The sequence below is a fragment of the Pelophylax lessonae genome (genome assembly GCF_965119305.1).
Source record: "Pelophylax lessonae genome assembly, chromosome: 1".
NCBI lineage: Eukaryota > Metazoa > Chordata > Amphibia > Anura > Ranidae > Pelophylax > Pelophylax lessonae.
Window position 1 is genome coordinate 333,961,087 of NC_138768.1, and position 288,358 is coordinate 334,249,444.

General features: G+C 42.0%; 1 protein-coding gene across 1 annotated transcript; it reads left to right on the plus strand.

Moving 5' to 3' along the window:
* Nucleotides 1–33,009: 33,009 nt before the first annotated feature.
* On the plus strand, nucleotides 33,010–231,297 carry ROR2 (receptor tyrosine kinase like orphan receptor 2). Its single transcript, XM_082245393.1, has 9 exons — nucleotides 33,010–33,409; nucleotides 164,952–165,029; nucleotides 199,909–200,196; nucleotides 201,328–201,358; nucleotides 219,109–219,236; nucleotides 222,337–222,651; nucleotides 226,984–227,229; nucleotides 228,003–228,208; nucleotides 229,604–231,297. The coding sequence occupies exons 1-9, from the start codon at nucleotides 33,325–33,327 to the stop codon at nucleotides 231,020–231,022; spliced, it is 2,796 nt and encodes a 931-aa protein (XP_082101519.1). The 5' UTR covers nucleotides 33,010–33,324; the 3' UTR covers nucleotides 231,023–231,297.
* The last annotated feature ends 57,061 nt before the right edge of the window (nucleotides 231,298–288,358 follow it).

Sequence of the window (288,358 nt, forward strand, 5' to 3'; positions counted from 1 at the left end):
TCCCTTTCCTCTGTGTTCTCCTGGTGGTGAGCGGGACTTCCCTCCGGCCCTCTGTCTCTCCACAGTTCAGCACTGATCAGGGTCCTCTTTCTATATCTCCCCACAGCAGCTCCTGTGCTTGACAGCTTGAGAGGAGAAGAAATGCAGGGCAGCAGCAGTAATAGTAGCTAAGTCCCTGCTGCCAGACACAACAGCACTGTAAACCAGGGCCTACATACAATCGTACAATCTTTATTTATTTGCATATGCTTATAGGTAATACACCAGCTTTAACTGATATTTATGTTTCAGAGGGCTTCTTAATGAACTATATGGGATTGTTATGTGTTTTTGGGGTTAAAATGTTAAGTATTTTCATATTTCAGTATTAAATAAATGGTACATGTTTTACATTAGTTCAGCTGATTGCTTTTTTTGAGGGGATGTTGATGGTTTCATATCAAGTTGGTCCCTGGCCAGCGCACAGGATGGTGTGGTTCTAACTTGGGTTTAAGACTCCTGGCTGAATGATGTGTACTTCTACTTACTAGTTTGGCTTTTCTATAGAGAAGAAACAGTAAAGCTGTCCACGTACCTTACAATCTGGCTGTACAATTGCTGTACAATTTCCTTTAGATTTCACAAAACTGTATGATAGTAAGGCTTACACTGCATAGTTGTACTAAGGAATGAGCCAGGAGTGTCCTGCTAATTTTCCTTTGACATGTACATTAGTCTGAACACTCTTCTATGTCCACAATCTGCTTTAGAAAATAAATGACTTAACAGCCAATTTATAATCATGGCTGCTAAGCCCATGAAGACAATTTTGTCTAATACAACAGTTAAAACTATGAAGTCAAGACAAGGCGATGACAGTTTCTGCCTATTCTCACAATACAACAAGGCCTTCTGAATCAAGTTTTGAAAGCTGAAACTAGAGCTCCAGGATATTTATCCAAACTGCAGTGAAGCTTCCCCATGGGCACAGACAGACACTTATTTCCAAGCTTAACAGGATGTCAGTGCAGCACCTCTGCTGTATGTTTTGCTGGGGATATTAAGCTAAATATGACAAGGACATAGTGGGCCTTTGTATGAGGGGAAATCGGCACAGCTAAATACAATGTAAACATTTTAACACTAGTGTATGAGTGAAAAATCAAAGAATTTTCTAATTAAAAGAAAGTGTTATTAAAACTGTCTGTAAAATGAGTATGGGCTAAGCCTACCTCCAGCTTGAGGTCAAGGTTTTCATATTGCTAAAGTGTCGAAGCCTACCAAAAACTAAAATCTAATTTAAAGTACAACTAAAGTATCCTGTATGGCAGTCTAAACAAATCCTACACCCAGTTACTACCAGGGCTGCTGTTAGAAATCACAAAGCCCCATAAAGCCTACCTGACAGACCCCCTCTCCCAGCCGAAAGTGACTAAGGACATAGGTTTATCAGTCCCTTTCTTTTCAGCCTTATCAGCACAGATTCATGAGCAGGAAACACCTAGAGGCTTCCTGCTCAATTACAAACTGAAGCATAGTAAACACAGTTTACTATGCTTCGGTGATTAATGGTCAACGGAATGATTGGTACCGATTGCTTACTGTGTTTGTTCAAGAAAGGAGGGGGCCAGTAAATGTCATATTTATTGGCCCCCTTCCCCCACTCTCTATCCTGGAACATCTCCCTTTGTGTCCGCAGTAGCTGCCGGAGGGAGAGGAGAAGAGGTAAGTGCTGTGGGGGAAAGAGGCAAACGGGGGCCCAAACAGCAGATGGAAGGGGCACTTGTGATAGGACCAATCCTCCTGCAATGCAGCTGGAGTGAGAAAGAGATGCTGGCAGCACTGCAGGTGGAGGCAGAAGAGGAACAGTGGCTGTAATAAGACAGTACAGCCGGCTCTCCTAAGCAGCAGGTTCCTGGGCCCCCCTTATGAACTGATGGTGCCCAGGCCCAGTACAGAAGGGCTGACTGTACTGCCTTATTAGCAGCCCTGGTTATTACAGTATGTGACGCACAAGCGTTATAAAGAAAACAAAAACTTCCTTTACCTTCCCTGACTTGCCTCCCCTCCCAGACACTGCAGCTCACAGTGGGAGGGTTTCAGCAGCAGATGCAATGCTATCAATCCAGAAAGCAGTCGGCAGGACTGGGTGTGGCCAGCTGCTGATTGGTGAGCTACAGGCTTGTGCATTAGCAATGACAATGCTAAAAGCCATGCCCCCTGCAACATTTTTTCATCCCATTGCAAGCTGGCACAGCCTACATGGGAGTGAAAACACTGCATTCAGCACGACATGGCCTGCATTAGCTGAATTTCACTGCCACACTCAACAGGTATTTGTAGGACCAGGAGTAAACTGTAAGGGCAGATGCACTAATACAGCAGCAAATTTAGGGGGGATAATAGGGACCCAATCAACCCACATATCTATTAAAGCGGAGCTCCACCCAAAAGGGGACGCTCCACTTTAAGTGCCCCCCCCCATCCTATGCCACATTTGGCATGTAATTTTTTTTTTTGGGGGGGGGAAGCAGATACCTAGTTTTTGTTGGAGATACAACAGCTTTCAGCTTATCCGATAAACTGCAGTTCACAAATAGGACAGTAGATGTCGCTAATGCTAAGTGATATGCTATGCATTTTCTATGATGTGTATTTCCTGTACACTGTACTGTACTTGTTGGTTATCTCTTCCTGTCTGTGTTCTTTTTACAATGAGGTGACATGTTTGATTCCTGTGTTATGTTCTAATAAAGAAGCCAGTTCCTGTTTACTCTACAATGTCTGATCTGAATGGACTCCGCTGCACCCAGTGATCGCACTCTGCAACAGGTTATGGGCCCAGGATCCGGATAAAGATCAACATAAGGAAGCTTTCCAGTGACATCTCCTATAGACAAGTAAGACTGTTTATATATAAAGGAGGGGAAAATGTCCGGAAACTCAGAACTTAAACTCTCAGTGGCCAAGCTGAACAATGACAATTATCAGCTATGGAAGTTTTAAAGTGAAATAAAATGCAGATAGCACAATTGAACGAAACAAAGCTAGACTAGTAGCCAAGGGCTATTCTCAAAAATATGGAGAGGACTATGACGAGACATTTGCACCAGTTGTCAAGCACACTACAATAAGGACTTTACTGGCAATAGCCGTCACAAGGAAAATGAAAGTGAAACATTTTGATGTGAAAACCACATTTCTACATGGCGAGCTAACAGAAGAGATTTACATGGAACAGCCACCAGGGTTCAAAGATGAACAAAGGCCAGACCTAGTTTGCAAACTTCGCAGGAGTATATATGGACTAAAGCATGCAGCCAGAGCGTGGAATATAAAAATAAATGAAGTGCTTACACATCAAAACTTTCTGAGGAGTAAAGCAGACCCTTGCTTATACACAAAGAAATTGGCAGACAGATGGGTCAATATGCTTATTTATGTGGATGATATCCTGATTTGCTTTGAGCAAGAAGGGGATGAAGCAGAAATCCTAGAAAAACGAAATCAGAGCTTCAACACCAAAGATCTTGGCAACATAAAGAATTACCTCGGGATCCAGATCGAGAGAGAGGAAGATGGCAGCTTTCTCCTGAACCAAAGACACAAAATACAAGAAATAATTGAAACATTTGGAATGGAAGACGCCTAACCAGTAAAGTCTTCTATGGAAACAAACTACCTAAAGGAGATGAATTGTCAAGATAACCCATTACCTACTAATACTCAATACAGGAAGGCAATAGGGAAATTGCTGTATCTTACCACTGCTACAAGACCGAACATTGCAGCAACTTTGGGAATCCTATGCAGAAAGGTTTCGATGCCAAGTCAAAAGGACTGGAATGCTGTAAAGCGAATCATTGGCTATCTTAAAGGGACTTTGCACTACAAGTTAAAGTTACCAGCAAGCGATGAAAGCACCTTAACAGGATATGTGGATGCTGACTGGGCAGGAGACACCAGTGACAGGAAATCTACCAGTGGATACTTATTTTTTCTGTCAGGAGGTGCCATCAGTTGGACTAGTAAGAAGCAGTCGTCTACTGAAGCAGAATACGTTGCTGCAGCGCAAGCAAGCCAAGAAGTCATATGGCTGAGACAGCTATTAACAGACATGGGTCTACCACAGTTGGGACCAACAGAAATCTATGAGGACAATCAAGGATGCCTCGCACTTGCGCGCATGGAAGGAGTTAATTCAAGAACCAAGCACATTGATGTGAAGTTCCACTTTCTTAGGGATCTTCAAGAGCAAGGTCTTCTTGGGTTACTTTATTACCCAACCGAGGATAGGACAGCAGATATCCTTACAAAGTCTCTGACCGCTGAAAGACACTCAAGGCTTACAAAGAAGATGGGTTTAATAGACTAAGCCTTAGCTGTTGAGAAGGGGTGTTGGAGATACAACAGTTTTCAGCTTATCCGATAAACTGCAGTTCACAAATAGGACAGTAGATGTCGCTAATGCTAAGTGATATGCTATGCATTTTCTATGATGTGTATTTCCTGTACACTGTACTGTACTTGTTGGTTATCTCTTCCTGTCTGTGTTCTTTTTACAATGAGGTGACATGTTTGATTCCTGTGTTATGTTCTAATAAAGAAGCCAGTTCCTGTTTACTCTACAATGTCTGATCTGAATGGACTCCGCTGCACCCAGTGATCGCACTCTGCAACAGTTTTGACAGTGGAAGTTCTCTCTCCCTCCCTTCCTGCAATCTTCTGAGACACCTCACAGGTCCCAGAAGATGGCCTGACCATGCAGGAGGTGCAGTGCGCTTCTGGCTGTGAAGCCACAAGCTGTCACAGCCGGGTACCCACAGTTGTAATGGAGGAGGAGGAGAAGAAGAGAAGCGAATGTTCGGGCGACCACATCGCTGGACTGTGGGACAGGTGAGTGTGTGTTCATTAAATGTCAGCAGTTAAACTTTTTGTAGTTGCTGACTTTTAATAAACACAAAACTAACTGGAACTCCACTTTAAGACAAGAATTTTACTATCCTAAAACCCAAACTTTGCTGATATTTTTCTTTAGTTTTCAAAAACATAAGAATCAAAACTTGAATCAAATTTTTATCTCTGTCTGCGTCCTCAGTGGAAAAATTTTCCCTTATATCCTCTCCTAGTGTCACCAAGATCAAAAAGGAAAAATTGCCAGTGTCAATGGGACAGGAGGGCACAAAGCAATAAAAACCTAACAAAAATCCTAATCCTTCCCCTCTCTGCTAAATAATTTGCTTTTGTCGCAATCTCTGTCCCCATCAGAGAGATATTATTTTCTGTCCTCGTCCTTGTGGTACTTTGTCACTGAAGAAGGAATTTAAAAAAAATCTCCCCAACATAGACACAGACAACAATAAAATGAATGTGCTGTTTAACGCAGTATATTTCTGTGCAATATTGCACATTTAACACAGTATATTTCAATGTGTTACTGCATGTTTAACGCAGTATATTTCAGTGTATTACGTGCTGTTTAACACAGTATATTTCTGTGCGTTACTACACGTTTAACGCAGTGAATTTCTGTGTAATAGCGCACGTTTAACGCAGTATATTTCTTTACATTACTGCACGTTTAAGGCAGTATTTTTCAGTGTGTTACGTGCCGTTTAATGCAGTATATTTCTATGCTTTATTACACATTTAAGGCAGTATATTTCAGTGCGTTACATGCTGTTAAGCACAGTATATTTCTGTGCATTAGTGCATGTTTAACTACCTCAATACTGGGCACTTAAACCCCCTTCCTTCCCAGACCAATTTTCAGCTTTTAGCGCTGTTGCATTTTGAATGACAATTGCGCGGTCATGCAACACTGTACCTAAACCAAATTTGTGTCATTTTTCCCCCACAAATAGAGCTTTCTTTTGGTGGTATTTGATCACCGCCAGGTTTTTTCTTTTTTGGTGCACAAATAAAAAAATACCGAAAAGTTTGAAAAAAAAAGAAAATTTTTTTTGTTTAGGTTATAAAATGTTGTAAATAGATACGTTTTTTTCCTGCACTGATGAGCACTGATGACGCCGCACTGACAGGCACTGATGAGGAGACACTGATGGGGTGGCACTGATGGGGTGGCACTGATATGCAGCACTGATGGGCACTGATAGGTAGCACTGATATGCAGCACTGATGGGCACTGATATGTGGCACTAATAGATAGCACTGATATGCAGCATTGGTGGGCACTGATAGGCAGTGCTGATGGGCACTGATAGGCAGCACTGATGGGGACTGATCAGCGGCACTGATGGGCACTGATCGGCACTGATGGGCACTGATAGGCAGCACTGGTGGGCAATAATGGGCCCTGGTGGGCGGCACTGATAGATGGCAATAACGGGCACTGGTGGGCAGCACTGATAGATGGCATTGGTGAGCAGCACTGATAGGGGGGCACCACTGGCAGGCTCTCTGAGCCCTGATTGCCATCCCTGGTGGCCATGGTGGGCATCCCTGGTGGTCATGGGTGGGCATCCCTGGTGGCTCTAGTGGCACCCCCTCCCCCCAGGGCTGCACTGGTAATCAATCATCTGATTACCAGCACAGACCCCCCCTGTGATCAGTGAGTAATTAGAAATACTCACTGATCCCCCCGGCTGCAGCACCGATCCTCTCCTCTTCTTCTCACTGACAGGATCTGTCAGGAGGAGAAGAGATCGAAGCTGTTACAACGGCTGTATTGACATTACATGACGGCTGGGATTGAACACAGCCGTCATGTGATCAAGAGGGCCAATCACAGGGCCCTCCTGCCGCATCTTGTTACTCTGTGTCCTAGGGACACAGGCACATCGAGATCGCGCCGCTGCGCTTGCCCGCGGCGGCGTGATCTCTCTCCTTCTGAAGGACGTTCCGGAAAGTCCGATCAGAAGGACGAGACTCCCACCCGGCCGTATATGTACAATGGCCCGGGTGGGAGGTGGTTAATAAAGTATATTTCTGTGCATTAGTGCAGTTTTACTGCAGTATATTGTAGTGTGTCGGTGGAGTGTGTTTGTGTAATGAGTACTGTAAAGTGCACAAAACACCACTTTTCATAGATTAAAGTGCATCCACCTACACATTTCCACATTTTTATTAGATTTTGTTAATAAGCACCTTCTTATCCTGTCTGGGTGGCCAACAAGGAGAGGCAAACGTTCCCATGGCACTGTGAGGGGGCCAGTAGCATATGTGTCCACAGAGAAAGGTGAACTTGGTCAGTCCTCAGGCAGGACATCATTTCCTCTATTTAGTGATATTGCTGTGCTATCCAGCCACAGCATGCAGAGGAGGTGGTGGACCGGCTTAGTAAACCATCCTCATACTCCTCAACCTCCGTCACCCAAGCAGAGACTAGTGCGCAGTCCACTGCAGCTGCCAGAATGGCTGAATCTGCCTCCTTGTCCACAGCTATTCCTGCCATAGCCCCAGCATCAAGCATGGAGGAGTCAGCTGAGTTATTTGAACACAGCATCAGCCACTTGCTCCTTGACGATGCACAGCCATTTCTTGATTCAAATGTTGGTTCTAAGGTTGAGGAGCCTACAGAGAGTGGAGAACACTGGCACACAAATTGGCAGTCATGTTCCCCTAGCTGCTGCGTATTGTCAAGTTGTCGCTAGTGGTAATGAAAATGGAGTAGATGATGCTGATGAGGTCCCTACCAATCTGGTGGATTCTGCCCCCTTCCGTGAATTTTCAGAATGTGCTTTACCACAATGGCAGGTTCCAAGTTGGTATTTCTTTTCACGTAGGGCCAGTCCAGCTCTGAACCATCAAGTGGAAGGCAATGTTGTGGCATCATTGGGCAAGGCAGTCAGCCGCAAAGTCCATGTTACTGCTGACACATGGTCCAGCAAGCATGGTAAGGGACACTATATTTAGTTCACAGCACACTGGGTAACTCTGCTTGCAATTTAGAAGGATGCAGGACAGGGCTCAGTGCTGCTGTTTGTTGTGCCCCCATGTCTCCATGGAGCTAGTGGTGATGATGCGAGATTTGTCAGCTCTACACCCTCCTACTGCTTCTCCTCCATGCCCTTCTCTGCTAAATTGTCCTACGAACTACAAGTACCCCCTAAGCATTCAAGGGGCTATTCAATGAGTCAGGCTAGTTCTTTCAGGTGCCAGGCAGTGCTTCAGTTGGTGTGTCTAGGGGACAGGAACCACAGAGATTCTTGCAGCTCTGCAGGGGCAGTCCCAGAGGTGGTTCATGCCACGCCAGTTGGAGAATGGTGGTGTGCGATAATAGCACTAACCTCCTGTTTGCCCTTAGTCAGGGAAAGTTGACACATGTGCCATGCCTGGCACATGTCCTCAATTTGGTGGTGCAGCATTTTCTAAATAGGTACCCAGGGTTGGAAGATCTGCTATAGCAGGCCAGAAGAGTCTGTAGCCATTTCAGACAGCCATACACAGCCAGTGCTCGGTTGGCAGAAATTTAGCGAGAATTGCACCTGCCTATAAACCGCGTGATTTGTGATATTCCGACCAGGTGGAACTCGACTTTGGCAATGCTGCAGTGGCTGCACATGCAGCAGAAGGACATCAACGAGTACCTGTTTGAGTATGGCAATGCTACAGCGGCTGCACATGCATGGCACAATGATAGCCTCAGGCCAGCTCAGCTTTTTTTTACCATGCCAATGGTTGCTGATAGCTTTTTTTCACCACGCCAATGGTTGCTGATAAAGGATGCATGCACTGTACTGTCACCATTCGAGGAGGCCATAAGGATGGTGAGCCGTGACGCAACATGCATCAGTAACACAATCCCTGTTGTGTTCCTGCAGGAGCAGACTCTGTGTGGCAATATGGACAGGGCACTTGAGCAGAGCAGCGGGGGGAAGAGGAGGACTTCCTTTCCTCTGAAGGCCCGCTTTATGCTGATACCATTCTCCCTATGCCACAGAACGCACAAGAGAAGAGGGGGGAGGAGGAGGAGGATTCTGGCAGTTTTGGAGGCATTGAAGCAGAGGAAGACATATGTCAACCCTCAACAGATGGTTTTCCATCCCCAGAACCCTTGGGAGTAGTAAGTGGCTGGGAGGTGACCGTTCCGGATGCTGTAATCCTCAGTGACCCAGAGGAGTCTGCTTCTCACGCCTCCACAAACTTGCGGCGCATGGGCTCCCTCATGCTTCAAAGCCTGTGAAAGGACTCAAGAATACATGGCATCAAAGAGAAGGATCACTATTTGTTGGCAAAGTTCCTTGACCACCGTTACAAGGGGAAAGTCTTAGAACTTATCCTCTCCCCACAGAGGGGGATGAAGATGAAATCTCTTGAGGATACTTTAAAGAGGAGTTTATCTAATGTTTTTCCCGACTCTTCTGTTGGTCAAGAGAGGAGTTGGGGAAAAGAGGGCAGCCTAAGTGATGCATTTCACAATTTTTTTTGTCCCTGCCGCCCAGGGCTCTTAGCTTACACATCCCATCGGCAGCATCTGCATCATATGGTGGAAGATTATCTAAGGGCGAAAACAGAGATGGAGAGCTTTTCAGTTGATGATCCACTGGCTTACTGGGTCATGAGAATAGACCACTGAGCAAAACTTGACCAGTAAGCAATTGAGCTGCTGGGCTGCCCTGCATCCAGCATGCTTTCCAAAGACCATTCAGTGCTGCTGGAGGTTTTGTTACTGATAATAGAACGTGTCTGTACACAGACTCCATGGACCATCTGACATTTATCAAAATGAATCAGTCCTGGATTGCCAGCAGCTATGAAGTCTCTCATGTCACTGATTAAGTGTTTTTGGAATGTGGAATCTCTGCAAGATTTATAGGCTGCCTACTTGTTGTGGGTGTTGATTTCATCCGGAATAATTTTTTTGGTGTAGGTTTCATGGGCACAATTAACATCTAAAGACCAATTATTCCGCACCTGTTTGACAGGTGCATATCATTTCAATTTTTGACAGCAAGGCCAATTCTTGCTTTCATCAAGAGTATCTCTATAGATTTACGGTGTGAAGGCACCTTTGACACCCAAAGACCAATTTTTCCGTACCTGTTACTTCTACCCAAAGTCTGCAGAAGTGACACCAGAATTTATCCAAAAAATCTCTAATCTTGTTCCCAGTGCACTACATTGTGGCTTCATCATACAGACTGGCTCCCCAAGCCGGTGTTTACAAAATAAAGAAAGCTTGCAGGGAAAATGTAATTTTTTTGTCTTTAAAAATGCAATTATTTCTGTAGCAGCTTCTATGCACAGTATAAATGTGCCACTTTAGATGTAAACATTTTGATGCTTTCACTTTAAGCATCAGTAAGTCACTGCTCATTTAAGATAAACTAAAGTTTTTTTACAAACTTTTTTTTCATTGATACATGTCCCCCAGCCCCCAGGGCAGTACCCAGACCCTCATAACTATTGTATGCCCAATTACTTGCATATAAGCCTTCAAAATGGGCACTTTTGATTTTTTCAGTTTGGGTCCCATAGACTTTAATGTGGTTCCTTATTCGGTTCCGAACATTTTCACAATGTTCGAAAGGTCTGGTGTGAACCGAACAGGGGGTCGTTTGGCTCATCCCTAGTGGCAGTCTCTCCCCTTGTAAGTCCCTGCACTTTGCTGTAGTACTCACACTGTCCTCCTTACTCCCGCTGCCTCTCAGGAAAGACTCCTTCCAAATTACTTTTGTTGTTCTGTTGTTTCTGTTGTTCCAGGCCAGCCCTGAGCTCCAGCCCAAGGCAGAGCACCCCCTAAGACTAGGGTGTTCACATGAAGGGCCACCAACAGTCCCCTCAGCACTCCATCTCCTTCTTCCACCTGACTCCCCCTGCCAGCTTGACTCATCTATACTTATGGGCTCTTCCAACCACCCAGCCAGACCTCCTGGGGGTTGGTCAAGCTCTCAAAGGTAGACAGAACAACTCTCCTAGCCTCCACCCTCCAGTTTCCAGAACATTCTCCAACATTCCAGAACCAGGGGGAGGCACAAGGGACTTGTCTGCATGAGTCATCCAGCCATACACTAAAGTAAACCCATGACCCCATTAAGGCTCACAGGGTAAAGCATGAGCCAAAACATACATTTTCCTGTGCTCACACTAGTAGCACACTAGAGGGTGCTACATAATATAAAAGAAGTAAAATTCAGAAAAAAACAGAATGGGACAGTATATAATGGCCCTAGCATACTGGCTAACTTAGGAACAATATTTTGTATGATAGTAATGATGCTCAGAGGAACAGCCATACATACGTTTTGTTTTTTTTAGCAATCTCCTCAATTTATTATACTGTATCTGAACACAAAGAACAAACATTTAGGGGCTTTTCACACCAGAATCCCACAGGGATGTTGTCCATATTCCTATGTGATACCTGCGTGTTTCCCTGCACTATGTTTTTGCAACCCATTAATTTGAATGAGTTGCAAATTGCTCTGGAACGCACAAAAAAGAAGTGCATGCACTACCTTTGAAAAACATGGCTCGCCAATCTGTCGCCTGCAAGTGCACTGCATTTGCAATCTGTGCTTGGGTGCCATTAACAATGTTTTGGCACCCACAGCAAAGGCAGTGTGTTTTGAACATGGAATGCGCCTTTCCCGCACCACGTTCTCATGCGAACTGGCCCCTAATATATTACAGTCATTAGATGTGGAGCCTGTATAAGTTTTCCTTTTTCATGTGTTATTTCCTACATTTTCACCTGATGACACCGCCAGTAGCACACCTCCTTCCCTGGGGTGACAATGCTCACTCATTGGACTGTATCTATGAAAGGGCAGTGTTGTAACACAGAACAGAACACATAACACAGAACATACAGTATGACAGGATTGAGATTCTGGTGGAAGCAAGGTGGGACAGTAACATCCCAATCTCTACTTCATCCAATAAGAGAATGCTTTGCATGCATTGGTCGACCACCTTTGATCACTATGCAGCAGAGCAGCTGCTTGGCACAGGACCCAGAAGCTAGCAGCAATCTCTGTAGTAGTGATTTCCAGCTTCCACAAAGATTGGCCAGGTGTGACACATGCATACTCAGATTGGTCTAAACTGATCCAACGTAACTATGCAAAGTGGACCATACTTAAACTTCAGCTTTAAAGTCCAATTTTAATTGCCTTGCGAAAGTATTCGGCCCCCTTGAACTTTGCGACCTTTTGCCACATTTCAGGCTTCAAACATAAATATATAAACTGTATTTTTTTGTGAAGAATCAACAACAAGTGGGACACAATCATGAAGTGGAACGAAATGTATTGGATATTTCAAACTTTGTTAACAAATAAAAAACTGAAAAATTGGGCGTGCAAGATTATTCAGCCCCCTTACTTTCAGTGCAGCAAACTCTCTCCAGAAGTTCAGTGAGAATCTCTGAATGATCCAATGTTGACCTAAATGACTAATGATGATAAATAGAATCCACCTGTGTGTAATCAGGTCTCCGTATAAATGCACCTGCGCTGTGATAGTGTCAGAGGTCCGTTTAAAGCACAGAGAGCATCATGAAGAACAAGGAACACACCAGGCAGGTCCGAGATACTGTTGTGGAGAAGTTTAAAGCCGTATTTGGATACAAAAAGATTTTCCAAGCTTTAAACATCCCAAGGAGCACTGTGCAAGCGATAATATTGAAATGGAAGGAGTATCAGACCACTGCAAATCTACGAAGACCTGGCCGTCCCTCTAAACTTTCAGCTCATACAAGGAGAAGACTGATCAGAGATTCATCCAAGAGGCCCATGATCACTCTGGATGAACTGCAGAGATCTACAGCTGAGGTGGGAGACTCTGTCCATAGGACAACAATCACTCGTATACTGCACAAATCTGGCCTTTATGGAAGAGTGGCAAGAAGAAAGCCATTTCTTAAAGATATCTATAAAAAGTGTCATTTAAAGTTTGCCACAAGCCACCTGGGAGACACACCAAACATGTGGAAGAAGGTGCTCTGGTCAGATGAAACCAAAATCGAACTTTTTGGCAACAATGCAAAACGTTATGTTTGGCGTAAAAGCAACACAGCTCATCAGCCTGAACACACCATCCCCACTGTCAAACAAGGTGGTGGCAGCATCATGGTTTGAGCCTTCTTTTCTTCAGCAGGGACTGGGAACATGGTTAAAATTGATGGGAAGATGGATGGAGCCAAATACAGGACCATTCTGGAAGAAAACCTGATGGAGTCTGCAAAAGACCTGAGACTGGGACGGAGATTTGTCTTCAAACAAGACAATGATCCAAAACATAAAGCAAAATCTACAATGGAATGGTTCACAAATAAACATATGCAGGTGTTAGAATGGCCAAGTCAAAGTCCAGACCTGAATCCATTCGAGAATCTGTGGAAAGAACTGAAAATTGCTGTTCACAAACGCTCTCCATCCAACCTCACTGAGCTCGAGCTGTTTTGCAAGGAGGAATGGGCAAAAATTTCAGTCTCTCGATGTGCAAAACTGATAGAGACATACCCCAAGCGACTTACAGCTGTAATCGCAGCAAAAGGTGGCGCTACAAAGTATTAACTTAAGGGGGCTGAATAATTTTGCACGCCCAATTTTTCAGTTTTTTTATTTGTTAAAAAAGTTTGAAATATCCAATAAATTTTGTTCCACTTCATGATTGTGTCCCACTTGTTGTTCATTCTTCACAAAAAATTACAGTTTTATATCTTTATGTTTGAAGCCTGAAATGTGGCAAAAGGTCGCAAAGTTCAAGGGGGCCGAATTCTTTCGCAAGGCACTGTAAATTCTAGGGGTATATAAACAAAAGGCGTGCTACGTTTTAGAAAGCTGTTCTGCTCCACTTTTATGTCATTTTTCTGTATTGTATTGAACTGCATTAGGTTGTTATTGTTTTGTAGTATGCTGACATTTAGTGGCAGTTTTGGGCCACTACAATTTGATTACTAATGTGATTTTGGTATCCTCCTCTGTCCTCCCCTCCTGTTTACTGTTAGTTAGTTCAGTACTAAGCTAAACCCTCCCCACTTCTTCCTTGCACCCCCTTATTCAGTATTAGATATTCCTGGAGACAGGGCTCAGTAATAGCCATTGTCTTATTACACTTCAAAAAAATTAGAAAAACATCCTCTGCACTGCATTTAATTAAAGGAAAATTATGCTGGATTCAACTTCTGTGTCTTATTAAAGAGTTAAGCTGTTGGGTTGATTTACTGAAACTGGAGTTTTTCATGGTAGCCAATCAGCTTTTAACTTCTGATCATTCAATTGACCAGTTCTGGACCGGAAAGATTTACCCCCTTAATGCCCAGGCCATTGTTTGCGATTGGGCACTGTGTTACTTTAACTGAAAATTGCGCGGCCGTGCGGCACTGTACCAAAATAAAATTGATGTCCTTTTTTCCCCACAAATAGAGCTTTCTTTCTTTGGGGGTAAATTAGGCCAATTTGTATTCTGCTAAATATTTTTGTTAAAAAAAAAATCTTAAGTGTATTTTGATTGGTTTACACAAAAGTTATTGCGTCTGCAAACTAGGGGAAAGATTAATGTAATTTTTATAATTTTTTTTTTTACTAGTATTTTTTTAGCGGGACTGCGACATTGTGGCGGACTGATCGGACCCTTAACTGACATTTTTTACACTTTTGGGAGGACCTGTGACATTTTTACAGTAATCAGTGCTAAAAATATGCACTGTTACTGTAGTAATGACACTTGCAGGGAAGTGGTTAACCTAGGGGTGATCAAAGGGTTAATTGTGAGCCTAAGGGAGTGTTTTCTAACTGTGGGGGGAGGGACTTGTGAAATGATCATAAAGACCTGTGATCCTATACAACAGCTGACCATCCTTCTCTCTCAGCGGGGAGTGATCACGGGTGCCCGGAGGCAATCGTGGCCGCCGGTCCATTGGATCGGCATCACCGCTGCCTATTACCACTCCTGCAACTGACGTACCCCTACATCGTTTTGCACAGCTGAGCCAGCCTGCCGCAGTAAAATGGGGGCGGGCGGTCGGCAAGAGGTTAAGCTTTGAGAAAAAAAAAAATAGAAGCTGATTGGTTCCTATGCAGAGCTGCACCTGATTTTGCACTCTCCAGTTTTGGTAAATCAACCCCTGTCTGTGGATAGTGCCAAGTCAGCAGGTGACCATACTGTCCGGACAGACTGGATCTAAGGAGGTATGTCAATGCATAAAGTGGCATTTGAAACAGAACAAAAACAGATAGCCTATTTAGGAAAGGATGCCCCCTGCCAGCATGCTGTAAAGAAGGACCTATGCCCTCTGTGATAAAAGCAGTGGACTCTGTAAAAGTCTGTCACAATCAGATATAAATGCATTGACTAACATCACTACTTGTTTCATATGCATGCGCATGGAGTTAAATTATCTGTATTCTAAATAAGCTCCTGTATTTATCCTTCTTTTGTTAACAATGTTTATGTAAGTTAATTAATACCATTGTGTCCTAACTTTATTAAAACCTTAAACTAATTCAAAGCAGTTGGTGAAACTGTTTTGAGAACATTTTTGAGGAAGTTTATGTTGGATCTTTTATAATGCTACAAATAAAATATACCCCAAGGACAAGAATAGTTTTCAGATGTTTTCTGTAATAAATCATATCAGTTTAGACATCAATCCATGACCTTTATATGCTGGTGTTTGTGGAGCTGGGTTTTACAAAATCAGTCACATTCTTCTTCAAGCTCTATTATCTCTACTGTCCAAAATATTAAAAATAATATAAACAAAAATACAATTTGACTTGTATAAAAAAAATATACAAACAACATGAAAGTGTAAACTAACAATGTATGTATGTTCTTTACTCCCTTTTGAACTGTTAAAAATAGCATTTAAAGTGTTTTATTTTATCTGTTCAACAAGAGCCAAAAAAGAAAAAATATCTCTGTATATTCAGACAGAAAACTTGTGAGCTGATAACATCTGTTCTCTTTGCCTCTGGACTGTTATCAGTTAGGATTGTTCCCTGTTATATCAGTGCAGAGCAATATTCCCACTCCTGAAAGTCTCATACACACCACTAGTTTTTGGTTTGAACAAAAAAAAACTGACAACTCTGGTCAGAGCTGCTGTACTAACAATCCAATGTTAGTACAGCAACCTTCTCTACTGTTCTATTGTGTTCTGACAGGGGGCCGCCATCCCCCTGTCCGTCCGTCTGTCCGAACACTCCGGTCAGTTTGGGAGCCAGTCAGCAGAATTTTTTGGTCATAAGCCTTCAACAGAACCGGTCGATGTAGGCTGACATTTGGCTTGTGTGGATGAGGCCTAAGTGGGTGCTGTAGCGACCACTGGCAAGAAACCAGAACAACTGATAGCAAGGAATATGGCACCAGCACACCAGAGAACTCCATAAAAGGGTCCAACTTTTTATTGAATGATCACATCACAGCAAAGGATAGCATTGTTTCAGAGCCAAACAGGACCCCTTCATCAGTGATGGTTATCACCTGCCTGATGAAAGGGTTCTGTGCGGCTCTGAAACGTTGCTATCTTTTGCTGTGATGTGATCATTCAACAAAAAGTTGGACCCTTTTATGGAGTTCTCTGGTGTGCTGGTGCCATATTCCTTGCTCTGCATTTTTACGGTTTCTTGTTGTGATCGTTCAATTAAAAGTTGGACCTTTTTATTCTCTGGTGTGCTGGTGACATATTCCTTGCTCTGCTATCTCAGTGATCTACAAACCACCTCCTCCTGTTATGGAGAAGAGAGGTAGGTGTTATTAAAGATGTCAAATTTCTGGAAATTTTGAAGCCATGGGACAAACATTTTTTCCTCCCTGTTTTTTTCTGGACAAAATAAAAATTTTGGAGAAATTAAAATTTGTTTTCATGTGGAGTAATTTTAAAGGTTGAAAGTAATTTTGTTACACTAGGAACATGAAAAACAGTGTATATAAAAGTATTATACTTGAAATAAAAGTACAGCTTATTCATAAATAAACTAAACTTGCTTTTTCAAATGTTTTTTTTATTACAAATGGAATAACAAGGACTGTATATGTTAAAAACATTTCAACCATACATGAGAACAGGTAACCATCCCCTTTTCCCTCATAATAATGTAAAAGCTTCCTGCCAATATGCATTTTCAGTCATTGACAATATTGATCCAGAAGCATATATTGCTTTTGCAAGAGCTTGAACTGCATTGAGAAGTACAGTGTTACTTGAACTGTATTCCAGGATTTGCTTGTCTTCAGCTGAGAGGACTTGCAATAGTTTAAGACTTTACAATTTTTTTTTTGGGGGGGGGGGGGATTTTATGTGCTTGGGTGTAACTTTCATTTTTTACAATTAAAAAAAAAAAAGTTTTCAACACACAGGGGACAAAAAAAAAAAACCCTATGTGATGGTTTTTTGGTGACAGGTTCTCTTTAATGAGAAGTTTGATCAGTTTAGCTATGGCTGATCCTGCTCAAGATCGGTCGATCTAATGATAGACTGCTCACAAATGGGCTTGCTGGAAAACCTTAGCTCAATCAGTGTATTATGACAGCGAAGAAGTCCCGCTGTCAGAATACAATGACACAGCAGACAGGGTCCCCACCCACATTCGCTTCAAATGTTTGGATGGGGGAATAAGTGCAGTTTTTTGGGCTAAATGAGTCACGTATGACCAACTTTACAATATCTGTTTTTAACTTGAAAATGCAACAATGCAGGTGAGGTAGCTCTCAATAAAACACATAAATGGAAAAGGAAGCCCTGAAATATATATGACTTTTGTTAGAAATGCTAAGATACCCATAGAGAATAAATAAAAGTTTCCTGATCTGACCATCTGTGACCATATTAAGTGACAAGCCTATAGCCATAGGAGCCAGAAACCCTGCCAGCCAACTACAAAACAGTTGATCGGCATATTAGAAATTCTGACCCTTTTAAGATAAGAAGAGCCAACATTTTTGCTATCATCGGACATCTTCTTTCCCCTCTCCATACGTTGTGTGCCTGCTTCCCTATATTGTTGCCTGGGGGCGATCAGGCTGTACTTGCACACCTGATCGCTCTTGTAATTAAAGGGACTAACTGGCTTTACCATTTTTGTCATGTCATCGGCATTAGATGGAGCCAATACAGTTTTTTAAGTAAATGAAAGTGTATAAAGAATTATTTTCCTGTTTTTGTGTTTTACTGAGCAGGATGGCTAGGGTGGTGATCTCATTACTGTACAGGTCCACTTTAAGTAATGCTCTTGTTTTTGCTTATTCTATTAGTGAACCAATGTGTAGAGGGAGCAGTGTCTATTCCCTCCACTCAGGTCTCAGATAACGCTCAGCTCTATGCTGTATGACATCAGATCCCTGCCCGCTGCCCCCCAGGAAGCTGAGAAATCTCCCTTGATCTGTGTACTTTATAAGACTGTAGAGAAGAGAAGGCTGCAGATAACCAGGTACAGTTTATGTAGGAGGATTTAATACATCTCTGTGTATCACCTGAGCCTAGTCACTCCTGTGGGTTTATGTAAGGGTTTATCACTTTAAAATACAGAATTCCATCCATTCTCATAATCTCAGCACAGAGACTAATGTGGGGATTAACAAAGATTGGTGCATGTAGAAAAATGCACCAAATTCTTTATGCACGCTTATTTAGCATTTCATCCACCAAATAAAAGACTGTTACTTTGTTGCATGATAGTAGTGCACTGTCTGCCCATATATATCCAGCTCTCCTCTTCCTCTTGCAGAGCTGCTTCTTGGTGTCTGCCCCTCCTTCCTCACTACAGTATCTATGCCAATGGGTAATGGTGTACATTTTAGGACAATTTTAGTGACACACACTAATTGATATTATTAGAAACTGTCACGTAACACATTCAGCTCCCGTTCACACCGGGTATGTTGTCATGGGACTTGACAGATCAAAGTTGCATGACAAGTCGCACCCTATTTGCCACTATGGAACCATTCAAATCGGTATGATGTGAGGCACAGCAACTTTGATAAAGGTTCCTGCACTATTTTTGTGCTATTTCATCTTTGATTTGCATTAACATCTGTGTATGGCAACCCGCATATGAAGGCACACTGATCAGCGGCTTTGAAATCATGCTGAAATAGCGCGACTTCAAAGCTTCCCTAGGTGTGAACCGGGGCCTAAAAAGATTTAGCGTGGTTGGCGCAACAGATAGAACAGATAAAGGTAATTTCGCCCACAGAAAATGTGCTGATGCTTACACTGTAAGAAAGACGTAATTACCTTTGTTATTTCCCTCCTCTCCTAATAAAATACATAAAAATGATCATTAAAAAAAATAAAAGCACCACTGCTGCCCCTGTACACACCAGCATGAAAATGCGTGTGTAGGGTGTGCATGTGTAAACATAAATAACGCGTTAAAGTGACAGCGTCATGATTAATGGTCAACTCTAAACTAATAACTTGTAAAGGCTTTTACAGTGTTGCCTATAAACAGTTTTCGGAACCATAGTGTACCTTGGTCTGCTGATGTTGCCCTGAGTTGCAGCTTTGCTCTGCCTGGCATCAGGGATTGGGCTGTTATCACCACTGATCCCCCGCATCTCCTCTCCTCCTCTAAAGTCAGTGGTGGGATTCAGCCAGTTCGCACCGGTTCTATGGAACCTGTTACTAACATTTAACAAGTTCGCAGAACCGGTGCAAGCCGGAGATCAAGGCAGCAGGCAGCAATCTGAAATTCCCTCAGCTGGCGCTTCCTTTCTCCTACTCATTGCAGCGTCGCTCAGCAAAGTCTCCCGCCCCCACCCCTGAGTCGGCTCCCGGGCAAATGAATTTTAAACACAGTTGCTGCTGTACAGAAGCCCTATGAGAGCCGGAGGACACAGCACACAGCAGGCTTGTCTGCAAGGGCAGCCCCCCTCCTCCCCCCTGTCATATACAGGTCGCCCTCGGTTGGAGTCTGAGCGATGCTGATCACCCATCCGTGCTGCTGGAGGGAGCCCAGGTGACCAAGGATGAGTGAGCTGCAGCTTTGTCATGGTGAGTGAGACGACCCCATATTCCCCACACTCCATCCCCTCCCCCACCCCACTCTATCTCCCCTGGGCACAGGGACCCCTTCTTTTCTGGGGACAGGAACCCCTTCTCCCCTGGGAACAGGGACCCCTTCTCCCCTGGGGACAGGGACCCCTTCTCCTCTGGGAACAGGGACTCCTTTTCTGGGGACAGGGACCCCTTCTACCCTGGGGACAGGGACCCATTCTCCCCTGGGGACAGGGACCCATTCTCCCCTGGGGACAGGGACTCCTTTTCTGGGGACAGGGACCCCTTCTCCCCTGGGGACAGGGACTCCTTCTCCCTGGGGACAGGGGCCCCCTTCTTCCCTGGGGACAGGGACCCCCTTCTCCCCTTGGGACAGGGACCCCCTTCTCCCCTGGGGACAAGGACTCCTTTTCTGGGGACAATGACCCCTTCTCCCCTGGGGACAGGGACTTCTTCTCACCTTAAGGCTTCTCCGTGGCTATCTCCCACCTGGAACTCTTTCCCTACAGAGAGTCCCAGGGGCCCTACTGCTGCCCGACGGGGATGATGAGACCCCTGAGGTGGTGAAACACACAAATCAATTTTTTTCATCGTTTTAAGCCAATTTGTATTCTGCTACATATTTTTGGTAAAAAAAAAAAAAAAATCGCAATAAGCTAATTTTGATTGGTTTGTCAAAATGTATCGCATCTATAAACTACGGGAAAGATTTATGTCATTTTTGACGGGAAAGATTTATGTCATTTTTGATTATTTATTACTAGTAATGGCGGCGATCTGTGATTTTTAGTGAGACTGCAACATTGCGGCGGAAAGATCGGACACTAACTGACATTAGATAAAAAAAATGACACCATGCTTAAAAGTTGGAACTGGTTACTAAAATTTTTGAATCCCACCACTGTCTAAAGTCATCTGACAGCCAGAAGGGCTATGGGAGAGGAGAGGGGACAACGAGAGAGGACACTGGCTGCTGCTTCTGTTGGCCTGTATGTGTAGCCCAAGAGAACACCGTCCACCACCCAGGAACACAGAGAGGAAGAGGAAAGTGAGCTGCTGTGGATCTGGAGAAGACAGAGCCTGCTGGGAAAAACCTGACTTGTGGTCCCAGGTGAGACTGCGCCTGTACTGCAGATTGGCTCTGCAACTACAGATCCCAGAATTACCAGAGCTCTGCAGGAGAGGAAAAGGAAGGACTTCCTGGGCTTAGGGCAGTTGTTGGGAGGATGATGTAGAAGACACACACAATGCAGCAGGCAGTTAGAATGATGTTTTGTCATGGTGTCAGGGACAAAGTGAGCACTCCTGGCCTGTGGGAATGCCACTGTCCAGTCTGATGTCACTGCATGGTTGTGGGGAGGATGTCCCTGCAGCTGATATCTCTGAGCCATCGATGGAGAGCAGGAGGAGACTAGTTGTCATTCTAAGAGTCAGTGAGAAGCCATCAGCCATACCCTACTACACCCAATTAGAGGAACAGTATTGCCCACTTGGGACACTGTTCAGGAACCTATACCCGATTTTGAAGGGACTTATGTTTGATTGCTCCCTGCTGGATTTGGGCCAAAACCCACTGGCTAGTAGGATAGGGTTTGCCAAAGACTGTTGAAACATTGTCCTTGCATTGCCCCTAGACAGGATCCATAGTATAAGGCCGGACATACATGGTTTGACTCTTGGCCCGTTCAGCAGGAACCGGCTAAAATTGGAACCATTAAAGGGCAGGGTGAATGTACCAAGTTGATTGATCGATCAGCTTGGGTACAACCAGCCTGCTAGATTCACTTGCAATTATCGCAAGCGGTTACTATAACTGCTAGCGTTAGTCACTGTCTTCTCCTGACGAACACGGTTTTCCTCCCCCGCCCAACAGGGGCAGGAGGGATTCCCCTGTCAACACTGTCTGTGTGGATGGCAGATATGTTCAAATTTCTTTCCTGAAACACGTGGTCTATGGCCTGCCTAAGGCTCAGCCATTTTATGCTTGTTAATTACTACATTCATATGTTGTTTTGCAACTCTTTGCATATACTTATTGCAATGTTTATTGTTACTTTCTATTCATTTGGTCTTTGAATTATTCTGTATTGTTATAATGAATATTCCCTCCCAGCCTTGGTGTGTAAGGAAATGAGGAAAGTCAACATTCAGAACCAGGGGACCCAAACATCAGTGACTCCTTCAGAGGTAAGTGCTACAAATAGTATTTTTGTAATTTTTTGGGGTGCGTACAATATTAAGGGATGACATGTTTGGTATCTATTTACTTGACGCAACCCAATAATAATTTGGTATTTTATTGTGTTTGTGTGCACTAAAATTAATTGAAATTTATTTTTTTCCTGAAAATATGGGTTTAATAAACATTGTGCAACATAAAAAATAGCCACCATTTTATCCTGCAGGGACTCTGCTTTCAGAAAATACTGTAAATATTTGGGGGTTCTCAGTAATGTTCTAGCAAAAAAAATGCAAATTTTAACATGTGTGCAAAAAATTAAAACGTGGCCCCTGATGAAAAATGGTTAATCCGGAAATAAATCCATTTTTTCATCTTTATTTGTAAAAAATTACCTTTAAGCCTCTTGCATTTGGGAGTAAAATAAGTCACGTTTTACAGTATACTGATTTGAATATAAATGGATTGTTGTCTATGGAACATTACACACAGCTGAGTAAAGTTCAGTAATAAAGCGATGAGTACAGAGCCATAAAACAAAAATAGACAATTTTACATTTGCGCGCAGTCATTTACTCGCATGTTTACATGCATGTTTACACACGTAAAAATGGGTATATTACAGCACTTGCAATGAAGAAGAATTGTACACACCTGTATGCGCCTATACGCCTGTTTAACAAATTTAATACCGAACACTTCTACCCCCTTCCTGCCCAGGCCAATTTGCAGCTTTCAGCTCTGTCACACTTTGAATGACAATTGCGCGGTCATGCAACACTGTACCCATATGACATTTTTATCATTTTGTTTTTCTAAGAATAGAGCTTTCTTTCGGTGGTATTTATTTACCGCTGTTTTTTTTTTTTTTATTGCAAAATAAACTAAATTAAAGAGACCAAGAATTTTTGTTGGGAAAAAAGTATTTTTCTTTATTTCTGTTATAAAATTTTGCAAATAAATAATCTTTCTTTAGGCCAAAATATTTACTGCTACATTTCTTTGGTGAAAATAACCCACAATCAGTTTTTATCAATTAGTCTGTGTATTGTGGCAGTGATCAGGGACACTTACTGGTGCAGTATGTAAAAATGTTTTCAATTTTTTTTTTTAAATACACTGACCAGGGCAATACAATGAGTAACACTACAGAGTAACACTGTACTACTCTGGGGAGGTGATCAGGATTTTTTTTTTTTTTACATGCTATGATGGCTTACAAATGTGCATTTTACAGTTATAACCAAACATTTTTTTTCTGAATGAAAATTAATCTTTCAGTGGTTGCTATTGTGAAGGGCTGTGATTGGCCACAGCTAATCACATGGTAAAGATGGGCTGTTATTGGCCCTATCTGTACCATGTGATGACTGTGACCAATCACAGAGCTCATCACTGCATGTAACAAAGCCTTTCATTGTGTACAACTGTCATGTGATTTGCTGTGATTGGCCACAGCGATCACATGGTACCGGCAATGGGCTGGTACAGTAATCTGTCATCTGCTGTGTCCGGTGGACATGGCGGGTGACAGATTGCGCGGCCCATGGGGCACGATTCTTGGAGGACATTATTTGACATCCTCCCAGAACAACAATGCTCCCGCCCAGCCATCATTTTACAATAGGTTGGGCGGGAAGGGGTTTAGCAAGGTCGTTACAGAACATTTTACTCAGCATCTTTCTGTCATCCAAGATCCTAAGTACAAACATCAGTAAATTATTCCATCCATGTGTAACTGAGCTAAAGGTGGGTACACACTATAAGAAAATTGGATGAACGATTGTCCAGTTTTCCTCGATGATTTACAGCAAGTCGAAACCAGGGATGGAACTAATGTATGAAACATCAGGCATGACAAGGGCTTTTTTGGTTGTTTATTGTTACTGATTTTGCATGTCTGTTTTTTCTTGTACAAAAAGCATACGAAAAAATTACACAATAACCGCTTCCTGACTGTATACTGTAAATATACGGTGGCAAAGCAGCTTCTCTGTGCAGGATACGCGATCCTGCACTTCTGGGTCTAGAGCGTGCACGCGCGTTGCAAGTCTCCAATTACGTCACTTGTGGTCACTCTCCAGCAGCAGATTTAGACGAGTTGGCTCTACTGCCCATGCGTGCGCGTGCACCCAACAGAATAACAGAAACCCCGTCTGGGGGGGCTTCCCGCCACGTTAGAACTACAATGTCCTCAATCCTCTGCGCCTCTCCATCAACGTTAATGACAGCGGAAATCACCACCCCCAAATATTTGAACTGTTGCACTATCTGCACCGGGCAAAAATCAGACAACTGGGGATCCACCCCCCGGTCCAGCGGCAACAAAGCCGACTTGGACCAGTTGATGGTCAGCCCCGAGAAGCCTCCAAATTCCGTAATTATGCGCATCACTGCCCGTAGGGACGGACCTGTGTCACCCAGGAGCAATAACATATCATCGGCATACAAAAGTACCTTTTCCTGCAGTGTCCCATACTGAAAGCCCACCACCGAGGCACTGGCCCGAATCCTCGCTGCCAGGGGCTCTATGGCCAGAGCAAACAGTAAAGGGGAGAGAGGGCATCCCTGCCTAGTCCCCCTCTCCAGGAGAAACGGTGCCGATTGCCTGCCCCCCTCCCTTATAACCGCACGCGGGGCCTGGTAAAGAAGGAGAACCCATGCCACAAACGTGGGGCCAAAACCGAATTTCTCCAACACCGCCCAGAGGTACCCCCACTCGACACTGTCGAAGGCCTTGTTAGCATCTAGGGACAAGAGGGCCCTGGAGCCCACATTGTCCGCTCTACTCTGCATGTTCACATATAGCCTGCAGAGATTGACAGCTGTAGATTTGTTGGGCATAAATCCCGCCTGATCATCATGAACACTGGTAGCCACCACTAGGTTCAAGCGCCGAGCGAGCACCTTGGCCAGAATCTTAACATCAGATTGTAACAAAGATATCGGTCTATAAGAACCAGGATCTATCGGGGGCTTGTCAGGCTTCAAAATTAAGGTAATACTGGCCCCAGACATGGACGAGGGTAGTCGACCACCGCGCAGAGCCTCATTAAAGACCCGCAACAGTCGTGGTAGCAATGTGTCAGGGAAGGACTGGTATACCTCCATGGGCAATCCGTCATCCCCTGGGGCCTTAAAGGTGGGAAAAGAGCTGGCAGCCTCCCGAAGCTCCTCCAGGGTAAGAGGGGCATCCAATTGGCGCTTATGCGCTGCAGATAAAACAGGGAGATCTACTCCCTGGAGGTAGTCCGTCAATTCCAGAGCAGTATAGGACGCCCTAGAGGCATAGAGCTCAGTATAGAAGCGGACCAACTCCTCCATAACCTGCTCCGGAGAATTAACCAGGGTGCCCGAGGGCAATTTAAGGGCCCCTATAGCAGGGACTGCAGGGTGGACATTAACAAGTTTTGCCAGAAGGCGGCCAGTCTGCTCCCCCTCTTCATAAAATGTAACCTTAGAGAAAAACCGTTTGCGTTCCGCTCTATGCGAGATAAAACTAGTCAGGGCATCCTGGGCAGACAACCAAGCCGCCCGAGACGCTTCAGTGGGTTGGCCAATATACTCCTCCTCTCGCTCCCTCACATGTGCAGTCAAGTGAGCCTCCCATTCCCTAGTAGAAGATTTAACCTGGTTAATCACATCAATGAACACCCCCCTAAGATAGCATTTAAAAGCATCCCATTGAACCAGCCTATCAGGATAAAGGTCATCATCCAAAAAGAATCGGGACATAGCTCTAGGCAAATCACTATCAGGGGGAAAAAGTTTCAACCAGGAAGCATTGAGGCGCCAAGGGACCCGTGATAGGGACGATTGAGGCCTCAACTCCAGCCAACAGATCAGGGGAGAGTGGTCAGAAACACCCCTGGGGGCATATTGAATTTTAGACACCGCTGCTAAGGAGAAAGGGGTACCCAAGCAGAGGTCAATGCGGGACAATGACCCATGCGTTTTAGAGTAGCAGGAAAATTGTGTAGCAGCAGGGTGCCGGACCCGCCACAAATCTATCCAGGACATCTCTCCCAAAAAACGGGCCAACGGGGTACCCCGGGTGCCCGGCCCTACACTGGGAGGCGGGTGTCTATCCCTTGCAAGATCTAGCACCCCATTAAAATCCCCCAGCACAAATAGCAGCGCTCGGGGCTTGTCCAAAGTGAACCTCACCAGCTCCCTCAACACGTGAAGCGAAAAGGGAGGCGGGACATACACCATGGCAATTACACAAGCACGTGAATATATAGTACAGTACAAGAATACAAATCTACCCTCCGAGTCACACAGTTTAGTAATTTCCCGATAGTCCACTGATCGATGAATCAGAATACACACCCCCCTAGAGAAGGAGGTATGGGTAGAATGGTAGATCTGTTGGGCCCAAGCATACCGCACACAGCTAACCGTGTCCACAGTGAGATGCGTCTCCTGCAGGCCAACAATCGCTGGGTGATACTTGCGCAGAACAGAGCTCACCATAGCCCGCTTGAGGGGATCTCCCAAGCCCCGGACATTCCAGGACACTAAAGGTACACTAGACATATTCCATAGAGTGCATAATTACAGTCAGGGTAAGGAGTACAAGAGAAAAAAATAGAAAAAGAAAGGGTATTAAACATGGGTGCAGCAGGACTCAGCCGCACGGGCCCCACAGCAGACAGGAAGCAGTCCTCCTCCAGTAGATGCCAGCAGCAAAACAAAAAGCGAAGCCTGTGTGTGAAATAAAAATAGAAACTTGTCCCAGAGTTCAGACATCCGGGTCCAGGGAAAAAACAGAGAAGGTAAAAAACAAAACGGTGCCAACATGGCACAGGAGACATCCGAGGAGTAGGCAACGTGCACACACACTCCAGCCGGGAAAACAGTAGACATCGCATAACTTTGGCATACTTCACCATCACAGGAAACATAGAGCCATCCAGCCATAACAGGCTAACGATAATAGGCCTCCGGTAAGGCAAATAGAGTCCCTTCCAACAGGTAGGTAGTAGGAGAACACCCCAACAGTCAAGGTAACCTCAAGGATCCGCTCCCTCACGCTGTCGAGCCCGCAGAGAAGGTTCATTGACATCCAGCCATTCCGCAGCTTCATCCGCGGTCTGAAAAAGTGAGCTTGCCCGCCAGCGGTTACTCGCAGCCGAGCGGGGTACAGCATCGCATAGGGCAATTGGACCCTCTGCAGGCGTTGTTTGACTTCATGGAATTTAGCACGTTTCTTCTGCACCTCCTCCGAAAAGTCCGGGTACAGAGACACCCGGACCCCATTAAACTTAATGACGGCTTTCTCCCTGGCCAGCCTAAGGGCCTTCTCACGGTCACGGTAGTGCAGGAGACGCGCCAGCATAGGACGTGGTGCATTGCCCGGGATGGCCCGGGAAGGGGTGCGGTGGGCACGCTCAACAGCAAACAAGGGTGAGAAGGCATCCCTGCCAAAGATCTCCAGCAGCCACTGTTCCACAAACTCTGTGGGGTCCCTGCCCTCCGCTTTCTCTGGGAGCCCCACAATCCTGATGTTGTTACGCCTCAGCCGGTTCTCAATATCATCAGTTTTATCCTGTACCGCCCTGGCCAGGGATGCAGTAGCCCGAGTCTCCGTGATAATGGAGGGCAGCCTGTCCTCAACCTCGCTTATGCGACCCTCCACCGCAGTGGTCCGCTCCCGCATTTTCTGAAGGTCATGCCGGAGCAGGGAGACCTCCTCTGTGAGCCCCCCCAGCTTCTCCTCCACTTTGCCAACAGAGGCCGTGCACTGCTGCACCGCTGAAAGTATTTGGCCCAGGGTGGGGTGAGAATCACCATCCACCACCTCCCCGTCCACCCCCAGCTCCATGTTAGCAGGGACGTCTGTACCAGGCAGACTGGGTGAGGGATCCGCTTCCAGGCCGGGCTCCGGAACCAAAGCCGCTCCCCCCTTGCCACCATCCTGCGGGCCCGCAGCCTGGGCATACGTGAGCTTCTGGGCATAATAAAACATGTCCTTGGTGCCGTCCTTGCGGGGTTTGCCAGACTTACCCCCAGGATCCTTGCCCTTGTCCATGGCGCGCGGCGTCCCCTTCGGCGTGGAGGCCGCAGCGCCATGTTGGATTTCCAGGCCGGCAGGGACCTCGCGGTTATTCCGGGTGAGCATCGTGCGGATCGAGGCGCAGAGGATACCGGTGGATTCCCCAGGAGGAGAGGAAGACGTCGGTACCGGTTAAAGGTAAGGTGGATACCGGAGGAAGGATCAATGAGCAGGGTAACAGCGGGAGCTCCGTGATGCGCGTCCGCTCACATGCCTTGCTTGGCCACGCCCCTCCTCCATCAACGTTAGACTAAATATGTAAACAAACACAGCTGTCCCCAACGCACTGCGGCAATTGGAAGATCCGATGGGGTTTCTGTTATTCTTGTCTGGTGCATGGGCACTAGAGCCAACTTGTTGAAGTCTGCTGCTGTAGAATCACCGGAAGTGACGTAATTTGAGATTTTAATGAGTTAATTAGCTATTTTGACAGAACACCGGCTCTCGGCTTCAAAGTGAAAGTGATGTGGCAGCTCCATAGCTGTGGTTCCTGGGGCTATCCAGTGCTTACCGACACCCGGAAACACATTTGCCGGTGGGGGGAGAGAAAAAGCAGTGAGACCGAGGTAAATCCATGCCTCGATCTCACATGCAAACAATGACACTGGAAGTGATGTCACTTCCTATTTCATATGCACACTTTCCTGGCCAGTACAGCCGGGGACACATTTAACCAAGCCGATCTGTGCTTGGTTAGATGGTGTGAAGGGCAGGGGAGACAATGGGGTCTATTAGCAGGGGTGGCTCCTTCATTGAGGGCGCAGGGGCACCGCTCCCCCTACATGCGGGATGCCGGACGCTTGGATTCCAATAGGGGATTTTTTTTTTCTATGAAGCACGTGATTAGAGCCAGAGGCTCTAATAGGCTTCAGAAAAGAGTGGGCTCAGGGCGCAGGGCGGAAGGAGCAGGTAAGGATGCTGGCTGTCTGGGGGGGGGGGGTGTTTTGGGTTCACCGCCCCCCCCCCCCACATTTTTATTCACCAGCCGCCACTGTCTATTAGACCCCTAATGTCTCAATAAAGAGTACCTGTCACCTGCCCAATGCTTTCACATAGGGGTTTGTTAACCCCTTGTGATAGCAATCATGTGTAGCCCCCTCCTAGGTAGGTGCTAGGAAAAAGCATATTGGTGGCCCTGTCTGCATATCAGGGGGGCCTGATCATTTAGGTAGGCTGTCACATGTCACCTGTTGAGCCTAGGGAGTATCCCACTGTTTCCAATGAGGGCTCTTATTGGACAGTGGAGGAAATCTAGCCAACAGCACACCAGAGCTTATGGCTATCTCAGTGGGCAGAGTTTGCTGCAACGTACCCTGGGATGAGTCTGAGGGGAGCATGTGACAGGGCATCTTTGGCGGGAAGCAGAGTCCCAGGAGGAGGGTGACGGCTGTCTCTCCTCCTGTCAGCGCAAGTGAGAGTGTCCTGGGCGGTCGGCCTAGAGGACGAAGGTTGAGCTGGGCTGCAGAGAGGGATCCAGAGTGCTGTGGACTGAGTGGAGCTGCTGGACAGAAGTTTTTGGAAAAAACAGTGTCATGAGTACTTGAAACCGCCCAGGGGTCTGCCTAGGAGAGGGGACCACTCCAGAAGGTCAAGGGGATCCGGGAGTCAGCTAACCAGTAGAGGAGGCTTAGAAAGGGGGGGGGGGGGCAGTGTCTAAGCCCTGAAGATAAGAGAGTGAAAGGGGGCGTCCTTATATTATATTATATATATACATGTAGCTACATCAGCAAGGAGTGCCTAAGGGAGCTTAAAGAGGACTTCTTCATTCAGGAAAGCAGTCAAAAATGCTGTATGGTCTTGGCCACCATGCTGCAGCTCAGTTTCATTGTCTTGGCAATCTTCTTATAGCCTAGGCCATCTTTATGTAGAGCAACAATCCTTTTTTTTCAGATCCTCAGAGAGTTCTTTGCCATGAGGTGCCATGTTGAACTTCCAGTGACCAGTATTAGAGAGTGAGAGCGATAACACCAAATGTAACACACCTGCTCCCCATTCACACCTGAGACCTTGTATCACTAACGAGACACATGACACCGGCGAGGTAAAATGGATAATTGGGCCCAATTTGGACATTTTCCCTTAGGGGTGTACTCACTTTTGTTGCCAGCGGTTTAGACATTAATGGCTGTGTGTTGAGTTATTTTGAGGGGACAGCAAATTTACACTGTTATACAAGCTGTACACTCACTACTTTACATTGTAGCAAAGTGTCATTTCTTCAGTGTTGTCACATGAAAATATAGAATAAAATATTTACAGAAATGTGAGGGGTGTACTCACTTTTGTGAGGTACTGTATATCACATTCCCAATAAAATAAAATTAAAAATCTAATTTTTTCATCATTTTAGGCCAATTTGTATTCTGCTATAGGTTTTTGGTAAAAAAAAAAAAAATCACAATAAGTGTATTGTAATTGGTTTGTGCAAAAGTTATTGTGTCTACAAACTAGGGGTAAGATTTATGTAATTTATATTTATTTATTTTTTTTACTAGTAATGGCGGCGATCTGCGACTTTTAGCGGGACTGCGACATTTTGGTGGAAAGATAGGACACCTAACTGACATTTTAGACACTTTTGGAGGGGACCAGTGACATTAATACAATAATCAGTGCTAAAAAATATGCACTGTTACTGTAATAATGACACTGGCAGGGAAGAATTAACACCAGGGGTGACCAAAGGGTAAATGTGTCCCTAGGTGGTGCTTTCTAACTTTCGGGGGAGGGTGTATTTACTAAATAAACACAGAGACCTGTGTTTCTAAATAGGGGTAACACAGGATCCCGGTGTCCATAACTGACAGAACAGCGGTCTGCTGTGTTTACAATGGCAGACCGCCGTTCTGTCTCCACAGAACCCACAATCGCAGCTGCTGGACCCGCTGATCAGCTTCTCGCGCCCCCGCTAGAGGTCCTGCGATGTGACTTACAGGTGTGTTGTTTCGCGGGACAGAGCCGCGGCTAATTGGCAAGTGGTTAAAACATTTTAAAACTGCCAGTTGCTATGGGCTTAAACTATGCTTTATAACTGTCCCGCTCCCATTGAAGGGTGGGCAAATGAATTGCTCCTCCACTTTTTATTCTACAGGGCCTCTGCTTTCAGAAAATATAAAATGCTCTGAGGGGTTTATGTAATTTTATTGCCAAAAATTTGGATTTTTACACGTATGCGACAAAGAAAAAACATTGCTCTGGAGCTGACTTGGCTAATGTTGAAATAAATCTCTTTTTCCATGTCTATTTGTGAAATGACCTTTAACCACTTGCCGACCGCCCGCCGCATTTTTACTGCGGCAGGCTGGCTCGGCTGCCCAAAACGATGTAGCTCTATGTTGGTTATGCGCATGGTGCTGGGGGGCGAGTGCGATCACTCCCTGCTGAGAGAGAACGGCGGTCTGCTGTTGTAAACGCAGCTGACCGTTCTTCTCTCTGAAATGATCACAGAGTGCCTGTGATCCTCCTATATAGTATCAATGATCTCTGTGGTCATTTCACAAGCCCACCCCTCATACAGTTAGAAAACATTCCCCTAGGCTCATAACCCTTTGATCACCCCTAGGTTAACCCCTTCCCTGCCAGTGTCATTATTACAGTAAGTGCCGGTTCACATTTCTGTGATGCGGGAATGCTGCGAATATACAGCGTGTTCCCGCATCGCATCCGCACCCCTGGCAGTTCACACTGCCATATGCGATACGCTGGAGGTGTCAATTAAAAGTTAACGACACCCCCAGATACGATCTGAAAGTTCGGACAGAATCGGATCGCACTAGTGTGAACCGATTCTGCTGCGGACCAAAAAAAGGGTCCTGTGCAAGTTTGGTGCGATTTCGGTGCGAATTCAGCCATACAAACTGTATGGTTCAATTTGCACGCACAGAGATCACATGTAATTTTAGGAGCAGTGCACTCTGAATTACATGCGATCTCTGTGATCGCACAAATGTGAACCGGCACTTACAGTGCATCTTTTTAGCACTGATTACTGTAGTAATGTCACTGATCCCCCAAAAAGTGTCAAAAATGTCAGTTAGGGGTCCGATCTGTCCGCTGCAATGTCGCAGTCCCACTAAAAATCGCAGATCTCCGCCATTACTAGTAAAAAATAAAAATAAATATAAATTACATAAATCGTTCCCCTAGTTTGTAGATGTGATAACTTTTGCACAAACCAATCAAGATACGCTTATTTACCAAAAATATGTAGCAGAATACACATTGGCCTAGAAGGATTAAAAGTTTTGATTTTTACATTTTTTTGGGGAATGTTATATAACAGAATATGAAAAATATTGTTTTTTTTTTTTTCAGAATTGTCGCTCTTTTTTTGTTTATAGCGCAAGAAATAAAAATCGCAGAGGTGATCAAATACCCCCAAAAGAAATCTCTATTTGTGGGGGAAAAAAAAGGACATTAATTTTATTTGGGTACAGCGTCGCACGACCGCGCAATTTTCTTTTAAAGTAACACAGTGTCAAATCGCAAAAAAAATGGCCTGGTCATTAGGGGGAAAATGCTTCGGGTCCAGAAGTGGTTAATAAGCTCAGGAATAGAATTTTCTAGTAAAGTGAGTGCAGAGGAAGGGGAGATAAGGATTTCCATACAGACCTGGTGTGCAGCGAGGAGACTCCTCAGGTCAGTCAGAACATGCTGACTCTTGCAGTACCATAGAGAAGAGCGCCGTCCAGCAGGTGGCGCTCACACTGCCCCCATCGCACATCCCCATGCCTGACAGCGGTGGTTCCATGGTGGTGACGTCAGGATGCTGTTGGCAGGGGGTGCAGGGAGAAGAAGGAGCAGAGCCTGCCCACTCCTCCTACCTCCCCTCTGAGCTGTGAGTAGGACTCAGTAAGGGCAGCGCTATCACTTGGAAGGAAGTTTGGTGCTGGAGGTGTCCCGCTTAGCTTGGAGTGTACAGAGAGGATGCTGCGGGGGAGCGGAGGAGCCGTGAGGAGAAGTGTATAGAGGTGTCTGTGGAGTGGTGGCATTGGGTGACTAGAAGGCAGAGCCTGGAAAGGTATAGAAGGAGTGAGGTGAAGAGAACTGACAAAGACTTCATTGTACAGGAGGTGGAGGAGAGGCAGCAGGCAGGCGGCTCGGGGGGCTGCCAGCCCCATTGCTGTCCTCAGCACACTCCGCACACTCTCCACACTCACTACGTTCGGATGCTGTGATTGGTCTCCTGGGAAGAAGATGAGATCTGACGCTGGGATGGCCAGGAGGAAGGCTGGAGGGCTGACATGGCTTCTGCTGATGGTACTACTGACCCTGACTACAGGTAAGGTCCCCTCTGGGTGAGGACACACCTGTATAGAGGACTCTATGGTCTTCTTCTCTCCCCTCCTGCAGGATGTCCTTCCTCTGGCCCCCTTTGGTCCCCCTGGCTGCAGTAGGAGAAGGATTTTTCATGTGATGGAGGAGTCCCATGTGGGTGGTGCCCTGTAGATCCTCTCTAGGAGTGTGTGCAGGAGATCAGGGCTTGGGAATGGGGGATGTGATGATTGCTTGGAGCTCATACCTTCAACAAGTGTGTCCTGGTCACTTGGTGGCCTTTCATGCTTTCATAAATGATCTTTTGTGATCAAACTCTCCCTCTGGGAGTGACCAATGCCACACACAGGGAAGTGGATTTCGATTCATAGTCAGTAGATACAATTGTAAATAATCAATTGTGGGTCTGTACCCACCACATTGAACCTAATCAATTGAAATATGATGGCATTCATGACCAAAGAATCTCAGTGCTGCCGATCAGTGACAGCCAATAGATTTCCACTATGGCTGATCGACTCAGTTTGATCGAATCTGAGCTAAATTGATCACATGACCAATGCATCTCAGTGCTGGTGATCAATGATAGCCAATGGATTTCCACTTTGGCTGATCGACTAAGGAGCTAAATCAATCACATTGCATCTCAGTGCGGGCGATCAATGATAGCCAATGCATTTCCACTATAGACGATCGACTCAGCTTGATCAAATCTGAGCTAAATCGATCACATGACCAAAGCATCTCAGTGCTGGCGATCAATGACAGCCAATAGATTTCCAATATGGCTGATCAACTTAATTTGATTGAATCTGAGCTAAAATGACCACATGACCAAAGCATCTCAGTGCTGGCGATCAATGACAGCCAATAGATTTCCAATATGGCTGATCAACTTAGTTTGAGCTAAAATGACCACATGACCTATGCATCTCAGTGCTGGTGATCAATGATAGCCAATGGATTTCCACTATGGTTGATCGACTCAGCTTGATCGAATCTGAGCTAAATCGATCACATGACCAAAGCATCTCAGTGCTGGTGATCAATGATAGCCAATGGATTTCCACTATGGATGATCGACTCAGCTTGATCGAATCTGAGCTAAATCGATCACATGACCAATGCATCTCAGTGCTGGCGATCAATGACAGTCAATGGATTTCCACTATGGATGATCGACTCAGCTTGATCGAATCTGAGCTAAATCGATCACATGACCAAAGCATCTCAGTGCTGGCGATCAATGACAGCCAATAGATTTCCAATATGGCTGATCAACTTAGTTTGAGCTAAAATGACCACATGACCAATGCATCTCAGAGCTGGTGATCAATGATAGCCAATGGATTTCCACTATGGATGATCGACTCAGCTTGATCGAATCTGAGCTAAATCGATCACATGACCAAAGCATCTCAGTGCTGGCGGTCAATGACAGCCAATAGATTTCCACCATGGCTGATCAACTCAGTTTGATCGAATCTAAGCTAAATTGATCACAAAGGAAGTTATAGCTATTCGTTTATTTGCAATTGATCGGCCAGATGATAAATTCGAAGTGTGTCTGGCCACCAGAAAGGCCTCATTCACACCTGAGCAATTTAAAACAGAAGTTCTCCAATGCTCCACACTTAGATACTCATGGTATTCTAGTGTGCCTGTTCACATCTAAAGGTGATGGACTAATCCTCAGGGTTCACAAGAAGTACAGGAGCTTTTTCTAGGCCATGATTGTTCCTTTTTGGCCCCTATAGACCCCAGTGGGAGAACCTAAAAATAATGTATGCAATATGCAAAGTTGTGCCGAACAATCATCTGCACTTTCTAATAACTCATTCATTGGCTAAAAGAGAAAAACCCAAGACAGAAAACATGCAAAAAAGGCTCCAAAGTCACATAAAAATGCCCACACTCATAAGTGAGCCCTCCTCCTATTGAAGTCTATAGGGGACAAAAACACGTAATCACGCCCCAAAGAGGCTCACGTACTTCACTCTCTCTCATATGTTTCTCACTATACTTACATCTATCAGATATGAATGGGCACAATAGAATAACAAGGAATTTTGAAGCGCTTTGGGAAACGCAATTCGGCTTGCGGGGGGTAATCCAGACTCTGCAGTGTGTTGCTCCTTTTGTGAGCCCTTTTGGTGACACAGACTTCAGTGATGTAACAATAATTCATGTTGTTTTAAAGCCCAGCTGCAGCCAAAACTTTTCTGTTTGTTTTATATAGGCTGTGGCAGAGAACCACTGTATGGCTTGAGCTGCTGTCCGTGGCCCTGTTAAGGAGATTTCCACTCACTTCCTATCCCAGTGAGAGGGGTCACTGGAACGGGAAGTGAAGGGAATTCTCTTCAATAGAGACAGCAACAACAAGACATGTTTACTATATTAAAAAAAGGTAATATTTCTCACCTTTCTGGCCCTGTGACTTCCCCCCCAAAGAGACTTTTTTTTTTTTAAATACAGTGCTGCAAGGGTATGTCAGTAGGACACAATGGGGGGAGTGGGGAGTTGGGGGGGGGTTACTATAACTGGTGCACTCAGAATCTGCTGCATCTGTGCATATTAGCCAATCAACTTCTATCTTCAGCTTGTTCAATTAACCACTTGCCTACAGTGCTCTTTCACCCCCTTCCTGTCCAGGCCAATTTTTAGCTTTCACCGCTGTCACACTTTGAATGGCAATTGCGTGCTCATGCAACGCTGTACCCAAATTAAATTTTTATTATTTCTTTCACACAAATAGAGCTTTCTTTTGGTGGTATTTAATCCCCGCTGTTTTTTTTTTTTTCTTTTTACTAGAAAAAAGACAGAAAATTTAAAAAAAGAAAGTTTTTCTTAATTTCTGTCAGTAAATTTTGTAAATAAGTAATTTTTCTCCTTCGCTGATGTGCGCTGATGAGGCGGCACTGATGGGCACTGATAGGCTGCACTAATGGGCACTGATAGTCTGCATTGATGGGCACTGATGAGATGGCACTTATGGACACTGATGGGGTGCCACTTATGGGCGCTGATGAGGTGGAACTGATAAGGAGGCACTAATATGCCGCACTGATAGGTGGCACTGATGAGTACTGATAGGTGGCACTGACAGGTGGCACTGATGGGCAGCATTGATGGGTGGCACTGATGGGCAGCAAAGATGAGCAGGCACTGACTGGCATCACTAATGGGCACTTATTATGGTCACTGGTGGGCACTGATTGGTGTCACTGATGGGCATTGATTGGTGTCACTGATGGGCATTGATTTGTATCACTGATGTGCACTGTTTTTTCTTTACTGTAATCGGGTCACTGATGATCAGTGCCCTGATTACCTGTCCTGGACTCCCCTTTGAGGAGGAGCTGCTGATTGGCTCTCCTCCCCACACACGCTGACAGTGTGAGACGAGGAGCGCCAATAAACGGCACCTCCTCATTTACATGTGACCGGCTGTGATAGAACACAGCCGCTCACATGAGTAAAGAGCCACGTCATTGGTTCTTTACCAAGATCGGGGTTGCACTGTGTCCTAGGAACACGATGCGGCCGCGAACACCGCGCGACCCTTACGGGCGTGTGTGAGAGTGTCCGTTCCAGGGCGTCGTCAAATGACCTCCTCCCAGTATGAGATCCGCACTTCTCCGCTGTCATTTGACGGTGGGCGGGTGGCAAGTAGTTAAGCTTTGACAATAAAACCTGGAAGCTGATTGGCTACAATGCACATATGCACCAGATTTTGCACTCTCCAGTGTTAGTAAATCTCCCTCATTATGAGCAGATTCAATGAAGTCACAGTTTGGGCTGGAGTTGGGAAGTGATCTGAACTTTTGATTGTTTGATGAGAGATCAATAGTAGATTGTGTGAAGTGATCGTCAGTATGCATTGTGGTGTACTGGCCATTGTCTGATTTTCATGTCTGATCCTTCTCTAGAGATGAAAATGACAAGGTATTGTCTCCTAATATGTAACAGATCCCAAGAGGGCGGGATAGTGATAGGGTGATTTAAGAGATTGCAGAAATGTTGTTAGTGCTGAGAAAATATTGTTACAGATAACCCCAGAGACATCCAAGAAGAGTGTGAGCCTATTGAAGATAGGGCTAATCTTATCAGACAAGTCCTATCTGTCCCTTCCATGCTCTACTATTGAACTGTATTACTGGCTAGTGTGGAGGAGTGCTGTGCAAACCAAACAGTCCCCCCCCCCCCCCCCCAGCAATCTCCACTGTATAAGACCACATATACAGCCCCCGCTCTGTGCAACCCTTTTCTTCCCTGATGGGTCAAACCAATGTCAATCCATTGAGCAATTTAGTTTATTTGATCATTATTTGGTGTCCTCCCCCCTTCCACCCCCACTGACCTGGGAATTCAAACATTTGAAAAGTGCATGGGGATTTGTGATCATAGCTCAGGGGAGTAGAAGCGATGTTGTATATTGGAGTGGACATGTTAATCAAATGCATGTTTTGAAAGGACTTTTCTTCTCCTGGTCAGGCTCTAATCCATTTAGCTCTCCCCAGGAGGTGACAGATGCTTAGATTGTGCACTTCCTGTTGCTCAGCTCCAGGCTCCTCTGGCTTTTCAGCCCCTCTGCCATTTGTTGCTTTACCTGGAGGAGGGGGGAGGGGGAGAAAGGTCCTGCTGCCTCTTGTGTGATGTGGGACATTTGATCTGAGTTTTGTGGACAGCTTTTCTTTATCCTCTTTGATTTACATTGACCTCTTCTGAGAGTGCAGGTCACAATTATATTTTAAAAGCAATAAAAAAGTCTTGCGGTTTCTGCAGGGTTTAAATATTACCTGCCAATTTAAGCTGCCGTGATCAGCCTACATATTTAATAGCCGGGTGAGCATGCAAAGCTGAAAATAAGTTTTGAAATGTTAACATATATAAGTCCATAGGGCTCTTCCATACAAAGGACAAACACAACACAATTGCTGTAACAAATGCTTTCCAGGTGTGCATAACATAAGCCCAGAGTCTTCAGAGAAGCTGATCAACTGCTGGACTCATACATTTGTTTTGTTTTAAGTCACTACTAGTTATTGTTAACTGGAATGTATATAGTATAGCAGTAATTGTGATAACTTTGAGAGGGAGAGAGAGGGATTTTGGAATGATTCTATTATATGGATATCTTGGAGTAACAAAAGGGTGGGTTCTTTTGTTGAGTAAATTGGATATAGGTCATTGTCTTACTTATCTGTCTAAAGGCTTCCATAAATGGCCTTCCGGGTGAAGAGGAAAAAATCCAAGCCATGGGTGGCCCTGAAAGCACCAACCAGCTCAACAAAAATGGACTGAGCAGGGTGGTAAATTATCAGCTGAGCAGTGACTGAATCTTGTCAGATGTTGTCACTGTTTGGCAGCGTCAGTAGCCCTCAATAGTAGCAAGTGCCCCTGCGTCAAGAATACAATGGAGATTCCTCTATCCACACTGTTAGCATTAGATAATGAAAGGTATTGATTTTCTTTCCTGCTTTTGTTGGTTGATAAGCCAAAATCGGAGCCATCTATGGCTGCCTTAACCAAATATTTAAACCAAGGCCTTCGCTGTCACCTCTGGTGCTCTAAGACGGTGGTCTCCAAATTGTTGCAAGTAGGCCATATGTGGGCCATTGCTTGCATTTATCCAGCCTTTTGGGCAATATTTCTTCCACTGATACAAGTCACTTTTCCTTCCACTGACACCAATGTTAAGACACTATTCCTTCCACTGACACCAATGATGGGACACTATTCCTTCCACTGACACCAATGATGGGACACTATTCCTTCCATTGACACCAATGATGGGACACTATTCCTTCCCACTGACACCAATGTTGGGACACTATTCCTTCCATTGACACCAATGATGGGACACTATTTCTTCCACTAACACCAATGATGGGACACTATTCCTTCCACTGACACCAATGATGGGACACTATTCCTTCCCACTGACACCAATGTTGGGACACTATTCCTTCCATTGACACCAATGATGGGACACTATTCCTCCCACTGACACCAATGTTGGGACACTATTCCTTCCACTGACACCAATGATGGGACACTATTTCTTCCACTAACACCAATGATGGGACACTATTCCTTCCACTGACACCAATGATGGGACACTATTCCTTCCACTGACACCAATGATGGGACACTATTCCTTCCACTGACACCAATGATGGGACACTATTCCTTCCACTGACACCAATGATGGGACATTATTTCTTCCACTAACACCAATGATGGGACACTATTCCTTCCACTGACACCAATGATGGGACATTATTCCTTCCACTAACACCAATGATGGGACACTATTCCTTCCACTGACACCAATGATGGGACACTATTCCTTCCACTGACACCAATGATGGGACACTATTCCTCCCACTGACACCAATGATGGGACACTATTCCTCCCACTGACACCAATGATAAGACACTATTCCTCCCACTGATAAGAACATTTGGCACTATTCCCTCCACCAGTACCCATGATGGGAAACTATTTTTCCTGCTACAGACCACTGGTTCTATGTCATTTTCCTACCCCCATTGACAACCAACCTGAAATATTATTTATTCCCACTGATGTTGGGGCATTTTCCACACCCACTGGCCACAGTCTGGCCCCCGAAGCCTGAAGGACACTAATCTGGCCCTTTGTTTAGAAAGTTTGGAGACCCCTACTCTAGGATCATGACATGTATAACCCCTACAATGATACAGTATGAGACCTGCTTATCATCTTTGCCTATTAATATTTCCCAACATATAAATGTGTGTTATCGCTCAGCAGGGGCGTCCTGTACACCACCTACCTACCTTGGAACAGACACAAGGGGCACTGTTAACTAGGAACAGTTACTACTGTGCCCCACTGTGTTCTAGTTTCCCTTTGTTACTGGGGTCTGACTTTTTCTCACTCCATGGCTAAGTTCCATCAGCTGGCACCCCCAATAAGAATGCCCACTGAGGTAGTCTTATTGGACAGTATCATTTTATTTATTTCTTTATTAGCCATGAAATCAGGAAAAGTCAGGCCCCCAGTAAGATTGAGAAGCTAAATGAGAGAGGGGCATAATAGTAAGAGTAGTCATCATGTGTACTCCAATGGAGAATTTTTATGTTTATAATGTCGTAAAGTTTGATGGAGGAGCATGTGACTCACTCTGTGACAATTCTGGGCCTATTACAAAGCACAAGTGCTGTCACACGGAGAGGGTGCATAGCCCTATGTAAACTTTGACTTGAGTGACTTACAGCGTACACAGGGCAGCTTCTCTTGCTAGAGGAGCACAGGAGCAAAGGAAAGGTAAGTATGTGCTGCTGGGGTAGGGGTGGAATAAAGTGAACTTGTTGCTTTGATTGCAAAGGTAAAGTGAAGGTTCACTTTAATGCTGAACACCAGACACAGACTCGGCAGGATAGTTCAGCATATTGAGCCAATCAAGGATCTATTGCTTTGCTAAGTGATGTCAGTCTAATGCAGTGGACATACTAACAGGTGGGAGAGCACAGTGATACTGCACCTTATTGTCCTGGACCCTGGTTAACTGCAAGTAGTGTTCAGGGCAGCTGAGAACCAAACTCTTTTGTTTAGCAGGGGTGTTTGCATCACAAAATACGAGTTGAACATAATTACAACCCCTTTTGCATGTAAAGCAGATCATCAGCTATAATCTCTATTAGAATTAACACCAACAATGAAGTTTGAGGGCCTTCATGAAAAATCCTTTCAATTTATATATCTAATAGGCTGTAGCTCTACATTGTTGGTAACCTACAAGCCATTGTATACTGTAATCAGAATACAATGTATGTGGCAAGCTTTAGGCCATAATAGACCAGAAGACCTAGGTGTACAACATAGACACACACTATGTGGCCAAATCTTAGCAGCTCTTTACCTACTGTATGTCTGAAAAGTTTGCATGTTCCCTGTCAGTATTGAACCTCTGGATTGTGCAGTGAACAGCGGAAGTAGTTGGAGAAATGCATGCACTGATTAGGTTATACATCCAGATGTGCGCTGACTACAGCACTTGGCTCATAATTTGCAACTCAATGATGGTCACAGGTAGAACAATTTTCATCTAATCAGTTGGAAACTGATGTTTTACAAACTAACGTTGTTGTCCTGGATGGAAAGTTATACTGTGTATGTCTTGAATTACGATAGATAGATAGATAGATAGATAGATAGATAGATAGATAGATAGAGAGATAGATAGATAGATAGATAGATAGATAGATAGATAGATAGATAGATAGATAGATAGATAGATAGATAGATAGATAGATAGATAGATAGATAGATAGATAGATAATTACACTATATTTTCCACGCAGCAGCCTTTTGCCTAAATGGTTAACACATTATCAAGTCAGGAAAAAAAACCTAGAAAAAAAATGTGCAGACCGAAGTAATGACTACGGGAAACAACATGAAAGTCACGAATGGTGTCACATAGCTGTCCTGCTTGCTTCTTTTGATAAAAAGAATGTCCTTGGGTTTACAGACAGTGTGATGGGCTTTTGTGTAATCTGCTTTAGGTGACCTCACTTTTAAGATATTTATTACTCAGCTTTCAGGGTAAAATCACCCTAGAGATCTTTATCACTGTGTGTAGAAACACATTTTCCACTTTATATGTCAGTTCTGTTCAGCTTGTGCTTTTTGTTGCTTTATATTTTTCTTTAAAAGCCACTTTACTTATCTTAAATGGATTTAATGATGGTGGTCAACTTTCTTGATCCCTTGTTTTCCAGAAACTATATTATATGTATAGAACTGTGTTCAATGTCTGTGTTTTCCTGTAACTATACTCACTTTTTTTTTTTATTCACAAAGATTTTTCTTACATATTAATTCATCAGACAAGCTTATCCATGTTTTAAGCAGGCCTGGGTGGACCACCCATCATCTTTTTTGTTTTCAGAAGGTGCAGACTGCAACAGATTTTACCATGCATAGTAATGGTAGTATCAGTTTTTTGTTGTTCAACAGGAACAATAAAAATTTATATTAGAGGCATATATAAAGCCCTCGTTAGATCACATTCTGCATCCTGGCTGTTTATTGCCTAAGGCTTGCCATACATTATACAATTTCTTTCTATAATTTTCCAAAACCATATAATGTGAGGTCAAACCTAAACACTTTCAATTGGTATGCAATCAGGAAGGGCCTTGCACTACATAGTTTAAGTTAAACGTAAAGGAAATAAATAAGAAAAATGTATAATGTATGGCCAGCCTAAGGCTGGCCAGAAACAGTTCCCTGAAGAAAACGAAACTGATTCCTCCATCCACTTATTTAATGTGGATGGGGTAATCCTACCCGCTGTGCTATTGTATTTGGACAGCTGGGAGACTCCCCCACTGTCAGAATGCACAGATCAGCACTGCAGCCTATAGCCTGTAGCACTGATCGAGCGGCTTTTATCCAACAAAGCTCTTTAACAAAAGTTGATTGGTAGATCGAATTCTGTTCAACTGTAGTGGCGACACATAGATCCATCTATGGCCAACTTAAGTCAAGTGTCTCCAAATACAGCCTGTGTTCCACATCATGCCCTCTACCAGATTTTATGAGGTCTGAAGCAACTTGTTTGTATTTGCGTAATGCATTTCCATTGTGTGGTCGTCCCGGTCCCCAGCAGTATAACAACTAATGACGCCAAAATACCCGGCAGCATTCATTGCTATGGCACTTATGGCCAGCCTGACCACACGTTGAAATGCATGACACTGATCCAGGATGGGGGTTTTCAGGGCCACTCCAGAATTCAGAGGGGACCTGGTCTCCCACCCTGTGCCATGCTGCCACCATGGAGAAACTGTAAGGTGTGTGGGGGGGGGGGGGGGGAAGGGGACTGAAGTGAAGGGAGATTCTGATATAATAAGGGGGCTTCTAATGTTATAAGGGGCTTCTGATGTGAAAGAAGTACTCCGATATGAAGGAGGGCTGTTGTAAAGGTTTTTTTTGGAGTGTTGGTTTATTCATTTAAATTTTATTCATTTATTTATAAAATTGTTTTTTTTGGCCTGTGAATATTTTCAAATATATTATAGTATTGAAAGGTTTGGAGACCCCTGGTCTAAGTGTTCCTGAAAGTCAGCAGCTTCCCATACACAAGCTAATATTTGGCTAAGGAGTTCTGAAAACTTCCTTGTCTGAAAATAATCTTCTCATATATGACCACCTTTAAAAGGGTGTTGCATTCTTAATGTTAGCTGTAGCCACATGACAGTGAATGTGGCAGCAAAAGATGAAAACACCTAGGAAAAATGATCACGGGTATTAAAAAGATGTATGGTTGACATTCACACATTCTCAGTATCAGCCTACAAGTTATGCTCTTCTCAGTGACATAAGTAGAAAACATTGAGCCATATGGGGTCTCCTTTATTCCATAGCATCCACAATTGAGGTTGGATTTCTACAACACTTGTATATTATTTATACATCTTATCAGTCAATTTGTTTTATTTTTAAAGAGACAGGTATGAAAGGTAAAATTGCCAAAAAACAATGAATTTTCTTAGATTGTAGGGCCCTCTAATGCCTACTGTAACAAATTGTATTTTAATTGTACCGTCTGCCTTTATGTTGTAAACTGTTGGCGCTATATAAATCCTGTGTAATTATAATAAATAATAATTTATAATTATTAATCTTGCCTCTGTGAACCTGTTGTTGATAAAAAATGGTGGCCTTTATTTACATTTTCTTTTGAAAATGCTAGTTAGCTGTCATTCTGACCCCTGGCTTTGATCTTGTGAATTTTACTTCCATGGAACAAGTATGTAGATAAGTAGCTGTGACTTTATCGCAATATATGTTCCAGGCCAGCACTGTAGAGATGATTAAAGCCAGTGTGCCAGCAATACCAGCGAGAGAGTAGCATTGTCAGATGAAAATCAGTAATGGCAGCTTCCGTATTTATTATATGTCAATTTATTGATCTCAGATAAAAGATAGGTTTGTCATCAGTAAAATGAATTCCGTGCTATTTCAGAGTTCACTTGGTTAATAGAAGTACTGAAAACTATTAAGTGTTGGGGTATTGGGTTAGTGGGCCCCAACCAGCATCTTCAGCAATTTCATATGCAGCCAGCATTAGCTCCACTGTCAAGATACGTGCATCTATATATATATACAGCTGCAAGAAAAAGTATGTGAACCCTTTGGAATGATATGGATTTCTGCACAAATTGGTCATAAAATGTGCTTAAACTAATAACACACAAAGAATGAAATGTTGCCATGTTTTATTGAACACACCATGTAAACATTCACAGTGCAGGTGAAAAAAGTATGTGAACCCTTGGACTGGTTGAACCTCCTTTGGCAGCAATAACTTCAACCAAACGTTTCCTGTAGTTGCAGATCAGACGTGCACAACGGTCTGGAGTAATTCTTGACCATTCCTCTTTACAGAACTGTTTCAGTTCAGCAATATTCTTGAGATGTCTGGTGTGAATCGCTTTCTTGAGGTCATGCCACAGCATCTCAATCGGGTTGAGGTCAGGACTCTGACTGGGCCACTTCAGAAGGCGTATTTTCCTCTGTTTAAGCCATTCTGTTGTTGATTTACTTCTATGCTTTGGGTCATTGTTCTGTTGCAATACCCATCTTCTGTTGAGCTTCAGCTGGTAGACAGTTGGCCTTAAGTTCTCCTGCAAAATGTCTTGATAAACTTGGGAATTAATTTTTCCTTCGATGATAGCAATCCGTCCAGGCCCTGACGCAGCAAAACAGCCCTAAACCATGATGCCCCCACCACCATACTTCACAGTTGGGATGAGGTTTTGATGTTGGTGTGCCTCTTTTTCGCCACACATAGTGTTGTGTGTTTCTTCCAAACAACTCAACTTTGGTTTCATCTGTCCACAGAATATTTTGCCAGTACTGCTGTGGAACATCCAGGTGCTCTTGTGCAAACTGTAAACATGCAGCAATGTTTTGTTTGGACAGCAGTGGCTTCCTCTGTGGTATTCTCCCATGAAATCCATTCTTGTTTAGGCTCCGTTCACATCTAGGCGTTTTGGGGCGTTTTTGGGGAGTTTTTCTGCTCTAGGATCAGCTCTCAAAACGCCCAACAAGACAAATCCTATTCATTTCAATGGCCCCTGTTCACATCTGAGCGTTTTGACGCTGTAAGCAAAACGCCCAACGCTCAAAAAAGTACATGAGCTTCTTTTTGGGCAGATTACAGGCGTTTTCCATTGGTATCTATTCAATCAAAAAACGCCTGCACAAAAAAGCCTGTAAATCGCTGTAAAAATCGCGGTAAAAACCGCGCGAAAACGCTACGCTCAGGTGTGAATGTAGCCTTAGTGTTTTACGTATTGTAGATTGGCTAACAGGAATGTTAGCATTGGCCAGTGACTTTTGTAAGTCTTTAGCTGACACTCTAGGATTCTTCTTCACCTCATTGAGCAGTCTGCGCTGTGCTCTTGCAGTCATCTTTACAGGACGGCCACTCCTAGGGAGAGTAGCAGCAGTGCTGAACTTTCTCCATTCATAGACAATTTGTCTTACCGTGGACTGATGAACAGCAAGGCTTTTGGAGATACTTTTATAACCCTTTCCAGCTTTATGCAAGTCAACAATTCTTAATCGTAGGTCTTCTGAGAGCTCTTTTGTGCGAGGCATCATTCACATCAGGCAATACTTCTTGTGAAAAGCAAACCCAGAACGGGTGTGTGTTTTTTATAGGACAGGGCAGCTGTAACCAACACCTCCAATCTCATCTCATTGATTGGACTCCAGTTAGCTGACATCTCACTCCAATTAGCTCATGGAGATGTCATTAGTCTAGGGGGTTCACATACTTTTTCCACCTGCACTGTGAATGTTTACATGATGTGTTCAATAAAAACATGGCAACATTTCATTCTTTGTGTTATTAGTTTAAGCAGACTGTGATTGTCTATTGTTCTGATTTAGATGATGATCAGATCACATTTTATGACCAATTTGTGCAGAAATCCATATCCTTCCAAAGGGTTCACATACTTTTTCTTGCAGCTGTATATGTGATCTTTCACATTTAAATACCGTAATCATTTTGAAAGTCTGCATAGTAATGTTTAGAGCTGAGGTATTTGTGTGTGTGAAAACAAAGAGTGGGACATTGTTCTTGCTTGTAAATGTCATGTGACTGATGTGTGGAGGTAGGGCAGTAAACAACTGGATGACAGTAGGGGAGCATTAATCACATTAACTAATGCCTAACTGTTTGCAGGAAACCTTCCTTTCCAATTGCCCTTTGGAATGTGTTAATCATCACTGTCATTTATATGGAAATGGATTTCATTCCTAATTACAAAACTGCTAGCCTTTTCACTGGCAATAAGCAAAGAAAGGAAAGAGTTCCTGTTTCAGTACACTGTTGATTGTTGGCCAATAACGAGTGACTGTGAAAACAAATATGTGTTTGAGCTGTCTTTAGCTGACCATACATGAGCAGATATTTAAACCAACTTGATACACAAGGCTGTGGGGTCACCAGAAGTGTCTTTTTTTTTGGGGTATGAATGTCTTGATCTTCAGCAGCTTTGACTTTCCTTGGTAATGGAAAAAATATGAACTGGCTGCTAGGATGCCAGGTATTCAGCTCATTCCGGGGACAGTGAGAATGATCTTAGCAGCTTTGCATCTCCCATGGTGAGCAATATCTACAAGTACTGTACATAACTATTCCACAGGAAACAGAGGAAAAGTAATCAAACATGTTCAGATTGCCTTCATAGTAGGTCCAAACTGAACTTCCTCTTTAGATAAGTTATGTTGTGTGTGCACATTTCAAGGGCTGCCTATAAGTTTGCTACTTTTTCCAGATGTAATTGTACAGAACAGAAACGTTCCAGGACTTCTCAGGGTCTATCACCAGCTGTCTTTTCTTACTGATGATAACTTCTCCAACACTCTCCCTAGTAGACTTACATACTATCCAAGTTTTGTACACAGAGGGGTTGATTTACTGAAACCAAATAGGCTGTTCACTTTTCAAGGTAAGTTACACTTTGCAAGGGAATTTTCCCTAGAGATTAGTAAATGAGGGGAAGCTCTGCTGACTTCCATTATCTAATCATATGTAAGCAAAGATGCAGTTTTTAAAAATTTTCCTTGCATGTGATTGGGTATTCTTTGAGGAGTGGAACTGCTCCGTATTCCCAAGCTCTGGAGCAAATTCTCTTGCAAAGTGCAACTTCCCCTGCAAAGGTGTCAGCTTTTTTGCCTTTAGTAAATCAACTGCAGTGTATCAATGTGTTAAGATTATATTGTGTATTGTCACCGGTACATAGATGTCATGTATATATGATGGTAAAGATTTGCAGTAAATTATATTTTTTTCAGAGAGCGCTTCAAGTTAGGCTATCTGACAAACTAGGGTATTTTTGATCAAGTTTGATAACTGCGTTGTGTGTCAGCTGTTTTGTACCTGCCCCATGCAAGCAGCTGGTTTGAATGAACCCTTAATATACACATATATATATATTGTCAAAAGTATTGGGACACCTGCCTTTACATACACATGAACTTTAATGGCATCCCAGTCTTATGGCACTTTTCCACTGCAAGTACCGGCTCGGCTCTACTCGGCCCTGCTTGGCCCGGTTTGCTTTTCCACTGCTGGTACTGCATGGTACGGTGTTGGAAAGGTTCGGTACGGTATGGTTTGCTTTTCCACTAAAGTAGTACTAAAGTTAAGTGGGTGGGATAACAACGGGGTGGGTGGGATTCTCTGACCAATCAGTGGCTAGTAGTGACTGCATGCAAAGGATTTTGTGGGATATGGTACCGGGTATGGCACCTGTTGGAACCACAATCGAGTAGGTAGTGTTTTTGAGAGCCGTACCGTTCGGTTCCATGCAGTGGAAAAGCGCCACCGTACTGTACCGTATCGAACCGTTCCTACGCTATACCATGTGGTACCAGCAGTGGAAAAGCACAAAAGCGAGCCGAACCGTTCGGTTCCATGCAGTGGAAAAGCGCCATTAGTCTGTAGGGTTCAATATTGAGTTGGCCCACCCTTTGAAGCTATAACAGCTTCAACTCTTCTGGGAAGGCTGTCCACAAGATTTAGGAGTGTGTCTATGAGAATGTTTGAACTTTGTGAGGTCAGGCACTGATGTTGGACGATAAGGCCTTACTCGCAGTCTCCGCTCTAAATTCATCCCAAAGGTGTTCTGTTGGGTTAAGGTCAGGACTCTGTTCAGGACAGTCATGTTCCTCCACCCCAGGCTCGCTAATCCATGTCTTTATGGACCTTGCTTTGTGCACTGGTCCAAATCATTTGGTGGAGGGAGGATTAAGGTGTGGGGTTGTTTTTTCAGGGGTTGGGTTGGCCCCTTAGTTCCAGTGATGGAACTCTTAAGGCATCGGCATATCAAGACATTTTGGATAATTTCATGTTCCCGACTTTGTGGGAACAGTTTGGGGATGGACCCTTCCTGTTCCAACATGACTGCGTATCAGTGCACAAAGCAAGGTCCATAAAGACATGGATGAGCGAGTTTGGGGTGGAGGAATGTGACTGGCCTGCACAGAGTCCTGTCTGTGAGCCAGGCCTTCTTGTCCAACATCAGTGCCTGACCTCACAAATGCGCTTCGGGAATAATGGTCAAACATTCCCATAGACACTCCTAAACCTTGTGGACAGCCTTCCCAGAAGTGTGGAAGCTGTTATAGCTGCAAAGGGTGGGCCAACTCAATATTGAACCCTATGAACTAAGACTGGGATGCCATTAAAGTTCATGTGTGTGTAAAGGCAGACGTCCCAATACCTTTGACAATATAGTGTATGTTGGAATATACCAGCGCTTCAGCATAACAAACAGTCAGCTAGCATTTTTAAAAAATGAATTCTACATTGGCAGTCATGGTATTTATTTATTTTTTTTTTCCACGACCGAATTGCCTCCCCCTGCTTGTTTCCTTAGGCATATAATGTGTGAATATTTAGAACAGTCATATCTGGAAACAAAGAGTTTTATTTTTGCTTCAAGGGAGTGTGGGGCCTGTATCACAGTCCTCTGCTCCCATGTGTCCCTGAAGACCCGGGAACAGACTAGACTTTTCAAGTTGTTTATCCCCTTTAGATTTCTTACTCAATAAAGGAAGTTGTTATTAGGCTAAGTATGTCTGAGGGTTATGCGGGGCTCAAGGCTTTCAGGCAAGCAGTTAAACCTTTTTAAAGGAAGACAACACTGAGGAATTAGCAGACTGAAAGAAGTTGCGTTGTTTGTCAGTCCCAGACCTTTCTCGTATTTAGCCCATTTGCAGATTATTTCAGTGTAAGTGGGAGAACAAAAGACAATGAATACAAAATAGCCCACCTCCCACAGTTTTCTATTAGGTAGTAAAATGTTTGATGTCAGACCTGGACAAGTCAAGTGCTTCCTTCTTTCGCTGATGCAGCTCACTGGGGCCCTGTATAAGGGGTTAATAGTACAGGTCTTCTGTTTTTTCAACGATAATAACTTTTGCTGACTGATTTTAGCTGACAAAAAACAACACGATTTAGGTCATCTCTAGAAAACTTGGGATGCTTATGATCCTTCACAAACAGCACTCTTTGGAAGTTGGGTCCTTAGCAAATTTAGTTACCTTTAAATTGATACTAAATCTTGTTTTTTTTCTTTAAAAATATTAAACATGTTAAACTTACCTGCTCTGTGCAATCGTTTTGCACAGAGCAGCCCCGATCTTCCTCTTCTCAGGTCCCTTGCCAGCGCTCCTGGCCCCTCCTTCCTGCCGAGTGCCCCCACAGCAAGCAGCTCGCTATGGGAGGGGGGCAACTCAGCCGAGCCGCAGCTTTGTGTGTCCATTCAGACACAGAACCACGGTTCGGCCCCACCCCTTTTCTCCTCATTGGCTAACTGACTTTGATTGACAGCAGTGGGAGCCATTGGCGACGCTGCTGGGTCTCAGTCAATCAGGAGGGAGAGCCTGAGGCACTTGTGCACAATGCTGGATCGAGATAGGGCTCGGGTAAAGTATTAGGGACGTGGGGGGGGGGGGGGCTGCTGCATAGAATGCATTAAGATTAAAAAAAAAAAAAAAACCTACTGCCTTTAGAATCACTTTAATGTTAAAGGGGGAAGGGGGTCATGGAAATTCATAGTGAGTAAAATAGAACCTTCTTTTAGGTTCACACCTTTGTTTTCTCTATAATGTTAATAAGGACTGAGGACTCTATTTTGTGTGGTTGCTCACAAGCCTGTGAAGGGTGGAGGAGCTCTAAGCTCTCCCCCAAACAATTAAAAGTCATAGGCTACAAACACTGTAGCTGCTGACTTGTGCACTTCATCCAGTAACCCCCCCTCCCGAACAGCTCTTATTATCCATTGAGACTAATACTGGCCATACACTATACAAAAAATCTGCAGAAATTCGGTCATTTTGACAGTTCACTTGTTTTTCGGTCAGCTAATGGGCACAAATCAGAAATCGGTTGTGACGTTTTTGAGCTGAAAAAGGGAAGCACCAGTTTGGAAATTTTCTGCCGAATGAACGATAAATTGAAAGGTCAAAGAAGTTGTAAAGTCAAGAAAGGTTTCTCATCTTAAAGTATTCTATGCATTGAGATAAAAAGCCTTCTGTGTGTTGCAGCCTCCCCAGCATCCCTAATACTTACCTGAGCCCCATTTCTGTCCAGCAATGTCCACTAGTCCCTCAGCCACTCTGGGACTCTCCCTCCTGATTGGCTGAGATACAGCTGCAGGGCGATTGACTCCCGCGGCTATCAAAGTCAGTGAGCCAATCAGGAGAGAGAGGAGGCAAGGCCGAACAGCAGCCCTGTGTCTGAATGGACACATGGAGCTGCAGCTCGGCTTGGACGACCCCATAGCAAGCTGCTTGCTGTGGGGGCAATTGATAGGAGGGAGGGGCCAGGAGCAGCAACGAGGGACCTGGGAAGAGGAGGATCCAGGCTGCTCTGCGCAAAACCAACTGCACAGAGGAGGTAAGTATAACATGTTTACAATCACTTTAATGTGTTTCTTGTCCAAACTGTTTGCACTAGGTAAATGTGAAAAAATGATCAGTAAACGGATTCATTTATGTCCATTGAACGATTTATCGGTCATTACATGATGGCGCTATCGTTTGCTATCACGGCCGAATGTTCATTTCTTGAAAGTGAGTTTGGATAAAGCCTGCCTTTTAGTTATACAAAGCCACATGTTTTCATTTCAGTCGGCGTCCTAATAACCAATGACCCTCCCCTGCCCCTCTCTGTCAGCGTTGGGGTCACATTAGCTGAGTGAAAGAGAAAAACTGAGGGAGAAGAGAAACATTGGAATACTAGTCAATACCAGTGTGCAAAAGTGTATTGGATTTGGAAGAATAAATTACCTCTAACGTTGGGTGTCCTACCTGTGTGGATGTTGATGTATTATATAAAACAATAAGAATGTTTTTTTACATTTTAGAATGGGGTGCCTCGGGACTGTCCATAATTTTAGAGGGTGCCTTGACTGAAGAAATGTTGAGAAACACTGTGCTAAATCATAAATGTGTCAGTTCTGTGTTAAAGTAGAACAATAAGCAAAACCTTTGGTTTCATTTTGGATAGAGCAAAGGAGGGACAACCCCTGTCAGATTTTTTGCCACCATCTGTGTCTCATTGCGGAGATTTCCCTTTACTTCCTGTCCCACAGCCAAACAGGAAGTGAGAGGAAATCCCTGCAAATTAAAGCCCCGTACACACGTACCGATTGTCGGCCGTAAATATTTGGCCAACGTCCGATCGGCCGATTGTCGGCTTGTTAGTATGATTCTTCCGACAACCGACTGCGACTTTTCGGCTGAACAAAATCTGGTGTGCATGCTATAAAATTTTTGTTGGCCAACAAAGAACGGCCGATTGTTCCTCAGTCAGTACAGATTTCGGCCAACAAAAATGTGATGATCAAGACTGGGCATGCTCAGTGAAGAAAAAACACACGAAAAGTAGACCAGAACATGACATCACTTCTGCAGTTGGTTGTTGTTGGCCGACAAAATTCGTGTGCAGTCTAGAGCACATTTCAACCAACAAAACAGCACCAGAAAAAAGACGGCCAATCGTTCGGCCGACAATCGGTACGTGTGTACGGGACTTAAGGGAATTCCTTGGAGAACCCCAGGTCACCGGAACTAGTGTCCCCATTGGAAGATTCCCCCATCTATTATATTTCTGGGGACAACCTTAAATGTGGGATTTTCATTTACTTTTACTTTCAATGATAATGGAAAACAGGACAAATAGAGAGGGTGAATCTCCTTAACGGGGGAATAGACTGCAATAAAAACTGACAAGCATTCTAATCCGTCTCCTCTCTATCCAAAACTAAAAAAAAAGTTTTGCCTTTAGTTATTTAAGATTCTCTTTGATTTACTTAGTATGAGATTTTTTTTTTAGAAAGGTGTTTGTGTATAGTTGGAAACTGCTCAACAATGCACTTTGCTAATGCTTATGTATGTCTCCATCTTGTCTGCTGGATATATTGGGGGCAGAGGGAAGTATAATCTAGCCTGCCAGGTTTTTTTTATCCTTATACTACCCTGGTTTGATTAATAATTTGTTAAAACAGGGAGGCAAATGATACAAAAGGAAGACAAAGAGACATACACAGTTTAGAAATGATGCAAATGTCGTTTTCACTGGACATTTGCATCTGATATTTTCCTTTGTCATACACACAATTGTGTATGCTCTTATTTCATCAACATGTAATGACACCTGGAGAGACAAGCAATACTGCTCTTATCTTAAGTAAGCAATAAAATATCAGGTAACAAATTCCTGACTTTTTAGGGCCCCTTTCACACGATTGTACCGATCGGGTCAACCTGTCCGTTTTTCAGGCGGACCTGATGGGGCCACCCATTCTCCTCTATGGGAGGTGGATGTCAGCGGACATGTGTCCACTGACACCTGCCTGGCATCAGATCCGACAAGATCTGCTGAAAACAGACGTATGACAGGCTGTCCTTTTTCATCTGATCTCCCCATACAGGAGAGCGGGCTCTGATTGGTCCGTCTCAGCACAGAGAGTGGAGACGGAGCTTTCATCCACCTTCTCAATGGGGATCAACGAAGACATCCCCCGCTGAGCAAAGCAGAGTCTGTCAAAACGGATCCGCCCCATGTGAAAGGGGCTTAATAGACCCAGAGGTAGATGTTAAGCTGGCCATACACATTAGGGCTTGTCTCATTCAACCTGAAATCACTCACTTCCCCTATTCACATTATAGAGTATGGATGTACAAAGATGTAGTGCTGGCTGTTTTATTCATACAGCAGGAACTCGAGACTGGCAGAATAAGCAATTACCTCACTGGATGCAAACACTGTACAACAAAGCTTTCAGCACAAAAGATGATTGAAAAATTGATTTTTATTGAGCCAGGTGGTTCCTGCGGAATTGGCCAAAATTCAATCTGTCTTTGGCCACTTTAGAGTAAAAGCGAGGACTGTGAGATACTTCAAAGACTTGATGGATGGTGTGGAAATAACATGTGCTATCATATGTTAGGCTACTGTACCCAATGAGGTCTATGAAGGCGGTCAGACATACTTACATGGATTTCATTTATCCACCCCCAGAAAAGATGATAAATGACAGAAGATTGATTGGCAACTCCAGGAAAATCCTCACACTTGTATAGCTGAGAATATTTTCTTTATGTGTGGTTTATTATAGCAATCACACTTTTATATATATTACAGTACATTTTTGGTGAATATTACAATAAAAAAAGAATTAAAACACAGAAGAAGGTATATTGGTATTGATTGACTAACTTATAACAGAGCTGTAGGGTTAAGAGTGGAGTGTTAGTCTTCTAGTTATCCTTTTATATGAGGTCAGTCGCTGGTTAAAAGAGGAAGCAAAGAAAGTGTCTTGAGTTTCAGAGAAAAGGTTCAGAAGCGTTCGACTATCTTGTAAAATGGAATCTGGCTTTAAACTAAGCAATAAACTGAAATGTGCATGCAAAACGATACCACTTTCCACTTAAATCACCAAATAATTCAAGCCACTGAAAACTAGTTACTATACTCCGACTTCATGTGGTCTGGCAGTAATAACACCAGTGCTGAGGTATCATTAATTAAAGTGTATATCAAGGCAAAAGAAAACATACTCAGTATATCTCTGCAATACATGAATATTTGTCTGTTATTCTTTTATCCTTTTTTAAGATCCTGCAAACATAGAAAAATACCTGATGATCTGCCAGAAATCCACTCAGCTCCAAATTATCTATTGTGGGCTGACAACACAGCATTTTGGGGGACTGTTGTCAGCCTGCCTGTTGCCTTTTTTTTAAGCTATTTAGACCTTCTCACTGTCTTCCTACCCACAGCATAGGGAATAAATAATCTATACATATAAAGTACAAGTGTCTCTGCGTCCAGTCCCTGTGTCCGTGGCATTGCGCTACTGGAGTGCAGAAACTTCGGGCGGCCGGGCAAAACTGTTGAAGAGGCGGGTGCGCGCTCGCGTGGACTTACTGCTAAGTCTGTTTTTTACAAATGTTTGACCGCATATGTTCTAGCGCCCGTTAATTTAACGGGCTTAATGTCTAGTAGGGAATAATTGATTGAACAGTCTGTTTGCAATAACCCAAACAGAGAGAACAGGACACAGGACACCTCTGATTTCCATCAGGTATTAATTTGAACCCTATAAAACAGATATAGCAAAATGCTTTTAATGGTATAATCAACAGACCAAAAGGGAGCAAATAAGAGAAGTTCATTGTTAGGGTTTACATACATTTTACAGACAAATATCATTAGTTGCAGTACTGTAGTAGTACCCCAGGCAGTCCCTGGGTTGCAAACAATATAGGAATGGTAGGTTTGTTCTTAGGTTAAATTTGTATGTAAGTTGGAACAGGTACATTTTTTAAGTGTAACTCCAGCAAAAAAAAAAAATATTTTTAAGTTTTGGATAGCATAGGGAAGGGTTAATGGGCTTCACGCTCTTCTCCCAGGAGACTCAAAAGTAGTGGGAACCATTGACTTCTGTTGCTGTCAGTCAAATCCTGTGAGAAGAGAGCAGGGCAGAGCTGATCTGCGCTGCGTGTGCCTATAGATCCACAAAGCCCAGCTCGGGAATGAGTCCGCACATCTACCCCCATAGCAAGTAGTTTCCTGTGGGGCAGACAAAGAAGGGGAGGAGCACACACCGTCAGCTGGGGACCCTAGAAGAGGAGGTTTGGGGCTGCTTTGTGCAAAACTATTGCACAGAACAGATAAGTATAACATGTTTGTTATGTAAAAAAAAACGTTATCCTTCAAAATTAATTTAAGATCACTGTCATGTAAAACACATGCAAGATTCACCTGAAGTAAGGCTCGGTTCACACTATTGCGATGCGGGAAGGCTGCGAATTCGCAGCCTGTTCCCGCATCGCACACTGCCATATGCGATCCGCTGGGGGTGTCAATGTAATGTTAACGACACCCCCAGTTTGATCGCATATCGCAGTGCGATCGTGCAGTTCGCACAGGATCGGATCGCACAAGTGTGAACCGCTGTGCGATCCGATCCTGATGCGGCAGCAAAAATGCCTCCTGTGCGTCTTTGCTGCGGGTGCGGTGCGAATTTAGCCATACAAACTGTATGGCTAAACTCGCACCGCACAGCTGATCGCATGTCATGTCGGAGCAGTGCGCTCCGACATGACATGCGAACCCGGCACACGCAGAAGTGTGAACCGGCTCTAAAGGTTTGGTGAATGTCAGGTTTACAGCTTTATATTTATCCCCATTTGTGTATAACATAATTAATAATTGTCTCCCTTTTGTTTCGGTGTAAAGTATGTATGCATACAGATATCAGACACCACTAAGCTGTATGGATTTATCCACCCCCAGCCTGTGATTGGTCAGTGATGGAGCAGCAAATGCTTACTCTGCTCTGTCTTCGTATCAGCTTGTGTCTTGTCAGCATGTTTGCATGCAGCATGTCTGATTGGCTGCCATTAATGCCCCCTCCCCCGCTTAAATTGGTTGTAAACCTCAGACATGAAATATGAACAAAGAATGTCCCTCTCTGTTGGTGTGTACTTGTCTCAATTAAAAGCACTAAGTGATTTTTCGTTCTGCATCTTCGTTCCTCTGCTATCAGCATGAGTAATTTCTGATAAGGTTTTCTGACACCAAGAGAAAGAAGGTAACAGGGGAGGGACCTCTAGATCATTGATAGCTGCAGCAATGTTCCTGTGTTCTGTGTGTGTGTGTGGGGAGGGGGGGTGGTCTCATTCCTCCAATCAGCTTTCAGAGCTCTCCTCGCAGAGCTCTGCAGTGTGTAATTTCAGCCTTCCGCCCCCTTTTTTTCTGACAGCCCAGACACGCTTTATAAATTCTGCACTTTGAACAGATGTAGAGAAGAGAAGACTGCTAATAAACAGGTAGAACTTATATAAAAGGATTTGTTATATCTCTGTGTATCACTTGAGACCAGTCACTTCACTGATTATATGGAATGTCTTACAACCACTTTAATCAACATGCTGCTTTACAGGAGATTTCAAGAGGCTAATATCAAAATAAATGTATTTACCTACCCTAGTTTCATTTTTAAAAATACAGTTAAAGATGTAATGCGTGGCGCAGAGCTTTAAGAAGGACAGCCTTTTTTTTTTACCAACTTTTTCCTTTTTGTTTTTTTTCTTAGCATATTTTCCTACGGACTTTTTATTTTAAATAAGATAATTATGATTTCTTCCATAATTTATTAAAATTCCCATTTGGTATAATTAGAACACATGTACATAGTATACTAGAATTTATTTCCTCCAGTAGTCTATAAGTTTGGATTAATAGACCACCCAAACTTTTAGTTAAAATTTTTTATAATTTTCTGGATAAAAATACGTTTGTGGAAAGCTGAAGTACATATTGCACTTGGTTAAAATATGATGAGTCTTCCTTCGCAAGAGGATTTTCTTAAAGTTCATCTGCGGCCAAAAATGACTGATATATCTGGCAGCCTTCAAGCGTCTGTGTGTGACTGGAATACAAATGAGACAAATCCCGCTATTAGTCTGTTACCTGCATTAGTAGAAAACAAGATGCTTTGTCCAAGTATTCACTGGGTAAGTAGCTGTGAGTGACAAATATACAGTTTCTGGCTATATAGTAGGATGAGGAAAATCACCTGTGGTAACTCTACCTCGGAAATGAAATGACACGTTATAAAATAGGCACTGCCCAAGAGGCTCATTTTTTGGAACTTAGTAGAGCTTTGCTTTTATCGAAGTGTCCGTTTACTAATATAAAGTAAGAGAATTTAGGTAACATGCATCTGTGTATACTGTAGGAACTATTTCAGGTTGTGGCACATAGAAAATACATGTAAAAACAATCATTTCTCTAAGCCTTTTCTCTGAGCCCCAATCTATCTCCTGATTGTACAGAGCCTTTGGGGGACTCTGCATATGCTCAGTATGATGTAAACTGCTATAGAGTTTTTTTGTTTTTTTTTTGGGGGGGAGGATGCATCAGAGTCCTTGGCCGAACATTGATAGAAGTCACAAGACTGCTATATACTGCTGATGAGAAAAGGTATTTAGCAGTTCATATTTACCAAAACTATTGCATTTCCATGTTCTGTGTACAGTGGGAGACCAGATATAGTGAATGCAGGGTCCTGGGTTTTGTAACACTTTAATTGTGATTCTAATAGAGAATGTAAGATGAAGCACCAGGTCACTGTTCATGAGTTGTGGGTCAAGTTAGTCAAGGAACATCATTCTCCCATCTCACACCCTTTGAGTAGATATGGCTCTCTAACATCTCTTAGTAAAAAAGTGGAGTGAGGCCCAAAACTTTTGTAGAAATCGCAAAGGCTACCGCTGAGCAAAAAAAAGTACCTGTATTGACGACATCTGATGCTTAGCTATGTATCCAAGTAGTCAACATTGAATTTTCTACCTTTGGTACATCGGGAATTGCTAGGTTGCTGCCACAGGAGTCTTTTGCCAATCCATTCTAGGCAAAGAAAAAAGGCATACTGTGGTTTAGATGTACCACATTTTAAAGCGTGCATCTAGTGCTCTTGAGACTTGCAAATCATTGCATTCTGTTTTTATGTAGATTTTACACAGCGTCTCAACTTTTTTTGCATTTGGGGCTGTACAGCAGTGCTACATTGCTGGGCAATGTAGCACTGCAAAGCATGAGACAAAGACTGAGTTTGTAATGAGCAACTATGACTGTTGTCACATATATATATAGTGTATAATTACAAACTATGCATATAATCAATAGGTGGAATTGTTTAACCTGAGAAAACACAGCAGTTCCTGAATTTAAGGCCGGGTTCACACTGGTACGACACGATTGTTGTACGACTTTCGAACTGACATTGCCCTGAGACATCGGTCCTACATCGGTCCTACTTCCATCCAACTTGAATAAACAGGATACTATTTTGCTCCAACTTTGAGATAGTTGGACTTGTCTTTTGACCAATCAAAACAATCCCAGCATGACATAAATTCCTTTTTCTGCTGCTGTAATCACCATGTCAGATGTCGCATGTTGGATCGTTAGGACACGGATTTGACTTTGATCTGACTTCAATGATATTGAATGGGCTGAAGTCAGACCAAAGTTGGACCAAAGTAGTGCAGGAACCTTTTTCAAAGTCTGTCCCATAAGCCCTTTGTTAATTAGAAGTGAACTGCTTCCTGTTATGTGCTGTGCCTGTGAAAGACACAGCACAGAGGGTAGCACAGCTAGAGCTGCATGCACCAATATCTCTGCCCAGGAGGAAATGTAATAATTTTGCAGACTCTGCTCGTGTACTATGTTCACTGCACGGGCAGAGGGAAGTATGTTAGCTGTCTGCAGACAGCTTACATCCCTTTTGCTAGGTCTGACCAGAGGGGATGTGTGTCAGTTTCTATACTGAAAACTGCTGTATTCCCTTTGTTAATTAGGCATGGAACCCACACCAGTTTGTATTTCTTTCTAAAACAAAACCTGGCAGTGGTGGTGCATATACGCACATAGACCTAAAACAGGTCTATCAGTTTCGTTATTGTGGTACACGGCCTTTGCACTAGTTTACTGCACCATTATAATGGCACAGGTAGTTTAGTTAATTTCTCTGAATTTCTTTTAAAACATGAACAGCATCTAAATTGAAATTGGTTTGAAATTGCACCACCAATGTAAAGAAGCCCGAAGAACCCCTTTTATGTTTTTTTATGCACTGCTAATTTTATTTTTATGTATTTTATTGAATTCTTGCCAATTGCTTGCAAAAGCTATTTGTTCTCTCTAGGGATTGTATGCTGGCAAACTAACAAATGACCCATTTCACATTATTTATATATATTAGTTGTGATATATAAATATAGGTTTATATAGTGGTATTAAGAGGATCATGAGGAAGCCTACCTTATTAGGCAGCAGAGAGAGGAAAGGATCAGCTCCTGGGTATCTCAAGATTACAGTTCACAGGAAAATTTGTATGAAATAAGTTTCCATTATACTGTTGTGCCAGGGCTGGGCAAATGTGTTCTGGTATTTGCAAAGTAAAAGTGAGGTGTGTTGCTTTATATGGAAAGTCATCTAAAAAAAACATTGACTGCAATGAGAGTAGGGAAGCCCTGCAGTAATGCTAAGGCAGTGGGACTGATCCAAAGCAAACATACATAGTTGTCCATAACCAGATTTCTTGATTTGATTGAAAGATGAAATCTCATAGGTTTCTTTTTATTACATCTTTTTTTTCTCCCATTTCTCTAGATCAGGGGACTCCAAACTATGGCCCTCTGTGAATGTCAGAGCTTTATGAGGTTTATCTCATGGGACGTGTAATTCCACAAAAGCTGGAGGGCCGTAGTTTGGAAAATCCTGTTCTAGATCATCTCTAGATCATCCCTATTGTTTTTTCATCAGTCGACACTTACGGAAGTATTGGATGCCTGTGTCCTCCACTGTGCACTGCAATTCCATATTTGGACTCCTACATAACTACAGAGATAAAGTGGCTATGACCCTTACATCACTGCTGTGTTCTGTAGCTGTGCATACATGGAGTACGTTCCTCTTTGCACACCATACTGATATCAACGACTTGGTTAAAAGGGTGCTGCCACAATTTTTGACTGGTCAAGAAGTGCAACATAAATAAGATATGTCACTAGTGAATCAACAAACTTCAAAACTTCTGAATTGCAAAGCTCCCTATTCTTCTATACTTGCATAGAAAAGCAACGTTTCGAGACTGTGCAGGCACCCTTCCTTAGTATGTGATCTGATGCCTAAGGAAGGGTTCCTGCAGGGTCCTGACACATTGCTTTCCTATGTGATCATACAAAAATAAAGAGCTTTGCACTTTGAAACAAGCTTGGTGGTATGCTGGTGACATATTGTATTTATTTTGTACTCTTGACCAGTCGGGAGTTGTTGCAGCACCCTTTTAACCATATGGTTGATACCAGTATGCTGTGCAAAAAGGAATAAATACAAAACCCAGCAGTGATGTAAATCAAAGACACAGCTTTCAGTGGAGGATATCTGCATCCAACACTTCCTAAACTATTGTATACTGAATCCTCTGCAATGCTAGAATGAAGGGGAGGTGGGAGACACAGGCTGCGAATATAAGGACTCTAGTTCATGGAATCCTAAAAACTCTAAGTTTTTAGGCATTCAGGCTTTTATTTACTGATTTAATTTCAGCTGATTGTTTTTAATAAGCCTGTACACACAGACGTGTGTATAGATCAGTAGGGGAAAAAAATACAAAAATCTGTATTGCTGGTCAATATTTTTAAGTGCATATTAGTGCAAATACATATGTACGCCACACTCTTAAAACACACTTAATTTAAAAAAAGTTCGAAGATTTTTTACGCGGGTGTACACATGCAAATACATGCATGTGCTATACAGCTCATTCTCACATTTTTTATGCCAGAAATATCTGATGTTCATACATCAGTACTGCACGCAAGTACCAAAAAGCTTTTCTGTTCTGAACTTTCAGCTTGTAATATAATATATTTTTAATTATTAAAAAGCCTCATAATTGCATTATGTATATTATTTAAGGAGAGCTATGAAAGGTCATCATATATTGTATGTCTACCCAGTACTTCTAGACTGTATCCCCACTCTTATTCGTCAAGTGAGGCAATCATTATGATAGCATGCTGCTGGCTCTGGGCATAAATGAGTTTACAATGTAACCAGTGTTACCACCAGTTCCCTTCAATTCAAGAGATGTGTCACGGTATCATTTACCATAATGTGTAATGAGGCAATAATTTCTCCCTAAATAAGTTATTTGATGCCAAAGCTGTTAGTTGATCTAAATAGTGGGACATTAGTTCCTAATATGGCAGAGTGACTAGATTAACTGTAACCACCTGCCCTGAATGTGGAATTTTCCAATATGTCACCTTCAATATACAAGTTTAACACCCATCACTGCACATGCTGTTCCAGTGAAATCTTTAGTATAAATTCAAAGCCACTCATATTTCTGCAGCCTGGGATGAAACAAAGACAGCTAGAGTAATTGTAATGCAATACAGATCCAAGCTGTTAAGCCCAGGGTTTTGGCTGACATAAAGTATGGAGTATCACACTGTTTAACAATCCACAATGTGATTGATACATCCACTTTAAACAATACAGCATTCAGGCTTAAAATGTTTTATTCAAATTTGGCTTTCCTGCTTACACAAAAACTATGATGCTGACCTTGGGTTGCTTTCAGACTTTGCCATTTATCTTCCATACTAAGGGAAGATTATTAAACAGAGTCTGTCACTATGCTTGTTACGAAGAATCGGGCATGAGGCCTTGACACTTTATAATATTAAATATTCACTGCCTTAACACTTAGAAACGATAAGGCAAGCAGCTGGACATATCACTTAGATGCCCCTAAATTCTTTAAAGCAGTAGTAAACTCCACTTTTTCACTAGTGCCTACAGGTAAGCCTATAACAAGGCTTACCTGGTAGGTACAATGAATGTCTCCTAAACCTGCAAGGTTTAGGAGATATTCCTGCTTAAAATAGCCGGTGACGTCACTGGCACATGTGCACTGCTCTCTGAATGCACAATGCTCTGAGTGTGCCATCCATTCAGAGAGCTGTGTCAAGACTGTGTACAGGAGTCACGTCATCTCGGCCTAGCCATTTAAACCACTGGAGAGCTCAAACTTGGAAGGAAGACCAGGCGAAGCTGAAAGCGCCAACAGCAGTGACAGAACACAGGTGAAGGGCCTTGTTTTAAGGTAAGACTGTCATAATGTGCTGGTGTTCTAGTTCAGAACTTTTCTACCGCTTTAAGGGAATCTCATTTCTATTTCAGTTTTCAATTTTTTTACATAAAACGAGATCAGCTTCAGGGAAATTATCAGTATTTTTTGTATATTTTTATTTAGAATTTTTCATGTTATAAACATATTGGATTATTACAAATTCAGGCACTGCTATTTTGCTTTGCTACATGTTGTTTGTATCTTACTGCTCCTTTTATAACCCTAGTCTATTAAGCTATTTATTGAAATTAATGCATTTCCTATGGCTGATATTGTTATTAAAGTGACCAGTAAGTAAATCATTTGCAATTTAAAAGCTGCTTTTAGTGGTAATATACAAATCTTTATATGTATAAAATAAAATGTTATGGAAGTGCAAATATATTTGAAAAATTGCTTCTTAGTTAAATTCTGCAAAAATAGTGATCTAAAATTGAGGAACTAGTTCTTAGCCCTGTGTAAGCCCCAGGGCTACCTCTGTTTGCTCCTGGGGCCAAATGGGAGGTGATGAGAAGTAAAGGGAAGATATATATAGATAGAGTGCAAGTTCACTTTAAAATTGTGTTTTTCTATTTAGATGGCAACATTTCATGACAATAACTGACAACACAGATAGCGTAATAATACAAATAATAGTGCTTAAAGTTGGACTTCAGTAATAGCCCATCCTCCTTACTCCTTCCACCACCCTAACTAATCGCCAGGTAAACTAGGCCCAAAGGCCCAAAGTTATCGCCTAAATCCATGGTCACGTGACACAGTAGGCCTCAAGTCTTTTACCTTCTTCACTGAGGAGTACGAGGCTACTTTTTCAGGTATCCACGTAACTACCTGGGCAATTTTACCCTACCTATTGGCTGTCCAGTGCTCGGTCAATTGAAGACCTAAGACCCATTGTGACGTTCCTACGATTATTATACAGGATTTATATAGCGGAAACAGTTTACGCAGTGCTTTAGAATATAAAGGGGGACAGTGCAATTACAATAGAGTTCAATACAGAAGGAATAGAAGCGCCCTGCTCATGGAGCTTACAATCTGAAGATGTGACTAGTAAATCTTGTGTGGCTTTTGGAAGCTGTAATGATTAGGGGAAATGAAGGGCATCCATAAGTAAGTATAAAAGATCATCTAAAGACATGTGGGAAAGGGATGTGTGGGCGTTTTCTCATGCCCAGAGATGTGTTTTTTTATATTATTAATCTTTTTACTAATCAGCAAAGTGATGGGTCTTTATTTGACTGGAATGCAGTGACATATGTAGATATAAACTGTGTTCATTTTTAGGTATAGACACTCTTCTGTAAGTAGTGCCTAGGGTTAACATGAGGCTTCCTGTGAATAAGCTTCTTCATACATAAGCAGTGCTTAGAGATTTACTCCCTGTTGTGTTACAGCCATACTTTGTTAAACATTGGATAAAACAAGCTTTTATTAATTGTATGCACCATTTATTTATGCTACAAATTCGGACAAAATGCCAAGTTTGCAGAACTTAAAATAAACCAGACTCAATAAATTATGCTTATGACAGCTCAACAGCTCTGAATGATTCATGATTAAATTTTATCATGTTCAAATACTGACTTTGGCAATTCACATTTTACAATGAATAAAGTGCTTTCTTGCCAAATTGTAATTATCAACTCTTCTGCCTATCCGCAGAGATTTTAAAATATAATTTAAATGTAGTTTAGAATCCAGGGATAGTAACTGTTTTCCTGCATGAAAACACCTGTTTTCCCCATATGGAGCCTAACCTCTTACACTATGACTACTACATTATTAATTCACCTCTTTTGTTATCCTTTCCATTGTATAAGACTTGTTCCATTATGCAGAATTCACTGAACAATTGGAGGATCAAAAAGATATAACTAACCGTTTGGCAGCTCAGAAAAGGTTAAAAAAAAGACACAAAGCATGAGTAGTTTTCAGTACTGGTTCCTAAAATCAGTTTTAACTTTTATCACATTGTAAATGTGCAGTACGACTATTTAGGACATGTTTAGGTAAAACTGATAAATTGAGCAATTGGTAATTCACATCTGGTAGTCTTCATCAGTAGTCATCTTCAGTTTTTGCAAGTCATTCCAAAGTCCTTTTATCTACTCAACTAGTCATGCTGAAGATCCATTGGCTTGTGTCTTTTCTCTTACTATGTCAAGTTTTAACTATATACCAGAGGAGGCTAAAAGACTCCAGCTCCACCTCGATAGAAACCTAGGGAGGAATATACTATTCCAATTAGTCCCTAGCAGAAAATGAGCCGTCACTCATAAAAATGATTAAGGAAAGAGAGTGTTAACCTCTAGACTATTTGCAACATACGGTATAAAGAAGAAAGAGTCCTCAAGAGTTTCATCACAGAAGAAGAACCCGGTTTTGAAATGCAAAATTCTTTTTATTATTCAAACATACAGATTTTAAGAAATACCAGCTCCGCCATAACCATGATTAAGCACTTCCCGCGAATAAACGTACTTATCAGCTCGGATAAGTGGTTGTACAGGGATGATGCCTGCAGCTGCAGGCATCAACCCGGTACCGTTCTTTAGAGGCGGCGATCAGCTTTCAGAAGATAACAGCTGATGCGGCTCGGGCTGTTGTCCTAGCGAGCGCAACATCCTGCCCTCCCGCCACCTTCCATGGCTCTGCCTGGGTCTCCCGGTGGGACGGGAGACCCGAGCAATCAGCCGGCATGTCCGCCGGCTGGTTGGAGTCCTGAACAAAGCCAGATTCAGCTTTGATTGGGTCTTCGATGTAGTAACCCATAATCTGCGTCATGACGCCACTTCCTGTTTACTCGGCGGCTAACGGCGCCAAATTTAAAAAACTGTCAGTATTCAAAAATGCAGATTTTGGCATTTTGAATACTACGAAGTGCAGTGGAGGGGACCCGGATCCCTTCATAAAGGGTACTGTCACTGCCTATTACTGTCACAAGGGATATTTACATTCCTTGTGGCAGCAATAACAGTGATCAGATTTTATTTATTTTTTTATAAAAAAAACAGTGCTAAAAATAAAAAATTAAATAAAATAAATAGAAAAAAAAAGTAAAGCGCCTCTGTCGCCGTGAGCTTGCGCATGAAAGAAAACGCATATGTAGGTCGCGCCCCCAAATCAAAGTGGTGTTCAAACCAAATGTGTGGTATCGCCGCGATCGCCAGAGTGAGAGCAATAATTCTAAAAAAAGACCTACTCTGTACCTCTAAACTGGTAAAGGTTAAAAAATTTTAAAACGTCGCCTATGGAGATTTTTAAGTACTGTAGTTTGTCACCATTCCAAGTGTGCGCAATTTTAAACCTTAACATGTTAGGTATCTATTTATTCAGTGTGACATCATCTTTTACAATATACAAAAAAATTGGGCTAACTTTACTGTTTAGTTTTTTTTAAATGCAATGAAATTTATTTTTTCCCCAAAAAAATTGCGTTTGAAAGACTGCTGCGCGAATACTGCGTAACAAAAATTATTGCAACAACCGCCATTTTATTCTTCAGAGTCTTTGCTAAGAAAAAAAAAAATATATATATATATATATATATAGATATATAGATCTATATATGTATATATATATATATAGATATATATAATGTATGGGGAGTTCCAAGTAATTTTCTAGCTAAAAATACTGATTTTAACTTGTAAACATGTGTCAGAAATAGGCTTGGTTCTTAAGTGGTTAAAAAATTACAACGTTGTCACCACAGACAGGCAGCTGCATCAGACACACTTTCATTTATACACCTATATCTGAGTTGGCATAATGAATAATAATGAACGGGGCAGTACGGTATTGGGAAACAAACAATAATCTCACAGTCCACAGCAGCAAAACTGCTTGAGAAGACAGGGTGATGACGTCAGATGCTACTGACGAAACGTGTAGGGTGGGATTAGCGTGACATGTCACTTCCGCCATCTTGGAACACAGGTGGAATGCAAACCGGCGTCCCTGCAATACGAGATAAGCTTGTCTTAACTTCATCTTCTGTAAGTGTTTTTTTTTATTTATGCGCAATAAAAAATGTTAAACTACTACACTATAAAGTTTGTTACAAAATTTGTTTTTCCCCTGACTTATGTTACAACACTCTTGGAGTTAACATCTGATTGGAGTGGATCGCCAGTGGGGGACATGAGTTATATGAGAGTAGTATATCTCTCAACATTGCCTATATGCGCTTTATATGCTTGAGTCTGGGGAGTAGGAATTTTATCTGATGGTGGTGGAAGAGAACACTAACCACGAATTACTGTTGGAGGAACCAGGGAAGATCTCTGAAACTCCGTTCTTTGCACGATTTGGAGCACTTTGAGGTAATATGGATAATTTGCACTTGTGGTATTTTTAAAGGGAGCGCGGTTTTCATGTTGTTCATTTACATTGAATGCAACCTATCTTCCTTTTGGAACAATAAATCCTGTTATCCCTCTTATAATTATAATTCTCTCCGCATGGACCTCATTGGACAACATCCCTGTCCAGGAGGTTTGGATTGTCTGTAAAACATGTGGTCCCTCTTTTTGACCACTGATTAAAAGCTTTGGACAGATTCACCAGTGTAGGATAATATATATATATATATATATATATATCTTTCTCTGTCTCCTCTAGTTTTTAATATCAGTATCAATATTTATATATCCTTATCTTCTTTTTATCTTTTATTTTTGAAGTATTTACACATCAGGCACTTTGTTATTTTTTAGTTTGCACTCAGTGTCGCCATACTCACAGTGTTAATTGTCTTCTGTGGTGGGGGTGCATGGGTTAGTTAGCGGTGAGAAGAAAATGCCTTAATTCCTCAGGTGTGTAGATCCTATATAAGACATCTCTCCCCAGCCCCTCCCAGCTCTGAAGAAGCTTTTATGACGACTGAAACGCGTCAGAGTTACGTCATCTCGACTGTGATCCACTGACACAGACAGGTACCACCAGATTGGCTTTACATCCGTTTATAATTGGCTACCTGTGAAGGAGTGTGAATGCGGCAACAGATGTGCATGACTGGCGGTGGTCCCAGGACTAACTGGATGCTGTCAATAAATCTATCGGGAAGTGGTCAGATCTCTGTAAATAACGTCCAGCTGCACATCTACTTGTCTTTAATCCCCGCTCAGCATCCCTTTTATCTTTAGACCTGCACACCACCCATACCCGCAATCATCCACGACTCACCTGCTCCAGGTTATCTCGTGTGCTGCCTCACACTGCTTACAAGCATGGAACTGTATGCTAACCGATTGAGGGTCTGTTTCAGCATGTAAAGCTAAGTTCACATGTAGGCATTTTGGGGCGTTTTTCTGCTCTAGGATCAACTCAAAAAACGCCCAACAAGACAAATCCTATTCATTTCAATGGCCCCTGGTCACATCTGAGCGTTTTGACGTTTTAAGCAAAACTCCCAACGCTCAAAAAAGTACATGAGCTTCTTTTTGGGCAGATTACAGGCATTTTTATTTTTTTCCATTGGTCACTAGTCAACCTAAAAACATCTGCACAAAAACACCTGTAAAAAGCCTGAAAAAATGCCCATAAAAACGCCTGTAAATAGCAACGCCAAGATGTGAACATAGCCTTAGGGATTGGAGCAGGTATACACTCCGAACACCCATCTGACACAAATAACAAATCTGTTTAGCTTGGATTGAATTTTCCCTGTCTTCTTAAAGTGGAGTTCCACCCTAATTTTATACTTACCTCCATCTTCTCGCTCCGGGTCACCTGAAAAACAAATGGATAATCGCAATTCTTTTTACTTACCTTGTAGAGAAAATATACTTACCTTACTTCCTTCTTCCTCCCCTCGGCGGCCGCGGCGATTCGTCACTTCCTGGCTTTTGCAATGATTCCTGGGAGCTGAACATCATCGCTCCCAGGAATCATTGCGCCGGCCCCGACGTCAGTTCCTGCGCGCGCGCGTCATTCCCTTCTAAACAGCTTCTGGGCATGCGCACCGGAAGTGACGTCGGGGCCGGTGCAGTGCATCGTGGGACCGAAGAAGAAGGAAGAGGACGCCGAAGAGGATCGCGCTGGCTTCAAGCTGCCCACACCTGAGATGGCAGCGCTGGAGAATACTTTTTCAAGGTAAGTATTTCTCTTAAAAGGTAAGTGCAACCCGGGACAGATCAGAGGCTAGCCATTGTGGAATGTACTAGCCCTGACTGTCCCGGGGGTATTTTTTTTTTTAAAAATGTGCACTGGGTGGAACTCCGCTTTAAGCAGTTTTGCTGCTGTGGACTGTGAGATTATCGTTTGTTTCCAAATACCGTACTGCCCCGTTCATTATTATTTATTATGCCAACTCTGATGAAGGTGTATGGATGAATGTGTGTCTTGGTGCAGCTGCCTGTCTGTGGTGACAATGTTGTCATTTTTTAATCATGGTTATGGTGGAGGTGGTATTTCTTAAAATCTGTATTTGAATAATAAAAAGAATTTTGCATTTCAAAACCGGGTTTTTCGTCTGTGATGAAACTTTTGAGGAATCTTTCATCTTTATACTGTATGTCAAGTTTTAAGCCAAGAAAAGGACAGAAATAAATACCAAAAAGACACCAAATATATATCCAGTATAAACAGATATTTTAGCCATGATAATTTTCATTCCTCTGGCTTTATTATGTCCCTGGGAAATATAAAAAGCCAGTTAAGTATACCCACCAATGTTCATGTCTGTTAAGGCCGGAGAAACCTCAGGACTCCTGTTGCATTTTGCATATTGGAAGGTGATGAACGATTCAGTAGGAGAAATGAGACCCATTATATTTGCAAGTGTTAAGTGTGAATTTCAGGACATACCATTTTAAATAGGACATAACAGTAGAGCATAAACATATGAATGGAAAGGACACCTAAGCGAACATTCAAGGAGGCTTAAGGACGTGTGAGGAGTACAAGTGACATATAACCCATCTACAGAGAAGAATGACTTAGCTCTGGAGGAGAACTAGCAGGTTTTGTTAATAAGAGTGCAATACGCACTGGAGATGTAGATCTATTATCACATTCAAAGATCTGGCCCCCAGAGTCCACAAGGGAAAATTGGTATATAAATGTTTTATATTATTAGCAGTATTTCAAAAGGTGCCATAACTTCCAGCCAATAAGACAGCTTTGTCCACCAGAATATTGCTGGTTTTTCTTTCATTTTAAAGTAGTGGCATATAAAATGCTGACATTTTCCTTTTTCGGGGTTTAAATCAAGTCAAGAGATATTCTTCCCTGGGAAAGAAAAGAACTCATTAGAACGTTAGGGTTTTGACATTGAGGAATTTCCATTGGTTATCAAAAATCATAACACAGCCGCTGTTAGTAATCAGCCCTCTTTAGGCTATCTGGCAAGTCTGCTGAGAGATGTCATCTTGGAATCAGTCAGCATCCTTACATTTTTGGAGAAAGATCAAATTAGAGACAGTTATCTCAATGAAGAAATCTTTATTTTCTCATGTTCATATATTGTTTTTTTTTAGATACAATGTTAACACCATATGGCATACTGTAGCTGTTTCTTGTCATTGTAGCATACCAGAGGGGAGCTCATGCCTGAGTTTGTGTTTCTTACACTCTCTTTATTAATTTGATTTCAGTTCTTTCAATCATGGAAGCTCTGCATCACATGTGGGAGTTACCAGAGCTTCCTAAGTGCTGTATAAAATATATTAAATGAAATATTTAAAACTGAACTGAAAGTATTTGTTACCCCAACACCTCCTATTCCAGATATGGGCCTGCTGTACCATGTACTTGTATGGAAAACTATCCTGTTCTCTTTCTTTTGCTTCCTTTGTGTGAAATCCCTGGTGTTCCTGCTAGTCCCCCTGTTTCCTATTAAAACTGATTACACTAAACAGGAGAGCACATCATGGTCAGTTCTCTAGCTATGCTAGGAACTCAGGCTGCTCTCCTCCATTGATCTGGTTTGTCCTGACATGCCCCCGCTGCACAGCCATTCATTGGGGAGCTTATGGCGCTTTTCCACTGCATGGAACCAAACGGTTCGGCTCGCTTTTGTGCTTTTCCACTGCTGGTACCGCATGGTATGGTGTAGGTACGGTACGGTACGGCGGCGCTTTTCCACTGCATGGAACTGAACGGTACAGCTCTCAAAAACAGTACCACCTCGATTGTGGTTCCAAGAGGTACCATACCCGGTACCATATCCCACAATCCTTTGCATGCAGTCACTACTAGCCACTGATTGGTCAGAGAATCCCACCCACCCCGTTGTTATCCCACCCACTTAACTTTAGTACTACTTTAGTGGAAAAGCAAACCAATACCGTACTGTACCGAACCGTTCCAACACCGTACCATGCGGTACCAGCAGTGGAAAAGCAGACCGGGCCAAGCAGGGCCAGGCAGCGCCGAGTAGAGCCGAGCCGGGACTTGCAGTGGAAAAGTGCAATTAGTGTAGTGCTACTTCTCGTTCCCCCAGCTCCTACACAGCTGAGAACTGAGGGAATGTAATCACTTCTAAAAAAGTGAAAAAAGGTATTTATATTGTTTATTTATATCTGTATAAAAATGTTTGCCTTTCATTCATATTTTAAACAGAGTGGGTTGTTTTGCAAGGTGATTGTTTACAATCACTTTAAGTTCCACCGTGGACAGGCTCTGCAACCTCTCAGACACCGCCTTTATTGTGCATGTGCAGGTGGGCCCACTGTGATCTGCCTGGCCTCCGGGTCCTGGAAGAGCCTTGACCCACTCAAATATTGTTCATCTTCATGAGAACATCATCCTCATGGTAAAGCATTGGTGGTAATGCACAAGATGGCTGCCAAATACAGTACAATTGTAGAGGGAAACCATTTTCATATGTAGATATATAAAATCTTCTTCCACTTACTGTATGTATTTCAGGCACATTTTTAAGGCTTCTAACCAACTCCTGTAGAAACAAAATCTCAGCTACATAGAGAGCATATTGTATTAATTCAGTCACTAATAGACTTGCACTGAGAAAGAGTAACAGTATAGCTGAATTCCTCTGCAGCGTTACAAACCAGAAAGCACATATGTAATAAGCAGATATGGCTACCTGCTCAGAAACTATAAGGTCCTTTTCTCCCAGCTGTTCTGATCAGCCTGAACATCGAAATTCTGTTCAGTAAATATGGCTACCTATACACAAGCAATAAAGTTCTGATCTGATCTGCCTGGATTTAAATGGAAGCTCAATGTTAGTCTATGGGTTTTCTAATGCAAACCTGACCAATCAGAGGTACAAGGCTGTGCCTGTAGGACTAACATGAGTCTGTTCCATTTTTTACTCCATCAAAAGATGGAGAAAAAAAAACCCAAAATGGATATGAATGTCACAGAAGTAAAATCCATTCTGTTTTGTTCCAATTCGGCCGGCCTGTTTTGCTGGTCCCTTGTGGATTTGAATGGATGGCGCTCGTAGGAAAGAGGCTCAACGCATGTTGGTTATATTTTCTTATAAGGTGATTCCGTCCCAGTTACCTCTGCTTCCTGCATGGCACTATGCTGCCAGGAGCCTAAATACATTCTTTCCCTCTGCCAGTTCAGGGCAAAACAACAGTTTCTGTAACGCCTACCTCTGACCTACATATACTAACCTTCACTCCCCACTCCTATGGTTTTGTTGCGTTTTTAGAGCTGCTAAAAAATAAACAGCAATTACAGGTATAGAACATGTGACTTCATTCTGTGATACAGTGCTCATGCCTGAGTGTCCCGGACCACTAGGCCCAACACTTGATGGAGACGGTGACATAATAAAGCTTGCATAGCATCAAACACCATCCAGTACAGAGCTTACATGGTTAGGGCTATGGAGCAATGTTCAGTGATATAGCATGGGAAGGCCAGTCTAAGTGGGTTGGGGGTGGGCTTTAAAGAGACTCTGTCACTTTACTCCAAATGGAAAAAATGACAAAGTGTCTGAAAGTCATAAAAACTCCATGAAATGCAGATGATCAGGCTGTGCATGAGCAGGCATAGTAAGCATCGCAGAAGGTGTAATTTAGCACAGTGACTTAGATCCAAGCTGTAATAGACAGTGGCTGGCATAGGAATCAGTTTGACCCTATTTGTAGTGGCGCCAGCCTCCATAACCATGATAAATGACACTGCTTACATTAACATTACATACAGAGACATGACATTAAAGAGACGTTTGAGTTGTGCAGAAAGGAAAGGCAGACAGTCTGTTAGGGACTACATATGTAAAGCAGACAGTGGCAGCTTTATTTATGCTATTCGCTTGGCCTGCCTAATGTTAACAGCTTTACATGGCTTTTCTCAAGTGCCAAGGCTGCAGTGAGGGTGTGTCTGAGGATTTGGCATTTCTCAAAAGGATGTGTGAGATTATGGAGGTGAGAACTGAATTAAACAAGAAAAATGAATTCTGTTCTGCTGCACTGTTTTTTGTATTATAGAAAGCAAACTTTCATTATATCTCAAAAGAAACTTTTTTTTTATTTTTTTATATTTGATCTGTATGTATGTCATTGGTTAATGTTGAGGGTATTAACAATAAATCATTTTGGAAAACAATTTCAAAGAAGGGAAATATGTTAAAATAAAACATGATCCTAGACCCCAACGCCATAAAAAAGACAGTAGATATTTATGGCGAAAGGAATGCATCACTGGGGTTTATTTACTAAAACTGGGGAGTGCAAAATGTGCAGAGCTGCTCCAGTTTTAATAAATCGACCCCAATGTGTCAAAAATCAAAGAAATGTGAAGTGCTACCTAGGTAGGTATAGGTAGCGCTACCTAGGTAGGTATAGGTAGCGCTACCTAGGTAGGTATAGGTAGCGCTACCTAGGTAGGTATAGGTAGCGTTACCTAGGTAGGTATAGGTAGCGCTACCTAGGTAGGTATAGGTAGCGCTACCTAGGTAGGTATAGGTAGCGCTACCTAGGTAGGTATAGGTAGCGTTACCTAGGTAGGTATAGGTAGCGCTACCTAGGTAGGTATAGGTAGCGTTACCTAGGTAGGTATAGGTAGCGCTACCTAGGTAGGTATAGGTAGCGCTACCTAGGTAGGTATAGGTAGCGCTACCTAGGTAGGTATAGGTAGCGCTACCTAGGTAGGTATAGGTAGCGTTACCTAGGTAGGTATAGGTAGCGCTACCTAGGTAGGTATATGTAGCGTTACCTAGGTAGGTATAGGTAGCGCTACCTAGGTAGGTATAGGTAGCGTTACCTGGGTAGGTATAGGTAGCGTTACCTAGGTAGGTATAGGTAGCGCTACCTAGGTAGGAATAGGTAGCACTTCACATTTCTTTGATTTTTTATATGTTAAGCAGCAACCTTGAGTATACTTGTTTTATTTACACATCTCACCACCCATAGTAGCATGAACGTTTCACCACATTTGTCAACCCCAATGTGTGCATACAGTGCTATGTGAGTATTCAGTCAATTCCCAAATACTGAGAATTTTTCTATATTATGCCAAACATTTAGCCATATACGTATGTTTAACTTTACTAACAGTGTGAAAGTAATGGCAGACAGCAAAAACATTGAAAGTATTTCAAATCTTAATGGACTATCAAAAGGTGTCCATGTAAGATATTAAGAATTATGCCACCTACTAAGGACAGGTTCTGGCTGCAAAATCAATATCTGAATGGAAAATGAATTTTTAAAAACTTGACAATGGTAAGAAAATCTACTGTTGACCACAGTGTATTGTATAAGCTACATCTTGTTAGTCAGGTTGCCATTATTTGGCCATACAACCATGTTTGAAAAGCTTTTAGATGGCTTGTATTTTCTCATTGTGTAGTATATAATTTATGTTAGGTTAACAATATACATGCAGCGCACAGTGTTGGCTGATGCTTTCCAGTGAGAGAGAACAATGGGTTTGGTGTCTGACTATAGGAATTACGTAAAAAGTGAAAGCTCAAGGAGCACACATTGTTTGTGTCACATTCCCTTCAATACTTACCACTTCATCTCTTACCACTCTCTCCTCTCTGTCTCACCTCTTCATCGGCCAGTTTTCTACCTTTTTCCTCCCATTACCCTGTCATTCATTCCTTCTCACCTCCAGCGTAGCTCAACTATTTCCTCCATTTTGGATACAGCTTTTTGGTTCTCTCCTTTTCACATCACTTTATTTATTTCCCTTGCGTTATCCGGAACGTTACACTAATGCATCCAGCAGTAGTCTCTTGCTCCTGGTAAAAAGGTTCTCATACACTAGAAGGTTGGGATGATTTGGCCGTATTATTTATATGAAGTTTTAAATTATGTGAAGGAAAGAAATAAGTGGCCATCTACATACTTGCCGAGGCAAACACTGCCATGCCAATCAGATAATTAGATATTTTCCATGCCCTGAATAATTATCAACATACAGGTCCTAAACAACCTAATATATTGTGATAACTAGCAAATAAATGAACACCCTAATAAAGGTGCACCGAATGTAAATTTTGGTACCGAAACCGAAAATATAGGATGAACTTGGCCAAAAACCAAAACAGAAAATTACAGTTTTTTTAAACAAAATCATATTTTAATATATAATTGTATTATATGTGACTTTTTAATTATTATCATGACTAAATACAAATTTATTGTCGGCCATTATTGGTACCTTTAGTGGAAGAAAAGCTCAAGAAAAGAGTATCCCTTTAAATTCCATGTATGTCTTCACATGATCCGTTGCGCTACCCTTGTGGTGTTAAAAAACACCACAAATGCACCACCACCAAAAATGCACCTCCCCATTAAAATGCATTAAAATTCAGCAAGAACTCTTCAAAAATGCACCCATGTTACGTTTTTGATGCGGTTTTTGAATCATATGACCTATGATAAACAAACCAAATACACAGTAAAATCACTGCAGAATCGCGTGCGTTTTCGATGCCATTATCGGCACCTTTTTCACTTATCAGAAATTTGCCGATAACACCACTTTCGGCTGCCAAAATGTTGGCGCATCTCCACATCCTAATGTTTCATTTTTAGCTTTAGCTTTGGTTTAACAGAATTTAGTTTAGCCATGTTTTGCTCAATTTTTAGTAATGGTGCCCTTTTAGAACATGTGACTTCAAGCTTGCTATTGTTGGAAGGTTTAATTAAAAAAAATGAACATGGAAAACACTTGGTTTTTAGAATAAATGTTTATGAGTATCTAGTGAAACATTTGAATATTTTGGATGGTTCTCTGGAAACATCTATTTAAAAAGATACGTTTGTAACATATAAAACATCTAAAATCTTTTAACTACTGATATGTTGCCAGATGATCTTTTACTGGGGATTTGTGGTTATGAGGTTGTATTTGCAATACATACTTGTCCTCAGTAAGTGTATTGTTAATCATGTATACTGCACATCCCAATCATAACCACCAGGTTATTATAACAAAATGTTTACCATAAGCAAGTTACGCAAACACAATTTTAAGTCATGCATTAGATTCCTAGCTCTTAGAGCCGGTTCACACTTCTGCGTGTGCCGGGTTCGCATGTCATGTCGGAGCGCACTGCTCCGACATGACATGTGATCAGCTGTGCGGTGCGAGTTTAGCCATACAGTTTGTATGGCTAAATTCGCATCGCACCCGCAGCAAAGACGCACAGGAGGCATTTTTGCTGCCGCATCAGGATCGGATCGCACAGCGGTTCACACTTGTGCGATCCGATCCTGTGCGAACTGCACGATCGCACTGCGATATGCGATCAAACTGGGGGTGTCGTTAAGATTACATTGACACCCCCAGCGGATCGCATATGGCAGTGTGAACTGCCGGGGGTGCGTGTGCGATGCGGGAACAGGCTGCGAATTCGCAGCCTTCCCGCATCGCAATAGTGTGAACCGAGCCTTAAAGCAGTGGTAAACTCTCTATAAAATTTTTTTTTCAACTATACCCTCTGAAGGTATATGTCATAATGTGCTAGTGTGCACTACATGCTAGCACATTATGACAGACTTACCTGTTATAATGTGCCCTCTAGCGTCAGCGATTCTGTGGGTCCCAAGTGCTTCCATATGTGCCCAGTCTTCCTTCTGAATCTCATCTTTTCAGCCGCTTAAATGGCCAGACCAGAATGATGTGACTCCCATGCATGTGTTTAGAGACAGCGGGAGTCGGGCCAGAGGAGGAGAGACGGCGATCACCGTCTCTCTTCCCCGATCGTCAGGGAAAATGTGAGAAGATCTGCCCGCTTGTGTAAACAAAGCAGGCGGATCTTCTCTGTGATAGGCAGGGACAGATCACAAGATTCAGCATAGCTGAACCTGCGATCTGTGTCTCTGTCACAGAACCCCCTCCCCCCACACACGTCAGTAAGCATGAGGCACACATTTAACCCCTTGATCACCAACAGTGTTAACCCCTTCCCTGCCAGTGTCATTATTACAGTAACAGTGCATATTTATAACACTGAATACTGTAGTAATGTCACTGGTCCTCCCAAAAGTGTCAAAAATGTCAGTTAGGGGTCCGATCTGTCCGTCGCAATGTCACAGTCCCGCCGCCATTACTAGTAAAAAAAAAAAACAATAAAAATGACAAATCTTTTCCGTAGTTAGTAACTTTTGCGCAAACCAGTCAATACGCCTATTGCAATTTTTTTTACCAAAAATTTGTAGCAGAAAACAAATTGGCCTAAAATGTTAAAAAAATTTGATTTGTACATTTTTTTGGGAATGTTATATATCAGAATGGGAAAAATATTGTTTTTTTTCCAAAATTGTCGCTTTTTTTGTCAAAAATTAAAAATGACACAGGTGATCAAATACTACCAATAGCTCTATTTGTGGGGAAAAAAGAGGATGTAAATTTCATTTGAGTACAGCATCGCACGACCACACAATTGTCCGTTAATGTAACATAGTGCCGAATCGCAAAATATGGTCTGGTCAGGAAGGGGGTAAAATCTTCCGGTCTTAAAGTGGTTAAAAATACGCTCATTGAGAATTTTTTTGTCAAAGACATGTAGCTAAATTAATTTTGGCCTAAATATATGACAAAAATTGAATATATTGGATATTTTTTAACTGTCAAAGTAGAAAATGTCTATTTGTTGCAAAATGTTCACTATTTTTTTATTAATATCGCAAAAAATAAAAAGCGCAGAGGTGATCAAATACCATCAAAAGAAAGCTCTGTTTGTGGGAAAAAAGGACGTAAATTTCGTTTGGGTACGGCGTTGCATGACCACGCAATTGTCAGTTAAAGTCGCGCAGTGCCAAGTTGAAAAAAGCGGCCTGGTCATTAAGCAGCCAAATCCTCCGGGGCTAAAGCTGCATTCACATGTCAGCGTATTGATCGCGGGCGGAATCACTGCGATTCCGCCCGCGATCCGGAAATCATTGCAAATCGCGGGACGCATGTGCGTTGCCCGTGATTTGCAATAGCACCCCAAACGCTGTGCGATGTTGCCGCGATTTCCGCCTGCCGAATCGCGGTAACATCGCACAAAAAAAATCGCAGGACGCATTACGCTCCAAAGAAGTACAAGTGTGAAAGGGCCCAAATTCATATTATTGGACAGTGGGGTTGTTTCTAGAACCTGAAAGAAAGAAACAATGTTTTTTTTTACTCATTGCAGGGCTGGTCCAGAGTTCAAGCAGAAACACTGATTGGCAGGCTATGTTTGTAGTAATCCTCTCTGGCTTTGATCATGTGATCAGATAATGGCTTGCTGGCTTGTTTTTGGAGAAATGGTGACCAGGTTGGGTTTTATTGAGAAATATATTTAGAGTGACCAGAGGGAAGGTGGTCTTATTACACTTTAATTGGCTGTTTGTACTCTACGCCCTGAAGGAGAAAGTGCTAATGTGTGTGTGTGACATTTTTTGCAGAAAATGCTGCCTTTGTTTATTTATTTATTTATTTTCCTTTTAGAGCCGGTTCACACCACTCCGACTTGTCAGGCGACTTGGTCGCCTGACAAGTAGCTCCCAATGCTGTGCAATGGAATCGTTTTAATCGGAGCAACTCAAGTCGCTCCGACATAGAAAAAGGTTCCTGCTCTATTTTTTGGCGAAGTCGGAGCGACTTGCATTGACTTCTATTATGAGAAGTCGTTTGCAAGCCGCGATGAAGTCGCGCTGCACGGGCAACTTCAAAGTCGCCTGAAGTCGGGGTGACTTTGAGTTGGATTAGTGTGAACGGCTCTTATTCTTCTTTCAAAAGTTGTTACATGATGCTTGTTACATAATCAGGTATACATATGCACATGTTCTTAGATTAGATCCTCACCGTGTACATTTTTTTTTCCTCACCACTGTCTCTGAACAGCGTACATTAAATACATGAAGGGGGTAATTTGGTAAATATGCAAGAAAAAGGTTGATGTTGAGTACAGTGCCAGCAGCATCTGCTGGACAGTGTCTGATTTCACTTAATGTATACATTAGCAAATTAATGCTTGTTCTGTACATGTATGACCGCTAGCTCAACTCTGTTACAACCATTAACAAGGGAAAAATTAAGGGCTGGATGTTTCTATAGAAAAAGCCATTTTCATAAAAAAAAAAAAAAAACCCTCTGAACACTAAGTGCCAATAATAGAATTTTGGGAGTGTTTTAGCTTAAAACAGACCTTACTCCATACAACTACAAACAGCAGGAATCACTGAAAATGCAGGCTTAAAGTGTATGTCTAGGCTAATGGTAAATTTTCCTCTTAAATTGGACATTGCTGTGTGTGTACATTCATTAAATATGCTATGAGCTTTTCTCTTTATATCCCCTAGTTTTTACCATTTTTTTCCAATACATGTGATTTCCTGCAGAGGGCTGAAAATGCTGCAGGACCACAACTTTATTTACAGCAGTATTGCTGGCCACGTCACATCTCTAAGATGATATTGCCACATAAAGATGTTTTCCTACACGGAAAGGAGGGCATCTCTTCTCATGACCCATAAGGGTTGAATTACTTAACCTCTCTGGCGGTATGATTCTGTCAGGAATTCTGTACCAAAAGCGGTACAATTCTTTTCATGGAAATTTGGCGTTATGTATTATAGGCCTACAATTCTTAGTAATTACTGACTTAAACCTGACCAAAACAAGTATCTAGTAGACATCCCAGATGTGATAAATTTGAAACACAAACGCATTAATTATAATCGAATCAATAATATAATTTTATTATATAATATATAATATATATAATAAAATTATATTATTGATTAGATTATAATTCAAGCATTATATATTATATATATATGTGTGTATATATATACATAATCGAATCAATAATATCATTTTATATATATATAAATATATATATATATGTGTGTGTGTGTGTGTGCATATATATATATACATATATATATATATATATATATATATATATATATATATGCATATATATATATATATATATATATATATATATATATGCATATATATATATATGCATATATATATATACATATAATATATATAATATAAAATGTGTTTGTGTTTTGTGCAATGTTTTTTTTTTTTAATTTCCCTCCCTAGTTCCGCTCCCATGCAGCATTGCTGCTGCAGGGAACGGAACTAGGAAATCATCAGACCGACGGAGAGCGGCGGGGATCTCGGCTGGCGGTCACAGCAATGAGAGATCATCGCTGGATCGCCAGGAGAAGGTAAGAGAACACCGCTGCACTCTCTGCACATCCACCCCGAGCGTGACTCGGGGTTACCGATCCTGGTATGAAAAATCCACCCCGAGTCACGCTCGGGGATACCGCCAGGGAGGTTAAGGCAAATCGACTATGCACTTTCCAAAGTGCAGTTGCTCTAGGACTTAGTAAATGAGGTGAAGCTTTACTTTGAAAAGAATACTCAATCACATGCAAGGAAAATAAAAGAAAAACAAACAGCATTTTTGCTTTTTCTTGATTGGCTGATGGAAGCCAGCAGACCTTCTGCTCATTTACTAAGCTCTGGAGCAACTGCACTTTGGAAAGTGCACAGTCTATTTGCCTTTAGTAAATCAACCCCCATAGTCTTTACCTACCATCTACACAAAGTTGAGCATTGTTTGCGGCGGCACATGGCACACATTACTGCCAAAAGCATCAGAACAAAAAATGTGGCTGTCAGTTAATTTCTTTTAAAGCAACATTGATAGCTATGTACTGTAGTGCTATTCACGCTGTGCATTTTCTGTTGTTTAGTCCATGCAGGGGAAGGCAACAATGTCTTTGGAAAGGGTATCCCCTGACTCCCTTACTTGCAATCCCTCACAGCTCCTTGCTCCTCTGCGTCCAGTGCTGAGATCAGCTGTGTTGGGGAGTGGAGACATCACTCCCCTGTCAGGTGACAGCACTTGGACCAATGGGTTGGCAGTTAGGACCAGGCACCTGAACAGGGGAGCAGATCACATGCTCCTTCATACTCTGAAGTGCTGGCTAGTGTCATCGGGTGGGGAGGGCATAGAGTTGTATGAGAGGGGAACAGGTAAGGCATGTATATGTGGTTCAGGGGATGCACTTTCCAGAAACACTGTTGAGTATTTTACACTATTTTCAGTTCCCATTACATTGCTAGGTCACTCCAGTCCTGCCCAGGTCTTCAAATGTTATTACAATTTTATTTCTGTGGAAGAAAATCGAGGCCTTATTAACACAGGAGATTAGAGCTAGTCTGTGAATTCCAGTGGACTCTTGCAGCCAAAATCACCAGTGTTTTTGTTTAGCTGTGGCCGCACTGCTTTTGTGAATGAATGATAAGGTGACAGTGGCTGGATATGTACATGACATATGTAGCATTTAGGCCCTTTTCACACTTGTGCTATTTGTCCTGCGATTTGGGACTGCAAAGCTGCGTGACAAGTTGTACTTCATGATTTCCAATGAGTACCGTTCATATCTGTAGTTCAAGTCACAACGACTTCAAAGTAGTCCCTGCACTACTTTGGGACAATTTTAATGCATTTGTTTTGAGGTTCATAGACATAGGCATTGCTTCAAGTCCAGTCAAAATCGTGCCAAAATCTCGGTAAAATAACGGCAAACAAAGATGCAGTAAAATCGCGTGACTTTTAGGTCACATAAGTGTGAAATGGGCCTTAGCTGAAGTTAGGGCAGCATGGATGCTGACATTTGTATCCAACCCATGGACATATCTGGCTGCTATCAGCTTGTCATAGATTCACAAAGTGTCCATTCACACTGGTACGACTTGTCAGGCGACTTGGTCAGCCTGACAAGTCGTGCACCGTCGCTCCTACTGTGTAGTACAGGACCTGTTCTAATAGGAGCGATACAAGTCGCTCTGACATAGAAAAAGGGTCCTGTACTACTTCGGGGCGACCTGGAGGCGACTTGCATTGACTTCCATTATGTGAAGTCCATGCAAGTCGCGCCAAAGTCGCGCTGCATGCGACTTCACAGGTCGCCCCCTAAGTCGGAGCGACCTAATGTGAACGGGAACAAAGACGGAGCTGCCGCAGATAAACATAAACACAACTGATTCGCAGAGCGGCCCTAATTGCTTGTAAATAAGGCCTATAAAATATTTTGTATTTGATGACATGGGCGATCTGTATACAAAAACTGCGGCTAGAGTAAATGTAACCTGGATGTAGGACCTCAGCAAATAAGTAATGTTTTAGAACATCTGAAGTTTTCATGTCTAGCCCTGCTCACATAACACCAGAATCATTTAAGGGATAAAAACGATAAGATAATGTTTAAATAAGGTATCTGTACAAATGAATGGGAATGTTTATATTTTGTAGAATTAAAAAAAAAAAGGTGACTGTTCACTAGACATTTCTGACAACCAGAAATATGTTTATGAGAACCATCTGATACCAGCTTAGACTTGGCTTTGGTTTACCAGTGTCCCAGTAGTATTAACATTTGAATAGATTGCGTTGAAGTCTATTTTATCAAATCTCACTGTGTCTTGACCAGCTTAGAAACCGCCATGTGGTTAGGGAAAGGTATTGAAATGAGGTATGATACTCAAAGGAACAGAGAAGTTTTAGAGAGCCAGAGGATGAAGCAGAGAACAACTGTGAGTGCTGGGTGAGCGCCAGCTTATGAACGAATGTACGTCAGGACTTATTAAAGCAATTTTATACTGTAACAGAACAGCCTTTCTGGTAGCTTGTAATCATTAGACCATAATAAGGACAAAGCATGATTAAACGCATAACCAAAACCATTTCATCATATAGTTTTATGTCACGTTACCTTTTACATCAAAGCTGATTCTTATAATGTAGTAGTCTATTAGTCTGTAAATGATCCCTAGTTACCTCATTGTGAATGAATTGGCTTTTTTTGGTAAGGATATGGACAGTAAACAATACCAACCATTAATGACTATCCCTAATTGGAGTTGATTGAATTAAATAATTAAATAGTTAATTTACACAAGCAGAACAAAAGTGGTAAGTCAGTGATATTATAGTTTGAGTCATGCTTACTCTTGTACTTTCATAAATCTACTCTCTTGGAAAGCAAGACCTAGGATGTGTTAGCATTCCCATGTATTAGGCTTTTATAGATGATAACAGTATGAAATAATTGTGTGCCAGCTGGAAGGCAGACCTGGAAGAAAGTCTAATCCGCTAGGCTTCTGATATTAATTTCACTAAGAGTTTGACTCAATGGTGGGGAAAGAGTTTTCCTTATAAATTTACTGCAGGCAATAAGAGTTCAAAGAAATAACACAGTGTACTGTAATTGGTAAGGCCTTGTGCAATCCCCTACAATTCAGAGATTTGTGTGAAAGGTAATACCTCTGTTCTGAGAGGTGGGGTGGGAAAAACAGAGAGGCTTAAGAGATGTAAAGTCGGAAAGCCCTGTCATTTTATTCTATAATGAACTGTGATTGTAAGTGCACCATGATAATTACCATGGTCCTAAAAAAAAACATAGCCATGGTATCATTTTAATTTTCAGTCCATGTTTATAAGTGACAACAGTAATGCCAGAGATAATGACTGCATGTAATGTAATACTGCCCTTCTTTTCTTTATATCATGAGGATCCATAAGAACAGGAGGATCAAGAAAATTCCTATAAATTTAGGATTATTCAGTAAAACAGCACAATCCACAGCAATACTGTGCAAAATACAGTGATCCGGAACAGCCAATCAGATTTTATTTTCCTGCACTTAGATTGCTTTGTATTTTTGCACCTTGTGCCTGGGACTTATAGGTATCTTTATCTGCTAAAGATACCAGCACTAGCTAGCCACCTACATGCCCTGAGGAAAAGTGCAAAGGCTGCTAGTCAGACCCCACCAATCTGAAACATTCACAATTGGAAAAACCCATACATTACTTTTTTTTTTTTATATATCACAAACAATGCTCAAATCTGTTCTTCACTTATGATTTTTGCATGGACCATGAATGTTTTATCATCATACCGCTCCCTTCAGTGAAGGATACATAGAGCAGTATCAAGGTGACATAATGAAATGTCTTTCTGAAAAACTGCATTGGCAGCCTTGGTGTTTCATAATTTGTGTCTGTGTTCTTTTGGCTTTGTTAACTGGAAGTTGTACAAGAGGACTTATCTACATCTGGTGACCACAGCAGCTTCTTCATAATGTTGAATATTTTGCAGCTGTCCTTTAGAAACGTACCTAAGGCAAAAAAAAGTTTAGGAATGTCTGCTAACATAATAAATATTCTGTAACAGCAAAATGTTTACCTACCTTTCATATTTAACTATGGGAATATCTTGCGGGGTTACCCACATCCCTACACCACTACCACCCAGAGTTTTTATATTTCAGAACTCTGGCATTGCAGCCGCTGGCAGAACTCAGGTACCACAAGCCGACTGTCAGATCTCAGACACAACAGCAAATCAGAATAGAAGGAGATTCCTTCCAGCTCTGATGTATCAGATGATACAGCTGAAGAGAGGTCTAGCCTCTGAACTGCTGTGGTATTTTAGGTCTGGTGAGTGGACTTTGGGGAGAAATGTGTGTGATGGGGGAGGGAGACATGTACTAAGGGAATAGAGTAGATTTGACCACTGCACTCTGATTATTAAGGACTTCTAACCCTTTTACTTTATACATTACATACTTCTGACCTCTGTGCTTTGGGCGTTATGCACTTCTGACCCCTACACTCTGCATCATATTCTGCACTACTTCTCAGCTCTGTGCATTATGCACTCCTGAACCCTGCACTCTGTGTGTTATGCAGTCCTGACTCCTGCCCTTTGTGCATTATAAACTCCTGACCCCTGGCCTCTGTGTTACACAGTCCTTACCCTTTGCACTCAGTACATTACATACTTCTGACCTCTGTGCTTTGGGCGTTATGCACTTCTGACCCCTACACTCTGCATTATATACTGCAGACTTCTGTACTACTTCTCAGCTCTGTGCATTATGCACTCCTGAACCCTGCACTCTGTGTGTTATGCAGTCCTGACTCCTGCCCTTTGTGCATGCATTATACATTCCTGACCCCTGGCCTCTGTGTTACACAGTCCTTACCCCTGGCACTCAGTACATTACATACTTCTGACCCCTGCACTCTTTATGCTATGTTGTACATTACGTACTTTTGAACAAAGTGTTTATTGTCTCAATAGTCCTGGTTGCTAATTAGTCACTATATACATTTTTTTTAGGGCATGCGCAGATAAAGTGGTCACTGTCAGTCTCTACTGTATACTGTGTGCAGGAAAGCATCTGAGATGAAAGTTTCATTTTTGAATTTTTGTTCCAATGTTTATGTGTGTCTGTGAGTGGCACAGTAATTGAAACATATTTTGTGGGTAAAAGGACTGTGGCATATGTGTGTTATGTATACAGTAAGAAGGCTCTGGGTTTTTTTTGTAACCTCACCCCTTCAAGACCCCCCCCCCTATTCATTGTTAACACAATTTGGCCACACCCACTATTCAGCTCACGGGAACTCCAGTTCTTTTACAACACTGCAGCAAATTCTTGCAGATAGGTAGGAACACATTACTTCCAAAAAAACAGTCAAAACAGGTTAGGCTGTGAAACAATGATAATATCAATTTCAAATCTTTTAAGTAAGATTTACATGAAATCATGGCCTTTTGTAAAAACATCTGACTAATAACACAAACTTGTCACAAACTTGGACAATTCAAGCTGAGCATCTAATAAAAAAAATTACTAGACAGAAGTTACTTTCAGTGAATAAGGCATGTCAAAACAACCAGTCCATCCAATCAGTTTGCTGACGTTGTCAGTGCATATACTGTATGTCCCACCATGGGAGCTTCCCTATTGGTTGTAAAATATGATGGTGGGCCTCACTGATTAGTAGGGAGGCTCTGAAGGTGGTTAAGTTGCCTATAACGCTGGATTTACTGGTTGTTTGACATGCAGTCATGGCATGAAGGCGACTCCTGTTTTTTTCTAATTACCTTATCAGGTGCTCACAGGTTTGTTAGGAGAGGAATATGGAAGTTGCCTAAGCTGACCTAAATTTGTTAGTAAACCCAGGACCCTGCATTCACTATATCTGGTCTCCCACAGTACACAGAAAATGGAAATGCAATAATTTTAGTAAATATAAACTGCTAAATACTTTTTCTCATTAGCAGTATATAGCAATCTTGTGACTTCTATTAGTGCCTGGTTAAAGCTTGTAGGAGGAGTTTTCATACTGCACTGGCTGTCCTGTCAGGATGCAGGATCCCTAATCCTCGGTCTGGACAAAGCTGATTGGCACTGGGCTGATCACATGCACCATCCCAAGAAAAAAAAACTCTCTAGTAATACACACCAAACTGAGCATTTTAAGCCTGACTCCAGTAACTCTGTCTTATCCTGACAAGTTATGGGGGCAATGCAAGAAGGGGAGGATCTGCGCATACAGAATCAAACAGCCTTTTTACACAATGCAGAGAATTAACCCCTTAGGTACCACAATGAGTATAACAAGCATGCTTTACTGCGTATACAGACTGATTTTACTGTCGTGGTTTTAGTAACACTTTACTGAAAACTGTAAAGATCTCAATCTATCACCTTTATTGTTCTTGGGCCACTCAGTGAATTGCTGACACTAGCATTCAGCCAGTAAAATCTCCAAAGTTTTAGCTTGAACCTTGCATGCTTGCTTCAGGTCACTGACTCACTAGGTATTAGACATAGCATACGGATGATAGCTCCTGAGCTTACAAACCTTTTAAAACAAGTCAGCAATGACAGCTCCCATACTAACACCCTCACAGTTTCAATATATGAATTTTGTTACGTTAAAAGAAAAGAAACATTAAGTACACTATCTCACTGAGCTAGTATGTAGGAGGTGTGATTATATTAAATAATGATGACTGATATGAGGTAGAAAATCTTTTAACTGTGAATATCTTTACATGACCATACAGGTTTTAAAACATAATGTAACTTTCTGTTTATAGTAATTGAGCTAAGGAATAAACTGGAGTTACTGCACTTCTTCTACAGTGCCGCAGTCCTCAATACTTCATTGGCTAATGGAAGTTTCCAACTCTTGACTGCAGATCTCACACACGTCCATATTGCACTTATCCATCCAACAGACAGGCATTTTAGCTCTGTTGGCTCATCCAACAGAACAGGGGAAGCCATTCTTGGCCCTCTATATTAGAGAGCTTAGTTTAAATGTTTAGTATCTGCACAGGCATAAGCATACACAAAAATAAATTGGGGCTGCCATTGCTGAACTCCTAAGAATACTAGTCTTAGCTCTCTTTGGCTTCCATATGCTCTGAGTCACTGACCCATGACAAGTATGCAGATAAGAAATTCAGAATGAAGTCAGAGCTTTTCATCTGCATACTTGTTCCAGCTCAGTGTCTCAGAAAGTATTGAAGCCAGTGACTGAGTTAACATAAAAAGATGCCTTTGTGTAAAAAATGAAAGTATCTATCCAAAACTTGAGTACAGCTAACAAATCCAGAGAAAAGGTTTACCTTAAGGTTCCATTCACACTGGGTGTTTTGGGATCTTGTACTATGTCACAGCCTGCAATCTCAAAATGCACTACAATTGCAAAATGCAGGTTCAGGCGCCATTATTTTCAATGGCACCTAAAATGCGGTGCGGTTTTGCCGTGTGTGTCTCGCAATTTTATCACATCGCTTAAAGCTTGGTCCCCAGAAAGGAGCAGGAGCTTCTTTTGGGTGAAAAGCTTCACGCAGTTTGCTGCAATTGCCACGCAACAGTCACCGCAAAACCGCACTGCGTTTTAGGTGCCATTGAAAATAATGGCACCTGAACCAAGGTCTTGCGATTGTAGTGCATTTTGAGATCGCAGGCCGAATTACAATGATTCTTCCCGAGATCCCAAAATGCCAATGTGAATGGAGCCTAGGGCCTTATGCACATGGGCAGAAAAAATGCTGCTTTTAGAAGCATTCTTTATAAATGTATTTATTTTTAATATTTTATTATATTTATTTTATTATGCCTCTGAAAGCAGCTTTATTTCAGCCACTGTTTTCATTCAGATTGTGGCATTTAGATTAAAATTTTGATGCAACTTCCAAGGGTGTAAAAAAGAGGCCCTACATTTGGAGAGGAGCATACTGGCATAATTACATTGTGCACATACATTGGTATAGGCCAGGGGTCTTCAAACTATGGCCCTCCAGTTGTTCAGGAACTACAATTCCCATCATGCCTAGTCATGTCTGTGAATGTCAGAGTTTTACAATGCCTCATGGGTCATGTAGTTCCGCAACAGCTGGAGGGCCGTCGTTTGAAAATCCCCGGTATAGGCTCTTAGGCACACATAAATGTGTGTGTATACACATATTTCTCTTAGATTGTAAGCTCTAACGAGCAGAGCCCTCTGATTCCTACTGTATTAAAGTGTATTGTATTTGTACTGTCTACCCTCAAGTTGTAAAGCGCTGCATAAACTGTCGGCGCTATATAAATACTATATAATAATAATAATATTCTTTCTAGTACCTAGAATAAACTATGCTAGCCATTAGAATGAGTATACAAGCATATACTTCTTAACACCACACTTGTAAATGCACATAAAGATGCATAATAATATGCGAAATCAAGCATTTTTTACACTGAATATTTTTGCCAGCTCCTGGTAGAAAGAGCCAGAGTAGATAGGAGTATTTTAATATACCAGTGTGCATGAAGCCTGACAGTCACAGAACAAGCATACCTTCTCGCATAGACATATAGTTGTACCAAGGAGCCTTCTAAAAAAATGTTCACTTTGTGTCTACCTTGTAGTTCAGGACTACAATTAATATAAATAATAATGGATATTGATAATAAGTGATCCCATAATATTACAAATATTGTTCAATCTAGTGGATTATTCTGGGGTGGGGAGATTACATTGTGTCCCACAAAAAAAGCATACAATCCTATATACATACATACATTTCCTTATGCTGAAACAGGTTTTTAACTATAAAGCCTCATGTACATGGTACACAACGTAAATTCTGGCTCTCTGTGCCCTGGATGCCAAGGTGCTGCATATAGCCACCCATAGACATGAATGTCTGTGTGCACTTTTACACGGGTGTACATCAATACTTGTGTACATTCAGAACACAATTTTCAGGCACACTATAACATTTTAATTCTGTAATCGATTAATATTTGCCATTTCATTTTTAGTTAGATATAAGCAGACATTTCTGCCACAAAATAAATGCTTGTGAACTGTTCTGAATAGTAATAGTTCTCCACCCTCCATGATAATACATCTCCATAATCTCAGATTGCCTGTGGTACATTATTGTAATCAAAACTGAGTCATACATATCTTCCTGTATTACCAGGTGTAGTTTTGCAGGTTGTGACCTATCTCTTTACTCAGTCTGTTCAAAAACTACACTACAAATCCTTGGCCCTCACATTCACTTTCTTCACTGTCTTGCTACATATTACATCATCATGACACACACCGATCATTTTCTGGGGCCTCACAAACAGCTTTAATGGGAAAGTGAAGTGTTTCAGTAAGCACACATTTTGAGCTATTATTGCAATGTATACCATTACATGTACTAAGTTTCCTGTTCCATATTTTTGTTATTGTATTAACTATAGAGACCTGTAAAATACCAGTAGAGGGAGCTCTTACCAGGAGCAATTAAGACCTTAAGTGCCGGTTCACACTAATACGACTTGTCAGGCGACTTGGTCAGCCTGGCAAGTCATGCACCGTCACGGTCATTGAGTAGTACAGGAGCGGTTCTAATAGAAGCGACACAAGTCGCTCCGACTTAGAAAAAGGGTCCTGTACTACTTCGGGGCCACCTGGAGGCGACTTGCATTGACATTCATTTTATGAAGTCCGTGCAAGTCGCGCCGAAGTCGCCCCCTAAGTCGGTGCGACCTACTGTAGTGTGAACCGGCACTAAGGCTGCATTCACACTCGAACGTAGCGTTTTCGCGCATTTTTACTGCGATTTTCAGGCGTTTTTTCCAGGCGTTTTTGGAGGCAGGCATTGACATCTATCAAAAATGCTGGTAATCAGCCCAAAAAGAAGCTCATGTACTTTTTTCAGCTACAGGCATTTTGCTTCAGGCGTTAAAACGCTCAGATGTGAACAGGGGCCATTTAAATGAATGGGGTTTTACTTGTTGGGCGTTTTGGAATGTTTTTTTTTGAGCATTTTTGGAGCTGAAAAACGCTCAAAAACGCCCAGGTGTGAATGGAGCCTTACATGCGGGCCGAATATCAGGTGACAATGGGCGGTTAAAAAAAAAAACGTCCGACCTTTGGCCCGTGTGTATGTCGGACGTGCATGCTGGAAAACCAGCATCCGACCGACTCCCAATCAGCCCTCTCAGGCAATGGCAGAGAGCGCTGATCGGAGTGTTCTGGTGGCCCCCCACCCTTCCCCGCCAGAACAGAACAGCTCAGTGGGGGAGATTGCTGAACTAAACTTGCATGGTTAGTACAGCGGCTCCGACCAGAGCTGGCAGCTTTTTTTCATCCAACCCGTGGGGTGATGGCTAAGCAAGCGTGATGTCTTCATGGAATTGGCTGTTACTGAAGACATCACACTTGCTTAGCCGTCACTCACGGTGTTCCTTTCTCAAGAGCTGACATTCTGCTGTTTTTTTTACTCGTGTGTTCCTGTTTTCAGCTCATCAAAGGTATTTTTTATATCTTTTAAACAAAAGGACCTAAATGTTAGCAAGCTTCACTATGCTTGTTCATTTTTTTTTATTTCCGATTCATTTTGAGCTGCTGCTGAGCAGCCACCGCCTTTCTCGGATGCCGGGTTATTTTTTGCTTTTATGACCATTATAATTTATGGTCTATGCTATCTGATAAGAAGCTTATGCAAAGTGTTGGTGCTTGGTGGTGGATTTCATCAATCAACGTTACTTATACACTTTTTGCACTTTATGGACACTTTTGTTTAATATTGAAAAGGACTTTTTTCATTGAAAGGATTTTTTTATGTTCACCTAACACTGGATTTTGCATCTATTTCATTATATAACGTTCATATGATTGATTTTCTTTTCAATGATATATTTTGCTAATAATTTATTCACTGCATGTTTAGTTGTTTTCATGCCACAATATTTACCATATGATTATTCATGATTGCACTATTAGGATTTAGCGCTGCTTCTTATTTTTATTGACAGGATGTGGCTGTGAGCTAGTAGACGCAGATCCTAATGTATACATGCGTACAGTCATGGATGTATACTCCAGGAATGTACATCCATACCTGTACACATGTATACGCTCCGATTTGTGTTGACCAGCATACATCAGCATCCTGGTATTGTATTGTATAGGCACCTGTGTGAATGAGCCCTAACCTGCATTATATTGTGTTTTTTTAAAAATGAAAGACCCCATAAGAGTACCATTTGTCACATGACCACCATTGATTCATAGCTCTTTTTAATAAAGATTATTTACCAGGTTTAAAATGTATAGTACTGTGCAGCAGCAGCAGCAAGGTAATGATCACGCCAGCACTTCCTTGCAGGTTATAATTGTGGAGATTAGCAGGCAGGAAGGCCTCTATGTTTTGAGTAAACAACAAGCTGAGAGCCTTCTTTTGTCTCTATATGTCTTCAGGATGGTCCACTTAGGATACAGCCCAATTGCCTCTCCAGATGCAGCTATGCTGACAGGAAACTCCCGCCTTTTTTGGCTACTATTTTTTATAGATTAAATATTCCCTTTTATTTTGAAGAATTTGCTTTCTCTAGACTTCTTAGACATCTAAACCAACCACATCATAAATGATACCGGTGAATGGATTTCATAACTAATCTCCAACATTGACATTCATAACAACCTTTTCTGAAGTAGATTTTAGTGAAGATGTTTCTACAAACAACAGTAGAATAAGAAAAGCATGAGAGCCGGTTCACGCTACCACGACTCAAAGTCGCCCCGACTTTGGGCGACTTTGAAGTCGCCCGTGCAGCATGACTTCATCGCGGCTTGCAAATTATTTCTCATAATAGAAGTCAATGCAAGTCGCTCCAATTTCGCCCAAAAGTAGTGCAGGAACCTTTTTCTAAGTCAGAGCGACTATTAGAAATAATATACCTTATTAATAGAGTATTAGGGTTGGTACACACTGGTGGTTAAGGGGCAGTAAAATCGCATGGTTGAGAGTTGAGACACACATTTTTACTGCCCTCAACTGCTTCCTCTATGGCTGTGATGTTCATATTTTGCATGCATCCGTAATTCTTTGCTTTGTAACTGTGGCAGAAATTATATTCCCTGTCCCTTTTGGCGGGCATTCAAGTGAATTGGGCCGCTCTGCAAACCCCCGGCAACTAGTTCTAGCGTGGGGTTCAAGGGGTTAAAGCAGGTGGTGATGAGGTAATACAACGCCTTCTCACCACCTGTCAAATGCTCTGATCTGAATGCAGATCCCTCTTCAGAGATCAGTGCACATATGAATGAGCCCTTAACCACTTAAGCCCCGGAGGATTTGGCTGCTAAACGACCAGGGGTTATTTTGCGATTCGGCACTGCGTGACTTTAACGGACAATTGCGCGGTCGTGCGACGCTGTACCTAAACGAATTTGGAGTCCTTTTTTTCCCACAAACAGAGCTTTCTTTTGGCGGTATTTGATCACCTGTGCGATTTTTTGATCACGCGCTATAAACAAAAAAAGAGCGTCAATTTTGCAAAAATAGCAATATTTTTCCCTTTTTTTTATATGAAATTCCCCCCAAAAAAAATGTAAAAATCAAAATTTTTTAACATTTTCGGCCAATTTGTTTTATGCTACCTATGTTTGGTAAAAAAAATCGCAAAAAAGCGTATTTTGATTGGTTTGCGCAAAAGTTATTGCGTTTACTGACTAAGGGAAAGATTTTTGTCATTTTTGTTTGTTTTTTTTTTTAACGCGTAATGGCGGCGATCTGCAATTTTTTTTGCGGTACTGCGACATTGCGGCGGACAGATCGGACCCTTGACTGACATTTTTTACACTTTTGGGGTTACCAGTGACATTTCTACAATAATCAGTGCTATATATATGCACTGTTACTGTAAAAATACACTGGTAGTGAAGGGGTTAACTTTATTTGAGAGGGAGGGGCTGTGTGTGTCCCTAGGGGCGTGATTCTAACTGTGATTGGCTGTGGCTTCAGCTGTATGCAGAGTGATCAACGGATCTACATAGTAGATCCCTATGATCAGCTCTCATACAGAGGGGAGAATGACAGGCAGCTTGTTTACACAAGCTGCCTGACTTTCTCCCTCTCCCCCGCCGATCGCAGAGTGGCCGGCGGACATCGGGTCCGCCGGTCACACGCGCGGGGGGGTCCGTGACCACGCGGGAGCGGGAGCGCGCCTCCGGCAGCGCGCGCTCGCTCCCTAGACCCTCACAAGCTAGTGACGTAGCCCTACGTCACTTTGCCTGTGAGGGGCTGACCGCCGACCTAGATCGGCGTGCGGCGGTCGGCAAGTGGTTAAAGGGTAACTCAACTTATGTGGGGGAAAAAAATAGCAAATAAAGAAAAAACAATATAGCGTATACAATTGTGACACAAATCATATTGTGATTGAATGTTATTTAAAATGACCTTTCCTTTTCAATCTGCAGCTCTAATTTTCTGAAAATACAATGCAATATGGCTACCTGGAGTTGATCTGTACGCAGAATGTATACTGACCACAACCCAGAATCATTTCCTGCTTGTGTGATTGGCTCACCAATTTTCCCAGAAGTCTGCCTAAGATACAAGTCAGATTCCCTGCAACAAAAATGTCATTTTTTGGTGAGATACTCCCAATAGGAACAGGTCTAAGGTCCCTTTCATACAGGCGGACCGTTCAGATCCGCCTGTCAGTTTTTCTAGGGGATTTGAACGGAATCCCCATGCATCTCTATGGGGCATCGGATGTCAGCAGAGACATGTCCGCTGAGATCCGATCCGTCAAATCTGTACGGATATAAACCCTATTTTCCATCCGTCCAGCGGATGGTTTAGGATGAGAACAGACAGACGGTCCGTTGCCATCCGATTCCCACATAGAGAACAGCGGGACCTGAGAGCTGTGTCTCCGCAAACAGCGCGGAGACACAGCTGCCATCCGCCTGCTCAGTGGGGGGATCGGCGGATCGATCCCCCGCTGAGAAAACTGGAGTCCGCCTGACAGACTCCCTGTGTGAAGGGGGCCTTTAGGGATGCAGGCCCAGCAGCTTTCCTCATTAGTGCCCTGCAGGTGCACAGCTGATTGATAATTATGAAAACATTTCATTAGACTCACTTTCCCACATTAGTACAGAGGAACAAACAATGATTTCTTCAGAATAACAAAAGGTAGGAATTTGCAACAAAGTTTGTTAAAATCCCTGCAATGTACAGAGATCACCCAGAGGGGAATGTTTTTTCCTCAACAAAAGTGGAGTTACTCTTTAATGAGTAATAATTAATTAATTCACCATGTATATAAATGGTTTGAGGATCACTGTTTTGGTCACTGTGGCACACCTGTATACCAAGGTGTGCAGAAAAAAGTCTACTTAAAAAAAAAAAAATATCAAAAAAAAAAAAAAAAAAAATCTCACTAGATGAGATTGAAATGATTGCAAATAGGTTGTAAATGTTACATCTCATGGCGACATTGACAGGAAAGGATTTCATGTTATGTGTGATATAGTGTAAAAAGATGGCACTTGCACTTTTGTGATGTGCTGTCCTTGCTGTAGTTTAGTCTTTGTAAACACCATGGTAACAGTACAGAGTGAAAGTTCCTACAAATGTAAAAAAAAGGCAGCTGACATAGACATACCAGAGCATAGAATGGTGTTCTTGATGTGCCAAAGGCATGTCTTAACACCTAGCAGTCCAGATGTCCTTGCCTGCATAAATAACATCTGTCAACAGATGAGCCTTTATTATAGTGGGGGGGATAAGTAGCGTATGTCCCAGGTTAGTGTCCCTTCAACTCTACAGAAGACACAGCCCACTGCATTAACGTGTTCAGGCGCATTGTGAGTGCAGGGAGTGCCTCGGAATAGGTATCCATTAAGCTTGTAATTGTGTCAAGCACAGACATTTCAATTTACCCATATATTTACACCAACACAATAAAAGGCTGCTTTTCTGCTGACATTTTTTTACTTTTCATTCCCATCCAATTTTCTATTACTTTTGTTCTATGAGACAGGAGTTGGTATTGTTTTCTTTACTAGCAGATGAAAGATTCAGTTTCATGAAATAAAGAATAAACCTTCAGGGGAATTTATCCAAACTGAAGCAGTCAGGATCTGGAACAGTTGTGCATAGCAACCAATCAGCTTCTGTCTTTCATTTTTAAAGCTGCTGACTTTTAATATAAGGACACTTACCTGTCCAAGGATCCCACAATGTCGTCCGTGCAAGCCGATTCGTCCATCGGCTCGGGAGCAGGCGCCGCCATTGCAACTAAGGGAAACCGACAGAGAAGGCTTCAGGATTCACAGCCTGTTTCCTACTGCGCATTTCTGAATGGCCCTGTTGTCTTCTGAGACACACGCACAGGTCCCAGAAGGCAGCAGGGTGCAGGAGGAGGGGCTGATCTGGAAATGACGTACCTCGCCGCGGCGGTATAGGACGGAAGCCCTGCTGGAAAAGCAAAATAATGGTACAAAACGCCCCCCCCCCACAGAAAAAGGATATTCAAATACGAGGGGGTGCTCGATTGGATTACACCTAGTTTGATCTTAGCCTGGAACTCTGCTTTAAAGTCTAACTCTACAAGCTGAAGATAGAAGCTGATTGATTTCCATGCACAAAAGCTACAGATTCTGTCTGCTCCTCTTTTTGATACATTCCCCACATTGTATTTTTGTTAAATAAAGGATCATGTGATCCCTTATTTAACACCTTCAACAGTGCTCGTGCCTGGCCATCATTGTACTACAGGCTGGGAGGGAGCACTGTTCTCTCGCGCGGCCACTCAAGGGCCCAATCTCCCATCAGCTGAGTCCACCGGACACAGCTGATGACTGATCGCTGTACAGGCCCGCTGCCAGCACCATGTAGTCGCTGTGGCCAATCACAGGAGATCACATGACAATTGTAAACAATGGATGGCTTCCATTCAAGCCATCCATTGTATACAATTGTGTTTCTAGCTGTGATTGGTCACAGCGATCACATGGTACATACAGGGCCAATCACAGCCCATCTGTATCATATGATTAGCTTTGGCCAATCACAACTAATCACAACTAAAGGCAAGGAATGAATCAGTTTCCTTCAGTAAAAATGGTTGCTTGTACCAATAAAATGCATTTGTATTAACAATCATAATATATAAAGAAAAAAAAAAGAATCCTGATAATTTCCCGATAGTAGTACAATGTTACTATGGTAACAGTATATTGCTCTGGTCACAGTGTAAAAAAAAAAAAAAAAAATCTTAAAGAAAAAAAAATTATTAAAAAAATGTAAAAAATGTATATATTTTTTTTGCATACTGTCATCAGTCAGTGTCTCTGATCACTGCCACACCAGTTATATGATAACGCTGTACTGCACTGGTGACAGTATGTAAAAAATATAAAAATGTAGTTTTTTTTTTTTTTTTTCCATTTCTTCATTTTCCAAATAATTGTGACAAAAAATAACATTTTCAAAAATACTCATCATGTCTCTTACTAAATACCTCGGACTATCTACTTTCCAAAAAGAGGTAATTTGATGGTATTTGTGCTGTCCTGGCATTTTAAGGTCTCAAGAACTAAGATGTCTGTTCCTTTAGGACTGATCAATTTTCAGATATATATACCATAGTTTGTGGACTCTATAAAATTCCTACAGACTAAATAATAAACACTGATTTGGGGTATTTTCACCAAAGAAATGTAGCAGAATACATTTTGACCTACATTTTTGAATAAAGATTATTTATTTGCTAAATTTTATAAGGGTCCTTTCACACGGCCGCTCCGCTGCTTTCCGTGTGTCCGCAAATCATCCTATTTTTTTGCGGATGATTTGCGGACATAATGTAAGTGAATGGCACTGCGGATGTCAGCGGAATACCATCCGATGACATCCGATTTTCCTCCTTTCAGTTCTGTTCCGTTTTTTGGAACGGAACAGAACCCTATTTTTTCATCCGTGTAAAAAATGGAAAGGAAGGAAAATCGGATGTCAGCGGTGTCATCTGCTGACATCCGCAGTGCCATATACTTACATTAGGTCCGCATATCATCCGCAAACGGATGGGATGATATGCGGGCACACGGAGCGGATGACATAAATGTCATCCGATCCGTGGAAAAAAAAAAAAAAAAGTCCCGCAGCGGACCTTTCACACGGAGCGGCCGTGTGAAAGGAGCCTAACAGAAACAAAGAAAAACACATTTTTCCCAAAAATTAACTGTGTTTTATTGTTTATCAAAAAAATAAAAAAACAGTGATGATTAAATACCACCAAAAGAAAGCTCTATTCGTGTGGAAAAAATGAAAACGATTTCATATGGGTGCATGACTGCGCAATTGTCATTCAAAGTGTGACAACTCTGAAAGTGGAAAATTGCTCTGGGCAGGAAGGGGGGTAAAGTGCCCAGTATAGAAGTGGTTAAAAAAAGTAAAAAAAGGGGTATTTCAAATTTTTTATACATATACACATTTTTTTCACCTTTCATTTCTATTTTAAACTAAATTAATTGTTTTACAAGGTGAGGGTTCACATATACTTTAAACTAAATACAGACTTGCCTACTTGTTCTGGGTAATTTATTTAGAATTATTGTATCTAAAGGATGTGCACACCAACCGTTTTTATTCTAAGGCTCCGTTCACATCTAGGCGTTCTGTATCGCGGGGGGACGGACGGACTCACAGCGATTCTGCCTGCAATCCTAAATCACTGCAAATCAGCTTGCGATCCCCGTCTTTTCCAAAAGTACCCCAATTGCAGTGCGATTTTGTCGCGTTTGTTGCCCGACGAATCGCAGCAAAATCACGCAAACAAAATTGCAAGATGCCTGTCACTCAAAAGAAGTTCTGGAAGTAGTGGCAGATTGCCACCATTACTAGTAAAAAAAAACAAAACAATAAAAAACAACATAAATCTTTTCCCGTAGTTAGTAGACGCAATAACTTTTGCGCAAACCAATCAAAAAATGCATATTGTGATTTTTTTTTACCAAAAATATGTAGCAGAAAACAAATTGGCCTAAAATGTTAAAAAATTTTGATTTCTAAATTTCTTTTTTTGGGAATGTTACGTATATAGCGTAACATATATATATATATATATATATATATATATATATATATATATATATATATATATATATAGCTATATATATAGCGTTTTCATAAGTGAAAAATATTGTTTTTTTCTCAGAATTGTCGCTCTTTTTTTGTTTAAAACGCAAAAAATAAAAATCGCACAGGTGATCAAGTACCACCAAAAGAAGGCTCTATTTGTGGGAAAAAAAGGACATCAATTTTATTTGCGTACAGCGTCGCATGACCGCGCAGTTGTCCATTAAATTAATGCAGTGCCGAATCACAAAATAAGGACTGGTCATTAAGGGGGAAAATCTTCCGATCCAGAAGTGGTTAAATTAGGACATGTGCCTCGCTGCATGTATTTTATAAAAAAAAAAATGCTGATTTCTACTTTATTTCACAGTGCCTCACTGTGCTCACGTGACTGCTTGCCTCTCTCCTCTCCTGGGCTGACAACTTCAGTGGGAGGGGCCAAGAACTCCCGCTGACGTCAGCTGGGAGCAGGGGATGAGACAGGCGAGCAATCACGTGAGCGCCTGGAGGCGCTGTGAAATAAGGTAGAAATCAGCATTTTATTTTTTGTGGGGCACATATCCTTATTTAACAGAGGCTATTGTATGATCATATCATAGGTTTTTTTTTAGCAGCAGGAAGGGAGGGATGGGCACTGATACAAGCAGACAGGCAGGGAGAGAGGGGGGGGGGGACAGAGGAGAGCTGCAGATAGCTGCGGGTGACGGAGGCACGTAAACTGACCACAGTGTCAGAGCTCAGCAGCCAGGATAAACTGTGGTCAGTTTACAGGGGGGAGGGCAGAACCAGGCAGGATCAGCCAGGTATTTCAGGTGATAGAATGGGCCAAATTACACAGCTCAAGCACTGTGTTATATAACATGCTTTAAAGGAACAGGATCATATTTTTTATTTTAGGGTAACAAACACTTCATACCTATGCTGCATACTGCTCAGTGCAAGTATGTATTTGAGAAGCTGCAGCTCCCCTCAGTTGGAGGTAGAGCTGACAACAAAGGGGCAATGGAAGCTGGCTGGTGACATCAAAGCTTTGGGAATTCAGTCCCGTTGTCAAGCACTCACTGACACAGGTTCTCAATAACATAATCACAGTGAAGCTGATAAAAAAGGTCTTTACACTGATCTCTTTTACAAACAGAATTTGCCTTAACTTCTACTTGACTACTTGTCAAGCTGAAACACAGATAATGTAAGACAGGCTGCAGATGAAGATTAGTAATACCAAAGCAGTGGACGGAGAGGCAGAGCGACAGAGGCTGTAGAATTTCTTAGTGTCTGACATACTTTCCTGCTTGGTCCATGCTGCACACTGTGGTTCCATCTCCAGGCCGCTACGCCATGTTCTGGAATGATTTAGTGGCTGGCGGGTAGAACCACATTAGGGAGCAGTGGACCAGCATCTGACACATCCAAAGGCGTATCTGATGTTGAAGATTCCAACAGCAGCGTAGATTCTTTTGTAGAATGATAATTTACCAAAAAAAATCTCAAAATACTAGAATCAATGTGTCTGTGGTTTTTTAGGTCAGAAATATAATCAAAGTATAAAGAGGCATAAAAGTAGAAAGGAATCCATACAGACAGCATTAGCAGTGAGAAAAGATTTGTTCTTAGCTTACTATACCTAAAATTATCCAAGGATAAATGGATTTTGTTAGATAATGTCAATGTTAACGTCATTATCTTTAATCTATACTTCTAACAAAAAATTCTGCTAAAGAGTTATCCTCGGTTATATAGGAACTCTTTATCCCCAGTAAACAGGAAGTAATTGCAGAGTTCATTGTTCCAAATGGAACTTAGACATATTTTTTCCAGGTGTGCAGAATATTAACCAAGCACTTGAGTACAGGGTTTAACTCCGACCATCAACGTAGCCAGAGGCCGAGCCTCCTACAGTAATGTGCTCCAGATTGATCACAAACTCTTGATGCATAGAATTCACTATTATTTTCAGATCTCTGGCAAAAGTGTTTGTATGTAGCTAGCAATCATATATGGCAGTCCTTAAAGTCATAAAAGGGTAACAATTCCCTTGCTTCAAAGGCAGATGTTTGATTAGTGTGGTGGTTTCTAAGTTATTCTGTGTGCATCATGGGAGTTTTATAGTTCTCAGCAGAACAATCTGCACTGGAAGATTTATCAATCCAATGGTTGGAATGCAACATATATATTTTGAATCATTTTCTCTCCATTCACTTACTTTTATTATTTGCTAGATGTAGATTTATAAGCCTAAACTACCAAGAGACTGTTCACAAAAAGAATATCATGTCTTCTAGCTTGTAACATGCAGGTGAAATTGCCTATGATAGTCTGTTGGATGTCTTAAATTAAAACTGTCATAGGACAATATGGGGGCTGCCATTGCCTGCATTCATCTGAAGGTGAAGCTAGTCAACTGTTTGGCTTCAGTATTACAGTATTCAGGAACAACAAGCATTCAGCAAATGAGCTGTAAATAAGAAAAACTAGCAACAAGCAGAGGCTACAAAATCAACCACTGCATCCTGCATCTTTCTCTCGAAGGATTTCCTTTATATGCCACAATTTGCATTTTATTTTATTTTTATTTTATTTTATTTACAGTAAAAGCGGATTTAGATCATAGGCTTTCATTTTCTTAGAGGAATGATAGATTAGGCAAGTGGGAAAAATGTCCTAATGGCTTTGATTTTTCCATTTATGTTGGTTCCATTGGCCCACTGCCCCATTCTATTTCCATTTAAAGTACCAGAAGTCTCATTTAAAAAGTCTACATCCTGCTTCTTTTAGTGGACATCAAATACATACTTTAATATAGCTCTGGCTGGTAAAGAGGGAGACTGCTGACACCGCACTTCAGATGACCAGCATCTTTAGGTTGTTCTATGCTTGTCACAGACACTGCTAGATAAACAGTATATATTTTCTGCTTCCATAACAAAATATGTAAAGTGTGTTTTTCTAAAATTTAGGAAAGTTTATATTGTATGGGGAAGCTTCAAAGTGCTCTTTCATCTAAGGACAACTTGGACTGCAAATGTCAGTTGGAGCCGGGGAGTCTTGATAAACTGCAAAAAATATATCGGTAACATCTCATCCTTTAAATGAATCAGACAGCTGGCCTCACTGTAATCTGGGTGTAGTTCTGACTGAGTATCATATCAGGTTTCTTTATTATAGATTCTTTTTTCCTCAGTTCTAATCAACATTCCAAATTCCTAGATTCACCATGATACAGAAAGACTAACATACAAGACATTAATGTAATAGTGCCTGAAAGATGTGAAAATGCACAAACTGATATTATGGAAGCATTTTTGATTTTAGCCTAACAAAACCCATGTTTAGTTTTAGAGCCCATTCACATTAGCGCGACTTGTCAGCCTGACAAGTCGCGGTATTTTGCGGTCCATTGAGTAGTATAGGACCTGTTCTAAGTCGCTCCGACTTAGAAAAAGGGTCCTGTACTACTTTGGGGCAACCTTGGAGCGACTTGCATAGACTTCCATTATGTGAAGTCTCTGCAAGTCGCGCCGAAGTCGCGGTGCACAGCGGTGCACGCGACTTCACAGGTCGCCCCCCGAAGTCGTGTCGACTCAATGTGAATGGGCTCTTAGGGTCCATCCACACTGGGCTTAAAAATAGAGCCTTTTTGTACAGGCGTTTAGGAGCATTTAGAAACATTTAGGAGCGTTTGCCTTATTTTTCTGCCAGAAAACTGCTGTCAAAAATGCAAACCAGAAGGTTTTTTTCCTGATTCTAAACTCTGAGTTTAAAATATGCCTCTAAACATCTTATTCACTTGCTGACTGCCCTATAGAGGTTTTACTGCTACAGGCCAGCAGCTTGCCCCCCGCTATGGGAGCTGATCAGTGGGTACATCATTACATAGAGCATTTCTAAACTTCATCACATTTTACCTTTGTTATCTATGATAGTGTTCTCTGAGTCTACTTCTCATATAGTCTACAACTACGATTAAAAATATGCAACCTGTGCATCCTTGTTTACAGCATTCTTGTGTGCAACTGATTGATTTTGAATATATCTAAAGAAATACTGTATAGCCATTCATGAAAACTTTGGAATTGACCATTCTTGTCAAATTGTTTATCAGCTTTACGCATAGGAATAAGGCTAATCAATGACTCCCTAAAGAAAGATAAAATGGTTGTAAAGGCAGAAGATTTTTATCTTAATTCATTCTATGCATTAAGATAAAAAAAACCTGTGTGTAGCAGCTTCCCTCAGCCCCCTAATACTTACAAGAGCCCCTCTCGATCCAGCGATGTCCATGAGTGCCAAGGCCACACGGGACTCTCTCTCCTGATTGGCTGCCATCAGCTCCTGCCAATCAAAGTCAGTTAGCCAATGAGTAGACAGGGGGGCCAGGGCTGAATCACCCAACTCCTCTCCTCCATTAATGGAACTTGAGGCCATGCTGTTGGGCGCTCAGTCCCATTTAGATAGTATGGTTAATACCCTCTATGGATTTATCTGAAATTTGCATACTCGATATGTCCCTCCCATCGAGTACTTCTATATATATTTTATATATTTTTATATATATATTTTTAATCTTTCATTTTTATCCTCATTTTTAATTTTTAATTTTTTAAAGTGTTCATAATAAAAGTTTCACATTTTTCACAATCTATATCTCTCTATTAAAAAGCGGATCACCCACTCGGCTCATCTCTCAGCACTTTTATGGCACGTTTTTTCACTAATTACTGTCACTTTATGTTAATGAGATGTATGCATTTTATATGTGGGGACCGCTGTATAAGGAAGTTCACGTGATGTAAACAAATAACCTGGTATCCGGCATTTGCGGACCATTATATCCAATGATACCAAGATGGCCGCCGGTATGACTCGCGTGAGGGTACCAAGATGGCGGAGGTACACATAATGGTCGCTAGGATACGCAGGCCTATATAAGTTCCGGGAGTACGTAGCCCAGTACCGCCCCAGATGACGTCGCAGTGACGAAATGCGTAGAGCGGCAAAGCAGCGTCAACGTCACTTCCAGTTAGGTGGCTCCGGCCGGTGGAACGCGGAAGCACCGCGCGGCCGAACACTGGAGACACACCAAACAAGCTGACGGTGAAGTCCTAACAGTGAGTCGATGCTAATTTCTTCCCTCAATATTGTACTATACTACGCAATGGAAGCTCTCTTGGTCTTTTGTATACTGACTCCCTAGATGCAAGCGCAACTGTATGCACGGAACAACCAGCTCTCACAGGCATCAGGAGAAGGGAGACACAGTATATTAGAGTGAGAAGGGAGAGGACTTTTGGTAAGTGCTTTACCCACGGTATTAGCACTTCTCACTCCTAACACGCGCAACAGGCGTTTTTACTCTCTCACTTTACACTGCATAGTGTTTTGTAATATTCACCACGGATGTCAGTTTCCTCTTTCAAAGGAGGCCACAATAAAGTATCTATTGATCATCTATATTGCACTTAGCACTTTTTTGCACTGGTCACTATATGATTGTTTACATCCGATGAGTGATACATACACGGTACAATCCAATTGACACACGATTACTACCGTTTTTATAATTTTAATTTAATTTTAAATTTGCACTGTATTGCACATTTAATATTTGCACAACACCTGTTCACCAACAAGCACTGTGCACTTTCATTTTCGGATCACATACAACGAAGCAATTCGCTGTGCAAGGTGGTAGCGCCCCATACCAACACCCCCCAAAAACCCCCACATTTCTTTACCCTTGTGGTAAGTTGGAGGCAGCATAACCATCTGATCCCCACACTCTGCATTTAAAACTGTTGGTTCAGTGCTTGTGTTGCTATCCATAGCGCGGGTGCACCCCAAACCTCTTTTTTACCAGGGCTGAATCACGGCTCTGTGTTTGAATAGATACACAGATATGGATACACTCAGCTCAAGTGCCCCATAGCAAGCTGCTTGCTGTGGGGGCACTCAACAGGAGGGAGGGGACAAGAGCACAGACGAGGGACTCAAGAAGAGGAGGATCCGGGCTGCTCTGTGCAAAACCAACTGCACAGAGCAGGTAAGTATAACATGTTTGTTATTTTATAGAAAAAAAAACGAGACTTTAGTATCACTTTAATACTCATATTATCATATCATATTAGAATGGCCAAAGGCCGGCCATTGACACTTCAGTTCCTGCTGAACCAGCTGAGATTCGAACTGTGTGTGGGCAGGCTAAATGTACCTAGTTGATCGATCAATCAACTTGGGTACAACCAGCCTGCCTGATTCACATGCGATTATCGCTAGAGGCTGCTATAGTCGCTGTCTTCTCCCAATGGTGACAGCTTCCCCCACCTGCCCCCTGATTCCCCTGTGAGCGCTGTCTGTGTTTATGGAGGAATCATGCAAATTTCTTTCCTAATTGGCACTGTGTTTAGCCTGCCTTAGAAACCTGAAAATGATCACATAATTGGTTGAAAATATCTTGCTCTGCAAATAAAAATCTGCTTAAAAATAAGCCACTGTCTAATGTAATCCCGGAGTACATGTTGCAGACTACATTGCATTATTAAAGCATTACAATTTTGCATCTCTGTTTTGGAAAATGTTCTTCTCTATGGTTTGGCCGCTTTAAGGTTTTATATCTTGGACTGTTAATTTTTTTTCAATACTTTGTGCCTGGCTTTTCTCTTTGGGTCATCCTGACAGGCCAGAACCAACTCCACAATTCTTACAGCCTTTCCTGAGCAAACAAGTCTCTTAGGATATTCTAAAACGTACTTTTCTGTTTTTCTTTAGCCAGAACTAAAAGAAAAGGCCCTAATTTTGATCCCAGCAGACATGCTATAACCCCTACATTGTTGAAGGAAGGCTGTTTGACATGAAGTTAAACAGTCATGGTTTATGGTAGGTGTGATGGCTAAAGAGCTGATATATTGATTTAAGGAATGCACCGCACATATTTGACATAACCTGCTCAGCTGCCTTGGCTTTGTCTGAGGAGAAAGTGGGACTTACAAAAGAAATATCTATTGCAAAACAATTGATGTTGTCTAGAAATTGTCTAGAAGTTTGCCATGTACACAAAAGCTGCTGACCTAAAATGCATTTATATCTTTTTAGTTTTGGATAGAACGAGGAAGGGTTAGAGTCCCTGTCAAGTTATGCTGCTATCTGGGAGATTTTGCCTAATTTGTAGAGATAACTTTTTACAGACAGGTGGTGTGGGAAAAAATGTATCAGGGAAACAGATGACAATAAACGTTGACAGAGGTTCTAGAACACCCCTGGGTTCTTTAGAAAAAGCATTTTTTTTTCTGTCTGTGTTGTCGTTGGAGAGTTCCAGACAGCAGTAAAACCTGACAGGGCTCCTTCCCCTCAACAAAAAAAAAAAAATGTAAAAAATGTTGGTACTCTTTAAAGTAGAATTCCAGGATATGCCTAACTAATCTTACAAATGTCCCCTAACACCTATTGGAATACCCTGTGTAAATAATAGCTGTATATTTTCAGGCTGCTCTGGGTTGGTCATGCAATCTCCCTTGTGTAAGCCAGCACTGGCAACAGAGAGAGCGCTCAATAATGTCTGGCAGCTGTGTTGACCCATCCGTTGTTGGCGCTCCCCACCTCTCCCCTGCAGTTGCCACCGGCTGACACAGGGGAGATCATGTGACCAGACTGGAGTGACCTGAAAATAGGTAAGTAAGCAGATCTTTTCTTACACAAGTTAGTCAGAATAGGTGTTGCGATGGGAGATGGAGTCTTTGTAAACATAGGTACAGTATCTCACAAAAGTGAGTACACCCCTCACATTGACGAACACTGAAGAAATGATACTTTGCTACAATGTAAAGTAGTGAGAGTAGAGCTTGTATAACAGTGTACATTTGCTGTCCCCTCAAAATAACTCAACACACAGCCATTAATGTCTAAACCGCTGGCAACAAAAGTGAGTGCACCCCTAAGTGAAAATTTACAAACTGTGCCCAAAGTGTCAATATTTTGTGTGGCCACCATTTTTTTCCAGCACTGCCCTAACCCTCTTGGGCATGGAGTTCACCAGAGCTTCACAGGTTGCCACTGGAGTCCTCTTCCACTCCACCATGACGACATCACAGAGCTGGTGGATGTTAGAGAACTTGCACTCCTCCACCTTCCGTTTGAGGATGCCCCACAGATGCTCAATAGGGTTTAGGTCTGGAGACATGCTTGGCCAGTCCATCACCTTTACCCTCAGCTGCTTTAGCAAGGCAGTGGTTGTCTTGGAGGTGTGTTTGGGGTCGTTATCATGTTGGAATACTGCCCTGCGGCCCAGTTTCCGAAGGGAAGGGATCATGCTTTGCTTCAGTATGTCACAGTACTTGTTGCCACTCATGGTTCCCTCAATGAACTGTAGCTCCCCAGTGCCGGCAGCCCCAGACCATGACACTCCCACCACCATGCGTGACTGTAGGCAAGACACACTTGTCTTTGTACTCCTCACCTGGTTGCTGCAACACACGCTTGACACCATCTGAACCAAATAAGTATCTTAGTCTCATCAGACCACAGGACATCATTCCAGTAATCCATGTCCTTAGTCTGTGGGTTTTCTTGTGCATCATCTTTAGAAGAGGCTTCCTTCTGGGATGACAGCCATGCAGACCAATTTGATGCAGTGTGCGGCGTATGGTCTGAGCACGGACAGGCTGACCCCCCACCCCTTCAACCTCTGCAGCAATGCTGGCAGCACTCATACATCTATTTCCCAAAGTCAACCTCTGGATATGGCACTGAGCACGTGCACTCAACTTCTTTGGTCGACCATGGCGACTCCTGTTCTGTGTGGAACCTGTCCTGTTAAACCACTGTATGGTCTCGACCACCGTGCTGCAGCCCAGTTTCAGGGTCTTGGCAATCTTCTTATTGCCTAGGCCATCTTTATGTAGAGCAACAATTCTTTTCTTCAGATCCTCAGAGAGTTCTTTGCCATGAGGTGCCATGTTGAACTTCCAGTGACCAGTATGAGAGAGTGAGAGCGATAACACCAAATTTAACACACCTGCTCTCCATTCACACATGAGACCTTGTAACACTAACGAGTCACATGACATCGGGGAGGGAAAATAGCTAATTGGACCCAATTTGGACATTTCAGTTACGGGTGTACTCACTTTTGTTGCCAACGGTTTAGACATTAATGGCTGTGCATTGAGTTATTTTGAGGGTACAGCTAATTTACACTGTTATACAAGCTGTATGCTCACTACTTTACATTTTAGCAAAGTGTAATTACTTCAGTGTTGTCACATGAAAAGATATAATAAAATATTTACAAAAATGTGAGGGGTGTACTCACTTTTGTGAGATACCGTAAATCCCAAAACAATGTGAGAATGCCTCAGCAATTGGAAATAATCAATGCAGTGTGTCTAATTTGTGTATTTCCTATGATCGTCATCTCTATCTAGTGGCCATAATGCAGTATCTTCCTGAAATTTTGCAAAAAGGAATCGCTTTTCAGGGGACAGTATAGCAGTGGCTGGCAGGCATTCAGGAGGTGCTGCTGTTGCCTTCTGACATCAGTTTTTTTTTTTTTTTCTTAAATTTATATTGTGGTACAGTGTTTGGCTCATGATTGCTGTGCAGCCCCATTGATTGCAATAGGCAAGTTTGACAGGCGGTGCCGCCTGTTAAACTTTGCAGTCTAAGTTACCTTATAACACATTATGTGGGAAGGGGTGTGTGGTAAAATCGTGGTTCAGCCACTTGTTTTGTGGCAGAGGGGCTGAGAAACATATTGTATAGAGCAGAGCCCTTTGATTCCTCCTGTATTGAATTATAATATAACCATTGTCTGCCTTCATGTTGTAAAGTGCTGCGCAAACTGTTGTCGCTATATAAATCCTGAAAAATAATAATAATATAGTGTGGAAATAAATGTTTGAGGCTTATAATACCTTTAACAGAGGGATAGACACTAATGTTGGGTAAGTAGTGGAGAATTGGGTTGGCAGGGCATGGTAGAATTGTAGCAAAAAAGCATATAATTGGGAAGTGAGAATTTTTCCTTAAAGTGGAGTTCCTGCCCCCCCCCCCCCCCTCCAAAAATTAAAAGTCAGCAGCTACACATACTGTAGCTGCTGACTTTTAATATTAGGACACTTACCTGTCCTGGAGTCCAGCAATGTCGGCACCACAGCCGATGTTTCCATCGGCTTTCGGGTGCTGCCGCCGCCATTGCTGGTAAGGGAACCCGGCAGTGAAGCCTTGAGGCGCCGTCTCCCGTAAGTGGGGAAGAGTACCTCTCAAAAACAGGTACCTGTTCCCCCCTCCCCCCTGAAAGGTGCCAAATGAGGCACCGGAGGGGGGGAGGAAGCAAATGAGTGGAAGTTCCACTTTTGGGTGGAACTCCGCTTTAAGTATTTGAGGATTAAGACACCCTGCAGTGAGAAAATGTTGTAGGTAGTAAATGCCCTTTAGATGCCCACAATTCTACATTTAGGATCGTAAAAAGTTTAGGTAAATGTTTGTTATGCCATAAAGAGGAGAAACCTAGGAGTATAGGAAGATTCAATTTTGTCAAGGCCAGGTCCCAGGTATGGGAGAACTCTGCTGTCATCACCCACAGTACTCCGCAGACAATGAATTATTGCACATATGGGATTGGATGTGGTGTGCGTAAGGGAGGTGCAAATGAAGGTTTGGTTATGTTGCTGATCAGATTTGTCTATTTGATAGATGTGGAATTATTGAGCAGTGAGATAATATAATTAAGATCAGGTAAAGCAGCTCCACCCCCAGGTACATTGGGTTCTTTAGGGTGCACCAGGGAAGTTAATGTCTACTGCTTCCCCACACAAAGGATTTAAGGATGGAACCCATAAGTATGAAATGCTTCAATGATAAAAACACAGGGGAGTGCCACAGGATGTAGAGGATGCATGAGCGCTTGTTGAGATAAACCCTATTTGCTCAATTTAGGCAAGATCTAATCATGTAAAAATAGTTTGCTTACACTGGCCAAGCATGCCTGTTGTATGTTTTTATGAACCACTTGAAAATTATAGACTGAAGAAGTTTAATTGGATCTTATTTTGATTGTCAGGGCTAAAAAATATACAATTCCTTCTCATGGGAAAATGTCAAAGAAAATAACTTGTATTTGAGATAAATGCATTTTCTGTATGAAGGAGCTATGACTCCTGTGTGACTAAACCAAAAAAATGAAGTCCGCATACATCACATAATAATTCACAGTCCTGATAAGAGTGACTGAACTGTACATTTATAGCTGCTGGCAGATGTTGTAGTGAAGACAACATGAAAAGTCAGCTTCCTGTCTACAAGTAACAATTGCAGAAAACTGTCAAAAGATGACCTAGAGAAAAATTGATATGCTGCTCTGTAAGGCATGTCCTAATCCATTCATACCTTACATTACTGTTTCATGTCAGAACCAAAATATAAAAAGCATGAATGGTGAATAATCCTTCTGACTGCAGCTCTACTCAGGCTTCATACCACTATATAAGCCAATATATAAGGACAGTTGCATTCATAAAAATAAAAAGGTAAGATTGAATAAAGACACTAGTCCATCCAGTTCAACCTGTCTACATGTAACATATACATACTTGCCAACTGTCCCGTTTTTCCAGGGACAGTCCCAGAAAATAGGAGCCTGTCCCGGGTAATTTATATTGTCCCTGGAAGCGCTCGTTAATCGGGCTGCCTGTAAATGTTACACAGAAGTAGTGCAGCTGAATGAGAGAATTATTCCAACTCTGATACTGTGGCCTCAAGTTTAAAATTCCCTTTTCAATTTCCTGTAATTCTCTCTATATTGAGTAGACCCTGTAATCTGATAAGTAGGCGGGGATTAATTATGCACAGTGGGTGGAGCTTCAGGGAAGTGGGTGTGGTAAGTAATTGATAGCTGTGCTGCAAAGTGTCCCTGGAATTTTTTTTCAAACGTTGGCAACTATGCATATATCTTGTATGGAAAGTGCTAAAAAATTCTGTGCAAAAAATATTATTTGTGCAAATTGTCTACATTGCTATCCACCAGTAAATCTTAAGTGCAGCCAACCTTCAATGTAATCCATTTTCCCATGTCTGTTACTTCCTAAATATTCCACCTCCTGTATATACACATCACCCAAAATGTGTGCTCACCTTTTAAGTAGGAACTCATTACTAAGAAGGATCTTTGTGCTTTTACACATTCAGGGGTTAACCATACTCTTCCGATGCCTTACATGCCTAAGCCATAACATCATGACCTTATGACCATTGACAGGTAAAGTGAATAACATGGAATAATCTTGTTACAATTGTTATCTGGAAGTCAATGAGAGGGTAGCAAGTGAACATGTTGTCCTTGAAGTTGATATGTTGAATGGAGAAAACAATTTTCAAATTTTATTTTAAAAGACCTGAGGTCAAATTTAACTTTTAGATATCGTGAGACAAGTCTTCCTGGAATAGTTTTCCTGACACACAAACAGATGGAGTGCAGTCATAGTTCATATTATGCTTGGGAACTAAGGTGTTGTGGTATCCTGTCTGACAGATAACAGTGATACAGCAATATAATCTTGCTGATTTTACTGTTTTAGCAAATATTATCTATACTTTTATTATACTTTTTTTCCACTACATTATTTTGATATTCATTTTTTTCTCAACTGGTCATCAAATCTGGTGTTTTGGCTTTCAAAACTTATCATGAGACCATTAGCATTTTAAGGAGAGAAGAATGAAATTTCTCCAAAACAAAAAAGTGAGTCATTAGAAAAAATGTCAGCAATTAGTACAATTTTCTGATTTATATGAAACCTCTTGCTAATGAGTGTCATATATCCCTGCTGTCACTTTTGCATTTTACAGACTGAAATTATATTTCAGGATAGATAGATAGATAGATAGATAGATAGATAGATAGATAGATAGATAGATAGATAGATAGATAGATAGATAGATAGATAGATAGATAGATAGATAGATAGATAGATAGATCGATAGATAGATAGACAGATAGATAGATGTCACCAATACCATTAAAGTATAACTAAAGGCAAAACCTTTTTTTTTTGGACAGAATGGAGAGGGATTAGAACACCTATTAGGTTTTTATTCTTGTATGTGCTCCCATTAGGGAGATTCCCCACCTCTACTTGTCCTATTTACCATTAGCATTGAAAGTGAAAGTAAAAAAAAATCCCAAATTTTGGGTTGTCCCCATGAAATTAATAGAGGGGAAATCTTGTTTGGTTCTTAGTCTTTAGTCTGCAGAGAGCTAGTGTCTGCCAGCCCCCTCCAGTGTTCACTGAAGCACTGGGCTGTGGAGGGGGCAGGCGCAGCTGGCTCATGCTCTTAGTGACTGAGCCAGCTGCCAGTCCAGGCATCTCGATGGATCCCAACATTAAAGTCGGGATTTCTCCAAAGCCTGGACCAGCTGAGTGATGTCAGCCGACAGCAGAATTTAGCACGCTGTCAAGTTCCAGCGTTCAGGATAGGTCCTCAAACGTCCCGTGTACACAAAGCCTAAATCATAAAGCAAAAATTGGGAAAATTCCCCTAGATTGGGACTTTTTAGGCACAGAGACTTGAATATGTAGAAAATAGATATAATTTTATTAAACAAGTATACAAAATGGTGAGTTTAAAAAATATGGCAAGCAACAATCAATAACATAGTAAACAACCATATATTACAGAAACCAAAGCCCAACGCATTTCGAAGATTAAACGCTTCTTCCTCAGGGGTGGTTCTGAATAATACTCTGTCAACACAGAAAAATAGTCACAGAATCATACATTCAATGATATATGCATATGAAAATTGAATCATTTGAACAAAAGTCATTTTTTCAAAAGTATAAATGCTGGAGCACTTACAAGGTTGACTATGTATAGAATTCATGGCGCTTGCGGAGAACTTTTAAAATCAACAAGTTAGCCCCGGTCTACTTGGCAGTGTCCCACTCATAAAGATAGAAATCGTCCGCCAAATGATGGAAAATAGGTGAAAATAATAATAACAGACAGGACCAATCGCGTGTCTCCCAATGTGGGCAACCGAAGTCCAATGCTGGTGGACTCTGGTCAAGAGCAAATCCATGTAAATCATAAAGCAGAACTGAACCCATTAATTTTAATGATTTAAAAAACAGTTACATTCCTGGAATGCCAGGATTGCTAACTGTCATATTTTGTTTGTGTCCTCAACCAAACTTTCAAAACATCAGACAGCTGGTATCATAACTGATCACATGTGCAGCACCATGGCAGTTGCAGATCAAACAGACGCTAGGATGACATCTTCCTTGGCTGAAAGGGATAGGAGAGTTTAATTCCGCTTTAAGGCTGTTAGCAGATCGGCCTCTACAATTTCCGCAGTGTCTAAAAATGCCTAAAATGGGAGAGCAACTGAGCATGTGCAGAGCAGGGTGAGACAGTGTATTACTGGGTTTTAAACAGTGTAGATACTTATATGTATTACATAGCTATACCTACAAAAGGGACCAGCCTATAATGATCTAGCAGGACTTAATTTTTTAAATAAAGTTCCACTTTAAGTTAAAATAACTGTACTTTGTTTTTGAAAGTTATTTTAATAAAGATCTGGCTTACACGTGAACTGTTTATACCTTCGTACACTGTCATTAGTATCTAGGCTGCATGCTTGATACAAATGTTATGCAGATGACCCTTGCTTTGGTCAGAAATTAGATCCTTTTAAAAGTGATAAAACACATTCAATTTTAGATCATTGTAAAATTTGACAACACATGTATAAAATAAATAAATAAATAAATACAGATTTTTTTTTGGCTATGTGCAATTAAAAAAAAAGGAAAAGAAATCACTGAAATAGTTGACTTGACTAAGAGGTTCCTGTAGTGCACGTTTAGAAATACAATGTGGTCAGTGGTGGGTGTGCTGTGGGAAGCATTTTAAGTCATTGTGCATGCTTTAGCTCTTCTACATAGACTGTAGTGGTAGCAAAAAATAGCCCTGACTGCAGCTTTCAAGTTTTATGTGGTTTGCTTCATGTAGGCTATGTTCCAGGTTCTTCTCCCTACATACACCCCCCTACTTGAATTTTCATTGCTTACTTAAAATCCACTGCCCAATATATACAATATATTTAAATACAGCTTTGAGATGACAAGGGTAGTTTTATTTTATGTAAATACTATGCCTTGAGGACCAGGTAAATGCTGAAAGTGCCACATGCTTGTAATGTCAACTAAAATAATTTTAATAATAACTCATAACTTGTAGTTATTGTAAAAAATATAAAGACAGAATGTCTTATGGCGTATATACACGATTACACATGAATTCACAGAAGTTTGATTTTAGATTATTGCATACTATAGTTATTTTATCAGTGTTACCATAGGATCAGTTCACATTTAAAACACATTCATTATGCTGCCGTCATGCTGTTGTGCTTGGGGGACACGTTGACTCTAAGAGCCGGTCCACACTGCCGCGACTTGTCCATTGACTGCTACAGGACCCGTTCTAATAGGAGCGACACAAGTCGCTCCGACTTAGAAAAAGGGTCCTGTACTACTTCCGGGCGACCTCGGAGCGATTGCATAGACTTTCATTATGTGAAGTCCCTACAAGTCGCTCCGAAGTCGTGGTGCATGGTAATGCACAAGTCGCCCCGAAGTCGTGCAGAGTCGTGTCGCTTCAGTGTGAACTGACTCTAATGGCTGCAATGGCTCTGATTTCTACGTTTGGTACATTCTCTGGATTTGTAAGTAATTGAAATAAAGCTGAACTTTTGGCAGTGACTTGACTGCTGACCTTCCCTCAGCAGCTAGACAAATCAGGAGAGTTAATACCTTCAGGTATCCCAGGGTCCAGATCTCCTTAAAGTGGAGATTTATGGCAAATAATAAAAAAGTGTGAGCAGGCAGGATTTTTAATGCAGAAGAGACATGCTATGTCTCTTCTGCTTTAAAGTTGTTTACCTGCCTGTCCTTCCCTGTACAGTGAGCTGCGCAAGTGCAGTTTTCTGTATAAATTCGGCAATGCCTTTCATTGGTTCAGTGGATCAATAGGCTTATAGCCAACATCGGATAGATCCTAGAAAAATCTAAAATCTCCAGTAAAAGTTTCTAAAACTGGTACATTTCTTCTGAAATGACTGTATGATATAACAAAATTTTCACAAAAAAATGGTATCTATTAAAATCAATGGGGTGATTTAATTTAAAAAAATTATTTTCATAAAAAAGGGAAATCCAATCCCAGCAGGGAAATCATTTACCATTCTTCTGTTTGTTGCTTTGAATGATTGTTTTCAAGAGAAAGATCATTGAAATCATCAAGTCTATTATAAATTATTTATCATTATTTATCTGGTGAGGATAAAGTACCCAAAGACATGAGTTGACAGTCACCCAATTCGGACGTTTTTATCCAGGTCAGGTGATTATCTTTGGTCTGAGCAAATTCCACCCTCATAAGTAAGCATCAGCATGTAGCTCTCTACTTCACCCCAACCCATCTTCAGAAGAAGTACTGTCAAAGAACCAGTATAGTGAAAAATATTGTATTGTGGTAATTGTGTGGGGTTATACTGTACCTATAATGATAATATTCACTATATCATTTTTTTTTTTTTTTTTTAAACATGAATTTTTATTGAAGGAATTTCCAGTATACAGAGGAACAACATGTTATTGAACAGAACATAATATACACAGGAAGTCTATCTGAACATACAAATGTACATCCATGTACATGTATATATATAAACAAAAACAGCAGAAATGGAGGTCTGTGTACAACCGCACATAATGAACTCAGAGAGTAAGCAAATATGATTAAATACCTGTTCTAGGCAGAGCTAAATGAAAAGGGCAATTCATCCAAGTCTGGAATTATCAGACATGACATAGCAATACCTGTCCCCCCTATTGGGAACATACTGAGGACAGGTATGCCCGGAGAGACTCAGCTGAGGAGGCGGGTTGCCACCACCCACCCCCTCAGTCCAGACGCAATATACAAGGCATAGAGTAAACCCAGCAGAATCTTCAAAATAAGTAAGAGAACAGACGCACCATAAGGTCAGCTGAAAGTGACGCTAAATTAACCAATGTCTAAGCAAGGCGCTAGGATGTACTTGGGGGGAGGAGGGGGAGGGGAAGGGGCACCAGATGACCTATTAAGCAAGAAGAGGAAGATCCGCTGCTATAGTCCTAATAATAAACATTCCAACTTATACTTCGTTAAAGCAAACATTCAGTCAACGTCAGGGGATACTGTAAGCCAAGTGTGCCATTTTTTATGAAAGAAGGAGGCTTTATTTTCTGTATATGCCAGCAGCTTCTCCATCGTATATTGAAAGTTAACCCTATGCTTAATTTCCCCCATGGTTGGGGGAGACGAGGTTCGCCATCTCTTGGCCACCGCAATTCTAGTGGCAAAAAGATGGTCACTATATAATTTTTTTATTTCACAAACTTTTGCTTATATTTTTACCACATATGCATGCAAGTCAAAATGTCCAGAAAATGTGACAGATGTGACAAGGGTTGGGACAAACTATTTTAATGAAAAGGGTACGTACAGTTGTCCTTCTAGTACATATCAATCTAAGACTACCATGTTCAAAGGCTGACAATGCTGCAGTATCTTTGCTGAGGAATAAACAGCGTTGTCACCCTGAAAGTGGAAAGTCAATGAATCTCTTGGCAGGAACAACAGATAAAAAACATTTTGTTACATAGGGGACTGAGAAAAACAAAATATGTTTCTGTTAATTGTATTGATGGACTGCAGCATTTATGTAAAATTAGATTTTGCCTAATATTCTGTTCATGCCAAAAAAGCTCAGTGTGTGTGTGGGGGCAAGCTAGACTTCCCAAGCTGTGGTTAGTATTTGCATAACCCACACTGAGAGAATTCTAAAACTACATGCAAGCACCCCTAGTCTGCTTTTCAGACTTGGGAGGCAGTTTATTTCCTTTGAGGTAACTACTGGCTTACTTTATGATAGAAAAATAGGTACAACAAAGACTTGCAGTTAAAGTGAATGTAAGCTGTGTGGCTGACGGCTGCCCTCTCTCTGTAGTGATAAAGTAAAATTTCCTGCAGTTCATATATAGTCTTGGCTCATACAGCAGCAGAACCTGGAATCTTCCCGACAGTTCTACACTTGTGGTTCCTTTACTCAACCATCGGCGCCAGGACTGAATCCAGGCAATTTTTATTTTTTAGAGAACATAATATTTTGTTACGTTATTAGAGCTTTGAGTGCATTTGTTCCAAGGAGAGCTTATTAAAGGATCTTAAGTGTGTACTTGGATGGGACACAGCACATTTCCACTATTTGATATTTTTCTGTTTTAAATTCTTTCAGTTTCATCATATATACATTTTATTTTTCTAATTCATTTGTCAACACAACCACTGTCGTGACTTTCTCCATATTCCCCACATTTGAAAACATTTAGTTTGGAGGGGGAAAAATAAAAGCCTACTAGGATTTGGGCCATGCAAAATGCTTAAGAATTTGGAAATCATGAAACCGTATCGATATAAAGAATTTATGGCTAGGCTTTAAGAAAAGTACTGTACTTTTGCAGGAGTCCTGTGAAAAAGCCCACACAAAAGCACACAAGGCATCTGGTCCTATCTCCTTCAATGACTTTATATCCAAATGATTAGGATGTGATATCAGATTTACCTGAAAAATTATGTTGCAGGAGAGGTCTGAAATTGTAGCTTGGTTACGCTAAGCTCTCATTCACACTTAAGAATGAGCATTTTCACTGTATTTAAAATTTTTTTTTTTTTACGTATAAAAGTGTATTCATGAAGCATTTTTTATGTATTTTTAAGCTTCAGACTTTTTTTTTCCTTTTGGCCAGTGGAAAGCAGTATCATCAGTGACATCAAGTTGGCTTACTAAAACTGGAGAGTGCAAAATCTGGTGCAGCTCTGAATGGTAGCCAATCAGCTTCTAACTTCAGCTTTTTCAATTAGGGTCGACAGAAAAAAAACTGAAAACTGGTCGGTTTCTATTCAGAGCTGCATCAAATTTTGCACTCTCCAGTTTTAAGCCCCGTACAACAGCTCAGTAGGAGAGTTCGCTATACTAACTTTGCATAGTTAGTACAGCGGCTCCGACCGGAGCTGACAAGTTTTTTTTTTCATACAACCCACTGTGTTAAATGAAAAAAAATACTCATAGTATCATGTGTACCAGGCTTTAGTAAATCAACCCCCAAATTTCATCATCTGTGTTGCCTTCTGTTTTTTCTGGGTGGTGTTGTGGTGCCTTGTGCTATTAGAGCTCTTGAGACTTTTCCACTATGTCAATTTCTTCCCAGGCTCTCTGCCACTTGGCACAGTCCTTGTAATGGCCATCACTGGGGTTGTAGGGTTCTTGTGGGTCATCAGCTGGAGGATGAAAGTCTACACATCCAGCATGGACAGCCATAAATCCACTATTTTGCTCACAGGTCTAAGGTTGCTAGGAGGAGGAGACCAGTTGTTATGGGCAAAGTATGCAGAAAATGTGCTACATTGCTTGTGTCATGTGTTTTCAAACACTCCTGTTGAAGTCCATGGGGCCAAAAACATGTGATTTTGCCCAGGGAAAAACTCATGTACTTTTTTACGTGACAAGCGGCAGCATGGCGTTCTTGTGTGAACCATTGAATGTAATGGGAATTTTCATGTTGAGAGTTGTTACACTTCAGAAAAGCGACAAATCACTCAGGTTAGGGCTTGGACGTTTGACCACGGACGTGTCCTTTTTTCATAAAACAGACAAAACACAAAAGCGGTATAAAAACATGCTTGTCCCAAACCTGATAAACGCTGCAAAAGGGGCAATACCAAAAAATGGTTAGATACAGAAAGTCCCACTCTCAGAGACTGGTTCAATAGAACCGAATATATATATACAATATGGAATACCTAGGTAGTAGAAATGAGGAACAGGTTGAGAGCTTTTCAAATAAATGGAGAAAATGGGCAGACTTCAAAAAAGACTAACAAATATATAGAAGTATGGGTGGACTAGGGAGAAGTATGGGTAGACTAGGGGTAAACGTAAAGGGAGAGGTGGGAGAAGTGGCACATTAAAGGAAACATAAAAGCTTGGGTCTTACTGTATTTATGTTTTGTATGTCTGCCTCCTAGATTGTTCTAATAGACTTCACAGTAATACTTCAATTACATAATTGGAAATCCTCTTGAACTTGAGACTCCTGGGGATTTAGGGGTTCCACATATCACACGAAAAGATGATGAAATGTGTGCAATTCACTGCACGACGATAGCGCTCTGAATTGGGGACATATTGAAAATGTTTTAAATAATGTAGTAATTAGAAACTTTGTGCGCAAGGAAAGTAGGGATTGCGGTAACCTGCACCGCAAAAAAACAGCACTGATTTGGTATACACTCTCATGGATAATAGTAGAGTTGCACCAATACTGACACCGGTATCAGTGTTGATACTAAGCATTTTCACAAGTACTCATTCTCATGCAAATGCTCTGATACCTAAAATCGATACCTTTGCTGTACAATTTTAGCGCATACAAAATGAACTGACTCAAATCCCACTGCAAAGAATCGCATGTAATTTGAATAGGAATGTGGTGCTATTCTTGCCTGAATCACATGTGGTTTCCCCCCACCGCTCCTGTGTGAACTTAGGCTTGGCATAGTGACTTCAGCTTGGGCTTACACAGGAGCGGCGCGGAAAACTGCATGCAATTCTGATAGGAATCACACTGCATTCCTGTTCAAATGGGATGCAATTATTTGCATTGCAATCATTTTGTATGGGCTCATATCACACTGCAAAGGTATCTTTACTCGGTATCAGTGAGTACTTGAGCACAAGTATCAATATTTGTGCTCACGAATAAAAAAAAAAGGTATTGGTGCAACCCTAGATAATAGCACTTCATTACGGAAGTACACAGGCAATAGAAGGGCAATTTTGGCAGTCCACAGGCAATTTGAGATGGACAAAGGCAAGTGTTGTAATTCCAAGCCAACTGTGACAAAACGCAGGCAATAGTAACAATACACAGGAAATTTTGGCAATACATGGGCATGTGAGCAGTATAGGTCAAGAAAATTGTGGCAATGGATAGTTAATGGGTGGGCAGCTGTGGCAGTACACAGGAAATACTTGGCAGGGCTTTTGTGGCCATACACAGACGGCCTGTCCTGACTCCTGCCCACACTCCCCACCTACTTCTTTTTCAAAAATGAAAATGATTGCTTGAAATTCCACCCATTTAAATCGGAGCTCATATATGGTATAAAGAGAAATGTAGATTAAAGACCTGAAGCCTATCCACTCATGACTCAGCCTAACTGTACTCTTTGTGGAAAAACTCAGCAATGTTCAACATATTTTGGTGCTCTGATTTATTTTTTCAACTGATGTTTAACATCTGGTTTTGCAGCAGATTTTAAGTCAGATAATAAGAGACACGTCTTCATGTTGCCTGTATAAATCTTTCTTTTTAGACGGGGCTTTCAACAGCTGAGCTCTCCTTTCCGTATCATAGATCAAGAATCTCTGTGATGGGATTGTGTGGGTAGACTTATAGCTGCATTTTTTTGCTATTGTCCCTTCAATGAAAAAATATGTGCAGGCTTGCGGTTTAATAATTGAGTGCTGTGTCCTCAAATGAGATCCTACATATTCTAAATGTCAGAGATGTAACAGAAATGATAATAGCCACTTCCAAATGACACCACTACTTCACTTTTAATGTATTTGTTGCTTTAAATAGACCCAAGTAAATGTTACTTTGGCAGCATACCTTTACATGTCTGGGAAAAAGTGAAAAAATCGAAAGAAATACTTAATGTCCTTGCTATAATTCAGCGTGTATGATCTCCAGCAGCTGCTCCGTGCATTAAATGACTCTTCAGAGCTCATTCTTCAAACTTCAAGAGATAATGTTGTCAATTAGTCAGCTAATTAATGTGTATTAAATTCCCCCTGTGTATGGTTTTCTTGTTAGTAAAATGGTGAAGATACCTGTAATGTAACCCTTAACAGCATATGGGTGATAAATATGTTTCACATAATATTAAGAAGTGATGTTAATATTTTTTCCTTTTTTTGTTGGAACTTTAAATGGTTTCCATAGTGGCTTCTCAGTTTACTTTATTAGCTAGGTATTTATCCCTCACCGGTGTCAGTATTTGGGCCGGGCTGGTATAATTTAGACCTTTAACGGGATAGGCATGGCTTTTTATTAGAATAACCTGCCTAGAGTAAAGCCGGCCATGGATGGTGCCATTTTCTTATATGCAACCACTGTCGGTGTTGATGGAGGGTAATGTATTCTCCTGGCACGGTGTGGGCGGGGGGTGTTGTGGTGCCGCGCGGGTTGAACACACAGTGATTATTGCTAGCTGCTGTAGCCGCTTGCAATAATTGCATTGAAAATCTATCAGGATGGTTGTACCCAAGTTGATTGATCTATCAGCTGGCCCATACATGGTTCAGATCACAGCCGGTTCCTGCTGAACTGGCCGAGGTTCGAACTATCTATGGCAGGCTTAAAGAGGAAGTAAACCCTCCTCTGACACTTTTACCTATAGGTAAGCCTATGATAAGGCTTACCTATAGGTACTGTAAATATCTCCTAAACATGTACCGTTTAGGAGATAATTACCTTACATGCAGCCAGTGACGTCACTGGCGCATGCGCTCTGAAGGAACGGCCACTGGTGCCGTTCCTTCAGAGTCCCGTGCCGTGACCGTCAGCTCCCGCGCGCGTGCGCGGGAGTGACGTCACCGCGGCTCCGGCCAATCAGATGGCCGGATGCCGCGATCCCGGAAGACGGGCGACTGGACATGTCGCCCGTCATACAGGTAAGCGGGCGGCACGGCAGGGGCTCGTTAAGAGGTAAGTATTGCATAATGAGCTAGTATGCGATGCATACTAGCTCATTATGTGTTTCTCTTACAGGTAGCCAAAAAAAAAAAAAAAAGTAGTCGGACGGGTTTACAACCTCTTTAAGTATTAGCAGGTCAGCTGTGGAGTTACATCCAATATGTCTATATTCTGAATTTGTTTTCCAGTATTATGACAATAAGTACAAAACAGCAACCCAGATGTAAAACATGCTTTTTTTTCACCTTCTGTCTCTCTCCTTATCGCTACAACAGGCGTTCTGTAGTGCAGTGTGTTGGCTCGCTACAGGAAGTTAGGCGCTCACTTGATTTCTGGCAGGATCAACAGGGCTTTCTGTTCCTGCAGCAGTTTTAACATAGATAAACCACTTCTCTTTCGTTCATTGACTGGCACAGCCCCTGATCCTTATACCTATTGGGTTATACTGCCCCCTACAGGAGTAGGACACTAGACAAAAATAATCTGGCTATGCCTTTGGGCAGTCCCAGGGGGTATACTCCCTCTCCCTGCTATAGGTACTCAGTTTTTTTCTGCCTAGTCAGGAGTAAGGACCTAGTTCCTTGCTAAGATCTCTGGGATCTTTTTTAGATAGAAATTGTTTTCACCTGGTTTTTTACCGTAAGATCTACAATCACCCGCCAGACTGGGCGACAGGCTGGATAATCTCGAGCCAGTGGTCGGATTGTTAGTACAGCGACTCCGACCTGAGCTGTTAGTGTCTACTAGGCTTAAATGAGATGATCTGATTAGTTGGATTCACTGATGATTTTTTAAGCTCACATGACAAAATGTTATTGCATGAGTTGTGCTGCCAATACAGTAGGTTGCTCATATGCCAATACCTCCAGCAAAATTGTGCTTGCTGCCTTGGATTCCATACCAGCAGATTCATGCTGTGTGCTGGTAGCCTGGGAATATAATAAGGAGTAAAGCTGAAAGCCACAGAAAACGAACCTGTAACAAAGAACATAAGCAAGGAACCTTTCATCAACTGCTCATGGCTGATGAAAGGCAGAAGACGAGATATAAAACAAACTTGATGTATAATTTAGAGGTGCCACAAACATGCACCTAAATTCCTTGTGTGTGTAGAATGTCTGCAAGTGACCTCATGGCTGGCATTACATACAGTATATACAGTATCTCACAAAAGTGAGTACACCCCTCAGATTTTTGTAAATTTTTTATTATACCTTTTCATGTGACAACACTGAAGAAATTACACCTTGCTACAATGTAAAGTAATGAGTGTAAAGCTTGTAACAGTAACAGTAAAATGTAACAGTAACAGTGTAAATTTGCTGTTCCCTCAAAATAACTCTACACACAGCCATTAATGTCTAAACCGCTGGCAACAAAAGTGAGTACACCCCTAAGTGAAAATGCCCAAATTGGGCCCAATTAGCCATTTTCCCTCCCCGGTGTCTCGTGGTCTCAGGTGTGAATGGGGAGCAGGTATGTTAAATTTGGTGTTATCGCTCAGTCTCTCATACTGGTCACTGGAAGTTCAACATGGCATCCAATGGCAAAGAACTCTGAGGATCTGAAAAAAAGAATTGTTACTCTACATAAAGATGGCCTAGGCTATAAGAAGATTGCCAAGACCCTGAAACTGAGCTGTAGCACAGTAGCCAAGACCATACAATGGTTTAACAGGACAGGTTTCACTCAGAACAGGCCTTGCCATGGTCGACCAAAGAAGTTGAGTGCACGTGCTCAACGTCATATCATGAGGTTGTCTTTGGGAAATAGATGTATGAGTGCTGCCAGCATTGCTGCAGAGGTTGCAGGGGTGAGGGGTCAGCCTGTCCGTGCTCAGACCATACGCCGCACACTGCATCAAATTGGTCTGCATGGCTGCTGTCCCAGAAGAAAGCCTCTTCTAAAGATGATGCACAAGAAAGGCTGCAAATAGTTTGCTGAAGACAAGGCTAAGGACATGGATTAGTGGAACCATGTCCTGTGGTCTGATGAGACCAGGATAAACTTATTTGGTTCAGATGGTGTCAAGCGTATGTGGCGGCAACCAAGTGAGGAGTACAAAGACAAGTGTGTCTTACCTACAGTCAAGCATGGTGGTGGGAGTGTCATGATCTGTGACTGCATGAGTGCTGCCGGCCCTGGGAGCTACAGTTCATTGAGGGAACTATGAATGCCAACATGTACTGTGACATACTGAAGCAGAGCATGATCCACTCTCTTCGGAGACTGGGCCACAGGGCAGTATTCCAACATGATAAGGACCCCAAACACACCTCCAAGACAACACTGCCTTGCTAAAGAAGCTGAGGATAAAGGTAATGGACTGGCTAATCATGTCTCCAGACCTAAACCCTATTGAGCATCTGTGGGGCATCCTCAAACGGAGAATGGAGGAGCGCAAGGTCTCTAACATCCACCAACTCTGTGATGTTGTCATGCAGGAGTGGAAGAGGGCTCCAGTGGCAACCTGTGAAGCTCTGGTAAGCTCCATACCCAAGAGGGTTTAGGCAGTGCTGGAAAATAAGGGTGGCAACATAAAATATTGACACATGGGGCCCAATTTGGACATTTTCACTTAGGGGTGTACTCACTTTTGTTGGCGGGGGTTTAGACATTAATGGCTGTGTTGAGTTATTTTGAGGGGACAGCAAATTTACGCTGTTATACAAGCTGTACACTCACTACTTTACATTGTAGCAAAGTGTAATTTCTTCAGTGTTGTCACATGAAAAGATATAATAAAATATTTACATGTGAGGGTGTACTTACTTTAGTGAGATACTGTGTGTGTGTGTGTGTATATATATATATATATATATATATATATATATATGTATATATTGTAAACAGGTGTAAACCAGTTTAATACCATACAAACTTAAATTGCTTCTAAAGGCAGAACGTTTCTAACCTTAATGCATTCTATAAACTTTGGTAAAAAAACGTTTGGCATGCAGCTCCCCCTTATACTCACCTGAGCCCTATCTTGATCCAGAGATGTGCACGAGAGCTGTCCGCTATCTCCCTCCTAATTGGCTCAGACACAGTCAGTGGCAGTAAATAAAAAGAAAGGATTGAGTGTCAAGAACCTCGAAAACTCAATCACCCAGCGCTCTGTACTGATCCGAACCTGTGCTAGTGCACAGAGAGCAGCCGCCTAAAATCAACCAAACATATATAAAAAAAGGTGCATATGAATACGCACAAGCGGCGCTATTAATCAAACTGTCAGAAGGTCGAGTGATATAAACCTATTTGACACAGGTACAATAATCAAATGAATGACCAAAAAAATAATATGAATATATTAAAACATCACTAAAAGCATGATAAAAAAGTATGATAAAAAGTCAGAGTCCGTGCAATAGAAAGTCCATCACCAACAATATTCCATGTGGGTATATGAATGCAATATTCCACGTATAGCGTTGCCCGGTGTATACCTCCACCTCACCACTCGTGAGACACCTGAGTAAATACGCTTACCAGATGGCTTATAAATTAAAGCCCGTAGAAATAATCTGGCCCGGACTCTCACATCGATCCAATCTCTGAAGGAGATGGGAAGTGAAGGAAGGGTTGGTTCCAGGTGCTGGGCTCGGAGTGTAGGCCCAGGCTTATAGAATTGGAGGAGCGCCGAGGGATCGGAGCCCAGGGTTGGAGATTATTTGAGTCACGATCGGCTCCTTCAGAGATTGGATCGATGTGAGAGTCCGGGCCAGATTATTTCTACGGGCTTTAATTTATAAGCCATCTGGTAAGCGTATTTACTCAGGTGTCTCACGAGTGGTGAGGTGGAGGTATACACCGGGCAACGCTATACGTGGAATATTGCATTCATATACCCACATGGAATATTGTTGGTGATGGACTTTCTATTGCACGGACTCTGACTTTTTATCATACTTTTTTATCATGCTTTTAGTGATGTTTTAATATATTCATATTATTTTTTTGGTCATTCATTTGATTATTGTACCTGTGTCAAATAGGTTTACATCACTCGACCTTCTGACAGTTTGATTAATAGCGCCGCTTGTGCGTATTCATATGCACCTTTTTTTTATAAGTGGCAGTAAATAATTTCATTGTCCAACATCGTATAAACTAAGAACTCAAACCTATTTGGTTGCTATGAGTTATTGCACTTTACACCTATTATCCCTACAAATGGCCAAAATTGAATATCAAGATTTGCCCTATAGATATCAATGGGGTTCACTGAAAGTTTGCAAACTTTGAGCAACATTTGCTAAACTGTTTGCAAAGTGAACCCAGGCAGATTCGCTCTTCCCAAGTACAGTCCCCAATAAAAAACAGCATGCAACTACCAAAAATATTACACTGCCTAAACCTTTCATCCAGTGTGTAAATCATTGCATTTGTTTTATGGAAACGCCAACAAAAAGGCAAGGCAGGTATGAATATGCAGGGGATCCCCAGAGAACATCCCCAGAGGTAATGCATACTCCTTTGGAGAAGCATTTCTAGTCTCTTCAGCACTAGGTCAAAGAGATGCTGGCCATGCACATGGTAATGGAGCATTATTTTTCACTGGAATGTAAATAATGGTATTGATGCATGGTATATTTGTATATAGTTTCCTGTCTGCTGGTGTCCATGACTACAAATGTCTTGGGCTTTTTAAAAACAGATGTGGGTACTGTGTTATGTTCCCAGCATCTGTTGTTTGTCACAGTGTTCTACTGACTCCACAATGCCTGTGCCACTACCTTCTCATGTACAATCTCAGCTCCTAAAATAGAAAGCAGCTGAGAGCCTACATATCCGCTGTAAACTTCATGCCTTCTATACTGATGTCTAGCATTTACCCAATGTGTTATTACCTTTCTGAAAATTGTTTTTTAATTGGGCATGGAAGAATGTAGTCTGGAACCCAGCACTGGGCAGACAGTCATTTTTTTTTTTCCTGAGAGAGTGACCATTTCAGCACTAATTGAAGACAAATGGGAGCATTTATCTAGAAGGGGATGGGTCGATGCAATGAGAAATCAAATGTTTTCATCCAATGTATACACACAGCAAATAGTTTCTGTGTCCTGCTTCTTGTAAGAAAATGAGGGTGTCATCTGTTCTGACACTGCACAGCTGCCTTTGGTGCTATAAACCACTGACATGCAAAGTGTACCCCTAAAACATTTACACTGAAGAGTCTTTCATTGCTGATCATTATATGTAATAAAAGTCTGTTTTATGCTAAGCCTAAAGGGAAAAAAAAATAATTGTATTCTTCTAGTTTTATACTAGTGACCTGTAAACACAACATGCTTTTCCCTACCATCTCTAATAAGCTGTGTTAATATCACATATTGCTAACACACTGTATAGGTGTACAGTGACATTGTAATGCACTGGTTGCAGTTTTTTAGATATAGTTTTGACAGGTACCCGCTCCCCTCCCTCCCTGCAATCTTCTTGGACATGTCAGAGATCCCAGAAGATGGCCCGGCCCTATAGGAGGCGAAACGCAACTCGCGCATGTGCAGTGCGTACCTGGGTGTGAAGCTGTATGTTGTCACAGCCGGTAGCCCACACTAGTGATGCCAGCGCTGTCGAGAGCAGAGGGAGAGGAGCGAGGCTTCGGGCAGCCACATCGCTGGTTCTTGGGACAGGTGAGTGTGTGTTTATTAAAAGTCAGCAGCTACACTTTTTGTAACTGATGACTTAAGAGTGGCGACACGACTCTGTACTACTTCGGGGGCGACTTGTGAAGTCCAGTGCACCGCGACTTCTGCGCGACTTGCACGGACTTCATATAATGAATGTCTATGCAAGTCGCTCCGAGGTCGCCCCAAAATAGTACAGGAACCTTTTTCTAAGTCGGAGCGACTTGTGTTCGCTCCTATTAGAACGGGTCCTGTAGCAGCCAATGGACCGCGAAGGACCACGACTTGTCAGGCTGACAAGTCGCCTGACAAGTCGCGCTGGTGTGAATCTAGTCTTAAAGAGGAAGTAAACCCTCCTCTACAACTTGTACCTATAGGCAAGCCTATGATAAGGCTTACCTATAGGTACTGTAAATATCTCCTAAACATGTACCGTTTAGGAGATATTTACCTTACATGTCGCCAGTGACGTCACTGGCGCATGCGCTCTGAAGGAACGGCCGATCGTGCCGTTCCTTCAGAGCCCCGTGCCGTGACTGTCGGCTCCCGCGCGCGTGCGCGGGAGTGACGTCACCGCGGCTCCGGCCAATCAGATGGCCGGATGCCGCGATCCCGGAAGACGGGCGACTAGACATGTCGCCCGTCATAGAGGTGAGTGAGCGGCACGGCGGGGGCTCGTTCTGAGGTAAGTATTGCATAATGAGCTAATATGCGATGCATACTAGCTCATTATGTCTTTCTTTTGCAGGGTGTAAGAAAAAAAAAAAATTTATACGAGTTTACAACCTCTTTAATAAACACAAAAGGGCTGGAACTCTGCTTTAAGGCTCCATGCACACTGGGCTTAAAAAAAACCCAGTTCCCTGGGCAGAAAAAGAACACTTATATAGTTTTTGTACACACTTTTAGGTGTGTATAGGAGTGTTTAGCGTTTTTTCTGCAAGAAAGTTCCAATCAAAAAGACAAACCAGAATGTTTTTTTCCTGCCTCCCAGTGCTGAGCTTAAAATATACCTCTAATTGTTCTAATGTGCCTGGGCACATAGGATAACATTGCGCTGCTTCTACAGGCAAAACACAAGCCTCTTGTAGAAGCAGCATTCTTTAGGCGAGTATGTATGGACCCAAAATGTAAAAACACTAGTAGGGAAATGTATTCAATTCACTTACCCTCCTAATGTGTGACACCTAGCCCATGACACCTAGGTGATAAAGATATCATCCTTCCAGCATGATGGAATCTGGATGGATGGGAATGCTGAGGACTTCATGAGAAAATACTCCTCCAATGTCCTGGATCGCCTTAATGCCACTGATATGTGATACTCAGAATACTGCAAAATCATTCCAGAGCCATGGTTTATAGTGTCTTAACCGCTTGCCGACTGCGCACAGTATATTTACTGCGGCAGTCGGCCCCGGCCAGGCAGAGTGACGTAGGTCTACGTCGCTCGCCTGTCACTCCTTCCAGAGCCAATAGCGGGCGGGCGCGCGCCCGCCGAGGTGCGCGCCCGCCTCGGCTCGTTCACGGAGGAGTGCGGGAGTGTGACTGGCGGACCCGATGTCCGCCGGTCACACTACGATCGCCGCTACAGCGGGAGAAAGACAGAGCGGCTTGTGTAAACAAGCCACCTGTCAGTTCTCCCTGTGTAAAAGTGAAGATCAAACAGTTCTACTATGTAGAACTGTTGATCTTTGTTTTTACACTAGTAGACCTGTCCCTACACAGTTAGAATCACGCCCCTAGGACACACTTAACCCCTCCCTGTCCAATACTGTTAACCCCTTCCCTGCCAGTGTCATTTTTGCAGTAACAGTGCATATATATAGCACTGATTACTGCAGTAATGTCACTGGTACCCCCAAAAGTGTCAAAAATGTCAGTCAAGGGTCCGATCTGTCCGCCGCAATGTCGCAGTACCGCAAAAAAATCGCAGATCGCCGCCATTACTCGTTAAAAAAAAAAACACCAAAAATGACAAAAATCTTTCCCTTTGTTAGTAAACGCGATAACTTTTGCGCAAACCAATCAAAATACGCTTTTTGCGATTTTTTTTACCAAACATAGGTAGCGTAAAACAAATTGGCCGAAAATTTTAAAAAATTTTGATTTTTACATTTTTTTTGGGGGGAATTTCATATAAAAAAAAGTGAAAAATATTGTTGTTTTTGCAAAAATTACGCTCTTTTTTTGTTTATAGCGCGTGATCAAAAAATCGCACAGGTGATCAAATACCACCAAAAGAAAGCTCTGTTTGTGGGAAAAAAAGGACGTGAAATTCGTTTAGGTACAGCGTCGCACGACCGCGCGATTGTCCGTTAAAGTCACGCAGTAAAAAATCGCAAAATAACCCCTGGTCTTTTAGCAGGAAAATCCTCCGGTGGTAAAGTGGTTTAAAAGCGGAATAAACTGCCACTGAAACAAAATAAAAACTGGGCCCCCCTGCAGGGTTAAGTCATATTGTAGTAGTATGCACTGCATCTTGGCACATTATTACAGACTTACATGTAAAGCGGATCCCTCCAGCACAGCGCTGTCAAAGATCCCTGGTGCTGCCATCTTCACCTAGTCTTCCTTCTGGTGTTTGCGGGCTCCGGTTGTATGAATGGCTGTAGTGCATGTGCGCGGGAGCCCTCTGTAACAGCACGGTTATGCCATCCCTTCAAAACGCATGCGCCAGTGACGCCACTGACAGCACCACTTGTGAATATCTCCTAAACCAGGGGTTTTCAAACTATGGCCCTCCAGTTGTTCAGAAACTACAATGTCAGAGTTTTACACTGCCTCATGGGATGTGTAGTTCCGTAACAGCTGGAGGGCCGTAGTTCAAAAGTGGAGTTTACCTCCACTGTAACTGGCAGGTAAACCTCTGAGTAATTACTCTATATCATCTTATTGTACTTAGCAGGCTTAAAAAAGGAAAAAGGAAAAGGGAAAAAGTGAAAGAGGAAAAAGGAAAGAGGAAAAAGGTAATTTCCAAGAAAGTAATGGAAACTTTCTATACTCTGCCCCTGCATATCTACAGGGGTAGGATGCAAGCTGGTTTGTGAGGTTGTCAGGTACTGGGTGTGCATAATAGCTGCTCTACCCTTACAAATGATGTGATATGTTTATTAGAAAAATTTAGTCATTTAGACTTCTCCTCAATTTACCACAATATCCTACTTTTAATTTAGACCAGAGTTCTTCTTTGAAACCGGATGACGCCCCTGCATAAAAATGTACTTGCTCAAACCATCACTGAAGTAGGAGGCTGTATGAAGGAAACCCTGTGATTAATTTCAACATAAACATTTGTATGGTATGGTATGGTAGGCATGCTTTGTGCACACTAGATTGATTCATTTTGCATGGGATAATGTCCAAAAAGAGTAGAACATTTCAGAACTGCTAATAAAAATATACAGACTTAATATGACAAGCATAAAAATAACTAAAATACCATGGTCACAAGATGTACTTGCTGCATCCAAGTCATATCATTCTGTCTCAGATTTATACATCTAATTAATGGATGAGAATTTACTTCACAGTATTGTAAGTTAGATTTCATGACTGCTGAAGCTTTCTATGCTACAGTTATATGACACTATGATAAGAGGATAATACCAAAGTCATGAGTGCACTTATTGCAAATATCATTCCATTTAATACATATTATACCATAATCAGGTTTAATGTGATTTCAAATAAAATGACATTATCATAAGAAAATATGTACAGAAATCGAAGTGTTAATAGTTTATTTTTATCAATTAACAAAATGGAAAGTAAATGAACAGAAGAGAAATCCAAATCAAATCAATATATGGCCTGACCACCCTTTGCTTTCAAAACAACATCAATACTTCTAGGTACACTTGCACACACTTTTTGAAGGAACTCAGAAGGTCAGCCTGTAGTTTTGTTTGTATACTCTTACCTCCTTGCTGCAGTGCTTCAATCTTGCTTCTTTTCACATGTAGTGTTTGGCTTTTCTGTTCACCTATGTGGGTTTATATCCTTTTCCTTTCTATTACTTCCTGGGTCACCTCCCTGTTTGCTTCCCTATATATATACATGCTCCTTGCCTGAGCAACTTCACTGTTCTCTGAGCTCGGGTGTACCGACCCCGCCTTCGTTTTTCCGTCTGTGTTCATTTGCTGCCTGTCCTGACCTCGGCTTGTCTCTTGGGTATCCTTTAGTCTGCTGCTTACTCTGCACACGCCAGCGGTCTCCACATCTTCAGCTGGGCCTACCTTGGGGCCTCAACCTGGTTACAACTTGCTGCAAGTCCATCCCTACCATCAGGGGCCCTGGTGAAGAAGCAGGCTGGAGCTTAGACTCTGCGCCCTGGGAAATTATGAGCTGGGGATCTACAAGGGCTCACTAACACAGTCCCGCTGATAGTAGGTTAAACAGCACATTTTGAAACCTCCTTCTGCTTTGACACCTTTGCTTGGAAGAGACCTTGCTGATGCAGTATATATACCTTGTGTCTTGTTGCTGTGCTCAGTCTTGCCATGGTGTGTATCCTGTGACATGAAACTGTCTCCCACAACCTCACCTTAGTAGCAGAGTTTGGCTGTTCCTCACCCAGTTTTAAGCCTGCTACACAGCTGTTTCTGTTTCAGTTAATGACTGTGTTCCAACTTACATATGAAATTGATGATCATTAACACCTGCTTGGTATAATTGGGATTTCATACTCCTGACTCTAATCCTACAAAATCCTTGACTTTTTGCAAGTGTAAGAATTGATTCTGGTTTGAAGTCAAAGGGTAGTCACATCAAATATTGATTTGATTTAGATTTTTCTTCTGTTTGCTAACTTTGCATTTTGTAAATTGATAAAATTAAACAATTAAAATATATATTTTTGAAAGTATTCTTACTTTACATAATTTCTTCACACCTGGCTAAAACATTTGCACAGTACTGTATGTATAGTTAAATGTAAGAATAAAAGTAAAATTAAATAGTATTATTTTTCATTTTAACATCCAACATTAAAGCAGTATTCCATTATGAATGGTTCTGCATTGCAAGCATTACACCCTCCCCCCACACGATCCTGTGCACAAATCTTGTAGAAATTGGATTTTTATTTCTCCGTCGTCTATAAAAATGTGTTTTTGATTCAGGTCATGTGAAATTTAGGGCTCTTTTTTCTCTCAGCAAAGTGGTGGGAGGAAAGTAATGGTGCCCCTAGAATATACACTAGAGACATGGCCATCAATTGGCACTACATTTCAACTGAAGCTTTGTTTATGCAGAGGGTGGCTTGGAGTGTTTATAGGCATTACAAGGATCAATCGGAGAATGCCGCCACTGTTTTGATGACACTGTTGTGATGATTAAAGCGATACTAAATTGGGAAGTGTTAATTGCCACAATTCATTCACATAAATAATATATTAGATATATATATATATATATATATATATATATATATATAGCCACAGTATCTTGTTTTTTTTTTTTAAACCTCTAAGTACCTTATTCCTGCAGCGCTGTTGTGTGGTCCCATGATCTTTTCCTGTTCTTTGGCATCTGCAGAGAAAGATCCTTTGGAGGGGCTTCTATTACTCTGATGATGTATGCTCTCTACAGTCTAAGTCTGTGTCTGGCCAGCCCTGATTGGTGCTGTGCCAGTCACATGACTAAAAAAAAGTTTTAGAAGAGCAATGCAAATTAGATTATACAGATCATATAAATGATTTAAAGCTCCCAATAAATCTTTATTAGACATCAAGTGTGCATTTTTAAAGCAATAATATGGTGTAGGAGAAGTTAAAGATGACTGACACAAGCTTTCATTTTTCAGACAGCATTTCCATTCAAGGCTCTTTCTTTTACTTTACAGATATTAGCAATTACATTTTATTTATTTAATTGGGATTTCTATTAAAACAAAGCTTTTTTGTGAGTTTCTTAGCATACTATATCCCGCCCCCATAGTATTTTGCAATAGGAGGGCATAGAGGAGAAGGGAGGGAGGGGGAGGGGAGTGTCATTTACCACTGTGTTTACGCCCACATATGGGCTGCACAGATAAGAAAAAAGAGGAAATGAAAAGCTTAGAAGAGAACTGAAATCGGGCATGCTCTGTAGAGGTCACCAGGTGGTCTACACAATCTCAACCTGCAGTGGAGACACAGAGAATATGGGAGGGACAGATGAAGGCACAATCAACCAGGTATATTTCAGTCTACAGAAAACAAATGCTTTAGTGGCTTTGTGAGAATGTAATGGGAGTTTTTCATAGTCTGGGTTTAAAGAGGAAGTAAACCCTCCTCTGCAAGTTGTACCTATAGGTAAGCCTATGATAAGGCTTACCTATAGGTACTGTAAATATCTCCTAAACATGTACCGTTTAGGAGATATTTACCTTACATGCAGCCAGTGACGTCACTGGCGCATGCGCTGTGCAGGAACGGCCGCTGGTGCTGTTCCTTCAGAGCCCCGTGCCGTGACCGTCGGCTCCCACACGTGTGCGCGGGAGTGACGTTACCGCGGCTCCGGCCAATCAGATGGCCGGATGCCGCGATCCCGGAAGACGGGCACGGCAGGGGCTCGTTCTAAGGTAAGTATTTCATAATGAGCTAGTATGTGATGCATACTAGCTCATTATGTGTTTCTCTTGCGGGGTGAAAAAAAAATGTGGGTTTACAACCTCTTTAATGATACTTTAAGCATACAGACTTTGTCTAACCTGAATTATCTACCCTACATTTTATTATCATACAATCACAATTTGCAGCTTGACCTATATATGGGCAACTCTTCAGAATCAGAATACTTTATTAATCTTAACAGGGAAATGATCTAACTATATATTAATTAATTATCCATTAACTTGTCAAAAGTATATAAACTTTTGTCGCTTAGGATGCGCAGCAGAGCATAACTAATTAGTAATCATGCCAAATAAAACTTTGACAGTATTATGCAGCCAGGGCTTTTTGACCCTGTGACATACATTAATAAATAATTGAGCTTGGGTGCATGTTGGCACATGTTTCCAGGATGTATACTGTACAGTTTTCCTTGAGCTTTTAAGTTAGTCAGCTGAGCCTGTGAGTTGATTTGACCAAGTTCATTTCATGGTCATTCACTGGATGTATGTCAGAGATCTTACTCGCCTGAGTAAATTAAAATCCTTAATACTGCCACGAGTTAAACTGATTTAGTTTGGCAGGAACTACAAAAACAAACATGCATTAAAAAGGTTAGAAGATAGAGTGATCTCAAATTTGGCTCAGTTGGAAAGGAAATGCTTAATAACTTGCATAGGGCTGCAGAGCTCAGTCTTTGACCTCAGCTAATAATTAATATTATCTGGCACAGCTGTACTGCAATGTGAGAAACCAGTCATTTTAATTATCCTCAAAATAACTTTGTGAATAAAAGAGATTAAATGAATGTCTGTCTGCTCAGTGCTCATAAAAAATATAAAAAAAGGCATAGTCAAATAACGTAATGGCTTAGGCACCATGTACACGGGACGTTGTTAAAAGTCCCTTTGAATGCTGGAATTTTTAGGACGTTTGAAACGTCCGTTCAGTCGCGTTTGTACCCGCGTTTAGCAGCGTTTGCGGGCGTTTGCGTTTAGAAGCGTTCCTAGAGGTCATAAAAATTATTCCCCTTTAAAATGGAAAAACGCGAACGCTAAACGCGGGTCATCGCGTTCAGACGCGTTCGGACGCGTTTGTGCGTTTGAAACGCCGGGAAACACACGTTCGAACGCAAATAATTGCATTCTAAAAACAGTCCCTGAACGCAACTGCCTGCAAATGACTGTAAACGACCTGGTGTACATGGACAGATAAGATAAAATGTAGATGGGTTCAGGGGCTTCTGAAAAAAACGTCCAACTGCTCCTAAACGGCCATTTCCAGCGTCCCGTGTACATGGAGCCTTAGGTTAATGTGTGGATGCTGTCTATTAAACATTCTGTATATCCTACATTTTTACACTACATCTTAAATTGATACTAAAGTCTGTAAACTTTTTTTTTTTCACTTCAATACATTCTCTACATAAGAAAAAATTGCCCCACTACCTGTCCTACCCCCCTTTGTCCCTAAACACTTACCTCTCTCCACATCACCGCTCTTGCTGTGGTCAGTCAAACTCTGCTAAAGGAGGGAGCGGGGTCGTGGCCTATCAGCTCTGTGTGTGTCTATGAATGCACACAGCCTGCATCGGGACACAAAAGGATTGTGCACCCAGATTGATACAGGTTACACCCAAAGAGGGAGGAGAGGACAGCACCAAAAGAGGAGGAAAGCAACCTTTCAGTGCAATACTGTTGCACAGAGCAGGTAAGTATAACCTCATTTTTATTTTAAAGTGGTTCTACAGGCAGAATGTTTTTTAGCTTAATGCATTTTATGGATTAAGCTAAAAAAAAAACATTTTTGTGAAGCTTCCCCCCCCCAGCCCCTCTTTATACTTACCTCTCTCTATTCTCACTGGCTCAGACACAGTAGTGGGAGCCATTGACTGCTGCTGCTGTCAATCACAGCTAGTGGGGAGGAAGCAGGGGGAGGGGCTGAGCCACACCGAGTGTGTCAATAGATACACAGAGCACAGCTCAGGAGTGAGCCTGCTTGAGTGCCCAGATAGAAAGTGGGGCACTCAGCAGAGGGGAGGAACCAGGATCACCATCGGGAGGCCCCAGAAAAGGAGGTTCGGGGCTTCTCTGTGCAAAAACATTGCACAGAGTAGATCAGCATAACATGTTTGTTATAAAAAAAAAAATACCTTTACATACACAAAAAAAGTGCCTTTAGTATCACTTTAAACCTAACATTGGGAGGCCCAACTGAAGATGGATTAAATATCTGACTAAACAATTTTAGTCTTCAGTAGTCTAGAACTAAGATGCTCCCTAGGTCACTGTGCATTCTTTCGGTGGTTTGCCATTAATAGCAGATATACCCAGTATGGCTTAAGTATGGCATTAGTGCAATGCTGCCTTATATAGCCAATATTATGATGTATTGTGCAATTCAATATTGGTCTTTATATCCCACAGCTGTTTTGCAATGAACAGTTTTTTTGTTGTGGCACGCCACCTAGTGTCTTTCATGTTTAGCCACCTACCACATAGTGGATGCATAGATGAGGTGTTTCTGTTCATAATTACATAGTTAAGCCCCGTACACACAATAAGATTATCGAACGATCTGTCATCCGTTTTTTGTGGCATGCTAGTCTGACGTGGAAAGTGAAGAGGTTATTTTCATACAAATTTTCCCATACGACAGAATTCTACTTCAGAAGTGATGTCATGTGTTGGATTGCTTTGTATGTGTTCTTTCGTCTCTGAGTATGCCTAGTCTTGCTCTTAAGATTTTTTTCCGTCGAAATCTGTACTAATGAGACGAAAATCGGACGTTGTATTACGGACAACACAAATTTTATAGCCTGCACATCAGGATTTTGTCAGCCGAAAAGTCGGAGTTGGCTGTCGAAAGCACCATACTAACAATCCGAAAATCGGCAGATCGGTCGTCGGACGAATTTTCCCTTCAGATTTTCTTATCGTGTGTACCGTTCTTTAGTCAGGTTGGAAAAAGACAAAAGTCCATCTAGTTCAACCAATTAAAAAAAAAAAATCATGCAATCCCATATGCACAATCCTACAGCCACAGTTGATCCAGAGGAAAGTGAAAAACCCCAGCAAAGCATGATCCAATTTGCTGCAGCGGGGGAAAAAATTCCTTTCTGATCCCCCGAGAGGCAATTGGATATTCCCTGGATCAACTTTACCTATAAATGTTAATACCCAGTTATATTATGCAAATTTAGAAAAGGAATCCAGGCATTTTTTAAAGCATTTTACTGAGCTGGTCAAAATCAATTCTGGAGGAAGTCTATTCCACATTTTCAAAGCTCTTACTGTGAAGAAACCTTTCCGTATTTGGAGATTAAATCTCTTTTCCTCTAGACGTAAAGAGTGCCCCCTTGTCCTCTGTGATGACCTTAAAGTGAAAACACCCAAGTTCACTATATGGACCCCTTATGTATTTATACATGTTGATCATATCCCCCTAATCTCCTCTTCTCAAGAGAGAATAAATTCAGTTCCTCTAATCATTCCTTATAGCTGAGCTTATCTATGCCTCTTATCAATTTGGTTGCTCTTCTCTGCAGTTTCTCTCTTTCCCCGATATATATATATATATATATATATATATATATATATATATAGATAGATAGGCTCGGATCTTGACCTTCCTTCAACAAGAAGTTGAACAGAAATTTGCCTTGAGTACCATCAAGAGCCAGATGTCGGCTTTGGCGGTCTTCTTCCAATGACCTTTAGCCACTCACTCCCTGGTGCGTTCCTTATTTCAGGGTGTCTGACATTTGGTTCCTCCAGTGTGGGCTCTGTTGCTGCATTGGGACCTAAATTTGGTGCTTTCGGTCCTACAGAAGCCTCCCTTTAAGAATCTTTGGGAGATTCCCCTGCTTACCCTGTCCCAGAAGGTGGCCTTTTTGGTGGCAATCACCTCTACGCGCACAGTGTCTGAACTGGCGGCGTTATCCTGTCGTTCACCTTACCTGGTGATTCACAGAGATGAGGTGGTTCTTCGTCCCTGTCCGTCGTTCCTTCCAAGGGTTGTTTCTGAATTATATTCGAATGAAGACATTGTGTTGCCTTCCCTGTGTCCCAGGCCTCAACATCCGAAGGAAATTGCCTTGCATGCCTTGAATGTGGTCCGGGCAATTAGGGTGTACCTGGCAGCTATGGAGTCTTTCAGGAAGTCAGACTCTCTCTTTGTGCTCACGGGTGAGCATCGTAAAGTGTTGTTTGCTTCCTCTGTGACCATTTCAAGATGGATCAGACAGACGGTGATTCAGGCATATTCCATCAAGGGTCAGGTTTCTCCTTTCCCTGTTAAGGCGCACTCTACTCGGGCGCTTAGTGCCTCCTGGGCTTTCTCGTCATCAGGCGTAAGTGATGCAGGTTTGCAAGGCAGCTACTTGGTCGTCGGGGCACACTTTCATAAAGTATCATAAAGTGGATGTGTTGACATCAGCGGATACTTCTTTTGGCCGCATGGTTTTGCAGGCTGCTGTTGAGAGGACCTGATCCTCTTTGAGGGTGTATTGTTTTTTTTCAGGTGGACTCCAGTTGTTTTGGTTGAGCTCCTGTTGCCTGGTTGGCTACTGTTTAGCCGTGGGAATTTTTTTGCTGTTCCCACCCCTCATGTTTAACACTACTTTGGGACCTCCCAACAGGTTATGAAGATCTGAAGCTGTGTCCGTCAATTGGTGGTGTCAGCGGGAAGTGTCGATAATTTAAAAAAAAAACCTCTTAGGCCTCATGTACACTGCTGCTGATAAACTGACATTTAGGAGCAGTTGGGTGTTTTTTTCAGCAGCCCCTGAACTCTCTTCTATGTTATCTTATCTATCCATGTACACTGAGTTTTTTAGAGGCAGTTGAGTTTAGAGACATTTTTTTAAAAGCAAAAAAATGCATTCAGGACGGAAGTTTATTGGCATTTGAATCGCCAAATGCTTGTAACAGCGTGCAAACGCATCTAAACGCGGTAACTCGCGTTTATAAGCGTTTTGTTTATAGGTGTTTTCAATGAGAATACATTTCTAACCATTTTGAAAGGAAAAAGGTTTCTAAACGTAAACACCGCTAAACTCGCATAAACGCGGCATGTAAACGCGTAAAAATTCAGGAGAGGTTTTATAAATGACCTGTGTACATGGAGCCTTAGATGGGCAACTTAGTGAAGACAATATACAAGGATGAGGGAAATGGTATTGACATAAATACACACCCACACAGGTCGAACTGGGAGGACTGGTGTCTTTATTCAACCTTACCAACTATGTAATTCTGTGTGCTGCACTGCATGTTCCTTATTACAATCTGCCTAGTGCTGTATAATGGTATTCATTGGACTTACTTCAATCCTAATGACAACAATGATGGGACTTATTTTACTTACACTGACATAAACAGTGGGAATTATTTTACTCCCAGTGATACCAGTGACGCTACCTTTTACATTCACTGTCCTTTTAGCAAAGGACCTATTTTGTCTAAAACGGACAAACTAGGAGAACCCTAAAAGCCATATGCTGTGAAGCCCCACTCACTTTATTGGCCCCACCATGGCACATTTTGCTTTCAAACATAGATGTTCCTCCCAATTATTTTCAAATGTTGGCAACTCTGTTCATTTAAAACATGTGCTGGCCACAAGTACGTTTTCTTGTGTTCTGGGTCAGTAAAGGTTGTGTAATTGCCTTAAAGTGAATCATTCTTCTGCCCATGTGAGAGTTCACTTAGCGCCATTCAACTGAAGGGAAACTCCTGGGTATTGGTGAGCATGTGACTCATTCTACTTCTATCATGCTGAGAGCCTTGTGATTTGCCCAGTGCTGTCACATGGAACCAGGAAGGATGTCATAGTCCTATATAAGCTCTGACAGGTGCTTATGGGAGCTTAAACAGTGTTTTTAGTTCCAGTGGCAGGGGGGAGTGATGGGGGCGTAAGGAAAGGTAAATAAAAGCTACTGATGGGGAAGGGAAAGTAAGTTACCCTTTTACTTTGTCCTACATAGGCATATGTAGTAGGTACTACTAATATAAAATATATTATGGATGAGGCACTGTCTTAAAGGTTGCAAGGTAAGAGTTCTCCTTTTGGACAGAGTTAATTGAATAATGGGATTTTTGACTAACCGTAAAATCCATTTCCCTGATGTTCATTGATGACACAGCTTCAGAGCTTCATAACCATTGGGTTATACTGGTCCTTACAGGAGTAGGACACTAGGCAGAAAAAAGTCTGGGCAGTCGCAGGGGGTGTACTCCCTCCTTCTTCTGTGTCAGAAGACTTACAACTCCCCAGAGGGGTGGGTGCTGTGTCCATCAATATACATCAGAGGAATGGATTTTACGGTAAGTCAAAAATCCCTTTATTCGATTAACTCTGTCCAAAAGGAGAACTCTTACCTTACAACCTGTAGGATAGTGCCTCATCCATAATTAATGGAGCCCTCAATCTCCATCTCTGCAACTTTCGGCTACACAGAATGAATGGAAAGGAATACTTTTGTACAGAGCTTCCCGTTCATTCACAAACTGAAGCATAGTAAACCCAGTTTGCTATGCTTCAGTTATGAATGGACACAGGAGCGATTGGTAGTGACTATTCACTGTGTCATTTCAGAACAGGAAGGGGCTGGTAAATGCCCTCCAGAGAGGAGGTAGAAGCAGGCTTTCAGCAGGTTTAGGAGAAAAATAGAAGGCATTGGTTCCTGTATATGCTATCCCCCCCACCCCTGCTATCCAGGTGTGGAGCTGAGTGTGACAGGGGAGCCACATAGACCCTTTGGTGCATGGGACTGGGTCACAATTGGGGGTCACCCCTGTGGCCTCTGTAGTTATGCCCCTGCTCTGTTTCTTCCTACTTTAGTCTGAAGGCCTCATGCACGCTGGGCGTAAAAATTGCAGATTTTAAGGGAGTTTTTACTTTTTTTTTCATGCACACACAGGCGTATTAGAAACGGAGTGTTTAGAGGGGTGAAAAAGAAACTTACTTGCGCACTTAGGAGAGGAGTGTTTGAACAGAAAAAACACATGACATGCCTAAGCGTTTTTAGCACTTGAACGTTCATTCATTCATTTCAGTGGCCAAAATAAATTAATATTCTGGCCAATGGAACAATTGAAAGGCTAAACGCTTGACGCGCCTAAATAATTTTGGAAAACATGGCTTTAGGCACGTTTTTTTCCTGCCAGGAGAAAAGGTGAGGAGCTGGGCAAACGCCCAGTGTACATGAGGCCCAATGCTTGTGACTGAAATGTGAGGCTGAAATGTGAAAGTGATAGAAGGTAGCTTTTGTATATGTGTATTTTGTCTCACTGCCAAAAAGAGAATTTGATGGTAATGTTCCTTTACAATCTCTGAGCTTAAGTTGAGCACCGTATTGGGAAAAATAGAAAAATAAAGAGGTGTCTATGCATCATTGATGTGTCTTTCCATGTGTTATTATTATATTTGAGAGGGGCAAATTAAATCAAAACAAGCCCTGACCCTTTATGAACGACTTGAGGGATTTGTGGATTTTTTTCTGTGGTAATGAATCTTTCTTCAAGGAGTATATCGTTTTTCCTGTGTGTGGCTATGTGGGGCCTGCATGTCTTTGCTTTGTATGTTAGTAGGTATAGATCTGAGATTAATAAATTCATTTAGTTTTCTCGATGTAATTGGAATGATCATTCCAGCTATGTGGTATCACAGGCTAACCACTTGAGCTCAGGAAGGTTTTACCCTCTTCAAGACCTGACCATTTTTTGCTGTTTAGCACTGCGATACTTTAGCTGGTAAGTGCGTGGCCGTACAACACTGCACCCAAATGACATTTATATCTTTTTTTCACACAAATAGAGCTTTGTTTTGGTGGTATTTGATTATCACTGTTTTTTTTTTTAACCTTGTGATATCAACGTAAACAACCCAAAATTATTAAAAAAGACCTCAATAATTTCTACTTTCTGCTTTAAAACGTACTCACTAAAAAAAATGTACAAAATCAAATTTCTTCATATATTTTGGCTAAAATTCATTCTACATGTCTTTGGTAAAAATTCCAATAAGTGTATAAAATATTTTTTTACTAGCGATGGCGTTGATCAGCGACCTATAGTGGGACTGCAATAGTGCGGCGGAAAATCTGACACTAACTGACGCTGGGGGAGAATTGACTAACTGACACTGACATCACCAGTGACACTAATACAGTGCTCAGTGCTAATAATATACACTGTCACTGTACTAAAGACACTGGCTGGAAAGGGGTTCACATCTAGGACAATCAATGGGTTAAATGTGTGCCTAACAATGTTTAGTGTGTGTACTTTGTGATGAATTTACTAATGGCGCTTTTCCACTGCATGGAACCGAACGGTTCGGCTCGCTTTTGTGCTTTTCCACTGCTGGTACCGCATGGTATAGTGTATGAACGGTTCGGTACAGTACGGTACGGCGGCGCTTTTCCACTGCATGGAACTGAACGGTACGGCTTTTCAAAAACAGTACCACCTCGATTGTGGTTCCAAGAGGTACCATACCCGGTACCATATCCCACAATCCTTTGCATGCAGTCACTACTAGCCACTAATTGGTCAGAGAATCCCACCCACCCCGTTGTTATCCCACCCACTTAACTTTAGTACTACTTTAGTGGAAAAGCAAACCATACCGTACCGCACCGAACCGTACCGCACCGAACCGTTCCAACACCGTACCATGCGGTACCAGCAGTGGAAAAGCAAACCGGCCAAGCAGGGCCAAGTAGAGCCGAGTCGGTACTTGCAGTGGAAAAGTGCCATATGCCATGTGTCATTTTTACTCCCTGCAGGGTGAAAAAAAAGGGCACATCGCCGCTGTCTTTAGAGAGCTCTGTGTTGTATACCAACACAGGGCTCTCTTCTGTCATTTGCCCAACTGATCGCCAGGTGCTGGCCATAAATCATTGGTCATGACACACTGATCGGCTTTTGCTGCAGCGAATGGCAGAATGACAGAAAGTCCGTAATTGTGCCTGTATGAGCCAACCTGCTGCAGTAAATGTATTGCAGTGGGACGGCAAGCAGTTCAATTGGGAAATGGACTTAAAGATAACTTTTCCTAAGAGAATCATGGAGGCTGGCGTTTGCTTACTTCTCAATCTTTAAATGCTAGTTGATTGGCTGTCATGCTGACCCTCAGATACAAACCTAGAACAAGTATGCATATCCCCTTTCTCTTTTTTCCTGATCTGCATACTTGTCCCAGAGAGTGCAACAGCCAAGCATCTAGCATTTTTGAGGGCAGCAATGTATACCCCCTTTTTTCTCTAAGGAAATGAATAATTTAATATCCTGGAAGCTTGGGTATATTGTGCCCATAGTGATTAATATCACCAGTAGTGTTACTACTTTCTATATATCATGCAAACCTGACATCTCAGTAAAGTGATTTGAATGTTCACATTCAGACAGATAGATTTCTCACTTAAAAATATATAGAAAGGTTCTGAGACATCTGCCTGTCAAACCAGCTGTGATCGGCTGCCATCTTCTGTGACCCAACAAACATTGTAATGCAACGTAGAAGCATTTAACAGCCTCCTTTCTTTTTTTTTATAAAAAGAGACAGATTGATGCCTGACACCAAGACATTTTCCAACTACAGTAGTGTTTGATGCTATGTGCTTCTAATAGTTGTAATGTTTGCTCTATGGAAGCCCTTTTATTGTCAGGTTTGCTTGGTCATAACAGCCATGGCCATCTTAAAGAGGACCTTTACTTGCCCCTCTGTTTTTTTCAATGCAGTTTAGTTATAAGTTATTGATTCACCAAAATTCCAAAATATTCTCGCGCTCACCCCACCCACAAATTCGTCAATAGCTGCAGTGCCCAAAGTGTTAATTGACTGCTAAAACATGTAAAAATAAATGGTACAGGGTCACAAAATACTTTTTAGTGTTGAAGCTAATGTGCTCAAAAACATAAACTAAACATTCCCATAAGCATAATATATAAATAATAGCAAAGGTGTTGTAGAATATTTAAACTGGTAAAATAAAACTATAACACTAGCAGCGCTAAAAATCAAAACTGTTGTGTAAACCCAAAGTCCTTAACAACTCATGTAGTATAAAGGCATATAGTCCATACAGTGATTAATCAAGCGAAGTCCAACAACCAGGGTAGGGGAGTGAAGGGTCTTGACTATTCACCAAGCTTCCACCACACTTCGGTGCTCCCCCTCTTATATGGAACACTCACCAGAAAGTGGTGAAAATCGAGCCTTCAAGTATATCCACCAATCGACAGGTATAGGACTCACTGCTGGACATCACCTAGCCCCTTCCTCCTCCAATATTCCTCCGTTCAAAGCCCATGCAATTGAACAAAGTGGGGGCAACAATAGTGTAATTCCGCAAGATATTTATTAAAAGAAAAACACAATACAAGCCCCTCTCCCCTCCAGATGTCTACTTACAGGAGGGTAATAGAGTGAAGGCATAAAGCTAAAAACATGTGTACACCGGATGGCCACCATTCTTAATTCCTGCCAATTGTTAGGAACCCTGGAGGACGTCCTGTGTAAAGTATTGAGCGACCGCGCACATCCGCTCTGACGTTTCGTCTTCTCGACTTCTTCTGAGAGCCAATGTGCGCGGCGCGGTCTGTCGAGAAGACGAAACGTCAGAGCTGATGTGCGCGGTCGCTCAATACTTTACACAGGACGTCCTCCAGGGTTCCTAACAATTGGCAGGAATTACGAATGGTGGCCATCAGGTGTACACATGTTTTTTATAATAAAACATCCATACCTACATTGTGTAGACTACTTGTCCCATCAATCCATCAAATGTAATGGAGATGAACACACATGTCCAGTCTGTGTGACATCCGTGTCAGAGCAAGAAAACCACCCAAAAATATGATGATCAGAATTCCTACTCACCCAGCGCTATATATAAATACCGTATATGGATCTCAAAGACCATATAGGTCAAAGCAGCTGCTATAGGTAACAAAATCAATAAAGGGTGTAATAAATTCACTAAATAGGAAAATAATAAATCTAAAACACTAGCAGCGCTAAAAAACACTTGGCATGAATCAAACAGCAATATACATATATGAGAGAATCATACATATAATAAATTGTATTGTCCACTGGAAGGTAATCGCATGCATGTATAGACAGTCCCAAATAAAGGGCAACTAACACAGTCCAGCTTTAGATATCAGACATGTGTGAAGTTGGATGTGCAGAAGATCCCAAAACACCAATAAGCCTCCACCATCAAGCCGTGCCATCCCCGTCAGAATGGACACTCACCAGACTGATGATAGATGTAAGCCTGTATATGCCAGATAAGATCTCAACTCCTGGACACAAACTCTGCTGCGATTTGGCTCCAAAGCATTCTGTGCCTCCACATGTAATCAACTCACAACGACCATGTCATGGAGGTAAACAAATGAAGCGGGAACACATAGCGTAACTCCATACACTTTAATGTGAAACTCAGATAAAACACCGTTCCCCGCTCCCATCAAAATGCTACTCACAAGATTAGATGAAAAGAAGGCATTGCAAATGCATAGTGAGCAAAATAGGCTGTTGAACCACCGCTGTAAACCGACCGCTCGGTACCTTAGCAGGCCGGACCTCCCAGCGTGGCGTCTTGCATAGCTATGGCGAACGCGTACTCACGCCCTGACGCGTTTCGTCATCACGGACTTCAACTGAGGGCCGATGGATGTTTTATTGGTGTACCTCACAGAAAGTGATAGGGACCCTGCATTTGTGGTAAGATTACCAGGTATTTTCTGTACATGTTGAAATGTTCTTAGCCTGAAAATTGGAAACTAATGCAGTCACCACATCTAATGACTGGTAAGCTGCAATGTATTATATTTATATTTTTTGGTTTAGATACGCCTTAATAACATGTTTTTTCTTTCTTATGCACATACCATTTATCACAGTTCCAAGGTACTTAAGACAGTGTAAGCTACAAAGTTTCTCTTGTGTTGATGAGGTTGCTTTCTTGAAATGTTCCATTTCCCTGGCATAACCAATTAATTAGTTTAATGTTCTTTAAATAGGCCCCTGATAATGCATTCAAGACTAAATGATTTGTTTGCTATTACAGTATTAATTTGGGGGTAGGGGAATTCTTGGGTTTGTGTAAGGTTGAGTAATTCTTGCCTTCTAAGTGCTTTTATTTATGAGGTGGCAGGCCTTCTCTGCTAGCACTTTACGTAAAGGAGTTTTAGCACTCCTACAAATCAACATATGAACTTAAATAGACATACTTTAAATATACTATTTTTTTTTTATTTTTTTTTTTATAGCCATCAGAAACAGATGTTTGGTATATAAAAGTCTAGGTCCTGGTTACGTGGGTTTGGAAGTGAGAACTGTAACTAGCTTCATTTTGAGAATTAACATTTTCTTTGTATTTTGTATTAATGCCATATGCAGTATATTGGTATGGAAGTTGTTCTTTGTATGCTGTATTAATGCCATATGTGATATGTTGTTATGGAGGTTGACAGAAGTAAAATATGTTATTACTATTTTATTTATTTTTTTATTACTATTTTTTTTAAGCCCCAAATAGCTTAAGGTGGAAGTTACAAAAATTAGTACGATAGTGAAACAGTTCAGTGACTGTTAAGAAATGAATATGGCCTGATTATTAGAAGAGGAGTCGGCTGCTTTAAAGTTCTAGCATTGAGACAAAGCTGTTCCATTTCCATTCAGTCCACAGTGATACGTGGATGTTCTTTTAGCAGATAGGATGGATTTAGCTTGTTTAAACAAGTGCTTTCATTTCAAATGAAGCATTACTGTTTACATTAAACATGATCACATAAAAGATTACAGTTCAAAAATCAGAGGAGTCTGTTGAGTACTACTTTTGATATAAGATTAGCTTACTGTAACTTTATCTTTTGAACCCACCTTTAGACAGACAGGCATGCAAAAGTCAATTATAGTTCTCAGGATTACTGATACGTAATGCTTAAATTGGCATATGGGTTTTCGGAATCCAGTTTAGCAGTTATTCTACAGAACTTATATTTCATGAGACAAAGCAACCACAAATCGTCTTACTGACTAAGTGGAAATGACTGTGTTAGGTTGCCTATTCATCTGCAAATGTTCCGTCTGTTATGACAAAAGATTCAAGAAATGTCCATTCATGCAGATCAGTGCTCATATTTACATTAGGGGCTTAAACATTCCCATGCTTAAGCTACTAGGGGCGGGGCAAAATTCATCAGGGGATTGGCCTGGCTGTAGTCCAGGCTGAGGTTGCCATTTATCACTGATTACAGGGATTGTACAGACTTGTGGCTATAGGGTGACCTTCCTTACATTCAGGATTACAGAAGCTGGGACAAGCTCCCTTCCAGACTAGCACTCTTAGCGGTGCAAATCAAGGTGTACCCCTTTTTGAGAGCCTGAGCGGCACACGTATCTGGTCTTTTGGGTTATAGATCAGAACTCATAGCAGCACAAGTTTACAACCGACTATAATGGTTTTGTATGTGATGTACTTTTTATGGAAGAACTGTTTTCTAATGCTTAAAGCAGATCTTCACCCTTAAGAAGGTCTTCTGTCCTATCCACCCCTCCTCCCATCCACTATCTGATTAGAGCTGTTTTTATTTTGTTTTGTTTTTTTTAAAGAAAAAAGTTTGGCTCTGCCAACCCCCCCCCCATCCCCAGCACTTTATTCGCCTAGGCAAACAACATGCAATGTCCTCCCTTTGCCTATTGCATGTCACATATCCAAATAGACAAAGTGCTTCATTCGCAAAGGTGGAGGGGGGCAGGCCACCACTGTGTCGTCAGAAAGCGTGAAGGCTGAACAAGGAGCCAGCGGGCCTCTTAATGATCAGTATGGTGATGCAGGACCAAGAGCTGGCAGAGAACCAGGGATCTCATTGGGACAGCTCTGGATCCTCAGGGCGGGTGAGTATCGGTAAGGAAAACAATGGACCACCTGGTAAGTGGGGGGAAAGGCGTAGGGTTAGCGAGTGAAGATCCTCTCTAATGGCTTAGTGTACCTTTTGTAACATGTTACATGTTCTACCTATATTTAGGGTGGAACATGTAACATTCTCCAGCTCCTGCTGCCATTTACCCCAATTTCCCCTCGGTGTGAAAGCGGGATCTTCTCCCCACACCCGCTGTCACGATTTAAAAACAGCTTCCTGTGAATAAATGAACTAAAAGTACCATCAGCTACCCATTTTTGTTGACTACAAGATTTATATTTTTGAGGGAGTTATAACATAATATTTTGTTCCTCTTTGTGTTCATTTACTGTTTCCATCCTTAGAAGGATGGTTACAGAGACCAAATTAGTGGTACAAGTCAAGCACATGGTTCTCCTAGACAGTGTTTAAGGGTATCAATTATCAGACTCCTTGAGTCAGTTCCCAAAGAACCCATATTGGGTTCTGGGTTTCATCCTACTTCATTTAACCATAGGGAGCCTCCTTAGGTTATCTTCTGTGGGTACAAACTAACCTCACTCCCTCTGTGAACCAGTAAAAAAGGTGCTCACTTTTGAGCCCACAAGCTTTTCATAACTTCTGTTACTGTCTCTCTCTCTGTCTCAATACTGGTACTTCATGCACTGAACTGTTCAAAAAATGTTCATCCTTGTTCTCAACTGTTTATAAATGTGCAGGTGAGTACAGCCTATTTCTTTCTTACTTAGTGGACCACCACTGGTGCCACCTGCCTCCTAAGACAAGATAAGTATGTACACCTGCATTGGAACTGTCACACTCACTCCCTTTCCAAAGAAATCAGACACATTAGATCTTTTCCCATATAAACAATGACATGTCATGAGTAACAATTACAATGAGCAGCTGCTTTCCCGATGAAGGCATTAGCAGAAACTATATACAGAAACTTCCCTTCAGTGATAGAGGGGTGTAAACATTACCTCCAACAGAAGGTCTGTGTTTATTTATAAAATCAGTTAGCCTCCTATTTACATGTGATTTTACCATTAACTTACATATAACAGAGTTATGCCATTGATGTGTCTGCATTTTTAAGGTCTATAAACTATAGATTATGGCTGGTGAAATATGCTGGCATTTCTTCCAAATTTCCCCGAGGTTATCTGTTATGATTACAATATATTTAAGAAACAAATGTGCAGAAATATATATATATATATATATATATATATAGCAATATTTCCAGGCATTGGGCCTGATATGGTTCTGCCATTATTACCGGTAACATTTCCAACACATTTAAGTTGAAAACCCAAGTGTGAGAACTGAGACAATGACCATTCCAGCATCTTTGTTTTGTTTATTTTGCCATGTGGATGGGAGAAGGGAATGAGTGGGATACTCCTCTGGCTCAACTAGGTTCAACTGGGACACTGTACAGAAAAATGCCGTTAGCGCTGTCTTGACGCCAGCTGAATGCCGGCCAACGCTCCCTGGCGCTTGAAGATACTGTTCTGCTGAACTGTGCTGAAACTTCGACTTTAATACTCAGATTAACTCAGAAGATCCAGGACTGTAAGACATTTGACTCCAGACACTCTGTTTAGCTCAAAAGTCCGGTGAACAGCTCCCTCCAGCCCTTCACTGACTGAGGTAGCTTAACTGCTTGTGCTGCTGCAACTCTTAACACTATACATTTAACTCTTCAGGGCCCAACCACTGGCACCCCCTCTACACTTCAGGGTCCTCTCACTAGGCACCCCCTCTGTCACTTCAGGGTCCTCTCTCTAGGCAACCCCTCTAACGCTTCAGGGTCCTCTTAGAGCTGCACGATTCTGGCCAAAATGAGAATCACGATTTTTTAGCTTGGAATAAAGATCACGATTCTCTCACGATTCTCTGTGTAACAAAAAAAATTGGGATAACTTTACTGTTACGTTTTTTTTTTTATTCATTAAAGTTTATTAATTGCGTTTGAAAGACTGCTGCGCAAATACAGTGTGACATAAAATATTACAACAATCACCATTTTATTCTGTAGGGTCTCTGCTAAAAAAATATATAAAATGTTTGGGGGTTCTAAGTACTTTTCTAGCAAAAAAAACTGATTTTAACTTGCAAGCAACAAGTGTCAGAGAAAGGTCTAGTCTTTAAGAGGTTAAACTTCCTTTCTCCCTGGCAGAGGGAAGGAAAAGATACAATGTAATCATTTTGTTTATAGTTACTGGGAGACTTTAATGCTGATAGGCGTTTGCGGGAGGAAAGATACAATGTAATCATTTTGTTTATAGTTACTGGGAGTTTTCCACAGCTGTTTTCTCTGCTCCCTCAGCTATGCAAAGAATCGAGAATATGTCAGGTTTAGATCGTCAGGGGGGGTGAATCGAGATCACGATTTTCATACGATTAATCGTGCAGCTCTAGGTCCTCTCACTAGGCACCCCCTTGACACTAGCTGGATCCCTGGGACCTTCACCGGGGTGGTCCCCTCTACACTTCAGGCAGACCCTCAGGGGCAATTCACAGTACTCACGAACTTGGCATGCTTTCCTGGAACTGAACCCCTCTATCTCCACTGGTCCTCGGCACACGGGAACCTCTCTGCCGCTCAGCTCAACTCTCTCTCTGGACTCTCAGGCCGCCACCCGAGACACCCGATTCTTCTGACAGGAGGAGAGACAGCCGTACCCTCCCTCCTGGGACTCTGCTTCCCGCCAAAAAACGCTGCGTCATGCATTCCCCTCAAACTTATACCCACTCCCAGAATCCTCTGCGGCAGAATCTGCCTTCTGGGCTAGATACAGGCCTGAATGAACCACTGATTGGGTTTCCTCCACTGCCCAATGAGAATCCTCTCTTGGAGCCAGTGGGGAGACTTCCCTCTCAGCAGCCACACCTGGGAGACATGACAGCCCAGCTGAAAATCATGGCCCTGCTGTTAGGCAGCCAAGGCCCACTATGCGTTTACCTAGCACCTACCTTGTAGGGTGCTATATATATATATATATATATATATATATATATATATATATATAAATATTTTTTTATTTATTACAGGTACTTATGTAGCCCAGTTAATTTACACAGTGCTTTACATATACATTGTACATTCACATCAGTCCCTGCAGAGCTTACAATCTAAGGTCCCTAACTCACATTCATACATACACATATTAGGGCCAATTTAGACAGGAGCCAGTTAATCTATCAGCATGTCTTTTGAGTGTGGGAGGGAACCGCAGTACCCAGAGGAAACCCATGCAGGCACAGACAGATGGGCTTATTTAATTGTACAATAACCTTCAACAGTTTTCTGTCAGTGATTGCTCATGAAAGATGTTACTGCATTGTACCTATCATCATGCCTCTTTTCACTACAATGGTAAATATGCTTGGCTGTGTATCATTGATTCTTCTTATATTATTTATCAAATGCAAGTGCCCCACACCAGTGTGCAACGCACACAGTTCCAGCATGCTAGCACGGAGCTGAAGTGGTTAAAGCAGGTGGCGATACTATGCTGCATCTGTCCCCCCGTCAGCTCTGAACTGAGAACTGAGCAATCAAACAACCTGAACAGGAGGGGCTGGCTCAGTCTCCCAGCGGATGGCTGAGAGGCTGAGTCAGCTGCTGGTCCTGGAATCTTAGCCCGTTGTTGGCTGAAAATGGGTGACAGACATGCAGAATGAACTGTACTCCTGTGATCTATTTGGCCAAACTTCTCCTTTAACTTCTGCATACAACTATGAAATGAAGTAAATATAGTATATTAGAGTAAATTAGGTGTAGAAATATATGCCAATTGCAGTGTAGACTAGGCTCCTCATTATTCTGCTTTCACTTGCAGATATTTTGTTAAGCAATGCACATCACAACTGACTTTCTCACCACCTCTGTAAGTCATTCCTAATATTTACACTGTTTGACTTAATAGCTAAATTCTTCATCAGTTAAGTGCTCTAAAACATAGGTGCAAAGCACTGTGCACGTCATAACAAATCCTGTGTTAAACACTGGCTGAGCTCTCTCGATGTCTGAAGAAATACTTACACCTGAAGCAATGTCCTCCAAATATAATCTAACATTTATGAAGCTACAGATATGAACAGACTTCAAGTTTAAAAGTTGAGATGCATATCATATCTTTAAGTATTCCTGAATTAGTCAAAAATCGAATTTCAAAAAGCTTTTTCAGAGAGTGGCTTAAAACTATGGGATTGCCTTTTATAAACAGTCAGAACTCCTTAGACCAGTGGTTCTCAACCAGGGTTCCGTGGAACCCTAGGGTTCCTCCAGAGGTTGCTCGGGGTACCTTGAGCAATGAGCAATTTCTGCCTCTCAGGATAAGTTCCCACGGACACCACTGATCCTTTTGTTGTTAAAGAGGTTGAGAAAGCCTGCCTTAGACTGTGTGTATGCATCCATACAAACTCTTTGGTGATGCTAAAATGTATTTGGTCCTACAAATAAAGCTTGTTTGACTATGAATATATATATATATACATATATATATATATATTGTATATATAAAGGAGAAGCCTAGCTAAAGCTTTTGTAACCCATTCCCACTCTACTACTTGTAATAGTCTGTACTCAATCACCAGGATGATAGCTAAGGGAAAGACTTTTGAATGTGAACCAAGACAACAGTAAAAGCCCAATGAAAGGGCCTAATCCTTTCACACAATTCAAACTTTTAAAAACACGTTTTGGTTAGAGTTCACCTTTAGGCTTGGTTCACACTGCCGCGACTTGGGATCCGACTTCTGAGACCCCAAGTCGCGTAACATGTGAAATCCCATGTTAGATAATGAGAGCTGTCTTAATTAGCACTACTGAAGTCGCTCCAACTTCAGAAAAGGTTCCTGTCCTACTTCAAGGCGACTTCTATCTGATTTCTATTCTATACTTCTATCAAAGCAGTACTCAAGTCGCCTGGCAAAGTCGTACCGCAAGTTGCGTGACTTTCAGGTCGCATCAGTGTGAACCGAGCCCTAAAGACACATATGGACACTTTACAGAACACTATATTAACATAAAGTATATAAATATAGCCAAATAAATTGTGTATAAGATTGCATTTCAAATTGCAACCTATTTGTATGAAGTTCACTTTACACAGTTCTGCACAAACTTCATATGAAATTTTTGGTTGGTTGTTGCTTGTATTATCCAAACTGACCCAACAGTGTTTATGCATGCAACTCTATAGTACTAGTGGTGGAAACAATGGAAGGTAAGCTCCTTTGAATGTACAGACTGATGCACATACGGTAGTTCAAAGCATTCTGTAAAGCAATGCAGAATATATCAGTGTTGTAAAAAACATATAAAATAGATAAAGAGTAATTATAGTGTGTCAGCACATGTGATTGTTTGTAAAATACACTCTTGCTCCATATTTCGGAAATATTTCTGCTCAGTCCCTGTCTCCAAAGAATAAATCTTTGCATAGATTGCCAGTTCTGTGTCTTCCTGGCTTCCTTCACTTTATCAGCAAATCTACCAAAAAGTTGTTCTCGACCACATAGAACAAATAGAGTTTGAGTGAAGGAGAACTGTTGTTTTTTGAGTAAGAATTTAAGGCATTTAGCAGATTAACTAAACAATGTGAACTGTGTACATAAGGGATCAGGAGGCTGACAGAGGTGAATTGTTGGGCAATGTAATATATACTGTGCATTGAACGAATAAGTAAAGCTATATAAATAATGGCATACAAAACAGCAATTGTACTTCTAGAAAAAAACAGCAGGGTTTTAAATAAATTAAATAGCAATGTTACAAATGAGCACCAGGGTGACCATGTTGGCATTATCTATAAACAGTGCTTAGCTTAGTGAGTGAGGGCTGGTATTTCTGAAACCCTAAGTAGGCTGAAGCCTAGGATAGCATAATTTTTGGAAATTGCGGACTACTCTTTGTATCAAGAATTGGTGCTTCAACATATCAACATATACAGAATATGCTAGATCATACAAAACAACCCAAAAAAATGCACAAAACAGAACTAAATACACATAACTGTTACCCCGATCCTCCTCATCTGGGGTCCCCCACCAGAGCTCTAGGCTCCTCCTCTCCTTCCCGCTACCCCCCAGCAAGCTCCTGCTACTATCAATCTCCCATATGAGAAGGGAGAGAGCAGAGAGAGATGCTTCTCTCATGCACATCACTGGATTGAGATCGTGCTCAGGTGATTATATGGAAGGGCTGGCGTGGGATCCTCAATACAAAAGGTGTTTTTACCTTAATGTAGAAAAAATATTACGGTAAAAAACCTTAAGGCTTTAGAACCACTTTAAAGTGTTTCTAAAGGCAGAAGGTGTTTAACCCTAATGCATTCCATGCAATAAGGTAAAAAACCTTCTCCATGCAGTGTCAACCAAAATGTCAACCAAAAATCCAGAAAAAAAACACATAAAACAAATGTTATAAATTAAGTTGCTGTTTAGTGAGTAAATTAAGTATTTAATCCCCAAGCAAAACATGACTTAGTACTTGGTGGAGTAACCCTTGTTGACAAGCACAGAGGTAAGATGTATCTTGTAGTGGTGACCAGGTTTCCACACATCTCAAGAGGGCTTTTGGTCTACTCTTCTTTACAGATCTTCTCTAAATCCCTAAGGTTTCTTGTCTGTCTCTTGACAACTCTAAGTTTCAGCTCCCTCCACAAATTTTCTATAGGATTAAGGTCTGGAGACGGACTAGGCTACTCCATGTCATGCGCTGGAAGACCCATCCATGACCCATCTTCAGTGTTCTGGCTGAGGGAAGAAGGTTCTCATCCAGGATTTTACAAAACATGGCCCTGTCCATTGGCCCCTCAATTCAGCAAAGTGGGCCAGTACCTTTGGCAGAGAAACAGCCCCAAAGAATCATGTTTCCACCTCTGTGCGTGACTGTAGGGATGGTGTTCTTGGAGTCATAGTCAGCATTTTTCTTCCTCCAAACACAGGGAGTCGAGTTAATGCCAAAGAGCTCAATTCTGGTCTCATCTGACCACAGCACTCTCTCCCAATCCTTCTCTAAATCATTTAGATGTTCATTGGCTGTACATGTGCCTTATTGAGGAGGGGGACTTGCCGTGTTTGGAGGAAGAAAAATGCTGACTATGACCCTAAGAACACCATCCCTACAATCAAGCATGGAGGTGGAAACATTATGCTTTGGGGCTGTGTCTCTGCTAAGGGTACAGACTGGCTTTGCCGCATTGAGGGGCCAATGGATGGGGCCATGTATTGTAAAGTCTAGGATGAGAACCTTCTTCCCACTGAAGATGGGTAACGGATGGGTCTTACAGCATGAAAATGACCCAAAACATACCGCCAAGGCAACAAAGGAGTTGCTCAAGAAAAAGCACATTAGGGTCATGGAGTGGCCTAGCCAGTCTCCAGGCCTTAATTCTATAGAACATTTATGGAGGGAGCTGAAGCTTCAAGTTGCCAAGAGACAGCCAAAAAACCTTAAGGATTTGGAAAACATTTTAAAAAAAAGAGTAGACCAAAATCCCTCCTGAAATGTGTGCAAGCCTGGTCACCAACTACAAGAAACATCTAAAGCTGGATACACACTATCCAACTTTTGTGGTTAGATTTCCTTCAGATTTACCTTTTCTATGTAGTGCAAGGGGCTGCCAGATTGCATACAAATTGAAAGTGTTTAGGTTTGACCTCATATTATCTGGTTTTGGTAAATCTAAAGGAAAAAGTCTTCAGAAAATCTTATAGTGTGTATGGCCCATTACTTTTATGCTTGCTAACAAGGTTTTCTCCACCAAGTACTGGTCATGTTTTGCTTGGGGATCAAAAACTTATTTTACTCACTGAACTGCAACTCTATTTATAACATTTGTATTGTGTGTTTTTTCTGGATTTTTGGTTGATATTCTGTCTCTATCATTTAAATTAAACCTATGATAAAAATTATAGACCCTTCATTTCTTTGCAAGTGGGCAAACTTACAAAATCTGCAGGGGATCAAATCATTATTTCACCCACTGTAGTTGTAAAGAGCATGCATGTGATTTTAAAATGTCATTTTTAACAAAGGTTGCCCTCTAAACAGGTTTAAAATGATAATAACCAGGATGAAATAGTGGCATATAATGTTTAAACAGCATGCCAGGATGCATCAAATTAACCATAACAAAGTAAATGAACATATGGATTTGCCTTTAGCTTTGTAAGCTGGTTACCACCTCCACATAACTGCCAAACCCTCTGTGCCATCAGTTGCCAGGAATACTGAGGCTATAGGAGGGGGGAGAAAGGCCACATTGCAATGAAAGAACTTGATTCAGCTAGCTAAGTAGCCGGGCTCTCTCACAGCCAAAGTAATCAACTTGGCAGCTAAATCAAAGTGTACACTGGGCTTATTGTCTAAGGTGCACTAAAGGCTGGACTTTTGTAGAAGGGCAAAAAAGTTAATTTTTATGAAGAAAATATTAGAAGGGTTTTACAGAAATAATGTGTTCTTTTTGTGGATTTCTGTTCCTAATACAGGGTGTAAAGTTTTAACATCTGGCTTGCCTGCAAATCGTAAGAATATGTTCTTTATTGGTTTAGGTATAATTGGCCATGATTAGTCCAAGTGGTATTTATTTAATAGGAGAATATTGAAGACATTGACGATGGTGAGATTGTTTCAAAACCAGTGTCCACCATCATGTATCATACATTGTAAACATCAAAATCTGTTAATCATGGCATCATTAAAAAGTAGCAATTGCATACAATATTTTGTGTTTCAAATGTACTTTGCTGTGATAGGTCAGAAGGTCAGTCTTCCTACCTGATTGGAGTAAATCAGCCATAAACTGAAGTAAATAGTGAGTGGCTTTTTTTTTTTTTTTTGTTACAAATTTTGATTCAGGGACATCTGGAGCACATGTGCAGTTAATGGTTTTGATTTTTGTATAGACATTTGTCAATCCTCTGTGAACTTCTGTTTGAGGGAGACCTTTTTGAATCTCCTTGTTACATAGGTTTAAACACATTACACATAAATAGTAATCTGTAAGGCCGGCCATACACGGAGCGAATTTTGTGGTGTCAGGAAAGAAACTCGCTAGATTGCCCCATCAACACAGACAGTATTGATGCTGGAATCCCTCCTGCCAGGGCATTTATCTGCTGGTAATTATCGCTAGCGATAATCGCAAGAGAATCCGGCAAGCTGGTTGTACCCAAGTTAATCGATCAATTAACTTAGTACATTCAGCCTACCCATTAACAGTTCAAATCTCGGCTGGTTTAGCAGGGGATTCGAACCGTGCATGGCCTGCCTTAAGCCCCGTACACACGCACCGATTGTCGGCCGAACGATCGGCCGTCTTTTGTCCAGTGCTGTCGTGTTAGTTGAAAATTGCTCAAGACTGCACACGAATTTTGTCGGCCAACAACAACCAACTTCAGAAGTTATATCATGTGATGGTTAACTTTCCGTGTGTTTTTTCTTCTCTGAGCATGCCCAGTCTTGCTCATCTGGCTTTTGTCGGCCGAAATCTGTACTGACTGACGAACAATCGGCCGTTCTTTGTTGGCCAACAAAAATTTTATAGCATGCACTCCAGATTTTGTTCGGCCGAAAAGTCGCAGTCGGTTGTCGGAAGCATCATACTAACAAGCCGACAATCGGCCGATCGGACGTTGGCCGAATATTTACGGCCGACAATCGGTACGTGTGTACGGGCCTTAAGACACACTAATGTGCTCTACAAAAGTCTGCATATCTTTCTTTTCAGGGCAATGTATCCTCCAGTAGAAGCAAATTCAAAATCTGATAAGGGACATTTCCTTCTATGAGGTGACTGTGCTGCCTTGTAGGGTCTCCCTGGAGCCCTAGCATAGCCATCCTTACATGCATGCTTCTGACTGAGACTGCAGCCGTACAAAAAGTGTGCAAGCTCTGACAGCCAGCTCCTTTACAAGATGGCTGCTTTGCCTGCTAGCTTATGATTGACAGCTATTTGCTTGATCTGCACCCAAAGGATCGTGGTTACACATAAAACATCATAGGCCACATAGCCCCAGCGTCAGAGCATTGGGTGGTCCCTCTATGAAACCTCTCCGAATAAATGTTTAGAGAAGCGCTGTGAACAAACGAAAGTTATCCACACAACTTTAAAAGGTAAAAATACCTTTAAAGCCCATCCGCACGAGCGATCTGATCAGGTCCGCCTGTTCATTTTGTAGGTGGACCTGATCAGAAGGTCAATGCATTCCTATTGACCAGCGGGTGTAAACAGATTTAAATCCATTTACACCTGTCTACCTCTGGATCCAATCAGGCCCACTAAAATAAATAGAGGAGGAATACGTCTGCTACCGCTTGGGTGAAGGCAGCTTGATGTAAAATGGACAGTGGAGTCCGTTTACTCCCAGCTGCCCATAGAGCAGAGCAGGGTGTGTCTGTGTTTGCTTTGCATAAACTGAGATGTGCTGCATTTTTCTATACTGCACATAGAAAACAATGTTTTTTTATGTGCCCTAGTGCTGACCTGAATTTATTCAGTGCGTAAAAAGGTAGAGCACTACACATATGTGCACACAACCATATACACCTATAAATGTGCACACTATATGAATCATACTCATGTTTTTTTGGGCAGGAACTTTCATACATCAGTATTGTGTGCATAGTCCTAATGTACACGTTGGGATATCTGGAGGGAGATACCATTAAGAGCCCATTCAGACTAGCGCGACACGACTTTAGGGGGCGACCTGTGAAGTCCTGTGCACCGCGACTTGCAGAGACTTCACATAATGGAAGTCTATGCAAGTCGCCTCCAGGTCGCCCCAAAGTAGTACAGGACCCTTTTTCTAAGTCGGAGCGACTTGTGTCGCTTCTATTAGAACGGGTCTTGTGCTAATCAATGGACCGCGACCGAGCGCGACTTGTCAGGCTGACAAGTCGCCTGACAAGTCCCGCTAATGTGAATGGGCTCTTATAGTATTAATTCTTATATTAATATACATATTTATAGATAGTTTCAAGCGGTCGTAAAAAAAAAAAAAAAGGCTAATTTAATAAGCACTGAAGTGGAAATGAATTGCATGACTTAAATTAAGTTCAGTGAATAAATAGGACCTGAATACACTTCTTTAAATGCCAAGAGGGTTTTAATCACATGCATAGATGCAATTATCTGGGCTTGTCTATTGTGGAAGCATATTGTTAGCACTGTGGCAGTGAGACAGCTACATACATTGCCACTTAAAGGAGATGAAATGAATAACATGACCCCTGCTCAAGTGTTCTGTTAAGTGAAGATTTATGCCAGGGGATTGTCAATGTACTTCAGGGTCAACTAGATAAAGATAAAGTGACTTGTGCAGTAAAGCCTCTGGTGGGATCATTTTTCTTTAAAGGGGAAATAACATTTAAAGCATACTGGTGAACAATTAAAAGGCAAGAGTTGGGTTTTATGTATATGGGGATATGTAAATTATATTCCTGAAATAAAGTGCCTAAATAAAATTTACCGTTTTGCACTAATTTCCTTGCTCGAGTATCCTTAGTTGGCTTTCCGTGGGAGTGCTCCATGTTGGACCACTACCACAATTTTTGTTTTTGCACAAGAGTTGGGTTTTATGTATATGGGGATATGTAAATTATATTCCTGAAAACAAAATTGTTACTGACAACAGTCTACTAAGCAGTCCAGATTTAAACGGTTCAGAATAATGTCCCTTTCTCTACATGTCTGAGTGCTGCTATACCTTTATTTTTCTGCTTACCTTTATTTTTATCTATAGTGAATCCTGCAGTTATAATTTTTTCTGTGATAGGGTGGCTATGCTAATATCTCCACTGTATCTATGGAGGGAGCCATGGTTGTCACCCAGGCTGGACCTCAAACATCTTCCTTTTTCACCTTTCGCACATAGGGTAGGGGAAAATAGTAGCTTGCAGAAGAAGGATAACATTGTTTGCGTTTTCAGTTCAGCTCATAGGAATGACAAGGACACCTAATTTCTGGCAGGATCAGAAGATTTACTTGCTGTAAATGTGCTTAGCCTGACAAATGAAACCTAATGCAGCCCCCATATCTACAGGCTGCTAATAAAAAATCTGCTGTAGTATATTGCATTTTTGTTCTTGGGTTTTTCATATCCTGTAAAGCTGACTGAATTTATATACACAAGTACCGGTATCCTATTTCTCTAAACAGCCCCCCCCCAGCAAATCCCACCCAGCCTCCCCTTCCACATATCTGTACAGGCATACCCCGTTTTAAGTACACTCACTTTGCGTACACTCACGAGTACAGACACAGCTTTTTCAGCTTGGCATGGCACTACTCCCAGTTGGGAGTCTATAGGAAATCTTGGTCAGCTTGGCATGGCACTGCTCCGGAACCATAAGTGACAGGGACACCAAACTTGGGGAGCACTGAGAGGGGACCCAGGACTACAACATATCCTATTTTGTGGCCAGCCATCTTGCCTAGGTAATCTACCATGTCATAGTCCTGGGTTCCCCTAGCGTGCTCCCCAAGTTTGGTGCCCTTGTCACTTATGGTTTGAGAGGAGTGCCATGTCAAGCTGACCAATATTTCCCATTGAGCTAGTGTATGTATATACATGCATTAAGAAGTGAAAAAAGGTATTGCTTCACTTTAAGTACATTTTCGTTTTGCATACATGCTCTGGTCCCATCGTGTACTTAAAAGGGGGGTATGCCTGTACTTACCTTAAAGTGATACTAACCCCACAACAGTAAAGTCTGTCTGTATATGCAGTAAAGCATACTTGTTATACTCACTGTGGAACCTAAGGGGTTACTCCTCTGCATTGTGTAAAAAGACTGTTTGATCCTGTCTTCTCTGATCCTCCCCTTCTTTTGCCATCCTCAATCCATCTACTGATAGAACAGAGCCTTTGGAGTCACTCTGCACATGCTTAGTTTGTGTGTATTGCTAGAGACATTTTTTCTTCTTGGGAGGGTGCATGTGATCAGCACAGGGCCAATCAGCACTGTCCAGAAGGAGGGTCAGGGGTCAAGCAGCCTCATAGGACAGTCAGAGGAGAATGAAAACTCCTCCTACAAACTTTAACCAGACACTGATAGAATTCACATGACTGCTATATACTGCTGATGAGAAAAGGTATTTAGCAGTTTATATTTACTAAAATAATTTCATTTCCATGTTCTGTGAACTGTGGGAGACCAGATATAGTGAATGCAGGGTCCTTCCATGCCCACAAACCAGCTAAACACCATAGGGGTCAGATATTACATGTAGAATAATGGTGGCTTCACCTCCATCTTATTCTAAGATATCCGCCCATACCATGTTATTGCCAAAAATAATAAATTTGTGATTGACAATATATATTTGTATGAAAATTGTAATATGTAAATCTGTATTCCAAAGGCTGCTTTTTTTATTGTGAACATGTGACCAGCAGCAGAGGACTAGAAGCTCCTCCTGCTATGCTTCCCTCCAGACAGGCTGGGAAAGAGCTGGGTCATATGACAGCTGTATATCAATTAGGAAAAAGGTTGGTTTTTAAAAAAATTAAAATAATTACTATGCCATCGTCCGTATACAGAAATAGAAGAGATTATGTAAATTAAAAGTGTGAGATTAGTATTACTTTAAGCAAAAATACAGTTATCCTTTGGAAATATTACTTTTGTACTAAAAAACAGTGTGCTCTGATAATTTTCTTTAAGGAGAGCTGCTTAAAGGTGTCAAGAACTTAATGAGAGCATCGATTTATAGTATGAGCTCTTTATATAAAAGTTATTTCTTTTTGCTAATCATCCATCGAATTTTTAGACTCTAATGACTACACCATTCACCACCATTCACTAAATCCTGCCTTGCATGCATCAATTGTTTTTACGTTATAGCCAGAAAATTTTTGCAGGAGAGTGTACCCATGGGTACACAGAATATATATATTTAAACCAGCACTTATGAGTATTCGTCTGAGTGCACAATGTGCCCATTGTAGTTATGCTGGAGCAAGTCAATTTTTCCTTAGTACTGTGCCATTACATTGTGAAAATAAACATTTTGTAGCTGGCCAAAGAAAGCAATCCTGAAATTGATTACAAATGTTTTTATGTAACAGTAGAAGCCCTCGGCCTGGCCAACGACAAATCTTCAACCTGAAGGCTCTATAGTAATACGGAAATTAGTGGATGCACAAAATGAAATTAGAATGTGAATAAGCGTATGTTTAACAGGCCGGATTGGTTTTAATGAGGCTGTGCAGGCATTCCAATCCAGATAATGTGCAGCAGCTCAATAATGGTTAGAACTCCTCAGCATGAAATCTGCATTTATTCAGATCCCCGTGCAAGCTTTTTATATGGATGTAAATGAACTCTCGCTATTATCATGCGTTACTTTCCTTTCAGTCTGGGACATTTCTAGGAATGTCTGAGGAATAGGTATGTCAAAGGCCTCGTGTAACAGTAACCTCTGCAGTGTTAAGGGTCAGCTTTGTAAAACAGTACTCACAGTCTGTGGGGTGTTAGGTTACAGCAGTGATTAAATGGCTAAAATACAGCAATTTCATTGAAGACACTTACAGGGTCATTTACCTAGAGCAGCTCTGTCACATCTCTGTGTGACTCCCCTTCTCTACTTGATGTCATTGTGTCTGGATATGTACTCTTTGTAGTCACTGTGTGCCCTGAGGTGGGGGGAGGCAGAAGGTTACAATCAGCACTGAATGTTTTCAAAGGTCACTGAATGTGACAATGTTGTAAAGAGCTTTTCAAACATGTGCGCCAGTAGGGCAAAAGAGCATTTGTGCTATGTATTGGTACCTACGATATGTTACATGAGTTAAAAACGTTGAGTTCAACCAAAAAAATAGAATATAATAGTTAAAAAAAATAAAATCTGCATCCTTAAAAACCTCTAAGCTGATCCAGAAACATAACAACAAAACCTTATAGCGTTTGGTATAACTAAGAGCCGGTTCACACTGAGGCAACACGACTTCGGGGGGCGACCTTTGAAGTCGCGTGCACCGCGACTTCGGTGCGACTTGCAGGGACTTCACATAATGGAAGTCTATGCAAGTCGCTCCGAGGTTGCCCCAAAGTAGTACAGGACCCTTTTTTTGTCGCTCCTATTAGAACGGGTCCTGTACTACTCAATGGACCGCGACTGACCGCGACTTGTCAGGCTGACAAGTCGCCTGACAAGTTGCGGCAGTGTGAATGGGCTCTTACTCTATTATTACTATACAAGATTTATATAGTGCCAAGAGTTTACCCAGTGCTTTACAACATAATGGTAGACAGTACAAGTACAATACAGTTTAATACAGTAGGAATCAGAGGGCCCTGCTCCTTAGAGCTTACAGTCTAAGAGGGAGGGTCAAAAGATAGAAAAGGTAATAACTGGGCTGATGGAGAAAATAAATGTACATTTGTTAGGTGGGGGCTGGATAGGACTTTCTGTACAGATACGTTTTCAGAGATCGTCTGAAAGTGGACAGAGTAGCAGATAGTTGGACAGATTGGGGTAGGGAGTTCCAGAGGGCGAGAGAGGCTCTGGAGAAGTCCTGGAGGCGAGCAAGGGAGGAGGTGACTTTATCAGAAAAAAAAAACCTTTGATATTCAAAAATATTTTTTTTTCCTGGCTCAACCATCTACAGTGTTATTTCTGGTAATTATTAAAATATCTATATGTATTTTTTACTTTAGAAAGACATCCAGACCTGTTGGCTAGAACTACTAGCTCTTTTTGGGAGACTGTTCGACATTTTCACAGCTCTGACTGTAAATAACCCTTTCTACATGCAGAAAATTGTATTGTCTCTAGGAGCATTGTCTTTTTCAGTGGCAGTGAACAACTTTGCACCAGGTTTACTTTTAAGACCATTTTTACATTTATACAATAACCTTTAAATGTGTCCTCCAAAGAGAGAACAAATTCTGTTCAGTTAATCTTCTCTTTCATGCTTCTATTAAAAAAGATGTATGGACAAAGCTTTTTTTGGCTATACTTCTCTTGTAGATCACAGGAGTGCATGTATTAGTGTTCTCCTGTAACCCAGAATCAGCCAACAGTGTGTTAAAGTTTTCTGTCAGCTGACGTCACAGAGTCATTCCAGACTCTGAATGTATCCTGACAATATTTTTGGAATCCACCCAGATGCTTGACTGGCAGCTTACTCAGCCTCTCAGCATGCCACTAAGAGCATAAGCCAGCTGCTTCTGCCCCTCGCCAACCTGGTGCTCCAGTGAGCGCTGGAGGGGCAAAGCGGAGAGCACTGACTGTCTGTCACTGCTCTCTGCTTTGGGAACTCTGTGAACTGAGTGATCAGTGGTCATGATCCTAAACAGCCCATAATAGCGGGTTAAATGAAAAAAATGACTCGATTACCTCATCCACAGACTGAAGGTGGATGGGGGAATCCTCCTGCTGTGCCTTTATATTCTTACAGAGGGAAACTTCCCCACCTTCAAAATACACTGACCAGCATTGCTGGCTTTAGACGGTGGAAATGATCGAGTGGAAACAACAGCCTGGGTGTACACAAGTCAATTTGTTGACCAACTTCTGTACATCCAGCCTTGCCATACATGGCTTGAAATGCAGCTGGTCCCTGCTGAAGCGGCTGAGTTTTGATCCATGTATGATTGGCTTTAGGAAAGGGCCAAAGGGAAGACCGATACTGCACCATGAAGATGAGTATCTTTGTTTTTTGGTCACCCCAAACTTCTCCTTTAATTTAGTCACACTATTCTATATCAAAAATATTTCTGTGCTCACCAATTCATCATACATTTTCTGATGCATCATTTATCTATGAACAGTTTCACTGTGGCCCCTTTCACAATTTCCAATTCGGTCTGCCTGTCAGTTTTTCAGGCGGACCTGATCGGATGCTCAATGCAGCCCTATGGAGCAGTGGATGTCAGCGGAGACATCTCCGCTGATACCCGCTACTATCCGATACGATCCTGTCTGTGAAACCTGGATGGATGGAAACCCTATTTCTGGGCATGCCCAGAAGCTGTTTAGCAGGGAATGCGGCGCCGCACCGGAAGTGACGAGTGGGGCCGGTGCCGGCGCATTGATTCCTGGGAGCGATGACGTTCAGCTCCCTGGAATCATTGCAAACCGGAAGTGACGGCGCGGGCCGCGGCCGCCGAGGGAGGAAGTGGAAGAAAGGTATATTTTTCTACAATACAAGGTAAGTAAAAAAAAATAAAAATCGTAACTATCTATTTCCTTTTCAGGTGCCGAAAAGCAAGCGGATGGCCACAAAATCGATTATGTCGATTTTGTGGCCGGAACTTCGCTTTAAGTTGGATGGTTATGTGATTGGATTTGGCTTCGATCTGCTGAACAAGACCACACAAATGTAATGATTATTCAATGTAGTCACAAAAATCATGTTGCTATTTTTGTGTGTATGTTTATATTTTTTTTAAAGCGTTAATTTTGTTTTAAAAAGCATTTTTAAAAGCATTAATTGATATAAGTGTATCTAGGTAAGGATGAATTCTAGTACAAAAAAACGTGCCCTTCAATTAATTTGCATGCTATGTTTATTTCAGGTGAAATGGATTTTTCTGATTCAAATGAACCTTTGGGTCAAGTGAATAGTCAAGAAAGGCTTGTGCCAACTCCATCGGGTAAGTCAAACAAGTTGGGTTTTTTTTTTGTTTCTAAACTTCATTTTTTGTTCTTCATTCCCTTCTTTTGCAGTAATGCTTCTGTTCTCATTGCTTACAATCGACAAGGGTTGCTTGTAAAGTGCCTAATGACTAAGGGTCCTTTCACATGGCACGGTCCCTTTTTTTCATCCGCTCAGGCACTTTTCTTTTTCTTAAACGGACACGGATGACACTTTGGAGTGTCTGTTCTGTATGTCCGTTTATCATGCCATCCGTTTGCGGAAGATAAACAGGCATAATGCATGTCAATGGGATCGCGGATTTCAGAGAATGACACAGCTGACATGCGTTTTTGCGTCTGTTCCGTTTTTTAAATGGAAGAAAAATAGGGTTCTCTTCCGTCTCAAAAAATGCAACTAAACGGAAAGGACGCAAATCGGATGTCAGCGGATGGTGATCCACTGACATCCGCAATCCCATTGACATGCATTATGTCAGTTTTTCATCCGCAAACGGATGGGGTGAAAAACGGACGTAATACCGCCCGTGTGAAAGGACCCTTAGTATTTGTTTTAGTTTTGTTTGTTTTCTTATATGTTTGTTGAGAAACTGATGAGGACCATCATGTCATTCATATTAATTGCCAACTCCTTTCAAGACTGTTATTTCTATGTTTTGATATTTGTTTGCAAGTTCATTCACTTCTGCTTCTTGAAGCCTCCAGTTTTGAAACATTCCAACCAAAGTTCTTTGTTCTGTACAGCCTTTAGCAGCATTGCAATGTAAAAAGAAGGTGTCATGCTCCTCTGAGGACTATCCATAATGCTTATATTGTGGGTAAATGGGTAAATATCATTTCAGCTTCCAAGGCAGAACGAATGGTACAAATGAATTATGGCTGCCTGTGTGTCTTTCTCCATGTCATTAGTACTCTTCAATGACATCTCTTTGTACTTGTCTCCTGCTTGGTCATAAAAGTAACATGATGGTCACAACCTTAGGAGTGAAAGTCAGCCTGTGAACATTACATTTACTGGCATAGCAGAAAGCAACCTAGCTTCCAAAACAATTGGATTCCAACCACACTGAGAGCTGTGAGGCCTCCGCTTCATTAACTCGGATGCAGATGAATGCAGGCCAGCTTTTTAACACTCATAACCGCAAAGTTTTGAAACCAAACATCCAACCCCAAATATGTTTCTACACGCACTACTTACCATGGAATGCTTTTCCTACATGCACTGTGTAAATGCAAACTGTAAAATGTAAACACTCAAATATGAAAATGAGAATCTAGTAAACGGAGATCATACGCAGCATGTTCAAGTTATTAACCTTTATAGAAGTGAAAATTAAGTTAAATTAACAAACTTAAAGGAAAAAAAAATGAAGGGTATGACAGAGTATCTATATTCAGTATATAAAAAAAGACCTTGAAAATATGGCGCAGCAAACCAGTTAAAAGTCACATCAAGATTATTTCTAGGGAATGTTACAATAGTAACTGATTGGTTGATTTACTAAAGCTGGAGAGTGCAAAATATGGTATACCTGTGCATGGTAGCTAACTGGCTTCTAACTTCAGCTTGTTCAGTGAAGATTGACAATAAAAACCTGCAAGCTGATTGGTTTCAATGCAGAGCTGCAACAGATTTTGCACGCTCCAGTTTTAGTAAATCAACCTCTAAAGCTGGACACACACTATACAACTTTTGTTGTTTGATTTCCTTTAAATTTACCTTCAACTATGTAGAACAAGGGCCTGCCTGATTGCATACAAATTGAAAGTGTTTAGGTTTGACCTCAAATTATATCGTTTGGTAAATCTAAAGGAAAAAAATCTAAAGACAATTGTATAGTGTGTATCCAGCTTAAGTGTCTACTAAAAAATCTGTAGTTTACCTGTAAAGTGTAAATGAACTTTTAGCGCAGTACACTTATTTTACAAATGGAATGTTTGTACTCTGAGAGTCATGCTCCAGTGGAGTACAGACTGTCTGTCATAGGATTGAATGAAGAATGCAGTGTGCATGAGTGTACCCATTGGGGACAGCCTTGATAACAGAATAGAATTTATTGGAGGTCTGATGGAGTGGGGGTGTGGTTTGGAGGTTTTGTGGCAAACCTGGGGGGATTGTGGTGTCGAGGGACAGAAACCCTTCAATCAATCACATTTATTGAAAGCAAATCTTGTTTTTGCAAATTCTCTTGCGCGTGACTAGGTATTCATAGTGCATACAATTTCACCAACCTATTTTCCTAACCATTAGTAAACCCCTTATGTACGTATACCTTTACACTATTATTAAAATAATGAGTTACAATAATCTGAGCCAAGTCAAATTTACATCTAAACACTTTAAAAAGAGTATTGTTTTCCTTAAGATACAAAATAAGGGGGTAGGGGGCCTTTTGAAAATTAGGGATATTTCCATGGAAGCTGTACATCAGCAATATTTGAAAACAGAGATGCGAAAACTTGTTTTAACCACTTAATGACCATTCCATAGCAGATATACTGCTACAGGGTGACCCTCCTATGCAGAATCATGTATATATATGTGATTCTGCACTTCCGCCTACGGGGGTGCACGCTCACCAGAGGCGGGCCGTTTCTGCTGTTATTACTCACAGCAGAAGCCAGTCTGTGGGTGCCGGGCACTGGAAGTCTACCGGCACCCGCCGATCGTCGGGCAGAGACACGGAATGGAGCAACAAGACTAAACAAACAAGGCAGAGTTTTGTTCTGACAGAGGCGATCATGATGGATTTTGTGTCCCTGCAAAGCAGAGAATAAAATCCATCACTTCCCTGAATAAAAGCAGCACACAGTTCACACCAAAACACTAGCTAGATCAAAACAAGAAAAATGGCCCGTGGGACTTTATATGAGGTCGTGCTCAGTGGCTGGAATAATGACATGCACAGTATATGAATAAAAACAGTAAAACATTTAATTGCATTATAAACAAACATGGCAATATATGCTCAAAAACACATGATATAGCTCAAAGGCTCAAATATGAATGGCATATGACATGAATGATACATTCATAACTTATTTGATATGCATCTTGGTGTGTCCTCTTGATGAAAAATGCCATAATTGATACAGTTAGAATGTACATTGTGGTCTGACGCGTTTCGGGAGCAACATCTCCCTTCCTCAGAGACCAATACGTTAAAGGTATCTCTATGGAAAATAATAATATGTTAAAGTCTACAGTAGGTATGGAATTAGAATAGAGTTCAATCAAAAAATGGGAGCTAAAAGGAGTACTGTATACTCACAACTCAGCGGAGCTCAAATAGCAAAAAATACACTCCTGTATGGCAGTGGTGCATCTCGTCTAACCCGGGAACTGAAGGGTCCCAATATGACAGCAGCCAGAGAGGGGGGGTCCAAGGCAGGCAAGTGTGTGTGTGAAGGGGGTCCTTCCATACCTATTGTGTGTATATAATTAACAAAGTGTTCAAGGTGTAGCGTGTAGGCTACCAATAATTGAAAGGCATATGTGATATTATAAGTAGGAAGGGGTGGTGTAATAGATATGTGAGGAGAGGGAAGTGACCAAGTGGGGATGAGGAAAGTGGGGGGGGTTGAAGGAAAGGGAAAGAAGGAGAATGGGAGGAAGGAATAGAGGGATGGGAAGGAAGGGAAAGGAAAGGGGAGAGGGGGGGGGGAAGGGAAAGGCGGGAGGGGGGGGGGGAAGGAAGGGAAAGGCGGGAGAGGGAGGGGAAAAGGAAAGGGAAGGAATGGGGAAGAGGGAAAGGGGAAGGGGGGAGGAAGGCTGGGGGGGATGGGGAGGAAGGGAAGGAGAAAGGGGGAAAGAGGGGGGAAGAGGGGGGAAGGGAGGGAAGAGATAGGAAAATAAGGGGGGGGGGGAAGAGGGAAGAGGGGAAGCCCAGAGCCATGAGGTGATAACAGAGGATAAGTGGTAGTGTGTGACAGGGGTGAGGTAATGTGAGGAATATGAGTGAATGAAGGGTCAAGGTGGAGTGCTAGGCTGTGAAAAGTGGGTGAGGGAGAAGGTGAAAACCGTGGGGGGGGAAATGTTGGGGGAAGGGGTCGGTGACTCACCTGTCGGGTATCTCCATGGCTGGCAGCAAAAGAGGGACCCTAACGTCATGTCGCGGGTGTATGCAGATCTATCAGAGCCTGAGCAACTGTGATCGCATGTAGGAGAGGAACGCTGGGATGCAGACCTCTCCGTCCCGCAGATATGACGGCACGCAGCAGCGTGGGCACGTCAGTAAGGATACCGACGTGCGGCGCTGGAGGTGCGGCATGACGCCGATGTAAGGGTGGACCCGCTCCTCCCAATGGGGGGGGAGGGGCGGGGACAGCAAGGGAGGCGGGGCCTCCCTCTTTATACATCGCAGCTCCCGGGAAATAGGTTGAACACCACCTGATACAAGGAGCCAGTGTGTCAAAAAAACTATTGGTACCACATTAATAGTATAAAAAGAGGACTCTGTAGTAGTGAGATGTTGCCTACTAATAGCAGAAGAAAAAAGGAATTTGTATGTATATAACTTTTCATGTAACAACAATGAAAATAAGGTGACAAAGAAACAGAGGGGGGGGCCACCAAGATTGCATTATTCGCCGGGAGAAAACCAGATCATTGATGGGCACAATGGGTGTCTTCCACCCTAAATATAAGTACAAAAGGGGTAATGGTCTGGTTTCTTCCAGAGCACTCCTCCATCCCTAAATATAAATCAAAACAAGAAAAATGGCCCGTGGGACTTTATATGAGGTCGTGCTCAGTGGCTGGAATAATGACATGCACAGTATATGAATAAAAACAGTAAAACATTTAATTGCATTATAAACAAACATGGCAATATATGCTCAAAAACACATGATATAGCTCAAAGGCTCAAATATGAATGGCATATGACATGAATGATACATTCATAACTTATTTGATATGCATCTTGGTGTGTCCTCTTGATGAAAAATGCCATAATTGATACAGTTAGAATGTACATTGTGGTCTGACGCGTTTCGGGAGCAACATCTCCCTTCCTCAGAGACCAATACGTTAAAGGTATCTCTATGGAAAATAATAATATGTTAAAGTCTACAGTAGGTATGGAATTAGAATAGAGTTCAATCAAAAAATGGGAGCTAAAAGGAGTACTGTATACTCACAACTCAGCGGAGCTCAAATAGCAAAAAATACACTCCTGTATGGCAGTGGTGCATCTCGTCTAACCCGGGAACTGAAGGGTCCCAATATGACAGCAGCCAGAGAGGGGGGGTCCAAGGCAGGCAAGTGTGTGTGTGAAGGGGGTCCTTCCATACCTATTGTGTGTATATAATTAACAAAGTGTTCAAGGTGTAGCGTGTAGGCTACCAATAATTGAAAGGCATATGTGATATTATAAGTAGGAAGGGGTGGTGTAATAGATATGTGAGGAGAGGGAAGTGACCAAGTGGGGATGAGGAAAGTGGGGGGGGTTGAAGGAAAGGGAAAGAAGGAGAATGGGAGGAAGGAATAGAGGGATGGGAAGGAAGGGAAAGGAAAGGGGAGAGGGGGGGGGGAAGGGAAAGGCGGGAGGGGGGGGGGGAAGGAAGGGAAAGGCGGGAGAGGGAGGGAAAAGGAAAGGGAAGGAATGGGGAAGAGGGAAAGGGGAAGGGGGGAGGAAGGCTGGGGGGGATGGGGAGGAAGGGAAGGAGAAAGGGGGAAAGAGGGGGGAAGAGGGGGGAAGGGAGGGAAGAGATAGGAAAATAAGGGGGGGGGGGGAAGAGGGAAGAGGGAAGCCCAGAGCCATGAGGTGATAACAGAGGATAAGTGGTAGTGTGTGACAGGGGTGAGGTAATGTGAGGAATATGAGTGAATGAAGGGTCAAGGTGGAGTGCTAGGCTGTGAAAAGTGGGTGAGGGAGAAGGTGAAAACCGTGGGGGGGGAAATATTGGTAGCCTACACGCTACACCTTGAACACTTTGTTAATTATATACACACAATAGGTATGGAAGGACCCCCTTCACACACACACTTGCCTGCCTTGGACCCCCCCTCTCTGGCTGCTGTCATATTGGGACCCTTCAGTTCCCGGGTTAGACGAGATGCACCACTGCCATACAGGAGTGTATTTTTTGCTATTTGAGCTCCGCTGAGTTGTGAGTATACAGTACTCCTTTTAGCTCCCATTTTTTGATTGAACTCTATTCTAATTCCATACCTACTGTAGACTTTAACATATTATTATTTTCCATAGAGATACCTTTAACGTATTGGTCTCTGAGGAAGGGAGATGTTGCTCCCGAAACGCGTCAGACCACAATGTACATTCTAACTGTATCAATTATGGCATTTTTCATCAAGAGGACACACCAAGATGCATATCAAATAAGTTATGAATGTATCATTCATGTCATATGCCATTCATATTTGAGCCTTTGAGCTATATCATGTGTTTTTGAGCATATATTGCCATGTTTGTTTATAATGCAATTAAATGTTTTACTGTTTTTATTCATATACTGTGCATGTCATTATTCCAGCCACTGAGCACGACCTCATATAAAGTCCCACGGGCCATTTTTCTTGTTTTGATTTATATTTAGGGATGGAGGAGTGCTCTGGAAGAAACCAGACCATTACCCCTTTTGTACTTATATTTAGGGTGGAAGACACCCATTGTGCCCATCAATGATCTGGTTTTCTCCCGGCGAATAATGCAATCTTGGTGGCCCCCCCCTCTGTTTCTTTGTCACCTTATTTTCATTGTTGTTACATGAAAAGTTATATACATACAAATTCCTTTTTTCTTCTGCTATTAGTAGGCAACATCTCACTACTACAGAGTCCTCTTTTTATACTATTAATGTGGTACCAATAGTTTTTTTGACACACTGGCTCCTTGTATCAGGTGGTGTTCAACCTATTTCCCGGGAGCTGCGATGTATAAAGAGGGAGGCCCCGCCTCCCTTGCTGTCCCCGCCCCTCCCCCCCCATTGGGAGGAGCGGGTCCACCCTTACATCGGCGTCATGCCGCACCTCCAGCGCCGCACGTCGGTATCCTTACTGACGTGCCCACGCTGCTGCGTGCCGTCATATCTGCGGGACGGAGAGGTCTGCATCCCAGCGTTCCTCTCCTACATGCGATCACAGTTGCTCAGGCTCTGATAGATCTGCATACACCCGCGACATGACGTTAGGGTCCCTCTTTTGCTGCCAGCCATGGAGATACCCGACAGGTGAGTCACCGACCCCTTCCCCCAACATTTCCCCCCCCACGGTTTTCACCTTCTCCCTCACCCACTTTTCACAGCCTAGCACTCCACCTTGACCCTTCATTCACTCATATTCCTCACATTACCTCACCCCTGTCACACACTACCACTTATCCTCTGTTATCACCTCATGGCTCTGGGCTTCCCCTCTTCCCTCTTCCCCCCCCCCTTATTTTCCTATCTCTTCCCTCCCTTCCCCCCTCTTCCCCCCTCTTTCCCCCTTTCTCCTTCCCTTCCTCCCCATCCCCCCCAGCCTTCCTCCCCCCTTCCCCTTTCCCTCTTCCCCATTCCTTCCCTTTCCTTTTCCCCTCCCTCTCCCGCCTTTCCCCTTCCTTCCCCCCCCCCCCCTCCCGCCTTTCCCTTCCCCCCCCCTCTCCCCTTTCCTTTCCCTTCCTTCCCATCCCTCTATTCCTTCCTCCCATTCTCCTTCTTTCCCTTTCCTTCAACCCCCCCCACTTTCCTCATCCCCACTTGGTCACTTCCCTCTCCTCACATATCTATTACACCACCCCTTCCTACTTATAATATCACATATGCCTTTCAATTATTGGTAGCCTACACGCTACACCTTGAACACTTTGTTAATTATATACACACAATAGGTATGGAAGGACCCCCTTCACACACACACTTGCCTGCCTTGGACCCCCCCTCTCTGGCTGCTGTCATATTGGGACCCTTCAGTTCCCGGGTTAGACGAGATGCACCACTGCCATACAGGAGTGTATTTTTTGCTATTTGAGCTCCGCTGAGTTGTGAGTATACAGTACTCCTTTTAGCTCCCATTTTTTGATTGAACTCTATTCTAATTCCATACCTACTGTAGACTTTAACATATTATTATTTTCCATAGAGATACCTTTAACGTATTGGTCTCTGAGGAAGGGAGATGTTGCTCCCGAAACGCGTCAGACCACAATGTACATTCTAACTGTATCAATTATGGCATTTTTCATCAAGAGGACACACCAAGATGCATATCAAATAAGTTATGAATGTATCATTCATGTCATATGCCATTCATATTTGAGCCTTTGAGCTATATCATGTGTTTTTGAGCATATATTGCCATGTTTGTTTATAATGCAATTAAATGTTTTACTGTTTTTATTCATATACTGTGCATGTCATTATTCCAGCCACTGAGCACGACCTCATATAAAGTCCCACGGGCCATTTTTCTTGTTTTGATTTATATTTAGGGATGGAGGAGTGCTCTGGAAGAAACCAGACCATTACCCCTTTTGTAAAACACTAGCTAGGCACACAGTTAACCCTTTGATCTCCCTAGATGTTTAACCCCTTCCCAGCCAGTGTCATTAGTACAGTGACAGTGCTTATTTTTAGCACTGATCACTGTATTAGTGTCACTGGTTCCCGCAAAATGTCAAAAGTGTCAGTTATTATCCAATTAAATATTGTGGTCTCGCTATAAGTCGCTGATTGCCACCATTACTGGTATTCAAAAAAAAAGAAATTCCAGTAAATATCCCATAGTTTGTAAATGTTCTAACTTTTGCCCAAACTAATCAATATACGCTTGTTGGGATTTTTTTTTACCAAATATTTGAAGTAGAGTACATATTGGCCTGAATTGATGAAGAAATTTGTTTTTTTTTTTTAATTTTTCATAGCATGTGCTTTTTAGCAGAAAGTAAAAAAATATTGTTTTTTTTTTCTCACAATTGTGGTTCTTTTTTGTTTATATCGCAAAAAATAAAAACTGCAGAGGTGATCAAACACCACCAAAAGAAAGCTCTATTTGCGGGGAAAAAATACACTTTATTTGGGTACAGTGTCGCATGACTGTGCAGTTGTCAGTTAAAGTAACAATGTCGTATCACAAAACGTGGCCTGGTCATGAAGAGGGGTAAATCCTCAGGAGGTCAAGGGGTTAAAAACCCAAACTCATTCTGGATTGGACAGTTGAGAACACATTTGCACACATCAGTATACTCAGTGTTAGCAGAGTAAATATTGGACCCCCCCCCTGCTTTAAAACAGATATCCCTTATATGAAATCACAGCTCTAATAAGAAAATGCTAAACGAATATTAATATTTCCTTATTAGGCCACTGGGGAGGGAATAAGGCTCCATTCACACCTGAGCGTTTCGATTTACTGGCGGTTTTTGGGCTTTTTTAAAGCTTTTTTGCAGCATTTTGCAAGCTTTTTTTAAAGAGTTTTAGAAGTGTATTGCAAGCATTTTACAGCTTCAGGCGTTTTTGTTTAGCCAATAGAAAGCACTAGGGGGAGGAGAGAGAGGAAATTAGGGGTGGAGAGCTGCTATTTGTGCGTTTTACAAGAGTTTTTTTTTTTCCTGCTCAAGTCAGACGTTTCTATTGAAGTCTATGGTGCCAAAAACGCTTGTAATCTGCTAAAAAGAAGTTCATGTACTTTTTTGAGCTTCAGGCAGGTTGCTTCGGGTGACAGAATGCTCAGATGTGAACAGGGGCCATTGAAATGAATAGAATTTTGCTTGTTGGGCATTTTGGAGCTTCAGAGCTCAGCGTTTTACAAGCTGAAAATCGTTTAGGTGTGGCCCAAGTGCTGTCCAGGTTAATTGATTATCTCCTCTGAACAAAATTTACTATACTTGCTCATAGGAAACTCTTAATTACATGTTATTGGTAATTTAACAAATATGTAATGATATTGATTATGAGCTCCTGCGGATCCTGTCTCTCACTAGTGAGTGCCTGGTCAACCATGCAGCTCTGCTCACAAGGTACAAAGCCATCATAGAGAATTGTAACCTCAAACTTCAAATCTCCAGAATTCTGAAGAAAGCGTATTGATCCATATAGTCAAGACTAGACCCCTTCAATTATGCATACTTGTTTGGTGAAACACACTAGAGTGGGAGGATCCAGGAAGGGTCTTGTCTTGGTCATCTGGATCAATGAAGTTTCCTAAAAATGTTGGAGATATGGAGTGGGTTGTTACATATGTTTATGGTGGCTTTGTGCATATTTTTGAATAGATATAGAAGTACAGTATGTAGATGAAGTAGACCACATTTTCCAGATCCCAGTGGCAAAATAACAAACTGTTATTGTTTTGTGACTGGTGATACCACTTTCTAGATGTTTCACATGCCTTGTTTTGTGTAAGGCCAATCACACATGGCCTTATTTTCGGCTGTGATACAACTAATCAGACCACTTTTCTGTTAATGTTTATTACATAAATAATATATGGCATGGAAATTCTGGCCATAGTTGCAGAGATTTGGAAATGCCTTTAAATAAATGATTATGGCAGGTTTGTGTGTGTGGTGATTGTTATGAAGACAAGTTGCCGAACATTTTCACCTTTGCAAGGGTAATGAGATTGTAACTTAAGACGTTATATTTGTAATGCTCCATACATAATCATATTGTAGAGGAGCCTGTTTTTTTCCCTATCTATGTCTTTTTTTTCATAATGGTGTCATGCTTTTTTTTCTTTGATACGATAAACAGAAAATATAGTTAATTTTTCAAAAGTAGAACTAAAAGTGTCAGAAAATTCTGAATGTTCTGGCTAAATGGCATAATTAGTAGAAAATCCTAATTTTAAATGATTTTAACTTAAATGACTAACATATTTGTTGTGTTCCTGTTATTACGGTCTGTCACTTTAACAGACCTGTCTAATGCGCCAACCACAAACCAGACCCTGTGTCGTGGTCTGGATCTGTACATGGCTGGGTAAGGAAGTAATTAGTCAAGACTGTTTTCCAGGAGTATTTTGTTTATGTCCTGGAAAGAGATTTTGTACTCCTGCAAGTTGGCATTTTTCACCCTGCTTGGGATCATACTTTTTTCTTTTTGAAGAGGGAGCAAACAAACATATTTTGCAAAGAGCTGTAATGCAGATATGGTATTTGTTTATAGGTTCTTGCAGTCATTCTTTCCCTTATTCTAGGCCCTTTTCACATATGTGGGGACCGTTCGTTTCATCATTTCAGTCATGTTTTTCAAAGAAAAAACAGAAGATGTTTACAGTTTATTTATCAGTTTGTCATCCGTTTTTTATCTGTTTTTTACATCCCTCAGCTAGAGTCCTAAACCACTTAAGTCCCAGAGCCATTTTTTCATGCAAAAATTAACCATTTGCCTGTTTACATCCGTTTTTTTGTCCGGTTCGTTTTTTAACGGAAGAAAAATAGGGCTTTGATCCGATGTTGACGAAAGAGGCTGTAAACAGGTTTAAATAGATGATCATCCATTTACATCCATTTTTCCATAGTGATGCTTTGACATCAACGGAGGATGAAAAACGGACAAATGGTCCGCATGTATGAAAGGGGCCTCATGGAAGTCTGGTCTAAACCTATCCACTCTGAAACATGCTCCGACCCCTCTTGTAAACCCTATACTAACTAGCCTGTAGAGGAAAGATGTGTATACTTACCTAAGGGTGCTCTAGTCACGTCACATGATCTCCCAGTGGCCAGCTTCAGGGGAGAGGAGAGAGCAGTGATGGCTGCGGAGCCTGGGCAGTGATGTGATCCATAGGTTTACTATGGGGCATCTGTTGTCCGATGTCCCTCCTCTACAATGGGAGCCGACACGGGGAGACAATCACATGACTGGACCAGATCATCCTTAGATTAGGTAAGTATACACAGCTTTCCTACAGGCTAGTTAGTATAGGGCTTAGAATGGGGGTGGGAGCAATTTTAAGCTTAGATAGGTTTAGACCAGTCTTCTACTTTAAAGCGGTAGTTAACCTGCAGCAGAGCTAAAAAAAAAAAAAAACTTGCAAGGCAATAGCATAATGTGCTAGTATACATTGCATACTAACACATTATGAAATACTTGCCTTAATACAAAGCCCTCCAGCGGCGCACTGTCACCGCTGAGAGGGCTGACATCTTCCCCCAGTCTTTCTTCTGGGCTCTGGAGCTGTGAGTGGCCAGAGCTGCAATGATGGAACTCCCACTCATGCGTGTAGAAGCCCTCGGTTCCCGCACAAAGCTCTGAAGGTCCGGCATGGTATACCTTCAGATCGCATGCGTCACTGGCTACACCCAGGGTGAATATCTCCTAAAGAGTGAATGTTTAAGAGATATTAATTTTACCTACAGGTAAGCCTTATTTTAGCCTTACCTGTTGGTAAAAATCACAAAGGGGCTTTACTACCACTTTAACTCAAGGGAAACAGCTTACTACACAGTTGTAATACATATACACAACCTTTTTTCCTGCTTATGTCCATGCAGCAGGACCTGATTGGCTCTTACTGCTACTGCTCCCTCTTCCATCTTCAGTTCTGAAGCTACATAAAGACACATTTAAGTACTAACACTAGTTTTCAGAATAAATGTATTGATCTTTAGGTGCCCATTTACACTGTTGGGTTTTAACATACACGTTACAATTTTCTAAAATGCATATGTCCAACTTTCTGATAATAGGATGTTTTCATCTCAGTGCTGCAGTGCAGTGTATATGACACAATAATATGAAACGTCAATCTTTTTTTGCATTTTAGTGCATAGAGAGGGACAATTCAAAATGCATATACAGTAAAATGCATTTTGAAGCTTTGGCAACAGGTATTAAAATGCCTTGATCAATGGCTAATAACACTATCCACTCCAAGTTCTAAATTCAAAACCACATGGAAAAGGCATGCCAACATTGATGCATGACAACCCCCTTGCCTAACTCTACAAAAAAGCACACCTATATGCACATGCATAGATCTAAACAGGCCTTTAATGGAGATATACCTACATTAATTAGTTTTATAACAGTGGCTAGGAGTTCAGCATTTATAATAAGTATCCATTTTAAAAACATATTGTAAAGATTATCTAATTTTTTACACAATTGTTTTATTTTTCTTATTTCCTGTTTGTCTATTTCTGCATTAATCAACCCAGTCAGCATCCTTGTACACTGGCCGCAAAGCAAAAAACAATTATAAGATAGGTCAGCCAGTATCCAGTTCAGTAAACTGTAATATATATATTGTAATAATATATTATCACAAGTGATAATAATAATTGATTCATAAAAGAGGAAGTCTTGTTTGTTATTAAGCTACTAATTTTTCACTTGTGACTTTAACACCTTATTCTCAAAGAATTTTCACTAGGTTGAAGAGCTAGCTTTGAAGTTAAGAATACTTTTAAAAGCTAGTTAATGGATGGCCTGGTAAGGGTCCTGTGATAGTACAAAAAAAAGAACACTTTTAGTATACAAATGCATTTATTAGTCCAAATTGAAGCTTCTCCTGATCCATGCTCCCAGACCTGGCTGGGCTAAACAAACAAGAAGCACAGGCTCTACCTTCCTAACCACCTTCTGGAATGGTAGTTGTAGAGCAGTTTTAGGGCTCTTTCAGACGGCCGCTCCGTGTGAGAGCTCCGCTGCGGGACTTTTTTTTTTTCACGGAGCGGATGACATTTGTGTCATCCGCTCCGTATGTCCGCATATCATCCCATCCGTTTGCGGATGATATGCGGACATAATGTAAGTCTATGGGCATTGCGGATGTCAGCGGGTTACACCGCTGACATCCGATTTTCCTTCCTTTCCGTTTTTTGAACGGATGAAAAAATAGGGTTCTGTTCCGTTCCAAAAAACGGAACAGAACTGAAAGGAAGAAAATCGGATGTTAGCGGATGGTATTCCGCTGACATCTGCAATGCCATAGACTTACATTATGTCCGTAAATCATCCGCAAAAAAATAGGATGATTTGCGGACACACGGAGCGGCCGTCTGAAAGAGCCCTTAGGGGCACGGGGGACTCTGGGGAGGTGGCTCACTTAGGTTTCCTGTGACATTACTAAGGTCTAATAAAATATTAGGTCTAGCAATGCTGTTGAGGGTTCTCCTAATGTGTTACTAAACCCAGGACCCTGCATTTACTATATCTGGTCTTCCACAGTACACAGAATATGGAAATGCAATTATTTTAGTAGATATAAACTGATAAATACCTTTTCTCATCAGCAGTATATAGCAGTCTTGTGACTTCTATCAGTGTCTGGTTAAAGTTTGTAAGAGGAGTTTTCATTCCCCCTGATTGTCCTATAAGGCTGCATGACCCATGACCCTCTGTCTGGACGGTACTAATTGCCCCTGTGCTAATCACATGCACCCTCCCAAAAAAAAAAAAGAAAACTCTCTAGCAATACACGCCAAACTGAGCATGTGTAGAGTGCCTCCTAGGGCTTTGTGCAATCAACAAATCGATTGGGTCAGTAAAAGAAGGGGAGGATCAGAGAAAACAGGATTAAACAGCCTTTTTTACACAATGTGAAGGATTAACCCCTTAGGTTCCACAGTGAGTATAACAGGTATGCTTTGCTGCATATACAGACTGATTTTACTGTTGTGGGTTTAGTAACACTTTAAGGGACCTTTTCACCTACAGTAATAAAAATGGCACAGATAGTGCATGGCAAAACTGTAAAGAAAAAGACAGGTCTTCACAGAAAAGGAACATCTGATTGGCTGCATTAATTCAAATTACACATCCCCATACATTTTTAACAACCAAACACAATTTTCAGCCTGAGGTCTTTGTACCCCTGGGAGTCTTCCCTATACAGCTCCCTCATCTAGAGTTTTCCAGATGTCCCATCTCTTACCACATGTGTGCATTGTCCAAGTATCAATATATCAAAGTATTGTGTGCATTCCTGAGAGCTCTGTTATCTAACCTTTCTTAGTAGTGGCAATTGTAATGTAAAGTCATTTACCCAGTGGGAGCAAACAGCATGATTGTTTATTACTAGAATGCCATAAGTCTAGAGGTCAGGGACTGGTGCTACTAAATATTTGCACTTTACATGCCAGTAGCCAACAGCTGTCCCATAGTGTAAAAAAAACAATGCTAGTTTACTATACTTCCCTTGAACAGGTCCAGAATATAATCATTTTCCCCTATGGTTCAGTACTTTTAGCCACTGCAACAGATTCAAGCACGGCTTGTAACGAATGGGTCACGTAGGATAATAAGCACTTACTTCAATTATTGCCTAGACAATATCTTGAACATCATACAATAGTAGAAAGTGTAAGTTATTATAATTTATTCTTTACTGCATGAGATAAAGATTTTTTACACTAGAAAAGTTATCTAAAACTGTGTCTGATACCTCACATTCGACCCTCAGTTTCTGAAGAATAGTGTGGTTTATGTGATATATAGAGAGTTCCTTCCCCACCAAGAGACTGACTGGCTGCCAGGAAAGACCGTGCCCCATGTTTACCATTCAAGCTCATCTAGTAACTTTGTTGGAGGATATTTAATAACCACTTCAGTACAGAACAGTTGAACAGTCAATGGGTCATCAACTTCCATGTCTAACTTTTGTGTTCTTCTGAAGGAGCTTTAAACTGGTACTGTTGTAATTTAATTTGTGCTCTAGTAGATAGTGCCCTTCCAGAACACGTTTCATGGTATTCAGAGGGAGAATGGTCCAATAATTGCAGTATGGAAAGTTAGTACACAACATTGCCAGCCAGTGATGTGTAAAAGAAAGGTAACTTTACATTTTGTATACTTACAGCACACACTTAAGTTTCTCTTGGTATGATTTGCACTCATACCAGCAGTGTTTCCTGTAAGTAATGTGTTGTAAAAAAAAGGGTGCTGTGCAATATGCAGCTAACTGCAGCCAAATTATTTTTCAGTTTAGTGACATCAGAGCATTGAGAATAATCTGATTGGCTGCTGTTGGTAACAGTAGTTTAATTAATTAGGAAATTGCAAATGTTTATTAAATACGTCATGAGGGCAGCTATTGTCTGCAACTCTCCCTATGGAATCCAAGAGGTTATATCATACCACAACAAATTAAATATACAGTACATACTGTATGTGCAAGTTAAATGCTAAGCTGTAGAATACTCTTGGCTCTTTGCATGCTGTCTTCTTTAAAAGAAACATATCCATGGCATTTAAACAGAGTATGACAAAGAACAGAGAATTGTAAATATCCACATCAAATCCACACCATAGAGCAAAGAGTGCTCCTTTCATGTGTCATGTGTGCCGTTCCTGACTGAACCCTGCTGAGATTAAAGAAATGCTTTATGTGTGCAATATATGGATTCTGCAGTGGGACAAAGCTAGGTTTTATGGAATGCTAAACAATTTATTTTTATACCACTTTTTTCAGTTGATCTAGATCTTTTATGAATGTGATGTTAAAATTAAAAACCAGCATCCATGTGAGCCTCACTCCCTGTTAGTAATCAAACCTGGTGAGAATGCCATTGCTGCATTCATGTTATGCTTATCTATTTTAACTTTCAAAGCCCATTCATGAAGTCACCCCACCGTGCACCCTGTGTGAATTTGAACCCCAGCTGTATGGAAACTTTGTTCACCCTATTACCATCACATGTATCTTTTTCATCTGCTTTTGGCAACCCCCCCCCCGTAGCTGTCCAGGCTAGGAAATGTCCACTATATTTCCAAAAGTGCCATTAGCATTTGTATGAATTACTTCTTAAATTGATATTAACCCCAAAAACAAAAATATACCAAATTGCAGTTGACCAATTCTTAGATTTGGTTGGCTGAATTAGTTTCATTTTTAGGCGCTGTTCCTATATTTTCACCCTTCTAGTGTTTGTTATCTAAAAACTATCTGAATGTCTCAGGTAGTGCTGACATTGGTTGCATCTTTTGTGAATTTCAGGCATCTCAAGGACTCATAGCCAGATAGATCTTCTATTGGATATGATGTAAGCGCTAAAGCTGGTCACGCACTGATGGAAAATATGGCCGGTTCAGCAGAGAAGGGACATACTGGAAACAAATGTCAATCATCACCTGCAGGCGGTTATCAGTGTATTTCTGACAGAATACATTGTCCCTAAGGGGGATATAGCTCCATCTACCTTGTTTGTGCGGATGGAGGAATCAGTCTATGGCCAGCTGAAGAGCTGGCTGTGATTAGGTCTGCAAGTTTAAGTCCCGGCTTAAACAATTAAGATAAGCACTGTTTTTGTGAATATGCAAGGTATTTTATAGTATGCTACCGAGTTTTCTAAAATGCTGTTTTTCAAGTTGGTCATTAATATATATACTGTTGTGTTGTAAAGGAAGCTCAAATCTAGCACAATACCAAATCATAGTATATATGGCTGGTGTTGTTTTAGGGTCCATGCACACTGGGTTTAAAAAAAACACCAGTTCTTTTGGCAGAAAAAAACACTTATATAGAGCGTTTTTTTGTACAGGCGTTTAGGAGCGTTTTTTTTTTTTTTGCTAGAAAATTCCTCTTAAAAACACAGAGCAGAAGGGTTTTTTTTTTTTTCTGCCCCTAAACGCTGAGCTTAAAATATGCCTGTAATCATCCTAATGTGCATGGATACAGGTAACATTGAGCTGCTTCAACAGGCAAAATGCTAAACTCCTCTAGAAGCAGTGTTTTTTGTGTCAAATATTTTTTTATTCTGACAAATGTCAGGGTACAAACATACATGATGACATAAATGTGAGAGACTTTACATATGTAGCAGCGTTTTTTAAGCCAGTATGCATGGACCCTTAGCAGTCATATTTTCCACTGCAGGTTATAAAAGGAGACCTGGGATATAGGATTGGTTTGTTTGGGAGCCACAGACCATTTTCTTTCTGCTAGTTTCCCAGCTAAACCCCTTGCGCTGTATAATGGCACTTTTCCACTGCAAGTACCGGCTCGGCTCTACTCGGCCCTGCTTGGCCCGGTTTGCTTTTCCACTGCTGGTACCGCATGGTACGGTGTTGGAAAGGTTTGGTTCGGTACGGTTTGCTTTTCCACTAAAGTAGTACTAAAGTTAAGTGGGTGGGATAACAACGGGGTGGGTGGGATTCTCTGACCAATCAGTGGCTAGTAGTGACTGCATGCAAAGGATTGTGGGATATGGTACCGGGTATGGTACCTGTTGGAACCACAATCGAGGTGGTACTGTTTTTGAGAGCCGTACCGTTCGGTTCCATGCAGTGGAAAAGCGTTGCCGTACCGTACCGAACCGTTCCTACACTATACCATGCGGTACCAGCAGTGGAAAAGCACAAAAGCAAGCCGAACCGTTCGGTTCCATGCAGTGGAAAAGCGCCATTAGTGGATCGTGGGCATCCTGAACTTCTGCAGTTACAAACACTGTCCAAAGAGGGGCAGGTTTTCTTCCCTGTGGGTAACAAATTATGGTGACTCCCACTTTAGATGACAATCTGCTCTGGCTGACAACTAAACCCCATGTCACCAAGGTAGATGCATAGGGGAAAAAAGATTTGGGAGCAAGGTTGTGTTACAGGGGGGAGGAATAAGCACATACTGTATAGTTTACTGCTCACTCCCCAGCAGCCAGCACTCTTTTCTGCTGTCCTTCTCTTTGGAATGTAAGTGGGCCCTTGCTGTCCTCATGTACAATGCAGGCATGTTGATCCTCCTCCTGACATGACCTCAGAGAGCTGCAACCTGCTAGACAGCAAAGTGAAGCGGCCTTGGGGATCCTTTTGCACAGGCGGAGGAAGCCTGCTGGAGGGAGGAGAATTGTGAGTTTTTCTCCTTGTTCCTATCCTCTTCATTTACCCAATGCAGGGAGGGGGGTACCTCATTGCATGAGTACATTTACTAGCAGCCTGTGCAAAACAGAAAGGCCAGCTGCTCTGATCGATTTATTACTAGCTTTTTAAAGTAAGGTGGATACTGACAGAGCAGTTCTCAGAACAATATTATACAATACAAAATGCAGGAAGTTTCTGCTAAGCTTTAAAAATATGCGTTGGGGCTTTAGTTGCAAACTTTTGCAAATATATGCAATAGCCACACTGCCTCACTAAGGCCAAATGCACGCTTGAACTTAGAAACAAAGATTTTACAGGCATCAGAGCTTTTTTTTTCTTCTCTGCCTTTAAACTCCCCTTCATGTTAATCTGTGTCCACGCACAGGGGAAAAAAAACATCACTTGTGCGTTTATGTTTTATTTAGAGATTCATAAATAATAATACAGAGGGGAGCCTGCTTGGACTTATATCACCTCTAATATCTGGCATGTGTTCAGTATTCAGCAGACGGACACATCTTATCTGGACATTTTACAGGCTGAAAGCTGAGCTGTATTGCACAGGAAGAGCATGAAACAATATTTAATGGATTTCAACAGTTGATATAAAATTACATCTTGAAACACAGTTCAGCTGACATATAGATAGCAAACTCAGTCCATGAATCTGACAAATTAAGTCAATTTATTCTTTTTTGGCAAAGCAGGGATTTTTGATTTACCAAAATATGTATAGTCATGATTGTCTGCTCTGTGAATAATGTATTTGTGAATTAGGATTAATTAATAGCGTGATTCTCCACAGACTGAACAACTCTGCATGCATATACAAAATTTTGGGGAATTGAAAAAGGTCTGATTTGCTGAAAATCATGAGATTTGCTAAAGTTTACATCTCTATAAATCAAGCTCCATAAACATATCCTTCTTTTGAACCTCTGAACACTTTGTAGAATGATTTACAGCTTGTGGATGTATAAATCCCTTCAGTTGCATCTGAATTTTAGCGATTCTATGGGCCACCTCTGTGGGCACTATGTCTGATAGTTTTAGGTGATTGGTCTAGAGGACCAAATACAGCGCTTGCTGTGATAATTAATAAACTGGTATCAAATAAACTGTGATTGAATATAAAAACAAATAGTATAAATCCTATAAATCATCAGTTTTCAGTGAATATAAAGTGCATCAGTGTTAAATTAAGATTAATATATAAATAAATCACAAGCAATAATAGGTTAAGAAATTCAGAATAAAACAGTGACTTTTGGTGCTCAGATATAAATATACAAATGTCTTTAGTGAAGGTGATTTTTCAAAGTTCAAACAAAAGTGCTCGTGCTCAGGCTTGATTGATATAGTCTCAGTTGTTTCTGATCCCAAGTGGGTAATAGGTTGGGTCACTTACCAAATGAAGTGGGTACTGAATGCCATACGGCACCAGGACCAAACAAACTTTGTAAGCCCCCTGGGCTAGATGGACCCCCTCTGGACGTTATCCTGTGGGCTGGCAACGGCCCCCTAGGCTCCAATAGTATACGGTCAGATCCAATGGGGAGGGAGAAAGAATGCTCTAAATAGTGTAGTATTAGGTTTAAAGGCAGTTTATTTACCCAATTTGCGGGTTAAAGCATTTAAAAGTATGTAGACAATAGCATTGGTGGTCAGCGGTGCGGGCTGCACGTCCTCCTCAAGGAGCTAGCTTCCGGCTTGCGCTCCACCAACGTAACGTAAAGGCGCTATGCGTTCCAAGCTGACGCGTTTCGTCACTTCCGGTGACGTCCTCAGAGCTAGCTTAGGAAACCTGGTAGATTTGGCCTTAAATCTTCTGGAGGTTGGTTTGTCATTTTCTACCTCGTCATCTGATGACGAGATGTCCGATCCCCGATCTCCAGATTTGAGATAGTGAAAGATATTCATCTCTTTGCGAGAAATCTCACTTATAAATATATCTTTGATAAGGAAAGAGGGACTACTACTACTCGTGACGAAGACCTCTATAAAGGGTTTAAAGCCCAGGACTTCCGTTCCCTAAAAATATTCATCCAATTGTTGGATGAAAATGAAACTGCTTCTGGAGATCGGGGGTCGGCTCCTCATCATCAGATGGCGAGGTAGCAAATGACAAACCAACCTCCAGAAGATTTAAGGCCAAATCTACCAGGTTTCCTAAGCTCCAAACGTGCCCAGCAATCTGGGCCTTTTTGAAACAAACCATTAGGGATATAGATAATCTCAAACTATCTACTGCAAGGTCTCCCAACCTTTCCTCCTCACAGAGATTGGCTTTGGATGGGCTGATCCATAATGACCACGTTGTCATCAAACCCTCTGACAAGGATGGCAACGTGGTCATTATGGACAGACATCAATATGAGGACATGTGCTTAAAGATCCTGTCTAACCATGACTGGTATGCACCAGTCTCCCAGGCTGTTATTGATCAATTTGGGACACGGTTTAAATCTATTCTAGCAGAAGCATTACAATCTTCCATCATTGATCAAGATCTATATGATTTCTTACACGTAAAATAGCCCATCCTACCAACATTTTATTTGCTCCCTAAGGTGGACAAACACCTTGACAAACCACCGGGCTGCCCGATTGTCTCAGGTATGGCCTCCCATACTGAACCAGCCAGCCAATTTGTGGATGAACAGTTCCGTCCGCATGTTGTCAGACTTCCATCGTATCTCAAAGATACATTGGAGCTTCTAAGAGTTGTGGAAGGCCTTACTGTGCCGGAAGGCTCTCTACTAGTTGCCATGGACATTGAGGCAGTGTACTCGAGCATACCCCACTCAAAAGGAGTGGAGGTGGTCTCGATGTTCCTTAGGGAACAAGTTCAGACCCAATGGCCCATGGCAGACTTTGTTATCCAGCTCTTGGACCATATTCTCCGCATCAACGTATTCACGTTTGGCAGCGTCACCTACCTCCAGGTACAGGGGGTGGCGATGGGGACATCTTGTGCCCCATCTTACGCCAACCTGTACCTAGGGGGGTGGGAAAGGGAGCTGTTTTCAGATGATAATGCTTTGATGTATCTGCGCCACCTTGTCTTGTGGCGCAGATACATCAATGACGTACTCAGCGTCTAGACAGGTACCTCGGCTGAGCTGCTAGCCTTTGTGGAGTATATATCAGGCAACAACTACAATTTGAATTTGCTGTCCAATATGACACCCACAGTATTCTATTCTTGGATACTTTGGTATTCATCAATGAGGATGGCACACTACATACTTCCTTGTATCGCAAGGCTACAGCGGGGAATACAATACTCCACTCCACCAGTGGCCATCCACGGCCACTGGTACTGAGTATTCCTTATTCCCAATATCTTAGGATTCGGCACAATTGCGCCAAGGACAGTGACTTTAAACGGGGAAACCAAGGCCCTACAGCTTCGGCGTTTGTCCCGAGGTTACAGCAAAAGACCCTGAAAAAGGCATACAATAGAACTATTGCTCAGTCAAGAGACTATCTATTTTTCGGCACAAGGGCCAAAAAATCCAACAATACCACCAAATTTATTACGAAATACAATTCCCATTATCAATTGTTTCGAGCTGTGCTTGACAGGAATTGGCATTTTCTCACTGATGCCTTGGTCCTGTCAAAGTACATCCGTGAATCACCTGAAATAGTGTATTGCAGAGCCCCATCTCTTAGAGATAAACTGGTCCATAGTCACTATATGGGGCATGAAGAGACGTTGGAAGGAGCGACTGGTGGTTTTGGCACATATCGTTGTGGCAATTGTGCACAATATCCTTGGGTAAGGGAGGGGAAATTCACTTCCCCTCCCACATGGAGGAGTCCTTAAACCCCGTTTTCACGCCACCTGTTGCCCGGAGGGGGTTGTATACCTTGCCAGCTGTATTCTCTGTCATTTATGTTTTAACATGTATGTTTTTAAGTACCTTAAATAAAGTTGTTCAATTTTTACAAATGTAGTTTTCTACTTGTCCCTTACTTTATAGACCATATCACAGCCCTTGAAAATCCCAAACATTTAGTAGGTTTGAAGTCTGGTATCCTCCCAGGAGTTGGGTTGGTTTTTTACTAAGACTACCCCTGACTAATATCATTTAATTTTCCAAGGACTACCCAGTGGTAGTATGTACCACCAAGGTCAATAGCTTTTAGTGGTTCTCATCTGACCCTGATATTAGAAAGCTTGCACTTAAACCAATGTAAGCATAGAGTGGGGTTTTTAGAGTTAGGACAAAAGATGATGTACTGTACATAGGACTTAAAATGATCCTGTGACAACAGAAATAAAGTGAAATGTCACTTACAATGTAGTCTTGGTCATCTTGAGTTTCAGCATGCTCAGTTTGTTACTCTGTAAAGCACCAAGGAACGCTGAAACTGAAATGGTATTTACTATCAATATTTGGGGTCATTAGCTCTGCCCGCTATTATTTGCTTCCTGTGCATGTTCCTGTGGACCCATCATTGTAATGGCTTGCTTCACTAATAACAAGGAGCTAAAAGTGATATGGGATGGACAGAGTTGCTAACCAGGAAGCTGGTTGCATCTTAGGGTGCCCTGATTTTTAGGGCTATCGGGCACTCAGTATTGAGGCCAGAGGCAGCCAAGCAACTCGCATTTTCAAGAAGGAGGCCAGGAGTGGCAGTGTCTATAGTTTTCTAAGTATGGTCGTAGGCAGAACAAATTTCATCAGGAATTGGTTGAAATTTGCTTTGTGGGTGGTCGTGTCAGTACTCTTTCACCATCCTTCAAATAAATAATCCAAGGAGCTGGACAGAAAATTGTCGGCCACACAGAGGCTGCATACAATCAGATGCATCCACTGTTCGGGTGTTCTCCCAGGTGCTGACACCAAGTGGGGGAGCTCTTGTCAGGTTTTAACAGGGGAGGGTGTTAGAAAGGTGAGACTGGGGTTGCTGCAACTGAACAACAAGCTTTAGTATGCAAACATTGACCTAGTGCTCATTGACTTCTTGGTGATTTATTATCTGTCTGGGCAGGAAATGATCCTCCCTTTTTCTAGTTTCTTTGCAGAGGAACTTGAAAGATCCATTTAGCATGCCGCCCTCTTAGCTGAGCTACAAATCATGGCATTAACACTGAACAAATAGCTTACGTCCTGTGACAGGCCAGTGGCAAACAGCAGTATTGCAGATGTCTGGCCTTGACTCATTGAAGGTCAAGGGGAAGATAATCCTTTTTCTGGCAGGTTAATACAAGTTTACCTTTGAGTACAATAATATTCAAGATGCTTATCTCTACCTTAAATGAGATGTCAAAACTTAGACGATCAACAATGCAATATACTGTATGTTTCATAGTCTTTTGTTAAATTGGAGCTTCTTATGTGTTTTTCTCACTTTTGTTATAATTTTTGGAACTGTCAGTCTTCAAGCACATCCGTCTATAGTTGCACTCTAATAAGGCCATGGATGGGTACTTTTACTAGAACATGATCCACCATCAAAAGACTCTTCAAGTGCCAGACACATACAATAATTTCATGGTTATGTATGGAAAGAGGTTTTACTCAGAATCACATTTTATGAGATAGCTTCCACATTGCAGAGTCAATTGAAAATGTTCAGCATAGCCAATCACATTTCTACCTAACTTAACAAGGCAAAGGACGTTTACAGAATCAAACCAAAATATCTTCCATCTGTGTAGAAATATTCCACTCCATTCCATTCCTAAAATTCCACTCAAGTCTCTGCTATTCTTTTTTCTGATATAAGATTGGTGACATTGTTTAGACATTGCATAATAATTTTAAATATGAAAAACAAACAAACATGGCAGGTAAGTTGTTTGAAACATCTTGGGGAACTAACCACAGATCTTCTGTGAATGTAGGCCGTCTCAAATCCTTCTGCCTTGTCATATAATCCCTGACAGACTCCATGATGAGATTAGGGGAGTCAAACCAACACTTCCTTGTTCTTCTTCATGCTGAAGATAGTGCTTAATGACTTTGGCTGTATATTTGGAGTTGTTGCCCTGCTGTAGAATACAGTTGGGGCCAATCACATTCCTCCCTGATGATATAGCATGATGGATAAGTATCTGCCTGTATTTTTCAGTATTGAGGACACCTTTGATCCTGACCAAATCTCCAACTCCGTTTGCAGAAATGCAGCACTAAACTTTCAAGGAATCTCCACCATGCTTCACTGTTGCCTGCAGACACTCATTATCATACCGCTCCCCATCCCTTTGTGAACAAACTGCCTCCTGCTACAGCAAAATATTTTACATTTTGACTCATCGGTCCAGAGCCCTTGCTGCCATTTTTCTACACCCTAGTTCCTATGTTTTTCTGCATAGTCACTTAGTCTTGTTCCTACATCGGAGGTATGGCTTTTTGTCTGCAATTTATCCATGAAGACCACTTCTCTCTAGACTTCTCCGGACAGTAGATGAGTGTACCTGAGTCCCACTGGTTTCCCACTAGTTCTGAGATGATAGCTGCTGGACATTCTCTGATGTAAAATAAAAGGGAAGTATACATGATGTGTCTTTTCTCTGGTGCATTAAGTTTCCTTGGCTAACCACTGCATCTATGGTCCTCAGTGTTGTCCGTTTCTTTGTGCTTCTTCAAAAGAGCTTGAATAAGCACATCTTAAAAACCCCAGTCTGCTTTGAAATCTAAGCCTGTAATAGACCTTCCTGATGCAGTATACCTACCTTGTGTCTTGTTGCTTTGCTCAGTCTTGCCATGGTGTATGCTCCAAAACAATACGGTGATAACACCTTTCTCCTGCGCTTAGAATCCAAGCTCCCCGACCACACTTACCACGGACTCACATAAGGCATCTCGGAAACGCTAGAGTCTTGCTGCCCAAAAAGGACTGGGGTAGTCCAACGGTACTATAGGCAAAAAGAAACAAAAAAGGGCGCAACGACCTAGCGCATTATCCTCAATAAGGCTTTATTGTACAACATATAAAAAATGGCTACTCATAAACAATGGTAGAAAATAGTCATATCAAGCTCAGTTGCTCGAGTGTCAGGAGTTGTTCATGTATTAGTCCATATTCCTGTTAAGATGACGGCTGACGCGTTTCGAGGCTCAGCCTCTTCCTCAGAGCCCTGGTGTATGACCTGTGACATGAAATTGTCTTCCACAACCTCACATAAGTAGCAGAGTTTGGCTGTTCCTCACCCCGTTTTAATCCTCCTACACACCTGTTTCTGTTTCAGTTAATGATCGCATTTCAAGCTACATATGAAAGTGATGATCATTAGTACCTGATTGGTATAATTGATTAATTATACACCTGACTGTAATCCTACATTCCCTGACTTTGTGCGAGTGTACAAAGTGTGCAAGTGTACGAATGGTCCTGGTTTGAAGCCAAGGGGTAGTCATACCAAATATTGATTTGATTTAGATTTATCTTCTGTTCACTCCCTTTGCATTTTGTAAATTGATACAAATAAACAAATAAAATGTATATTTTTGAAAGCATTCCTACTTTACAGCATTTCTTCACACCTACCTAAAACTTTTGCACAGCACTGTATAGATATTCATTTCTATATATGGCAAAATGTTACATAAAAATGGCATATACTGGCAGATGTTAGCATATTATGCCTTACAAGAAGACAATAGCTTTGAATAATGTATATGTTTGTGCCCCATGGATGCGGTTTCATTACTGATCAAAAAAATCTGCTATGTGGTATAAATTGGCCCTTAATCTGGGGCCAGCATTCTCAGTGGATCTCACAGTGGTTGCATATCTATGTCTAAGAAAACCTGCAGTCCTGCCAAGAAGCACTGCAAAAAAGCTGCTGATTCTCTCTATGCTGGAATAAATGAAATTCAGAATAAAGCTGAATGTACTGATCTTTTTATCATTAGCACAATGGCAATGTTTCTTGGATTATCCTAACATTTTACTGGTAATCTTTATTTTCCTTGTGTTATTACAGATAATGTCTGGAATATGCTTGCCACTGTCTGTACAGAAAAAGATGTAATGCAGCAGACCTGGAACTTAGGTTTTCAGTTTACATTATACACAAGCCATTTTTTTGTTATCAAATGGTTCTTAGTGGGACACAGTTAAATGCTTATCGTCTGAGCAGTTTTTCTACCCATTTCCATGTAAGGCAACTACTTTCATTACTGGATGTGGGTAGTTGATTTTATGACCACCCTAAAAGCTTACAGTCTCCTGGCAGTATAAACAATGGTTCATCTTTTTATACATGCTGGATATGGCCTCACTCTGACCTACTGTGTATTCCTAATAGATACTCATAGATAATAGGTTGTTACACACCCTCCCCAAATCAATTGCATGCCGCATGGGATAAGTATCGGTTTACAATAGTTGTATGCAATGCAGAGTAATGAAGCGGGAAAAGGACTACAAGTCATGGCTAGCTTTGGGTTCTACTTTCAGTTGCTAAGAGTTGGATGCAACCAATGCCTTCCAATAGGTATAACATTTCAGACACATTTGTCGACAACATTTGCTGTGTATAGTTTTTTCTTTACTGTACTATTGCAATTCCTGTTGCAGACCAATAAATCTCCAGTGCAAAGGAATGGCTGTGGTTGGCTCAGGCAGGCTTGGACAGACATACAAAGGGCACAGTTTAAAGCCAGCATAATACTTGTTTTGTTACTTGTCTGAACTGCTGTTTTATTGCCTCCGTTTTAAGGATATTCTTCTGTACCCCTGTGTGGGATTACGGCAAATTCTTTTTTTTTCCTGATTATGTGTGGTATAGCTGGTATTTAATTGCTTACCTTCTATGGGATGACAACGTTTAGCAATAGTGTGTGTGTGTGTGTGTGTGTGTGTATCTACAGTATATATATATATATAGAGAGAGAGCGAGAGAGAGAGAGATACACAGTAAAACATTTTATAAAAAAAAAAATATATATATATAAAGTTAGTAATTATTTATATAAATCTGACAGTCAATATGTGGTTTGTTAGAGCCCTTCATCACCACCTAGTGGTCAACTATTTTGGATTATTTTTTAATTGAATTATTTCTATAGTGTCAAGCTATTTTGCATCACTTACAGAATACACTGAACCATCAGCTCCAGCCTATGGAGAAATGTACTACATCCAGTACAGGGGCCAGTGCATCAAAGTGCATTTAATGCCAGTGTATTTAAGCGAATACAGTGGCCAGTACAAAGCCTGCTGTGGGACATTGCAGACTAAAGCAGACAAAAACTTAGGGTTACTGAAGTTTACTTATAGTGATTGGGTCACTCAGTCAACCTCTGTATCCCCTCTGGTTGACTTCAAGCTATGCTGATCGTGACTATCCCCGGAGGAGTGGTTAGCTCCATTTTCTATAAGAGGGCATTAGCATTTTATTTTTGCAACATTTCTGGCATTACATAGTTGGGCGGTCATACTGATACAGCCTACGACGTCAAGCGATCCAAAAAACTTGAGACCCAATATTCTCTTTGTGCTGTACTGAGTTTGGTGCAGTAAGCACTGTGCCTTTTGCAATTTTTACTACTTTGTCACTTCTGTCTTATGCCTCCTTTCCACTGAGTTGTACGGTTCAGTGCGGTACGGTTCGGAACGGTACACCTTGCGTTTCCACTGCCAATAGTACCCTTTCATGATAGGCGTGGTGTAGCAGGAAAGCTGTGATCGACAATTCTCTGTCAACCAATCAAAGTTCTGCAGAGTGTAGCTCCACCCTGTTGGTATGGTACTAATGTGCTTGGTACCCCAACGAAAGGGTCCCAAAAAAGTGGTACGGTACGGTTTGGAATTAGGGTACCATTCCCAATGGAAATGGCAAAAATTGCGTACCGAACCGAACCGTACCGCTCAGTGGAAACGAGCCATTTGAGTCTCTCTTTCAGTGGACAGCATTTCCTTTCTAATTTGGAATGTACTTTCCACTTCAAATATAGAGGATTTCATGTTCTGTTATTTTACATAGTGTCTGGGCAAACATTCCTGTAGACCCAAACATTCCTTCAAGGGGGTCCCCTCTTTGAACCATGCCTTCCTCAGCTCTCATTTTCCAAACTTTAACTGTTTGGTCAACTCCCTAAGTAGAGAACTGGTGATAGTTGACACACAGCTCAACTGCGGGTTGCAGGAAAGAAATTAGTTTGATTCCCCCATCAACACAGACAGTGCTGACAGGGGAAACCCTCCTGCCGAACCATTGTATTCTCCCAGTGGGGGGACGGGGAAGCCGTCCCCACTGGGAGAAGACCATGATTATTGTTAGCATCTATACCAGCTGCTTACAATAATTGTATGTAAAATCAGGCAGGATGGTTGTACCCAGGTTGATCGATCGATAAACTTGGGTACATTCAGCCTGCCCATACATGGTTAAAATCTCGGGCAGTTCCTGTTGAACCGCCCGGAGATTTAAAGTGTCTATGGCCCGCCTTATTCCTACCCCAGTTATGCACAGCTAGGGATCAACAATGTGGGTCAACGCTTTCCTACAATGCATCACGATCTGTTCTTCCTTGCCCAAGAGAAGTTCGAACTAAAGATTTAGGTTTGATAGCTTTGATTCCAATGTCAGCCATCTGTAAGAGCTCTCTGCGAGTTCTGGAACTTATGGTATCCACTTTAGAAGCAGCTCCATTTGCTCAATTCCACATCAGAACGTTACGACTGAATATCCTCCTAGCACAGGACAAGTCCATTTTCATCTGACCAAGTTGATCTGATTACATCCTTGAGCCAAGAGCTCTCTGTCATAGTGGCTTCTGTCCCTGGCATTGTAAAAGGGAACATTTTTTTCTTCCTTTACGTTGGAAGATTGTCATCACTGATGGAAATTTTTGGGGTTGGCGCAAATTTCTGGAAATTTGTCTGTTCAGGGCTTTTGGTCTCTGTAGGATTTATTAGAATCTTGGTTCAACAAGAAGCTGGACAGGTTTGTTTTCAGGATAAGCAACCCGTCAGTGGATGCAACAGGTGCCCTTATAGTGCCAAATCAGTATGCCCCGATCTGTTCCATTTCCCTGCTGAATCTATTACCTTATTTACTTTGAAAGTTCAAAGATGAGGGCATTCCAGTCATTCTCATAGCTCTGGAATGACCTTGGAGAGTGTGGTTTGCAGATCCCGCTTGTCTTTTAGCCAGTGCTCTGATGGTTACATCATGCGTCCCTCCTTTCCAACACATCCAATCAAAAAACACCTTGCAGATATTGAATAAAAAAAAAAACTAAGGCATTCACTGAATAATGGTTTTGCCAAACGAGTGGCTTCTTGTGTTTAATGTGCAGAGGGGATGCTGCTGGAGCAGCACCACCCAGACGATCACAGCTACCACAGTAGCACTCTGGATATCAGGTATGGATACATACATTGAGCCAAGCTGGACAGTTGTAAGTTTGCAAAAACGATGATTCCTTGAGTTCTACTTTTAGGTTAGAAGCATTGGCTGGATACCTTTTTAGTAAGAAGTTCTGAAAACCAACACACCACCAGTGTTAATTTCGTTGACTAAAACCGACTAAAACGTTTTTGTCGACTAAATTAACACAATTTTAGTCGACTAAAATACAACTAAAACTAAAACAATTCAGATGACTAAAATACAACTAAAACTAAAATGGCATTTTAGTCAAAAGACTATAACTAAAACTAAATTGAAATTTGCTGCCAAAATTAACACTGGTGTATGCTCAATTCTTAATACCATAAATAATAACATATTAGATTTTTCACTCCAGGACCAGCAGTAGTATATAATGAGTTTGGAAATTGTAGAGAAATGCTTAAATAATGCATTACAATTTACAATTGAACTACACCCATTTGATTATAGATGACTAAAATGAGTTTTAGTCGACTAAAATGTAGGACGTTTTAGTCGACTAAAATGTACTGGAGTTTTAGTCGACTAAATACGACTAAAACTAAAACACTTGCAGAAGACTAAAATGGGACTAAAACTAAAATGCCATTTTAGTCCTAAGACTAAGACTAAAACTAAATTAAAATTTGCTGCCAAAATTAACACTGCATACCACAAACTCTATTCAGATAGTGCCCCTAACTGAAAATTAACCCAAAATACCAAAACTGCAAGGCCACAATGGCTACCAATGCTTTTGATTTTTGGCCTTCAAAATGAGTGTTTACTATAATGTTTTCAATACCGTTGTTTGACTTAGTGTCATTAAAGCAGAAGGAGGTGAATTTTGTCCATTGAGGTGCCAGAAGAAACTAAAAGTAAGCACAGCACTAAATAAAAGCTGTACCTTTGCACAACTCCTATTTTGATGACAAGCTGGCATATTCAATTTACAGACCTAACAATTTAGCACAAGCCTACCATCCAAAAAGCAATCTACCTAAACTTTGATATAGTATTCATGTAAGGACTGTATATTTTTTTAAGTTGTGGGATACTGTATGCCTTAATTAATAGAATGTAATGAGTTTTTGTAGGGTAAATATTTTGAGCTACTTTTGGTGTGCATGAATCTTAAGTGGGCCATTATACATAAGCATGCAGTGTCAGTTAAATAAGCATTCTCTCTCTGCCTTATTTATACAGCTTGCAATATAGGATTAAAGAGAGCGGTAAGTGGCAAAATCCACACTGCACAATTCCTTCGAGTTTGAAGTCTCTTGAGTATGTGTGCAATGGTAGTGTGTTTTTGTTTGGCTGCCAAATCCGTAACAAGCGAATAATTACTCTGCAGCTCCTGCTTTTCAGCTAGCAAAGGCTTACTCCAGACATATTTTGTGTTTTTGTATGTGTGTGTATGTGCACTCACTCAAGCACAGACAGACACACACAAGCATTATATACAAGGCATTTCCCCTTTAGGTCTGTTGAAGAATGAAACGTGATTCTGATTGATGTGTAAAATAGTTCACAATCTCTTGAGATTATAAGTATCTTAGACACTTACTTCACCAAAGTTGTTTTCAGCAATTATTTTGCATTACTCAGATTTTCCACAGCCTCTCATCACTAAGACTTGATGTATGGAGCTATGTAAAATGTTAGAAAAAACATTATGTAAAAAAATGAATTTCAAATAAACCTAGAGTCTCATAATAATTAAAAACAACATGAGAAGTTAAAAAAAAGTACTTGCCCTTTTCTTATGTTCATGGGTGCTCAAACCCAAGGCGCTCCATATTCCCACATCGACTTCCAACAGTACCGTCCGCCTCTCATTGTATTGACCTATGTGAGGTTGTCATATATTTGAAGTGGAATCTTAATTTTTTGGTCAGAGGATAAACAGGAGTGTGTAAACAAACTTCTGTGCACATGCTTTTAAAGCAGCCCACATCTATGAGATGACGGTTACCCAATCTAGCTATGTACAGTGGGTATAGAAAAGAATCACCCCCCTTTAAAATAATCACATTTTGTTGCTTGGTAGCCTGAAATGAAGATAGACAGTTTTTGTTTGATCTCGCTGCGATTATACACAGCGGGAGCCAATCAGCAGGTTCCCACCAATCCTTTGGTACAGAGGCAGAACGGCGGCCTGCCTATGTAAACAGGGCAGATTACCATTCTGTCAGTAGGGAAGGCATGAATCCTGTGTTCTTGCAAAGCAGGGACAAGGATATTCAGATGACTAAAATGCGACTAAAACTAAAATGGCATTTTAGTCAAGACTATGACTAAAACTAAATCGAAATTTGATGTCAACATTAAAACTAATGGTAGTATAATCAGTAATTACAATCGGGGTCCTTTACTAAAATTGGGAAGGTTTCACTTTACTTCCTGCCCCGTAAATACAACAGGAAATGAGAAGAAAGCTCTCCAAAGTAAGGTAAATGCCCTGTTAGACAGCTGTCAATGTAACACGGGGCCCTTTTGGAAGAATTCCTCTCTTTTTCTGCTTAGGTGACAAAAGTCTTGGCTTAGATACATTTTAGAAACAAATACATACTGTACCAGATCAACCAGCACCCCTGACCGGGTACCTCCTTTGACAGATGCTCCTAGTGCTTCCCGAGGGCTCCAAGCACTCAACCAGACACTGTAACCACTTCAAACCCCACAAACCGCCGCAGCTTGGTTAGGGTCTCGCCGTCTCCTACCCACCCTGGAACTACAACAAGGCTCCAGGTTCCCGTGGGTGAACCTCTCTTTCCCCAGAGAGTGCAGCAGAACAAGCTCTTATACAAGCTCTTACAAGAGCTTAGTGATTATACAAGGGAGTATGAAGGACATAGCATTCCCTTGTAGCATATTCCCCCCAATGAAAGACAGGACTCTAGATTGAGGGTGAACTAACTCAACTTTATTGAACAAGAAACATACTTTTATACAGTTTTCCCCTACAAGGTTACCGCCCAGGTGGACCTTGTTGAGGAAAGGCCCTGAGATTCACAATCCAATGAAAACAGAGTTTTACACTCCCATACAGTGTACACAAAGATATACATTGTGGCACAAGTCCCCCTCCCCTTAGCATCCAATCCACATCCACATATACATCCCATAATAAGTTTCTCTTAAGACAGACAGAACAATGTGAGGTCATTAACATTTAACAATGAGACAGGCACAATCCACATTCCCTCCCAATACAGAAACAATAGGGAAGTCTGCAAATGACAGTCTGTGTGTCTCTCTCACAGACAAGCATGGAATACACTGTGTAAGGTGGTATTAAATCTTCATATTTCTTTATGAAGATATTGCTGACAAATATTGAAGCAATCCAAACCATTAATTATCTGTCTTTCACCCATAGTGACGGTAATGTAAATTGATATATATCTGCCTTTAATACTAAGTTGTAATCAGTATTTTTATTATTATGGTTTGTTAACATTTTCTCTACTATTGCTACTACAAATAGTTGTGATAATAATTGTAGTAATTATGGCCTTATGCCTTATTTACATGAATATAGTTTGTAAGCACACAACTCTTGCAATCTTAAAGTGGAGCGGATATGAAGTGAAAAATTTACTTTGGATTCATCAGTTCCCCTTGTTGCTGACAGAAAAAATTGGAATTGGACTCGGCCCCCAAATAGCTTCCTATTTGAGTGGGGTTTCTCCTGGGTCCAAACGGATGACATTTCTTCTTCTTTGCTGCTCTCAGTTTTGTAACTATTTTGGGGGGGTTAAAAAGGTTCTAAACTCAAGGTTTTCTTTTTTACCTTTAAGCATTTTCTGCATTAAGGTAAAAAAAAAAAAAAAACTTCCAATATCTGTCCCCCCATCTGCAAAAAAAACCTTACCTGACTCTTCTCATCCATTCAGTGCTGTTCCAGCTGCAGCACCACTCCCCCTTGCTTCCACAGACTTCACTGAAGACAGCGGGAGCCGTTGGTGCCTTCTGCTGTAAGTTGAATCTTGTTAAGAGGGAGCAGGGGATGTAGCTGAGCTGCACTGTGTATGTCTATGGGGAGCTTACAGCCTGACTCGGGAAAATGCCCACACGGGTGCCCCCTCAGCACACAGATTACTTGAAGGGGGCACCCGCAGGAAAGGAGGAACAGACAGCTCAAGCGGGAGAGGTAAGTACCATTGCACAAAGCAGGTAAGTATAACTTATTTTAATTTCAAAATACCTTTACAACCACTAACCTTTTTTTTCTTTATTTGCAACCACAAAAGTTGCAGACACAAGAATTGTTGTCCCCATTGGAAGATTTACCCTTGTCTGCTGCTCTGTGGACAGTGAAAATATTTTGGATTTCCCAACACTCTATCTGAATGACAGCAGTCTTCAGTACAAGTGGAGAGTGGGAACACAGACAGCTATAAAAAAAAAAAACGTATTACCAAAACTAGGGGAAAAAAAGTTTTGTCTTTACATACACTTTGTAGATTATCCTTTGCCCATGGAATAAACCCTATAAAAAGTCAGTACATTCCCCTCCTAGTTACAAGCCTACTGCACCTAATGATAAGTTTGCCCTGATAATAGTTATAATTAGCTCTTGCAATACAAATGAATGTAACTTTTCACAATTGTGATAGAAAAAATTCCTGAAGTATTTACAAAGTGTGTTTGTGCATGCTGATTTGTCTAAATTATAGCACTGATGTATATAAAACAACCTCTGCAGTCTCGTGAACTGTTTGCAGAAATGTGCCTTGAGGCCTATTTGTAGAATTGCAGTTTGATATTTTGTGACCTCTTGTCTCCTCCAGGACACTTTCTGACATTTCTGGAACCTGTAAACAATATCACAATTGTCCAGGGTCAAGCAGCCACCCTTCATTGTAAAGTTGCCGGAAATCCACTCCCAAATTTGAAGTGGCTGAAGAATGATGCTCCGGTGGTGCAGGAGCCCAAGAGAATTACCATAAGGAAAACCGAATATGGTTCACGGCTTAGAATACAAGACTTGGACACCACCGACACTGGATACTATCAGTGTGTTGCCACCAATGGAATTAAGACCATTAGTGCCACTGGGGTTCTTTATGTCAGACTTGGTAAGTAAGTAATTTCAATGTTAAAGCTGAAGTTTAGTATTTAATAAATCCCCATGCCCTACTTGAGCACCCCTTTCCCCCAAACACATTAAAAAAAATACATGCATACCTTTTTCCAAGAGTCCAATGACATCACAGGTGTTTCCTTTTGTGCTGCAGTAGCAGGGATGGGATGGTCCTTACTGAACTGAATGGTATCCACCTAATGACTTGTGAGTTCTAAGCAGTAACAAACTGAGCCCAGACTGTGTGACACTGCTGCCACAGGGGCAGGTCAAGGACAGCCTGGGCTCAGAGGAATTGGTGGGTTGGATGAGGCTGGCCATCATTCAACCCAGAAGACTGAGGACATGTAATGGCAGAAAAGTACTATGGGGAAAAGCTCCTGAAGGTAAGTATTGCAGGATAAGCTGTTTTTTCTTTAACTGGCTGTTATTTTAAAATAGTTCTGGAGTACTGCTTTAAGAAAACCTGTTAAAAGCCAGGGCAAATCAACCTTACATATATGATAAAATATTACATAAGCAGACGTCACCCTCAGTTGAAAGTGTATATCAAAACCATAGGTAGTTACAGAAATATACAGTAAGTGCCTGAAATTATATGTGATATATGTTTACTTTTCCTATACAAGTTAAGCTGGACCTGTCATCTCTTACCTCCCAGTTTTTTCTCTTGCTCAGTGACACTACCAATTACATTAAAGAGACACTGTCACATGTCTCGAATAGGCAGGATGTTTCTACAGGGCCCCTCTGTCTCAACTATACTCAAATTGTTGGCAACCCCTCGGTCATTTGACAGTGCTTGGGCCTAGCAATTCGCTACTTAACCTGTACACTGTCAATGTAAGTAGGTCACATAACCGCTATACCCAGAAGCTCCATTCGGCATCAGTGGAGATAGGCTAGATCGCTAAAAATGGAAGTATAAAAACACACTTTCACTTTTCCCTGAATTGGCAAAGTGATACTGTCCCTTTAAAACTTATCTCTGGGCAAATGTGTACAGATGATAAATGTGAACTGATGAAGCTTGATGGTTTATTAGTAACAGATCCTATTTTACTTTATAAAGCTTGTACTGCTTAAAATAGAAATAATCTTAATTCTCACTCTCTGTTTTTAACAGGACCAACACACAGTCCGAATCCTAACATCCAGTAAGTATGAGCACTTTATGCTGCCTATGTTTGCTTTGCTTTTTCCTTTTTTTAAATGAAAATGCTATGGAAATGTTCTTGGTGTTTTCTTGCTTTGGATATTTAGTTTAAATTTGTTTGAGGATGAATAAGGCATGGTATAGAAAATGTTACTTTTTTTCCTGGAGTCGCTTAAATTCTAGTAGCAAGAACCACCAGTGAAGTCTGTGTGAAGATATATGCTTGTGGATTAATTGCTAAGAAGAAAATAGTCAAGAATGCCACTTACATGTAATATTCTTAAAGCGGAGTTCCGGGCACAAAAACTATATTTTTTTTTTGTGCCCGTCCGCTAGTTCAGCCTAACCTGAAAAGGAATTGGATAGTTAGATTTTTTTTTTTTTTAAAAACTCACTTTGTAATTGACGATCGTAAATACTCACCTCAGGGTACTTCCTCCCTCGGAGCCGCGGCTCACCCCGTCACTTCCTGCGCTGCGATGATTCCTGGGAGCTAAACATCATCGCTCCCAGGAATCAATGCGACGGCACCGGCCCCGCTCGTCACTTCCGGGCGAAGCCGCATTCCCCTGCTAAACAGCTTCTGGGCATGCCCAGAAGCTGTTTAGGAATGCGGCGCCGCACCGGAAGTGACGAAAGGGGCCGGTGCGGCGCATTCTGGGAGAAGAAGACGCAGAAGAGGACCGCGCCGGCTTCAGCTGCCCACAAGAGAGATGGAAACGCTGTGGAAGAAATTTTATAAGTAAGTATTTCTTCTAAAAGGTAAGTGCGAACCGGGACAGATCAGAGGCTAGCCATTGTGGAATGTGCTAGCCCTGACTGTCCCGGGGGTATGTTCATTAAAAAATTACATCTGTGCCCCGAACTCCGCTTTAAGAATGTAACTTTGGTCTTAACCTCCCTGGAGGTATGATTCCTTCGGATTTTAGGTGCTGAAAGCGGTACCATTATTTTGCATGTAATTCTTGTGAATGAGCACCCCAAACCAACTGTATACATTTCTAAATATATATATATATATATATATATATATATATATACAGTATGTATACATATATATACGTATATATATATATATATATATATATATATATATACACACACACACACACGTGTATATATATACGTGTATATATATATATATATATATATATATATATATATATATACACATATATATATATATATATATATATATAATATATATATACGTATATATATATAGATATATATATATATATATCTATATATACATAAAAAGTACAGTAAAACTGCAGGAAAGGGCACTGGGGGCAAACTAATGTGATTTTTTATTTTTATTTTGAACTGTATCAGTGTGTTTGGTGTGTTTTACATTTGAATTTGCCGCCGGTTCCACCCCCCTGCGAACGTCACGTCGCAGGAGACGGAAGCCGGGACACGGAGAGGATCGGGAGGAAGAACCGCCGCTAGACACCGTTGGGACACATCGCTGGATCCTGGTGACAAGGTAAGTAACCCTGCTTACAGGATCCAGCGATACTTCTGGAGGTACCCCGAGTGTGGCTCGGGGTTACCGCTTTTGGCTCTGAAATTTAACCCCGAGCCACGCTCGGGAATACTGCTAAGAAGGTTAATGATACATGATGAGTGTGTGTGTTTTTTTTTTTTTTTTAAATCCAATAATTTTATTGACAAACCTGCTACACAGCAAAACACGAACTTTCCACTATGGCCCATGACAGCACACCTGAGAGACGATCCACCTGCAAAGGATAGGAAATAGAGAGAGGGCAGTACCAGAGGAAGTTCTGCCATAGGACCTCAGATAAGGTTCCTGTGGGCTCCTGTTCAGTGGCTCCCAGTCAGGCTGGCCCCATCTACCCTCTGACATGTGTAGCTGTGGGGTGATTGTGAACTCCCCTATTGGCTCTTTGTTGTAAGTTCCTGCATAAGGCCTTATAGCAGGCTCCAAGCAGGATCTGTGGCCTGTATAGGCCCTTTCTTTCTTTCCTGAGTCTCAGCATGGGGACCATAAGCTTCAAGACCGTGTCAGAGTGCAGCTTTCGGGGTCCTTCTTGGTTCCCTGCAAATTTTTGGTTCCGGAACCACTGTAGAATGTGCTTCCTGTTTGGCACTTCATATATATTGCCATATTGGTGGTTAACAGGCTTTTGGGGTCATAAAAACTACAGATCTGCAACAGTCAACTGCAAAAGGACATATTTATAAAGCAGTAAATGTGATCAAACATTTCCTAATCAGTGTGTTATGATATATTGTACACAGTGAATTAGGGATGCACCGAATATTCGGCGGCCGAACATTATTCAGCCAAAAATAGAAAAAATAGCACTTTCGGTGTTCGGCCGAATAAGTCAAAAGGCAGAATAATTTTGTGCCGAACAATAGGGCTGAACGATAGTCGATATGATATCGACTATCGTTCTGTGGCCGTAGGCGATATTCATATCGCCGAGGTCACGATATTTACAGGGGGAAGGGACTCGGAGGAGGACAGGAGGACTCACAGACTTCCGTGTTAGGCAGGGGAAGCCGGGACACTTCAGCGGTGAGCATACATACATTACTCACTCGTGCACTGCAGCCCGCCCTACACATTCAGTGAGTCTTACTCTCCTCCCTAGTTTTTTCAATGGCACATTCAGGAAGCCAATCACGCCGTGATTAGCTGCACAGCGAACCAATCACGCGTGCCTGCACACCTGATTGGTTCCGCTGTGCCGCTTCTCACGGCGTGATTGGCTTCCTGAATGTGCCATTGAAAAAAAAAAAACAAGGGAGGAGAGTAAGACTCACTGAATGTGTGGGGCGGGCTGCAGTGCACGAGTGAGTAATGTATGTATGCGGCTGTGCTCCTTTCCAGGCTCCTACTACCACCACTATGAGAGACTGTCTGTCACTGTATAATCTGATCGAGTCCACACTGACACTGACTGACTGTCACTGAGTAATTGATGTTACCACATTAACCCTGACCTGACCAGTGCCCTGTATCTGCAATTAAAATTTACAAGGCTGCCTGCATGCTTCCTGATTTCCATTCCCAGCATCCTTCCCAATCCCTACAGTGTCACTAACATTAACCCTATGGCACAAGGCTGCAGTGTGCACTGAATCCCATTCCCTACAGTAACATTTAGGGAGAGAGACATGAGAGGACAAGAGAGAGAGAGAGAGAGAGAGACATGAGAGGACAAGAGAGAGAGAGACATGAGAGGACAAGAGAGAGGACAAAAAATTGGCAAAATAAATGGAAAAAATGCGAAACACCGCGTTCAATATTCGGGCTTCGGCCAAACATTTCATTATTATTCGGCTTCGGCCAAGAATTTCATTTCGGTGCATCCCTACAGTGAATGATTCACTATCAGTTCATTTTTGAATAATGTCACATTTACTGCTTGGTAAGTATGCCACTTAGTGTAGATGTCTTGACAATTGTCTACGTAAGTTTATAATTTTTGTTTTGTTTTTACATGTAGCCTCAGAAATAGTGTCACTAGAGACCACATTATTTAGAATTCTAAATAGTGTACATGTAGATATCAAGTTGATTTACTAAAGCATTGGAGAATCTTCACACAATAAATTGAGTCATTATTCTCTTCAGTTCTCCAACCATGTGAAGATAAAATGTATTAACCTCCCTGGCGGTATGATTATGTCTGGAATTACATACCAAAAGCGGTACAATTCTTTTCATGGAAATTTGGCGTTATGTATTATAGGCCTACAATTCTTAATAATTACTGACTTAAACCTGACCAAAACAAGACTCTAGTAGACATCCCAGATGTGATAAATTTGAAACACAAACGCATGAATTATAATCAAATCAATAATATTATTTTATTATTTAATATATAATATATATAATAAAATTATATTATTGATTAGATTATAATTCATGCATTATATATTATATACAGATATGTGTGTGTGTATATATATATATATATATATATATATATATACACACACATATATATATATAATATATAACGCATGAATTATAATTGAATCAATAATATCATTTTATATATATATATATATATATATATATATATATATATATATATATATATATATATATATATATATGTGTGTGTGTGTGTGTGCATATTATATATATATATATATATATATATATATATGCATGCATGCATATATATATATATATATATATATATATATATATATATGCATATATATATATATATATATATATATATATATATATATATATATATATGCATATATATATATAATATAATATAAAGTGTGTTTTGTGTAACGTTTTTTTTTTTTTTTTTGAATTTCCCTCCCTAGTTCCGCTCCCATGCAGCATTGCTGCTGCAGGGAACGGAACTAGGAAGTGATCGTACCGACGGAGGGACGGAGGAGCGGCGGGACTCTCGGCTGGCGGTCGCAGCAATGAGAGATCATCGCTGGATCGCCAGGATAAGGTAAGAGAAGCTCCGCTGCGCTCTCTGCAATCCACCCCGAGCGTGACTCGGGGTTACCGTTCCTGCAATGAAAAATCAACCCCGAGTCACGCTCGGGATTACCGCTAAGGCGGTTAACAGGAGTTTGCTTTTTACATGATTGGATGGATAATTGAAATGAATATTCACGCAATTTATTGTGTGAAGATCTCCAATTCCTTTAGTAATTGAGGAACCATTCATGGTTGAAAGTAAACCAGTCCTTAGATTATAGGGAGTCAGTAAGCATAGGAATATGATATTTCCCATTATCTGGCACCCTCATCTTTCCATTATTATTCAAAGAAGCACTGACTCAAATCAAGCAAGGTCATATGAGGTGTTCTGAATTTTTACTGGTTGCATGCTTTTTTTGGGTGAAAGATTCAGTAATTACTAAAGCATAGATAGTGGCAACAACCCTGAAGCCTGCACTTTGTATTGATGGCCTGTTCTTTGATAGTCTGTACCCTGACCTGCCCTCTCTGCATGAACTGCTCATTAGAGAGGACTGCTGTAGTGTATTTGGGGTAGGAGTCTGTCTTTGGAGGTGAAATAGATGACATATGCAAAATAAATTCCCCTGAGGGAATGTGCGGGCATCACTTAGTGCCTTCTGTGGGAGGCATAATGCTCAGCTTTATAACTGAAATTTAAAGACAATTTTGCTCAGGAAGCATATTTTGTACCAGCCCTATTTACATCAATCTTTCTCTCTGTATTTTGCATATTATAAAGTTCTGTTTGCATTACTGGAGTTGAGAGTTTATAGGAGAAATTCTGCTTGTCTATGAGCAGTAATGTTTTTCCCCTTTCTTTGGAATTTGTTATACAGTCCAGATACAGGAATACCTTTAATACAGAGGCTGCTTTAATAGTGTATGGGAACTGAGAGTATTGTGTGTGGTCTAGAAGGATGTAAGGTGGTGGGCCCTGGATTTCTACACAGCTAATGCCTGTCTGTTACTATCAGGTTTTGGAATAAAATAGAGGATTGGAATACTCTTCTAGATTAGTGTTAACCACACTTCTGTGAATAGTCCTTGACCACGCTGAAAAGTATTAGTAATTTCTTTAACATTCTTTCTTTGCTTTTTGGCAGAGAGGTGATAAAAATGTGTCCAATTAGATTGTGTTGGTGTATCTACAGAACTCCTTTCCAAGGTGTAAATCCATCTTCTGCTAACAGGCCTGTATATTAACATTTCTCCTGAACACATGTAACCTGACTCGCTCTGCAAAGTACCTTACACATTATTATATGCAGTAAAAAGGTGACTGCATTTCACTAGACTGTCATGGGAAATGGCCCGCTTCTGTAGTCCGCTGCCTAAACTGTGGGCTTTTATTAGAGACCTGTAATGAGAATGAATAGTAAAGGAGTGGATGAATAACCTGACCCTGCTACTTTTAAAAATGATCAACTAGATGCACAGCATGAACATCTTCTATTTTAACACAAGGCCTTTGAAAAATTTCTTTCCCCCCAAAAATGTTTTTACATATTTTGACAAAGCCCAATACATAGATATAAAATGACATCTATTAATATAAATAAAATAATATCTTTATTCATCTGGCTTTTTGGAACTAGAAAGAGAGTCAATGACTGTGCATAGGCAGGAGTGAGTGGCCCTAGACTATGTTCACCTGTCTCCACAGTAGTCATATCCCCTTCAAAAACCTATAGAACAGTATAAGTTTGTTGGTACTGTCCATTGGCAGCATGGAATTCCTGTTCTTCCTAAAGCAAAAGACTGACATGCTTACCTACTCTGCTTCCTCTCCTCTCTTCCTAGTCTCACAGGAGACACAAACTACAACGGGAGCCATTGGCTTCTGCTTCTGTCAGTCATACTCCTGTGAGGAGTGAGAGAGGGCAGGACTTACCTCCATTGTGTGTGTCTAAGGACGCAAACAGCCTGATTCAGAAGCGTGCCTGCATGGGTTCCCCCTTAGCACCTGCAGGAAAGGGGGAATGAACGGCACTGGGGAGGGGGGGGTGGCGCCAAAGAGGAGACAAGGGACCATTCTGTGCAATATCATTGCACAGACCAGGTAAGTATCTTTTTTTATTTTTTTTTATTTTAGCAAATGTAAATAAATAAATAAAATAAGCCTTTAATATTACTTTAGGGTATTCATTCAGTCCCTTTTTGACAAACAGCCATTTGGAATTATGTGTTTTTTATTCATTACTATCCATACCAAATTCTTTCCAATATTTAAACTATTACATTGGGACTTTTTAATATAAAAATATGGGGTTGATTTACTAAAGGCAAATATACTGTGCACTGCAAGTGCACTTGCTCCAGAGCTTAGTAAATGTTCACTTTGCAAAGTACACTCAATCACATGCAAGGGAAATAAAAAAACAGCATTTTTGCTTGCATATAAATAGATGATAGAAATCAGCAGAGCTGCCCCTCATTTCAGAGTTTCCCCTCAGATCTTGAGCAACTGCACTTGCAATGCACAGTATATTTGCCTTTAGTAAATCAGCTTCTATAACTGTCAAAAGTCTATTACAATCAACTATGTTTAAGTAAACTCCCAGGCCAGCCAAGTCCCTTAATTTGAAAATACTAAAATCAAGTCCTGTGCAAACAGGGACATTTACCTTGCTATAATTTTTATGTTAACAGTTGCAGACCAAATACAACTCTTTGTTTGAATAAAATGACATCCTAAGCCAACCAAAGATGGATCAAATCTTGGCAGGTTCAGCAGGGACCGGCCGAGATTTGATCCATCTATGGGCAGGCTGATTGTACTGAAGTTGATTCATCAATAGACTACATTACAACCAGTCTATCAGATTGTTTGCATGTGATTACTGCTGGCGGCTAATGCCACCAACAGTAATCATTGTGTTCTGGCAGTAGGGAAGGTCCCCACCAGCAGAACACAATAGCACTGCGGGAGGGATTCCCCCATCAACACTGAATGTGTTGATGTGAGAATCATGCCATTTTCTTTCCTGCAGCCAATGGTTGCTGAAAAGAAATTTGCATCATCTATGGCTTGCCTTTCTCCAATGAACACTATGGCCTTTGGCAATAGTACTATGTATGACCTCAGTTTGTTTAGTATGTATATGTGTGTATAGCCCTGCCACCTGTGAACTGTTAAGACACGATGTTGTTGCTGTGATTGTTGAGCCAGTGGATTTTGATAAATGCCTTCTTTTTTTTAAATACAAATTGTATTAAGTAATTAGAAAGCGAAATGCGCTGTTGAAGTATTTTCTTTCCATTAATCTTGACCGACTCTGTAATTATTTGGAAACAGAAGAATTTAACGGGCTGTATTTTTTTTCTTTGTTGAAGCATTCGGTAATGACTGTTAGTTTAGGAAGGGGTTTAGTAGTCTTTATTTTGTGTTTTGGCAGATTCAGAGGAAACATATTTAAAACAAATTACATTTTCCCTACAGAATTGCAAACCCTAATTGCATTTTGAAGGAAAGAAATATGCAGTTTTTCACCTAATTTGTTTTCTGGCCATGGAGTCATGTGTTGTCCTGTAATGCTTTATTTGTACTAGAACGCATTATAATGTAAATGTTCAGTTTTATATTTCAGTGATGATGATGACATTAGTGTTTCTGCTGACTAGTGAGGATTTATGATAAGTTACAGAAGGTCATTCCTAAACTCAAAAGAAATTGTTGAAATCAGGTTTGCCTTCATGGTGACAGCTTACTCCCATGTTTGTATTGATAGAGAATGCCATAGGCTATGTAATAGATAGAATGCAGTTGTACATTATAGGCAGAAAACAATCATATCCTTAGGCTGTACATTTCATGTGCCAAAATGTATGTCATAATGAACTCACATGGAAAAATGATAATAAGAGCTTTAAATATTTGAAGGATGAGGGTGAGTAGAGGCTGATTTGTACATATTTACAGTTATGAGTAAGCGGCTGTGTGCACCGTGAAACGCGTTAACCTGGATTACCTGTTCCCTGCACTGTCTGTTCACATTTTGATTTGAAGAATAAAGTATTCCAATTGTTTTCATCTACCTGGGTGCGGTTCCACTACTTCTTTTGCATTTATCCGGATGGCGGGTCTTACCAGCACCAGGTCGGACTGATACACCTGAGCGGCTCCATTTCTCTCATTACCCTGATTTGTACATATGACACATACACATGGGCCAGGAGGATTCATCTTATAATATAACTAAACTAATACTATAAATAAAAACCAACACAAATTAATTTTTTGGCATAAGTAAATGGCTGCGGCACTTTATTGGTTATAAATAAATTAAATCATTATTTGTTCAAAATTCCATCAAATAAATTTCAAATCCAACAAAATTATAAAACATACATCTGTATCGCTCAGTCCTAGAACTCGAGCAAAAATAAAACATATTTAAAACCACCAAAGACCCCCTTGATTCAAGGGTGACTCTACCACATAAAGTGCCAGCGACGGGTGGGGGGGGAGGGGAGCTCGCCAGGGAGTCACTTCCCAACTGAGGGGCTTACCTCAGGGACCCCCTATATAAAGCCTTGGGTCAGAAGGTTCTAGAGGGGCGCGCGCTGCTGTGAAGCCCGCCAAAACTGTAAGGGGCTACCTTATTACATTTAAAGGGCCAGTGTCCTATAAATGAAATAAAATTCTGACACAAATTTTTTTTTTTTTTTTACATCCCCTGTCCCATGTGCGAGGGCACCTATTACTTGTGCCCTCTTACCATTCTCTTCTGTGCGTTATTGTAAAGGTCTCTGCCAAGTGCTTGCCTTCAACAGGTGAGGTTATTCATAGGTGTTCTCACACTCTATATCTGGTGTATCTAAGGGCTGTGTTCCTGCGCGTTCACCCCCCCCCCCCCCCAAAGTGCAAATGGGCTGAAAATCACACCAGATCACACAAGAAGTAGTGGATGCAATATTTTTGAAAAATGCGTTACACCAAATTGCACTGCGTTTGTGATCTGCATTTCAGTGCCTTTAACAATGTATTGACACCCGCAGATCTCAGAGGCAGTGTGTTGGGAATTCAGTGCAAGAAATGCGCATACAACAGTCATTTCCTGCACCACATTCTAGTGTGAACCAGACATAAATGCCTGACAAAAGCTGCAAAAATGTGCAATCCTGCTCCAAAAAACACTTAGAAAACTTAAAAAAAAAAAAAACACTTGAAAACGAACATAAGATGTGTGAGGAGGAGGTGATTGCAACTCACATCGCTGAGAAAAGTACAGAATTCACTATTCATGATCAAAATTCGATTTTTACGTAGAATTGGGCTTTGAGGAGAAATTGTTAAAGGATTTGAAAGTTACATAAATGTATCAACTTCCAGAGAAGTTATATAATATATAGTTATATTCATTTTTAAACTATTTTCGGGCTCTTTCACACGGGCGTTCCGATCAGATCGGCCTGTCAATTTTTTAGGCGGATCTGATCGGATGCCCCATTCAGCCCTATGGAGCAGCGGATGTCAGTGGTGACATGTCCGCTGACACCCGCTGTCATCCGCATCCGATCCTGTCCGTGAAATCCGGATGGGTGGAAACCCTATTTTCCATCCGTCCTGGGGATCGGATCGGATGAGAGCGGACAGGCGGTCCGCTCTCATCCGATCCCCCATAGAGAGCAGCGGGGGCTGTGACAACTCCCTCTCCGCACTGCAAGCGGAGACTGAGCTGTCATCCGCCGGCTCAGCGGGGATCGGCGGATCGATCCCTGCTGAGCATCATGGATCCGCCTACGGAGGCGGACCATGTGAAAGAGCCCTTCATTTGTACAAGTGGCAATTAGCGAAGCAAAAACAGCGTTTTGATGGCATAAGTGATTTTTTTTTTAAACTCCTATTATTATTATTATTATCATTATTATTATTATTTCAGGTACTTATATAGCGCTGTCAATTTACGCAGCGCTTTACATATACATTGCACATTCACATCCGTCCCTGCCCTCAAGGAGTTTACAATCTAAGGTCCCTAACTCACATTCATACATACATAGTAGGGCCAATTTTTTTTATACAGGATCCAATTAACCTACCAGCATGTCTTTGGAGTTCTATGTCAGATTGTTGCTGTTACATTGTGCTGGATGACTATGTGGAGATTGGTCAGGTACTGCACATCTGAAGCCCTAATTCTGTGGGGGTTTTTTTGGCAGTTTTTCTCTTTTGGAGCTAGCTTTTAGAATTAGTTATCAGACCCATTAACTTACATGGAGATTCCTCTCATATCCACACAGCAAGGGACAGAGATTTCCAGAAAAAAAATGGTTCTTTACAGCCTGGCAAAAAAAAAAAATGTAGATAGTGGCTGTTACCTAATATATTTTAGACAAAAATATAATTTAATACCTTTTGTTATGTACAAAAAAGAAAAAAAACTACAATATCTGTATATATGTCACATGGAGGTATTTAGATTCTGACAACAAAGTTATAAGGATTGATATTACTATACAAGGACGAAGACCTTTTGGAATTACGCTACTGCGAGTATAGTTATGTTAACGGTGCCTGGCAACATTTGCTTTTTCATAATCATAACATGTTAACCCTTCAGCGTCCTTTTATTTTCCATGGTCCTTACAAGGGACCAAGCAACTGTTTCCAATTACCAACTCAGCAGAACATCATGCAAGGTGACCTTGTAATTCTGACCTTTCGCATACCATAGCAGAATGGTTTTAACATTACGGATTTTTTCCCCCAAAGACAATAACTTCAACATGGCCATGGGGAAACAAAATGAACACAAGCAATATCTTATGACAAGTTGTTATTACAGCTTGCTTTCTTTCCAAATCCTTGAGTTATTCAAAAATAAAAAAAATAGCATCCTGAAATATCGTACCAATCAGGACTACTGTTATGAATTTTCCAAGTGCTGTAAAGCAGCCCCTGTGAATACTATCTGCTCTTTCAAGACTCTGGAGAACAAGCACATAACCTGATGGAACTGTTGCACTGTATGTGCCATGTGTAGATCCACTTGAGAAAGTGAAATAAATGTCACTTACTGGAGATGATTTACGAAGGAAAAAATTGCATTAGTATCATAGCATGTTAAATGTTTTGTGGATTAGGATCTTGCTTGTTCTAATATCTTTGGTGGCCATCACTTGTTGAAGTTCATTTTCAATGTGAATTTAATATTGTACTTTATCAGCATATACTTTTCTGGCATATGTCATAGTTATGTATTTCAAAACTGGAAATCTAGGCTGTGTCTACTGACATTTTAGACTGATCAACACAGTAATGCAGAAACTATTCATCTTACAGAGGTATCATTTTGAAGTTTAGGAATACTGTAGGTTTATTTTGTAGGTAGCAACCTTGCACCATGCTTTGTAATACACCCTTGCGGTACTTGGGTCCAGATTTCACCAGGAGTAAAACTATGGAAAATGTTCTCTCCTTGTGTATTGTGAATTAAGACTGGGTATGCCAGTTCACTGTCACAAACACATGGCTCCCAACTGTCCCTGATTCTAAGGGCTCTTCCTCTTTTAGAAGAATCCCATCTGCCCCTTGTTCCTCTTCAGTTGTCCCTTCTTTTGGTCTGATGTATAGACTTCTGTAAACAACGTCCTATATAGATACCAAAACCTTCTTTTTTCAACCTCTAAATTATTGCATTATCACATTATGTTATTCTAAAAAGCCAGTATAAAGGAAAGTAGGCATGAAAAAAACTCATTTACTCTAGTGGTGTAGGGAAAAGGTGTAATATTTACCTTATTCTTTTGGCAGGCTCCCTCCATGTCTTCATCCATTCATGCAACCAGTCAAGTACTGCCACCTCTCTTAAGGTGTGTCAGGCTCCAGTTGCAAGCTTATTTCCTGACATACAATTAAGCTTTAGTAGGCCTGCGCTGCACGTTATGACCAGATGGCCTGTCCACAGGCTGGAGCTTTGGGTAGAAGAGAACAGCGCTAGAGTAGGGGGTAGGGTAAGAAATACAACCTATCCCTGTACCCCTAGACAGAATAATTAAACGGATCCCTGTACCCCTAGACAGAAGCATTTAACCTTTGCAGTGCAGGAAGCGTATGGGGGGGGGGGGGGGACTACTAAATGCTTGTAGTTGGTTTAATTCCCAAAACTTAGCTTTAATTCTTCATTGTCAACGGAACTGGGGGCATAGCATGGCAGTGGTATGCCTTTTGCCTTCTTGCTAGTAATGCATATTGTTCAGGGGTCAGGTCAGGAGCAGGTACCCTACAGACTGTTTGGTAATAAACGCAGCTACAGTATATTTAAATAGATTACACCTCATACATTGGCTTTGTGGTTGCACCTGGTTTCCCCCAAGACAGGCCCCCGGGTCCGATGTTCAACTTTGCTTTGGTCATTCGCAGTCCCTGGGAGCCAAGCAGTGTACAGTAAATTTTGCAATGTGCAGCCTCCAACTCAATCCATACTCCGCAAACGTCAATCCATAATGGCGAAGCATGACCAGTCTGCATGTGTGTGGCAACATGAATCGCTGGTAATGCTGGTTTGCACACTACAATGTTTTCTCTACAGTGCCCGACTCCTGGGGATGCCTTTTTCTGGGGACTTTCCCAAAGAAATGGGGACAAATGGTAACCTTAAAGTGAGTGCCTGCATTGGGGTTATAAAGTAAGAGAAGGTTTGATAGAAAACTATCATGATGGCATGAACTGCCAGTCACATGACATGAAGGTGGGATGTGATTAAGAAGACTGTGTGGTAATGTGTCCATAATACTTTTCTCCATCTTGTAGCCTTGAAAGCATGTTTACAAAGCAGCCAGGAATCTGGGTTTGATTTCACAAAGTGGAAATGTACCATTTTCTCTTGTTCGAGGTTTACTTACTAGTTACAGTATTGTTAGCTTTTAAATGTTGCTGTGGGGCTGTGAATCACATATCAAGTCAAACTGTAGTCCCACTATTCAATATCCAGTGCAAACAGCTGAAAGCATTTATATTTCATTGTAACAAATAAGCACACTATAAGCCCGGTAATTTTCCAGTAAACAGTGCCATTTCACTTTACACTCCATTTTACAGAGGGGAACACTTATTTTGTGTAAATGCCTTATACAGTCCATGTCTCAGAGAGAGAGAGAGACAAACTAAAATCTATTGCCTTCCTGACATCTTAGACTCAAACTGCAACGATATGTTACCGAAAATGATGTAGCTTCTAACTGGTTGTATGAATATGTTCTTTTCTTAATTCTTTTTATTCTAATACCCATCTCTGCACGAAGCTGAAAAGTCTAAAGTCAGTTCTTTGGAAAAGATCTTTTATAATGTACAATTAATGCATCCATAGCTAATTAACTATGAATTTGACAGAAAGTGGCCAAGGGGAAAGTAGAATTTGGGGCACGTTAACAACCTGTGATTAGTGTGTGTGGAATGCCCCATAGCCATTCAGCATTCCTGGACTCAATGAACACTTGCATGGCCCCAGGATGTACATTGTGTCCTGCAATATGCAGCTGTGCTATAAATGAGCTAGGCATGACCCCAGCACATTTAAGGCTGCTGTATAACAGCATTACATTTTAACCATTTGGCAACCAGAGCCTGACAGAATAAAGCCCATGTAACAATAACAAGACGTCTTGAACCAGTGAAATAAAAATACCATTATTTCATGCTTCAGACAAAATGACATGCAGTTTTTAGTATGTGCCATTGTTCACAATCTGCACTTCTGGCTGGAGTGTCAAAGATACCCATCAGCTTCCTAATATGCAGTACTTTAAGTGGGCCGGTATGCACTGGTACTCAGTACCGCCACTTCCAAATATGGCTCTTGAGCATACCGCCACCTCTCCGTGCTCTTTAGCGTACCAGTACGCTCATTTTGGACATCTGCACCCTCAATTGCCCCCCCCAAGAATATTTCCCACTCCAGAGCCAGACCAGTCACCACCAGTGAGTCCCCCTGCTCCGTAGTCCCAGCCCAGGCCGGGGGGGGGGGTGCTCTGTGGGGACCCTGATGTGGGGTGGGGGCCAAAAAATGTATAGGCTATAATAGAGTACCGGCACCTCTTTTGGACAACTTAAAGCACTGCTAATATGTAAGCTTAGCACTACCTGAAAGAGGCAATGCCATGGATCTAGGGCAAGATGGTGATGGGTAAACACGCCTGACTCCCCTTCTTCCTCTTTAGTATTTCCATGAGGGTTTTCTTAATACAGAGATGATCAGAGTACATGGACATCAGTCACATTTCAGCTTTAAGCAGTTTACTGTGGTTAGACATATCAAGGAAGATTTCTGATTGGTTGTTACACTTTGTACACTGTGTTTTGTGTTATGAAATACCAGTCATAATATGTTGTGCATTAAACCTGTGCTGAGAGAAATATGGAGGTGGTGTGGAATAAGGAATAGACAATGCATCATTCTTAAAAACACACTGCAGTGCAATGATGCAATATTGTTATTGTACTATAAGTGTGACTTGAGGCCACCCTAACTTCAACATCCTCAAATGTAATGATCAAAACGAAAAATGGGTGTGTGGGACTTTCACGCCACTCAGTTACAAAAGTAACCATTTATGTAAAAAACTCCATATATGTTTATTGACATAACATTAAAAACGATAGTTGGTAAAATTCAGTATGGGCTAAGCAAAGAACCATGATTTATACTCTCCTGTACATACGTGCATACAATTAGAATGTTTAATCATCTAAAATATATTGCATGCCTGAAATGAAAGTCCCATGCACCCACATTTTTGGTTTTGGTCAGCGCATTACAATAAAGTGTGTATTTGAACCCATGGATATTGGTACACTAAAGTGCACTGTATATGGGTATTGGGGTGTAATTAACAGTTCACTATGTGTATCATGCACTGTACATTTGCTTTTCCACAGCACCTCATTCTGTAAACTGCACTGTATGTTTATTCGTTTATCTGTTTCACAACAGCTTTTGTATATTTTGTGCACCATGCTGTAAACTCACCTTGACAGTAATTAAGGTTCTTTTTTTGCTTCCACTGACACCAATGGCGGAACTTATTTTACTGCCACAGGCACTAACTATGGGACTTATCTGGAAACATAGAAAAGTGACGGCAGAAAAAGGCAGAGTAGTCTGTCAAGTCTGCCCTATTTTGTTTGTGTTTTTTGTTTGTTTTGGGTGTTTTTTTGTTTTTTGGTAAAGTGGTTGTAAAGGCAGAAGGTTTTTTCATCCTTATGCATTCTATGCATTAAAATAAAAAACCTTCTGTGGGCAGCAGCCCCCCCCCCCAATACTTACCTGAGCCCATCTCAATCCAGCGATGTTGTGCGATAGACTTGGCTGTCCAGGATTCTCCCTCCTGATTGGCTGAGACACAGTAGCGGGCGCAATTTGCTCCCGCTGTTGTCAATCAAAGTCAGTGAGTAAATGACGAGAGAGCCGAGTCACAGCTCTGTGTCTAAATGGACACATGGAGCAGTGGCTCGGCTTGGGTGCCCCCATAGCAAGCTGCTTTCTGTGGGGGAACTTAACAGGAAGGAGGGGCCAGGAGCACTGCCAAGGGACCTGAGAAGAGGAGGATCGGGGCTGCTCTGTGCAAAACCAACTGTGCAGAGCAGATAAGTATAACATGTTTCCTATTTTCGAACAAAAAAAACCAAGACTTTAGTAACCTCTAAATTTCCTGAAGTCGTTCTCAATATGTTGTATCCCCCAAACCTTTCACTATTTTTGTTACCCTTTTTTGTTACAACACTTTGGTACCCATTTTACTATCACTGACTTTAACAGTGGGACCTATTTTACTATCAGTGGCACCATTGATGGGACCTTTTTATGCCCACCTATTTTGTCTAAAAATAACAAACTAAGGCTCGGTTTCCACTAGTGCGACTTGCTGTGCGACTTGACACATGTCAAGTCGCACAGCAAGTCAAAAGCCATTGTTTTCAATTCGGCCCGTTTCCACTGCCACGACTTGAGTTGCGGCGACTTCAAAAGTAGTTTGTGCACTACTTTTGAGCCGGCCTCAGTGCGACTTCCCTCTATAATGAGGGACAAGTATCACTGAAAGCCGCAAACAACTTTAGCTACGAAGTCGCGCTAGAAGTAGCACGACTTCATAGTCGCGGTAGTGGAAACCGAGCCTAAGGGGACGGTACAAGCCATTTGCCATTAAGTCAAACTCACTTTATTGGCTATGGCCCCTATGTCCAGCAGGCCATTTCATTCATTTACACAGATGTCCCTCCTAATTATTTTCAAATGTTGTAAGTAGCCAGCATACATATTTTAAAAAGCATAGAGTGGGTTAGAGTTAAGCTTTCTTTCAGGGTTTACTTCTGTCTGTGACACCTTTGGGGAGGTTCTCTCTCACTTTCTGCCTATGATTCCCATACAAGATCTAAGGAATGTGACTGCCACTGGAACAGGAAAGTGCAGGCAACAATACAAATATTGTCCGATGATTTCCCTTTCTCTACTAAAAATGTATTTTGGGTTTGTCTTGTGTACATTTTGGAAAGATTTCACATCACTTCCTGTACTGAGAGGAAGTGATGTGAAACATTCTCAACAGACACATGGCAGAAAATGGGTCCAAACCTACCCAGCTCTATCCAATAAAAAAAAAAAAAGTTTTGTCTGGAGTTGCAACCATTTGCAACCATAGTATAGGCAGTTAGCAAAATGGACTTATGGGTAGTGGTGCAGTCTGATTTGTATAAAATACAGTCCAAGATTTCTTAGTATGCACTTTAACAGTCACTGGGTACATCTGGAATTAGGAAGCCAGAATCCCTTTAGTAAGATGGGTATATTCAGGTCAGCTAGCATTCCAAAATGTTCACTGTCAAAAACCTGAAGTTTTGCAACACATTGAGGCCTCATGCACACAGGACGCAAAGGTATGCAGGGGAGAAAAACACAGCCAATATGGCCGTTAGAATGCATTAACATGAACATGCAAAAATGCTCTGCTTATGAATGTGCAAGTGATGTTTTTTTCCTATCTCTAAACACTCCTGCCTCTAAATGTCTGTAAACACCTTTCTTTACCTTCTGCTAGTGTAACATCTTTAACGTTATATATGGGCATACCTCTGTATCCCAGCAAGAAAGATCTATCCCTGCTTATTCAGCAAGACTACTTAAAGGCAGCACCTGGGTAGTTAATTCAGTCCAGGTCTAGTGCATGCATACTCTTCTGTGGAACATAATTGCGGTATTGTTTGACAAATAGACATCTGTAGTCTTATGTAAGGAATGCTCTTATGTGTGTTTTCTTTCTCCATTCAGAGATGACTACCAGGAAGATGGGTTCTGTCAGCCCTACAGAGGCATCGCCTGTGCCAGATTCATTGGAAACAGAAGCATTTATGTGGATTCCCTCCAGATGCAGGGTGAAATTGAAAACCGAATTACAGGTAAAAACTACAAATCGCTAGATGGACTTTTTCACATTTCATTACACTGTATGGTTTACAGAAACATATAAATGTTACGATCATTATAAGTTAACAACCCAGTAATCTCCAAACCTTACAGCAGGGCGACCATAAAGGAAACCTGTGTTGAAATGTATAAGCCGCCATTGCTGACTTCTGCTTTTGAAAATAATAGTTGCTTGGCTGACATGCTTATCCAATGTCTAAAGTATTTACCAAGTCACTGACCCAGAGCAGGATGCACATCAGGAGTTCTGAACATCTGTAGACATCTGTAGAAACTATTCATCCGGGCAAATAGCTTTTTAAAAGAGGATCAGCAGTGATAGCCCCAAAAAGATTTCCTTTAGATTGCAGTAGGCAGCAATGCACCTGAACTGCCATGCACCATAATGTATGTGCCTTGTGGTGCTTCTGTAGTCACGTGTGGGCATCTTGTTCTACATGATATACTGCACATTAATGTGTGTGCGGTAACACACCACAGTAGACCAGAAAAGCGTGAATCGGACTTTATTTTGAGTTGCGTCCCCTGGCTGTTTCCAGCGAATTCTGCAAGTTCTTTGAGCTGTCCCTGAATTCAGAAATGTAAAATAACAGAAAACGACACTGTACTTGTAAAGACACATGGGACTGTACATTTTACAAAAGTGGTTACATCTACTAAATAAATCCAGCAAAATTCTATAGTATTTGCATATAAAGCGGGCAGATTGTGAAATTTGAAAGATCCAAGAATCAATGATCTACACAATTCAGACCAAGTTACCAACTCTTCCCTTTTTGTGTTTAAATTCATACACTAAGTAATAATATGCACTCTTGTTAGGACACCTAATTTCTGTTATTTTTTCCAAGCAGCAGTTATGTTTCTCTGTAGAAGTTAGTGAAGTCAGACGTGACACCATCCTTTTGCTCTGTGTTTGACTTGATATAGAACTATTGTTTGGCGCCCTCTAATGTTAAAGTCAGTTAAAACACCATTTTTACATGTCCATGTATTTCTTTAGTACACCATGACATACAGATTTAGCTAAATCACCATTTCTACATGTCCATATATTTCTTTAGTACACTATGACATACAGTTTCAGTTAAATCACCATTTCTACATGTCCATGTATTTCTTTAGTACACTATGATGTACAGTTTCAGTTAAATCACCATTTCTACATGTCCATGTATTTCTTTAGTACACGATGACATACAGATTTAGCTAAATCACCATTTCTACATTTCCATGTATTTCTTTAGTACACAATGACATACAGATTTAGCTAAATCACCATTTCTACATGTCCATGTATTTCTTTAGTACACTATGACGTACAGTTTCAGCTAAATCACCATTTCTACATGTCCATATATTTCTTTAGTACACTATATTATACAAATTTAGCTAAAATAACATGTTGAAATGCCCTTGTATTTCTTTAGTGCACTCTGTTATACAGATTTTATGTCTTTTTAGATGTTGTAAAACATTTATATTTAAATGTTACATGTATTTTAATAGTTCCTGCTTTATAAATGATTGATCTAATTATGCAGCTCTATATAATTTATTAAATACAGTCTTAGGAAAATCACATTGTAATATGTCTGCATGATAACTACTCCACATAAAATGTAATCAGTTGATGATTTATTCAATTTTTCAGATAAGTTTGGTGTTCTATTGTAATAAAGATCAATGTATAAATATATTTTTCTTTAGTATAAATGTTCCCTTTTTCCTTATAACTTAGACAATTGGAGCACATGTACCTAAAAAATTTTTTCCAGATATAACTCCCATAACTCTGTACACCGTTTTTATACATATTTTTTGTCTATGATAATATTAAATGCCAGGACCGTGAAATTAAATATTTTGTAAATTGCATAATTACGTCTTTTGTTTCAAATGCCTGCATATTGTCTTGCACATTTTTGCTATGATTAAGAATGTTCAAATTTTGCATGTTGCTATATAGGAACTATAGAAATGGTCTAATGCTGTGGCTATAATAACATTGCAGAACACAAGGAATATTTCTTATGTCTATGCTATGTCAAGGTATATACATAAAGTGGAACTCCAGAGGAAAACAAATTTTGACCTTTGTGTAGAAACAAGTTACCTCTAGGTCCAGATCACTGCTGTGTAAGGTACAAATATGTTTAATTTATGTCTGAAAGTATACCTTGTGCTGTACTTCTGGCAGTGCAAGTATGAAAGCTATACGAGCTGCTTCTCTCATACAGTGAAGAAATCCTTTGTTTATCCTCCCTATATTCTCCCCTTGTATAATCACAAAACACTTTGGAGTTTATTTACTAAAGCTGGAAAGTACACAATCAGGCTCACTTCTGCATGGAAACCAATCAGCTTTTAACCTCAGCTTGTTGGATTAGGCTTTGGTAATAAAATCTGGAAGCGGATTGGTTTCTGTGCAGAAGTGAGCCTGATTTTGCACTCTCCAACTATAGTAAATAAACCCCATTGTGTTCTGTTTATAGAATACAAGGCTCCTGTGAATGGACAAGGGGAATTCTGCTTTTTACTTGTCCTTCCTCTCCCCCTGAACATTCACATATCACCTTGTCTTTTGTGAGCAGAAGTCAAGGTGTTTTGTGAATGGACTAAGTGGAAGGAAGAACAGGATCCCTTGTTCCTGTTGAAGACTGCAGTTCTCATAAAAGAGGCAAAGAAAGTACATGATTCCTGGATTTCTTTTTTCCAATAGAGTTGAGAAGAGTTCAGATTATTGTCTGGATTTTACTCCTGTGTGACACCCATAAAAGAAATCAGGGTTGAGGTTCTCGCAAAATAAACATTTGTTGTCTGTCTTCAATGGAGAGATTTCCCATTATTTCATATCCTAAAAGGGATACAAATGACAATACAAAGCTGGCAGTGGCTCCAACCCCGGTGTGTTCCATCCAGCACAAATTCAAAAATCTTGGCTGAAGTTGGGCTTTAACATTGTAATGAGTACTATTTTAGAACTGATTTGCTACAAAGGATTATATTTGTCACTAAGATGAAATAAGAACTTAGGAATGAAACCTAAAAAGGCTTTTGTTTTCTTTCCAGCGGCATTCACCATGATCGGTACATCTACACATCTGTCGGACCAGTGCTCACAGTTTGCCATTCCATCATTTTGCCATTTTGTCTTCCCGCTTTGTGACGAACGCTCTAGAACACCAAAGCCAAGGGAATTATGCCGGGATGAGTGTGAAGTACTGGAGAACGACTTGTGCCATCAGGAATACAACATTGCTCGCACCAATCCTCTTATACTCATGCAGCTCCACCTCCCAAACTGCGAAGAACTGCCCCTACCTGAAAGCCCGGAGGCTGCAAACTGCATGAGAATTGGAATCCCAATGGAAAGGATGAACAGATGTAAGTTGCTGTATAGTGTGCAGCTCTGTGTGTGTCTGTCAGGCATCTTTCTTCCATTATGAAGTAGCCATATGAAGTGCAGTAAAGATATGTGGCCTGGTTCTGATTTGCAGTGTGTGTTGATCCTATGCATGGGTACAAGGTCATAGGTGTAATGGGACCATTCATAGAAGTGCTCTCTCCCAGCATGCTCTGTCAGTGAGGCCCACTTAGAAATAGTTTCTCTGATTAGTATGAGATAATGGATCATGTTACATCAAGACACACATTATCTGCACGTTGTTTGTAAATACTCTTCAAAGACAGCTTGGCTGATGTATAATATTGCCTGTTTCTGTTCTGTGGTTAGTCTTCATGTTTAGCATGTGTAAATGCCGTGACACTGGCACCAGATGTGCAGGGCTAATACACAATCCAGAACTAGCTGCAAGAAGAACCAGAAGACATGCTTTCAAAACAGCAGCACACAGATCTGTCCTGGGGCTCAATGGAAGGCCATTTGATCATTTTATCAGACTAGATTGATTTCAGTCACATCTGCTACTAGCTCTCCTTTGTTTTAACCACTTAAGCCCCGGAAGATTTTACCCCCTTCCTGACCAGGGGTTTTTTGCGATTTTTTACTGCGTGACTTTAACGGACAATTGCGCGGTCGTGCAACGCTGTACCTAAACGAATTGGACGTCCTTTTTTTCCCACAAACAGAGCTTTCTTTTGGTGGTATTTGATCACCTGTGCGATTTTTTGATCATGCGCTATAAACAAAAAAAGAGTGTCAATTTTGCAAAAATAACAATATTTTTCACATTTTTTTATATGAAATTCCCCAAAAAAAAAATGTAAAAATCAAAAATTTTTAACATTTTCAGCCAATTTGTTTTATGCTACATATGTTTGGTAAAAAAATCGCAAAAAGCGTATTTTGATTGGTTTGCACAAAAGTTATTGCGTTTACTAACTAAGGGAAAGATTTTTGTCATTTTTGGTGTTTTTTTTTTAAACGCGTAATGGCGGCGATCTGCGATTTTTTTTGCGGGACTGCGACATTGGGGCAGACAGATCGGACCCTTAACTGACATTTTTGACACTTTTGGGGTTACCAGTGACATTACTGCAGTAACCAGTGCTATACATATGCACTGTTACTGTAAAAATTACACTGGCAGGGAAGGGGTTAACTGTATTGGAGAGGGAGGGGTTAAGTGTGTCCTAGGGGCGTGTTTCTACCTGTGATGGGACATGGCTACTAGTGTAAAAACAGAGATCAACTGTCCTACATAGTAGAACCGTCTGATTTCCATTTTTACACAGGGGAGAATGACAGGCGGCTTGTTTACATCAGCCGCCTGCCTTTCTCCCTTCCCGGCGAAAGATCGCGAGTGACCGGCGGACATCGGGTCCGCCGGTCACACGCACGGACTTCCCAGGGAACAAGCTGCGGCGGGCGTGCGCCTCAGCGGGCGTGCGCCTCAGCGGGCGCGCGCTCGCCCGCTATTGGCTCACAAGCCGGTGACAGGCTAGTGACACTTTGCCTGGCCGGGGCTGACCGCCGCAGTATATGTACTTGCGGCGGTCGGCAAGTGGTTAAGCTACTTTTCTAAGTGAGACAAAACTTTGACATATATTATTTTATAGGGGTTTCTAAATCGTTTGCTTGTTCATGTCCCAATGTGGACCCCTAGATAGAAAAAATGCATACAGGAAATTCACTGCTACATTCTGATGAAATCTTATCTTGTACCAAGAATAGAAAATATAGTGATCTACCATGCAACATATTCTATTCCTGAGACAGGAAGCCTGCTTTTATTTTTAAAGTACATTGCTCAGGCAACATGGACAATTCAAAGTGACCAATTAAAAAAGTGGGTAAGCAGAGGTTACAAATGGGGATATCATATCAAAACAATCAGAAGATCAAGAACAATAAACAGCTATTGACAATTACCCACTAGCACAGAGACAAGAATGGCCAAGAATAAGCAAGCTGGCAGTCATAATTTCCGCGACCCATTGAAAATATGTATCCAGCGCCCCCTTTTTATGACCTGTTAAATTGCTTTTGGTGTTGAGGTTGAGTATAGGTGAAAGTATACCCCTGTGTTCCAGAACATGGAGTGTAGGCTTATCCTGATACCAATCCAGAGGGCTAGTAAGTGTAAAGAGGAAAAGATTGCCATTGTTCCAGTTCAGCCCAGGTGAGCAAACGACAGACAGGGCAAAATGCATCAGGATGTGGTGTGGTGATGACATAGCCTGGGGCCGCTCATTATTGTTTATTCACCTGGGCTGGTCGGTAGTAGCCGAGATCTTTTCCTCTTGCACCCCTTTTTACTTGTGTTTGTATATCAATAATAAAACAATCTTCCACTCAGCCGAAAAACAATGTGGCCTTTAAACCAAAATGACCTAAGTGATAGTTAAAATATTGAACCAGAACTCCATGTATCCGATTACTACAGACCCATACAAATATTGAATAGTCAAAAATAGTGATTTGATAGTGCAAAAAAGTCATGCTAAAAAAAACATTATAAAACAGATACAGACATGCCTTTAAAATCATATCATTTTTGGCAGGTAGTTCACAATTACTCAATATGCCATCAGTGTCAACAGCATGCTTGAATAATAACGTGTTCATGTAGAAGTCTTAAAATAACACTAAACTCTGGTTAAAAAATATCTTTTCACGTATTCCTAACTCAAAAGAGTACCTTTCATTGCTCTGTCTCCTTTAAGTTCCTTTTAGTTTGTTGCTGTGATCCAACTTCCTGTTACAGGGTGCCTTTGTTCGTTCTCTATAAATACATGTATGCAGGTACGCAGTCATCCTCTCTTGCCCACTCCCAAGAGAGACTATGGGATTTGTAGTGTGCATAGAGCAGGGCTCGTGACCTCAACTAATGTGCACTGCTCGTTCCAAACAACATGAAGTGAGGGGGAAAAGGAGAGGACAGTACAAGGAGGTAGAAAAACACAGTAGGAAATTATTTAATGAAAAATAAGCTTATAGGGTCATAAGGTAGTTATTTTTCAGTATGTTTGGCATCATGTCTCACTTTAAACAGTTATTTTAGAGAATATTTTTTGTGACTCTCTTGCAAATATTTTTATTCCCCTCCTGCCAATAGCTGCACTTCCTGCTGCAGGCTTGCAACACTAAGCCGCTGCTTTGCAGCTAGCAGTGGTATTATCAGCCTGCTGGGGGCACTCCTTCATTTCGCTGTTGGGCTGCCTATCTTATAGACCTGGTAAGAAAGCGTGTATTGCAGATTGACAATGCTACATAAAAGGCAGTGACATCAAGCCATCAGCCTTCAACAAGAAGAAAATGTGCAACATATTTACGAAAAGTGTTTTGCTTAGAAAACTGTATACAGTGAGGGATGGTGCCAGGCAGTCTGAAAAGTATGGTTTACATACACTTTAATAAAGACTGCAGGATACTGTTAGATGGGTGTCTGGTTGAATATTTGTATTACTGGCAGACGCGAGACCTTCGTGGAATTTGGAAGCCATTTTAGGGTATTTGATTCAAAATAGATGTATAGATGAACTATCTTAAAAGTTACAAATAGCAAATCTTAAAGCTAATGACTAAAGCCCCTTTCACACAGGCGGACTGCTCAGATCCGCCTGTCAGTTTTTTTGGCGGATCTGAACGGTCACCCCATGCATCTCTATGGGGCATTGGATGTCAGCGGAGACATGTCCGCTGACATCCGATCTGATCCGATCCGATCCGTCAAATCTGGACGGATGGAAACCCTATTTTCCATCCATCCAGTGGATGGGATCGGATGAGAAAGGACAGATGGTCCGTTCCTATCCGATTTCCCCCATAGAGATGCATGGGGACCTGACAGCTGCCTCTCCGCACACAGCGCGGAGACACAGCTGTCATCCTCCTGCTCAGCTGTGGATCGGCAGATCGATCCCCCGCTGAGAAAAACTGAGTCCGTCTGACGGACTCTGTGTGCGAAAGGGCCCTAAAGATAACCTCTTTTAGCTGTGCAATGGGGTTGATTTACTAAAATTGGAGAGCGCAAAATCTGGTGCATCTGTGCATAGAAACCAATCAGCTTCTAGGTTATTTTGTCTAAGCCTAATTGAACAAGCTAAAGCTAGAAACTGATTGATTTCTATGCAGAGCTGCACCAGATTTTGAATTAATCCTGTTTTATTAAATCAACCCCAGTGTGATTACTGAGCTATGAGTTGAATCATGTGGCAGCTGTTAAATGTCAGTGTCCATTTATTAATGTGCAATAAAAATAATGCAGGATTCCTTATTATATTTACAATAAGTGCTTTTTCTTCTTTCTTCAGATCAGCAGTGTTACAATGGTACTGGTACTGATTATCGAGGGTCAGTCAGTGTAACCAAGTCTGGACACCAGTGCCAGCCATGGAACAGCCAGTTCCCACACAGTCATCAGATGTCTGCTGCGGAATATTCCGAAATTGGTGGAGGACATGCCTATTGTCGTAACCCTGGTGGCCAGATGGAGGGTCCTTGGTGTTTTACGCTGAACAAGAATGTGCGCACAGAGCTGTGTGACGTGCCTGCTTGCCGTATGTATAAGTTTGTAAACGTGTTTGGAAAAAAAAATGTTCTTTATAGCATTTCATTGTCTGTTTAGATGAGAAGGTGTGGAAGTAGTCTGTTATTTCGGCATTTGGACTTTTACAATGCTGATCCAATGCCTCGCAATCAGCAACAGCATTGCCACTTTTGCTCCTTTAGTTGGATATTGGGTTGTCTAACCCCATAGGTAGCCCAACAGCCAGCTAAAGAAGCACACAGGGCAAGCTGACAACACATCTGCTAGTTGTAAAGCAGTGGCCTAGTGTTGTCTGCTTAAAACAGGAAGTTCTGTTTTCAGGCTTACAGTTTTTTTTTTAAAGAAATCTGTATATAACAAGACAAGATTTCAAATATTTTAAAATAAATTGATTTTGGAGGTACATACACTTTGTCAGCCAGGGACTGGTCTGGTGAAGAAGATTCAGTATTCTTCAGCTTCAATCTGGTTTTACTGGGGTGTTACAGTGGGCATAGGAAATTATTCTTTTAACAGGCTTACAATTAGGATCAGGTGCCTTTACCACCAAATCATAGGAGCATCACTTCATGCATTCAGAGAGCACAGTATAAGACAGGTTTGCAATAAACTTGTATCTTGTAAACCTGTCCTACGCTGTGCTTTCTAAATCAATTTTAGAATTTAGTGATTCAGTCCTTCCACTACACATTTAAAATATTCTATTGTACTTGTTTTTCCAATTTATTTTATTTCCATTTGCTGTACTATACAGTTTTGGCAACAATATTTTAATGTTCACAGGTACCCGTGATAACACAAAAATGGAAATCCTGTATATATTGGTTCCCAGTATTGCTATACCATTGGTCATCGCCTGTCTGTTCTTCCTGGTCTGCATGTGCCGCAATAAACAGAAAGCATCAGCTGCTACACCACAGAGACGTCAACTGATGGCCTCACCTAGCCAGGACATGGAAATGCCTCTTATGAACCAGCACAAGCAACAGGTAAATCAAAATATTCTTATAGCTGAGGACATTAGGGCCTGGTTCACAATATTGCAATTTCAGATTCGACTTGAGTTGCACAGATCGCATAACAAGACAGACTACGTTATTTTCAATGGCACCCATTCACATCAATGCAATTACATGCTGTGTGTTTTTGGAAAACAGTACCTGTGCCAGTGTGGTGTGATTTACAGTGAAATTTAGCTTCACGGAATATGCAAACCTCAACCAAAACACAAACCTCAACCAAAACGCAACCAAATTCACATCAAAGTTACGTACATAATTGCACTGCAAATCAAGTCATAATCACATCACAGTAGTGAAAACCAAGCCTAATAAAAACTGCGCAGGCAACTTAAGCATGGTGAATATTTTCTTATGTATGATATACAGTATAAAAGTGTTACATTGGTTTTATTATTTCACCAAATTACCAAAATGTAATGCTTTTATTAACATGCAGAAATGTTCGGCCTTTTTCATGCTTACATTGGTCCAGCATGGCTCAATGTAAGTATACATATCTGATATTCAGAAGGATGCTGAAAATCACTGTAGTAGTCAGTGCCACAGTGATAGCCATGATGCACTGGGTACTGCTCCAGCGACATTCACTCTGCACAGTGAATACAGGGGATGGCTCGCTTGGCATCGCTGCCATTTACAGGACATTTTTTGTTTTTTTCCAATCAGTGCAAGGCATTCCCTGATTGATGGAGGTGGAGAGGAGGGGCAGATGACATCTTAATCTCCACCTTGTCCAATCAGAGAACTCCTTGATTGTTTTACAAATAGTGCTTACTGAACACTGCTTTCCCCCCAAAAAATTACCTGATTTGTAAAATGAAACAGAGAAGGGAAGTAGTATATTCCTAAAAAAACAATACGTAAAATTAAAATGGCTAATTACCTGAATGTGAAGGCAAAAAGGGATTACATTTAAATCAGGTCATAAATCATTTTGGGATGCAGTAAATCCCCTCCTGTTCTACCTAACTTGATTGTGGGCATTTTCTAGCCATGTTAGTGGTGCTGTACTGCACAGTTGACATCTGTGTGCAGGAAGTACTACTGTTTAGCTGCTCAGCCAAAAACAGCCTGCTGGTGTCACTGCTGCTCACAGGTAGGTCAGTGTTTCCAGCAGAGGGGGCCCACAACCACAGTCGGGTAAGTATAAAAGGTAAGTATAAAAATGGGGGATGTCTTTAGAAGTTTAAGTTAGATAGCAGAGGTAGAGTGAGAGATAGTCCAGGTCAGAAAGTGACTTTAGGTCCACTTTAACAATCTTTTAATATCTAATTTACTTTTCTTATGAATGCAATCTAAAAAGGTTATGCATGCATTTGGTTATTAAGTTTTTTGTTTCTGCTTTTTTTTTTTTATTCTTAGGTCAAAGTAAAAGAAATTAACCTCTCCACTGTGAGGTTCATGGAAGAGCTGGGTGAAGACCGTTTTGGGAAAGTATATAAAGGTCATCTCTTTGGCACTGCTCCTGGTGAACAGACACAGACAGTTGCTATTAAGACCCTGAAGGACAAAGTAGAAGTGGCTCTTCGAGAGGAATTTAAACATGAAGCCATGATGAGGTCCAGGTTGCAGCATCCAAACATTGTCTGTCTTCTTGGTACTGTAACCAAAGAACAGCCCATGAGTATGATATTTAATTACTCTCCACTCAGTGACCTTCATGAGTTCCTGGTCATGAGATCTCCACACTCTGATGTAGGCAGCACAGATGATGACAAGACTGTGAAGTCTACCCTGGAGCCAGCTGATTTCCTCCATATTGTTACCCAGATAGCTGCAGGAATGGAATTCCTGTCAAGTCACCATGCTGTGCACAAAGATTTGGCTGCCAGAAATATTTTGGTCTTTGATAAATTGACTGTGAAAATTTCTGATCTTGGCCTGTTTCGAGAAGTGTATGCTGCAGACTACTATAAGCTAGTAGGGAATTCAATGCTTCCAATAAGATGGATGTCCCCAGAAGCAATTGCATATGGCAAATGTACCATTGATTCTGATATCTGGTCCTATGGCGTGGTTTTGTGGGAAATCTTTAGTTATGGTTTGCAGCCATATTGTGGATATTCCAACCAAGATGTAATTGAAATGGTAAGGAACCGCCAACTGCTTCTTTGCCCAGATGACTGTCCAGCCTGGATATATTCACTCATGATTGAGTGCTGGAATGAGTTTCCTGCCAGAAGGCCTAGATTTAAGGATATTCACACAAGACTAAGAACATGGGAAAATATGTCTAACTATAACAGTTCTGCACAAACGTCTGGAGCAAGTAACACAACACAGACAAGCTCACTTAGTACAAGTCCAGTTAGCAATGTCAGCAATGCTAGATATGTTGAACTGAAGCCCAAAGGGCGCCCATTTCCACAACCACAGTTTTTACCAATGAAAGGACAGATTAGACCAATGGTTCCACCCCCTCAGCTCTACATTCCAGTTAATGGCTATCAACAGATGGCTGCATACTTTTATCCAGTCCAGATACCAATGCAAATGGCTCCTCAGCAGATGCCGCCACAGATCATTCCAAAACCTGGATCACATCACAGTGGGAGTGGTTCCACAAGCACTGGTTATGTAACGACTGCACCATCAAATAACTCCATGGCCGACAGAGTGGCTCTTTTAGCTGATGGAAGTGATGAGGCACATGTAACAGCAGAAGACATGTCTCAGAACCCTGTTCAAGAGGAAGAAGAAGGCTCCGTACCAGAGACAGAATTGCTGGGGGATAATGATACCTCACCATTAGATGAAACAGATATTCAGTCAGAAGCTTAAAACTCCTTCAGGTTACTAGAAGGCTTCATCTTGACTTAAAGAGTACAATTAAGTGAGTGAAATAATTCATGTGGTGCCTATATTCCAAGCTAAAGCTGGAGCCTTAGTTTTCCTTAGTGTTGGCAGCAGCAACACACAGGATTTTCAAAAGGTACGCCATTTAAAAAAAAGATGTACTGTTGCTGTGCAACATGCGGCCAAGTACCAATGCACAACATGTGTAACCCAGACTGTGATTGTAAATTTAATAGAAAGTACCATGTTCTTTTTTAGGAAAAAAATTAAGAGTGCAAGTGACATGGACTTGTTGTATAAACTGTATCTTTTATTTTTTAATATTCTTGCAACATACTTACAGGGTGAGCTTATCATTTTTAAACATGAGCCACAATGGCTACTAACTATCTACAGAGAGTCGCAAAGTGTGACAGGAATGAGTCTGTGTCACATGACTTTTGCGCCAGTATGGAGAAAACGTTTCTGCTTTGGTTTCTTTACATCACATACACTTCATCCGTATACATGTTGGGAAACATGGAGGTGAAAAAATGTACTAAGGACGCTCAAAAAGAATTACCTGTAACCCGAATTAAGGGGCTGAATTTATTTCTTTTTTAGATTAGTTTCTAACTAGATTTGAAAACTGGTTTCACATACTGCTGACGCAGATGTCGAGAAGGTTTTGTACTTTGAAAATAAGTGCCTTTGAAAGAAATCCGCTCAAGTTATGGCCCACAAATCTTCAGTTTTTAACTGAAGCTAAACAGTGTTTTTCGGGTTGCTGTTCTAGTTGTGCCATTTTGCTAAATAAATCCTGTACAGTTTTTAAAATGTAATTTATGTTTTATCACCTTTTTATATACTTTTTTTTTTATTGGAAGTGTTTTGATCCAAAAATACTTTTTATAATTTAACTGTTTACATTTTCCACCCTGGATACAGTTTATTTTGGAATTTCTGTGTTTTTTATGATATAAAAGTATAAACAGGTCAATTCATTTCGTGCCTTTGTTTTTGTTAAAAACTTACAAGCTGCACATTTTGCTGTATCAAAGTGCATACTAGAATTGTTTTTTGGAAATTCGAAAACAAAGGAGTTTTTAATAAAGGTTGTGCAAAAATTGGATCTAAAATGTTGTTCTAGTTTTTCTGATATGCGGAAGAGATTACAGAAACTATGCAGAAGTAAAGAGATTCTCCATTACAAAAAATACGTATATTTCCAAAGGATAATATTAGCTGTCTTGGTGCCTGCAGCCAGAAGTAATGTCTCCCCACATCTGGCAAGTAGCACACATTAGACATCCTAGAGGAAGCTGGCACAGCACTGGGTACTTTCAACTACAGTTCAGCACATTTCAAAAAAGAGGAGACTGCTATTAGCAAGTCTATTTTTATTTGAATGGAGAGCATTTTATATGGTATTTCAAGAAAAATGTAATTTTTACAGTTCCCTTTCAACCCCTCTGCCCACTGTCTGGACTAGATTTTGGACTGACAACAAAAATGAAATCCTTTTTATAGGCAATCAATCATTTTCGAGTTATGTCACAGTACCTTGGGAGAAGGGGTACACTTCTTATTTTACTATACAGAGAGGCCCTAGGGCTGAGGACACAAGGGAAATTTTTTTCATGGCGCTTTCATCCCTGATTGGTTAAATTCTTTTATTGCTTAAAAATGCATAGTGTTTTTCTATAGGGTCTTGAATTATTATGTGTTTAGAGCAATTTGTCACTGGCATTAAAATTCAGCCAGTTTAGCAAGGACTGGCTGAATTTTGATCCAAGTTTGGGAAGGGTTGATGTACAGAAGTCGTTCTACTGATCGACGTCTGTATAATCAGCCTGTCTGTCTGATAAATGCTGTTTAATTAGCAGCACTGGAGGAGGCTGTGGAAGATTTCTGACCCCAAGACTCCAACACACTTGAAGTTGCAACTTCACACAATATGCTTGCCAATGTGGATATGCTCACTTTTGCTGTGCACAAAAGCCTCGACATTGCCATGCTCCTTTAGGTACAAGGGGACCTGCTAAATCTAAAAGACATTCCCTGTTTATGAACAAGTAGAATGGGCAATTTATGGTGATTGGGTCAATCCAGAAAATATTTTCACTTTCTTAACCTCCCTGGCGGTCTGTTTATGTCAGGATTTCTGTGCTAAAAGAGGTAAATTGTTTTGCATAGAAATCTGTTGTTTTACATTTTAAAACTCACCTTCCCCTGCAATCTCCCGCCGTCCTCCCCTGCAGTCCTCCCCCGCCGTTCTCCCGCTGTCCTCCTGCTGTGTGCTCGGCAGATGCCGCCACCTGCCTTCCGGTTCCCTCCTGCGAGCGTTGCGACGCAGGGGGGTTGAACCGGCGGCAAATTCACAAGTGTAAATACACTAAATAACATGATAAAAAGTTGTGATCCTAACGGTTCACACTGTATCATGCCATTTCACCACAGGATTTCACCTGGTGACTTTTCCAGTGCCCTGCCTGTGCTTTTCCAGTTCTTTGTGCCTGGAAAATTGAGAACGACCATGGTGTCCAAAAAGCGTTCTTTTTGCGCAAAAGCGCTTTTAGACGAACTGGAAAACAACGACAGCGAAACGGAGTTACTTGAAGAACTGAGCGATAGTGATTCGTGGGAAAAATCGTCATCATTTTCTGGCACATAGCTCCGTTGGAAATTCTGAAGAATCATTTGATATATTTCCCGAATTCCACAAGCTATGTGTCAGAAAGAGACATCAGACTCATCGCTGTCGTCACTTTCCGTACCTAATGACGAATTTTCCCACTAATCACTATCGCTCAGTTCTTCAAGTAACTCAGTTTCGCTGTCGCCGTTTTCCAGTTCGTCTAAAAGCGCTTTTGCACAAAAAAAAACGCTTTTTGGACGCCATGGTCATTCAAAATTTTCCAGGCACAAAGCACTGGAAAAGCACAGGCAGGGCACTGGAAAAGTCACCAGGTGCAATCCTGTGTCGAACTGGCATGATACAGGGTAATCCATTAGGATCGCAGCTTTGTATTATGTCATTTGTGTATTTACACTTTTGAATTTGCCTCCGGTTCCACCCCCCTGCGTCGCAACGCTCGCAGGAAAGGGAACCAGAAGGCAAGTGTCGGCAATCGGCCGTGCACTGAGCGGGGAGAGACTGTAAGGAGGACAGGGAGGAGGGCGGGGGATCGCAGGGAAGGTGAGTAACGTTCTGGTGTAAGTTTGGCTCGGGGTTACCGCTTTTGGTACTTAAAGTTAACCCCGAGCCACACCCGGGAATACCGCGCCAGGGAGGTTAAAGCTGTAATAAACCCAAAAGCAAACTTTTATTAAACTGCAGCTTACCAATTCTTAGATGTGGTGGCTGCATTCATTTTTCTTTTTTAGGATTTCTTTCCTTTATTTTCACCTGGTGATCTAGCCAGAAAGTCTGTTGTTATTCAATAGAAGCTGTCCTGTGGATGTAGTAGTTAGAGAGTTGAGATAAACCATTTACTTCTGATACGGGTGCCTACATACAATCCCAGTTCTGTACAATTGCTGTACTACAAACCCACAATCATACGCATTGAACCAGTGCCATCTTAAGAGCGTTAAAGGGCCGCGGGCAATGAAGTGCACTGGGGCCCCGCCTACACAATCACCCACGAGATTAAAAATGCAATTTATCGATAAGGCAGTATTTATTGGTACAACAGTGCCAGGCTAATGACAGCTTTCAAGTTCGGCGGCTGGGTCTGGTGAACACACACCGATGGGAGTCAGACTCAACTGTCCTGTGTGTGCCTGTTCCCGTGGAGGCGGACAGGCATTTCTGCAGTTGTGGGCTCCCCCTCCATAGCCCAAGTGGCCTAAAAGCAGCAAAGGGCCGACAGGCGCTTGCCACCTGCTAAGTTCAAGGCAGGATGCACATAGGAATCGGGACTAATGCTTGGCTGGGTCGCTGGGCAGGTGGGGCCCCCAGGGCAAGTGGGGCCCCTGGGCAACTGCCCAGCGTGCCCATTCGGTAAGATGGCCCTGCATTGGACGGCAATCATGGGTTTAAATAGGTGGTGAGGAGGCAAGATATCGCCTCCTCACCACCTATCAATCGCACTCGGGTCACTTTTCATAGGAACAGCAGTGTCTACTGCACTTGTGAATGAGCCCTTAGTTGCATTCGGCAGCAGCACCCTTAGGGATCGTTCTCATGTAAAGTTGGAGGGTTTCACTGCCCCTAATCCCTGCCCCCCTTAGCTGCTGAGGCAGCAGCCAAAGGTGTACACATGCCACAGCAGGAATTAAGCCCCCTGTTGATTTTTTTGGGTGCTACCGTCTGCCAATCATGACCCATGCAAGTGCCCCTTAACTGCATGCTTCTGCGGGGTTCAAGCAGGTGGTGAGAAAACAGCACAATGCTGTCTGCTTTAACCCCTTTTTTGCTGTACTGCACAAGGTTGCAGGGCGCTTGCAGAGTGGCCTCATTCACTTGAATGGGTCATGCTTGGCAGGTGCTACACTTACCAAACATGATAGGGCATATAACTTGTGCTGCGACATGTGTACTCTTCTGGCCACTGCAGCTAAAGGGGGTGCAGTTGGGGGCAGGGGTGATAAAAACACATCTTAACTATGGGGTTTTACCACCCCCCAAACTGAAAATGTAAATGAACCCTTACTGTTCTAAACCCTCTATAAGACTGCTTTCACAATGATGTGCTGCAGTTTACCTGCACCAAGGGTGCAGCGCAGTGCATCTGCAACTTTCCTGGGCTAGGTGTACTTTCTGAAAGTGCACCAAAACTCCTGCATTCAGAAAGTGCACCAAAACTGCAGGATATAATAGAAGTCTAAGGCTAAGGGCAGCAAACCCACAGGAAAGCTGTAGGTACACTGCACGGCACCCCGGTGTGGTTAAACCACTGCATATCAGTGTGAAAGCTACCCTATACTATTATGACCAGTGTATTGCTTCACACTGACCTGAAGCTCTCCTCTTTCTTGCTGCTGGCGCCAGAGACCGCTAGCTGGGATAAGATGTAGAGTGCAGTAGGTATCACTCCACATGGGACATGAGCCAGCACTTCAGAGGAGTCATCAGCTTATACGGCTCTTGCTCCCTACTACAGCTCAAACTTTACAAGTATTCCTTCTGCATTAGACTCAGTTTAATGCTCTGGAATGGCGGGTCAGCAAGCCTATTCCATGATCTACAAGTCACCTGTCTGCAATCTATTGGTAGATATCAAGCTACAGGTTGCTGACACCTGCACCTGCAACGCATCCCCATACCATCAAAGATGCAGGCTTTTGAACTGAGTGAATGGGGTGTGCCTGTTACAGTTTGCCTATTCGGGTCAGAGACATCCCTGACATGTGGGTTCAAATGGTGTTTTCAATGGGGTAATCAATAGTTCAAAACTGTTAAATTAACCAAAATCTGCCTGAGAACACTGGTAGATATCAAGCTATAGGTTGCTGACACCTGCACTAACGCATCCCCATACCATTAAAGATGCAGGCTTTTGAACTGAGTGAATGGGGTGTGCTTGTTACAGTTTGCCTATTCAGGTCAGAGACATCCCTGACCTGTGGGTTCAAATGGTGTTTTCAATGGGGTAATCAATAGTTCAAAACTGTTAAATTAACCAAAATCTGCCTGAGAACAGTCAGATTTGAAGAATGCCCTGGGCCATCTTGTGTCCCAGGGAGTAGTATGTCAGTACCCCCAAATGCCAGGCTCAAAGGATTCTATTTAAACTTGTTTGTGGAGCAAAAGCTCAATGGAGTATTCATGCTATTCTGGACCTAAAATTTGCAAGGTGACAAGGAGAATACCTAGCATACTTAGACATCCATTATACCTATTTGCATATTGCTATTTATCCACCTCATCAGTGTTTTTAATGCTTTGCATTTGAAGACAATAATATCCAATTTGTCACACTGTCATTGGTCTATCTGCAACCAGAGTATTCACAAAGGCCCTAGCACCTCTTCTTATCCTTCTATGAAGTCAAGGCATCCAGGTCACAGGTTATCTACATGAAGGACTAGTCTCCTTTCCAGCTATCCGTAAACATCCACAGGGCAATTCAGATACTCCAGGCTTTTGGTTGGGTAATCAACTTTCAAAAATGCTCCACAGCCTTCTCTGCGCCTGGTATATTTGGGTCTAATCCTGGACATATTCCAAGCAAAGGTATTCCTCATTGAGCATCTTCATTAGAGTTCTAGGCCTCATGGTGGCTTTCTTTGAGGTTGTTCCATTTGGCCCAATTTCATTTGAGACCTCTCCAGCACAACATCTTGCTGACCTGGAACAAACAGGCTCCCTCTCTCAACCTCCCTATGCTCCTGTCCAGCCAAGTAAGAAATTCCCTTGCTTGGTGTATCTCCAGACCAGTCTTAGCAATGGTGAAGTCTTTCTTTCCTTATCACTCAAAAATGATAACAACAGATTCCAGTCCTTCAGGCTAAGGAAGCGTGTACCAGTCCCTCACAGCCCAGAGAACATGGTCATCGGTGGAAACCAAGCTCCTCATCAACATCCTTGACTTCTGCACCCCTCTTCTGCAAGGAAACTCCAGGGTGCAATCAGACAATGCCATCGCTTTGGCCAACATCAACCACCAGGAGAGCAGCAGGAGTCAAGCAACTTTGAAGGAAGTAAACCAGATCATATCATAGATGAAGACTCACTGTCCAATGTTCTTTGCTGGACAATTGGAAAGTGGATTACCTCAGACGCCACCATCTGTATCAAGGGGAATGGGCCCTTTACGCCAAAATCTTCAAATTATGTCAGAGATAGGGAACTCCAGATGTGGATATCTCAGCATTCAGACTCAGCAACAAGCTACCTCTGTTTGTGGCCAGGACCAGGGATCCTCTAGCATTGGCATTGAGTGCACTGACTGTTCAGGATAATCTATGCCATACCTCCAATGTGAATTCTACCTTTATAATGCTGCCACCTGATCCTCTACCATTTTAAAGTTTTTTTCAGGTGGACATCTGCTAATGCAGCTTTCGGCTACATATTTCGGGAAGAAGCACTCTGAAGTTGGATCTGTTGAATCTTTTTTGCTGTTGGGCTTGATGGCCTAGTTGTTTGCCCACCCTTCTCATTCATGGTTGGGGGTGTCCTAGGGTCTATGAAGACTGAGCCCTTTTTCTTTACTGTACAATTAAGATAAGAGGAATTTGGACTTACCTGTAAATTCCTTATCTTGGAGTATAGGACAGAGCAAAGGCCTACCTGCATTCTTTTTCTTGGTTACTCTGCATTGCTTGCTACAAAACTGAGGACTCACAGAGTTTGATAGGTTAACGGGGGGAGTCAGGGGTAAGTCACCAAAAAGCTTTGCCAGTGTCCAATTACCTGAAGGTAAGAGCGTTTAACACGGTCTATGAATACTCAGCCTGTGTCCTGTACTGTATATCGATATATGGAATTTTCAAGTCAAAATTACTCATTTACAAGCTTTGGGATGCAAACTGGAACACATATTTGGATACTGAGGTTGCCTTCTTAGCAGGTAAGGTACAATTCTCTGCAAGCACCTGTAACTTACACAAGCAAACATTTGGCTTACATCTCCTTCCAAAGCAATTTTGCTTTGTAAACACTATCAAAAAAGCAATGCAGACATTAGAACTCTATGCCTTGTGCAGGTATATTTTAATATTTTCTTTATTCAATTTCCTAACGGAATAATATATTATTTTATTGCAATAAAGGTGAGACAACCATGGAAACCATGAAGAGCCCCCCTGACCTCCCCTGCCGCTTCCATTTGAGCCCTTGGCTTCCAGTTCTGGAAGGGCGCCCATGGACATCCTCTGACTGATTACAGGTCACGGTAAAAGGCCAATCGCAGCAGCCTTTTATCATGTGATCAGCTGATCACATATAAACTGACTTGCTGGTTATCAGTAGTCCTTTTCTCCCACTCTGTGTCTATGTGAGGATAAGAGAGCTGTTAACTGGCAAAACTGTCAGTACCACTTATCAGTGCTCATCAATGCCTCCTATCAGTGCCACCTATCAGTTCTCATCAGTACCTCTTATTAGTGCCAATTTGTGCCACCTATCAGTGCTGTCTATCAGTGACATCTATCAGTGCTCATCAATGTTGCCCATCAGTGATGCCTATCAGTGCAGCCTACCAGTGCCACCTATCGGTGCTGCCTATCAGTGCCTCCTCAGCAAGACTTTGAGCTGAGACTGTCTCTCTCATACAGCCCAGAGCCTGCACTGACAGTTCCCCCTCCTTACACCCTCTCACGGATGGGAGAAGAGAGAGCCGATCTGCTCCTTTTCCCCCTGCCCCTCTCCTCCTGTGTGTGTAACACAGAAAGTGTAAAACCCAGCAGCTGAATGATCAAATTCACCTGCTTCACACTTCCCGCAGGGTACACAGGAGGTGAGGGGCAGGAGGAAAAGGAGCTGATCCGTGTATGGGTGGAGCCTCGAACAGGTGCGCCCTTTTAAAAATCTCACAGCAGGTGTGGCGAGAGGAACCCCCGCCCGCTATCACATTGAGGGGGGTAGTGAGGGGAAAGAACATGCAGGTGTAACATGTGATATGTTCTAAAAGGGGAACTTAGCCTTTAACCACTTTAGCCCCGGAGAATTTGGCTGCTCAATGACCAGGCCCTATTTTGTGATTCGGCACTGTGCGACTTTAACTGACAATTGCGCGGTCGTGCGATGCCATACCCAAATGAAATTTACGTCCTTTTTTTCCCACAAACAGAGCTTTCTTTTGGTGGTATTTGATCACCTGTGCGATTTTTACTTTTTGCGCTATAAACAAAAAAAGAGCGTAAATTTTGAAAAAATAACAATATTTTTCAAATTTTTTATATGAAATTCCCCCCCCCTCAAAAAAAATGTAAAAATCTAAATTTTTTTAAATTTTTGGCCAATTTGTTTTCTGCTACCTATGTTTGGTAAAAAAAAATCACAATAAGCGTATTTTGATTGGTTTGCGCAAAAGTTATTGCGTTTACTAAGGGAAAGATTTCTGTCATGTTTGGTGTTTTTTTTTTTAACGAGTAATAGCGGCGATCTGCGATTTTTTTCCGGGACTGCGACATTGTGGCGGACAGATCGGACCCTTGACTGACATTTTTGACACTTTTGGGGGTACCAGTGACATTACTACAGTAATCAGTGCTATATATATGCACTGTTACTGTAAAAATGACACTGGCAGGGAAGGGGTTTATTTTATTGGAGAGGGAGGGGTTAATGTATGCCTGGTGCTTACTAACGTGTGTGGGGGGAGGTGACTGAGTGACACAAGGACAGATCGCATGTTCAGCTGTGCTGAACCCTGCAATATGACCCTGCCTGTCACTTGGGAGATCCGCCCGCTTGTGTTTACACAAGCAGGCGGATCTCCACATTCGATTCCCCGAGGATCGGGGAAGAGCAGCGGTGATCGCCGCTGCTCCTCCCCTGGCCCGACTCCCGCTGTGTCTGAATACAGTGGGAGCGAGCCTCCGGCGGCGCGCGCGCGCCGCCGAGAAAGGGGAGTGCCTGGCGACGTAGGTCTATGTCGCCAGACGATAACGAACCACTTTGCCGCAGTAGTGTTCGAGTGAGCAGACGGCAAGTGGTTAAGGTGCTTCACTAATACAAAGCCAGTTCACCCTGAGGGAGCATGTGGCTGAGGATTCTGGTTTTTTCTGCTCCTCCCCCATCTTGGCACCCAGATGTGGCTGACGCCAGCCCTGCCAGCCAGCATGGTCTGGAGATGGGGTTCCTGTCCCTTGGAAAAATGGAGTTCCTGCTCTTAGGGGACATGGGGTCCCTGTCCCCAGGGGAGATGGAGTCACCATCCCTAGGGTTGATGGGGTTCCTGTCCCCAGGGGAAAAGGGGTCCCTGTCCCCAAGCGAGAAGGGGCCGCTGTCCCCAGGGGAGAAGGGGATCCCTGTTGCCAGTTGAGAAGGGGTTCCTGTCCCCAGGGGTGATGGGATCCCTGTCCCTAGGGGTGATGGGCTCCCTGTTCCCAGGGCAGAAGGGGTCCCTGTCCCCATGGGTGATGGGGTCCCTGTCCCCACGGGTGATGGAGTCCCTGTCCCCAGGTAAGAAGGGTTCCCTGTCCCCAGGTGAGAAGGGGTCCCTGTCCCCAGGGGTGAGGGGGTCCCTGTCCCCAGGTAAGAAGGGATCCCTGGTCCCAGGGGAGAAGGGGTCCCTGTTCCCAGGGGAGATGGGGTCCCTGGCCCCAGGTGAGAAGGGGCCCTGTCCCCAGGGAAGAAGAGGTCCCTGTCCCCAAGTGGGAAGGGCTCTCTGTCCCCAGAAGTGATGGTTTCCCTGTCCCCAGGGGAGAAAAGGGTCCCCCACTATTGCAGTGTCCTCTGTACCCCCATAGCAGTGTCCTCTGTCTCCCTTCACATCACTCCCCTAGTGTCCTCCCTCCCCCATAGCAGTTTTCTTTGCCCCCAAAAGCAGTGTCCTCTGTAACCTGCACCCCCCCCCACAGTAGTGTCCTCTGTACCCCCATGGTGTCCTTTGCACCCCACACACACAAACACACACTGCATAAGTAGAACTCTCCTACATTACACAAGTGTACAGCAGAGCAGAGATCGGCGGGTATCACAGGGCTGGATGGGGGTGGGAACTGCTGAAGTTAACTTTTCATAATAACAGGCTGGTGATTGGTTGCTAGGATCGCACTGCAACCAATCCCCTGCTGTTTAATATGAAAAATTGCCTCCAGCAGCTCACGCCCCCATCCAGCCCTGTGATCCGTGGGACGGGTGCATGCGGGCACTAACGGGCTTGGCATTTAGAGGTGACGGGCTGGGTACGGTCCACGGCCATATAAGCAAAGGAGCCAGGGATATTCAGGTCTGGTATGAATTTTAAGGGGGACCCCATGCAAAAAAAAAAAGGAATGATATGACGTCCCCCCAAAATCTGTACAAGAGTCTTTCAGTCTGGTTTGGATTTTCAGGGGAAGCCCATGCAAAAATCAAAGTATGGTGTCCCATCTTGCAAAAAAAAACACTGCAGACACTAATCCCGCATGCAGCTTGACAGGCCAAGAAAGTGGGGAACCATTCCAGGCCCTCAACAATAGAATATTGGAAATGGATTTTAAAGGTGCGTACAAGGTGTATAATATATATTTAAAATGTTATAAATTTATTGATACAAATAAAAAGATACATCCACATATTATACCAATACAACATCAAATAAACAAATCTTGCACAGTAATGAAGCCACAGGAATAATTACAAATCACTTCTATTCATGGAACCCCCGTGGTATCCCAAGCTGAAGCTTAAAGTGATTATAAAGGCTTGTTTTTGTTTTTTTCTTTAATTAAAATTATAAACATAGCCTACTTACCTGTTCTGTGTAATGGTTTTGCACAGAGCAGCCCTGATCCTCCTCTTCCCGGTTCCCCCTTTGGGCACTCCTGACTCCCCCCCCCCCCTCCCTTGACTAATGCCCCCATAGCAAGCTGCTTGCTGTGAGAGGACTCATGGGTGCTTGCTCCTGAACACACAGAGCGGGGTTTGGCCCTTGTCCCTGGCTGTGATTGACTGCAGTAGAAGCCACTAGCTCATGAGGATAGAGAGCCGAGAGAACCTCTGCTCTCGTGCACATCACTGGATTGAAATCAGGCTCAGGTATGTAATTAGGGGGGCTGCGGGGGAGCTGCATACAGAAGGTTTTTTACCTTACTGCATAGAATGCCAATTGAACTGCATATGTCCTCAATACACACATATCTTTGACATGACAATAAGTACTGTAATGCCCAACTGGTTAGCTAAAATCATCAACTCGGGTCAAGTGTGACCCGGTTGATATAAAGAAAGGGCAGGGTCTCACTTTATTCATTGTTTCACTTTAATCATTACTAAATGCCTGCTCCCTGCCAAACAGATTTTTTTCTTTTTTGGTTTAGTACATGTCCCTCGGTTCAGTACCTTTATGAAATTTGTTTGACTATCCTTTTCTTATTAGCCTAGAAAATATCCATTACTGTTTTTAAACATTCTAGCCCATTGACTTCAATGGGTTTTCAGATTTGTCACATTAACACATTAATGTTCGCTGAACCTGCCCCAAACCGAAACCCAGGTACCTTTAGCTCATCGCTACTCTGCACCTTATATTAGAGATTAGATGACTGGCAGATGGCCAAGACACTACTGAGAAGCAACAGAAAGAACTGAGCTGCTGAAATAAAGCTGAAATCATTTTCAGCAGTTAGGGTCAATTACTCCATGCAGCTACAAAGGTCAGTGAGGGCTTTTTTTAAAGATTATTTTCTCCTTGTTAAAATGTGTAAGTATTTACTGTAAATGTTAACACCCTAGCCACAAATCAATTTAACCACTGTAATACCCCATAATTACCAGACCATTTTTAAATGATAATTTCCTGCACAGAGCGGTCCCTTACCGCCTCTCCTGGATATCTCCCACTGGTGCTGTCCACTTTTCTCTGCTCCAGGTGCCTCCTTAGCAATCTGTGCAATATGGGGGCACCCGAGCTGAGCTGTGTGCATTCATAGACACACACAGACCTGGAAAGCCACACCCCAGCTCCTCCCTCACAGGAGTTTGACTGACTGCAGCAGGAACCCAAGGCTCCCGCTGTCCTCGGTGTCACTTGTACGACCAGGGACAGAGAGCAGTGCTGGATCTGGCACAGAGCTGGAAAAGTGAGAGGAGTCAGGTAAGTGTTAAGAAATGGGGGGGGGGTTGTTAGTGGGTTGCTTTTTACCTTAAAGCAGGGTAAAAAGGTAAAAAGCAGTTTGACTTTAGAACCACTTTAATTTTTAAATTTTATAACTTTTTGGGACACATAGAGCTTTCTTTTGGTGGTATCTAATGGTTGATGTGACGAGACCAATCTCGCCACTGGGCATTGGAGAAGCCTGGTTGCTCGCCTCCTGCAATGTGACTATGGACCCTCTCATAAGCCCATGCTAAACGTAAACCCCATGGCGATTTGACTGTGTTTGTGGCATCTGAGCGCTGTTTGGATATGTTGAGCGCTCAGATCCAGGCTATCTGGATGTGAATGTGGGGGTTCTGTTTAGTAGACTGGGAGTTATGCATTTTTGTGTCTTTTTGTGTTTCTTTAACCATGTGGCTAATGGAGTGTTGCCTCTATCCTGGAATCTAAACCTTATTCCTGTAAACTGTAAGGCACAGGAAGTGCACTCCTAATATGGTCATTCCAGGAAGTCCAATGAGGAGACGGACTGTCTGAGGTGGCTCTCCAGTCACCTATTGTCGGGTGTGCTAATGAACTTGCCTGCTGTCTGCTAAGAGATGTATTGACACTCAGAGTAATGTGTATTGAGGGCTCGTTAGGGAACCATTGTTCTGTGTCTGGCTATTGTGTACATTGATTGCCCCCTGGTGGCTTCTGTCTCCTTGCACATGGCAGTCCTTCTGGTCAAGCTATCTGACCAATCACTGCTGACTCATTTTCAAGCCCTCATTTGCATGGCTGGAGAGGACCTTATGGGGAACTGCAGGTACTGTGCAATTGACCAATGGGAAAGCGGTTGTTGGGGGAAGGATGTTCCAAATTCTTTTTAAAAGTGTGCTGTGTTCTTCCAATAAATGTTGTTCCTGTTTTACCCCCAATTCGGAGCTTTGTCTCGTTATTGGGGGATTTATTGTATGCTGTTCCAGTTTGACTGCTAGGAGTGTAAATCCTTCATATGGTTTTTCCTATTCAGCTGTATGCAGCATTCATAAGGTTCCAGCTACACTGTTTGCATCATTCCTTGGTTTCCAGTTCGGGAGTTTGGTGTCCTGCAAGTAGCTGTGCCTGTAGCTCTGGAAGGGGAAGATCTCCTAAACGGTTTTAACCCTTTTGTGTCCGGGGTGCCGTAACAGTTGATATCATTTTTTTAAGTTTTACTATATAAAGGAAAAAATATGAAAATAAGCCATATTGCTTACTTTTTTATGAACCTATCAAATAAAAATGCCTGAATAGTACATACTTTCCTAAAATGACCCTTTTTCCTAATTTTTGCGACAATTTTTAGAAATGGAAGAAAATGTTGGTGATAAGAGGGTTAAACATGAAGATGTGGAACAGGTGCATCCGTGCTACTACCTCCTGTGCAATGCCTGGTGAGCCTCAAGAACACAGCACCCAGCCCCTGAGGTCTTTGTAAACTTTCATGCAATCCATACAAAAAAAGAGAAAGGCTGGTGCCATGGACGTCAGCTAAAACATCCTTTTATTGTCTATGGCTGAACCATGATTAACTGCTTACCGACCGCCCGCCCCAGATGTACTGCGGCAGGCAGCCGCTCCCAGGCAAATCGCCGTACATGTACGGCGCTTGCTCTGGGGAGTCTAGGGGGCGAGCTCATCAGCGGGGAAGCCGATGCCTGTGTCAGGCGGCTCCGATTGCCGCCTGACACCCGCTGAGAGTGAAGGGCGGTCGGCTGTTGTAAACACAGCCGCCCGTTCGTCTCCCTGGGATGATCATGTGATCCTGCCATATAAGATCTCATGTCTCTATGGTCATCTCAGAAGCCACGCCCCCCACAGTTAGATTCACTCCCCTAGGTTCACATTTAACCCCTTGATCACCAACCCCTTGATCACATTTAACCCCTTCCCTGCCAATGGTATTAGTACAGTAATATTGCATGACTAAAAGCCCACAGGAAGACCGCTACACTTGCCGTTTACACGCTTTTTTATATCTTGGATTCTGTAAGTGCAATATTACCCTTTTTATTCATTAAAGTGATATCTTTCAATGCACTATTGAAGCTTTTTTGTTTCTTATCCCCTGGGATTTGTTTGTGCCTGCTGAATGGACTTCCTACCGTATTAGAGACCTACTGTTATATGCTTCATTTGACCACTTATAACATAGTGGTCTTATAATCTGGTAAGCAGATTCTATTACTCACCTTGGGTATGAAGATAAGATCCTAAGTCACCTTTTACCTTCTTTGAATCTATTCATCTGTCACCACCGGTGGTCTGTTTCCTGCTACGACTACTTCTGTGGATTGGTGTTTATACAAATTTAATGGACTTTTAATATTATTTCACTTTATCAGTTTGTTTTAGCTCTGCACTACTTTCTGTTTTAAATGAATACCCCCACCTTGAATTGAATCTGCTGCTACCTACACGTCATTCATTAAATCTGTATTAATAGATACTTTTTCCTCAATTGTGAAAGGAAGGGGATAGCTCTCAAATGTAAACAGATCACAGAGTTTACATTTGTGATTGACCATAACAGTGGTCACAAAGCACAGAGCCACTCTTACTGGCTCTGTGCATTTTTCCTAAAACTCACACTATCCAGTGACAATGGTATCACTGGCAATGTGTGTGCCACAAACAATTCTCCAGAACACCACCTCCAAAATTCCACTGTTTTAAAACAAACGGTGGTAGTGAAGTGGTTAAAGGGGCTTATTTATAATGAGTGGATTTTGCTGTCTATTCTCAGCTATAAACTAAGATTACTCAACACCCAGGGTTGCAGTTTACAACCCGTCCTTAAAATACAAGCCACAGTATAGAGCCAGGGATAGAGGTAACTTAACAGAGCAGAGAGAGTACTGTGATTGAAGGAGAGACTAGTCCCATGACTGAGTAGCTGCATGACCAGGCTCTGCTCCAAGCTAATTTTCTTGCTTCCTTAATGGATTTTGAGCTATGCTTGCTTTGTATTCCAAGCATACAAAGCACAATGCACTTTTGTGAAGCACTCTGCTGTGCTTTATAAATGTGCATTGCTCTTTAAAAAAAAAAAAACAACAGTAAGGCCATATTACTACTTGATATATGGATCACTCCATCTAGTGGCCAAAATGTGGTATATTTTTCTGAAATACCGCAAACAGAAACAAAACTAGGCGGAGCTAAATCATCATTACGTCACATCCGCTTTGAGTCCGTGGAGCGCAGGGAGCTCCAGACTTTCTGTTCTTTCATATATACGAATGCCTAATGTTTTTATCCTGATGTAAGTGTAATATTTACCATTCTAAATAAATACGGTTTATGGTATTACACTATGGAGGCTCCTATTACTGAGGCAAAGCACTTTAAGGAAACAGAGGCACTCATGGGAAAAGATCCATAGACAGTTATTGCAACTGTGAATGTGGGCTACCCCTTGAATGGCGAGATCCATCTGGTGAGTGAAACTATACAGGGGGGAACATGCGTGATACACGGACACTGTTCGTTTGTGTGGAATTTGCAGCAAACTAACTTATCACAAGGACTGTTTAGGATTTGACACGATTTCACCAATGGACTTTATGTTATATTGTAACACTTTTTTTTACTTTAATGCTAAAGCACTTTATAATTTAATTTAATATATACAGTTTTTTTTTCTCTAGTCATTTATTTGAAGTTTTATGGCACATTAATTGGTTTTGATTAACACATGTTGAGTTTTTATAATTGCACATTTATATTAGTTTGTTGCATACCATTAGCAGCTCCACACCCACCTTTCTTCCTTTTTATTCATCTCAAACAGAAAATATACCTTATTTTGGCCACTAGATGGGGCTGACAATCATATAAAGTCATAGAATTAGAGAAAAAAACAGGGGATATTCGGAAATTCACGCAGCCTGAATGAATGCTTGTGACATTCTTCTAACTAATGTTTTATAATTAGATCCTTAAGTATTCTTACAGTATCCAGACCATTTCAGATGCTGAATCATATTGATGCTAAAAGTACCCATCATAATAAATTTAATTTAATATATTAAAAATTGAAAGATATTTACACTGCTGCTCTCAGTCATATCTCACCCTCTTTTCAATATTTCATTTATTTATACAGTAAAACCTTGGATTGAGAGTAACTTGGTTTGAGAGCTTTTTGCAAGACAAGCAACATTTTTTTTTATAAACTTTGACTTGATAAACAAACGATGTCTTGATATACAAGTAGCGTCATGATGTCACAACTGAGTAAGTGTAGCAATATGGTTACATGTAACCAATTCTGGACCAGAAGGATTTGCCCCTTAATGACCAGGCCATTTTTTGCGATTTGGCACTGCGTTACTTTAGGAACAATTGTGCGGTCGTGCGACGCTGTACCTAAATAAAATTGATGTCCTTTTTTTCCCACTAATAAGAGCTTTTTTTTTTGGTAGTATTTGATCACCTGTGCGATTTATATTTTTTACGCTATAAAGAAAAAAAGAGCGTAAATTCTGAAAAAATATATATATATTTTTCACTTTCTGCTATATAACTTTCCCAGAAAAAAAAATAAAAAATCAAATTTTTTCATCCTTTTAGGCCAATTTGCATTCTGCTACATATTTTTTTAAAAAAAAAATCGCAATAAGTGGATTTTGATTGGTTTGTGCAAAAGTTATCACGTCTACAAATTAGTGGAAAGATATATGTCATTTTTATTTATTTATTTATTTTTTACTAGTAATAGTGGCGATCTGTGATTTTTAGCGGGACTGCGACATTTCAACGGACAGATTGGATCCCTAACTGACTTTTTTGACACTTTTGGGGGACCAGTGATATTACTGCAGTAATCAGTGCTAAAAATATGCACTGTTACTGTAATAATGACACTAGCAGGGAAGGGGTTAACCTAGGGGTGATCAAAGGGTTAAATGTGAGCCTAGGGGAGTGTTTTCTAACTGTGGAGGGAGGGACTTGTGAAATGAACACTGAGACCTGTGTTCCTATATAGAAGGATCACAGGCGCTCACATGATCATTTCAACAGCTGACCAGTGTTCTCTCTCATTGGGGAGCGAACGTGGGTGCCCGGTGGCGATCGGCATCCCGCTGCCTACTGGGGGTGGGAGCGTGCCGCCAGCGGTGCACGCTCACCCCCAGAAGCACTCCCGTGGATTGCCGTACAGGTACCGCGATTCGTGCAGCCGAGCCAGCCTGCCGCAGTATATATGCAGCAGCGGTCGACAAGTGGTTAATGAAGGTACAACATTTAGCAACTCACATGGTTGATGATTAAAACAGGCACATCTAAGTATGCAGGCATTTGGGGTAAAGCTGTCCACATAGACTGTCCTCTGAACCACCATCAATGCCATCCCTTCCACACTGTGCTCCATGATCGCTTCAAGCTTCGCTTTCAGATCGCTCTCCTGCAGGGTAGTCTTGCCCGTCACGAATGCATACTGACAGCGGTGAGAGCTGGCGATGCGGAGGACGGTCTATATGGACAGCTTTACCCCAGATGCCTGCATTCTTAGATGTGCCTCTTTTAATCATCAACCATGTGAGTTGCTAAATGTTGAACCTTCATTAAATGTAACCATATTGCTACACTTAGAGGTGCCTCTCTTCTCTTTTATACAATATAGCTCCTGCTGGATTTTGGATCTAATCCCCTTGGGGAGGCTACTATTTGTGGATGGACATTTTATGGTTACACAACCTATCACATTGCTATAATCTTTTTATATGGACTATAATCTGGAGGATTTATGAATAAATGATTGAACGAATCATCTGAGTTTCCATTATTTCTTATGGGGAAATTTGCTTTGAAATAAGAGTACTTTGGATTACAAGCATGTTTCTGGAATGAATTATGCTCACAATCCAAGGTTTTATTGTATACCTACTTTTATTATGCTTTTTTTTTGGGGGGGGGGGGGGGGGTGGCAATACACTGTAACATTATCGCAGTATTTATCACAAAGATACAATAGTTTGAAACGTGACTCTTCGTTTTCAAATAAAGCTCTATTCCCATAGTCATTTCATTGAATCATTCTGAACTGAAATACAAAGGGCCTGACAATAAATTGAGATGCGACAGGGTCAGAATAGTATACACCATACAAAATATACAGCTGCAAGAAAAAGATTCACAGTGCAGGTGGAATAAGTATGTGAACCCCTAGACTAATGACATCTCCAAGAGCTAATTGGAGTGAGATGTCAGCCAACTGGAGTCCAATCAATGAGATGAGATTGGAGGTGTTGGTTACAGCTGCCCTGCCCTATAAAAAACACACCAGTGCTGGGTTTGCTTTTCACAAGAAGCATTGCCTGATGTGAATGATGCCTCGCACAAAAGAGCTCTCAGAAGACCTATGATTAAGAATTGTTGAGTTGCATAAAGCTGGAAAGGGTTATAAAAGTATCTCCAAAAGCCTTGCTGTTCATCAGTCCACGGTAAGACAAATTGCCTATACATGGAGAAAGTTCAGCACTGCTACTACTCTCCGTAGGAGTGACCGTCCTGTAAAGATGACTGCAAGAGCACAGCGCAGACTGCTCAATGAGGAGAAGAAGAATCCTAGAGTGTCAGCTAAAGACTTACAAAAGTCACTGGCAAATGCTAACATCCCTGTTAGCGAATCTACAATACGAAAAACACTAAACGAGAATGGATTTCATGGGAGGATACCACAGAGGAAGCCACTGCTGCCCAAACAAAACATTGCTGCACATTTACAGTTTGCACAAGAGCACCTGGATATTCCACAGCAGTACTGGCAAAATATTCTGTGGACAGATGAAACCAAATTTGAGTTGTTTGGAAGAAACACACACTATGTGTGGCGAAAAAGAGGCACAGCACACCAACATCAAAACCTCATCCCAACTGTGAAGTATGGTGGTGGGGGCATCATGGTTTGGGGCTGCTTTGCTGCGTCAGGGCCTGGACGGATTGCTATCATCAAAGGAAAAATGAATTCCCAAGTTTATCAAGACATTTTGCAGGAGAACTTAAGGCCATCTGTCTACCAGCTGAAGTTCAACAGAAGATGGGTGTTGCAACAGGACAATGACCCAAAGCATAGAAGTAAATCAACAACAGAATGGCTTAAACAGAAGAAAATACGCCTTCTGAAGTGGCCCAGTCAGAGTCCTAACCTCAACCCGATTGAGATGCTGTGGCATGACCTCAAGAAAGCGATTCGCACCAGAGATCTCAAGAATATTGCTGAACTGACACAGTTCTGTAAAGAGGAATGGTCAAGAATTACTCCTGACCGTTGTGCATGTCTGATCTGCAACTACAGGAAATGTTTGGTTGAAGTTATTGCTGCCAAAGGAGGTTCAACCAGTTATTAAATCCAAGGGTTCACATACTTTTTCCACCTGCACTGTGAATGTTTAAATGGCGTGTTCAATAAAAACATGGCAACATTTCATTCTTTGTGTGTTATTAGTTTAAGCAGACTGTGACTGTCTATTGTTGTGACTTAGATGATGATCAGATCACATTTTATGACCAATTTGTGCAGAAATCCATATCATTCCAACGGGTTCACATACTTTTTCATGCAGCTGTACATGGTATACCTCAAACACAAGCAGTCTACATTTATTAAACATTTTTTATGAGGCGTCCAAGCAATAACTAGGCAACATAGCAAATTCATAATTGTCCCCATATTCCAAGAGGCACCAAGCAGTTTCTCTATATGTGCAAACTCACAATCATCAAATCAGTTCATAAAGGTCCCAAATAAGTTCACCACAACACTCTATTTGCCACAGAGAGTGTTCATATTAACTTTATGATTTGATGATTGTGACTGAGTTTGCACATATAGAGAAACTGCTTGGTGCCTCTTGGAATCTGGGGCCAATTGTGGATTCTCTTTGAATATATCTATTTACAATGAGGGGGCTGCAGCAACTGATCTTATTAGGTTTTTTTCCACACAAAGGGTGTTTTATTATACATAAATTGATTACATTTTTCACAGTAGTGTGAACTGTATTAATATATATAGTTTTTTTTTTTTCCGTCCTCCTGGGCACAGTGGTGATTAAATGTATAATATAGCAAGTTGTTTTTCAATAATCTACTTGTGTATGGCATGTGAAATATAGGCCTGCCCTACAGATCACTTTCATTGATCAGCAAAGCTATGCACAGCGCTTTTACACCAAAAATGGCCTCTGATGACTAGAGGATGCTTGAGATGCACAATGGGTTAAAGTTTTTTTTTTTTTTTTTTCTTTTTGCATGATATGGCCTTTAGATCTCCTACTAAAGAAGGAAAGGATACATGTGCAGATGTGTAAGGAAGTAAGCATGGCTGTAAATCTCATGGACAGTCTGTGTTTAATTACTGCACTATTAAAAGGAAATGGTCGGTTTGACATAGTTACTTCCCATTTCCACCCCACTGAAAGCGGAACTTTGCTTTATCTGAAATACAATGCACCTGATGGTCTAACTGTTCTTGACAGTCTTGAGATTTAAACTGGAATGTCTAGTAACTGGAGGCTCTTGATGTGTCCTGATTTCAGCAAACAAACAGGTCATTTTGAAAAGAAGAGTAAATAACATTTGCTCATTGACCAATGCAAAATTAGTGAAAACACTTTCAATTCACCTGCCTGTGCAAACAGGTTACACCTATGTTGTATAATCAAAGGGAATGAGATTAGAAAATACCTATCCACCTGTTTTACCTAATCTACTTTAAAGCAAACCTGTGGGCAAAAAAAAACAACTGGGTGCCTGCACTCTAGGAAGTTTACGTATATATAAAAAAAAAAATTATTCAGCATTCACAAAGGCACATCAAATTATCACCATATTGTTTGTTTTGACTCCATCTAGTGACCATAATGTGGTATTTTTCTGAATGACCTCAATAAAAAAATAAAAAATAACAATATAGCATTGTGGCCACTAGATGGAGCTGATGATCATAAGAGATAGTCATAATACAAACAATACGTTGACAAATTATATTGTGCCTGCACAAACACTATAGATATCTGCACCATCCACATTCATATTTTTTTTTATACATAGACACCATAGTTTAACTGTTCAGCAGTGTTCGTACCTAGCTTACTTAGTTGTTGATCCTGTATTTATTCTTCTATAATTCACTAATGGAGAACAGGGAGATGCAAAGAGGTTTGGGCCTGATACATCAGCCACGGAAGGTGTCCACTTTTTGTAGGCAGACCCAATGGACAGACACCCAGCAGACACCCAGCATATTTTTTTTTAAATTATTTTTATTAAAGATTCTATAGGATACAGAGCGTAACCATCCGTTTTCATTATAAAATAAACATTTGAAGATCTCAAGCATGATAGATACACCCAGCAGAACATCAATTACCTGACCTATAATGTTTTTCGTCCTTGCTGGGTGCATATTTCTGAGTTTAGCCGCCAGGACCCGCTGTCAGGTTTACAACCAAGGTTCAAGCCTCTACATTGTGATACATTAATCAGGTCCATCAAAGGCCCCTTTCACACAGGCGGACCGTTCAGATACGCCTGTCAGTTTTTCAGGCGGATCTGAATGGATGCCCCATGCATCTCTATGAGGCATCGGATGTCAGCGGAGACATGTCCGCTGACATCCGATCTGATCCGGTCCATCAAATCTGGACGGATAGAAACCCTATTTTCCATCCGTCTAGCAGATCGGGTGAGAATGGAAAAACGGTTCGTTCCCATCCGATTCCCCCATAGAGAACAGCGGGGACCTGACAGCTGTGTCTCCGGACACAGCGCAGAGACAGAGCAGCCATCCGCCTGCCAAGCGGGGGGTCGGCGGATAGATCACCAGCTGCGAAAAACGGAGTCTGCCGACGGACTCCCCTGTGTGAAAGGGGCATAAGACTTACAAACTTTGTTACATTGTAGTCTGCTGCATCTGTCAGATGAAGCTTTTTTTTACATTGTATTTAGATGCAAAAATTTGAAAGTCCACTTTAAAAACCTTGATAACCCCTTGGAGCCTAAGCCTTTTTCTGACATTCATTGCTTACAAGTTAAAATCAGTATTTTTTGCTAGAAAACTACTTAGAATCCCCAAACATTGTATATATTTTTTAGCAGAGAACCTAGAGAATAAAATGGCGATCATTGCAATATTTTATGTCACACGGTATTTGTACAGCGGTCTTTCAAATGCAGTTTTTATGGGAAGAAATACACTTTCATAAATTAAAAAAAAAAATAGTAAAGTTAGCCCAATTTTTTTGTATAATGTGAAAGATGATGTTACATCGAGTAAATAGATACCTAACATGTCATGCTTTAAAATTGTGCACACTCGTTGAATGGCGACAAACTTCCGTATTTAAAAATCTCCATAAGCAACGATTTAAAATGTTTTACTGGTCATCTGTTCAGAGTTACAGAGGAGGTCTTGTGCTAGAATTATTGCTCTAGCTCTAAGAATCGCGGTGATACTTCACAGGTGTAGTTTGAACACCGTTTTCACATGCGGGCACGACTTGCATATGTGTTCGCTTCTTCGCACGAGCACGGAGGGACTGGGTGGTTTAAAAAATTGTTTTCTTAATTATTTTATTTTTACACTATTCTTTTAAAATAAAAATTTTTGATCACTTTTATTGCTGCCACAAGGAATGTAAAGATCACCTGGGGCAGTAATAGGCAGTGACAGGTGCTCTTTATGGAGGGATCTGGGGGTCTAAAAGCATTCAAAATGCCAAATTTGGCTGTTTTAAATGCAGTCGTTTTTTTTTTTTTAATCTGACGCCTTTAAGGGTTCAATAACCGGAAGCGATGTCATGACATCACTTCCAGGCTTTTACAGCTGACCTGATAAGCTGAATTTGGCTTTGCTGGGGTCTTCAACCAGTCAGCGGACGTGCTGACTGTTCACTCGGGTCTCCCGGTTGGACAGGTGAGCCGCGGAAGGCGGCGGGAGGAGGGGGGGCGTCCCCTCCCACCTCTTTGTAATGACAGCTGAGCGGCTGCTCAACCATGTCGGTTGTCATTTCAAGAAAGCCAACCATCGGCTCTAAACAACGGTACCAAGGTGATGCCTCCAGCTGCAGGCATCACTCCGGTACAACCCCCTGAATCCGAGGCTGCATATTTGCGTTCTGTTGGCTCTAAGGGGTTAAAGTTCAATTGTAGGCAAAACTTTACTTTTCATTTTGGATAATAAAAAAATGCTTGTATTAGGCTACATTTTGATAGGCAAAAAGCGGCGGTGCAAATAACAGCGGCAGGAATCTACTAATACCTGCAGCTGTTTCAGTCTCCTATGCAGTAAGCTGCGACTGCCCTAGCAGCAGCCACAGCTATCATTGGCTGTCCACCCAGCCAATGATCACCCCACACAATCACTGGCTGGGCAGAGATAGGTGGCTAAACCATCTGCAGAAATCAGTAGATTTGTGCCGCTGTCATTCACACTGCCACTATTCACCCATGTGAATGTAGCCTTAGAGCAAAAAATTCTAATAAACTTTTTTGCAGAAAACAGAATATGAATGTTTATCTCCAGTGACGTTTAGTTTTAAAGCTATCACTGGTTAGATTGAGGAAAATAACATGTTTTCTCTTCCTTTGTTCTTTTTGCCTTTAAAATAAATACTGTAGAAAATGAATTCACTCTTAGGGCCGGTTCACCACCAGAACTCAGTGCTAGAAACCTGCTTTCCGTGCGTGTTCCCTGCACTGCATTTAAAATGCACTGCGATTGCAATCTGCAGTGGTTGTCAATATTGGGTTAATTACACCCCAAACACAGATTGCAAACTCTGCGTTTGCCCTCACTGAAGCGCATGGTACAGATGTACCATGCAATGTGGCTTCCGTGAGATTCCAAAAGTAGTGCACACACTACTTCCAGCGCAGTGTCATGTGATTTCAGCCCATTGCTTTCCTATGTGATTCCCGGGGTGGACCGGCCCTTAGAGAACAATGCCGCCAAAATAAACACCTGTTGGAATGTGGCACAGCTGTGCACGAGTGCGGAATCTCTGGAGAAGACTCTAACTTGAGGACTTTTAGCAGCAAGGAGACTGATCTGAGGCAGCCGAGTTGAAGACTGGGAAGTGGGGCTGGGGTATTACAAAAATTTGTGTAACTGCATTAAACGTCCAGTTTTACCAGTAACCAGCAATAATTAGGCTTGTTTAAAAATCTGATATTTAGTGTGAAGATTTTATAATGGTACAAGCTTTTGGTGGCCTAACAAGCTTGAATAAATTATCGCATCCAATTGATCTCTTCGGATTGGAATAACCGATCTATAGCTGACAACCCATGTGATCGATATGTCACACAGTGTGTGACATCGAGTTACAGCGGTTGTAAAGAATATATTTTTTAAATTAGAACAGCAAACATTATACTTACCTGCTCTGTGTGATAGTATTACACAGAACAGCCCCGATCCTCCTCTTCTGGGGTACCCCGCTGGTCATCTTGGCACCTCCTCTTCTTATTGTATCAGCTATAGCTGCACAAAAAGTTCCCCGACAAGCTGGTTATATTGAAGTCGATCAATGGATTAAATGTAGGGGGGAAGTACTGCGCTTCAGAGGTATCAATGGATTGACTTCAGTACAACCAGCCTGCTCATAGACAGATCAAAATTCGTCCGGTCAATGCTGATCTGTCTATAGCTGGCCTTTGTATCTGATTTTTCATCTCTCTATCTCTGTCTCTCTATGATGGCCACAGGGTGGTCGTCCAGTTCTGGGAGGGCGTTATGTGATGTCCTCCCATGATCGCTCCCACCGCTCTGTGATCGCTATGTGTCCTTGGGACACAGCTGACCACAGATCGGGGTAAAGGGCCAATCACAGCGGCCCTTTACAATATGATCAGCTGTGTCCAATCACAGCTGATCCAGATATAAATACAAGCCAGTTATGAGCTTGTATAACAGGGTAAATTTGCTGTCCACTCAAAAAAACTCAACACACAGCCATTAATGTCTAAACCACTGGCAACAAAAGCGAGTACACCTCTAAGGTAAAATGTTCAAATTGGGCCCATTATTTTTCAGCACTGCCTTAACCCCTCTTGGGCATGGAGTTCACCAGAGCTTCACAGGTTGCCACTGGAATCCTCTTCCACTCCTCCATGACGACATCACAGAGCTGGTGGATGTTAGAGACCTTGCACTCCTCCACCTTCCTTTTGAGCATGCCCCACGGATGCTCAATAGGGTTTAGGTCTGGAGACATGCTTGGCCAGTCCATCACCTTTACCCTCAGCTTCTTTAGCAAGGCAGTGGTCATCTTGGAGGTGTGTTAGGGATCCCTATCATGTTGGAATACTGCCCTACGGCACATTCTCTGAATGGAGGGGATCATGCTCTGCTTCAGTATGTCACAGTACATGTTGGCATTCATGGTTCCCTCAATGAACTGTAGCTCCCCAGTTCCGGCAGCACTCATACAGCCCCGGACCATGACACTCCCACCACCATGCTTGACTGCAGGCAAGACACACTTGTCTTTATACTCCTCACCTGGTTGCAGCCACACACACTTGACACCATCTGAACCAAATAAGTTTATCTTGGTCTCATCAGACCACAGGACATGGTTCCAGTAATCCATGGCCTTAGTGGGCTTGTCTTCAGCAAACCGTTTGCAGGCTTTCTTATGCATCATCTTTAGAAGAGGCTTCCTTCTGGGACAACAGCCATGCAGACCAATTTGATGCAATGTGCGGCATATAGTCTGAGCACAGACAGGCTGATCCCCCAACCCTTCAACTTCTGAAGCAATGCTGGCAACACTTAAATGTCTATTTCCCAAATACAACCTCTGGATATGACGCCAACGCACGTGCACTCAACTTCTTTGGTTGATCATGGCGATGTAACGCTCCTGCGTTTCATGTATGGTGTGGATTTTCAGCTGCAGAAATATTCCACTTCAGTAGTCATGTAAGAGAGATGCTGAGATACCATTCCCAACCTCAATGACTCATCATGTGTGGAAGGTCTTAATTCAGCTAGTAAATACACACACTCAACAAGCTGGTTCCTAGAGTGACTTTATGTATGTAGTAACACAGTGATGAAGATTTAAGAGACAGGTTGAGTGGAGGTGGTAGGTGACAGACACTTGAAGGTAAGACAGTAGCAGATGGATGCAGGTAGGTTTAGCAATCATGTATGGTAGCAGATGACAGAGTAGCAGGTGGACATACAAGAGAGATCAACCCAGTGCAGGAATAAGTAGCAGTAGTCTTAAGAGCTAGCAATCTAGATATGCAGATGTGATAAATAGTCTTTACTATGCAGAGCTAGATAGTGTAAGCTTAGTATAAGTTTATAGAGGGTTCCCCTGCGGGGTACTTAGCACTAATAGCAATACAGCCGAAGGTTGGTTCAGGAGGAGCGGATGATCCGGAAGCGGGATACAGGGATCAGCGCAGCGAGGTTCCGTCAGCGAGGTATGCTTGCAAGCACGAAAGCTTCAAGCCAAGTTAGCATCCAGGTAAGGGTGTTTGAACGAACACATGTGAGTGAGAACCGGCGATTTAAATAGCCATCTAGTCCGGCGCTGAGTGATGAAAGCTTCAGTCTTAAAGGTGTATGCGCACCTTTCCAAAAGAGAATGGTGGGGCGCATACACTTGTGAAAAGAGTAATTTAGGGTACCAAAGGTACCGGAACATTACAATACCCCCCCCTTAAGGCCGGCTCCTGAAGGCCTCTGGAGCTGGTTTGTCTGGGTATCTCGCATGAAAATTGCGGATTAATCTAGGGGCATGTATTTCAGAGGTGTTTAGCCAGGTGTCGTCTTGGGGCCCATAGTTCTTCCATCTAACCAAGTACTGAAGTCTTCTTCTGTAGATACGAGAATCCAGAATCTCTTTTATCTCGTATTCTTCTCCACCTTCAACTTGTACAGGAGGCGGAGGTGGAATATTAGGCCTTATTCCTTGGTCCGGAACATGGGGCTTCAGTAGCGACACATGGAAAATGGGATGGATTTTTAGGTCTATTGGCAATGTAAGCTGTACTGCAGCTTTTCCAATAAGTTTTTTGATTGGGAAAGGTCCCAAGAACAGAGGTCCAAGCTTTTTGCTAGGGATCCTCAGTCTTAAATTTTTTGTTGAGAGCCAAACGAGGTCCCCGATAGTGTACTGTGGAGAAGGTCTTCTGCGAAGATCATAGTACTTCTTTTGTTGACTGTGAGCGTGTGCAATGGTAGTATTTAATAAACCCAGAGAATCCTTTATTTGGGTAAGATAGTCTGAGGCTACTGGGTTGTTTGAAGGAAGGATGCGTGGTGGAAGAATAGAGGGATGAAACCCATAGTTCAAGTTGAACAGACTCTGCTTGGTTGTACTGTGGGTTGCGTTGTTGTAGGCAAATTCTGCCAGGGGGAGAAGATCAACCCAATCATCCTGTTGGTAAGAAGTGTAACAACGTAAATACTGCTCGATGCATTGGTTGACTCTTTCAGTCTGTCCGTTGGTCTGCGGATGGTAAGGAGAAGTGAGCTTCCGCTCGATCCGTAGTATGTGACATAGTTCTTGCCAGAACTTAGAAATAAATTGGGATCCACGGTCAGACAGAAGAGTTTTTGGGATACCATGTAATCTAAAGACATGTTTCATCAGGAGTTCTGCCGTTTGTTTGGACGAAGGTAGTCTGCGAATAGCAATGAAATGTGCCATCTTTGTCAGATGGTCCACTGACACCAAGATGGTATTAAATCCTTTGGAAAGAGGCAATTCTACGATGAAGTCCAAGGACAAAACTTCCCATGGAGTTTGGGGTATTGGTAGACTGCATAGTAGACCGGATGGTCTCGTAGTGTCAATTTTGGACCTGGCACAGACATTGCATGAAGAGACAAATTTTTGTATAGATGTTTTCATGTCAGGCCACCAGAATTGCCGGGAAATCAAATTAAGAGTCTTTGTCATACCCATATGTCCTGCCATAGGCACATCATGAGATAATTCCAAGATCTTGGTGCGTAGGGTAGGTGGTATGTAAAGTTTGTCGTTGTAGTAGAGGAAGCCTTCTGCATCGGTATTTAGTTGTGGTGGGGGTGAATCCAAACTTATACCATGCAAAACCTCTTCCTTCAAGGAACGGACAACTCCAATAATGCGTTTGTGAGGTATTATAGGAACGGAAGGGATTTCAAAGTAGTTTTCTTCAGTTAGTCGTGATAGTGCATCCGCCTTTTTGTTCTTATCTGCAGGTGTGTAAGTCACTAGGAAGTTAAACCTTAGAAAGAATAGTGACCATAGTACCTGTCGGTGCGAGAGAGTTTTGCTAGTCTGAAGATATTGGAGGTTTTTATGGTCCGTGTATATAATTATTGGTAATTGGGTGCCTTCGAGTAAATGTCGCCAATTCTCCAGAGCCAATTTTATAGCAAGCAGTTCCTTTTCACCCACGGGGTAATTTATCTCGGGACTGCTTAGGGATTTAGAAAAAAAGGCGACTGGATGAAGTGGTGAAGTGTGGGTTGGTCGTTGGGAGAGTTTTGCTCCTACTGCCATGTTTGACGCATCTACCTCCAGAATGTATTGGAGGGATGGGTCTGGATGGCGTAATATGGGAGCGGAAGTAAACCTTGTCTTTAACAAGTGAAAAGCTTTATTTGCTTCTTCTGACCATTTGAATGTTTTTTTTATGCTAGTGAGCTGTGTGAGGGGTCTCACAATAGCAGAAAAGTTTTTAATGAACTTCCTGTAGAAATTTGAAAATCCCAGGAATCGCTGTAGCGCCTTGCGTGTGGTTGGTGTAGGCCAATCCTGAATGCAGGATATTTTACTCATGTCCATCTCGATTCCTGTTTTGGATATGATGTAGCCTAGAAAGAGTACCTCGTCTTTATGAAACAAGCATTTCTTCAGTTTCACATAAAGGTTATGTGCAAGAAATCTCGATAATACAAGTCTTACATGTCTTATGTGTTCAGACAGGGATCGTGAATATATAAGTATATCGTCCAGATATACCACAACACAGACATCTAGTAAGTCTTTAAAAATATCGTTTATAAATCGTTGGAAAACTGTAGGGGCGTTGCATAGCCCGAATGGCATCACAAGATATTCGAACAATCCGTATCTGGTTCTGAATGCAGTCTTCCACTCGTGTCCATCACGGATTCAAATGAGATTGTATGCTCCTTTCAGGTCCAATTTTGAAAAATAGGTAGCTCCACGCACCTGCTCAATGAGCTCAGGGATAAGCGGTAGAGGATAGCGATCTTTTATTGTGATAGCATTCAATTTCCTGTAGTCGATGATAGGTCTGAGACTTGAGTCCTTATTGCGAACAAAAAAGAGTCCTGCTGCTGTGGAAGAAGTGGAAGGTCTAATAAAACCTTTTTCCAAATTCTCATCCAAATAGGTTTTGAGATGGGAAAGTTCATCCTGTGAAAGAGGATAAACATGACCGAACGGCAATTTGCTATTTGGGAGTAGATCAATGCTACAATCATAGTCTCGATGAGGAGGTAATGCTTGAGCATTTTTCTCAAGAAAAACCTCAGAAAGATCCTGATAACATAGTGGTGCAATCTGATCTGTCACCATAGACAGAATCTTCCCGGAAGACGGGAGGTTACACGTATCCTCGCAATAGCAAGAGAGGAAGGCCAAGGACCGTTCCTTCCAATCTATGGTTGGTTGGTGTGTGTGTAACCAGGGAAGTCCCAACACAATGGGAAAGTGGGGTGAAGGTATTAAATCGAAGGTAGTAGTCTCCCTATGAGACTCGTTAATAGTGACTAGAAGTGCTTGTGTCTGATCGGTGATCGGACCAGAGGATAACGGAACACCGGTAATAAGACTTACTGAGACAGGTTTAAGTTTAGAAATAATAGGAATTTTATTTGAAGCAGCAAAACATATATCAATATAATTTCCACAAGATCCTGTGTCAATCATGGCCTTAGTAGTAATCCTGTTCTGGTCCCACTGTAATGTCAAACAAACAGAAATGTAAGGGTTAGTGAATGAAGTTGTCAATCCCCCTAGGAGGACATGTGAACACTCACCCTTCTTTTTGTTGACTAGGGGACAGACATTTATCTTGTGATCCGGGGATGCACAGTACAAGCAGAGATTTTCATATCGTCTTTTGGCTTTTTCCATAGTTGATAGCGGTGGGCGTATGGTTCCTACCTCCATAGGAACGGGGTTAACGGCCGGAATCCGAGAGGAAACGGATAATGGCATTCCCATTTTCTCAGCCTTTCTTTCTCGTAGTCTTCTATCTATGGTAATACTGAGTTGTATTAATGCATCCAGGGTTTTTGGTAGATCCGCTCGGGCGAGCTCGTCCTTAACGGCTTCTGATAGGCCAAGCCTAAATTGGGTTTTCAGAGATGCATCATTCCATTCTGAATCAAGGGTCCATCTCTTGAATTCCGCAACAAAGTCTTCTACAGGCCTCCTTCCTTGTTTCAAGGATCTTAATTGAAGATCGGCAGTACTCTGCCTATTGGGGTCATCATATAGGCTAGTGAGTTCTGCTAGGAACAAGGCATAGGAGTTGAGAAGCTGGTCGTTTTTCTCAAAAAGAGAGTCTGCCCAGGCTCGAGGATCGCCTGTTAGGTAAGAAATAATAGTACAAACCTTGATGTGATCAGTAAGGTAGGTACGAGGTTTTAGCAAAAAAAGTAACTCACATGCGTTTTTAAATTCGCAAAATTTTTTGCGATCACCTGTAAATACCAAAGGGGGATTTATCTTGGGTTCAGGGGACTGAGCAGAGGTAAGTTGTGTCAGTCTAATTACCTGCTGCGACAGAGCCTGATTGTCTTCTTTTAATTCAGCAAGTGCGTGTATTAACGCAGTTACTTGCTGTTTTAATTGTGTCACCTGAGTGGTTATTTCTGCTGAATCCATTTGTGGGTTTGTTCAATCTGTAACACTCCTGCGTTTCATGTATGGTGTGGATTTTCAGCTGCAGAAATATTCCACTTCAGTAGTCATGTAAGAGAGATGCTGAGATACCATTCCCAACCTCAATGACTCATCATGTGTGGAAGGTCTTAATTCAGCTAGTAAATACACACACTCAACAAGCTGGTTCCTAGAGTGACTTTATGTATGTAGTAACACAGTGATGAAGATTTAAGAGACAGGTTGAGTGGAGGTGGTAGGTGACAGACACTTGAAGGTAAGACAGTAGCAGATGGATGCAGGTAGGTTTAGCAATCATGTATGGTAGCAGATGACAGAGTAGCAGGTGGACATACAAGAGAGATAAACCCAGTGCAGGAATAAGTAGCAGTAGTCTTAAGAGCTAGCAATCTAGATATGCAGATGTGATAAATAGTCTTTACTATGCAGAGCTAGATAGTGTAAGCTTAGTATAAGTTTATAGAGGGTTCCCCTGCGGGGTACTTAGCACTAATAGCAATACAGCCGAAGGTTGGTTCAGGAGGAGCGGATGATCCGGAAGCGGGATACAGGGATCAGCGCAGCGAGGTTCCGTCAGCGAGGTATGCTTGCAAGCACGAAAGCTTCAAGCCAAGTTAGCATCCAGGTAAGGGTGTTTGAACGAACACATGTGAGTGAGAACCGGCGATTTAAATAGCCATCTAGTACGGCGCTGAGTGATGACAGCTTCAGTCTTAAAGGTGTATGAGCACCTTTCCAAAAGAGAATGGTGGGGCGCATACACTTGTGAAAAGAGTAATTTAGGGTACCAAAGGTACCGGAACATTACAGGCGAGGCCTGTTCTGAGTAGAACCTGTCCTGTTAAACTGCTGTATGGCCTTGGCCACTGTGCTGCAGCTCATTTTCAGGGTCTTGGCAATCTTCTTATAGCCTAGGCCATCTTTATGTAGAAATGGAGAACCCCAGGAGAAGCCTAGAGGGGGCACTCTGGGGAAATAGTTGTAAAGGAGGACCAACAACGGTGTAAAATATTAAACTGTAATCTGTATTGAAGGATGTAGTTACACATATAGTCTAAATAGTGTCTCCCAGACACCTCATAAAAACCACACAGACAACATTAACACACAAAACGCATTCAAACGGGTCCCATTCACTCCAGCTGATGTAGCACTGGTGCACTGCCGCCAGACCTGCTGGTGTTGATAAATAAAGTGAGGTAGAATTTAACTTTTACATATGGGAAAAATCCACATGGCCGTGGAGTATAGTCCCTCAAAAATGTAAGTTCAAAAATGGGCACAAAAATCTAGGAGTCTAGTAGAACTGATGCTATGAACCTGGCCCTTGGCCAGACCTGGTGATAGAAAACCATAAGTAGCCTCTAGATAGGTGATCAACTGTTAGTTTAACGCAGGTTTGAAGGCTCAGGCTGCTATTAGTGCAGGGTTCCAATTTGCCTGTGGCAAGTCACTGTTCACATGGCAATGAACCCACTAGTCAACCTATGTACACCCCAATTCAAAGTCCCCCTTGTGCTGGATGGTAATACACACGTAACAAACACGGCAATGACAGTCTGTTCAGAGGTATAGCCAGGCAGTACAGTGAAGGATTGTGGAAGATACAGTAATCAAAAGTGCCCAAAGGCTTCTTACCACTCTTCAATGCCCAGTTACTATTCTCCTTCTACCTTGTGGTTGAGGTTTCCTTTGAATCACTGCATGAATAAAGGTGTCGGTTCAGATGTACTACTAGTGGGGTCGTGGTGACAGGGTCTCCTAACTGCTATCGAAAAAGGCTCGTATAAAGTTTGTAGCCAGCGTCTGACGTAGACCGGAACTAGCTTAGGCAGCCAGTGGAACGCATGTTGGAGGGCATGGTCCGGTGCGCTGCTGACGTTTTTTTTTTTTTTTTAATGTTGTCTGTGTGGTTTTGTATGAGGTGTCTGGGAGACACTATTTAGACTATATGTGTAACTACATGCTTCAATAAGAATTACAGTTTTGTATTTTACACCGTTGTTGGTCCTCCTTTACAACTATTTCACCGGAGTGCCCCCTCTGGGCTTCTACTGGGGTTCTCCATTTTTACAGTATTTGTTCTTGTTGTGGAGGTACCCAGTTCTATTTGAATGAAGCAGTGATGTAAGTATTCCCATTTCTCTACCATGGGATGGTTTAGGCTGCTTTTTTTTCCATTTTCCTAGTCATCTTTATGTAGAGCAACAATTCTTTTTTTCAGATCCTCAGAGAGTTCTTTGCCATGAGGTGCCATGTTGAACTTCCAGTGACCAGTATGAGAGAGTGAGAGCGATAACACCAAATTTAACACACCTGCTCCCCATTCACACCTGAGACCTTGTAACACTAACAAGTCACATGACACCAGGGAGGGAAAATGGCTAATTGGACCCAATTTGGACATTTCCACCTAGGGGTGTACTCACTTTTGTTGCCAGCGGTTTAGACATTAATGGCTGTGTGTTGAGTTATTTTGAGGGGACAGCAAACTTACACTGTTATACAAGCTGTACACTCACTACTTTACATTGTAGCAAAGTGTCATTTCTTCAGTGTTGTCACATGAAAAGATACAATAAAGTATTTACAAAAATGTGAGGGGTGTACTCACTTTTGTGAGATACTGTATTTATAAATGATGTCGGGTATGGGATTTAAAGTACCATTTCAGTCTTTGAGGTTTAAAGGAGTTGTAAAGGCAGACGGTTTTTAGCTTAATGCATTCTTTGCATTATTTCAGATAAAAAGCCTTCTGTGTGCAGCAGCCTCCCGAGCACCCCCTAATACTTACCTGAGCCCCCTCTCTGTCCAGCGATGTATACGAGCCCCTCGGCCACCCAGGACTCTCCCTCCTGATTGGCTGAGACACAGCAGTGGACCATTGGCTCCCGTGGCTGTCAATCAAAATCAGTTGGCCAATCAGGAGATAGAGGGGGCAGGACAGAATGGCAGCTTTATATCTGAATGGACAAACGGAGCTGCAGCTCGGCTCGGGTGCCCCCATAGCAAGTTGCTTGCTGTGGGGGTACTCGATAGGAGAGAGGGGCCAGAAGCAGCCAAGAGGGACCCAAGAAGAGAAGGATCCAGGCTGCCTTGTGCAAAACCACTGCACAGAGGAGGTAAGTATAACATGCTTGTCATTTTTTTTTTAAAAAAAAATAAGACATTTTACTACTCATACATACTAGGTGGAGTAGCGCTGTCACACTTTGAATGACAATTGCGTAGTCATGCTACACTGTACCCATATGACATTTTTATCATTTTTTTTCACACAAATAGAGCTTTCTTTTTGTTTTTAATCACCGATGGGTTTTTTATTTCTTACAAAAAAAAAGAAAAAAGACAGAAAATTTTGAAAAAAAAAAAGTTTTTCTTATTTTCTGTGAGTACATTTTGAAAATAAATTATTTTTCTCCTTCACTGATGTGTGCTGATGAGGCGGCGCTAATGGGCACTGATAGGCTGCACTGATGGGCACTGATGAGGTGGCACTTATGGGCACTGATGAGGTGGCACTGATTGCCACACTGATGGGCACTGATGATGCCACACTGATGGGCACTGATAGGTGCCACTGACAGGCGGCAGTGATGAGCACTGACAGGCGGCACTGATGAGCACTGGCAGGCGGCACTGATGGGCACTGAAATGTGGCACTGATGGGCACTGAGAGGTGGCACTGATGGGCACTTAGAGGCGGCACTGACGGTCGGCACTGATGGGCACTGACGGGAAGCACTGATGGGCACTGACGGTCGGCACTGATGGGCACTGACAGGTGGCACTGATGAGCACTGACAGGCGGCACTGATGGACACTGATGGGCAGCACCATCAGTGCCCACAATCAGTGCCCATAGTGCTGCCAGTCAGTGCCTAGATGAGCAGGCACTGATGGGCACTGACTGGCAGCACTATGGGCACTGATGGTGGGCACTGTTGGGCACTTGATTTCACATTTGTTTAATCAGGGCACTGATGTTCAGTGCCCTTATTACGTGTCTCTGTCTCCCCTATGAGAAGGAGCCGCTGAGAGTCAAATAACAGCACTTCCTCATTTACATTTGACGGGCTGTGATTGGACACAGCCGATCACATGGGTAAAGAGTCATGTCATTGATCCTTTACCGAGATCAGGGTTGCCTTGTGTCCTAGCAACACGGCGCGGCCACGATCCTCGCTCTGCCCCCCCCCCCAAAAAAAAAAAAAAATTCACGCCCTCCAAGAGGCCCCTACATTCTATAGGACTATGAAAGCAGTCAGAGGGGTGTGAGTGTGTACGGAGTGACAGCAAGAGCAGGACAGAGCAGTAGACACTGGGCATATGAGCGCACCAGGCTTTCTACTGTCTATAGTGCCCCCGTGCCCTGCAGGGCTGCGAGCATGGTACAGGAGAATGCAGTGGTGCGGGCATGGTACAGGAGAATGCAGGGCTGCGGGCATGGTACAGGAGAATGCAGGGCTGCGGGCATGGTACAGGAGAATGCAGTGCTGCGGACATGGTACAGGAGAATGTAGGGCTGCGGGCATGGTACAGGAGAATGCAGTGCTGCAGACATGGTACAGGAGAATGTAGGGCTGCGGGCATGGTACAGGAGAATGCAGGGCTGCGGACATGATACAGGAGAATGTAGGGCTGCGGGCATGGTACAGGAGAATGCAGTGCTGCGGGCATAATACAGAAGAATGCAGGGCTGTAGGCATGGTACAGGTAAAAACCGGGCTGTGGGCATGGTACAGGAGAATGCAGGGCTGCAGGCATGGTACAGGAGAATTTAGGGCTGCGGACATGGTACAGGAGAATGCAGGGCTGCGGACATGGTACAGGAGAATACAAGGATGTGGATATGGTACAGAAGAATGCGGGGCTGCGGACATGGTACAGGAGAATGCGGGGCTGCGAGCATGGTACAGAAGAATGCGGGGCTGTGGGCATGGTACAGGAGAATGCAGGGCTGCGGGCATGGTACAGGAGAATTCAGGGCTGCGGACATGGTACAGGAGAATGCAGGGCTGCGGACATGGTACAGGAGAATACAAGGATGTGGATATGGTACAGAAGAATGCGGGGCTGCGGACATGGTACAGGAGAATGCGGGGCTGCGAGCATGGTACAGAAGAATGCGGGGCCGTGGGCATGGTACAGGAGAATGCGGGGCTGTGGGCATGGTACAGGAGAATGCGGGGCTACGGGCATGGTACAGGAGAATGCGGGGCTGCGGGCATGGTACAGGAGAATGCGGGGCTGCAGGCATGGTGCATGAGAATGCGGGGCTGCGGGCATGGTACAGGAGAATGCAGGGTGCGGGCATGGTGCATGAAAATGCAGGGCTGTGGGCATGGTGCAGGAGAATGCGGGGCTGCGGGCATGGTGCAAGAGAATGCAGTGCTGCGGGCATGGTAGAGGAGAATGCGGGTCTGTGGGCATACTACAGGAGATGCAGTTCTGTGAGCATGTACCATCCCCGCAGCACTGCATCTTCTGTAGTATGCCTGCAGCCCCGCATAATGGCAGGTAGTGTGGCTGTGAGTGGAGCAGTCTCACTTACCTGTTCCTAAAGGGCGCCTTAGGATTTAAAAATGGCGCCGCCTGGCGCCAAAAAAAAAGGTCTGCGGCCGGCCTGAATTGCACTCTGCGGCGCAGTGTGCATGGAAAATAGCCGAACGTTTACGGGCTTTTCCGAGGGGCGGCGGCGGCGCATGCGCAGTGTGCATGTCAGGCCTGCCGTGGACCTTTTTTTATTTTTTTTTTTAGCTGGCCGAAGAAGAGAAGAGGCGGCCGGGGGCCGCCCTCTCTAAGTGCCGCCTGGGTCCCATGGTCCCACCAGGACCCATGGTAGGGCTGGCCCTGCGCGCGAGAGAGGCAGTTCTGGGGCGCCATCACATGACGGCGCCCCAGAACAATAGATGCACCGCTCCACCGTCATTTGACAGCGGGCGGGCAGGAAGTGGTTAAGGAGGGATATGATCAACATGTATAAATACATAAGGGGTCCATATAGTGAACTTGGTGCTGAGTTATTCACTTTAAGGTCATCACAGAGGACAAGGGGGCACTCTAAGTCTGGAGGAAAGGAGATTTTATCTCCAAATACGGAAAGGTTTCTTCACCATAAGAGCTGTGAAAATGTGGAATAGACTCCCTCCAGAGGTGGTTCTGGCTAGCTCACTAGATTGTTTTAAGAAAGATTCTTTCCTAAATTTAAATAATATAACTGGGTACTACTTTATAGGTAAAGTTGATCCAGGGAATAGCCGATTGCCTCTTAGGGGATTAGGAATGATTTTTTCCCCTGCTGGGGTAAATTGGATCATGCTTTGCTGGGTTTTCCACCTTCCTCTGGATCAACTGCGGGTATAGGATTGTGTATATGGGATTGTATTTATTGGTTGAACTAGCTGGACTTGTGTCTTTTTTCAACCTATGTGACAAATCAGACAGGGGCTCAGCGCAGCTAGAAATAAAATGTTGCTTATGAATGGGACAGTCCTTTCTAAAAAAGGGAACTCAGGCTGCTGAGAGAGTGAGATTTCTGCAGGAATGAGTGTGACACCCATTTAGAGGAGTCCTAAGTGCATGATGTGTGTGACATGGGAGGGGTCATAGGGGTGAGCCCAGTATATAATGGCCTGGCTGCTGTCATTATCCCATAAGTGATGTGACATTGTATAGAAGGCTCTGAGATATAGGTGCACCCCTGTGATCTAAGCCTTGTCACCCCCACCTCCTCTATGGAAGCAGCACTCTCAGACGTAGACAGGACTGGTCGGCAGCAGACACCGGCGCCCCTCCACAGTCTGCGGCCCGATGACAGCTCCGCTTACTGGCTGCGCAGGAGGCGCAATAACGAGGCGGCCCGGCGGTGCAGAGAGCGGAGGAGGATGGAGGAGATATTACTGGAGCTGCATGCTATGGAGCTTCTACGGGAGAACCAGCGACTACGAGCCGCCCTGTGTGCCCTCTACCCCGGACCACCAACTTCTGAATGGCCGCTCACAACTTCCACGTGTTCGCTCCAGCCCGGGGACAGCCGACTTCCATACAGAACCTGGACCCTGCCGCCCGTGTTCCCAACTCCTCCTCCTCCTCCAGACATGACAACTCTCAACTGTCACTTTCTACCGCCATCCTCCCCGGTGCCTGTGCCAGGACCCATGGTGCCTCCTTCACATACGGCGCCTTGTACCAGTGTCCCGGTGGCTCCCAGCCAAGAAAATGCTAGCCCAGCTAACCCCTCAATGTCCAACCTGCCCCACAAACTGAGACTAAAGGGGGCCCGGGCACTGCTGAGCTATAGGAAAGATGGGCTGCTCCAACAAGGGGGGAGTATAGAGGACAAAGCCTCTACTCTGATGGGACAACTTTAGACAGAAGGACCATTGCTGTTCACACAAGGAACAGGTCCAGATTGGAGAACTTTGTACAGATGGCCCATTGCTGGTCACACAAGGAACATTTCCTGCTGGGAGAACTTTGTACAGATGGCCCATTGCTGGTCACACAAGGAACATTTCCTGCTGGGAGAACTTTGTACAGATGGACCATTGCTGGTCACACAAGGAATGTGTCCTGCTGGGAGAACGTTGTACAGAAGGACCATTGCTGGTCACACAAGGAACATGTCCTGCTGGGAGAACTTTGTACAGAAGGACCATTGCTGGTCACACAAGGAACATTTCCTGCTGGGAGAACTTTGTACAGAAGGACCATTGCTGGTCACACAAGGAACATGTCCTGCTGGGAGAACTTTGTACAGAAGGACCATTGCTGGTCACACAAGGAATGTGTCCTGCTGGGAGAACGTTGTACAGAAGGACCATTGCTGTTCACACAAGGAACAGGTCCAGATTGGAGAACTTTGTACAGAAGGACCATTGCTGGTCACACAAGGAACATTTCCTGCTGGGAGAACTTTGTACAGAAGGACCATTGCTGGTCACACAAGGAACATGTCCTGCTGGGAGAACTTTGTACAGAAGGACCATTGCTGGTCACACAAGGAATGTGTCCTGCTGGGAGAACGTTGTACAGAAGGACCATTGCTGGTCACACAAGGAACATGTCCTGCTGGGAGAACTTTGTACAGAAGGACCGTTGCTGGTGGTCACACAAGGAACGTGTCCTGCTGGGAGAACTTTGTACAGAAGGACCATTGCTGGTCACACAAGGGACAGGTCCTGATGGGAGAACTTTGTACAGATGGACCATTGCTGGTCACACAAGGGACAGGTCCTGCTGGGAGAACTTTGTACAGATGGACCATTGCTGGTCACACAAGGGACAGGTCCTGATGGGAGAACTTTGTACAGATGGACCATTGCTGGTCACACAAGGAACAGGTCCTGCTGGGAGAACTTTGTACAGAAGGGCCATTGCTGGTACCCCCAAGGAACAGGTCCTGCTGGGAGAACTTTGTACAGAAGGACCATTGCTGTTCACACAAGAAACGTGTCCTGCTGGGAGAACTTTGTACAGAAGGACCATTGCTGCTCACACAAGGAACAGGTCCTGATTGGAGAACTTTGTACAGAAGGGCCATTGCTGCACACACAAGAAACGTGTCCTGCCGGGAGAACTTTGTACAGAAGGACCATTGCTGGTCACACAAGGAACATGTCCTGATTGGAGAACTTTGTACAGAAGGGCCATTGCTGCTCACACAAGAAACGTGTCCTGCTGGGAGAACTTTGTACAGAAGGACCATTGCTGGTCACACAAGGAACAGGTCCTGATTGGAGAACTTTGTACAGAAGGACCATTGCTGGTCACACAAGGAACAGGTCCTGATTGGAGAACTTTGTACAGAAGGACCATTGCTTATCACACAAGGAACAGGTCCTGCCGGGAGAACTTTGTACAGAAGGACCATTGCTGGTCACACAAGAAACAGGTCCTGCTGGGAGAACTTTGTACAGAAGGACCATTGCTGGTCACACAAGGAACATGTTCTGCTGGGAGAACTTTGTACAGAAGGACCATTGCTGCTCACACAAGGAACATGTTCTGCTGGGAGAACTTTGTACAGAAGGGCCATTGCTGCTCACACAAGGAACATGTCCTGCTGGGAGAACTTTTTACAGAAGTGCCATTGCTGCTCACACAAGGAACATGTCCTGCTGGGAGAACTTTTTACAGAAGTGCCATTGCTGGTCACACAAGGAACAGGTCCTGATGGGAGAACTTTGTATAGAAGGACCATTGCTGGTCACACAAGGAACATGTCCTGCTGGGAGAACTTTGTACAGAAGGACCATTGCTGGTTACACAAGGAACATTTCCTGCTGGGAGAACTTTTTGCAGAAGGGCCATTGCTGGTTACACAAGGAACATTTCCTGCTGGGAGAACTATGTACAGATGGGCCATTGCTGGTCACACAAGGAACAGGTCCTGCTGGGAGAACTTAGTACAGAAGGACCATTGCTGCTCACACAAGAAACAGGTCCTGCTGGGAGATCTTTGTGCAGAAGGACCATTGCTGGTCACACAAGGAACAGGTCCCCCTGGGAGAACATTGTGCAGAAGGGCCATTTCTGGTCACACAAGAAACAGGTCCTGCTGGGCTAACTTTGTGCAAAAGGGCCATTGCTGGTCACACAAGGAACAGGTCCTGCTGGGAGAACTTTGTACAGAAGGACCATTGCTGGTCACACAAGGAACAGGTCCTGCTGGGAGAACTTTGTACAGAAGGACCATTGCTGCTTAGACAAGGAACAGGTCCTGTAGTGAGAACTTTATACAAAATGACCATTTCTGGAGATGCAAGGTCTGTTGGGAGAACATATAGAACAGGAATCCTCAAACTATGGCCCTCCAGCTTTTGTGGAACTACACATCACATGAGGCATTGTAAAACTCTGATATTCACAGATATAACTAGACATGATGGGAATTGTAGTTCCTAAACAACTGGAGGGCCATAGTTTGAAGTCTCCTGATATATAAGGGCCATTTAGGGCTGTGCAAGGGCATGTTCTGGTAGGAGAACATGGTGCAGAAGGATCAATTCTGGTCACACAAGGGGCATGCATATTCTTGTGGGAGAACATTGAACAGAATCACCATTTTTGGTCACACAAGGGGCATGCATGGTCTAGTGGGAGAACAAATAGAAAGACAATTTATAGCCACACAAGGGCATGTTCTGGTAGGAGAACATTGTACAGAAGGATCAATTCTGGTCACACAAGGGGCATGCATATTCTGGTGGGAGAACATTGCGCAGAATGACCATTTTTGCTCACACAAGGGGCATGCATGGTCTAGTGGGAGAACAAATAGAAAGACAATTTATGGCCACACAAGGGAATGTTCTGGTGGGAGAACATCGTACAGGAGGATCAATTCTGGTCACACAAAGAGCATGGATGGTCCAGTGGGAGAACATTGCACAGAAGGACTAAGTCTGGTCACGAAAGTGGCATGCATGGTCTAATGTCTAACATTGTACAGAAGGACCATTTCTGGTCACACAAAGGACTGGTTTTGAAGGGTTAAAAAGGGATGTAATTTCCAAATATGAAAAAGTTTTTTTCACAAAAAGAGCTGTGGAATCCCTCATGAACTGGTTCTGGCCAGCTCAGTAGATTGCTTAAAAAAAGGCCTGGATTCTTTCCTATAAATGTACATAATATAACTGGGTACTAACATTTATAGGTAAAGTTGATCCAGGGAATATCTTATTGCCTCTCTGGGGATCAGGGAGAATTTTTTTCCTCTGCTGGTACAAATTGAATCATGCTTTGTTGGGGGTTTTTGCATTTCTCTGGATCAACTGAGAGTATAGGATTGTGTATATGGGATTTTATAAATGTTTTTTCTTTTTCCCTTTTATTGGTTGAACTGGATGGACTTGTGGCTTTTCAGATTAACTATGTAATTGTGTTATGAAAGACAAAGCCCCTTCCAGCTGTAAAAAATTTTCTTTGTGCATGAGGCCTTTTGGTCACACATGGGCTGGTTGTAGAGAAATATCAAGGGCAAAGCCTCTTCTGCTGTGAAAACATAATATAGAAGGGTCACTGCTGGCCACAGAAGACTATCTGTGGAAGAGTAAAGAGGACGTTGACTTCTTTGCTTTGGAACATTATATAGGACCATTTCTGGCTATACAGGAGGCTGACTGTGAAGGTGTAAAGCAGGTAAAACCTCCACAGCTATGAGAAAATTCTATAGGAGGAGAGAATTACCTGTCACACATGGGGGGAGATTTACTAAAACTGGAGAGTGAAAAATCGAGTGCAGCTGTGCATGGTAGCCAATCAGCTTCTAACGTCAGCTTGTTAAATTAAGCTTTGGCTATAAAACCTGTAAGCTGATTGATTTCTATGCAGAGCTGCACCAGATTTTGCACTCTCCAGTTTTAGTAAATCAATCCCCATGGGCTGATGTAGAGAAATTAATTGATTATCCCATACACCCTAAACAGTGTGTACAGAAAAATCTGCTCTGCTTTCTATTGTATTTAGGCAGCCACAACACCCTAAAAACCTGATCAGTGACTGCATCTGATTGGATGACAATTTTTCACCTGAGTCCTTCAATTGTGAAATCAGTGATGCTGACAGGATTACCAACAACTCAAATTTTGGCCAATTTAGAATATTCACTCAAGATTCAAGCCATGCATAGCCAACAAGGGCCAGTGTTGGCCACACAAAGGGCTTACTGTGAAGGTGTATAGAGGACCTAGCCTTTTATGGTGTGAGAACATGGTACTTAGGGGAAGAGAATGGTGCATACAAGGGTCAGTGCTGACCACGCAAGGGGGGTTACTGTGAAAGAGTATAGAGGAGGAAAACTCTTCTGGTGTGAGAATATTGTATATAAGGGTGATTTGTAACCATTCATAGAGAAACTTTTTATTCATATCACTGAAAAGTCCGTACTGGCTTCTTTTGTAAAAAACATTGCGGAGTATCTACAGTGTAACTGAGTTGCCAATAAATATTATAATTACTGACATATACCAATGATAAAGTTTACGTTGTTATTTGGGTTTTGTGCCTGACCCTAATCAAAGATTCTATTTAGATTTGACTTCATATTTCAATCTGATTGTACAAAAAAAAAAAAATACAAAATTATATGTTCTTACATTGGATCCAGTACATTTATTAAAATTAGTTGAGATTTTATGAACTGCCAATCAGATAGGTTGCACTTTTTTTTATTAGATATAAACAGATTGTACAGCTGGCCACCCATGCAATAATATAAAAAAAAAAAAAATCACATTTGATAGTACGATTCTTTAATTATTGTAGCATTAAACCTAAACACAGTAGTACAATCGACAATCAGCTTGTAATGTTTGTAGAGAGGTTTTCTCAACATCTGTAATAAAAAGACATTCCTATTACTTGTCCAAGACAAACGTTTTTTTTTTATCATAGGTCCTTCATTGAGGAATCATTACCTTACCAGAGCTAACTGCATTTTTTCTATTCTATTTTTTTATTTTTTTTTATTTTCCTTTTTGGTCCTTGTTATTACATTGCAATGTTATATATTCATGTTTGGCCACAACTCATATAAAGTCCCAACTGGCTCTTTTGCCCCCCTTTTTTTGCTTTATGCATTTTTTCTAAATTATTTTACATTTAAATTGCAGACTTTTTATCAGTTTATTCGAAAATGTATTTTACAAAAGCAACACAATTTCATTGCTTTGTATAATTTACTTTTGCTTATTACTTGCATGCTGCTTAATACTTCAAAAACAAAAGTTGATTCTTAGTATCATTTTGCAAACTATCAGGTAATATATAAGCCACTTGTATTGCAAAGGGAATAAACTGCTTCAATAAATTAATATACAATAAAGATTAACCCAGAATATTATACCACAAATTCAGAGCACTTTATGTATACCTATATATATATATATATATATATATATATAGATATATAGAAAAACATCTTCTAAAAATGCTACTTTGTGAATGATTACCCTAAAATATATTGGGGGAGATATACTAAAACTGGTGCACACAGAATCTGTACATAGTAACCAATCAGCTTCTAACTTTAGCTTGTTCAATTAATCTTTGACAATACAACTTAGAAGCTGATTGGTTCCTGTGCCCAGCTGTATCAGATTCTGTTTACACCAGTTTTAGTAAATCTCCCCCATTGTTTACATCTCAATATATACATCAATACACAAATATTACACCATATAAAATGTTCATGCAGAAACCCCTTTCTCTCTGTTAGTGAAAGAGATACAAAGTACCCAGTGCCTAACAAGTACTTCAGATGTTTTTCTTCAATTTATAAATAAAAACTATTCTTCATTCAGGCTCCGTTCACATGTAGGCGTTTTGGGGCGTTTTTGGGGCGTTTTTCTGCTCTAGGATCAGCTCTCAAAACGCCCAACAAGACAAATCCTATTCATTTCAATGGCCCCTGTTCACATCTGAGCGTTTTGAAGCTGTATACAAAACGCCCAACGCTCAAAAAAGTACATGAGCTTCTTTTTGGGCAGATTACAGGCGTTTTCCATTGATCTCTATTCAATCTAAAAACGCCTGCACAAAAATCGCGGCAAAAATCGCGGTAAAAAACGCCGCAAAAATCGCGGTAAAATCGCGGTAAAAAACGCGCGAAAAACGCTACGCTCAGGTGTGAATGTAGCCTCAATCCTTCTGCCACAGATATATACAAATACTCTGATTGTGGTATGGTTAGCTGAAGACGTTTCTTTAATCTCTCTCTCTCTCCCTCTCTATTATATATATATATATATATATATATATATATATATGTATATATATATATATATTTATTTTAGACCTTGGAGTGTTTGATTGTATATACCCAGAATATACCATGTTCATCATCTGTCCATTTAAAACTGCTCTCCGGTTTTCCTCTTCTAGAATTTTTCCCCCTTATTTTTACCTAGTGAATAGCACACTTTAGGGTTGATTTACTAAAGGAAAATAGACTGTGCACTTTGCAAAGTGCAGTTGCTCCAGAGCTTAGTAAATGAGGTAAAGTTTCACTTTGCAAATAATCCCCAATCACATGCAAGAAAAAAAAAATGTTTTTTGCTTGCACATGATTGAAGCCAGAAGGGCTTCTGCTTATTTACTGAGCTTTGAAACAACTGCTCTTGCAGAGTCTTTTTGTCTATAGTAAATCAACCCCTTTCTGTCCCTTTGGGGTTAATTTACTAAAGGCAAATAGAGTGTGCACTTACAAAGTGCAGTTGCACTCTGCAAGAGCAGTTGCTCCAGAGCTTAGTAAATGAGGTAAAGCTTCACTTTGCAAAGAATACCCAATCCCGTGCAAGGAAAATGAAAAAAACTGAATTTTTCCTAGTACATGATTGGATGATGGAAGTCAGCAGAGCTTCTGTTCATTTACTAAGCTCTGGAGCAACTGCTCTTGCAGAGAGCAACTGCACTTTGCCAAGTACACAGTCTATTTGCCTTTAGGAAATGAACCCCTTCGTGTCTACACTGATTTCTCCTCTGTATATATGGAGGATTGCCATGGTTGCCACACAGGCTAGTTTTCAAACATGTTTGCCTCTGTTCATCTCCATTACATGGTGAATTGATGGGACTAGTAGGTCATACAAGAAGGAGAAGGTTTCTTTGTGCTATCTTTTCAGCTCAGAGGAAGTGACAAGGACACTGCAGTTCTGGCAAGAGTAACTGGTGTTTTCTGTACTTGTTGAAAATGTTCCTAGCTTGAAAAAAGAAAACTATTGCAGCTGCAATATATTACATTTTTGGGGGTTTAGATACAGTGGCGTTGATTTACTAAAACTGGAGACGCAAAATCTGGTGTAGGCCTTTCTAGAAACCAATCAGCTTCCAGGTTTTTTTTGTCAAAGCTTAACTTAGAAGCTGATTGGGTATCTTGCACAGCCTCCCCAAATTGTGCACTCTACAGTTTTACTAAATAAACCCCAGTATGTTTTAAAGAAAGTAACTAGATGTATTTTTTCACTAGTGTCAAATGCTGGGACCCCCTCTTAAACGCTTACTGATCAGCTGCTTGCTATGTGTAAAGGAACCCATGAGGATGTGAATGTGAGAACTGCCATTAAATGAATTACTTACAGTAAATACTTTCAGAGTTCATTGGTTGAATGCTTGTTTTAAGTCGGTGACTCACTAGGTAGTGAAAATAGGATCAGGATGATAGCACCCAAGCCTGCACCTTAAAAAATAATCGATGGCATTGTATTTCCTAGCACGGCATAGCTAACTATTAGGCCCCTTTCACATGGGCGATCCGATCCGATCCGCCTGTCAGTTTTTCAGGCGGACCTGATCAGATGCTCCATGCATCCCTATGGATGCGGGTGTCAGCAGGGACATCTCCGCTGACACCCGCTGCTATCCGATCCGATCCTGTCCGTGAAATCTGGACAGATGGAAACCCTATTTTCCATCCGTCTGGAGGATCGGATTGGATGAGAACAGACAGGCGGTCCGTTCTCATCCGATCTCCCCATAGAGGACAGCGGGGATCTGACAGCTCTGTCTCTGCACACAGAGCGGAGACGGAGCTGTCGTCTGCCTGCTCGGCGGGGATCGGCGGATCTCTCCCCCACTGAGCAGAACGGACTCTGTCGGGCGGTGCACCCGTGTGAAAGGGGCCTAACTTTTTAATAAGTTTGAAAGCCAAAGCACCACTCCACCAAACCCTGGACCAGTTGGTTCCATTGAGCAAAGTACTTTTCAGTTGGGTTTACTTGCCAGAACTTTATGTCATCAAAACATTCTAGGTACCCTTCAGCTCTCCAGCAGCAATGTTGCTGCTTTTTATGTATTATAGATTATATATTCTGAACAATATGCAATTTTCATTAACATTCTCTTTTTCTTTATTTGCTTTTTACACATGGATGTCAAGGTAATGTTAAATACTATAAGCAGTACTTTTTAACTTGTTTATATAACATTTTTTTAGGTATGCTCATTTTATGGCATAGAAAGCATGTGCTACATTTAAAAACACATTTATAAGTAGTTTTTGTAATAAACATCAATTATCACAAACAAACTTTTGCATTCTACAACTATTGTATGCATTCATATAGTTTGTAATTGTAATGTGATTTATAGTAATACAATATATATTGTAATATATACATATATATTATTATAATAATATAATTTTATATATATATATATATATATATATATATATATAATATTTGTACAGTGGTGAGCCACATGTTATCCAGTTATACTCTCAGTTGCTCTCCTATATAGTAAAGAGGAAAGGATCACCACTACTCCCAACCATCCCAGATGAACAAACAATAAGGAGCAGCGGGTTGGGAGTAGTGGCAATCCTTTCCTCTTTACATTTACTAGCCCTCTTGATTGATATCAAGATAAGCCGTCCCCCCCATGCTCTGGGACACAGGGATATACTTTCACCTCTACTTTGAGCGTCGCCAATAGCAATATATATATATATATATATATATAGTGCCATGTACCTAGAATAATAGGAAATGCGACACAGGTATTGCTGTGAATTCTCTCTCTCTCTCTCTCTCTCTCTCTCTCTCTCTCTCTCTCTCTCTCTCTCTCTCTCTCTCTCTCTCTCTCTCTCTCTCTCTCTCTCTCTCTCTCTCTCTCTCTCTCTCTCTCTCTCTCTCTCTCTCTCTTCTCTCTCTTCTCTCTCTTCTCTCTCTTCTCTCTTCTCTCTCTTCTCTCTCTTCTCTCTCTCTCTCTCTCTCTCTCTCTCTCTCTCTCTCTTCTCTCTCTCTTCTCTCTCTCTCTCTCTCTCTCTCGTAAAATTAGTATTACCACCAAATGTAGAGTCCACATTGATTTGGTATGACAGTATTGTGAACTGTTCTTGGAATATATTTCTTCTCTGTTTTCACTGTTTATTTTCAAAGTGTTCATGTCTTCATATTGGCCATAGTTAGCTGTATCCAACGATAACTGTCTATCATAAAGGATACTTGCTAGGTAGGTAATGTTTTGTGGCTAAAGACTTAGATAGAACCACAGAGGAAGCTACAGCAGACTGCTTTAATCTGACTGATCAAATAAGCTCTGATTCTTCTAGTGTATAATCTATTACAAACAGTAAGGTATTCTGAAGTCTTTGATGACAATAATCACAAATCATGAGCATTCCAGAGCACACTGGTGCATGTTTTAGCAATTTAGGATTCAGTGAAGTCTACTAGAGATGTAGTGCAATACAAGCATTTGGGTTAAATAGGGTACCTATATTAACATGTGTTGTAGTAATATCATTGATCTGGGGTAGCTGTTCAAATTTTGCATAATACCTGCTATAAAGAAATCCCAAAGTGTGATATTTACTGTGTCAACGCTCACAACAAATTTAGATACATAGGTCAATTAATAAAAAATAAAAAAAACTAGAAGCTGATTGTTTTTTATGCAAAGCTGCACCAGATCCAACCCAATCAACCCATTAGCCTTTACTGAATGCCCCCCTTTGGCTCTTAAATAATAATGATGATTATTTTTATTGTTCAGCAATTTCACTTAGATAAAATATTTTTGAACAGTCACTTCTGGCTACATTTTTAGACTTCATTAATTTTAAACATACATGCAAATCACTAAATTAAGTATGATTCATATTTTCTGTCACAAGCACAAAATTGTACTAGTACTTAACCCCTTGCCGCCTGCCCACCGTCAAATGACAGCGAAACGGTGCGGCTCTCATTCTGGGCCTAAAGCATATAACGTCGGCCAATTCAAGCAGGGAGTGCGCATGATTGAGTGCGTGCAGCCCTTTACTGTCTGTGGCAGCAAGTCCCCGAGATACAGCGAGTCACCTACAGGGGGTAAACAGCCAAAATGGGGTCATTTTGTGGTTGTTTCCTTTGTCCTGGTGCACCAGGGCCTTCAAAAGTGCGATAGGTTGTCAGGAAATTATATGTGTAATTTATGCTCCTAGAACACCTGAAGGTGCTACTTAGATGTTGGGCCTCTGTATGTAACTAGGCTTTGTAAAAGTCTCACACATGTGGTATCGCCATACTCAGGAGAAGTAGCAGAATGTATTTTGGGGTGCAATTTTTTCTATGTACTTGCTATGTATTAGAAATATTGTATAAATGGACAACTGTGTGTAAAAAAAATGTGTTTTCATTTTCTTTCCACATTTTACAAAAACTTGTGGGAAAAAAATGACACGTACAAAAGACTCATTATGCCTCAAAGATTATACGTTGGGGTGTTTTCTTTCCAGAATGGGGTAATTTTGTGGGCATTTCCATTGTCCTGGTGCTCCAGGGTCTTCAAAAGTGCAATAGGTTGTCAGGAAATTATATGTGTAATTTATGCTCCTAGAACACCTGACGTGCTATTTGGAAGTTGGGCCTCTGTATGTGGCTAGACTGTGTAAAATTCTCACACATGTGGTATCGCCATACTCAGGAGGAGTAGTAGAATGTGTTTTGGGTTATAGTTGCAAGTATGCATATGCTGTGTGAGAGAAATAACCTGGTAATACGACAATTTTGTAAAAAAAGAAAATCTTCATTTTGCAAAGAATTGTGAGGAAAAAATGACAACTTAAAAAAGCTCACCATGCCTCTTATTAAACAGCTTGGGATGTCTACTTTTCATGAATTCCCCCCTCCTCTCTTACTAATGCCCCCCCCCAGCAGTCTCACCAATTCTGCCCACCTCTCTTACTAGTGTCCCCCCTCAGCTCTCTCACCAATTCCCCCCTCCTCGCTTACTAATGCCCCCCAGCTCTCTCACCATTTCCTCCCTCTTCTCTTACTAGTGCCCCCCCCAGCCCTCTCACCAATTCCCCCCTCCTCTCTTACTAATGCCCCCCCCCCCAGCTCTCTCACTTATTCTCCCCTCCTATCTTACTAATGCCCCCCAGCTCTCTCACCATTTCCCCCTCCTCTCTTACTAGTGCCTCCCCAGCTTTCTCACTAATTCCCCCCCTCTTCTCTCAATAGTGTTCCCCAGCTCTCTCACCAATCACCCCTCCTCTCTTACTAGTTCCCCCCCCCAGCTCTCTCACTATTTCTCCCTCCTCTCTTACTAGTGCCCCCCTAGCTCTCTCACCAGTTCCCCCTCTTCTCTTACTAGTGCCCCCCCCATCTCTCTCACTTTTCCCCCTCTTCCCTTACAAGTGTCCCCCCCCCCCAGCTCCCTCACTGTTCCCACCTCATCGGTTGATAGGACACCAGTGGTCCTAAAAACAAGTGACTGCATTAAAGGAGAGAAAAGCAGAGATTGTCCTCCATATCTTCCCCCAGGAATCCTCACTTGGTGCTGTGTGTGAGAGAACACATTGCACCAATTGAGGATACCACTACTGAGTGGAGCCCAGGACTGGAACTTGTTCCAGCCCTGGGCCCTGGGACTCCAGCCCAGATCCGCGGGACCCCAGGACTTACTTCAAATCGCGGGGCGGTCCCACACAATCTGGGACGGTTGGGAGGTATGTTATCACCCTCTCACAAATGTTCCTGGTGGAGACAGTACTTTGCACGGCATGTTCTACTGTTGTCACTATCAGGAAGCTGGTCTAGAGCAATGACATGAAGCCAACGCTGGAGTGAGTTAATATAGAAAGGAATGGCTGAAAGAGTCTGGAGGAGATCAGCACTACTAGGAAATAAAAAATGAGAAAAAAAAATTAAACAGTTTTTAAATTCAACAGTTCATACAGGTGATACAGTCACAATAGATGACTAACCTGTACAGTACTCAATCTTTTATACCAACTGAGTAGGTTCCCAGAAGGCAATGCCGCCGAAGCCCTCAGAAAGCAATACACAGTAACCTACATGCAATAACATTTACCACAGGCTATACGGAGCGTAACAGTCATGAGCATTCAAATGTATGGCCTCCATACCAAACTGAGACCACCCCTGCATGCACACACATAGAACATAGTAAACCTGAGGTTGGGCAAGAACGAGAGTGGAGAGGGAGAAAGAAAAAACAAACCCTTAAACACAACTGTTCGTATTCTATGTGGCTGCTTAATGAGCAGGTTAGCCTGGATATTCCAAAGAGGTAGAACCCATCCTAGAGAACATCTTACTTAATGAGCAGGTTAGCCTGGATATTCCAAAGAGGTAGAACCCATCCTAGAAAACATCTTACACCTGTGGGCCCATAATGCCCTTTATAATTGGGGGAGCATGTAAAATCCATCCAGTAAAACCACGTTTTATTACAGCATTCTTCCCAGTGGTTGATGGAGGCCAGAAAGATCTCTATCTGATGAGTTTTGTTTATTCTGGTGACCACAGATAGTGCAGTGGTCTTTTTCCAACACAATAGTATGCAGGCTTTAGCTGTATTCAGTAAATGTAACAGAAGCAAGCATTTATAATGTTTCAGCGACTTAAGTGTCAAATGGAAGAAGAAGGCTCCCGCCTCTTTAGGCATCTGTACATCTGTCAATTTAGGGATCCAATGGCGAACCTGGGACCAAAGGACTGTGAGCCCAGGGCAAGACTGGAAGGCATGAAGCATGGTGCCCTTCTCCCTGTGGAACCTCCAGCAGAGTGGGGAGAGCTTTAAACGGTTGAAAAAAACCCTATATCACCTGGTTTAAAATGTATAGTTCATCTCCTGCGTTTTGAAAGATACCAAGGCTTTGCATGACATCTGAATAATCCTTTCCTGTGGCTTACCAGTGAAAATGGTTTGTAAGTCCTGCTCACACTTCACCATGTACTTCAGGGGTGGCAGGTTAGCCAGATGTATCAACAGACAGTAGGCCTGATATAAAGTATTTGTCACTAAATTCTCAGACGCAAAGCTTCTCAAACTGAGTGAGAGTAGCTAGGGCAGAGGTAATGAATTAAAATTCAAGGAGGTCCGGTCGCTAAAACTTTCTTTAGGCCGAGGTCCGAAACTCAAGTCTGTGCTATGACTCAGAAAGATGGGCAAAACAAAACGTGTCCATCAGCATTGCTCTTAACATAAAATATGCCCATTAGAGTACCCCTTAACATAAAATAAGGAGCACGCTGATGGGCACATTTTATGTTAGGGGGCACTCTGATGGGCACATTTCATGTTAAGGGGCACACTGATGGGCAAAACAAAACGTGTCCATCAGCATTGCTCCTAACATAAAATATGCCCATTAGAGTGCCCCTTAACATAAAATGTGCCCATCAGCATGTCCCTTAGCATAAAATTTGCCCATCAGCATGACCCTTAACATAAAATAAGGGGCACGCTGATGAGCACATTTTATGTTAGGGGGCACTCTAATGGGCATATTGTATTTTATGGGGCACTCTAATGGGCACAACAAAATGTGCCCACCAGTGTGCCCCTTAACAAAGTATGCCCATCAGTCTGCACTTTATAAAATAAGCAACCCCCTTAAAAATGTGCCCCACATACCTTTGGGGGCAGAAAATGCGAGATATACCTCGTAAGGTGTTAAAGCCAGGTGCCGTGAACAGCAGGGGGGTGGGGCGCGCAGGTGATGTCATGCCCCAACTTGCGGCCCAACTTAGCGCGAGAGTCGGGAGCCGCAGTTAGAAGCAGGGGGGCAGGGGCACGCACGTGACGTCTCGTTCCCTCGTCCCAGCTGGGAGTGAGTTGGGAGTAGTAGTAAGAAGCAGGGGGACGGGGTGCACACATGGGACATCACTGGTTGCTGGGACACCCGCGGTCCCAGCAAACCAATGACTGCTTATAGTGGTGGCCTGAAGGTCCGGGCAGAAGCATTGTGTGGTCCATTTAATGATGGCTGAGCTAGGGAATCTTACCTTACCCCAGTTATGAAATAGAAAATGTTGAAAGTGCATGGTTTCCCAGAAGAGGAGGATCGAACAAAGACTGAATATCAGAAATTGACTGCCAATGGCCGCCTAGCCAAAGGTCGTGTTCCCAAAACTTTTGTTCTTTTAGAGTAGAGAAGAAGGTCCTGTCCACCATTCCTGATTAGAAAAACGGGTTGGAGATTACAGGAGTCATAGGGGGAAAAGTGGAGGCCGTCAGTATGGAGCCCTTGAGAGACTGGGCTACCTGGAGGGTAGCCCCAGTCATCGGGTGGGTGTAAAGGGATCGAGGAGTGTCTTAGAACAGCCAAGGCAAGTCGCCCAGTAAGCAAGGCGAGAAGGTGAAAACAGTTTTAATGGGTTTCCAATTATACTAAAATCAGATCATGATGAATCGAATGCACCCACTGCACTATTACCGGATGAATCAATAAACACATCACTCATATCACCATCTACAATCTAGTTCTCAGTTCCTGCTATTCTGTGTTGCTAGAATGCTTGATGGAAGCACTTGTGCAGTCTGGACACCAGATGATACCGAGGAACAAAACACATTAATGCTCATTGTGTTTGATATATTTAAATAATGAGAGCCATTTCTCCACATGTTCATGCAGCCTGTACATAAGCCCATAACATTACCAGATGTCAGCATAGACTTAGTATATATTACAAAGATCCAAAAGAGATTATTTCTTAGCCTTTCATGTTTTGATCAGTGGAGACTAAATACATAGTTTATGATAAGTGAAGAAACAAACAAAGGAACAAAAGAAATCTGTTTGCCAAAACCATAAAAGTGAATTTGTTTAGAATATCCTTTTTAATGTTATAGAGTTAGGTATTATAGTGACAAGAGGATGGTTACAGCTGAAAAGAAAAAGAAAGATTTTAATTATATGCACATATAGAGTATATACAGAAGATGAGCAGAAGAGGAATTCCAAATCAAATAAATTTTTGGTGTGACCACCTATCCTTCACTTCAAAACAGCATTAATTCTTCTAGGTACACTTGCACACAGTTTATTAAGGAACTCGGTAGGTAGGTTTTTCTAAACATCTTGGAGAACTAACCAGTGATCTTCTGGAGATGTAGGTTATTTTAAACCCTTCTGTCTCTTCATGTAATCCCAGACAGACTTGATGATGTTGAGATCAGGGCTCTGTGGTAGCCAAACCATCTCTTCCAGGACTCTTTGTTTTTCTTTATGCTAAAGATAGTCTTAATAACATTGGCTGTATGTTTGGGGTCATTGTCCTGCTATAAAATAAATGTGGGGCCAATAACATGCTTTCCTGATGGTATTGCATGATGGATAAATATCTGCCTTGAGAATGTTGAGTATTTCTTAGCATTGAGAACACCATTGTTTCTAACCAAATCTCCAACTCCGTTTTCATAAAAGCAACTTCAAGCTTGCAAGGAACCTCTACCATACTTCACTGTTGCCTGCAGACACTCATTATTGTACTGCTCTCGAGCCTTTTAGCAAACAAATTGCCTTCTGCTACAGCCAAATATTTCAAATTTTGACTCATCGGTCCAAAGCACCTGCTGCTATTTTTTGCCACCCAAGTTCCTATGTTTTCGTGCATAGCTGAGGCGCTTAGCCCTATTTCCATGTCAGAGGTATGGCTTTTTGGCCACAATTCTTCCATGAAAACCACTTCTGACCAGAATTCTCTGGACAGTAGATGGGTGTACCTGGGTCCCACTGGTTTCCACCAGTCCTGTGCTGATGTCTTTTGGAATTGCAATTCCAAAAGCAAATGTTTTATCTGAGGCTGCAAACCAGGCAAATGTTTTGGATAAGGCTCCTAAAAGGCGAAGTCATCTTCTTGTTGGTGATTCGATTGTAAGGGGTTTTTCTTTAGGAAATCACGTGGAAGTGTCAAAAGAAGGTAGGTGTTTGCCTAGTATACTGTTAGGAGAGATAAAAGTTGTATTTTAAAAATTGTCAAAAAGGCTAGTGAAGAAAGCAATGTTGATGTTGTTGTGCACCTTGGCACAAATAATTTGTGCCAAAATGATACGTTCTGTATTGAAGTATTTTCAGAATTTGGGCCAGGATCTTCAACAGTTAGGGTGTACTATTACATTTTCAGAGGTCTAACCTGTGCATAATGGAAAACATCAAAAAGTATTTTATATAGCAGATTTCAATGTTTTGCTTAAAGGATTGGTGCAAAGCTAAAGGTTTTGGCTATGTTAGTCATGATGCTATCCGGTGGTCTGACATTGAGCTGTACGAGAGAGATGGCCATACATTTAAACCGAGAAATGGGGACAAAGATGTAATTGTTGAGGAGCATTTCTGTCCCCAGCAGGTTGAAACAAATGTGGGGGTTTGTGTTGCTAATGACTTGGCTGATGGGGTGGTCACTTCAGCTGAAGTTTCTGGTGGTAAAAATAAAGCATTAGATAGCAATGTTTGTTACGTCATGTGCATTAATGCTCATAGTTTAGGCAACAAGCTTTGTGAGCTGATAGCTCTTATGTCTAGGGACAACTTGGACCTTGTTGCAATTACAGAGACATGGTTTAGGGATTCAAATGACTGGGAAAAAACTCTACCATGGTACACACTGTACAGGAATGACAGAGTAAGGAAGAGGGGAGGTGGAGTAGCCATATATGTCAAGAATAGCATAACGCTAACAGTAATTAAAAAAACAAAGGAAATACTTGAAATCCTCTGGGTCTGCTTTCCAACCAGAGAGGGATCTCCTCTTAGAATTGGTGTAGTATACAGACTGCCAGGACAGACTGATGATTGTAATAACTTGTTAATTGACAAGATAACTCAAATGGCAATAAAGTTTTGATTATGGGTGACTTTAACATGCTTGACCAGTGGCAGCCGGCCGATAGGGGGCGCAACCCCCCCAAAAAAAACAGAAGAAGAAAAATAAAATATAAAAAAAAAAAATAAAAATTGTAAATTTTTGCCCACTAGGGGCGCCGGACTTAGTGCTGGGTATGGGGGTGGGGGGGTGGGGGTTTTTGACCCCACATTCCGCTGGCAGAGGCGCCGATTGGCGCTCTTCTGGGGGACACCCCCCACTTTACTGATGTCCGGTCTGTGATTGGTCCAGACTCCAGCCTGGACCAATCACAGGAGGACATGGACCTGGTGACGTGACGCATGGGGGCGGTGCACCGCCCCGGCGTCACGATCACCTTTCGTTCCCGCCCGGCACAGAGAGAGGACACAGGACAGGAGAGCGAGAGCCGCCACCGCGTGATCGGAACTTCGCAATCGGTGACTTACCCGATGCCATTGGCTGGGGGACTCTGAGGAGGACGAAGCTGGGAGCCGGGAGGACCGAGGAGTCGCCACTGCCAGTCGCCGCCACGCCGGAGAAACTGCCCTGAAAGGGAGCCCGGAGCAGAGCGCAGTACTGAGGAGCCTGGAGGTGAAGAAGTGACAGGATGTGATCCTCCTGCAGAGCGCAGACTTCCAGTTATTCTGTGTCAGCAGCTGCAGCGGGGCAGGCGGCCTCATGTTGTGAATAATTGGTCGGCTCGATCGGATTGTGCAGAGATAATATGCGTTCAGATCTCTAATCTCAGAATCTAATCGCAGATGTGACATGCCTGTACCATGACCTGTGACATGCCTGTACCATCACCTGTGACATGCCTATACCATCACCTGTGACATGCCTGTACCATCACCTGTGCCATGCCCTTACCATGACCTATGCCATGCCCTTACCATGACCTGTGACATGCCTGTACCATGACCTGTGACATGCCTGTACCATCACCTGTGACATGCCTATACCATCACCTGTGACATGCCTATACCATCATCTGTGCCATGCCTGTGCCATGCCTTTACCATCACCAGCGCCATGCCTGTACCATGACCTCAAAGTCAGGCAATTTTTTACCGCGTTTATGGCCGCAAAGCAATACCTATTACATTTTTCTTTTTGCGCCCCCCCCCAAAAATTTAG

What these genes read in the sequence shown, in the direction of transcription:
- ROR2 (XM_082245393.1), top strand. Translation starts at nt 33,325, where the DNA reads ATGAGATCTGACGCTGGGATGGCCAGGAGGAAGGCTGGAGGGCTGACA. An exon ending in GGTTCTTTATGTCAGACTTG is followed by an intron (nt 200,197 to 201,327) that starts GTAAGTAAGTAA and finishes TGTTTTTAACAG; the next exon opens with GACCAACACACAGTCCGAAT. An exon ending in AATTGAAAACCGAATTACAG is followed by an intron (nt 219,237 to 222,336) that starts GTAAAAACTACA and finishes TTTTCTTTCCAG; the next exon opens with CGGCATTCACCATGATCGGT.